We start from the raw sequence: 236,596 nt of genomic DNA, 5'->3' as shown, positions 1-236,596 counted from the left end.
CGCGTGGTGCCAGAGCAGGGAGGTGCAGCTGGGGGGAGGACAGAGTCCTCTTGTCACATGGGGGCAGGTGGAGGAGGATGCCTGGAAGCCTCCTGCGCCTGTTGCTGGTGAGGAGGAGGAGGGCTGTGAGGCGTGCGGACGTGGGAAGGCAGAGCTCCCGCCAGAGCAGCGCCGTTCCCCAGGCAGGGAGCAGGCCCAGTGCAGCCCCGCTCTGCCGCACGCTTCGCAAGGCCTGGCTCAGGCCTGACAGACTGTGCTCTGCTCAGCCTGGGCCTAGCACGTGTGGCTGTGTGTCAGCACCTTAGGATGGGAACCTCCATGTCTCAGCTGGGTGTCAGCAGGCAAGAGACGCGCTCTGGAGCAGGGCCAGGACCTTGGGGCAGGGGTATAGCTGGCACGGGACCTCTGGGGCTGTGGAAGCTGCGGTAGCTGGTGCTTGCTGGGACCAGCTAGGTGTAGAAAGGGGCAGGATGTCCTGGCACCCTTGATCAAAGGGTCTCTGAAAGATGGGGGGGGGCAGAGAGAGCGAGAGAGAGAGAGGGGTGTGTGTGCTCGTGTGTGTTACAAAAACATAATAAAAACTGTTACGGGGCTTTCCTCGTGTCTTTCTCTGTTCAATGGACATTGTCTGTCAAACATAACCACACCATTCATAGAAGCCTTAGATCAACAGTTTAGCTATGCAAATTATTTTAATTATTTTTTTAAGAAAACCAAACATTAAAATAGTGCTTTCTTCTTTAACATATCCTAGGAGTTGAAAACCGAGGGGTTCTGAGCAAACTGCTGGACAACTTGTCTTTGGATGCACCATGGAAATAAAAATCAAACCCCCCCACAAAAGTAACAAAGCAAATTAACTGATGGTGTTCATGCAAGTTTCTCCAAAGACTTGACAGTGCTGCATCTGTGAGTCATTGCCCTCCTGTGCTCTGTGTGTCCACCTCATGCACAACCCTGTGACACTGATTGTATGCCGAGCTTGCCCAGATGTCCGTTGCATCCCTGTGAGGCTGTCACTTTCCCGGTGGATTTGGGGGATGGACCTAGGCAAGGGTTTTCCTTGTCGAGAGTAGCGAGCCTTGAGACCTGCGGGTGCGCGTGGGAGGCCGGCGCGGGAGCAGCCCCTCACCGCAGCCCCTGCTCCGTGATGGTGGTGGTCAGGGTAGTGGGGTTCAGCCAAGGGACCCTCCGGAGTCCTCTCTGAACTGGGGTTTTCTGTGCTGGGACAAGGAGTGAGGATTCAGCTCTTGCCATGATGCCCATAACCATGCCATTTTCTCTGCTCCTTGCCTCTCCAGGAGAGCACCTGGGGCTTTCTGAGCAGCTCCTGGCACAGCCTTGTGCTGCTGGCCTTTAACCTCCTCGTGCTGGTGCCAGGGCTCTCCTGTCTCCTGCATGGCTGCTGGGGCCTGGAGACCCCTCCTTCCCCCCCCCCCTCCCCATGCTCTGGCTGTCCCGGATGTGACCCACTGCTGGGGGATTCCTCTGGCTGGCAGACAGCCCTGGCTCCAGGCAGCCACAGCACAGTGTCCCAGCGGAGCAAATGCTGGAGCAGAGCAGCCCCAGCTGCTCTCCCTAAGCCTGGTGGGACGGTGCGGCACCTCCCTGCCCCACAGACCATCCCTGAGCACCCCTTAATGAGGGGCTGGGTCCCCTGGGCACCGCAGAGCCTCACCTGAGGTGCAGAGATAGCGGCGATGGGTCCCATGGGGGCTGGCAGCAATGGGGGCTGCTCCAAGGCAATCAGAGGCCCCTGCTCACCCCCTGTGCTGTTAAAGAATTTCTTCCACCCCCCAGAAGCCATGAGGGTGTGCGCGGTGCCCAGCGGCTTTCCGAGTGGGAGGGCCTCTCGGAGCCCCAAAACTCCTCTCCCATGGGACTCCCCTCTCCCCACCCCTCTGCCCTCCCCAGGCTTTTCTCCTCTTCAGCACGTGGTTCTGCTGCACAGGGTCCCATCTCGCTTCTCCTCAGCCTGGACCGGGGGCTTTCCCTGCACGGGTTAAATTTGCCTTTTGCTGCTGAATTTCTGTCTCCAGCTGAGCGGGCGGAAGCAGCTGCCAGTTCACAGCGGGGCTGCGGGTGACACTGAGGACAGCAGCGCCGGACGCGGCGCTGAGGGGGTTTGGACACTAAGGTGGATCTCTGAGCACAGCCCAGAGCTGTGGCGGAGCCATGGGGGCGGTCAGTTGCCCTCCATGTAAGCACCAAGCCCTCAGCCCTTCCCTTGGGAGGGACACATCCACTCCTGGGGACAGTCAGGCGAAGGCTGGGGTACTGCTGTGGGGCACGATGCCACAGGGAGGGCTGTGTCCCCTGGGCTTGGTCGTCTTGGCCACCAGTACGGGCATTGGGGAGGGCTGTGGGGTGGGCGCGACACAGCCCAGCCTGGACTCAGAGGCTCTGCGGCATGCTTGCCACCCAGAGCACCTGGGAGGTTGGTGGGGTGAGGGCAGGTACTCACAGAAAGCAAATAATGATCCAGCAAGCAAAGGAGGGGGTTTCCCTGGGGCTTCCCCAGAATTGGTGGATGCTTTGGCTTAATGATGTCAGCAAATGGCGGAAGGCAAGAGAATTGCCGTTGGCGTGTGGATGGCTTCCGGGCCAAACGGGACGCGTACGGCAGGTCCCTTCCCACTGGTGTTCCTCACCACTCCGCGATGAATTTTGTTAATCCAGTCCTGGAAGGACCAGGGACAGGGGTGGGGGGGGTGGGTGGAGGGAGGGACAGTGGTTCAAAGGGGAACGTAGTCCAGCTAGATTCGGTGGGGGTGATGGCTCCTCACAGCTCCAGCAGAGCGAGCGCTCCCTACAAGGGGACAATGGGAGGGCAGGAGGGAGGGAGGGAGCGCAGCCTCAGCCACCCCCTGTGCCACTGCCCGAGGCTGCTCTGCGGCTCCGGCCTGGTGAGCTGGAGCCTGGCAGATCCATGGGAGCCTGAGGAAAACCCATCGCCGAGTCTCATGTGGGGTTTGCTGGGGTTTGGGGTTCTTTTTTTTTTTTAATTTCCTTTGGGTTTTCCCCTTTTATTTCCCCCCTTTTCTTTTTTATTACCGCCTTAGTTTGTGGCCTGTCTTTTTGTGGTTGGAAAGAGGAGTATCGCTGGCAGGGTGGGTCGGTCGGTTGGCCCCACGCATGATCATGTGCTTCCCTCTTCTCTCTGTTGAACGGGACGTGCTCGCCTGATCTCCCAGAACAGAGACTTTGAATAATTTGTTGTTTATATGATGTATTTATTTTTACTTGTGTTTCATGTCATTTTTTTAAAAAATAATAAATTGTAAGTTGGTATAACGGCCTGTTGGAGCTTCTTTCTTGCAGGGGGGGTACAATAACGGTCACAGCGGTGGAGTTTGGAGCTGATTGGAGTGGGCACGGCCATGTCTGCCAGCCCCAGGTTGTCAGAGCCCGGGCTCAGCAAGCAGCTGTGCCCTGCAGCCTCCAGCAGCATCTCTGGGCTCCACCAGCACCTCCACAGCCGCCCAGGTGAGCACCCGGCCAGGGCACCGTGCTGCACCGAGGATCCCGCTGCCTCCAGAGGGGAAGGGAGGCTGTGGCTGGGTGCCTGGGGTCTGCAGCAGGGCCCGATGCTGCTGGGTGGTAGGGACCCACTTGGAGAGCTGGCTGCTCCCCTTCTCTGCCCTCCGTGCTTATCATTGCTACTGATAACAGGCATCGTTCAGGGCCGGGGGAAAATAAGGAGAATAAATATTCTGCAGGGAGAAAACAGCTTTGAGTCTGGGAGAGCCGGTGTGGGCTGCACGCCCTGGCCCTGGCACGGCCCGTGGGGCACGTGAGGGGAAGCGAGGACTGGCAGGGTTTGAGGTAGTAACAGCGAGGCGGTTCTGCACGGGAAGCAGAGAGGTGTCTCGGAGCTGACGCCCGCGCACGCCAAGGGCCCTGGGGAGACCGGGACGGGAGCTGCGGGTGGCCCGGCTCCCTCTGCCCCCTCACAGGGGCTGGGGGTGCCTCCGCACCCGGCCAGTTTTGCTGTCGGGGGACGGGTGCTGCCACTTCTGGTGCCAGGCCTTCTGCCGCTGCCGCTCCTGGTGCCGCAGCGCGTTGCAGTAGACATCCAGGCTGATGCCCGGTGCCCCCAGGGCCCGCGGGAAGCCCTTGTAGCCTGGGTGCAGGTCAATCCGGGGCCGGGGGCTCTGGTGGGTCCCTCTTAGCTCGACCCCCTTGCTCTGTTTGTAAGGTGGCACCTCCATGGCCTCATGCCTGATGACACGGAGGCTGTATCGGGTGAGGGGCTGGGAAAAGGAGCGCTCCACTGCCTGGCACTCGTAGGTGCCCGCGTCCTCCCTCGCCAGCTGGCGGATCAGCAGCCCCTGCTCCAGCACTGAGAAGTGGCCGTTGTTCCTGACCTGGGGCAAAGGCAGAGCACCATGGGTCAGACCTGGGGACTGAGGCACCCTTGTGCCTCATCCCTGCCACCCTGTCCCCCCATACCTCACTCGGGTCCGTCTCCTCGCTGTGCCGCACCAGCCACCGTACAGTCGTCTGCGGGGAGCGCGCCAGGCACTCGAGAAAGGTGGAGTTCTTCTCCACCCCAAAAACTAACTTCTCTGGGGCAGCTGTCCCTGCGTGGGGAATGGGACAGGGGAAGGGTGAGTACCCTGCATGGAAGCTGTGCAGGGAGATGCACAGAGCATCCAGCTCACTGAAGGCGGCACATGGCAGTGCTGGTGCAGCTGGTGGGCACTAGTTTCCCAGCACCATGCTGCCCACCCTCCGGGCACTGCTGCCTCCTGGGCAGAGCCATCTCTCTGCTCCTCAAAGGGGCTGGGGGCTGGTGCTCACCCTCTGTGGTGTCCTGGCACTGGCTGAGCAGGTCAGACTTCAGCACGTCCTGGCAGCGGGCACGCCTGGGGAAAAGCAGACTGGGCTGTGGGGTGGCGTCTGCCCCAGGCTGTGGGACCCCTCACAGCAGAGCACCCAGGGAGAAGGGGAGGGCCGGGGGCGCAAGTAAGGGCTGGGGTACAGGCAGGCGGGACTTCCCTGCTCTGAATGCCACCCCTCTGCAGGGGACAGCCCGGCTGGCCCAGGCAGGCACTCACCTCTTGCTGGTGAGCAGGTGTGGGGCGCAGGTCTTGCTGTCCCAGGTGCAGTAGGGGTCCCTGGCCAGGCAGCAGTCAGTGCAGGTTTTGCCATAGAGCTCGCAGCGGTACAGGGAGAGCTGGAGCAGCCCCTGGGTGCTGCTCACAAACAGCTCCTGCTGCTCAGGCAAGCAGAACAGTGGCAGTCAGTGCCCCCGAGCTGGAGACTGGGGCTGACAGGGGAATGGAGCTCGCTGCCCTGTGCTGGGGTGGGAGCATTGGCAGACAGGGGGAGTGGGGCCAGAGCCTGCCCCCCACCCCCTCCCCCAGGCTGCCCTGGCAGGAGCCCATCCCCTAAACATGCAAGCCAAGGGACCCAGGCAGCAGGGCTGGGGCCAGCTGCCCTCTGTGCCCTGTCCCTTGGCTGCTTTAGGATGAAGGAGGTGGGAGGACTCACCCGCTTTGGTGATAACTTCATGTCTAGGATGGGAGAAGGCACCTGGAGGGGAAGGAGAGGGTGCTGCAGCCATGTCAGCCCTTCCCGGGTACCCCAGCCTGCTGCTGGGGCCGCGTCCCAAGGATGGAAGGGCACTGGGACCCTGACCAAGCTCCCTGGTCTCAGCTCCTCCCGCCCCACACACGCAGTCTGGGCTGCCCCAGCTCAGCGTGGGCATCCTTGCTCAGCATCTGTGCTTTCAAACCTGGGCTCCCAGTTCAGTTCAGGCTCCAGTGTGCGCCCTTGTACCCCTAGTGACTGGATGGGGAGCTGGGAGATGACTTGGCTCTGGTCCCCTGGCTGCCCTCCAAACTGACAGCATCTCCTGCTGCCCAGGGCAGTGAGGGGAGGGACCTCCGGGGTAGAGGCCAGTGACGAGCCACGGGGTGTGGGTAGGCTGTGTGGTGCGGCCACCGTGGTCCAGCCCTGGGCTTCTGTACCTTAGTGACGCTGATCTCCTCCAGGCTGACCACCTCGGTGCCCGGGCTCACCCCACCGGCCAGCCCCACCTTCAGGACTTTACCTTCATCTGTGGACACAGCAGGAGAAGGAGCCGTCAGGGCTGGGAGCCACCCGAGCCCACAGGGTCGGTGTGGTGCTGCCGTGTGCTGGCAGCATCCTCAGGGCTGGGGTGACGTCCCACCTGTGCTGAGGAAGAGGATGTCGTAGTGCCGGCTCTCCAGCTCCAGCCTGTGCACCAGCAGCCGCCGCAGCCGGTAAGGGACGTTGACCCTCACCAGGACGGGCTGGCGGCCCTGGGGGTACACGGGCTCCCACATCAGCTGGTGGGTGCGCATGAAGCTGATCACCTCATCGGGAAAGTCCTTGGTGGACTGCAGGAGGGGGTCGTACGTCTCGCTGGGGCACTGCGTGGAAACGTGGCAGGGGGCACGTGAGGGCCAGGCCAGGCCATCCCACTGCCCCCTCCCCTGCACCACAGCCCCTTACCGTGCCAGGACGGGGATAGGGGACACGGCCCTTGTACTCTACCCAGCGGTAGTCGAATCCCTCCTTGTGTGCGAAGGGGCCGCTGAAAGCGGCTCTCACAGCAGCCATGGAGTAGATGCAGACAGCGGAGCCGCTGAAGACACCGCTGCAGGGAGAGTGGGGGGAGAGGGGGCTGTCAGTGTCCCTGTCACCCTGCAGGGACCAGACACATGCACACCCACACTCCTGAGCCCATGCTGTCCTCTGTCAGCACAGGACCAGGGCAGAGGCAGTGACAGGAATCCCTTTGGCTGTGCCGATGCTGAAGCTGGCAGCCTGGCAGATGGGCTTGGTGAGCCAGCAGCAGGGAAATGGCCAGTGGCCCTTCCAGCTGCGTGCTGGTCAGCACTGGTGAGGAGCTGCAGGGCTGGGGACTAACCAGAGCCCCCACTCACCTGGAGACTGTGAAGAGGCCGAAGACGAGGGGGTTCTGGGGGTCCCGAGTGCGCAGGAGGAAAACATCCTCTGCAGAGAGAGGGGAGGAGGTGAGGCTGCAGCATGGGTCCGGGGAGGCAGGTGGACATCCTTGTCTGGCCATCCCCATGGCAAGGGGAAGGAGTGGTGGTGGCAGAACAGAACTGCCACCTGCTGCTGGGTGGGCTGCACACTCACCGAGCTGGTCGAAGTGGGTCTCTGTCCCCTGGGGCCCGGGGATGGAGCACACCAGCCGGGCCTTGAGGAACGTGCTCCAACGGTTGATGAGGCTGCGCTTCCCTCCTACATCATTCTGCCAGGCACCAAGAGGTGGGCTGAGAGCCTTGGTCCCCACAGTGGGACACCCCCAGCCCTGCCCCTTGTCCACTTTGGGACACCCAGCCATGCCACACTGGCCTTTGGTGACTGACCTTGCACACCCGGGCCACCCTGGCATGGATGTGCCGCCTCTCCCACTGCCCCGTTTCCATGGCCGTCTCGCGGAAGAAGATGTAGACCTTGTCATCATGTGGGTTGTAGGTGTCAGGGATGGCGTAGGCACCAACAAACGCAGGCTCTGCGGGGGGAAGGAGCAGCACCACATGGCCCTGTGCCCTGATGTCCTGCCCTGGGAGCAGTGCGAGGTGCTGAGGGCACACAGGGTGCCCCGTGGAGACCCCGCTACCCAGAAGACAGAGCCCCACTCCAGGTGCTCAGGCTGCTGAGTGCATGCTAGAGCACGGGTCTCACCAAGGTCTCACCAGTGCTTCCCCCTGGTGAGAAGGGGGACAGACCGCTGAGCTCTGTCCCCAGTGCTGGCCCCCGTCTGTCCCCAGAGGGCAGAAGAGCCCCCGCGCAGCCCCTGCTCCTACCATGCAACCAGTGGTCCTGGTTCTGCTCCGTCCGGATGTAGCTCTGCTCAGCCCCATGGACCCAGGTCCGGAAGAAGGCAGCGCTGCTGCCCATGAAGTCGCTGGAGGTGCCCGAATAGAGCTCCCCATCTGCAGGGTCAGAGAGGGGGTTTGGGGTGTCACTGCTGGAGGTGCCCTGGCAGAATGTCCTCAGGCCCCCAGAGGCTCAGGGAGGGTGGTGGTGGCACAGCGAGGTCAGGGTGAGCCGGGACAGGACAGGGCTCTGTGGGATGGCTCAAGCACTGTTCTAGGACCACAGCCACACGCAGCAGAGCAGGGCACAGGCACCGCAGCTGTGACCCCCCCCAGCACAGACTTCCCAGCAGTCCCACCTTCCAGCACCACCTCTGACCCCTCTTACCAATGAGGAGCCCTGTGAAGGGTTCATGGGGGCTGTATGGGCACCGTCCTCGCCCCGATTCCAAGGAATGGGTCACCAACCGCATGTGGGGAGCCCCGGGACCCTGCCAGAGCCAAAGAGGAGATGTCAGCCCAGGGGAGGCTGGAAACAAGCTGGGCACAGGGAGAAGAGCTGGAAGGAGGCTGGTGTGCTCAGCCTCAGGGTGCTGCCAGGTCCTGATCTCATCCCCACAGGTCATCCTGGCACTGCCAAGCCAGGGCTGCTTCTTGCTGCAGGCAGCAAGGCACCAGGGACTGTGCCAAGCTGGCTGGCCACTCTCCAGGCTCCGGAGCTCCCTCCCCACCCTGACAGGGGTCTATTGTCACCTTCTGTGATGGGGACATGGCTGGCCAGGGTGTCCCTTACCTTCCCCCTGGCTCCCAGCTGGATGAAGGCACAGACAGGCTGGTAGGAGCCAGTCCCGCAGGCGAACACATGGCTCCTGTTGAAGGGCTGGAGGAGGCGGATGAAGTTGGCACACTCTGTCTGCTCACAGGGAGAGAAACATCTCGTGTAGTGGCTGAGCCCAGCTCTGGGCACTTGTGCCCAGCCCCATGGTACGTCTGCTTGGGATGCAGAAGCCTCAGTTGGATCCTTCCCTGGCCAAGCTTAACTCCATCTGGCTCAACAGCCCTGTCTCAGGCCGACCCCACGCTCCCTCCGAGGTGATGTGGGTCTGTAGTAGCCATGGCAAGCCACAGGAGGCTGTGAGAGGGGGGCTGCCAGCCCTGCTTACCTCTGCGTCCTTCCCCGCCAGCTGGCAATGCTCAACCTGCTCCCGGGAGGCTGGCCAGAAAATCTGCAACACAGAGAGCCCAGGATGCACCCCCTGCAACCCCTGACCTGCCTGGCTCAGCTGGTTCCCCCAAGCACGGGTGGGAAGGGGCCCAGCCAAAAGCTGCTGCCAGGCTCAGGTGCATGGTTAGGCTACTGAGCTGCTCTGCCACGGGGCTGACACCCCCTCGGTCCCCAGGGCTCAGCAGAGCTCAACAGGCAGCCTGCCAAGTAGGCTGGGAGTGAGTCTGGCCTGGGGACAGAGCTTGGGTGGGCCACGGCACGCCCGGCCGGCGGGCAGGCTGTGCTGGATCCCGGCCCGTGGGAACGCCAGGCTGCAGTGCCTTAATGGGCTTTCCTTTTGTTGGGCCTGGGCTGCACACCCTGCCAGCAGGATGTCTTGGGATGACATTAATGGACTTGTTTCAGCCCTTGTAGCAGCCGCTGGGACGAGGAGCCATGGCAGGGCTCTGGGCACTGCCCTTCCACTTAGCCTGAGGGCCCCTCTCCTGGCTGAACTGCCCTGTCCCTCCTCATCAGCCTGTCCCAGCGGGGCTCAACAAGGCCAGGGATGGGCTGACCCCACTGACTGAGACACCCTGGTCTAAACTCATTGCCGGTGATGTTAGAGCAGCCCAGGTTGGAGCACATCCACCCCCACGCCCCGGCACTGGAACAAGGAGCGGTGTCCTGGGAGGAAGAGGACAGCCCAGCCAGGGTCATGCTCACACCCTCTCCCAGCACTGACCTTCTCAGGCTCCCTGCTGGGATGGTCCAGGTGGAGCAGGAAGATGTGGTTTTTTGCTCCCACCATCAGCCAGGCCCTGTCTTCATCCACCAAGAGGGCCTGGAAATCCATCCCATCCCCTGAGGCCAGCAACAGGCGAGAGCTGTTGGATTTCAGCAGGTCTGAGGAGCAGGAGGCAGGAGAAAGAGAGAGATCCATCCATGAGCAACACAAGGGGCAGCAGGAGGTCCTGTGCTCCCCCTCTTCAGGACAGCTTTGGCTAAGCCCCCACCCTGCCCCAAGGGAAAACAACTTTCCTGTCACCACCTCAGCAGGAAGATGCTGCTTCTGGAGCCCAACACTCATGGTGTAGCCTCCTCCCACCAGCCTTCCCCAGGGAGCCAAGGGCATGGGGCAGGACAGCGGTCCAGCCTGAGGAGCCCAGCGTGCCCAGCTCCCAGCCAGTCTCTCAGAGGAGCTCCTGGAACCTCTGTGCCCCAAAACAGTGCAGATAGAGCTGAGGACATGGCAGACTTGCTTCCTGTAATGCCCAGCATGTTTTCCCCAGGCTTCAAACCCAGAGAGTTTATATAAAAAGGTTTTGGCTCCTGGCTGGGGTGAAGCATCTCTCCAAGGAAAGGAACCACAGCCCAGCCTGGACACTTCTCCTCAGCCTGTCCCTGAGTCTTTCAGCCTGTGCAGCCACTGCTGGGCTTTACCCCAGGCACAGCAACAGGCAGGCGGATGGGTGTGCTGGGACAGACAGACAGATGGACAGCTGGTCCCTGGGCCATGAAGCCTGCAAGGGAAGTCCCCAGCTGTGTCCAGGGTGCCACTCTGACCCTACATTCGCTGCCCCACATTTTCCCCCTGCCTCGTGTCCTAACACACAGCCTAAGCCCAGCGTTGGAGTGGCTCAGGAAAAGGGCTCTAGAGCACCCCTTTGGGCCCGCTGGAGAGAAGAGCCACCTTGTTGAGGGGCGAGTGTGCCATGGCCCCCCCACTGAGGACATGGCAGGGCAGTGGGAAAGGCTCTGCTGTTCAGGCTGCAGCCCCTCCTATGCAGAAGCCCCGGGGGCAGCCAGCGTGGCCCCTCCACCACAGTTGTGGGTATGTGGGTGTGCAGGAGGGACAATGAGCTCTTGTCTCTTGGTTAGCCACTCCTGAAACAACACCCCTGGGGCCCACATCCGCCCGTGATGTGCGGCGCCAGGTTTAGGGGCTGAGCATCCCCCAGCACGGCACGAGCGGCTGCCGCACCGGACACAGGATCGCAGCAGCTGCCGCGCCGGCAAGCGCCTGAGCCCTGGGATCAAGGCAGGGGAGAGTGGCACTGGGGCGGGTTTAGGGCTTCCAGAAATCCTAACTCTTTGCTTTCCTCTTCAAAGGTGTCAGGATCCAGCCAGAGGGTGAGGGCTGGCTGCGCTGGGAAGGCTGCTCTTGGCCTTGGTGCTGTGCAGAGGAAGGTGCAGTGGGAAGAGGAGATGGAGATGGGCTGCTGCTGGATGGGGACTGCTGAGAAGTGGAATGTAGCTGGAAAAACGGAGTGATCTAAGACCCAGGCTAAAAAAATTACCCAAGATCATGTGGATTGATGCAGCGTGCCAGGAACTGAGGGAGGGAAGCTGTCACAGGGAGCCAGCGCTGGCCCGGTGGATGGGAGTGTGGGCAGACGTGCGGCCCCAGGCGCAGGTGGGGTGTACGTGGGGATGGGCACAGCTCCATTCAAAGGGGACCCGCTGACCCGGGAAGTTGCGTCTCTCTTCCTTCCACCGCGTTTCCAGGGCAGAGGGGAAGTGGGGCCAGTGCCTGTGAGCTGGAAATGCCACTGACGTCTGCTCATCCCCGGGGGGAAGGACCTGCTGGGCTGCAGGCAGCAGGCGGGGGTCCCTGCCCGGATCAGTGCCGCCACGGCCAGGCTCGCTCCCAGCTATTGTTTCCTTCTCCTCTTCCTCTTGGGTCAGAGCTCTGGCTACTGTGGGACACAAATCCCCTCTGCCAGGAGCTGCTCTCAGAGCATCAGGGAGCTCCTGGCCCTTCTCCCACTCCCACAGGAACTGCACACAGCCCAGCTCCATCCCTCAGGCACCTCGGGGTGCCGCAGCTCCAGAGCCAGGGCAGATCTCCCAGTTGGAGGGGTTACCAGCTGGAGTCCTGTCTCTGCCTGCTGGCCATCGTTACCAGAGTCTCCAGCAGGCCCACTGCCCACCCTCCTGTCCCTGCCTACATTGGGGGAACCTGTCAGATCCCAGGGGAAATGTCAGGCAGGGTGCTGGGGAGGTGGGTTGGGGTGTGGGAAGGTCGGAGTTCATCCAACATGTGGGTGTCAGTGAGAGGAGTGGGACAAGGCTGGTCACAGGGGATGTCACCCCCTGACCTGCCCCAGCCCTGTCCGGGCAGGGTGATGGGCCTGTGGTGCTATCCTGTGGGAGGACCCAGGATGGATTCCTTGCCCACACAAGCACCATGAGATCTCTGGCAGTGCCTGTGACTGCACGGTTCTGCTCCCTCCCCAAGGGGAGGCTGAGTGCCACAGATCCTGACCCTGTACGCAGGAAGCTGGTGTGTGCAAACCAGCCTCTTCTTGCCCCAGCCCAGCCGTATGCACGGGGCATTTGATCCCGACCCTCCAGGCAGGGAACCAGATGGTATCTGCAGCAGCTAACGTGATGGGTGAGCCCAGAGAAACATCCTCTTCTTTGTGCTCATTATCTCCCAAGGCCACAGTGTTTTTCCTTATTGTCTGGACCACTTGTAACTGCCTTATCCCATCCATCATCTCCCGCCCCTTAGCCTCAGTGCAGGGCGACCCTGGGCTTCCTGGGGTCACAGCCGCGCTGGGTCGGGGGCTGTCCTCTCCCCTTCCCCCAGCAGTCAGACTGAGCAGACCACGCAGCAGATCCCTGAAGCCTGGGGGGAGCGTGGTGCTAAGTCAGGCCCCAGCCCCCCGCTGCCATGGGCTGATAAGAGATGTGCCAGTGCAGCTCTCAGCACCGATAACCAGAGACCCACCAGCCTCCCGTGCTCCTGAGCACGGCGCTGGCTGCTGGGCTGCGCCGGGCTGGGCTGGCTGCAGATCAAAAGCTCACAGGAGACCCTATGGCCAAGTCCCAGCCATGCCTGCCCTGGATCGCCTCAGTAAGAGGAGCCAGGAGGCGTTCTGCAGGGTCACTGCCCAGTTGCGCGGCCCTACAGCCTCAGCAGACGGCGAGGCTCAGCTCGGGGTGACGTCGGGCCTGACCCAGCCTGACCCAGCCTACCCAGGCCCTGGCTCTCGCTCGGCCGCGGTTGCCGGCCCGCTGCTGCTGCAAGCCTCCTCTCCTGGCCTTCTCAGCAGGGTGGGAGCCACTGCTTGTTGTTCCTGGCCCCACGCCCCGTGCCCCATCCTTCCTTTGCTCTCCCAGCCTTCGGTGCTGTCATTTCCTCCTCACAAGCCTGCTTGCAGCTTCTCCCCTCACCTCCCCCATGCTGGGATCTGAGGGTAAGGCTGATCCTGCCGGCTCTGGGGCGGGCAGACACTCAAAGGCCTCCTTTTATTTATTTATTTTTGGGTTTTTTAGGGTTTTCTAAACCTAAACTTCTCAAGGCATTGTGTCCTTGAACCTGCCCCGTGCTGTCCGTGAGTCACATCCCTTGCCATTGTTTGCCTTGTCCTTGAGCCCTCCCCATGCTGGGAGCTTCCTCTTCTGCCTCTGCCCGAGGCTTGAGGGCTTGTGGCACGTCTGGCCCCAGCACGCTGCAGGGCTCTGAAGGCCCTGGCCCCTCTGCACCCCCAGCAGCCCTGCTCTGCCTGCTCTGGCTCCAAGGCATGGCAGACCCCTGCACTGTGTTCCCTATCTGGGCTGGCAGCAGGTACACCTCCCCACAGGGATAACCCACATCCCTCCGAGGTCCAAACCTCTCCAGCCACAAACTGCAGGCATCTTCTGCATGGCCAGTGGCCACTGCCCGGAGAGGGCTTCTCAGGGCAGTGAGCAGGCTCTGGGGATGGTCTCCTGATGCCCATGGGAAAGCCGCAGTGCCACCCCACGGTTGGGGAGAAGGGCTGGCTGTGCCCCACTGATGGCTGCGGCGGTCCTGCAAAGCAGGAGAAGCTGGAAGTAGGTCACATCCATGGCACAGGTTCCATGGTAGGGTCACTGGCCACTGGGCTGGCAGGGCTCTGCTCCCACTGCTCAGGTCATTCCCTGGCAGACACCCTTTCCCTAGGGACCATTCCCCTCCACACTTCCCTGCTACCTGTCAGTTTGCTCTTGTTGCATCTCCAGATGAGCAGGAAGAGGCCCCCCCTTTGCACCAGGCACAAGAAGAGCAAACTGCACCTCCTCTGAGGAGCTCCTAATCTAAACAGAGAAGACAGATGCGGGGGGGAAGGGCAGAGCGCGCAGGGAAATGATCCGCACAGGGTTTCCTTGGTAGGGCAGGATGGGTAAGGGCCAGGGAGCTGAGCTGGGGCAAGGCTGAGCTGGGAGGAGAGGAAGGGGCTGGGCTGGCAGCCTTGCCTGGGGCTGTGTCCACACTGCACCTCGAGTGCAAGCCCAGGGGATGTTCCCATGGGGCTGCCAGGGTCAGCTCCATACCAGGACGCTCCATAAGATGCCCAGAGTGAGTCGGAGATATCCCTGCCAGTGCTGGTGTTGTGCTGGACCAGGGCAGGGCATTCCCTGCTTGCCCACTTCCCCCATGCCAGCTGGACCGGGTCAGGGCATTCCCTGCTTGCCCCCTTCCCTCATGCCAGCTGGACCAGGTCAGGGCATTCCCTGCTCAGCCCCCTTCCCCTATGCCAGCTGGACAAGGGCAGGGCATTCCCTGCTTGCCCACTTCCCCCATGCCAGCTGGATCAGGGCAGGGCAGTCCCTGCTCAGCCCCCTTCCCCCATGCCAGCTGGACAAGGGCAGGGCATTCCCTGCTTGCCCACTTCCCCCATGCCAGCTGGATCAGGGCAGGGCAGTCCCCGCTCAGCCCCCTTCCCCCATGCCAGCTGGACCAGGGCAGGGCAGTCCCCGCTCAGCCCCCTTCCCCCATGCTAGCAGAACCAGTGCAGCATCCACAGGGGCTGCACTTGGGGCTGCAGCCACCAAACATCCCAAGGATGCAACATGTGGAGATGTCACAGCCACAACTGTGAGGTTATAGCCTGGCTCCCCCGAGCCCTGCCACCCCCTCCACTGCCTACCCACGGCACGCCTGCCCAGCCCTCCCAAACAAGGTGCAGACCCCAAGGAGCTCCGCCTGGGTGGCCCCCTTACCTTTGTAGGCGAGGCGCAGGCGCGGGGCGTGCTGCTTCCATGCCTTGCTGCTGCCTGGCTGCTGCAGGAGGAGGCACAGGAGGAAGGCAGCGAGGGGCAGGCAGCTGCTGGGGGCACCTTGCATCCTGGCACTCGGCAGTTTGCCCTCACAGCACCATGGTTCCACACCGAGACGCCGTCTTCGCCACCAGCTGCAAGCAGAGAAGGGGGGAGGTTGCGGTGCTGGAGGCCATGCGCAGGTCGGGACCCCCGGCCCACCGGCCCCTGGCTGGGGAGGGTGCTCAAGAGAGTGATGGCTCGGTCGGTCTGCAGGCAGCTCGTCCCCCCCAGAAGACGTCAGGCCAGCTGCCTGGCAGAGAGGAGCCACCCAGAGCAAGTGTCCAGCCCCCCCACCCCCCCGGCACTGCGCAATGAGCCGGGGCAGCCGGCTGCAGGGGGAGGTCACAGCCCCAGCAAGCTCGGTGGGGCGGGATGGGACGGCAAGGCGCGGGCTGGGGGACCCCACAGCGCCCGCTGCGAGCGCCTCGTCAGCGTTTATCTGGGCAGAGCACTTGCAGGCTGCCGGGGGCCAGGGCCCACCCCTCCCCGGGGAGCGCGGGCTCGGGGTGGGGGGAGACAAGGCTTGTATTGAGGAGCTCATGCAGCCCAGACCGGCTGGGCTGGGAGGGAAAGGGGGGGGCAGGGGGAAGGAGCCGGGCATCTCACTGCCTGGCTGGCCGTGCAGCCCCTGACAGCGCCAGTGGGTGAGGGGGATTCCCCAACATCTGCCTGGGACACCCCCAGCCCCGGGAGGTGGCAGAGCTGCTGGTGCTCACGGGGCCAGTTTGGGAACTGGGAAAGGCAGCTGTGGCTGGGACACTGGCTCACTTGCTGCCACCCAGGAGCTCTGGGATGCTTCACATGGCAGGGACCCCAGAGGTCTGGCTACTACAGCCTGCCCTGGGAGGTGTGCAGGGCTGTGCCAGCACACCCATGGCATGTGGGAGTACTTGGATTTGAGCATCCTGGCCATGACTGGTGAGAGGGAAGAGGTGAGGAGTGCTGTGAGGGCAGCACACCCTCTCAGAGCTGGGGCATCCTCTGCCAAACATTCGCTCAGCCCTAGGGAGGGATCCTAAATACTCAGATCCCTAATACTCGTCTTATCTCAGCTTGGTGTTAAATCCTGTCCCTCCAAAATGAGTGTTGTGGAGCACTGCCCACAGACACCACTTCTGTGATCCCTTCAGCTGCGGCTCTGTGTGTACTTGACACGTTGCCCTGTCCAGCAGCTCTGCCAAATTGCCTGCCCACTGCAGACCTCTCCAAGGCATCCCCAGCATCCCTTGGCCCCAGGATGCTGTAGCTCAGAAGGAGCCTTGTGCATTCACATCCCTCAGGAGCTTCACCGCCTTGTCCCACCCTCCCCCCACCCCTCCTGTGGGGAGCAGGGCTGGCCTGGCACCTCTCCACAATGAATTCAACAGATTTAGATGCTTTTTTCCCTGCTTATGAATGTCTTGGTCCCTAAACAGTGGCTCTGACTGACTCCCCCCCTCGCTGCACAATAATTTCTTCCAGTCCTGGGGCTGGGAGGTTTCAGACAAGCTTTCTGGCTCATTCGTGGCCAAGAGGCTGTTGGCACAGGGAGCAGGGGATTTCTGCTGCCCTGGCAGGGGGCTGTGATGGGAGCTGGTGCTGCCAAGCCTTCCCTACTGCCTCAGCCTCTGGCCTCCACAAGAGGAGCGCCCGGCTCTGCTTAGGGACGAGGTTTTGGGCTGGCAGAGCTGGGGTGTCTCTTCCTCCCAGCAGATGGGGAGCCAGCAGTGTCCCGTGGCCTGGCTGAGGTGCAGCCCCTTGGCACAGCTCCCCTCCCACCCGCTCCCTGCCCTCGCTGCTGCCTTGTTCTCAGTCCAGCCAGCACAACCTGCTGTGCTGCAGAGCCTTTGCCCATCCCAGGAGACCTGGCACCACCCTGGGACACAGGCACATCCTCAGGGTGGCAGCTGTGCCATTTTCCATCTGGTTTGGGGCTGCATTCCCAACGCACCTTTCCCCTTCCCAGGCAGACTCTGCCCGGCCAAGCACTGCCTGGGGACAACACCCTCAGACACACAGTGCAGCTGGGTTCACATTGCTCCACACTTGACACATTGATCATGGGTCCCAGGTAGGAACCCCCCCATCAGCCCACTGGGCCCTGCTCATGGCCAGTGCTGCCCCTGCTTCCCCAACAGACACCTTCCCAGCAGGCAGCTTTCCTGAGCTGCCCCCCTTCTCTGGGGATGCTCCAGCACTTTCAAGCTCGTGGCTGTCTGTAGCAGCGTCCCCCAGAGCCATCCTGCTGCTGACTCCCAGCTGTGCCCTGAGCCAGCACCACTGTCCCAGGGGTCATCACAGGGACGTGCCTGGGGTTTGACAGGGAATTCTTTCCTTCCCCAATGTGCCTTCGGTCACTGGAGGACTCAGGGAAACGCTGGCCTCTAATTGCAGCTTTCTATAAATGGAGCAGGGCCTGTGCTAGGCTTAGGTTTGGGCTAAGCCAACCCTGGGAGGAACCTTTGGTGACCTGGAGATGCCAGGGTGGGTCAGGATTCTGCGGATGGCGGTCAGGGCACCGCTCCTGCCTGCAGGACAGCCCACATGGCTGCGGGGCGAGCTTTTGGGATGCTTGGCATGCCTGCAGGAGGGGCCCTGGGGTAGGGGCGCACTCCAGGGCTGTACAGCCCTTCTGTCTCCTTGCCCAGGGGATGCCAAAGGCAAGTTGGACAGAGGCAGGAACCCCGAGCCCTGGCAAGAGCTGGGGGCAGGGTCACAAAAGGTCCCTCTCATCAGAGGATCACTTCCAGTAAGAGAGCTTTCCCCATATGTCATTTTTTTCAGCAAGTCTTCAGCGGGGTCCTCCCCATTGTGCCCAGGCAGAGGTGAGGGACTCTGCAGGTCCATCTCCCACAGCATGGCTAACATCCCAGCAGCAGCTCCCTGCCCAGCCGTGCCCACAGCCCCAGGCATGGGGACACCCCTCGCTGTGCCAGCTGGAGCAGGGACAGCAGGAGAAACATGCAGCAGGGCCACAGCCCCTGCCTCTCAACCTCTGCCCAAATCTGCCTGGAGGGAAGCTCTGCAGAGGCCGAGTTTACACTGAGAGGGGGAGCGAGGGTGTCTAGTGGATGGAAACAAGCTGCGGATGATGAATCCGGGGTTAAATTAAACACTCCCGACAGCTTTAAATAATCAACTGTCCTGAGCTGCAACTATTTCTATCTCAGTTTGGGGAGGGGAGCGCTGATGAGGGCAGGCTGCTGGGCGAGGGGATGTCTGGGGGTTAAGATTTCCTACCCCAGGCACCGTGGTGGGGCCTGTCTGGGAGGGCGCGGGCGATGGCAGCCCTGTTTCAGGGCTCTGGCAGTGCCTCAGCATAGTGGCATGGGTGGTGACTCTGGGGCACCAGGCTGTCATCAAGTGTCACTGTTTCATGGTGCAGCACTGAATTTTTCCTTTGGAGACAAGGGCCCCTGGAAGGTCTTGCTGGAGACTGAGCAGCGCAGGGAAAAGACAATCCCCTCCTGCTCGAGCCATGTGGGTGTGGGAGGGAATTGTTTATCCTCCCACCAACACCTATTCGCTCCACGATGCCACGGAGAGTGCAAACTGCCCCAAAGTTCAGAGGGGGAAGGGCCCTGGATTTACCAAACTAGGCATTGTCTCCCAGGAGGGAAGAGCATCCTCAGCTCCACCAGCAGCCCCTGTGTGCCTCTGGGCCCAGGGGAGCCCTGGCTCCCCCAGGCTCCCCACTGCTGATGAGCCCCGATTGCATCCCAGCCATTTCCCCACGCCATTTGCAGCCCAGTGTGGCCTTGAGTTACACAGTGGGGCTGGTTGGGCACAGGCAGGGGTGGAGTCCTGGCCCCAGCAGCTGGGGGACCTCAAGGGAGAGGAGAGGGAGGGGGGAGGAGAGGGGCTGAACCCCCATGTCAGCATTCCCCCTGGGCTCACAAGCCCCACACCCTTGAGACCACCCCATCTCCCTGCCACAGAGTGGGGTGCAGGCGGTTTCCCCTCAGGAAGGGGGGCGTTCTCCTCCATCAGCCTGGTTAGCCAGGCGAAAGGGTCTGGTAGTCTCAAAGAACCGGAGGGGCAGAGCCCAGCAAGGGGCAGGATGGCCATGCCCAGCCATCAGGGAGTCTCCTCCTCCCCTCCCACACCTTCCTGGGCTCAGCCCATGTGCATGTCCCTGCACACACCTCTGCACCTTGGCCGCCCTGTGAATGCGGGACCCGCGCGTGGGGCGCGTGTGCGGCGGGAGCTGTGGGGCTCACGCCTGCCTTGGCTGCACCCCTGCCCACGGCTCTCCCTCTTCCACGTGCTGCCTTCCTGCTCCTGCCCCGAAGCACAGACACCCAGACACACAGGCACCCGCCCTGCTCAGCCCAGGGCGCTGGCCGTCCCCCTCCACCCCGTGCAGGATGATGGATGCCCCAGCAGCTGCGCGGAGAGGCAGCTGTCGTCCTTCTCCAACAGGACAAAGCCCCTGGGATGGGCCATCAGCCCCCTCCCCGCTTCCCCCAGCGCTGCCTGGCTGTGGCAGGATCGATGTAAGGGAAGCCTGCGATGCTGAGCTGCAGGACAGACATACACCCTGCTCCTGCAGCATGACACCAGAGGTGGGGCTGCTAAAGCTGGTGCCAGGGCTTGGGTGGCATTGGGCCGCCGCCACATCTCAGCGAAAGCCTCAGGTGACACATGCCTGGCCATGGCTGGCCCATGTGGAGCCCCAAAGGCTGTTGGAGGGGTTCAGCAGAGGGTTTTGGCAGCAGTAGAATGCGGCTGAGCTTGCTCAGGCTTCGCCTGCACTTCTCTGCCATCGCACAGCAAGGCTGGCCAGAGGGCTCCCTTCCAGCCAGGGCTGCTCTCAGCAGCCTCCTCTCCCTGTGAGATTAAGGCCCACCATCATGATTAGCCCCACACCACTCGTCTTTCCAGGATCATGGCTGCCAAAGCGCTCTGAGGGCTGCGAGCAGGGATGAAGGAGTTCCAGCTGCTGCCAGCACCCTGCGCCCACCGGCACGTCAGCCCGGCCGGGCAGGAGGGACCCTCACTGATGGGACCTAGTGGGACCAGCACTGGGGCAGGGACAGCTCTGGGGTCCGGGTGGGAGCTCAGTGCCTGTGGCCACACTTCAGAGCACGAGCGATTTCTTTCCCTTTTTTACTTCTTAGGTGGGCTGACACACAAACATGAGACCTTTTGTGTCACACTGCGTGCACACCACTCGCATTGCTGCGTGAGCACAGACCTCAGGCTCTACCACAGCTGCTCTTCCTCCTCCCCCCCTTTACACAGACAAAGCCGTGTCCATCCCGGGCCGTGAACCCGTCTGTCAGAGCCCAGCTGCCTCTGCCCTTCTCTGCAGGAGTTCTCTGTCTGCCTGGGGCCTTGGGAGGCAGGAGCTGGGCCCAGCTCCTTGTCTTTCAGGGAGTAAACTTTGCTGTCCTGATGGGCAAATACACCATCTCCTCCAGCGGTGTCCCTCTCCCTGAAGTTTCGGGAGCTTGCAGCACACTCCGGTTGGGACCGTGTTCTTTGAAAGCAAATTGCCAAGCCCAGGGCTGGCCAGGATATTAATAACTGTTTATGAAAGGATAAGGAGCTGACTTCACATAACGTCCTGCTAATCCCTTTCTTGGGAGGACGCTGGCTCAGCCCCCTACCCTTCCCTTGCTACTGAGAGGTGAAGCCTGCCCTGGGCTTGACTCTCGGGTGTCAGGCCGGGAAGGCAGCCCAGCAGCTGGGCATCACCGCACGGTGATGGGCACGGAGGTGAGCTGGATTGGGCTGTGCTGCCAGCCACCAGTTCCTGCAGCCCTTTTTGGTCTTCCCAAATATGCTGCTCCGGACTCTGCAGCCAAGCCCCAGGGCGGGTTAGCAGCTGTGGGATGGTGCCCAGGCCGGGGGTCCTGTGGGGCAAACCAACCCCGAGATGCCAGCTGGCAGCACCGCAGAGGCAGATCTGGAAGAAGGAGCCTGGGCTCTTCCCCAGACAGAGTGGGGGTCAGGGAGGTGGGACCAGCACCAAGCAAGTGCACGTCACACTGGGCAGCAGCCACACACCTCATCTTGGAGTGTTCAGCTCTGGCCTGACTCCCCACAGTGAGCTCCTAACCCACCTCCTAATGCAAGAGCGAGCAGTTGGAAATGCTCTCATGCCTGGGAAGGGGCTTGCCATCCTCTGATGTCACCAAAGGAAAAGTACCCAAATAAGGTAGCAAGGAGGCTCGGTGCTGCCCACCCTGCTGCCAAACCCGCTCCCCAAAGCCTCTGGAGTCCCCAGGGGCAGCACCACGTTCCTCAGAGCCATTTATACCACGATGCTGCCCACAGCTGAGACCCCCCCATCACCTGTCTGCCACATGGCCTGACACTCCACACAGCCATCATGAGCCCTCACTCGGGAGCCCTGGGCTGGGCTGCAGGCTTACCCAGGCTGGATCTGGCACCCGTGCCAGCACCCACGTGCTAAAACCTGGCAGGGGCTCCAGGGTTTTCATACAGAGCTTGCCAGCTCATGGTCCCCAGCCCGAACCTCAGCCGTCACCTACTGTCACGGGCTGCTGGTGCTTTGGTGCCCGTGAAAAAGAGGTGGTGGGCTTGACCAGAGTCCTGGTGGGCACGTCTCAGCATCCTCCTGCCTCCAGACCTACGGGACAGGGCTGCTCAGCACCTCTCAGCACGCTACACCCCATTTCCCCCATCTACAAGCCCATCCCAGGCAGGAGCTGGCTGCTGAGCACCTGCTCTTTGGCTCATGACCCGGCTCACCCGTTTCCCCAGGCTCCCAGAGCCGCTGGCTGTCCCAGGAGGGGTCGCTCGCCTCCCCCCACACTTGAAAGCTCGGCAGTGTTTGCTTTTCATCCGGAGGAGCCCGGCTCCCCGCCCGCCCCGGCCTGCTGCACTAATTGGAACAAGATGGGCAGGCGTGGGGACTTTGCTGGAGGTTGTAATGAGGCCGGAGGGTGCCCGCAGGGTTATCTGCTGCTGCTGCTGCGCCCCTATCTGCTGCTGCGCGGAGCAGCTTGGCGGGGCTCCTCGGTAATTACAGCCCGGGCGCCGGGTGAGCTCCCTGGCTGGCAAACCTCGGAGCCCCGTGGAGAAACAGGCTCTGGCTGCCCTCTCAGTGGGCTGCCCTTCCCTGCGGCACGCTGCTTGGGGAGCTGGAGGACACATCCTTGCTTGGGGTGAGCTCCAGGGCAGCTGAGAGACCTTGCAGTCCCCACAGCTCGGAGGAAGGCTGCGGGCTCTGGGCAGGGGAACTCCTAGGAGCACTGACCAGCAGAGACGCTGCGGATGGACGCTGGGCCGTTCACCCCAGCCTGCTGGTTCTTCGCTCTTCCCCAGGAGACACCAGGTCAGCTCCAGGCTGAGCTGAAGCTGGAGGCACATCTGGCAGGGGTCTGGTCAGCTGCCGTAGCCTTTGTGCAGGCAGAACAGGGGCAATGCTGCCAGCAGCAGCGGCACATGCTGGGGCTGACAGCTCCCCTTGCTGCCATTCTTTCCCTGTCTGCTCAGGAGAGAGACCCCAGCCCAGCCAACTGTCACAAGCAGAGACACCCCTCGCAGCACCGCTCCCTGTGCTAGAGGCAGCCCAGAAGCAGCCGCCACCAGAACCACGTACCATGCCCAAGGCGCTGCTCCCAGGACACATCCTTCCTGCCCAACCCCTCGGCCATGTGAAGGTCTATCAGCCCTCCCAGTACTGCCACATGCCTGTCACCCGTCCAGCTCGGAGCTGAGGTGCAGACGGACCCAGTGAGATGTCCCATGGCCCACCCCCAGCAGGGCAGGGGCTGACCCCAAGGTCCCACCTCCCTCCAAACAGCTCATCATCCTCCAACACCCCAGAGCCTGGAGAACGCTCAACACCAGGCCTGGCTCTATCATCACCAGGCACAAGCCAGGACATGGCAGCGGGCGGTGGCAGCGCCGTCACCGTGGGAGCACGCACCGTGGGAAGACAGGCGCTGCTCTCCACAGACAAAGCACAGACTGAAACCGAAAGCCTTTTCCTTTTTCTTTTTCCAAGCTACAAAGTGCCCTGGTGAAATGAGGTGACATCAGCGCTCCCCTGGAAAGGGGGAAATAAACCTGGGCCCGTCGGTGGGAGCAGCAGAGTGGTTCCTGCGCACAATCGGTGGCAGCTGGCCAGCGTGCGAGGCAGGAACAATAACGCACGCGGCTTCTGCACGGCATTGTTTGAGGGGAGCCGTATCCTGGGCGGGCTGCCAAGTCAAACGGGGGTGACGTCCGCAAGGACTGCATGCTGTGCCGTGCCATGCCGTGCCATGCCGTGCCATGCCGTGCCATGCCATGCCATGCTGTGCCATGCCATGCTGTGCTGTGCCATGCCGTGCCGTGCCATGCCGTGCCGTGCCATGCCATGCCATGCCATGCCATGCCATGCCGTGCCATGCTGTGCCGTGCCATGCCATGCCATGTTGTGCCATCTCGCTGGCAGAGCTGGGGTGTGCAGGCCCAGAGCACGGGCACATGGCCTGCCTGCGGGCACAGTGGAGCTGGGGGTGGATCAGGGGTAGGCAGGGTCACCAAGCATGGAGATGGCAGAGTCCAAATGTCCCACAGGACCCAGATGGGGCTATAACAGAGACTTATCTCTGCTGGGAATATGGAGCGTCCCCTCCTGGGTACCAGCAGATCACTGCCATCCCTTGGCACCAGGTGATGTGGGATTTCTCTGGCTGTGATGCGGGATGATGTGGTCTGTTGGGAGGCAGAGCGATGCCATCCCATGCACTGTGAGCCTGGGTGCACTGTGAGCCCCACAGCTCATTTTGGCACCCTGTGCTTCAGTTTCCCCAGGGAAAGAGAGTCAGGGAAGGTACATCAGCTCCTGTGTGCTGGGCAGAAATGAGCAGTGGGTGGGGGGTGACGGGTGGCTCATGGGGATCAGACACTCCCAAAAATGGAGACCCAGCCCAGAACAGGTAACACTGTTCTCACCCTCTTCCTGGGAGCTGCCTACCCTCTGTGGGAGCCCCTTGCCACCCCAAGCAGGACGGAGGGGTCCCATTGAGCCACCCTCCTCCCCAGGGAGGGTTCCTCAGAGAGGGCAGGGGAGGCTGAGAATGTCTCGTGCCCAGCTGACTGACCCCTTCATCTGCTTTCAACAGCGGGTTTGTGACTGCACCAGCGAGTGCCTGTAAAGACCTAATTACCCCTAATTACCCTGCGCCCTCAAAGCCACCTCTTGGTGTAACACCAGCTGTGGTGGGGAGAGACCAAACTCGGAGGAAGAGTCTGGGAGCTGAGGCTTACAATAAATCTTCATCCTCACTGTAAACAGCCCCTGAGAGCGTGTCACAGGAGCAGCCACAAACCCCCGCTGGCTGAAGGGCTTGGTTTGGCAACGAGCATCATTATGAGCAAGTCCTGCCAAGGAGCCCGGGCTTGGCTCCCGCTCCCTCTCCATGATCTCTTGGCAGCCCCACGGCCTGGCATCACCTCTTACCTAGCAATTTGAGATGGCTCAGACCGTGGCACCCCCCTCCCCAGTCTCCCTGTTGGTATTTGGGAGCGCAACTCCCGCGCCTGGGGGTTTGCCATTTACTTATCACCCTAAGGAACCACAGTGAACGATCCTTGTCTCACATCCTCATGGAATTTGGTGAGATTAGATTAGGGATGAATTCCTCACGCATTTCTTAGAGAGGGAATATCTCTGCCCTGGCTCTCCAATTGACTTCCCCAGCCCCAGCCCATAAATCACAGGGTGGGGGTGTGTGTGTGTGTCCTTGTTCTTCGTTAACTCGGCAGGAGGAATCCATATGGTACAGCAACTCGACGTCTCAAGTCAGAGACCCATGTGGGCAGCCAGACCCCCCACACCTTGATGGCTGCATGAGCACTGACCATTGGAAAGCTGGGATGTGCTCCACTTGGCAAAGAGAAAGCTACTCACGGCTTGCAGGACCACTGCAGGTCTGGGATGGGCTCTCCTCCAGCCCTTCCTGCTCATCCCTCAGGTCATGTGCCCAAGGGAAGAGCAGGAAGGGCTGGAGGAGAGCTGGTCCCAGACCTCCAGCGGTCCCATGCACACACTGATTTCCAGCTAGGTGGAAATTCCACACCAGAGCTCTGTAGCCAGATTACCACAGCAATTCCTTCTAGGCAAGGAACAGCTTAACCAAACACAACCAGAGCAGCAGCCTGAGGTTGGGCATAGTGAAGCCCAGCAATGTGCTGGCTTCCAGTGACCAGCACATCCCTCGGCCAGGCACCCCGCTGCCGTGTGGGACCTGCTGCATGCTCCTCAGGAGGCCCAATTCACACTGGAGGTGGTCTTATTTCAGGGATAGGAAGAAATAACCCTCTTTGTCCTCATTTAAGCTCATCAAGTGCTTTGTTACTTGTTTCGAGATGTAAGCAAACCCCTAGACTTCTCCCTCCTACTCTCACCCCAAGCATCACCACCCCATTGCACAGAGACACCTGCCCATTGCACTGAGACACTCGAGGCACATGAGGCTCCCGGCTGCCGGTACCCAGGCTCTGCAACACTCCCAAACAGAAGGATCCTCAGTTAAAGAACATCTTTGGAAAGCACCCAGCATTTCTCAGGCTCTGCTCCCTTTCTGCCTCCTGCACTGTGTGTCTGGAGGTTTCTAAGGGCTGAGGCTTTGCAGAGGGGGGTTGAAGGTGTCCCAACAGATGTCACGAAGCCCAAGCAGGGCACAACTCTCCCCACAACCAGGGAGACTATTTTCCTCCTTGGACCAAGGCTGTCACAACTGCCTGGAGGCAAATTTTTATTTGGGAGTGTGTGTGTGTGGGAAAACCCCAACCAAGCTGTCTGTGAGCCGTGGCAAAAGCTCCCAGCACGGACAAGGCGCTTGGTGCCGATCGGCACAACGCGGGATTTCGGGCTGTCACACCCTGGCAGCGAAGCGGCGGCAGCGTCGAGGAGCCCCAGAAAACCCAGCTCTGAAGACAGAAGAGCTTTGCCATAGGAACAGACACCCCAGAACCCCAGTTAGGGCAGGATGGGCAGATACAGCCTTCAGGGCAGATACAGCCTCTGGGCAGGCAGGTACAATCAGAGCAGGTACAACCTGCGGGGCAGATAGATACAACCAGGGCAGATGCAACCTCCAGGGCAGATCTAATCTTAACAGACACAACGAGGGCAGAGAGAGACAAACAGGGCAGGTACAACCAGGGCAGGTACAGCCTCCCAGGCAGATGCAACCGTAACAGATACACCAACCAGGGCAGATACACCCACAGAAGATCACCAGCACAAACTTCCGACCGCGCGTTGTGGAGCAGCAGGACGAGCTCCCTTCCCGCCGCAGGAGCTGGGCAAAGCCGAGTTGCTCCCAAGTTACTCAGCGTGTAGCTGGACTGTACCGCGCAGCGAGCCGGACCGTACGAGCAGAGAGGCTTGGCCCGGCTCAGCCCGAGGGGGCAGAGACACAAGGCAGCCTTGCCCAAGCCGGGCTGCCGAACTCGGGGACAATCCCCCCCCCACCACCACCACCACCACACCCTCCCCCGCTACTCACCGGCCAAGGAGCCCGCGGGGTCTCGTCGGCGGCCAGGAGCCCACCCCGGCCAGGAGCCCACCCCGCTGCCAGCGCGTTGCCCCCGGCAGACCCACAGCACCTGGAGGCTGCGGGGAGGAGCCGGGGGGCGGAGGGGGTGGGTGGCAGCCGGGGCGGGGGGGTGGCAGAGGGGGCAGCCCTTCTTCATTCACAAACCAGCCCTGGCTGCCCGCGGGCGGCCGTTGCCATCTAGCGGTGCGGGCGGCCCGGCCCAGCGCCCGGCTCTCCCCGGGCACCGCATCCCTGCAGCGCCCGGCGCAGCGCGGGGGGCTGGGACACAGCCCCTCGGGGCATCGCGGGGTCTGGGGAGCAGCCCCTCGGGGCATCGCGCTTCTGGTTGGGCTTTTGGGTTGGGATTCTTTCTCTTGTGGACTGGGAAAGTGAAATGTGGGGAGGGATGGGGATGGGGATGGGGATGGGGATGGGGATGGGGATGGGGATGGGGATGGGGATGGGGATGAGGATGGGGAGCAGAGGCATGGCACCATCACGCTGCTGCCTGGCAGGGGGATTTCAAAAGGAAAGATCTGGTCTGCAAGCGACTCAAGACATGAAATATTAGGGTGAGGGAACTGTGTGGGGAACTGGGGCTGCACGCCAGGCTGGTGCCATGGGAGCAGACTCGTACAATCTGTCGTACAAGTACTATACAAAGATTTTCACTGCGCACAAGCTCTGGTCTGAAGGTCCATCAGTGGTCAGGGAGCGTGTGGCGCACTCCCGGAGCACGCCTGGTTTGGTTTCACCTGAGGGGAACCCTGCTGCTGCTGTCCCAAGCTCTCCAGCACCGCTCCAGGACATCACCCAAAGTGCAGCAAGGTGGGGAGAGGTTTCAGAACACTCCTGAGCCAAATTAACACGCTGGAGCGGACAGACCACAACGGGGCTTTGGAGAAAAGGGATGTTGCTGCCAAACCACCCGTGGAGCTGCTCGGCCCCTATCCTGAGCCCCAGCAATAGGAAGGGCCCAAGGAAGATCCCCACAGGGGCAGGGCCAGGGTCCTGGGGGCACTGAATGACCTCACCTGGACCCCTCCCTCACTGCCCTTTAGTCTGGGGTCTCCAAGTAAGCCCAGCCTCCCTTCCACCCCAAAAAGTTGTGCTGTAGGTGAGTCTGTGCTGTGTCCAGACTGCTCTCCCGGCTGGACTTCAGACTGGTTGGTGTAGGTCAGCCTTGTCTCCTGGCTGGACCTGGGACCCCTGGGGCCAGTGTTACAGACAGTTTTGTCACCAGCCTGTTGGCAGGACCTGTCCTACTACTCCAGCACTGCTCGGGTCCCATGGGACTGCACCCCAGTGGGACAGGGCATCACCTGCACTGGGGTCACCGGGCTCTTGCTGCTCCTGCTTGATGGGAATCCAAACCACCCCTACACAGGCACTCCAGCTCCTCAGACCAATCCTCTCCTTCCCTCCGGATGAAGCCTGGCATGGTGCAATGTGATGTCGTATGATGTGTGGGCAGACAGGCATCCTGCACCATGGGACCAGCTCACAGGGGTGTCTGCAGCAGTGGTGTTTGTAAGGTGCTGAGTGGAGGTGGCTCCAGGGCTGGGGGGTTTCAAGCTATTGCTTATTTCCCAGCTGCTCACAACACACCCGAGCAGCCGGTGGGGAAGCGCAGCAGGACGGGACCGACCCTCCCAGCCACGGATGGGCTGAGCAACAGGTGTGTGGGGCAGAACTGTGCCCCTGGAGCTGCCAAGCAGTGCTTGTGGCAGCACTGTGCCCTGCTCCTGAGGTCTCTGTGTGGATTTGAGCTCCGGCCATTGGCCTACGAGGGGAGCACCGGCGCCTCTCTCCTTTCACACACACACATCTCACCCACAACACACAAGCGAATGCAGCTCAGCCAAGGAATGTACATTCGTTACCAAGGTTTGTCTGTCCAAAGGAACCTGCTCTTACATTCATCTGGCTTCTTGTCTTCTAATTAATTATGTATCGCTGGTCCGTAACAGGTTCTCACTGAGATGGATGTACCCAGATCAGTAAAATCAGGTCATGGTTAGTAAAAATTAACCATTAAACATAAACCAGTGAAACCAGTCTGTGGTTGTGAAGCCTCCAGCCTCTCTCACTGGGGAGCGATGCTCGTTTTTGGCAGACCCAGATGCCCAGCGTGCAGGGTGCAGGACAGCCCCCTGGCTTGCAGGGGAGACCTGACAGCCAGCAGGGAGGGCTCCCGAGAAGAGGGGGCTGCTACAAACCCTTCGTGACTCCAAATTGCATGCACGTTCCCTCCCCTCACACCCTTGTACTCACCAGCACTGCGATGGGGCCGTGCCTACCTTCAGCAGCACCGAGAACAGGGGTGCCAGCAAGCTCCTGCCACCTCTCTGGCAGAGACAAGGAAACGGAGCTCGGACAGGTCTTCTGCTCCCCTCAGAAGTTCTCAGCTGTTGCTGGTGGCCCTTCACCTCCAAGCCTTGCCATCTCCAGTTTCCTCATGGCTCTGGTGTTCCCTCCTTTGGGACGCTGGAAAGCGATGGTGGGTGACAACCACTGCAGTTTGTCACCGCCCTCCCATCCATCCGGCACGTTGTCTGCTCCCGCCAGCCACCACCACTGTCCTTACCCATACAGGCCATGCTCAGCCTTGTCACCCGCAGTCCCCACCATGCTCACACACACACACACTCTGGCTGTGTCACCTGAACTGCCCTGGAGCTGCCCTGCACCCCTCAGGCTGTGCAAGCAGCGCTTGCTCAGGATGGCTTGTCCTCTGACCAGCCTGGTTCCTCGCAGGGCGCTGTGCAGCCCCTGCCACACCGGACCAGCACGGCCATGTCCCCACGAGGGCTCTGCACTGCTGGGGAGCCCAGATGACTCCCAGTGTGACTTAGACCAGCTTTAACCGTTAAGTCATCAATACCAATTAAACCTGGTTCTCCTTGTAAGGCCAGGATGAATCCATACAGGTTGCTCCCGCTCCTCAATTCCTCCCAGGCCTTGGGGCTGTCCCCAGTGCCCAGTGCATGTTCTGACCCACCAGTTCACAGCGCCAGTGGCATCTGTCCCAGAGCTGTCAGGGAACACGCTGCAGGGCAGTGACCAAACCTATCCCAGCCCCGCTGGCACAGCCACAAGCCCCAGGGTTGTCCCCAGCAGAGGGGAATCTTCCAAAGCATCGATGCGTCCCAAATGTCCCATTTCAGGCAAGAGACAAGCACTGATGGATTTTCAGTTTTATTTAAAAAAATTCTAGCAGCAAAACCTGTAACAATTGAAAAAAAACCCCAAACCCCCAAATGAAAACCAAACAAAAAGACCAACCTCCCCCCCAGAGAGAACAGGACACAGAGAGACAGAGATGGAGACAGAGAGGCATGGGGATTTCTCCACCCATCACTCAAGCTCCTTATAGCGGGCGAACATGACTCTGCGGACGGCGTCACGATAGGTCTCGTTGGACTGTCTCTTGCTGGGCTTCCCCTGGGCCCCCAGGCCAGGGCCCTTCTTCCGATTTTCCACCTGAAAAGCAGATGCAGCTTGTGTCAGTGACTGTTCCTCTTTGCCAGCTGTCCATGAAGAGGAAGCTTGCCCTGGGCTGTGTCATCGCTCCCCATGTGGACCCGGGAGAGGAGAGCAGCCAGTGCACCCCGTTCCCCCAAAACCTATTTAGGAGAAACCATTGTCCCTTTGAGGGCAACAAAAACATAGTGGCAAATGCCTGGCATGAGCCAACCCCAGGGATTGGCCCCAGAGTCCAACACTGGCATATGGCAGGGTGGGATTGGGCAGCCAAAACAGGCAGCGCCGGCACCGTGGCCGAAGCAGAGCAAAGGCAAGTGCCAGCAGGAGCGAGGTGCTCCTGGGGAGCCATCTGCAGTCAGCCTACATTTGCACAAGCTCAGCTGTTCTCTCCTCTAACAGAGCTCCTGGGGGCTCTGGTAGCTCGCTTGGAATTTCAACCAGTTTCTAAGGACTGGCTTTTGCAGCCAGTGCCTGAATTATTCACTAATGCCTGTCTACAGCCGGGCGGGGAAAGCAGGCCCAAGGCAGAGCGGTTCTCTTTGCTTTTAAGACCGACCTACCTGAGCATCAGGGAAGTGATCAGTTAGACTGAGATCAAAGTCCTGTGGGACTGAAGCGGGCACGTGGCGATGCCCAGTGTGACGTGGAAGTGGGGAGGGCTCTACAGGGCTTGCACAAGGGCTGTGCCTTGCACCCTGATCAAGGGTCAGGCCTCCCAGAGTGCTCCGTCAGAGCTGGCCCTTTGACAAGGCTCCAGGAAGCTCCATGGGGGCTGAGCAACAGCTGGGGAGGTTCCTGCTGTCTGCACCAAGAGAGAATCTTGCCTCGTACGTGTGGGCTCAAGCACACGTCACCATGAAGCCTCAAATATTTGCTTCAACAAATATACACTCGACTGCACACTGAGTGTGGCAAGGCGAGCTGTGTGTGAGCTGCCCAGGGGGGCCATGTGGGCATGGGGCAGGCCCAGCCCCACACCGCTCGCCAGGTAAACCCTCTCCAGCAAACTAAGGTCTCCCAAGAACCCAGCCTGTCCCCAGAAGCAGGACACATCCCAGCCCTGCCTATCCCTGACACCCTCCGCTGATGGGGGCTCTGCTCCTCATCTGATGTACATGGTGTTCCCTATCTGAGGTGCAGGGTGCAGAATGGCAGCGAGAGCCTCAGGAGCAGAGCAGACACACAGCGTGTCTTTGGCTACATTCGCACCTCCCTGGGGGCTGGGGGGTGTTCACCTCTTCCCCTGGCTGGTGTGGCTGCAGAGCATGGCACTGGTGACCAGCTCAGACCCAGCCTGGCTTTGGGCAGGTGTTACTGAGGCACTCACACCCCCTGCTCACTGTTACTCTGCTCTGAAGTCCCACAGATCCGTATCACCTCCATCCTTTCCCCACTGCCAACGCACTCGCAGCCCCTCCACACACATTGTTCCATAGAGTGGGGGCCGATGCTTGCAGCCCCACTCTTGTTCCAGCTGGGAATTCCCTCCAGCCATCTTGGGAGAGGTTACTGGCTGTAGGGCAGCGATGTTCTGAAAGGAAGACTCACCTCCATCGGCGATGCTGCACCTTGCTGGTTGTGGCCGAAGCCTTTCTTCCACCCCATGGACTGTGACATGCGGTTCCCTTTGCTGTTGCTGTCAATCCTCGAGTCATAGTCACTGTGAAAGAGACAGAACCAACTGATGGATGATCCCATGCCAGGGATTTTTAGCTCCAGTAATAGCACCTCATTGCCATTCCAGCCTCTCCTGAGGGATGCCTGAGCTCCTTGCAAGAAGCACACCGCCCACGGAAACCAATGCGGTGGACTCAGCATGGACTCAGACACCTCTGACCACGTAACTTCGTGTCCCACCTCAGGGAAAAACACACCAGGAAATGAGCTCAGGCTCCAAAATATTTCTGGTACAAGCAAGCCAGGAGTGTTCTGTGTTTGCATCGCATCACCTGAATTTTAGCAGCAGTAAGGAAGCGAAATCTAACTCCTGCTGCTCTGGTAGATGCATTTTTCCACCCAGTGCTGTGGTCACGCCGCTCAACAGATGCAGTGGGGATTGGGAAACCCTTTGTCCCACCTGGGCATTGCTCAGCCAAGACCACTAACCAAGCCCCAGAGCTCTGAAAACCCCTCAGCACAAAAACAGCTTCCTCCAGGCGCACTCTGCTTGCCAGCTGCCCAGGCCACTACACACAGGCTGCTTCAGCTTATTCACAGCTGTTCCAGGAAAACAGAGGAAGAGAAGATGCAGATTTTTCAACTGCAAGACATGGAGGAAAGGTCTCCTCCTGAGGTGCTGCACCAGACAGGAACAGGCACGTAACCAGTCCTGCCTCCAACACCTTCCTGGCAGCTCCTCAGCCCACTGGGACAGCAGGCAGGCTGTTCCAGCTCCGCACGGCACGCGCTTCTTCCTCCACCTACTCTGAGGGAGATGGATGCAGCTCCCGGCGTTCCTCTGAGTCAGCGGAACAGATGAAAGGCAGCTTTGCTCTTTCTTGCAGTGGCGAGGTGCCAGGTGGGTGAGAACAGGCTGTGTTCTGCTCCCCACGCCTGGCTCGGCACACTCGAAGCCCACCTCTCGCCCCTCTGCTTCCCCTGCCCATGCCCACCCTGCACTGCACAACCCCATCCCTCTCCTGCCCCCTCTGCCCTGTCCTGCAGCACGATGGGCTCTGGGGAACTCTGCCCACAAGACCCACAGCCTGGCTGTTACTCTTGTGGATCTGCCCTGCCAGCTGACCCCAGGAGCCCTGAGGACATCTACCCCAGAGCCACCCTTACCTCTCTGTGTCCCGATCGTATCTGAGTCGTTTTCTCTCTGGTGAATCCATCTGCTGGAACTTCTCTCTCCGGTCATTTCCTTTGTCTTTGTATCTCCCCTTCGGAACAGAAAGAACTAAGTAAGTACAGGGCTAGAAAGGATTTGGCATTCCACAGGACTCCACTCCACAGCCAGGTCTCATCTCACCCTCAGCTGGCTGGAAATCTGTCCTGGGAACCCACAATGTGCTTACTATGCTGTGGTGGCAGCTGCTGGGCTGACCTGTGGTTGCAGCCTTCCAGCTCTGGCACCAGGAGCAGCCCTGCCACCTTCTGAACAAGGGATAGTTACCACTGTCCCAGTCCTGGCCATACACTGCACCAATTTCAGATGGTCCCCACTTAGCCCAGAGGGTAACAAAGCCACACTCTGTGAGGAGGGAGCCCTGCTCTTAGAAGGCAAGGATCCAAATGCAGAGTGTGCCCATAGTTCAGGCTCAGACCCTCTGGGAGGCATTTGCTGCCCAGGTGTGTAAGTGGAGGAGGTGGGACCAACATCCCCCTCATGAAGGACACAAAGAGAAGTCTGCCCACCACCACAGACCCACCTCACGCTCTCTCTTCTCCAAATATGCCAGTTCCTGCTCTGATCGTTTGATCTTCATGTGTATCTCCAGGTTTTGCTGGAAGAAGGAAAAACAAAGCCAGCATCAGCAGAGGAATCAAGCTGTTGGGATCATTCTCTCCCCTCATAAGGAGCACATGTAAAGCAGCACACTCTTATGCCTGCACCATCAGGTGCAAGAGCTTCTCTTGCAGCCCCAGAAGGCCAGGAGCCCTTCTACTCCACAGCAAGGAAAGCAACCCATCCTCTTTTAACCTGCCTGCAGTTTGGCTCTCCTGGAAGCAAGAGCTCAAAGGCAGCGCAGAAGATGGGGAGGCATGTGCGAAGTTCTTCCTGCTATCACACCCGTGTGTGCCAGCACCCCACTCTCCCCAAGCCTGAGCTATCTCACTCTGGCTTCAAAAGTCACACCTTGACGTAACAGCCCTCCCAAGGCAGGAAGGAGCAGCTCACAGGATGCTCCAACAGCGCTGGGATGAGAAACTCTCCCTGCTGCTGTGTCAAACCCAGCACAGCTCTTCCCACCAGAACCACCACGTTGTTCCCCTGAGGATCACAAAGCTGTTGAGCCAAAGGCAGCTCACAGCACACACGCAGCCCCCCTCTTCCCCAGCCAGCCAGCAGCTCCCCCACACCTTGTGCAGGTTGGAAAGCTGCTGGTGTTTGATGAGCACTTCCTTGTTGGGGAACTGCCTCCTGCAGAGCAAGCAGGCCAGCTTGTTCCAGTCGGTCAGCTTGTCCTCGCTGGGCTTGGCCTTCCTCGGCTGCTCCTCGCGTTGTGCTGGCGGGTGGGGAGGTGGGAGCCACTGCGCCTGCGACTGCTCCTCCTCTTCCTCCTCCTCTTCATTATCACTGTCTCCTCCATATTCTCCAAGCAGTCCTATCAGAGGGTTAACCACCTTGGGCTGAGGGAAAAGGCAGAAAAGTGTGACAATCTGTTGCATTGCACCAGCTCTGCTTCCCCAACCATCTCCCCCTGACTTCTGTCTCTGCTCCAGCCCAAGACCCAGCCCAGCAGCAGCACAGGCAGGGGATGGGAAGAGGCTGGCTGGCCAGCAGTTAAACACCAGGAGAAGCCCTCCTGCTTCCTAGACAGGCTGTGCTTTGGTGCCAACACCTCTATGCACCAGCAGCTGACTGAAGCAGAGGCTGTTTGGCAGCGAGCTGCTGTCAGTCACCTCCTCGAGCTACGGCCATCGGTGGGGCTTGGCCTTGCTCAGTCTGGAGGCAGCTGGAAGAGTTTCTGCCTGAGGACTGCTCAAGTGGGCAGACCCTGCTTGAATGCAGGTATTAAATTTCCCCACTAACAAGCTCAGGGTTATAAAGCAAAGTGCCCTCACTGTTGTGTCTTCCACGCCACCTCCTCTGGCACAAGGAGTCAGCACCTCTGCCACCCGAGGTGACAGCCAGCCTGGGTGAGCCTCTCCAGCCCTCTGCCCGGGCTCTAACAAGGCAAAACCCCAAACAAGGCAATCCCAACCCAATGAGCCACTCACCGGGGCTGCACTCTCCTCCTTCTTCACAGAGGGAGGTAGTGGTTTTTTAAAGACATCTTCTGCAGAGAACTTCTCCTCTGCTGTCTCAGTCTGCAACAATGGAGATGAGGTGTTAGCACCACCCTAGCAGGGATTCGGTGCCTGCAACTGTTTGAACAGGAGGAAATGGGGCAGTTGGCAGAAACAAGGTGGTGAGTTTTGGGGAGACATTCTGTCAGTTTTGCATAGCTGGGTGCTGGTAGAGAAGGGGGGTGCAGAGGTGGCTCCTGCAAGAAGCAGCTAGAAGCTTTCTGCAGGCCTGAGAGAGTAAACATTGTCTGACACAAGGCCTGAGTCCTTGTTGACCAAGGCTGAGCCCATCAGCAATGGTCACAGTGCCTCTGGGAACCACATTTAGGAGAAAAAAACCCCACAGGCAGGGGCATTTTGCCCCCAGAGAAGGGAGTGAGAAGATGTAAGAAGCCACGCAGACACCAAGGTCAGGGAAGAAGGAGTGAGGGGGAAGAAGAATGAGGCCCTTTGGGTACCAGAGAGAGATTCCCCTGCAGCCCACAGAGAAGACCACGGTGAAGCAGGCTGTCCCCCTGCAACCCATGGATAATGACAGGGAGCAGAGACCATCTACAGCCTGTGGAGAGACCAACCCACGCTGCAGCAGGTTTGCTGGGGGACTTGTGACTCTGTAGGGACCAGGCTGGAGCAGTCTTAGCCCACAGGTCAGCACCCCATGGAAGGGAGCCCTGCTGAGGCCCGTGGTGAGGAGATGACTCCCTGATAGAGAGGACTCACGTTGCAGATGTTCATGGAGGACTGTCTCCTGTGGGTGGGACCCCACAGTGAAGCAGGGAAAGGGGTGTATGTGGAATGCCCCCCACCCAGCTAAGAAGGAAGACAACTTGGGAGGAACTGACCAAAACCCCCTATTCCCCATTCCCTGCCCCTCCCCGTGCCACGATGCAAGGGATGAAGGGAGCAAAATCATGACTACAGTCTGTTAAGAGTGGAGGGGTGGGGGGAAGCAGAGGTTGTTTAAGATCTGGAGGAGGAAAGCAGCTTGTGAGGAACTGACCAAACCCCCATTCCCCCAGACCCCGCCCCTCCCTGTGCCACAATGGAGGGGGAAGAAGGGGGTAAAATCACGAATGAAGTGAATTCTGCCAAGAATGGAAGGGTGGGGGGAGGTGTTTTAAGATCTGGCTGCACTTCTCATCACCCAACTCTGGTTTCACTGTGTCTGTAGTGTAGTTGGAATAAATCAGTTTTCTTTATTTTGTGTTGAGTCTGTTCTGCCCAGGACGCTGATTGCAGCCCCTCAACATAGATTTTCTCCCCTTTCTGGCTGAAAAGGGGAATGCTGGAGCGACTTAGGTGGGCATTTGGCCTCCAGCCAGGGCCAATCCACCTCACATTCCCATTCTAGGGAATTCCCAGCTGTCCTGGAGCTACGTCCCTGGTCTCAGGACAGCAGCACACCACGCTGTCTCAGCGTGCTCGCCCTCTGGACTGTGATGCTGGGCAGGGAGGGGAAAGGACAGCCCCACCAGTTTTCTCCACTGTGTTTGGGGCACACTATATGTCCAGGCTGAAGCAGCTTGGTGGTGTTCTTAGGATCTTCCTTACACTGAACACCAGAGAACACAGCCACCCAGCACTGCGCAATGAGCCTGCGATGCTCACTTGTATGCTCAGCAGTGCAAAGAGCAGGCTGGGGGGAAGCATCATGCCTACAGGCAGGGGACTGGTCTGAAGCCCCAGACGTGCTCCAGTGCAGCAGTTCATTAGCTGCACACACCTGACTGGGGAGACAAGTGCTACGCTGCATCTTACCAGGCCTGTGCTCTCGTCCTTTTTCACAGTGGGAGGCAACGGCTTCTTGAAGACATCTTCTGCAAAGAACCTCTCCTCTCCAGGCTCACTCTGAAAAACCCAAGGCCAGGCATTAGGCAGCAGCAGCACAGGGCTCCAATGGCACAGAGCAGCCAGGAAGCCACTTCTGAGCATCCACAGACACCAGGTGGCCGGAAAGAACAATGGGAGGTGTTCTACTGGAGGTGCTTACACCCTCCATTCAGACAAGACCACACTGTGTCTAGGTCAGTGCCCATGAGAGCTGACATCCCCCATATGCCATTGCTGACTGGTACCAACCTCAGGGACAACCACATCCCTCCGGTCCCCACTGCCCAGGGCTGGCCATGCTACCCAGCAGGAGGAAAACCAAGCTCAATCACTTCTACCAACTCTCCTGGCAGTCCTCAGGCCCCGTGAGTAGCACAGCGCTGCTGTGAAAGATCCTCCTCACTTTGGGCAGCTACTTACACCCAGCCAGCAGCTCCCCACGCTGGTGAGACAGCATTTGCTCACTGGGAGCAGCAGTAAGGGCACTGGCCCAGGACGGGGGCTGCACTCCGGGAGGGATCCTACAGCTGCAGGCTCCTATCTGCATTCCATCTCAGTTCACCTTTGCAGCCCAGCTGCACCATCTGCCTCATCTTCCTGTCTGTGATGTTTGGAGGGGCCAGAAACTGCGGTTCCAGAGAGCTGAGTCTCTGTTATTATCTGGCTTGGTATGTTTAAACATCTCTGTGATGTTTCTGCTGGCTGATTGCAAGTGCTGGGTGCCTTCAGCAGTGTGAGTGGAATGAATCTCAGTTACCTGCATGTTTTGGAATTCTCTACCATAAAGAAGGGAAGAGAAGCCCTGACTTAATGTCACAAGAGAAGAATTTTGGGAACTTCCTCACATCTGGCCGGACCACAACCATGCTCCTGGCCTGCTGCCGACCCCTTGTGTTTATTTCACCATTTTCTCTCACTGTCCCTCCCTCCTTGAATCCTCTATAAATTTCTCTCCATTTTCTAACCTCTCCTACCTCAGCCTCCTTTACCTAAGTACCTCATTTGCCCGTTAAAAAGAGGATAGATCAGGTACTTAGGGATATGGTTTAGCATAGGATGGGAACAGTCGGACTTGATGATCTTAAAGGTTATTTCCAACCCTGTGACTCCTGGCCTCTGATTGCTCTGATGCCTGGAAGGGATTTACCTTAGCAGGAATATTCTTCCCTTTCTCCTTTCTGTCCCTGTTGTCCCTGCTGTGTGGCTCCTTCCTTTCATTTGTCCGTTCTTGGCTTCCATGCCGCCGCCTTCTGCTCTCCGGAGGTGATGAGCAGACCTCTCGGTCTATCGTGACTTCTCTCTGAAAGAGCCATTCAGAACAGGCTGAGCCAAACCCCTGCAATCTCCTTACTGGGATTATCATCTTTATCAGGCTGGGGAGACCATGAGATGGGACTGCAGAGCCTCAGGCAGCTGAGGGCAAAGGTGTCAGAACTTTGCTGGGGCAGAAGGCAGACTACCACAGATGGGTCATCAGAGCTCTCCCAGAAAATCTCCACTATCAGGAAAATAAGATGATGGTCGCAGAGAACCTCTGCTGATGGGTCTTTTTTGGCATCTTTGTAACTATTGCTGGCTGGGGTTGAGGAGCAAAGAGATCACAGATGAGAACAGAGAGCTCTGCTGTCCATCTCTGAATACAGCCAGTCACACATCACGTCTCCGGTAAAATCTCACAAGGATGCTCTGCCCATGCATAATTCTACTGAACGAAGAGGCAAACCCTCCAATGGCAGGGCTTCAGAGGCCACAGAGGCAGCTACTGCACCTGGCTCAGCACACAGCCAACAGGTTCCTGGCCTCTCATTAAGTTGGTATTTTGGAACATGCATCCCTTTTATACAGGTCAGAGCACAGAGAGAAGAACGAAGCCACCCCTGTGCTGTCCTGCGCCTGCCTGCCTTCAGCATCTAGCTGCAGAACCTTTCCAGAGAAGGGTGGTTTGTAGGGATATACAACATGTAAAGCTTCCTTCCCACATGCTCACCTGGGTCCTGGGGTCATAATATGTCCCAGCTATGGGATCGTAGTAATTCCCAGTTTCAGGATCATAAATGTATGTAGAGACATCTGATGGAGCTGTACAGAGACACAAGAGTTAACATCAGAACCTTCAACTTGCCCTTTACTACAGAAACATGAGCAAATATTACACTGGTGAAAGGCTCAGGAGTGGGAAAGGAGCACTTTCCTCTCCTGGCAATACAGGTACGAGTATCCTCACATCACTCGACCTTCATCTTCTCTTCTTTAAGGAGTGAGAAGGGAGAGAGGTTTTCACAATTCTTCTGTTTTAAGACTCTGGCAAAAACTTCCACACCAAAACACAGTCACAGGGGCTGTGCTGAGATCACAGTACTGAAATCCAGTAATTTCCCTAAGAATGGGATGATGAGTACCAGGCTCTGTGTCCACCCACCCCTGTGAACAAGGAAGATCTGTGCTCTTACAAACAGTCTCCTGCTTCAAGTGACGAGTCTCCCCACATCCCTTCTGCCCCGTGGGTGTATGAAAGCTCCCGACAAGGAAGGGGAGAAGTCTGTTTCTATAGGAAAAGCCAAAGGCCTTAAGGGCAGGTCTGTAATGTGAGGAATGCTCCTCATCTCCAAAGTGTTATCACACAGAGCTCAGCGATGCTACATGTCAGTCAGCTAGACAATTGGGGTGTTCCTCCAGCTACTGGCACTGCTGCACAAGTATTTTCTTCCCTCTCATCTCGTGACTGCCAGGCAGATCTTATCCCACCGGCTTCCCACAACAAGGAAAAGCAGGCAGCAGCTTTCCCCAATCTGCATGTAGTTTTGCACAGTAAGAGTAGAGAGGAACACATCACCAGATAGGAAAATGTGACTAAACAAAGCTGGCAAAGGAACTCAGAAGTGGGTGTAGCAAACAAACCTACTCTTGGCCTTTAAAAATATTTTTGGGCCGATTTCTAGATGTCAGTGCCCTTTTAAGGAAGAAAAGTCTCCACAGTAGGAGTGAGGCTGAGCTCCACTTACACTGCGCTCTGGTGCGTCTCTGCGATTCGCCACCTCTCCTGTCTCTCATGCCCCTTCTGCCCTGGAGTAAATGAACAACACAAACAGATCAGAAACTCCTTGACAAGCATCACATCGCTTCTCCTCCCTCCCACAGGCCCGAAGCTCAGGACAACAGCTCATTTAGCTACCCAAACAGAGCACAGGCAGGCAGAGCTTGTTGCCTACAGAGCGACGGGCAGTGCTGCCAGGCACAAGACCTCTGTAGCATCCCTGAACCTGTCAACAAGGCGCTCGTGGCAATCCACCCATCCAGCATGGGAAGAGTCCTGCAGCCCAGTAACAAGTGCAAGAGAAGAGACATTCACTCCAGGAGCTGAGATCAGTCATCAGCTAAGTCACTGCAAAAGCATGGTGTGGTACGGAGCGATGCAGCCCAGAACCCCTTGGGCAGCACCCCACGTGCACCTCTGTGCACATTACAACTGCAGTGCTAGGGGCACAGCACCCCTGAGGAGCAAGCTTCATCCCATCTTCAAACGTGGTCCAACTTTCAGCAGCCCAAAGGGAAAAAGCCAAAGTCAGGCTGATCGCCCCTGGTGGTCCCTCCCTTGCTACCTGCAGGGAAGCTGCGCAGACCTACCGGGCCGTAGTAGGAATTGTCACCGTGCTCCCCGTAGTCATTCCTGTGGAGATAAAAGGCTGCAGGTCAGTGTCAATCTGGCTTCACACTGACCTCGGTGTACTCAGAATGAGAAGCAGGACCGATGAAGGCAGAAACACCACCATCACTGGCCACATGTCCATCCCAGGAGACAGAGAGACTCTGCAGATTGCTGCCTCCACAAGAATCTCCACAAGAATCAAGCCCACCCCCTCTGCTGTGGCTGCAAAGACCAATCTCTCCAACTGCTTTTTAAAACCCCAAACCCATTAATTCCCTCACAATGGGATTCAGTCCAATACGATGCTTAATCCTGTACCGCTCAATCACTGAAGCTTCTTCTAGCTCCGATGCCTTCACCTATCAACACATTTCTAGGTTGTAGGAACATCTTTGCTAATTCATGTGCCACACTGGTCTGACCCTGGTCTGACCATGCAGCACATCACATGAAGGACCTGTACCTTCTCCTCCCTGTAGCAAGATTCACTTCCACCGTACGTCCATCAATGCAGATAGGGGGATCCAGGTTCTGCAGTATCTTTAACAACCTCAGGGCCTCCTGTCAAAGCAAAGAATTTCACACCCATGAGAAGGAAACAAAAGCTCATTTCCCCAATCCAGCCTGCCTGAAAGGAAGGCTTCATCCTTACATGATGACCACAGTAGGATGGGAAACACACCACTTTTGTATAAATATTCGTGAAAGGTATCGAGGGTGCAACAAAAAGGGTACACACATTATTAGGTACTCTGCTTGTCCTCAGACCTTTTTCAGCAGACAGCTAGGGAATGTATTCTCTCAGGGCTGCCAGACAGCGTGGTACAGTGGCTGCAGTTGCCCTCGAGAGTTTTGATGAACACCCTCTGGACCAGCACAGCTACAGAGTCTGGGCACCACCCAGAACCCGACAACAGCACCCCTCCAACATGGGACCGGCTGCTAATGAAGATTGTTGCCCTCTGCAGACAGAGACCACTGAACTCAAGCTCTCTGCAAACAAAACAGCTGCACAGGAGGTGATGGCCTCCTACCTACAGCCAGAGAGCAACGGCTGTGGGGGTACTGCCTGTTTGTAGCCAGAGAAGCAGAAGAGAGGATGTGCTCCAGGACAGCAGCCTCATGAGTACAGCTATTTCTCCTACTTCTGTGGTTTCCCTACTTGTACAGACCACAGATGCCAACATGGGGAGCATGAGAAAGCGGGGAGCTACTTACAGCATGTGAATCCAGCTCAATGAAGCCATAGGTCTGCCCCATCCGGCCAGCCTTGTTCTTCATGATGCGCACGCTGGATGTGGAGAGACGCACGTACGGGGCCAGGAGCCCCACGATCACCTCTGGTGGGGTGAACCGAGTTATGCGCTTCAGCATAATTGCTGAGGGAAAGAAGCAGCAGTAAAAAACAATAATTCAGACTGAAGTTTACTGTGACAGCACAGGTAAAACCACACCCACCCAAAGCAACAGTGTGGCTTCTCGCAGGACAGAAGCCATCGCACTTTTCTCTCCATCTTTCAAGGTGCTCAGAGTACCACCTCCAATTGCTAACCGTTCCTTCCCAGAGCAGGCTCCTGCTCAGAGAAGCTCAGCCCAGGGCAACTTCTGGCCAACGAGGCTTTTGCTGCTGTGCTAAGTGCACTGCACCACCCTGAAGCCAGCTTGCCTTGAATGAATTTTCCTAAAGGAAGCCAGCACCTTTGGAACTGGGCATCCCACCATTACTCCGTGCCATGGATCTGCACAACACAGAAACAGCTCGCAGGGCTGCCCTTTCTGCAGACAGCCTCGTGAAGTGCAAGCAAGAGGAATCCAGAATCAGGCCCTGTGCCACTCACTTCTGCTTCCTCCACCATCCTGCGGTGTGGCCTCCTCTGCTTCTCTCTGAGAAGGCAGCTCCTGGTGCCGGTCCACGTCCCTTCTCTTCTCCTGTGAGGGCCGCCGCTCTCTCCCTTCATCTCTCTTCCTTGGCTCCTGTTCCTGAGGCTGACACTCCTGCTGCGGAGGAGCTGGAACCGAGGGCTGGAGAGGCTGCTTGGGAGATCCTGGTTGCCCTGCTAACTCCTGCTCAGGTTTTTCAAGCTTTGTTTCTGCTGTTAGAGAGGGGAACAGGACTGGTTCCACGTAGAGCAATTCAATACCTATTTTTATTCTGCTGTTCCTGGCCACCACAGCAGTGCTCCTTAGAAAAGGTTAACCTGTTCTACTCTTTTCACCTTGGATGTCTAAATGCTCTGCAGACACAAGGTGTGTAAAAGACAAGCTAAGTACTGCTCATCCTTCCATCACTGTGTTCCATGTTGGTCCCCTTTACCCGACCTCTCCTGGCAGAGACAAGAGCTGTTCTGGCCTCCATTTAGGATCAGCTCTTGCCTGGGCGAACTGGACTAGGGATGGGGTTGGATATGTTCCTCCCACATCCAGGACAACCTACTCAACAGTGACATCTTTACTGATGTAAAGAAACGCCTTTAGCTGAACACTGTGAGTTAGGATCCACCTCTGTCCCCTGTGCTAGAGGAAAACAGGGTGCAGACCCCTATGATCAGCGGATGAACTGCATCATAGTACAGCCACCAATTGTATCTGGTGTCAACCTACCACAGAATAGGCAGATGACATGTGGAAACACCCTCCCCTCCCACCTAGCTATGCAATACAGAGAAGGTAAATCCCAACAAGTTTCTGTGTTTGAAGTCCTCTGAAGTCCTCACTTCCAGAGATCCCTACCTGAGCTTCTAAAGCTGTTGGAAAGGGAAGCCAAGTCAGTGGGGCTGCAAAGCCAGACATCACCAGCCCCGTACCTGCTGCTGAAGCCTCATCCCACAGGGAGAAAGAAATGAGAGTGTGAGACTTGGCAGAGTGAAGCTTCGCTCTCCAACGTCCCCCAGAGCACCTGCCTGCTCTGGCTGTGTGTGGGCAGCGGGCAGCATGGCAGAACACGGGACCACTTTGCAGGGAAACGTTGGGAAAGCTGCACACTGAGTCGCTTGGCTGCGAGCACAGCTCGTGTTGGACAGGCCTGTACTAATTTGTCTGCAGAGCTTTGGCTGCTCGTGGTGAGCAGAACCTCACGTAGGATCTGCATCTGAAACCAGGCTGCACGTGCAGCTGTGAAAGCTGCCCGAGCAAATCCCACAGGCACGAGCACAGGCCCAGAGACAGGGAGAGCAATTCCCTTACCGAATTCTTGCTCAGCGGATGCATCCTCTCCCTCAGAACCTCCTCTGGACTCTGGGCCTGCTCTGCTCCCTGTAAGAGAGGCAGTTTGAAACCCCTGTTGGGACCATGGGTCACAAAGCACACAAAGACTCACGCAAAGCTCGCAAATGCCTAGAGAGTTGTTTCGTTTCACCCAGCAATGAAAGGACAGTCACAGGGAGGTTACCTTGACTCACACGTTCAGTAAGAAGCACGCACTGCAGTCTGCCTGCCCAGCATCTTAAAGGCTCTGTTTAATTTGCTCCTCAGCAGTTTTATTGCCATCCACAGTTGTGTGGGGCCAGCTACGTGCAATTTGCCTTCCTAATGCTGATGGAGGAGCCACAGCGCAAGGAAAGCACAACCACGGGGACAGTGCTCCAGGAAATGAAGAGTTCAGCATCAGCAGGTATTCTAAGGCTCTTCTGCCTGGGGTATGCAGGCAAGAAATGCAGAACTAAGTCTGCACAAAGGTACAGAGTCAAAGCTTGCAGAGTGCCTGGAAGCCCTGCTCATCCCAAGGAAACAGTTCTGCAAAGGAGCGTGTTTTGGTTCTCACACCCTCCCACCCAAGTAAAGCAAAGGTGTAGGTGGGGTGAGGAGAAGCTCCTGGAGGAGCAGAACTCACCTCTGTGCACTTCTTACAGTCAGCAAGATGAGTTGAGTGATGCAAGCCCTGGATTCACCTCTAACCTGAGCACCTCAACAGAGCATCACTAAGACTACACAGCTGCATCTCCTGAGGAAGGTGGGTTGAGGGGAAGGCACCTCACCTGTGGCCCACAGCACCAGCCCACAGTGCTAGAGGACACCCAACCTCCACCTCCACGGATGAAGGACGATGCCAAAGCAACAGGCGGGGAAGACCCTGGGCAGTAAGACACCTCTCCCTCCACCAAGCCTCACAACAATGAGAGCCTGGTAGCAACACATCTGCATGCAACACCTTTAGTGTGGACAGGGGAAAGGGCCTAAATGAAGCACAATTTAAAACCCTCCTGCACAGCACTCAGCTCGTTCACCAAGAGGGATGCCTCAGGGAAGCCAGCAGAGAAACTTACTTCTCAGGGCAGGTGAAACTTCAAGTGACCAAACACAGGGTGGTGGGGGGCACCAGATATACTCACCATCTCTTGGGAGCTTGCAATAGGAGCAGGAAGATCTGTAGCCCACAGTGCACACCTTACACTGCAATGGAAGATGGACAGCATGAGGAAGTCAGGTTCTGAAGGCCAGGGGTACACCCTGCTCCAGAAGGCCAGACTCCACAGGGCTTTCAGAAGGTAGGTGAGGCCATGGAAAAGTTACAGTGAGAGCCTGAGGGTGGGCAATGGCAGAGGGGGCCTCAGCTGGAACAGGGGAGAAGTGCACACGTGGCTCACAACTGGCACTGTCATGGAAAAAGGATTTTCACCCAACCTCTGAGCAGATCCAGTCACACCACAGAGACACTTCACTAGTCCCTGAGACAGGGCCCTTCCCCTCTCGAGTGATGCTGGACCTAAAAGCTCCATGCTCAGCACCATCCTGCTAGCCACTTGCTGTTTCAAAGGATCCAGAGTTACCTTTGTGTTCTCTAATCTCACCTCACTCCTAGAGCAGCAACAAAGTCCTTATCCAAGCTAAACTGTAGATACTGATCCCATCTGCTGCACAGGGAGGGTCAGCCTGCTAACCCAGAGCAGAGCAAGCTGTGTGGGCTCGGGTGGCTATCCCACCTGGAGCCGCCATAGACAGAGCCAAGTGCACAGCTCTGGGAACACAGCATGCCAAACCTCCTCCTCAGGCTCTCTGTGATGGACCCTGGACAAGGGTCCCTGTAGCCCAGGGGGGTCAAGGTGAGAGTCTAACCAGACCCAATCCCCTCTCACCCCATTGCAACTCTTGGGCTGTGGTCAGTGGGAACGCAGGCACCAGCCCTGCCCTCTGCTCCTATGCTCCCCCTTAGCCTGCTGCAGCCACAAGTGCCAGTTCTGGGAGAGCTGTGGGAAGGGCAGAGGAACAGAACTGAGTCTGGGGCAACTGTGCCTGGTTGTGGAGCCAGCTCCAGTCCACACTAGCTGGTGCCTGGGCTTGGACTCGTTTCCGTGTTTCCTCCTCTGCTGCACTCACCGCACTCATACCAGGTTCCTGTGTGAGACAGGGTGGTTTGTGCTGTAACCCTGATGAAAGCTCTGGTTACACATGTGAACAGGAGCGAATGTCCGTTCCGTTTGGTTGGCAGGATCACCATCTCCTTTCTTTTTTAAAGAGAAAAGGACCCCCAAGCTATTTCCCCCACGTTAAAGGGGAACCACCGGATAGGGACGAAGGGGATGGAGCTGCTCTGCACACACAGCACTTGCTACCTGTACCAAAGCAACATGCTCTCAGCACCAAAACCAAGGCAGGGAAAGGTGCGACATAGGAAGTTCCACACCAATATGTGGAAGAACTTCTTGCTGGTGAGGGTGAGGGAGCCCTGGGACAGGCTGCCCAGGGGTGTGCAGTCTCCTTCTCTGGAGATATTCCAGACCCGTCTGGACACCGATCTGTGTGACCTGTCCTAGGGACCCTGCTTTGGCAGGGGGTTGGACCTGATGATCTCTGGAGGTCCCTTCCAACCCCTGTGATTCTGTGAAAACCTCAGGAGTTCAGAGGAGGCGAGAGCTTCAGGACAGGTATTACTCTTAAGGATCTTCAGCCACTGAGCGAATACCCTGCTCCTCTCTGCTGCCACTGCCAGGAGAGCTGGCAGGGGAAGCACAACACAGCCCTCTGATGGCATACTTACACGTTTGCAGCGCCAAAACTCTGGGCACGGAGTGTACTCAAGGGTCACTTCTTTGCCACCGATGGAAAGAGTTCCCTGTTGAGACAAGGGGGGAAATGACGAGGGTGCCCAGCACACGCAGATTACTCAGAGGCAAAGAACGGGGTTAAAGTTCTGGTTCCTAAAGGTTTCGCAAGTGAAACAGGGTGAAAGGGGGAGAAAGTCTCCCGGTTCCGTTAGCTGGAGCTTTGCCATGAAGTGGGAGGGAAACTGCCTGTGCCCTGCTCTGCTCTAGCACGGGGCCACAAAGCTGCACGTGGCTCCAGAGGAACTAGGCAGAAGAGGCTTTGTCACCTCCCAGGAGGAGCAGAGACAGAGCAACCAGAGCAGGAGAGGGGACCTGCTTCAGCCCACTTTTGTCCAGGAGCTGGAAGGGGCAGCTGGCCAGGCTCCTTCACACCAGCCAGCCCCAGGCCAGCCTCAGGGCAGTACCTGGGGAGGAATACCAGGGAAACCAGCGCCGAGGCAGAGGATTTTCACACTTGGGTTAGCATTGCTGTCACTCATGGAACCTTGGCTTTCCTTCAGAGCAGTATGCCAGCTCATGGCAGGGCCACTGGCTGGGGCTCGCTGGGGCTGGCCTCCAGCCACTGCGACAAAGGCACACCGCTCTCGGCTCCATGCATCACGCTTCGCAGGGATGTCAGGAGCACAGCAAACCCACAGGCTCTGCTGAAATGCAGATGATTTAAGAGTGAAATGAACAGAGAGGCAAGGATTCCTGGTGGCTCTTATCTGCCACAGACAACAGCCTGTGCCCGGGCACGCAGGATGCAGGCTGAGCCACACACGCACGGAGCCACGAGACGTGTCACTGGAAGAGCCATGAGATGTGTCATATATTTCCCAACACCACAGCATGAGACTCAGTGACAAAAATGAGACTCAGACTCAGGGCTCCTGAGTGCCAGGAGAGCAGTCACTCTTCTGGCCCGTCGCTGGGGGGTGCAGAGAGATGTCACAGAGCTGTTACCAGCCCCAAGCTATTTTGGGGAGCTCTGGTGAGTCAGGAGCTTCCCAGGTACTCTGACCCAGTAGCCTACTCACACAAGAGCCCCCAGAGCAAACCAGGAACATGAGAAAACAAGCTCCCAGAATTATTCAGAAGTCATGATACACCCGGGCATAATTTGCTGTGCAGAATGTGAGGGAGATGCTTGGGAATACGTAAGGAGGGAAGAGTTCATGGGAAGGAATCACTCCGCAGCAGTACAACAACAACCTTTTAACCCTATGAGAAAAGGCAGCAGGGAAAGCTGGAGCACCACCTGCCCCTTTGCAGCCTGCCTTTACAGACCAAGGTTGTCCATTCCACCATGGAAGGTCTGAGTGTGTGTTTCCCTTCCTGCCACCCAGGTGTCCAAGCACTGTTTCCCAGCATGGATCTGCACTTGCCTTACAGAAAGTCGAGCCATTTCCAGACTCACTGAGCGCTGGCGTGTGCACCAGGAGGACAGTGCTGCAACCTCAGATGCAAGGAGTCTCCTTGGGGCCTGTTCACAGAGTGTAGTGACTACCTTACATGTCTAGGAGAAGGTCTGCACCTTCTTTAAGGCATGAGAGGAAACACAAGTGAGAATGATGAGGAAGGCACTGTTGCTCCCTCCAAGATGGACACGCTCCCTCTCCTGGGGAGGAGACCCATCACATCCCATCACACACTGAAGAGACAGGCAGTGCCAGGAGAGCAGGCTAGAAACTGCCTCAGCCCCACCATGCACAGGCAGGCAGAGAAGGCAGGGTGCACATCTTCACGAGCAGAGCTCCAGCCACTCTGTCAGCCCAGGGAAGTCCTGGGAAACAGCAGCTCCTTGGCAGGCAGCTGCAGCCCTGCCTATGAGCTCGGGAAACAAGGACGACTGGGTGTGAGGACACTTCCTCTGGCAGAGCCTTGCAGCCCACAGCTTCATCCTTCTACCAGCCACCGTGGATGATACTTGCCAGAAAGCCTTAAGATTATTTTTGGGTTTATGGAAAATGGTTTTTAAGTGCATGTGGTGCTGGTCTCTACTGCAAATTCAGTTCTCAGAGACTGCAGAAAGTGTCACTTGCATAATTACTCCCTAATTTCCTGAACACCCTGCTGATTGCCTGCTCACTTCTTCAACAAGCTCTCTCTTACTGATTTCTTCTTGATAAAGTAATTTCCAAGGTTGCAATCATCATTTAACACACCAAAATGAGCCCTTCATTTAGGACACACGTTGTCAGGATTCAGTGCCTTTAAATTCTTCATTCCCCCATTTGGTCCCTAGATTCCATCCCAAATATTTTCCCAACCTTTATTTCCTCTAGTCCCCTTACTCTCTTCAATCTCTCTCCTTTCCTCTGCAGAACATTTTGGGTAACACTCTCCTTTTCAGTTCACTGCTTTCAAGTGAGCAGATCTTTGTGAAATCACAAAAGATTTCCTGAGAATTTCACAGAACAGTGCTTGGGGAGGAAAAAAAACCCCAACAAAACCCCCAAAAGGTAAACCCAGGGCATGCCAGAAGTAACAGCCTCTTCCATAGTCCCACGTTTTATCCTGGATCTCTCTCACCAACTCACCTGCCCATCAGTTCTCCTTGCAGACTCTCAACATCCTGTACTTCTGAGCAGCTTGGCCTTTTCTTTCTAAATCTGTATGCTACAGAAATGTCTCTCTGGTCCTCCCAGTCGGGAACCTCCCCCTCAAAACTAGCAGTAAACACGCAGTTGACTCACCAGTGAAGGGTTTAGAAGGCAGCACAGCTCTGCAGTACCAGAACACCGAGCTCTCAGCCATGGAAATGCTGAGATGTCCAAGGGTACAAGCAGACTGTACTGGTTTTTTTCCCCTCTAAATTGCCAAATCCATCAAAACTTTATCCATCAGGACTTTACTGCTGGGAGCAATGCTTTATGCTACTGCTCAATACCTTCCACACACAGTTAGGCGTTGGGGTTTTTCCGCTCAGACGTCTGTTGGAGATGCAGAACCAGATTCTAGTCTAAGTGATACAATTCAGTACAAGCCATCTCAGCTAAAAATTGTGCATCATCCGGAATAACAGCTGACGGCCTCGCATGTAAATCCTACTGCCAGTACACCCATCAGCTGAGCAATCCCATCAGGAGGCTCTAGAGAGCAATGCCACCCAACTGTAAAGCCTGCTTGCAGAACACGCACACAGCAGAGTCTCGAAGCCCTTCACGCAGTGGGGACAAAACCCACAGGAGCAGGGAGATGGGAAGAGAAAGGGAAAATCCCTTAGCTGGTATCCTGGGGTGATGAAATCATCCCAAAAGCACTTTGGAGACCGCGTGTCAGCTGGGCACAAGGCTTTGGAAATGAAACTCTGGTTTTCCTTAGAGCAGCTCCCAAGCTCTTTGTCTCCAAAGGCAGTTAAACCAGAAGCGCTGCAAGAACATCGATGGGCAAGCAAGGAAAACCCAGACCATGCTCCTAGCACATGCCATGCCCACTGCTGCAGGATGGACAGACTGCTGTGGGATGGACAGACTGCTGTGGGTCGGACAGACTGCTGTGGGACGGACAGACTGCTGCGGGATGGACAGACTGCTGCGGGATGGACAGATTGCTGCGGGATGGACAGACTGCTGTGGGACGGACAGACTGCTGTGGGACGGACAGACTGCTGCGGGATGGACAGACTGCTGCGGGTTGGACAGACTGCTGCGGGATGGACAGACTGCTGCAGGATGGACAGACTGCTGCGGGTTGGACAGACTGCTGCCGGATGGACAGACTGCTGCTGGGTGGACAGACTGCTGCAGGATGGACAGACTGCTGCGGGTCAGACAGACTGCTGCTGGATGGACAGACTGCTGCGGGATGGACAGACTGCTGCGGGTCGGACAGACTGCTGCGGGATGGACAGACTGCTGTGGGACGGACAGACTGCTGTGGGACGGACAGACTGCTGCGGGATGGACAGACTGCTGCGGGATGGACAGACTGCTGCAGGCTGGACAGACTGCTGCCGGATGGACAGACTGCTGCCGGATGGACAGACTGCTGCCGGATGGACAGACTGCTGCTGGGTGGACAAACTGCTGCGGGATGGACAGACTGCTGCGGGTTGGACAGACTGCTGCAGGCTGGACAGACTGCTGCGGGATGGACAGACTGCTGCGGGTCGGACACAGCGAGTCACCCGCTTGGGGTGCTTATCTGCCAATCAGCATTTACAGTTGGCACAGTGGGTTATTTTTCATGCTTGTTGACAGCCTTCTAATGCTGATGACTGGGGGGTGAGGAGGGGGAGAACTTGCCAAAAAAGTATCTCTCTGCTCTCCAAGCCTGAGCTGACAGAAGAATACAAATCATCGATGTCAAAGTTTTTGCTAACTGTTTCCCTGAAAAAAAATATAAATTAGAGCATCCCAGAGTGACCTAGAAAATGTGCAACGTGGAGAGCTTTCAAAGCACGGCACGCTCCCTCCAACCAAACCAGGCTTCTGCTTTAGCTGAATTTGGCCAAGAACTAAAAGCTTCGGTAAAATCTCACTTCAGAGCCTCTCAACAAGGAGCTGACAGCTCTCCCAAGGACCCCACCCCATGGGTCATGCTTCAGCAGCTACACAGGGGCTGCCAAACCACATGGGGACGTGGATGGTTGGGGAGGAAGCTGGAGTGTGCTCCGGCTCTTCCAGGGCAATGGTGGTAACCACAGAGCAGCACCCAAGGGAGCACGGGAGATGCCTGCACCATGAGCCAACCATATTCAGATCTCCTCCGGCAGCTGGCTGTGCAGAAAGCCAAACAGCACTTCGGCTAACTAGGTGATGTCCAGAGGTCCCTTCCAACCCCTATCATTCATACCATGAACTAAAAGGTTCTGACTTAGTTATCGCTCAGCAAGAAGGATGCCAGAAGACTGACATGGTTCCACATGTGAAAAATGAGCTGAAAATATCATTTGCAAACAGAGGACTATATACAATGATTATGACAAGAGAATGCTTACAGGCAAGAGAGCAAAGCAGTCACAGTGAAATACCACAATGAACCTCATTTACCTGTTAATTCAGCCCTTTTATGCATATTTACTGTAATTAGTATGGCTATTCAAAAACCATTATACACCCATCATTTTAAAATTATTTAAACCAATTAATGACTGGCATTTATTGCTCCAGGGGCTCAGACAGTAAACCAGGAGGCAGCCTGGGAATGCAGAGGGAACCCATGGTCACAGCAGCCCTTCCCAGAGCATCCTCAAGATGCTTTCCAGTCCCGGACTCCAAACACACTGCATGGCACAGCACAGGGAGACAAGCAACCGACAGCAGAAGTCGGGTTATCTAATTGTAACGGCACATCAGACTGCTTTCAGGTTGTTCTCCTACTTGAGGATGGATCATAAACACAAATTTAACAACCACAACACAATGTGAACTACGTCATCGCATCCTGGCTGGTTGGCATGGCTCTCATCTCTGTACCAAGGCTGGAGGGAAGCTGGCAGGGAGAGCACAAGGCTCTCTCCCTTAAGGTATGCATCTCCAGATAAAGCAAGCAGACAGGGTCAAACACCAAAGGTCCCTCTAACCCATGATTTGGTAGGCAGCAGCTTCTGGGGAGCAGAGGGCTGACACCGAAACACCTGGGAGGAGAAGAGACCAGCTGGGTATATTTCAAAACAAGATCATCTCAGTCACGGAAACTGGCTTCTCATCCCAGTTTTTCCATATGTCAAAGTTTTTATCTCCGAGCTCCTTGGCAGCCTCCATACAAGGGACTCAACTCCACAGAGCAACAGGCAGTACATCTGCTCACCTTTTGACAAAAAGCAGATGAGAAGAAGCTGTGAACCCACAAACCACAATCCATCTGTAATTAAACATACAGAAAACAGAGCATGACACGGAGAGATGAAGAAGCGAGAGCGGTTCAGCCTGCTACAGGGACAGTAACTACAAGCAAATTCCCGGTGTAGCGGGGCTTCCCCAAGGCTCTCAGCCCCCCTTCTCCAGCTCCCTAACCATTTGCAGCTCAGGGACTTCTTTTTACTGGTCTGATCTATCAGTGTTCAGCACTCTGGTGCTGAGTAGCTGACAGCCATGGTGGAAGATTCAAGAGATACGGGGGAAACAGGCGGTCTGACAGCTGGTGGATCCAAACAACCCCACCGTGTGTTATTATTACAAGCTTCTAAGGAGACTGGGATGGATCTCGTGCAATAGTTGGTGGCTACCTGGAAAAGAGGATGTTTGGCTCCTGAGCATCAAGAGCACGTGGCATCACTCTGAACCGCTCAACAGTAAGGCATGGTTTCAGTGGTTGTCTGATGCCAAGCAGGATGGCATCCTCGGGGCTCGTGGTCTTCAGGGTCAGAGGAGGGCTGAGACTGGGCACCCAAAGATGGCACCATCCCTCCTGAGCTAACAGAACACGATTCCAGCACATCGCCGATGTGCATGTTAAGCAAACTTGGCACTAACACAGAACTGAGGCATTAGGAGGGGAACTTAGACAGCCCTAAAGATGTAGTAACTAAATATAGCCAATTATGGTGCTAGGCAAGGATCATTTTAGCCCAGATAGCGCTCGGTGCCTCTTTCTCAGACTCCTCTTGTATAAAGCCCATTTTACCTGCTCGTGCTGGGACCATCCACTGTGACACACAAGTTTCCATTTCTACTCGGCCTCCTTTTCTGCCTGGTTATCCAGGTTATTTGTCTTTGAGCAGAAGGTGCCAGTCTGCATCCTTTAAGTACCTTATTTCCAGACACCCAATCTAGCCTGCTGAGACACCTCCAGTTTTCTTCCTACGATTTCTAAATTCCCTGGATGCCAGCCATACTCTTTTTAAGCAAGTCCCAGCATCTTTCCACAACTCATCTCCCCCCACTGACATCCTTTTCGCAAATACACACAGAAATTGCCTTTCAGACTATGCCAGCTCTCCACATTTATTGCCTGAATTCTGAACTCCAATTCACTTCCAAGTCAGGACTTTCAAAGTACTCCTCTTTCAAACACAGCATTTGCTTCACTTGTCAGCACACTCAGTCCTGCTCTGAGAACACCACCAAAACAGTCGGTACGGGCAAGCTCCCAATTACGGCTCTGAGAAGGGTAACAGTGACATGTCGCAGCTTGAGAAAACACGCCGTGTGCCTGGGACTTCACATGGTCCAGAGCTGGCTTTGGGGGGTAGGTGATACGAGTGGCTTCTGAAATTCCCCCTTTAAGGAGATCTCACCACACATGAAAGTTTTCTTTGATCCAGAGAAACACAGCAGACCTTTTACCAGCTGCTGAAAGCCCTAACGTCTCCCTGTCCAGGTAATTCCAACCTCCAGCTTCCCTCAGCCCTCTGAGGAGGGCACCTTTGCCACTCAGCATTGCAGGATCCCTAGAAAAATGTGGAAGTGTTAAGATGAAAGTCTCTCCTATACGGTATGACGGGGTCAGAAGAGGATTTCTAGAGTTCACACAGTGGGGCTTGGGGGCATCAGAGGATAACAACTCAAAGGGGGACAAGTTCAAAAACTCCCCTTGCTCCCAACGCAGGATTTCCCTTCTCCCTCCAAAGTGGAGATATTTCTCAATACTTTGTTATACAGCCACCTTCTTCTTCGAAGGCCACCTCACCCCATAATGCTGTTAAACAATATAACGATTAAGCATGTTAGTGCCAGGCACTGATCCACCTTCCTGTGCGGTTCCCCCAGGGGTAATTCACAATTAGTGCTGGCTACAAGGAAGCCAGAGAACAATGAGGCCAGGATGGGTTCCTTACTCACACATCTAAAGCACAATATCAAAACACTCAAGACCAATCCCAATGCAAAATCATGCTGGAAAGCTCTGCCTTAAAGGGACAAAAGGCAGGAATGTATTCCCAGACAATCCAGCCTATTTGATTAAGCATTTAAAGGTGCACACACACTCCCCACCCATACAAAAGCGTGCCCTTTAGCTGGAGCATGTAGCCATGGGATTACACACCGATTCCAGCACAGGGGAAACAGAGCACAGGATGCTCTGCGCAGCAGCACACATTTGCTAAGAGGATGCTGACTTTAAACAGGGCAGAACAAAGTCCAAAGGCTCCCCAGATCCTAAACTCAATTCTGCACCCACTGAGTCCAGCACTTGGAGCCTTCACTGGCAGTGCTTTCACTGCAGCCAGGGCTCGGGCAAGCTCCCTGCAGGAAAGCCTCTTTGCTGAAAGGGAAAACAGAAAAGACACAAGCCCTGGGAAGAGGGAACAGCTCTGGATGGAAAGAGGGTTTTGTCCTTGGACACTTCATTTCTCAGCATCCCTGAATTCCCAGTTAACAACAAAAGGGTGCCTGGTACTGATGCCCATAGGGAAATGCACCAGCAGTACCACACTTACCCATGCTGACTCAATGATGATTCCCAGCACATCACTGCAACCTTAAGGTGGGCAGTCCAAAAGCTAAATCCAGATCACAGACAGAACATGAGGCAGCTGGCACATCTTCAGGCTGGTACCTGTACCCATTTCTGCGTGCAAGCAGGCACTGCCTATTAAGAGAGCTCTGCTTTGGAGGTGATTTGGGAAGCAGCTGCTTTAACCTCTTGGACCAGTATCTGCCCAAGGAACCTGGCACAGTGTGAGAACAGAGCTACATGTGCCCTTTGGAAGGAGATGTATTTCTCCTGCCAGCCTGGCCTGGGTCCAGTGTAACGCTGGTGGGTGTCATAGCTTCCCTGTCAGGCCCAGCAGGTCCCTTCTTCCAGGGGCACTAAAGTTTAAGAGGTTCTTCCAGGCAACAACATCCAGAGGCACATCCAGATCCCTCCTTCCTGGCAAATTCCCAGGACTGCTGAAGGAAGGAGCTTAGTGCCCTGTCAGGGCACAAGAGGCAGGAGCAACAACTCTCCCATTCAGATATCCAGGCTCTGAGGCCATGCTAACTGACCTCAGCTTTTCAGAAGAGGACTCTAGGCAGAGAGGAGAGCGTGCAGAGCAGCAGGTCCTATCACAACCCTGACACCAAGGAAGGAAAAGCACACCATTTCCTGCATTGTTGGAAGTGCTCTGTCCTTGTGGCATTCCCATCTCACCCACAGTGATGGGCCCAGAGCACATCAGGAGGAAGGAGAACAGACAAGCCAGGTTAGCACAATGGGCAGAGAAGCAGCAGCAGAGGGCAAACACTGAGCTCACATGGACCAGGCACAGAACACCACTTTGCTGGGGGGCTGGAATCAAACCCCCTCAGCTCTCTTTTCCAGTAATGTCACAAGTTGGGAAGAATCAATCAGGATTTCAAAAAATAAGGGACTATAAACAGTAACTACCTCAGTCACCGTATCATTAATGTACAGCTTCACACCGTGAAACAGCTTCTTAGAGACACTTCTCAACCTGATTTTATGTGTATGCAAATACATCTTGGGATTCTGAGGACCTAAAATTACTTTCTCTGTTAACTCTGCTCCTGAGATCTGTGATGTTTGCTTGGGTTTTTACTGCCATCCTGGCTCAAATCCTTGGTACACAATGCCCACCTGAATATTGCTAATTTCCTGCTTAGACATGGACTGTACATCACAAAACCTGAGATTTCCTCTCCTGGTGTCTATGAAAAGAGAATTACTTTCCCCTTCTCCTAAAGAAGACAATTTCAGAGATGTAAATACTTAAATCTCATGCTCATGGCTTTGACCCTCATTAAAAATGTAACTCATTACATGACACATTTGATTTCAGACCACTGTCCTTTTGGGGAATCTACTTCTGGAAGCTGTTTGTTCATCCTGTGGAATAAATGAGCTTCTAGGTGGCATGAAGTGGCAGAGATGCAGGAGGACACTCAGATTCAACATCTGGTAGCTGTCAACACATAAGTGCAATGCAACAAGGCAGCAAAACAAACCTTAAAGCAGAATGCTACTTCACAGCAGACACTTCACTGCAGCAAGTCAACTGCACATCATACATTTCTGCTGCTGCAGAAGCCAGGAAGAACCTTCCACCTCCCTCCTGTGTCTCCTTGTACAAAATGGCTTCAGGATTTTCTCCCTCACTGCCATCTCCTGGGAGCAATTGAAGGCAGAGACAAATCAGCTGGTCGCCCAGGGGTATTGAGGACCTCACTGTTGCTGTCCCATTCACACATGCTGGGTTAAACCGGTTGGCAGATGTGATGCAAGAAGAAAGTCTCCCCCACTCACTTGAGAAAGGATTGGGGAAGTTTGCACCCATCCTCAGCAGTGCAGAGGGCTGGTGTCTGCCAGAACTCCCAGCACTCTCCCACCAAACATCTTGCCTTGTCCTGCACAAGCAGCAGAATGACAGCGATGCTGCTTATTGCTGCTCCTGTACCATACAGTGGGATCTCTGTAGGTATTAAAGCTTTAATAAGACTCTTGAGAGCGTCCTGTGGCTCGCAGGGGAATGGGGCGGAAAATAGTTGCGTGTCCTTCTGCGTTAAATACCTGTTTCCTTGTTGGCTGTGATTGATGGATAATGACACTGCAGCCCACTCAGGCGTGCCAGCCCCCACTTCCCACTGCAATCATGCTTCATTTCTAGTCAAGAACATTAACAGCCCGGTCACAGTCAAAGGGAAACAGAAATTCACAAGGAGAAGTTGCTGACTGTTTGCTGGAGTTGTGATCTTGCACCGTCAAGCTAGAAACATCTGAATGTGACCTCTCCCTTGTGCAATTCACATAACCCCAGCAGAAAGTGGCAAAACTCAAGGTACTCTGTTTGAATGCACCCCAATTCAAGGTACCCCAATTTCTATGATTTACTTTAAAAAGGTCCAACACAAACTCAGCTGGGAAGAAAACAAGACCAAAATTCACAGCTGAAGGGAACTTTATCTTCCTGTTCCAGAAATCCAACATCAACAGTGCACACCAAGGAGTGGAAGAAGCAATCACTGTCAAGATAGCATAAACCCAGGAAGGAACAGTTCTGATGCCGAAGCTAACAAAGCCGACCCATCGAGTGAAAACTGCAACAACATTCTGGTGCGCTCCCACTTATCAAAACAGTCCAGATGGAGTCTCAGCACTAGAATCTGGCTCATATGCTTGTAACACATATCTGATGTTCCCCTCAACATTGCTGGGATCGGGCTGAGAGGACTGGCATCTCTTTCCCCATGACAGGTCTTGCACAAGCCATTACAGCAAAGCCGTGACCGAAAATGAAAGTTAGGGTGTGCTCGGTGAGACGCCTTTATTCCTGTACACCAAACCCATCCAGACATTTCTTCTCAATGCCTCTCTGTCTCCTTTGAGTAACAGGAGCGGGATCATCAGCACCATCCACTTCCAGGAGTACAGGGGGAATTTCTGACAGTGCATCTGCAGGTCTGTTACTCACCACTTACTTAAAGCATCAAAGCAAATTAGTGGCACAGGTCCCACTAACTTCAGTATAGGAGCTTGATCAAGAGATTTTACATCTTAATCCAGAATCATCTTCTGACCACATACACAATCTATCAGCAGTAATCACATGTTATCTGTCCAACAGCTCATTTGCCACACTGCTCTGAAGCACTTTGATGCTACAATGATAAACACCTTCCAAACGGTTACACAAGATTATACCTAGAGCTTCTACGGATCTTCATAAACCCCCCAATCATGAATGTAAACACAGCAAAACCCATACAATCTATGAGTAAGAGCCAACAGTAAAACACTACTCTTCATTGCAAGGTGAAACTGCACCTATAGGTAGCATCAGTGACTAAGATTTCCTTGTTGTCACACAACCGTTTGATTAACATGTCAGGAGGAGAGGACCTGACACATACACAGGGTAGCATCTGCATCCTGCATGTGCATCCAAGGACTACTTCAAATCCTTTCTAGCTCAAGGCAAAATCTCACCTACAAACGAATTCCAAGGATGAGCGTGCCAGATGCCGTGTCACTCAGCAGAACACTTCACATGCTGACAACGACTGAAACAAAGCTATTTCTGCGCTGTTCTGCCAGTGTACCAGGATATGGCTTTAGCTCTACAGAAGGGGCAGAAGGTGGATTTATCTGTGGTACACATGCTTCATATTCACAAGCAAAAACTTTCAACACACACACCCACACCCCCACACACCCCAGCCATCGGTCTCGGTGTATAACAGTGGTTCCTCACTTGAAGCCACCCATGCAGGGAGTATTGGCCCCCACGCACCTCTGGATGCAGCACAGTGACATGCAGTACCTGTCAGTACTGGTACTGTACATCATACAACCAGCCAGCCAGAGGGGACCAGACACTTATCTCAGTAACACTCATGGATCGTTATTTCAGCAAGCTTGAGGAAATCAGAGTTATTCCTTAACTTTTGCCAGCTCAAGCTCCTGGCACTGCAAACAGAACATCCATCCCAACAGAGTAAAACTTGATGAACAAGGCATTTGAGATCTGCAGGGAGTGAAGGCGTTTTTCAGAGGTACTTCATCACACAGATTTGTTAATGTCAGCCAGAAAAAAACCCAACAAGTCCATAAGCAGAACATAAATGTCCTGGGGCCCAAGGAAGAGCAGTTTCATTAGAGACAAGGGTAGGAAGGGATGCTTCACATAGAAGAACCTATTTATACAGGAGCCCAAGTGAACTTCAGCACACAGAGCAGATAATTCCATGATACACAGCAATATGTGAACCCTGAGATAACCCTGCTGGGCCCTACATCCCCAGCAGCAACCTGAGACACTGAGGAGTCCTGCTTCCACATCTGCTGCGTGCTCTGAGCCGCTCACCTGGAAGCTGTCCTCTGGGGACAGTCCCATTACTGAGCAGCCAACACACATGGTCCCCATCACACAAGTAAGCTGAGGCTGAAGGAAAAGAGGAGGACAGGACTTTGGGATGAGAGCTGGGAGGTGGGTGGGCACGGCAAGCTGGGATCACACAAGTGGAGCAAGAAGATGCAGCTTCACAACTCTGCTGGTTAAAAACACACATCCTTTAAAACACTTTAGTTAGCAGAGCTCACTTCCTGAGGCAAGGCAGGGCTGAGCTGCCAGGGAGGCTCTGGGTTTCTACCCAGGAAGGGCTAGAAAAACCATGTGGATGGGCAGCTACCACTGGCTGAAGGAAGAGCGTGTGAAGCCTTTGGCAACAGATCTCTTACAACCTCCCGTGCCAAGGGAAGAGAGACCAAGAGGATTCACACAGCTTGAGCAATGGAGATGACAGGAAATGTTGAAGGCCCAGAGAGGTATTTGCAGTACCAGAGGTTTCTTGGCAGTTGCATTTTACAACAAAAGGCACCCTTCTCTGCACAGGGAAGGTCTCTGCAGCATGCAGAGATTAGGTCAGTCCTTCCAAACAGAAAGGCAGTCAGTGCATTTATCCCAACATCGCTGCAGGATACACACGCAGACACCCACGCGCCCAGCGCTGTCGTGGGCAGGTCCCACTGGTTATTCTCGGGCGAGCCTCTGCCCAGCACTCAGAGCCTCTGCCCAGCACTCAGAGCTTCCCACTGCCACTTCCCTACAGACCACAGAGGCCTACAACTCCAATTTAATGATGGTACGATGCAGCGATTAGCAAGACACAAGTGGGAACAAACAAATTACTGACTCAACGCATTAAGCCTAGGTGATGTAAGACTGAGGGTGAGCCAGTGACTAGGCCACACACAGCATCAGACAGAAAACAAACCTCCAGATCAGCTCTGCTGCCCAGCAATCCACTCATCTCATTCCCTCATTCAGAGGGAACTTTCCATAGGCCACCTGGATGACAAAAATGACTCCGTAATGTGTGTGTTTCCCCAATCCTTGGCGTGTTTACAGACGAAACACTGTCCAGGCATACAAACCTTTCCCCTCTCTATAAACACTCTTCAAGTGGAAGACTCCAAAAATTGCTTCTAGAAATCCATGCAGTCACAAGCAGGGCAGGTTTAACAGGGAAACAATGACACATGGTAACGATACAACCCGAGCAAAATCCCCACACCTAATATACAACGAGAAAGGCAGAAGGTAACACCAGCTGATAATCCAAGGAGGACGTACCAAAAGCAAGGCCACCTCCAGCCTTCTTGGCCTGACATGCAAAGGGATTTCAGTGTGTCTGTGGACACACTCGGCTGTCACCACCACCCTCAACAACTGCAGGTTAAAGCTAAGGAGACGGAGTGACGTTGTCAAGTGAGTAAATGATGGATAAGCAGACAGGCCGTGAAAATACACTTGAGGCGGGTGTTATCTTCCATTACAGAGGGCGTTCTGCAGGTTCTAGAAAAAAATGCAAGACTCCACAACTCCACACATCCTACCAAAAGGAAAACAATCCTTTCTGATATCAGGCCACACAGTTTCTTTTATAAATTGCAGCATGCTCCTGCACCACAGGTTTCCATAGATACTCCAAGGCTACAGGTGACCAGTGCAGATGTACTCTCAGGATAACCACAAACTCCTTCTGCATCTAACTGGGAAGCTATGCCCGTTGTGACTGGTTACTGAGAATGTTTTCAGGGCAGAAAGTCCTAGGCTTTGCCTGTTTGTCAAAGCATCTTGTGGATTTTAACACCAACAGCTACAGTGAAAAGCCTGCGAGGTCTCCTCTGTACGAGAAGCTACATTCACACTAAATGCAGCGCTGCAGTGAATGGATAAAAGGGAATGGGCTCAGAGCAGGGGGAATGCCCAGCCAATGCTCCCAGTCACACAGCGTCGGGATGCACTCACGTAAATCCAGCACCCACAAAATCCAGCCAGAGTCCCTCTTACCCTCTCCTGTGAGAAACAAGCAGGGAACAGCGGTGTCACTGTGCTCAGCAAGCTGATCAAGGATCGCACAGCGCCGCGGGGGAAACGGCTCTCCGATATGTGCCAGCCTCAGTGCAGGCAGGTGCAGGAGCGAGCCCTGGAACGACTGCCTGGAGACCTCCACAGTAATGCCCCAAGCATGTCATTTTTAAAAGCTCATGCTACAGCTGCCCCAGTTTTACCCACTTAAGAAACGGGAGGAACGAATTACAAAGCTGTTAGTAACTAGCAACAAAAGCTCGGAAACACACTGCCGGTGTTGCTAAGTTTGAGGCCTGAGAGGATTTGGACACAACACTGTGTAGTCAGTCAAGACCAAGCATTTGCTCCCAAGCTTTAAACAACCCCTTCTGCTTCCTTATGCATAACAACCAGCTGTACCTTGGTGTAAACAGAAAAACATCCAGGCAGCAGAGACAGGCTCTCTCCATCCCTACTCCTTCCCCTGCCTTTATGATACACGACCGTACACCAAGGGTACTCTACTTCCCCAACAGGTTTTCCCGCACCCAATAACAAGGTTATTATGTGTGTTTCTTCTACAGATGAAGGAGGAGTGCTCAGAAATCCCAATGCATATGGAGAGCAAGAGCCATGAGATATATTCCCAAAGTTGTGTCTGAGCAGTTCCCCCAGACAGGAATGTTACTATACCAAGCCCAAGCCCGAATGCAAAGAACACAGCGAGACAAACGCCACACCACACTACAACCCTTCAAAAGTGAGAAGAAAGGAGGGAAAGATTATTTAGGAGAAACCAGGTGGCACAGCAGACAGAAAGCCCATTTTCCTTTCAAAACAGCTGCCTCTCCCCAGCGGAAAAGCAGCTTCTCACAGACAGAAAAGAGGTGTCCTCTCAGAAAAATCAAATGACAGCCAACTCATAACAAAAGGCCAACAGGACCATCACAACCAGGGGTTCCACAAAAACACTTGCCAGCCTGCCCGCTGTTCCGGGGCAAAGAGCCTCCTGGGTGGCCAGAGAGCTGTAGCCAGCACTTGGCTCAACCAAACCTGCCCCCCACACCTCTGCGCTAGCGGTAGCGGCAACCCCTCGCGTTTCACGTTCATTAGGTAAGACCTTTGAGCTGTAATAAAGTGCCAACGCAACCGTCAATGAGGGAAAGCAATTATTAAGGTGGGGGCATTTTCATCACGTTAGCTGCGGCAATTAGTACGAGTGGAAAGAAAATCCCCGAGGAAATTAGGGCAACACAGAAGGTGGATGTTTCCTCATCACGATGTACTGAATAGAAATGCCCCTCAACTCTCAGCAGTCACATACACATGCCAGACTTACTGAAGGGAGGCAGTTGGACCTGGTAAATCCGGTTACTTAGCAAATTTGGGAATGGTCTTCACCGAGTTGCTGGCCTGCACTGAGTAAAACCAGAGGATTTCACACTATAGGAATGATACAGTATAAGGAAGTAGCAAAGTGTTCTCTAGGCAGGGGCATTAAACGGCACCGAACCCCGCGGCCTCTGCGGAAGCTATTTATTCCCAGCCTACAGACGACTGGGAGAGAGGCAGGCTGAGTCGCGAGGGGCGCGGATGTCGCTGTGGGCTGACACTGCCTCGCTATTTCTGCTCTCACAAGTGAGGGAACTTGTCAGGGATAGCTGATAACCTTCCAAAAATAGCTGAACTATCAAAGAATCTTATGTCTCAGCTAACACAGCTTTTGGGTTCTGGAGCTTGTAAAAATGCAGATTAATTCTCAGCCTAAGGAGATGGTTTTATAACTCAACCCTGGAAGATATTAAACTGGGCTCTGCATTGTCTAAGGACAATCAAATCACCTAACTCCCTTTCTCAACATCTCCACTTGGCTTATACTGAGAACTTATTTTAATAGTTGGCTCCCTCCCTTGTAGCAGGTCAGATACAAATCTTACTATTTTTTTAAATTTAAATAATTAGAAGGCCTTTTTTTTATCATGCTCAATCAAGAGCAAATTAGAGAAGCTGACCCATACGGAGCAATCCAGAGGTTACAACTCTCCTGACCAAATTCCTAAAGCTTGGGTCAGCCCAGAAAGCACATTTCTTGCTTCACTAATTACAAACTATTGTTTACACACTAAAACATAGTGAAGCGCACGCAGACTTTGGAGATGATCCCTTCCAACCACTCTGTCTTCCGAGTTTCCTCTGTACACACGCACAGCAGGAAGGGAAAAGCAGAAGACTTCACACCCTATCTGTTTTTAATGTGTCCCAGGCAGAGTCTGTGGCTGGGACCATTACCTGGGACGATTAACAGGGTTCTGGCAGCACCTTGCCTCAATGCTGGGAGGGGAACACAGTGAAAAAGCATCCAGCTAGAATCTCCTCGTGGGTATGCAGAGATTTACTGGGCACCTCTACGCAAGCAGTTCAACTTGACTGGTGCTTCCAGGCTCTTTGCTGCAGCAATGGACCAAATATGATCCAGTCCTAACACCTGGCCAAGTAGATGGCAATGCTCCAAATGGGAGAAGGCATCCACAGCGAGAAAGAGGAATTCCCAAAATCCCAGGTATCTGGCAATCACTTGTGTGTGGGGAGACATTATTTCACAGAAAGAGAATTTAGAGAGAATAAAGGGGCGTTTGGCTAAAAGGAATGTCATACCTAATTACAGATACCCCAGTGACAACAAAATAAATTGGGAATTACAACAACACCTAATGGAAAACAAAAGTTCTCACTGACAGTAAAAGTAATAATTAATTCTGGAGCCTTCTCCTCCTGTGCTCCCCACCACCGCCCCAGTGGGAATGTGCCAGGCTCCTTCCCAGCAATGAATTATTTCTGTAAGTTTGATACCTCTGTAACTGAAAATAGAGGCAAATGCAAGCGCTTCGTGGGACCTCTGAAGCCCCAGCTGTGAGGACTCATTAACTGTAAGTACATTTTGCAGATGCACAGCTCAATCTGAGTCATGACTCTCCTCCCGTGACAGCAAGACTTGGGATTCAGGTAAAAAGGCTTGAGATAATTGATATGGATTCTTACTCGGGTGAATTAGGAGGAGGAAGGCAGCAGAGGGGAGACCGGAGGGACAGAGTGAAGGAAGGAGGATCAATTCTATAGTGTTTTTCCTCAGGTGATCCACCACCTGCAGCTCCAAGGCACAGGGAGGGTGGTGTGAGATGGGAACCTATGTTTTACCTAACACACCCTGGGGATCTAAGCCACTTTTGAAGGCTGGAAACGTACAGATTTACCAGGTGCAACCACACGTAGGGCAGTCCTCGTGTTTGCAGCTCCAGCCTGCCAAAGGACAGGGTAGATACAGGGGAGATGCACAATGAAGAATCTCTCCCACACAGGAGGCGGGTGGAAGAGCAGAGCGTGCAAGCCTCGGGTGACTCAGAGCTGCATACCAGAGGCCTCACCTGCAGTAACATGTGTATGTGCCACGCACAGCCAGGGGAAGCGTTTAATGCCAGCAGAGCCCTTTCTGACTGGGTTTCGGTGTCAGTACAGGAGCAGCAGGGCCGAAACCTGCGTTAGGTGTCAGCTACCAGCCTGACTCCAGCCAGTGTGCCGACACACGCCAGGGAGGACGGCAGACCGCCTGGTGTCCAGCAGCTCTTTCACACTGGCATTTCCTTCTAAAAGTTTCTGGAAACAGCATTTAAACCACAGTGTTGTGTATTATGCAAGAAGAGATCTTCCTTTGAATGGTTCAAAAACCAAAAACAAAAAAAAACAACCCAAAAAACCACCTCATTGCCTTTCCACCACCCCACCAAAAAAAAAACCCCAACTTTAAAAATCTTCTAGCAGCATTGACCGAAGTTTAAAGCAACCTGGTTGGCTTCCATGCATCCGATGGCCTCTTCCAAGAGTGAAAACTCCACGCAGACATAGCCATAGTCGTAACCTGGGGACAGCATTTAAATACAGACGGGAGTCATGTTAGTGCCTTGTCATAAAGAAAGCCACATTAAATATTCAACTTCCCTTTCCCTCCAGTGACAAACCCTCTAACCACCACCCCTCTGCTCCAGAATGAAAAGGAGAGAAATCAGGGACTAGCTGGATGATGATTAACCGTGCAGTTTATCAGGAATGTTAATTGTGCAGTGTTCCCACTTCCCCTTGCGCAGCCCAGTGACAGGCACACCCTTCCTTAGGGCAAGAAATCATTGGTTTTTTGGCCTTTCTTTTTTACAGCACAGTGATTTTCCATTGCTAGTTTCACATTTTGTGCTACCTCGGAGGTAGTGCTCTCCCAAGCAAGTCCTGATAAATCACATCCCAGTACCCTGCTGCAAATGGATTTTATGTGAATAGCCAGCATTTTAATTGGGCAATATTTCAGAAAGAACTAACACGATTCCTTTGCTATTTTCCCTTCACTACCTGCTTACTTCTCAAGTCTAGTCCCTCACATTAGGAAAGCGTGTGGTAGAACAGGAATGAGAACTCCAACTTTCTCATTCTGGTACAGATGTTACTGCACAGGTAACAAGAGTGTGGGAGATTAAGTTCAGATGCAAGAAACTAGAGAGCCTTTATTCTTCTCCTCCTTGGGAAACTCAGTCAGTGGCAGAAGGGACCTACTGATTCCACTGTGTACTCCAGCTACCTGCCCCCAAACGTCACGTCCCACAGTAAAGCGCAGGGTGAACGCTACAGAAGCTAAGACCATCCTAAGAGCCACCCTCGATGCTGAAAGCAGTTCCAAGAACTGAAGCACTGGGGAGAAACCTCAAGTCACAATGTCACCCTTCACAGGTAAAGGCCACCTCAAGCCAAAACAGTGTTCTCCAGATGCTCGTGGGCTGACATACTTCTACATGGACACACAGACAAAGGAGATGCCTGGTCCCTCCTCCTGCTGCCTTTCTCCTGGGTGGGAGAAAAGCTGGGCTGCATGTGGATTGCACCATTCCAGGCACCTAGATGCCCTGGTGAAGAGCTTGCCTCCACTCCTCAACACACACATCTTAACAGCAGTACCTTCAAACCAAACACATGTCTGGTTCCTACTGCTTCAGCCCCTCACCTGCCATGGGAAGGTAACTCCATGCACACTTCTTTCAGGCAAGGCATTCCAGTCTGCTGGAAAACAGCCCCCCTCTCCCCCAGAGCCCAGCCAAAGAACATGTGCTGCGCTCTCTGCTTTTCCCTTCGCTGTTCCTTTACCATTACATCAGACATGGGCCACACAGAACCATTCCATCATCAAACCCTATTGATTTTATTTTTATTTCATATATATTCTGGGAGCTTTTTGCACACTGTTCTAATGACATGAGCCCGACTTTAAACATTCACTGTTATGACAAGACTCCAACTCGAGCCGAGCTCCTCCTCTACCTCACACAGGAATTAATTCTCCTTCCCCATATTATTTCAGCCTGTACAATTACACGAGAGGGAAATGCATCAATCTGGGTGCTTTTCAGTTCCGTGAAAGACGCGGGCCAGCAGCACACCATCTGTGCTGGAGTGCAGCTAAAGCCACTTGATGTTCTTACATGAAGTGGGCACCTGGAACTAGAGGTGCAGCTTCAGCTGGCAGGATCGGCAGAACCGAACTCGCCCAGCTGTTCCCACAGCATCCATCTTCTGCAGTTCCAGCAACACCGAATCCCATTTGTGAAAGTGAAGCGGTCCTCCTCTCTGCAGAAGCGTGGCTCTCCGGGAGCAGTGCTGCCCCTTGCTGGGAGGCTGTTTTGCATTCTGGGCAGACACCTCTGCTACTTGCCAGCACAGCGTGCGGGCTCACATGGCGCATTTTGCAGTCTTATTCAAACCCAGAACTCTACAGAGCCACTTCTCTCCCTCCCATATAGAAAAGGGTTGTGTGAATGGTATTTGTCAGCCTGTAAGGCTCCCGATTCTGCTTCATGGAGAGGATTTTTGACAGCTGGGGTAATTGGAAAGCTGGGATCAGAGCGCTCCCTTACTTCCTTGTGCACATGAAGTTGGGGGTCTCCCCACAGCCAGAAAGCTACAATGCACAGGGTTTCGCTACGTGCCCTACCCCGGGAGGCAGTTCACACCCCAGTCCTCTGAACAAGAGGTTCAGGCACGGATTTGATCCAGCACGACACAACAGAGTACAGCGCTGTACGTTACACGCAGACACAAAGCTGAGACACCCTGGGGAACAGACGCTGGAGAGCAGCTCCAGGGACCACACGGTCCAGGGACCACACTTCTCCTCCTGCACTTTCTTACCTCTGCCCTCCCCCATCAAACTCAACCCCCACAAGAAGCTTCACTGCAGGAACATGCACAGTGAGAGCCAACATCAGCAACTGTGCCCCGTGTGCTCCTGGCTGGCAGCTTCAGGCCAGGCCTTCAGCTCTCGCAGTCAGGTCGCAGAGGGCCGCAGCCTTCTGCAGTGTGAGCTGTCCTGGCACAGGCAGCACCAGGCTGCCTCCACGTCCCTCAGTATGCAAGAACAACAGAGTAACACCAGCCCTGGACAGCACAGCCCCCCTGCTCGACACCCACCCCAGCTCCCCCACAGCATCCTTCCACCTCAGACCAGGATGGAAAGGCTGCTGCGAGGGAGGCCTGCAGGACAGCAGCCTGCTGCAGGAGAGCAGCCTGCTGCAGAGCACCTCCAAGTCATGATGCTTGCTGATTTTTCCCACGATCAGCAACAATCATGTTACCCAGAGCACAACTCTTGAAACAAAGCCGGTCACTTGAGGGGAGGGCAGCTGGGGAGGCTCCTGCTGCCAAGTGTTGTGCCTCCTCCCTGCTTCCCCTGTAAGGCTGGTTCAGCTCTCCATGCTGCACCTGCTGAGCAGGCATGTTTCTACTTCTGAAGCCCCCATGAAGTCAGCCTGTCAGAACGCAGCAGCGATTCAGCTCTGGTACCAGAGGCAGGGCAGGGGATTTTCACAGAGGGATGGGTCCAGGTACACAGCAGCAAGCACTGGTTCAACAGGCACCCCAAGGTGCACTGACATCCCCTGAAAACAAGAGCTCTCAGACACCCACTGACATTATTATTCAGGTCCCAAGAGTAAAACCAAAGCGATCAAACCAGCAAAGCAAAACCACTGCTGAAGACTACAGCACAGATTATTTTTTCCCCTCAAGGTGGCCTAAATGCACACACAAAATTTCACAGGAAGACAGAAACCCTGGTGTGTTAATTCCATCCTTCACTTCCTGGTCAGCACAGGCTCGGGATCCACAAAAGGGTAGATAGAGTAAGAAGTGCTTTGCATTTTTGCAGGAGTTTATGGGATCAGCACAGGCTCCCCATCACAACAGAAATAAATCAGTATTTCCCCCTGTCCCATGCACCCTCTGGGCATGCTGCAGCACCTGCACTGTCCTAAGGACCTTTCCAACCAGAACAGTCCTCCAACACTTGAACTCCAGGTTTTGGCCCTGGCACAGTCATAAAACATTTACATTCCCACCTTCCCCCATTACGCTTTAGGTGAGCTGTGTAAAAGGACTTTCCTACCCTACTTGACATCATCTCAGCTGCACAAGCCCACAGTCCCACAGGCTGTATGCAACAGGTGAAAGGAGAACACAGGGAGAGCACACACATAAAGTCCAGAGGACTTCTGCTCTCCCTTAAGTGCGTCTGTATATACACAATCCTTTGGGATGTTCCCAAAGCAGGCTCAGTTTTTTCAACACTGGAAATGGCCACGATTGCTTCATACTTAGGAGTAAGAACATATTTAGAGCTCCAGGAAGCTGTTCTGCAAACACTGAATAAGGAATATTTTGTCTCTGAAACAGATGTGTTTTAGCAAAGTGAAATCTGACAGCGGGTCCCTGTTAGCATGCCACGGCTTGGCTAAAAACCCTGAAAGCCTGACTCAAAAATCACTGTTCTTTGGCTTCAGATAAAAGATCAAAGACTTGGGATTTAAAATAAGACTTGTTTCCATACGCGCAGAGTTTCTGCTGAACAACTGACACGCAGTAATGTGTTACTTCATGATAGTTCCTTATGTCAAAGACCTAAATAAAGGAAACCCGTAGTGCTGTTGGGAGAGGGGCTGTAAGCAGCGTGAAGACATCACCGAAATTTCAAACATTAAAATCCCCTCCGGAATTTTAGGAGGCCAAATGAAAAGATCACGTAACGCCAACAGCGCTGCCTGTGCCAAACCAAGGATACTTTTGGAAAGAAGGCGTGATGGCAGCATGACAAAGGCATCCAACTCGAGGGGTGATCCGGCTCCTTGATTCCAGGAACAAGCATGAGGTATGTCACTCTACCGCCCGCCCTGCAAGCTTAAGGCATTAGGTAACCTGAAGGCCACGGTGAGCCATCACCTGCTGTCTGAAAACCTGACTGCTGGGGTGCAAAACAAAGACATCCTCTCCCCTCTCATCCCAAAAGCAAGAGGATGGTGTCCTGCTAAAGCAGCTCTGTTTGACAGGCTGCCATGCTGAATGGCAGAGCTGGGCTGCTGCCAACCCATGGGAGGTCCCTGCATCTGCCAGCTGGGGCCACACACCCGCAGGGCAGGGGATGATGACGGGGACTCTCCATAGGCAGAGACCTTCTCATCCATCCCAATGACGCTGTGCTTATTGTTTTTTCCTGTGGGATGGCACAGAACGGCCACAGAATAAAAGCATTTGCAGTTTTGGGCACTCATAGGGCTCAGAGACAGCACAGTAAACCAGGGGCAGGGCCAGCCTTTGAAGCAAGGGCGTTCTTGTTGCTTGCTCTCTCCAGAGACAGCATGCAGAGAGAGGAGCTGAGGAAACCCTCTACGGTTGCATCCATGTTAGAGAGGTTCTATTGCTTCAAAGGCCAACTATGACACAGTATGGGGTGACCGTGAAGGACTTCCACATCCCTCAAAACAAGTTGCAATCTCCCACGCTGACCTTTGCGCAGTTGGGGAGCAGAGAATGGGTTTTGCACGCTCTTCTCAGACAAGCTGCTGTTCCTTGGTTGACAGGAATCACGCTCGCAGGAGACTCTGGCAACAAGCCCATGACCCCACACCAGTTTTCTCATTTTCTCTAAGGGAAGATGCAGATGTCATTCATCCATGCTAAAGAGTGAATACCTCATCACACGAGCACGCTGGGAAGCACAGGGCTTTCTCTGTACCTCTGTTATCACAGCATACTATGATTAGCAGGCATCTTATACTCAATGCTTCCAAGGAGCAGCCAGAAGCTCCTGAACACACACAGCAGTGGCCATACCTGTGCTTAAGCAGCACGTCCTGCCATTGGGGTGAGGATGGGCAGGGGTGTAATGCCTTCCATGGTGAGCAGGGAAAAACAAGCTGTCCACACAGGCTGGAACTTGGAGGGCAGCCCCGCAGCACAGCCGGCAACGGTGGCAATCTATCTGCGCTAACACGAGCTCAGAAGCCCAACCCAAGAACTCTCTCAATACCAGCTGGTGGATTCGGAGCATCCATAAGTTTGTCAGATCTCTTTACTGCACAGATAAATTGGTCTTCAGAGCTACTAAAGCTGAAGAGCTGTACCACAAGAGTTTGCTGTTGAATGCTAAACAGGGCAATCTGCAACAAGCCCAGTCCCTGATTCCTTTCAGAGGCTGGGTGTTTACAAGCTGCACCTGGCTGCTGGAAAAAGACCTGTCACTTTGCACAGTCCCTCTGTAGAACAGCATACAGCCTCCCACACACATGCACTACAGAGCTGCCCATCCACTCAAGAGGACAAGACCCACAAAGGACGTGATGCCCTCAGAGACACACAGCTCCATGAACTACAGGAACACCGATGGTCAGAGCCCCAGACAGCTGTCAACCCTTCTCAACCCAGGGAGGATATCAGAACAGTAGGAGGAGGGAAAAACACCACTTAGCACATGCTGTTTGTAGCTTTATTAAAGACCAAGTGTTACATCATATTAGTACAGAAACCTGGAATCCAAGGAAGGCCAGGACACCACAAACTCTGAGACGACTGAATACTGCGCACGTGGGAAGGTGCTGCAGACAGGAGCTGGGTTTTGAAGTGCTGCTTGTGTGAACCTGGTCTCCAGGATATACAATCTGTCATTTAGCAATCAACCCAATAACGTCAGCACAATGTGAAAAGCCTTGAAGTTTTGTGCCAGAGATGCAAAAAAAAAAAAAAAAGGTGAGCACACTTGTAAAAACGGTGTGTCAGAAGGGCTGTGAGCACTGGATGAACGTGTGTTGCCTTTTCTGCTCAAGAAGCCTTATAGCCCTGAACCAACATTGATCACTGTCATAAGCACTGACTTAAAACAGATTCCTACTGCTTGTTTCCTAAGCCACATCAAGATGAAGAAAGATGGAGCAAGATCGCTTCCAAGAGAGCGCATGCCACTGCCCTGAAATCCAGCAAGACTAGCCAATACTGGGGAAAACCAGCAAGGACTGGTATTGATGACCATGGCTTAATTCCAACTAAGTGCTCTTTTAGCACTCGCCAGGCTCTTCTGGCTCCAAACAGGAACCAATTGCTTCAGGCAGAGCACCACTGAGAGCCCCTCCAGTCTGAAGACCACTGGCATGATCTGGCCATGCCTCAAGAGGAAACTTTACATGTGCTACAGCAGCTTTGGGAGCTCGTGGGTGACCAGTTCAGCTTCCAGGCAGTGCCCAAGGTCTGCCCGCCCCATGGCTGACACAGTGGAGTGGGCTACACATCTTCTCTGTGCAAAGCATTACACACAGCAATAGGAGACTGTTCTTCCTGTGGTGCCTCAGCACCAGCCTGGATGACGAGCCAAGCTGTCTTCTGTGTAATTAACACAACAGGCAAGACACACTTCTGCAGGAGAAGTGAGATTTACATCTTCGAGACACCTCACATCAACCCAGAGCACGCTCTTTGTACCAAACCAAAGACTTGAGTCCCTGTGGAACCTACTCCTAATCAAACGCCACAGGGTTGGTGCCAGGCCCTCTTCACGAGGCAGCCACCAGCAGGAAACAAACCCACCCTTCAGGGGGGTTTGCCCAAAGGCACTGCATTGGTCCTGAAAGGAAACAGAAGGTCTCCATTTAGCACAGTTCTGATGCACGGTTCCAGAAACAACCCCTCGCCGTGCAGAGCGGCAGCTCAGCTTCCCAGCCCGGTCTGAGGCTGGAAGCTGCACCACGATGGCACCAGTGGCACATGCAGGACCCGGGGACAAGCGCAGTGTTTCACCAGAGCTTCTGATCTCCAAGAGCATCCCAGCCCAAACCCTACACGTACAGCTACAGGGATGGAGCCTAAATATTCCTGAAACCCATGGTTCACTGTCCTGATTCACACGACGGACTGTGCTTGGAGGAACAAACACAACCCCAACAAGCACCTTCTAACGGTTCATCTAAGGGGCTTATTAGTATTTAACAGGGCAGCAGTGTGGCAGAGTGTGGTGGTTTAGCCCTGGCTGGAGGCCAGACGCCCACCAAAATCAGTCTATTACTCCCCTTCTTAGTTGGACAGGGGAGAAAATATATAGTAAGAGGCCCAGGAGTCAAAATAAGGACAGGGAGAGATCATTCTGTCAGCAATGACATGGGCAAAACAGACTCAACACAAAGTGAAGAAGGAAAACTATCTGATTTATTACCCTACACTACAAAGAACAGTGAAAAACGGAGTTGAGAGTGTGACCAGATCTTAAAACAAATGCAACCAGATCTTAAAACACTTTCCCCACCACCACTCCCTTCTTAGCAGACTTCAGTCAGAATTTTGCTCCCTTCTTCCCCCCGTGCCAGGAGGGGTGTGTGTGGCATTCATTCCACACCCTCCCCCTACTGCACTGTGGGGTCTCACTCACAGGAGACAGTCCTCCCCGAACTTCTCCAATGTGAATCCTTTCCCACAGGGCTTTATCTCTTTATCACAGTGTCTCTCAGACCCAGTCCTCCACAGGATTCCAAGCCTCCCCCCAGCGAACCTGTTCCGACGCAAATATTTCTCTCTCATCTCTGTGTCTCTGATTCTCCTCATGGCTGCAAGTGCTGGCAGGGGCTTATTCCAACGCAGGGTCACAGCATCTCCTCTATGTCTCCACCTGCTCCATCCAGCGTGGAGCCCCTCCACGGGCTGCAGGTGCATCTTTCTCTCCAGCACCAGGGCCACCTCCTCCCCTGCCCTTTCCCAGCCTTGGTGTCTGCACAGCTCGTTACATCTTCTCGCTCCCTTCTCTGGTGGCAAAATGCAGCTGCTTCCGGGTTGTTTTCTCCTATATGTGATTCTCAGAGGTGCTATGAATCCATCTCTGATTGGCTCAGCCCATGTCAGAGCAACTTTGGCCTTGAATTTCCTGATGTTTATATTTCTGGGGGCCAGCAGAGCATTCCAGCAGCCATTTTCTGCAGCCCCCAGTCTCCCTCTCAGCACCCAGCTACACAAAACTGTGACACGGAGCTTAGGGAGAACAAGCAAGACAATCCAGTTTCTTCCAGTGCTTGGCCAAGGCCATTTGTGTTTAACAAAGGGAGGGACAAGGGGGGCAGTTCCAAGCAGTGTAAGGGTCAGGTCTGCAGAAATGAAAGAAAAACTAAATGCTGGTGGCAAGAAGGTGGCTAGGCAAGCAACGAAGCACCTTTAGTGTCAAAAGTACTTGTTAAATAAAAACTTCTCAGAGCTGAGCAGGCAGCTGCCATTAAGTAGCTGTGAGGTTAGCCATGGGTGCAGGTTACATGACATTTCCTGTGGGTACCTCCACCACAGGAGGATGCTGGTCCTTTAGCATCCGCCACCTGCACCCCAGGAGACATCCCTCCAGCCCCCAGCATTACTGCTGCTCAGAGAGATCCTCCCTGCATCCCACCTCTACAGGTGCTTTGCTCCTGAGGGGTGCAGCACAGCATTCGTTCCTTGCCTAGGGTTGAAAAGTGAATATTCACAAGGGTCAGAAGAGGGTTAACAAACCCAAATCTCCCAATTTCTGAAGCACTGCACTGATTTATGGGGTACATAAAGGGGCTGGAGTAGACCTCCCTGCTTCTGATTGCAATCCAGCTCACGTTATCCCTCCAGGTCCTCTCACACCGCTCTCCATCTCAGTCAGTGAGCCCATTCTCTGCCAGACACTCCCAGCTCAGCAAAAGCTTCTCTTCATTGCCCAGATGGGCTTGTAGAGCAAGCTAGAAAAGCCTCGTGGGCTGCCAGCAATTTCTCAGGCTCGCTTTCCCTGAACAGCTCTTCCCAACTGGTGGTACTAACCCTAACGTGAATCCTGGCTGGAAAGCACACATTCCCATCACAGACTGTATCCAGGAGAGGAGTCTGAACAGAAGGCTCAGACACTTCATGTTTTCACTTATTACTTGGACATCATCGCAGCATCTTTTGAAGGCAAACGACTCATCATGCACAGCCCTCTCAGATAAAGATAGCTGTGGGTGCTCTGCTCTCCAGGGCCTGCGTGTGCGTTGAGCCAAGGGGTTCTGTGCCCATCAGGCACTCAAGAGGGTACCTCAGGCTTTGCTCACGTTTGACATACAGTCAGGAAAGCAGAAATAAAGCTTGATGAGAAGCAGAGAGGAGGTAAGTTTAAAATATGATCAAAACCAAAACCAGAACCGAGTGTATTCACCTTAAGAGTCCTCAAAGGTCAAGAAGTATCCGTTTCAAGTTCCTGGCAGTCAGCACCAACGCAAAGCAGACAGATGGTGCCACAAGTAGCCTGGTGCTGTTTCACCCTGGGCTAACAGCTCCACTGAGGGAGGCCCACACTGTGGAGCCACATAAAATCCTTGACCCCAGTGAGAAGAGCCAAGTACCTTCAGGTGGGATGAGGGGACCTCACAAGCCGTTACTGACAGCCCTTCTGACAAGTCATCACCGCTTGTTTCTGCCGAGGTTCATCCTCAGTGCTGCCCTGGCATGAGGCAGCAAGAGGCACGGGGAGAGGCTGCAGACCAAGTGAGTGGTCTCTGGAAGATTCCACTATCACCTCAGGGCTTATCCTTTGCAGTGATTAACTGAACAGACAGGACCAAACACACTTGAAAAGGCAAGCTGGAAGATAAGCCAACAATCTAATGTAGCTCAGGCTGCCAAGGCTTACACATTGCGTTGGAAGAAGCCGCCTTCCCACCACGAATGGATCTGATACTTTCAGTCTGAACATACAGGCAAAAAATAATCTAACTGATGGAAGTTACGAGTTACTGTCGTGTAGGGTAATACTATAAAGTCTGACTGACATTTTGTCAATGTCTATAAAACATCTGCCTTTTGGATTGAAATAGAATCTCTGTGCCACTTCTTAAGGTCTCTCACTACCTTGTTGAAAAATGTAGTCACCATTTCAGTCTGTGGGCTTCAGAGACAGAATAATCTAAAGAATAAACAGCTTGAATGTGTACCAAAATCACACCAAGTATAGTAAAAACAGCGTTCCACGCTCAGCACAGGCTTCAGTGAAAATACTCTTCCCTTAGCAAATACACAGGATGTAAAAAGCAAAGGCTTTATAAAGAAGTCAAGCTGCTTTTTCCAAGAGGGGGGAAAAAAAATATCAACCATAAATTTCCCCCCAAAACAGAAAGAGCCTTGCATGGAATCATCGTGTTGAAGCTGCTGAGATAAGCTTTATGATAAGCATTATCCTTTTGTGAAACTGATTCCATCCCCCCTTATTTTGAGTTAATTGTGTGCTATTTGTTACGGTCCTTATTGTTCTCCAACAGCTGCAGGCATTCTTCTCTCAAACGCACTCCACATGCATACTCATGATTAATGTTATCTTTAACATTTCTGGATAGCTCTCAAAACCACACACAACCCACTCAGACAGGCTTAGCAGGCGCTCCGAGCAGGCTGACGCCATCCCATTGACCCGATGCAGGGACGCTGCCAGCGCACCCAGGTCTACCCGAGACCCCTCAGAGATCCATCACATTTGCCCCTAATTCTAACGGATATTTCCATACACACCCTGTCCTACAAAGCCCCGTTTGGCCCGTGACTCTAGTTTCAAACAGGCTTAGATTTCAGAAGTTAACAGGAATTCAACCTCACACACTTCTCTGTCGGATGACCTAATGTGAAAAGCTAGATTGAATTTACTACAGCTTCCAGTTACCCCATTTCCAGAAGAAGTTTTCACAACTCAGGAAGCCTGGGCTGCCCCCGGCGCATCCATCTTGCGTAAGGAGGATCAGGAAGCTGTTTAAACGAGCAGCTGCTTTCGCAGCCTCAGGACACAAGGCAAACCAAAGGCTTTGGAGTCTGCACGTGACCTAGAATAATGCTAGACTGCGTAATTACCGGTGTCCACTGGACAGGGTTAAACAGCAGCTTTGAACAGCTCGGGAATGAAGAGCTAATTTTAACTTCATTATTTTCCTCCCCCACGACTGCCAGAAAAACTTGAAGAAAGAAAACACCCCACAAAAAGCCCCCATCAAACACCCCACAATTTTGCAGCTGAGACAGACCGAAACAAGAGCGATGCAGCAAACTCCAACCCTCAAATTACATCAACCACCAGCAGATACGACGGCTCCTGCATGTCACTTCAGACACTATGCCTCATCCCAACTAGCCTCTGAACTGGGAAACAGGGAGGAGATAATAGTCCTCTAATGAGGGCAGCAAGTCCTGATAATGTACGCAAGAGGAGACTTCCAAAGAGATTCCCAGTTGATTTGCTACTGAAGAGTGATGTGTTTCAGGGAGAAAACCCCAACCAGCCCAAACCACCCTAAGCAGTCACATGAGCATGGGTGAAAACAGAGTATGTTCCAAACCCTGGGGTGCAGTCAGCACCGTGCAGCTGACGGCAGCAACGCTGCACTACAGTTCAAAAGCGTTGCTTCCTTTCCACCCCTCTAAGCATCCCTTAAACCCTGCTTGTTGGGCCAGACCAGATTACGCAACACAGGGGTGTTCTTCAGTTCAAAGGTTCACCAGAAGGTTGTGCAATCTCCTTTGACAGCTTCCAGAAACAAAAATATACTTGAGAAATACCCAACTGCCCCAGTTTCTCTCCCCAGCTACTAAACACATAGGAAGCCTTTATATAATGTTTCGACACCGAGACTTGCAGCTGCTTCATGTGCAACTCATACCGGGAATAAGAAAAAGCACAGATGAAAGTAGAAAGCCTTTCCTTTCCTCAGTTTAGAAAACCAAACCCAAACCCCAGCCCTGCCCTTCTCCCTTCCTTTGGAAAACGACAGAAATTCACTCCAGAGCAGGAGCTGTTGGTCAGCATCAGAGCAGGAGAGGGAACGTCAGACGGTCCCCTGCAGTTTCCAGGTATTCCCTACCAGTGTAATCCAACCGGATGGCCAGGACTCACCCCGTGTTTCCTACCATCGCACATCTCTGTTCCAGCACAACTCTCACAAAGCAGCCTCGTAAAACATTTCCTTCTTCAGAATCCTACACGCACTGATGGGAAGTTCTTTGACTGACGAAGAGCATCCAGACCCAGTATTTGGATCTCTCTGTTTGCAAAACTTACTTTCTTTTTTTATTTTTTTTTTTAAAACCTGTCTTCATATCTAAGAAGGGGAACAGCTTCACGTTACTGAAGGAGAAATGTTAGGATGTATCAGGTTGAGAATACTATTTGTGCAGGACATGCTCCAGGGTAAGACCATGGCAGAAAGGAGATGTAGAGCAATCCAAAAGGATTTAATAACCATTAAAAAAAAAAAAGGGGTTGGGAATTAACATGCTGTCCCAAGTTAGTGTTGGCTTTACTCCTGATGGCTATTGGAACAGCCTCACTGTTTTTCCTACTGCTCTCCCATCTATCTAGAGGCACTGGGACACACATTTTACTCTGAAGCAGTAGTGTGAACAGCCATCAGTTCTGAGGACAAACTACAAAACTCAGTGGGTATTTTCATTGGAAAACACCTGCAGTTATGGCACCAACGACTTTAACCACACTGCCTGAGTATCAGCATGGAAAACACCCTTTGGTGAACTCTAAACCAGAAGCACTGGAAAAGCACTCTCACCTGAGCTGTAATCTTTCAGTCGCAAGTCCTTCACGGGTGTCCCGTCAGGCCCTCGGAAAGCGTTGAGAATCTACAGGAAAACCAAAATCCACTTCAGTCTCCAGAAGACAACCTCAGAAAGCAAAGCACTTGCCAACGTGCTGTTCTCTTTCCCCAAGAGCTTTGCTGGCCTAGGTTAACTCTGTCACAAACTGACACATCTTCCCCATTAAGTTCCTGCAGTACCTGAGAACCATCTCCTGAGTATTGGGAAATATTTGGGGGGGTTGTTTAAATAAATAAGCATCATTTACACACGAATTCAACCATGCAAAGGTTTGTCATGCTGGTTTCAGCCAACTACTGCCTGTAAGAAAAGGAAGGGGCACGGGAGGGACACGACTGTTCAAGTCTTGTCATCTTCCACTAGACAAAGTTTCTGCTGTGAGCTCTCCAGTACCAAGCCTCAGCAGCTCTGATCATCACGGCTAACCCTAGCAAAAGCTGTTGTGTGTAGGCGTTCTCATGTCTGCAACTGCCACCAAAAAAAATAGATTAAAATCCTAATTTAAAGTGGAAGAGTTTAGAAAGGAAACTTCTATCACCTTGTGGCCTAGATTTCACTTTTTTTTTTTTTACTAAAACCAGCATCAGCAGGAGGCATCTCTTCCACCTTCATACAGTGTCATTTAAGAAATTTCAAGTAGCTAAGAACAAACAAGGGCAGTTAGACGTTACACGTCTTCCGAGTCCAAACCAGAACGAACAAGTTAATCACAGTATCTGGTATCTATAAAGCAGTGCTGGAAGTCAGGAGTGATAAAGAGTCCGGAGGCTTTCAGGCACCAACACCCCAGACACGACTGCAGAAAAACTCCTCGCTTCCAGACTCCACAAACCCCAGAATAATCAGATAAAAATAACATCTCAATGACTTCTAAATCGAGATTTTTTTCCGCGGGGAAAATGACAGGCCACCTGAACGCCATTAGCCAGGCTTTACAACAGTACATTTAGAAACCCCTGATACAGAGTTTTGAAAATTTTGCTAGGAATTTTGGATGAAAAGATCCCACTTACATCATCCTTTGTGGCAGTTTCAGGCACTCCTCCTAGGCGAATGAGCTTGCTCGGCTTCACGTACTTGGGACAGGTCCGATAATCTTGGTCCTTGAGTTCACACAATCAAGATGTTTTTTTTAAGAAATGAGAGATGCCAGCTCACAAGGTACACACACAGTAACACAGAAACAAAAAAGGCAGAGTATGGTTCAAAGGCTGAGGCCCATAAGCAGGCTGGCCCAGATGTTTAACCACTGCACTGTTCAGATTCAGAGAATCTGGAGGACCAGCATCACCAGCTTCTGACACTCCTTGAGCTGCACAGTGCAGCAGGAAAATGAAACGGGCAAATCGCCTCTGCTTTCCAGCAGCAGGAGATTTAAATCCCATAGTAGTTATTAGCTCAGTGGTTACCATTGCCCTCAGACTTCAATTAACTCTGAAGGAAAACAAAGCATGTGTAGGAACAGCTGTACTGTCCTACGCAGGCCCACCTAAGGCACCAGCTTCTCTCTGGTAGCGCTCATAAGCGACATCCAGGAGAAAACATGAGAAGACACCCTTTATATACAGCTTCCCCCTAACGCCCTCCCTTTGTCTGGTCGCTTTCAACTTAGGGACTTTCTGAACCAAATCTGGTTCTACATACTCAGCACTTCTCTAGAGAAGAACTCTAGCTCTAGAGATAGGGAGGGCACCCATTGAAACAAGCCAGAGCATGAGGATGTGCTCTGTGAATTAGGACAGAGCTGAAGTGATGGGATATGAACGGAGGATTCCTCCCCAGCTCCTTCCATTCTTTGGCCAGCATGCGTTTAACAGAAACAGCAATTGACAAAACCACCTACCTGAAGGCTCTTATAGGGCCTAGAATCTTTGCTGGGCTTTCCTTCTGAAAAAGACTTGCCATGTTCATAGTCAAACATCTGGTGCCCCGGCAGCCGATGATCCACATCGCGGTACTCCATGTTCCGGTAGTCAGTGTCTTGCCTCCCAAGGAAATCCAGGTCACCTTCACCCTTTAACCCAAGATCAGAATCGGATCTTTGCTGCTCCCCCCCAGAAAGCTGCTGCTGTTGCTGCTTGTTAGCAAAGGCCTGAGGTTGCTCCTCTTGGTCCTGAAGAGGTCCACGGCTATTTTGGAAACTGTGTGAAGCGTCATCTTCAAGACCCAATCCGATGGGCTCCTCTTCTCTGGCTGGTGCCTCCGAGTGTTGAAATTCTCCTTTTTGGCTAGCAAAGGCAGCTCTATCTAGACCAAGTGCAGACTCCTCTCTCTTGCTGGTGCTTAAACCAGAGCCCTCTCTTTCTGCTAAAGGTACAGTAGATTGGTTGCGCCTAAAGTCTACAAGGCTTTGATCCACAGGAGGCATTTCCCTATCTGAAAAGTCCATAGGAGGAGCCACGTCTCTGCTCCTAAAATCCTGATCAGACCGGGACCTGTGCCTATTTCTGAAGTCTGATGATGGTGCATTTCTGTTTCTGAAGTCCAAATCAGAGGTGCCCACACCCCTGAAGTCCAAATCAGGTACATCCCTATTTCTGAAGTCTGAATAGGAATGGTCTCTGCCCCTGTAGTCTAACTCTGACATGTCTCTTGCCCTGAAGTCCGAATGAGATCCATCCCGACCTCTGAAGTCTAAATCAAAAGACCCCCTACCCCTGAAATCTGAAGGAGGCTCATCTCTGCCCCTGTAATCCATATTATGTGCTTCCCTGTCCCTATAGTTCATGCGGAACGTCTCCCTGTTCCTGTAGTCCACTGAAGGAACGTCCCCACCCCTGAAGTCCATAGGTGGCCCTTCTCTCTCCCGAAAATCTCCCGAGTACATATCCCTGCCCCTGTACTCAGAAGAGGGTGGCTCCCTACCTCTGAAATCCATCTGAGACTCATCTCTGCCCTGGAAGTCAGATGGTGGGAAATCTCTGCCCCTGAAATCATGGTGCCCCTCCCCACCTCTGAAGTCACTACGTGGTCCATCTCTAGCTCCAAAGCTGAAAGAAGGTTCCTCTCTGTTGGCAAACTGAGGATTGAGGAGGCCTGTGAGTGCCTGGATATCAAAAGGAAGTGATTCTCTGCCAGAGAAGTTGCCAGAGTGTCTTTCTTGAGCAAGACTATCAAGGGAAGGAGGATATTCCCTGTTCCACCCGGGAGCAAACCTTTCTTCTTGGCTCCCACTGTAGAAATAAAGACAGTATTATTCATAACGTGCTCAGAGTCTGAAATCTACACAGCAGCACATTCTTCTCTAAACTTTTATAGAGTTGTGTAACAGTCTAAGATCCGCAGAAGATATTGATGTGTGGCAGTTTAAGATGAGGCAGCATACGACAGATGTGAGAAAGTAAACTTGGGTGCTCCCATTTCAGCACAATTTCCAGAAGCACTCAACAGGGAATACCTGCAATATTAATGGGTTAATGATGGTAGCAATCCACATAGTCCTGCACTGTGCACAGCTCTGCAGCTGTCTGAGGTTCCTCCAGCTGGTGTGGTTGCTCATCAGCATCATCACCACACGCCTGCGAGGAACCACTCGAGCTTAAGCTCTCCGGGCAGTATTAGAACCAGCTAACTTAACACGTCATCCTGAGCCACATAAAAGCAGAGGTTACCAAACATGCTCTATTAACTTACTACAGAGATTCCTTTCTGTTTTCTTACGTTGGAGGCTAAGCTGGTAAATGCTGACAGCTACCAGGTCAGACTTTGAGGATGCCTCACAGGAATATGCCAACAATCAACGTTCAAGACGATCTCGTGCTCATGCCTCCAGACTGGCTGTCTTACACAGAGTTTACAACACCGTAGCTACAAGCTCTCCTGAGAGCTGCATAAAACCACTCAGGAAGAGGGCTCCTCTTGAGACAGTTTTACAAAAGCCAATGAGATTTTGTTGGTGGTGTTTGGTTGGTTTGGCCTTGGGCTGTTTGGGGTTTTTTTTGAGATGGTGCTACCTGAGGGTTTTTTTCATCTAAAAGCAAGGCCCAGTACATTTAAAAAAAAACCCCAAGAATAATAAAATATCAACACATTTTGAAATAACACCAAATGCCACCCAAATCAGCAGACATTTCCTCAGCAAGCTGTGTTCTTTTTGAAGGTTCACTACAGCATCACTCGCCAGCAGAATGCAAGGTGAGGTTTGCACAGCGAACCAATCGAGATACAGATGCCCTTACACCCCCCTGTTCCACCACTGCATACAACAGCAATTAAAACTTGGTTCAAGGGTAGAATTTCCCACCCAACAGAGTAAAGAACGATGCTAATTAAACCCACTTAAAAATCAGAACAGCACCACCAACACCGTTGTAAGACACGGTCATGCTCTTATCAATACCATTTAGACATGTTCAGGAAGAAACTGGGTTTTGCCACTCAAATGTCACCAGTTTTCTCAACACATTGCAGCTGGACAATCATTGGAAGTACTCTTATTGCAGAAACCTAGAGTATGCCATGAGTAAGTACCTTTATTATGCTGATATTCAATTAACTGAGGTGGACACATGAGTAAAGCACAGAAGACTTACACACAACAGAGGAAAACCCTGGCTCTTGGTGCCTCCCCTGGTTTTTAATACCCAGAGCCCTGTTACAAACACAGGGCCTAGCCCCAACCAGGGGAATAGAAACTAAGAAAAATATTGTGCTGCACAGTTCCAGTCATGTACAAATCTTTAAAACAATTCCAGTGACATCTGAAAACACTTTTTGAAGGGGCATGCCCAAGGACATGGGGATATATGGTCTACTCAGCTTCATGGAGAAGACTCAACTCTCAAGGTTTCCATAAAATCCAGTGTGCAATGAAAGCAACAGTACTTCTGAAGTTAAGGCAAGCACCATGGTTGAAGGGAATCAACATCACACTCTTAGGCACTTCTCTTCCAGGTCTTAACAGCACATGGCATAAAAAAATCCATACGGAATATCATCACCTTAGCTTAAAAGAGTTAAACTTCTAAATATCACTAGGAAAGGTGGTATGGAGAATCACAGAACACTCTGGGTTGGAAGGAACCTCAAAGATCATCTAGTTCCAACCCCCCTGCCATGGGCAGAGACACCCTCACTAGACCAGGCTGCTCATAGCCCCATCCAACCTGGTCTTGAACACCTCCAGGGATGGGGCTTCCACAGGCCCCTGCTCCAGGGCCTCACCACCCACAGAGTAAAGAATTTCTTTCTAAAGTCTAATCTAACCCTGTCCTCTTCCAGCTTGAAGCCATCATCCCTTGCCCTATCCCTGAACTCCCTGGTGAACAGTTCTTCTCCCACTTTCCTGTAGGACCCCTTTAATTGGTAGGCTGCAATTAGGTCACCCTTGAGCCTTCTCTTCTCCAGACTGAACCAGCCCAACTCTCAGCCTGTCTTCACAGCAGAAGGAACAGAAATAAGGAAGAGAAAGTCACACTGTCGCTTAACTGGCCCACTCTTTGGCAGCCATACCTAGCTCCACCAGGAGCTCAGAACTTTCATGAAAATAGTCTGTCTAGGGGAGGATGTGCAGAAATACTGACAAACAAAAAGCTCCTGTGGCTTATCACATTTAAGAACGCTGCTGAAACAGACCATACACTCAGATACTTACCGAAAAGACCCCATTCTGTTGCCTTGTCGATGGTCTCCCCACATTTTGATCGTGGCTGGTAGGTTTCCAGAAGTGGTTAACTCAGAGAACACCAAGACAGAACAACCTGTTAAACAAACACACCGTGACAATGAGCTGCAAGGGAAAGAACAGGCAGCGCGTAAGAAGAACGCTGCTGGCTGCAAGGGGCCTGTGGAACATCTGATCAGGGTCCAGGAATGAATCTAATTGTTGGGTTTCTCCATGTCCAAATTTGCAAACAACGAACAACTTCGGAAATCAAACTGTTGATATGGGTGGGCAAACAATCTGATGGCTGCTTTGATTAACATCAAGCTTCCCAACATACTGTGCTGTCTGACACTGCTCGGAGCGCAGCGAGAAACGTGCGAACGCCGCCATCCACAAACACCCAGGACCGTTGCCCAACAACAGGCTGCAATTAATGTTTAATCCAAACTATTTCTGCCAAAAAGCTCTTTGCTGTTCAAGGAAACGATCGCTACTATTGGCCTATTATGGTTACTCTGTCCTCCAAAGTAGGTGGATAACAGAGTCTGCTTTGCCAGTGGATGATTGCAGGCGCTGGTCTCCAGCGCTGCCCTCATCCAGCTTGAGCGCCGCAATGAACCACTCTCCTCGACTGAGATCCAAAATTCCACCCACTCCCTCCCACCTGTGGGGAAGGTGAAAACTTCCTGGTGATGGCCAAAGATGGGACTTGAAATGGGAAGTAGGACTTGATGATCTTTATGGATCCCTTCCAACTCTGGATATTCTATGATTCTAAGGACTCCCCTCTTCCCCAAAGAGCCAAGGTTGCAGCAGAGCTGAGCGAAATGAGATCGGCAGCAACTTGACAGTCTCAGCAGCGCTCCAGGAGAGCTGCTGTGTCACCAGACCACAGGTGAGAGACCTAGGGCTCACATGCTGCAACAAAGCAGCTCCAAAGCAGGACTAAACTGACTGCAGTGGCTGGGAGGACAGAAGACAGTCACCAGCAGGCCTGGCTGGAGCAGCTAATCTCAAGGAAAAGCACACAAGATCCTGTTTCGCTTCACTTCCAAAGGTCAGCGCTGCCATATGGGCAGCAGGTTGACAGAGCAGGTTGTGCAAGACTTTACACCAAGGAGCAATTCTGGGTGCTGCTCCCAGCAGCCATCTGCACCACAGAGCTCCAGGGAGCTGCCCTGCCAAGGAGGAGCACCCGCTCCTCCCAGGGTCCATCTCCAGCTTGAGAACCCTCACGTGGGAGCTGGGGACGGCAGGGCCTGACAGTACACAAGGGCGTGGAGGCTGATGAAGACAACTCAAGCCCAAGAGCAGGTGTCTCAACACAACAAGCATTCCCCTGCTCCCAAGGGAACTGACACCACATCCCCCACAGAAAGGGCAGGTGAATGGAGATGGTTATGGCAGTCACCATTATGAACAGCTGTCATCAGCCAGTCCATTGATCTACCATCTTTTGCAGCCTGCAGACATCTGCAGACCTCGTGTTTCTTGTTCTTCCCCTTTTTGGGCTTCCTCCTCCACCCCAGTTCTCATTAATCCAACATGCTTACTGATGCTTAAAAAGAAAATAAATCCTTTGCCAGCTAAACTCTTTGGACATAACACTGACATTATCAGACAGGGAGAAAAACCACCATCACACGGGGAGAAAAACCCACCATCAGACTGGTATCAGGCCTGGCATGCATCTGCTGAGCCACACAGCAGCACAAGGTCATGGTTCAGTAACAGGCAGCAGCACCGGCTCCGACTGTCCCTTGCTCAGCCTGACACGATTCGCTCTCTCTGCTCTGCCTCCGGCAGCATGCAGTGTGTGACCAGTGCCAGCTCCTGCTTTTCTGGGTCTGCACCACAGACAGCCCTCCCAAAAGCTGTATTTTACCCAGATTAATTCAGTGATACTGTTTCACTACACAACCTCCCAAAACTGCAGGACAAGGACCAAATCTTCTTGTGTCTCAGACCTCCTGAAGGTACACCCTGCTACAACTGCTCCGCAGCTGTGAGGAGACACCAGCGGGATTTACCCTTCAGGCACAGCCAGCTCAGCTCCCACCTCAGCTCAGGACACAGACATGGCCTGGGGCCACGGCCAGGCAGCATGAAGTACAGCACCAATCCACCCTGGGGTGCTAGGAATCCACCCTGGGGTGCCCATTAGCTTTGCCATAGTGAGTGATGAGTTTTGCCATAGTTCAGGCAGGACCTGAACTCTGCAGCTGAAGGAAATGCCAGCGAGGATGTTACTCACAGGGGCCGGCTTTAGAGTTCCCCTCAGACAACAATAACCTGTCCTGATCACACTGAATATTCAGGAGGGCTGATAAGTGTCCTGAAAGTAACCTCCTCCCCTCAGCTGGCTTTTTCCTGGTGGCAAAGCCTTGGCTCCAGTGAAGATGAGATCTCAAATCAGAGGAAGCTCTTTTGTGGTCTGAGTCCCTTCAACACCCGGTGGCTCCCCAGACCTCCCAGCAAACAGGAAAGGCTGATGGAGCTCCCGATGCTCCCTCAACCCAAGGACACCCTTAGGACCGTGCTCCTGCCCTCTCCAGTGCACCCCTAAACAGCCCAGCGTCCCAGGCATGCCCCCTGCTCCACTCTTCAGATGCACACACCAAGCCTGAGGGCAGGCTTTTGAGGACTCTCTTAATTCAATTCACATTGTACATTAATGGCACTGCCCATCAGAAGCACACAAGCCAGACTGAGAACCCAGCCTTCTTAAGGAGTAATTAAAGACTTCTGGCAAGGGGCAGCACAAGGAATGCCAGCACAGTCCCTGAGCATCTCCTCACTGACTGACACCCACCTTTGCACCTTGTTTTCCAAATCGGGGTGGGGAAGGAGAAATTGGCAACAGATCAGACAAGGTGAAGTTTCAGAGATGCTATACTCCAATATTCACAACTCCTCTCCAAACAGATTTTTCCAAGGCTGCCAGGCTTAGCATTTATAGACTCTGAGGAAATCAAAGGCAAAACTACACATGAGACTATGCTAAAAGAACAGAGGAAGTAATTTGCTGCCCAACAACTTTCTGTGCCCAGTAAAGTTTTTGTAAGGCTGAGGAAAGGAAAAAGCCTCTGTGAAACTTGGGTGCTACAAAAGAAAACGTTTCCCCCAGCTACAGAAACTGCAAGTAACCAGGAAAGCTTGTTATTTCCAATGGTAGAGTTTGAAGATCTCTAATCCAGAGGTGAAGGAATACAAGATTCACATCACTGAAGTTTGAAAGGGAAGGGAGAGAGAACCATCTCAGCTCTTCCAGGGGTCAGGCTAGAGGTTTTCCTTTAAGAAGAAAAAAAAGGCATATGTGCTTTACAGTTGTATGATGCTTTTAAAAACATGTATTAGAAAACAGGAGGTGAATGCCTAAATGCATCTTCCCCCATCACTCTCCTGACTTTGCCTGTCCCAAAGGACTTTGAGAGCACACACCCAACTCAGGAGTGTCAGAATGATTTCCACACCACCAGTGTCCTCTTGCTGGGATAGAAAAGCATTACCAAAATTAACCCTGCACACCACAAACAGCAAGCTCCTGTGCTGCCAATTGTTTTACAGACCCCCAAAGCACAAGAGGCCCAGTTATTACTTGCAGTAGCTCAGTGCCACCCCCACTTCACCAGCCTCTAGAGTTGGACCACACTCCAACTCCACCTCAGACTCTACACGCAGTCCCAACTCCCACTCAGTCCTTACTACCAGCTGACACAGCCTGGCCCACACACCTACCTCTGCACCCCCACAGGACCCCAGCTGCTTCTCACCCATCCCTCCTAAGGAAACAGACCCTCAGTGACACTCTTCCCAGAGAGGCAGGCAGCACAGGGTGAAAGAAGCCTCACAAGCCTTTGACTAGGGCCTCAGGATAACAGAGAGGTACCCAGAGACACCACAGCCAGGACACAGAGATACCCAGAGATGCCACAGCACCGACAAGGCCACAGCCGTGCGGGTTCCCTGGTAGTACTCCCATACCGAGCCCGGGCTGCCCGAGCCCCAGACCCCGGTCCCACCAGGGCACGGGGCTCTGAGGAGCCACGGCAGCCCCCACCTAGGGCTGTTCCCCGCACTCCTGCTGGGCCCCGCCGGGGGAACCCCGGTCCCCTCCCCCGAGCAGAGGCCCCCAGCCCCGCGCACTCCTCTAGCCGGACACCCCCCGTCCCGGGGGTCCCTCAGGACACCACCGCCCCGCTCCCCCCTGGCGATAGGGGAGACACCCCCCGTGTCCCCAGGGGGCCCCCGGAAACACAGCCCCCTGCCCGGGAGGCCCCGCCTCCCCCCCGCACCCTGACGGACACCCCGCTCCGCTCCCGTGCGCCAGCGGACCCGCCCCGGCGGCCCCAGGCCAGACCCCGCGCCCGAGCGCCTCTCACCCAAATCCTGCGAGCCCCGCCCCGCCCCGCCCCGCCCCGCCACACCGGGCGGCCTCACCGCCACTGACGAGGCCACGGCCGAGCCCGCGGACCGGGGCCGCCCCTTACCTCCGCCGCCACCGCTCCCGCCGCGCCAGGCCCAGCGCCACCACGGCGTGAAGCCGGAAGTTCCGCTCGGCTTCGCACCCCTCCGCCCCGCGCGGGGCACGCCGGGAAGCGAAGTCCCACCCGCCGCGCCGCACTACCTCTCCCGCCGTGCCCCGCGCTGGCGGAGCCGCGAGCGGACTACGCTTCCCGGCGTGCCCCGCGCGGGCGGCGGCGGTGCCCCGGGAGTTGTAGTCGCGAAGGGGCGGGGCGGCGGCGGCTGGGAGCGGCGGCTGCCTACAGCTCCCATGGTGCCGCGGGGCCGGCGCCCCGACCTTGGGGCGGCGAGGCCGGGCCCGGCCAGGCCGGCGGTGGGAGGCGGTTCCCGCCGGGGCGGGGTGCCGCGATGCCGGGGGTGCCGCCGAGGTCAGAGCCGGGGGTAGGGCGGGAGGCGCCCGCCCGCCGCCGGCGTCGTCGTCGTCGTCTCTCCCGCCCCGCCTAGGCCGTGCCGGGGGTTGCCAGGCGGCCCCCGCGGCAGCTGCGCCCGCCGCGCTGCCCGCCCGGGCCTCTGGCGCCGACGGGAGGAGCCGCGAAGGTCGGTTCCCCGCGCGTCGTCCTCCGGGGTCGCGGGGGGTCCCGGGCCCGGCGCTTCCCCGGGGGGGGGGGGTCGGTGCTCCGGTAGCGTTCACGCCCCCCCCCGGGCGGGGGAGGGGCCCGCAGCGCAGCGCGGGGTCCCGCGGGGAGCGTCGCCCCCGGGGCAGCGGGAAGGGCAGGCGAGGACGGGCCCTGATGCGCAGCCCGGCACCGGCTGGGGATGCCCGGGGGGCTCTTGGGGTGGGGGTCCCCAGCCGGTGCTGGGCCTGGGCGGCGGGAGGTGGCGCGGGGCGAAGCCGGGGCTCTACCAGCTTCCCCAGCAGCCGGTTTCGGAAGCTGCGGGGGGGGGGGTCCGGCACCGAAGCGGCCCAGGGGCCCGGGCCGGCCTTCCTGTGCTTCCTTTAGCACCCGCGTTCGGTTTTGAGCCGGGGCCCCGTGGAGCAGGGAGGGGAGCACGGCCGGAGGCACGGCCCGGGGCAGGGACTCCAGAGGGCACCTCGCTTGCGGTGGCCCCGGGAGGAGCGTCAGCAGCCCGGTTCCATCTCGGCTGCCTAACCCGGGTCGAGGAGAGCCATAAAACCCGCCCTGTGCAAACATGAGGCCTCCGGGATTGTCGGTGTGCGGGACTGAGCCCGTCCAGGTCAGGCTCCCTTCCCCCTTCGCTGCCGGGACGCAGCCCTGGGAGGCTGAGCAGCTCTCTCAGTGCTCAGGGGAATCGGGGCCAAGCCTGGATGAAAGGTGCCAGCGCTGGGGGGGGGGGGGGGGCTGGAAGGAGCTGGGGCCACGGGAGGGAGGAAATCCTGCTGGATTAGAGAGGCTTTCCTGACGTCTCACCGGGGCTTGGTGCTGCCTGCTGAGCCAGCAGGATTGGGCCCAGGATGCTGGCACAGCCCTGCTCAAGAGCAGAGATTTCGGAGCCGTTTGGCAGATGAGAGAATGGAGGGGTGACACTGTGGGTTGCACGCAGGTCCTGCCCTGAGGAATGGCTGCGGATGTCCACAAGAAGAAAGGCTGGGAAGTGCCCAACGGGTCCCTGGCACCAGGAGATGGGCAGCACACCGAGCGGTCCGAGAGCCCCACGCCAGGGCTGGCGCAGGGGACGGAGCCAGGTATGGGGCACAGCTCACCAGGGGTTAAGTCGGGGGCAGGGGGGTGAAGCAGCTCCTCCATAAGTAGTCTGGGCCCTCCACAGTCCCCCCCAGCAGGGTCTGGGGGAGATGGGCCTGCTGGAGACTCCCCACCAGCTTCACTCACACCCCTGGGTGCTCACAGGATGAGGAGAGGGGATTGGGGAGAGGAGGGTGGGTCTTTCCCTGCACCTCCCTGTCCCTTTTGCACCCTCTGTCAGCCCTCTGCGGGGACAGGTGAACGGACAGACAGGCAGACAGAGGCCCGTTATTCCCAGGGGCGGGCCAGGAGGGAGCCATGTTCGTGCACACCCGCTCCTACGAGGACTTGACAAGCCCCGAGGACGGGGCAGCCGCGGCTCGGAGCCCGGAGGAGAGGCGGGGGGAGCCAGCCGAGCCGACCAGCATGGAGCAGATCAGCAAGGACTTCAGCGAGCTGAGCACGCAGCTCACGGGCATGGCCCTCGACCTGGAGGAGGAGATGAGGCAGAGCAAGGAGGGGAAGCTGGAGCCGTCCCCGCAGACCACCCGCCGTGACTCCCTGCTGTCTGGCAAGGAGGAGGAGGACGTGACCATGGACGCCTGGCGCATGCACCGGAAGCACGTCTTCGTGCTGAGCGAGGCGGGCAAGCCCGTATACTCCCGCTACGGCTCTGAGGAGGCCCTCTCCAGCACCATGGGCGTCATGATGGCCCTGGTGTCCTTCCTGGAGGCTGAGAAAAATGCCATCCGGTCCATCCACGCAGGTACCGCCCTGGGAGGGAGTGGGGGGTGAGGCAGCAGGGTGTCACTGCCTGCCTGGCCATGCCCCTGCTGTGGGGACAGGTTTGCTGTCCCCAGAGGCAGATTTGTGGCGGGTGGGGGGAGAGGCTGTGGCCTGGCTCCCCCTCACAGCCCCAGGGAGCCAGGCTTACAGGTCTGACCCTGGCACTTCCCCCTACACAGATGGCTACAAGGTGGTCTTCGTGCGGAGGAGCCCACTGGTGCTGGTGGCAGTGGCGCGTACCCGGCAGTCAGAGCAGGAGATCGCCCACGAGCTGCTCTACATCTACTACCAGATCCTGAGCCTGCTCACTTGGACCCAGCTCAACCACATCTTCCAGCAGAAGCAGAACTACGACCTGCGCAGGCTCCTGGCCGGCTCCGAGCGCATCACCGACAACCTGCTGGACCTCATGGCCCACGACCCCAGCTTCCTGATGGGTGCCGTGCGCTGCCTGCCCCTGGCCGCCAGCGTCCGGGACGCTGTCAGTACCAGCCTGCAGCAGGCCAAGGCCAAGAGCCTGGTCTTCTCCATCCTCCTGTCAGGGAACCAGCTGGTGTCTCTTGTGAGGAAGAAGGATCAGTTCCTCCACCCTATTGACCTCCATCTGCTCTTCAACCTCATCAGTTCTTCTTCCTCCTTCCGGGAGGGGGAAGCGTGGACTCCCATTTGCCTCCCCAAGTTTAACTCCAGCGGCTTCTTCCATGCCCACATCTCCTACCTGGAGCAGGAGATGGACCTGTGCCTCCTGCTGGTCTCCACTGACCGTGAGGACTTCTTCACCGTCTCCGACTGTAAGCGGCGCTTCCAGGAGCGCCTGCGGCGGCGGGGGGTGCACCACGCTCTGCAGGAGGCCCTGCGCACCCCCTTCTACAGCGTGGCCCAGGTGGGCATCCCTGACCTCCGGCACTTCATCTACAAGTCCAAGAGCTCTGGGCTCTTCACCAGGTGAGGCCCCCAGGGCACCGTTGGGCCAAGGCCACGGCGTGGGGCATGGGGCAAGCCTTCTCCACAAATCCCCTTCTCCGTGGGGGCTAACGGGGTGCTGTGTTCCCGCAGCCCCAAGATTGAGGCACCCTACGTTCGGGAGGAGGAGAAGGAGAGGCTCTTGGGGCTCTACCAGTACCTCCACAGCCGGGCTCACAACTCTTCACGGCCCCTGAAGAACATCTACTTCATGGGTCCCCGTGAGAACCTCCTGGCTTGGGTAAGGGCTGTCCTCAGGGTTCGGCTGAGCCTGTCTTCCCTGGTCCTGCACGGCAGAGTAAGGGTGCAGTGGTCTGACAGCACCAGTGCTGTGAGCCCCCAGGGTGGTCCCCAGCCTGTGCATGGTCCTTTTAGGGGCCAGACCCCTGCCATGCCTCTCTCCCTGTGCCAGAGAGGGATGGGCAGGGATAGGAGTGGGGGCTGGCAGCTGCTAGTGGCTGTGCCATGTGCTGTTGTGAGTTCCCCAGCGCTGCAGAGAAAACCCCACGCTGGGGGCAAACCCTCGGGTTCAGTCCCCCCATTTCTGAGCAAACCGGGTGCCAGGGATTTGTGGTACCCCGCTGCCCCTTCCCTGCAGTCTGGAGGGTGTCTGGGGGGGGGGAGGGGGCAGACATGCCAGGCCAGCCCCAGGTGGGGCATGGATGTGTCCCCAGCACATACCCTGTTTCTTCGCCCAGGTAACCAGCGCCTTCGAGCTCTACATATGCTACAGTCCCCTGGGGACCAAGGCCGGCGCCATTAGTGCCGTCAACAAGCTGATGAAGTGGATCCGCAAGGAGGAAGACCGACTCTTCATCCTCACACCCCAGACATACTGACAGGCATCACCCAGGGCATGGTGCCAGCCAGGGACCCCTAGTTACTCTGGGGAGCCCGTCCCCTGGGAAAGCCCGGGCCATAGGTCCAGGAGAGAGGGCATGGTGGGACCCTAGAGCGCAGGGGAACCCACCCAGGGGACCGTCCAACCTGGGTGTTACAGATGGGTGTAGAGCCACCTGGGGAAGGGGTGAGCAGGACTTTCTCTCATCTGCAGACAGTGCCCCCCAGTTTTGGCAGGGGGGCTGCCTTTTGTCTGTGGCCCTCAGCTCCATCCCTTATTGTGGGGCTGCTGGTACCCTGGGTTGCTGGAGGGGAGCTGAGCTCCTGGGTCCTGCTGCCCATGCCTGGCACCCTCCTTTCTCTGCCATCCCGTGGCTGTGCCAAGGGTGGAGGGCTCCAGGTGGAGATTTGGCAGCACTCAGGGGACCCCTATGCTGCTGTGCCTGCACATACCACCCAGGTGGGTTGGCTAGGGCACACACTGCTCCTCTTCCTGCCCAGGGGGTGCTGGACCCCCTGCGTGCCGGGCAGCCCCCAGCAGTCCCAGAGCCCTGCCCCAGCAGGTTTGCCCCCTCGGTGTCTGTGTGAGCACGGACCCTTCCCGCTGAGGCTGTGAGAAGGATGTTCCTGGGGTGCTGGTAGGTGGGGTGGGGGGCCAGGCTGGGTCCTGCCCACCTCTCTCCAGAGACACAGCAGCCCCAGAGGGCCTCGGGGTGCCAGGGTGCCTGTGGGGTGCTTCTGGGCTTGTGGTGCTGGCTCCTGGGCAATGGACCCCAAAGGGGCAGCCCAGACCCCCTGGAGCCCTTGCTGGCATGGGGCCCTGGTGCCCCCACCTCCAAGGAGGGACTTTCCCTTGTTGTGGGGGTACCTGTCCCCTCAAACCCAGCCCCTTGAGCCAGCTACACCGAGCTCACCAGCCATCCCCAGGCACTGGAGCAGGGCTGAGCACCCAGCGTGCTGGGCACGGCACGACCCCAGGGCCGTGTTTTGGGGCTGTCTGGTGGGTGCTGGGACAGGTGTTGAGGGAGGGGCAGAGCCACCGCGGTGGCACCGAGACACCGAGGGAGCCGTGAAGGAGCCGGCAGGGCGAGCGCAGGGACTCTGCTCCCGTGTTTATGCTCCTGCCAGCGTGTAATTGCTTGTCTTTGCTCATAAACATTATCTGGACCCCGGGTGAAGTCTCATCGTGTTCGTGGGTGTCCTGTTAGGGGGGTGCACGTGGCCGAGCCGGGGCAAGTTTGGTCTGACTTTGGGTATGGTGCCGGGGGGGCGGTGGGAGGCGGTGGGGCTGTGCTGGCAGCCCGAGGTGCCAGCCGGAGGGAGGGTGGGAGTGCCGAAAACCCCGGGCTGAGCTGGCTGGGGCCAGCTCATGTCGAAACCGAGCGAGAGCCGTGCGGCCGGAGGAAGGAGCTGTTGGGTAAGGCGTGGGGCCAATGTAACCGCCGGGCCTTGCACAACGTGGGGCGGCAGCCTGGGGGGGCTGCGGCCGGCCAGGTGAGGAGGGCAGGGGAGCCTGTTTTTGGAGAGTTTGGCCCCTCCCGGGACCAAAGTCCCCACAGCAGCGTGAGGCAGCGCCCTGCTCCGATGGAAGGAAAGGCCGGATGTGTGGCTGGGACACGCTGCCCGAGGGCAATGGGGCGCTTGGAAGGTAAATCTCTGCGATACGCCGGCGTGAAAAGCATCTCCCTGCATCCCTGGGAGCCGCAGCCATCCCGGCAGTGCTGGCACCTCCTGCCACTGTGGGCAGCCCTCGACGGGGCATAAAGGGGAGCACGGAGCGGGTACATCTGAAACCAGACCCAGGGTTCTCCTGGCAGAGCTGCAGCTGCCCCAGCCCTGCTCTTGCCTCCCAGCAGAGCCCACCACCCAGACCCAGCTGTGAGGCCGCCCTGCCAGCCCGTGAGTGAGTCGCAGCCAGAGTGGGCAGCGCTGGGGAAGCGGCGATTTCGTGTGTCCCCGTGTCCACAGCTCCTGCCGCCGGTCTCAGCGGGGCTGGGGGGTGCCAACGGGCCCGGCCCCCGCACGCGCTCCAGGATGCCGGCAGACACCTCCCAGCCCTGGGGACCCTCCGATGGTCGCTTGGTCGGGGACTCCGGGTGCCGTGCCAGCCTTGAGGTCCGTGTCCTACCCGGCCGTCCCGGCTCCCACCCGCGTCCCTCCGGGGCACCGTGATGAGACAAGCTTGTCCCCTCGGGCTGCCCGGCATCCCCCCGCCGCGCCCCCCTCCTCCTTCCCCCTCGCCCGGACTCTCTGCCCTCCCCCCAAACAGCCCCGTTCCCCCGGGCTGCGTGTGCCGGTGCCGGCCCTCGGGGAACCCCGCGCAGCCGGGGGGCAGGGCCCGCCCCGGCCCGCCCCGGCCCGCCTCGCCTGCTCCGGCACGGCCCCGCTCCGCCCCGGCCCAGCACAGCCCCGCTCCGCTCCGCCCCGGCCCGGCACGGCCCGGCAGCGGCCGCCGCCCCGCAGCGCCAGGTGAGCGCCCGGCCCGTACGGCCCGGCTCGGGACCGGCCCGGACACACCGCGACGGGACGGGGCGGCACCGGGGAGCGGCGAGCGGGGGGGGAACGACGGACTCGACGGGAACCCCGGCTGGGGACCGCTCCCCGCCCCGGCGAGCTGCTGGCGGGGCGGGGGGGTGGCCGCGGGGGTACGTCGGGGTCCCTGTCCTGGGCGGGGGGGAGTGGGCTGGCAGGGAGCTTGTCCCGGTGCCGCGAGGATCCCCTGTCCCCAGTGCTGTCTCGGGGGACTGGCGGGGGTCCCATCCCCGGCCCGGCCCCAGGGGCCCTGGGGTTGCTTGTCCCCCGCGGGCTGGCACGGTCCCTTTCCCGGCGGGGGTTTCGGCGGGGTGGTGCGGGGCAGGGATGCTGCCGGGGGTCAGGCGAGGGGCAGCTGGCAGGATTTGTGCTCCCACTGCAGGCAGCTTGGCTTCACAGCGTTTGGGAGGAGGTTTGGTATGGCCGATCCTTCCCGGGCAGCACCCACCGTCACCCGGCCCCATGGGACCCCAGCTCCCGTACCCCATGCAGAGCTGTGGAAGCACCCCAGGGACCTCTCCTAACCTCAGAGGGTAAAGTTCCTTCTCCTCTCTTTTGGCAGATGCGATGGTGACCTGTCCTCCACGTGTCACGAGCCCGCTCGGCGCCGAGCGCTGCAGATAACCCCATGCCGGTGGCACGGCACAGCATGGGGCTGCCGTGCCACGTGTGCCTCTTGCTGGCACTCACCCTGGCCCCGCTGGGCACCGGCGCCTGGCAGTGCCCCCGCATCCCTTACAGCTCCACCAGGAACTTCTCTGTGCCCTACGTGCTGCCCAGCCTTGACGCCGGCAGCCCTGTGCAGAACGTCGCCGTCTTCACCGACGCCGACAGTCCGGTCGCCGTCTTCGTGGCGGTCCGCAACCGCATTCTGCTGGCCAGCCCCGAGCTGCGCCTCCTCTCCGTCCTTGTTACTGGCCCGGTGAGCAGCGCCAAGTGCGAGATCTGCCGCCTGTGCCTGGTTGACACCGATGGCCCCGACGACAGGGACAACATCCTGCTGGAGCTGGACCCGCTGGAACCGTGGCTGTACAGCTGCGGCACGGCGCAGCATGGGCTGTGCTACAAGCACCAGCTGGAGGTCCAGAATGGCAGCGTGGCCATCACAGCCACACACTGCCTGTACTCAGCCAAAGGGAACACACCTGAATTCTGCCCCGACTGTGTGGCCAGCCCCCTGGGAACTAGTGTCACCGTGGTGGCCACCTACTATGCCTCTACCTTCTACCTCGGCTCCACCATCAACAGCAGCGTGGCGGCGCAGTACAGCCCGCAGTCGGTGTCCATCCGCAGGATTAAGGGCAGCTTGGATGGCTTTTCGGACAACTTCCCTTCACTGACGGTGCTGCCACAATACCGAGACAACTACACCATCCACTACGTGCACTCCTTCCAAGATGGGGACCACGTGTACTTCCTGACAGTGCAGCCAGAGCGGCCGGGCTCATCAGTGTACCACACACGCCTGGCACGGCTCAGCACCCATGATAACAACCTCCTCCGCTACCGCGAACTCGTCCTCGATTGCCGCTTCGAGTCGAAGCGGCGGCGGCGGCGCGGCACTGAGGATGGTGAGCGGGACATCGCCTACAACGTGCTGCAGGCTGCCCACACCGCCCGCCCTGGCGCCCGCCTCGCCCGCGACCTTGGCATCAGCACGTCCGACATGGTGCTCTTCGGGGCCTTTGCTGAGAGCCAGCCGGAGAGCCGGGTGCCGCAGGAGTACTCGGCCATCTGCGCCTTCCCCCTCCACCTCCTCAACCAGGCCATGGAGGAGGGCATGGACAAGTGCTGCGGCATCGGGCCCCAGCCACTGCTGCGGGGCCTCAGCTTCTTCCAGCCGGTGGAGTACTGCCCGCACAACGTGAGTCCTCCGCTCCGCGTCCATCCCGGGGGGAGCTGGGGGTCAACTGGGACGCGGGGAGGCAGATCTGGGGTGCCAGGAAGTGCTGGTAAATGAGGGTGATCCGGGGAGCGGGTTGGGCGCCGGGTGAGGAGTGTCGCCCAGGTGTGAGTCAGCCCTGCCAGCCGCTTATCGCGGGGGCCGTGGCGTTTCCCTGGTGCTGGCCGTGCTGGGGAGGCTTGGTGCTGGCAGGGAGCCCAGGGCGCTCCCCTCCGCTGGTGCTCCTATGCTCGCCTGAGCTGCATGCCACAGACGCATGTCCCAGCACATGGGCACACCATGCTGTGCTGACAGTCCCTCTCCTGTGTGCCTGTCCTGGGGACCACCAACCCTGGCCCCCCTGTTACCGGTCCCGGCTCTGGGCTGGTGATGGACACCGGTGTGCAGAGGAATCCGGTGCTCCCTCTGGGTCAGGGTGTGCGGGGTGCCCGACTGCTCCTGCCCCACCCGCCCACCCCAGCCCGGGGCCACCGCCTTCCCTCTGCAAACAACCCACAGGCGGAAGCGCAATTATTCACCAGCGTTTCACGGCTGCTGCAGCCATGGGGCGGGAACACCGTGTCCCAGGGACAAGCTCTGGCACAGCCGGGATGCGGACGGGTACAGGCAGGGGCCCTGGCAGGGTCCCTCTGCAGTCAGAGTCCTGGCAAACACCCGTGACACAAGTTTTGGTGTTCTCAGCCAGGCGCGAGGCGCAGCCACATCCCCTCTTCTTCCCACGCACGGAGCAGACAGCTCACTGCTGCTGACTCACGTCACTGACAGGGCGAGCCAGGAGTGCACCTCCAGCCCCAAGGGTCGGTGGGGGGCCAGTGGGGACCCCCCCCTGGTGCCTGGCTTCCCTCATGAAGAGGGTTGAACCTCAGCCCCCCCGTTGAGCCCCGGGGATGGGGAGGGCTGGCTTTGGGGTGTTCGCCCCGCAGTGCCAGCACCGATAACCACATCCAGCTGGGGCAGGAGGGGAGGGCGGGATCTGACGCCGTGCGGGGGCTGCGGATGTGTTTTTCCCAAAAAAAATTCCACAGCCCAGAGGGGAGCGTGGTTAATGGCGTGCTCCCTGAAATGCCTCCCAGCTGGAGCTGGTGCCCACCTGTGAGGGTGCAGGGGGTCAGCATGCCAGCGCTGGCCTCACGGTACCCATTGGCTGCAGGTGAACCTCTCGGCACCGGTGACCAACACCAGCTGCTGGAACAAGCCCACTCTGGTCCCTGCCACCTCCCATAAGGTGGACCTGTTCAACGGGCACCTGGCCAGTGTCCTCCTCACCTCCATCTTCGTCACCACCATGGGGGATGTCACCGTGGCACACCTCGGCACAGAGCAGGGACGCATCTTCCAGGTGGGATGGGAGGTCTGGGTGGGGTGGGGGATCCTGGCAGGGTGGGGGATGCACTCAGTCCCCCACTCTGCCTCGCTGCAGATAGTGCTCCAGCGCTCTAGCTCCTACCTCCTCACCTTGGCCAACTTCTCCCTGGGGGAGCCGGGGCCGGTGCGGGGTGCCATGGGGCTGCAGAACCACTCACTCTTCTTCACCGCCGGCACCAAGGTGAGTGGGGGTTGCGGGGGTTGTGGGGTGGGTGCTGAGCCCCACGCGCCCACTTGCCTCCCCTCTCCCTCCTCAGGTGTGGCGCCTGAACGTCACCGGCCCCGGCTGCCGCCACTTCTCCACGTGCCAGCGCTGCCTGCGAGCCGAGCGCTTCATGGGCTGCGGCTGGTGCGGGGACGGGTGCACACGCCGCCACGAGTGCGCAGGCTCCTGGGTCCAGGACAGCTGCCCACCCGTCCTCACCGATGTAGGTCTGCGCCGCCCCCCCTGTGCCCCACATCTCTCGGTGGGCACACGTGGTGGGGCCTTCGCTCCATCTGGTGTCGTTCCCCCTTTCCCCCCGGGGGAAGGACCCGTGACTGTCACCGGGGCTTAGGGGTGACACGACTGCCTCTCCCACAGTTCCACCCCCGGAGTGCCCCGCTGCAGGGCCGGACACGGGTGACGCTCTGCGGCATGACCTTCTGGTCCCGCCCAGACTCCAACCCCCAGCGCAGCCTCTCAGGTGCCTACCAGGTGACAGTGGGGCGGCGAGGCTGCACCGTGCTGCCCGAGGAGAGCAGGAGCCACAGGTGTGTGGCAGTGCAGCGTGGGGATGGCAGCGGAGGGGGGTCCAGGGCTGCTGCCCCAGCACAGGGCTGACCCCCCATCACCGCCCCACAGACCCCTGCCCATCTCCCGCCTCAAGGACTTTGTGGATGTGCTGGTGTGTGAGCTGGAACCAGAAGGCCCAACAGCAGCGGAGGGCCCGGCTGACGTGGTGCTCACCGTGGAAGAACCCGATGGACATGGACCCTCCGGCTTCTGCATCCGTGGCTCAGCCACACTCGCCGGCTTTGTCTTTGTGGTACGGCCCTGTGCTGGCAGTCACCCCTCACAGGGGTTGGGAGGGTGTCTTTGGCTCACTCACCCACCCCGCCAACCCTGTCTCTGCCCAGAACCCCCGTGTCAGAGCTCTGCAGCCCCTATTTGGTCCCCGGGGTGGTGGCACCCACCTCTCCCTACAAGGCATCCACCTCTCAGCGGGGAGCAGCTGGCGGGTGACGGTCAACGGCTCCGAGTGCCCCCTGACTAAGCAGCCCAGGTACATCCCTGTCCTGCCCTGCCAGGCACAGCAGGGTCCCTAGCATGGGCACAGGGACCCCCTGCGCTCCTGCTGTCCCCCCTAGCCACGCTGCCCTGTCCCCAGGCAGGGCGATCATGTGGTTCAGTGCACGGCTCCTGCTGCCAGCGGCCTGTATGCAGCCACGGTTATCCTGTGGATCGATGGGAATGAGTTCCCAGCCCCAGAGCGCTTCCAGTACCGCCCCAACCCCATCGTCTCAGCCATCACCCCCAGCTGCAGCTATGAGTGAGTCTGTGAGCTTCTGCCCTGGGGGGGACAGCCCTGCCCGGTGCTGGGTGATGTGCCGGGCACCACATGCACCCTGGGGACCATCTACACCCTGGGGACCACGTGCACCCTGAGGCCCTGACCCTGCCCACCACAGGGGCTCCATGCTCACCATCACCGGCACCCACCTGGACTCGGTGTATTGCGCCAAGATCCGATTTGAAGCCAGCGGCATGAGGACCGAAGCCACGGTAAGTGCCATGGCAGGGAGCCATCAGTCCCCGGCCCTGCCATGCCCACCCCAATCCCATGGGCACTGTGCCACGCCGGTGCCCAGCATCCTACTGCCCACAGGAGTGTGAGCGCCCGCAGGTGCCGGGGCAGCTGCTGTGCCGCAGCCCGGCCTTCCCCTTCGAGAACAACTTGGAGACGGCGCTGGGGAACCTGAGCGTGCTCCTGGACGGCGCCGCCGGCCGCTGGTTCTTCCGCCTCCGCTACTACCCCCAGCCCAAGGTCTTCCCCTTGGAGCAGGAGGACAGCCGCCTCCGCCTCAAGCCCGGTGACAACGAGATCGAGGTGCACGTACGTGGGGCAGCAGGGTGAGCAGGGGCAGGGGGGGGGGCCCGCTCCTGGGACCACCAGACTCAGGGTGCTGTGTCCTGGCAGCAACTGGGCCTGGATGCTGTGTCTGGCTGCATGAACATCACCATGATGGTGGGGGGCCGGGACTGCCACCCCAACGTGCTTAAGAATGAGGTGACGTGCCGTGTGCCGCGCGAGGTGTCCCTCCCCCCGGACGGGGCCACCGTGGAGGTAAGACAGCACCCTGGCATGGGTTAACCCCCTGCAGTGTCCCCCAACCCCCTCCCTACTGAGCCCCTGCTGCCCCAGGTCTGCGTGAACGGCGCCTGCGAGGCGCTGGGCTGGGTGCTGCCCCCCACTGCCTCGCTGGACCTGGCCACCAGCCTGGCCCTGGGCATCAGCATCACCTTCCTGGTCTGCTGCATCCTGGCGGCCACACTGCTCCGCTGGCACTGGAGGAAGAGGCGAGGTGAGTGCCATGCTCGCTGGGCACCCCGATACCCCCCAGTCCCTCTCTGTGCTGCCCCCCACCAACCCCACTGCTGCCCACAGGGACGGAGACCCTGGAGCTGCTGGTGCAGCCCAACCGCAGCAACCCCCCCATCACCACCCAGCGCCCCGGAGTTGACTACAGGGAGGTGCTGGGTAAGCAGGCGTCACCGGTGGGTGGTGGGGTGCCGGGTGCCTGCCCAGCCCTTGCCCTGACTCTGCCTGTCCCGGCAGTGCTGCCTGCAGCAGGCAACCCCAGCCCGATGGGGCCCCGGTCACGGTTCGCCGGTGCCAGCACAGCAAGCGGTGGGTCCCCCGTGCCCTTGCTCAGGACCACGTCCAGCTGCTTGGAGGACCTGCGGCCAGAGCTGCTGGAGGAGGTGAAGGACATCCTCATCCCTGAGGAGCGGCTCGTCATCCACCGGCACCAGGTCATCGGCAAAGGTGACGCCGTGCCCCAATTTGGCTGCAGCGTCGCCCGCTCGCCACATCTGGTACTGGCTTCATGTCTCCTGTCCCCGCAGGGCACTTTGGCAGCGTCTACCATGGCACCTACACGGACCCGCTGCTGGGGGACCTCCACTGTGCCATCAAGTCCCTGCACCGTGAGTAGTGCTCACTCCCATGGCACACCCTTGCGGCACGGTCCCATGGCACATGGAGTGCCTCACAGCTTGGCTCTTGGCAGGCATCACGGACGTGGAGGAGGTGGAGGAGTTCCTGCGTGAGGGCATCCTCATGAAGAGCTTCCACCACCCCCAGGTGCTCTCGCTGCTGGGGGTCTGCCTGCCCCGCCACGGGCTGCCCCTCGTCGTCCTGCCCTACATGCGCCACGGGGACCTGCGCCACTTCATCCGCGCCCAGGAGCGGGTACGGGGGGGGCACCCGGGGAGGGCGAGTGGTGGGGTGCTGAGCTCACCCCACTTACCACTGCCTCCCTGCAGAGCCCCACGGTGAAGGAGCTCATTGGCTTCGGGCTCCAGGTGGCCCTGGGCATGGAGTACCTGGCCCAGAAGAAGTTTGTGCATCGGGACCTGGCTGCCAGGAACTGCATGTGAGTGTGGCTCTGCCTGCTGGACCCCCTATGGGGGGTGGGCCCAGGGGTGCTGCTTGGTGGTCCCCACACCCAAACTGGCATCCCGCAGGCTGGATGAGACGCTGACAGTGAAGGTGGCCGACTTTGGGCTGGCGCGGGATGTGTTCGACAAGGAGTACTACAGCATCCGGCAGCACCGCCACGCCAAGCTGCCCGTCAAGTGGATGGCGCTGGAGAGCCTCCAGACCCAAAAGTTCACCACCAAGTCAGACGTGGTAGGCACGACACCCATCCCCATCCCCCATCCCCACCCCACCCCCCCCCTCCATGGCAGCTCTCTGCTCGGCAGTGGTCCTTCGGGGTGCTCATGTGGGAGCTGCTGACACGGGGGGCATCGCCGTACCCCGGGGTGGACCCCTACGACATGGCAAGCTACCTGCTGCGGGGGAGACGCCTGCCACAGCCCCAACACTGCCCTGATACCCTGTGAGTGGGACTGGGGGTGGGCAGGGTGGTGAGGGAGGGGGGTCCCAGGGGTGACACCGGTGCTGACGGGGCTGTCTGGGCAGGTACGGGGTGATGCTGAGCTGCTGGGCACCGGTGCCCGAGGAGCGCCCGTCCTTCTCGGGGCTGGTGGGGGAGCTGCAGCGTGTCCTGGCCGAGCTGGAGGGAGAGTACTACGTCAACCTGGCCATCACCTACGTCAACCTGGATCACGGCCCACCCTACCCCCCTGCCTGCCCGGAACAGCTAACCGATGGTGAGGATGAGGATGACAAGGAGGAGGAAGAAGAGGAGGAGGAGGAGGAAGAAGAGAAGGAGAGCACAGCTGTGTGCTGATGGGGTGCTTGGTTCCGTAGGGGGTCCTGGACCCCCATACACTGTGCTCCCCCTAGGAGGGACATGGGGTGCTCTGGGGCACCCTCCCTGTGGGATGGGTGCTGTGGGCTGCTGCCCCACGGCTCACACCCCAGGCTCGGTCCCAGGCCACAGGCTCCCATGGGGCTCAGTCCTGCCCTGGGTGGGTAGCGGGCGGGCTCAGCCCTACACCGGTGAGGCTGTGTCGTGGGGGCTGGGGCACAGCCTGGCCCCCGAGGGGCCCCGGGGGGTCGCCAGCCCTCGGCTGCTCCATCACCCATTAAACCTGAGGATATTTTTCTATCTTTTCCCGGGCTGTCTTTGGGCAGGGGATGGAGTGGGCCTGCTCCCGGGTGGCAGCACCCCTGACCCCCTGCCTGGAGTGGGGGGTGAAGGGGTGGGGGGGCACTCCCCGCCCGGGCTCCGGCCCCCGGGGCACGCACGGTTCCCAGGCCAGCCACGGGAGGGCACCGGCACACCGGTGCTGCCGGGCACCGGGCACCCTGCCCTGGGGCTGCCGCCCCGTGTGTCCCGCGCCTGCCACGGCCCCTCTGCTCGGGGTGGGGGGGGACACCCACCCAGGGGTCCGATCCCAGCACCGAGCAGCAGGATTTTCCCTAACAATTCCTGCTCCCGGAGTCCCCACTGATGACCCTGAGCGATGGTGGGTGCCGAGCCACAGCCATGGCCTCTGCACCCTGGCTGGGGGCTGTGCTGGGGAGGGGGCACCCACGGCCCTTGCCTCTCTCCTCACCTCTAACCAGCATGGCCGGCATGGCTGTGGGGTGCGAGACACCCTGGGGAGCTCCAGGCACTTGGGTGTGGGGTGACAGTGCCCCTGGGATCCTGCTGCCCCAGGGGGTGGGTCACAGTGCCCCTGGGATCATGGCAGAATGGGTGCCCGGGCACGGGATCAGGGTGCCAGTGGGGTCACGATGCTCCTGGGATGATGGGTGCCCAGGATATGGTGGCACCCAGCCCGCAGTGCCCCCACCACTGCCCACCCCAGTAGCCTGCACAGCTCTTAGCTGGGGATGCTGGCCTGAGCTTGAGGTTGCTGCATGGTGATCCAGTGTTGTTACCAGCCTCACCTAATTATACCCTAATGTACGGGGGGTCAGCGCAGCTTGTGCCCTGGGGGTGCCCGGGGGTGGCACTGAGGCTGCCCAGGACAGTGGCTGAGCCCCCCACTAATGCTTGCTGCCACAGGACCCAGCTTTCTCCACTCCTTTTGCATTGTTGGTGGCAGATGCCACATCTGTGAGGAGCTGGTCTTGATGAGGCAGCCCCCTCTGCCCCCCAATTTTGAGGCAAATATCCCCTAGAACAAGACACCGGGGAAGAGGAGAAGCCTGGGGGTGGGCATCACTCACCTGGGTGCCCATCCAGAGCTCAGGGGGGTGCTGAGGGCTGGGTTTGGGGATGGGTTCATGAGCAGAGGGTGCTCAAGGCAAGCTCAGGACAGGCAGGGGATGTGGCTGGAGGCGGCTCCGCTCCCCGCGCCAGGGCCAGCACCGCGGGTCCTGCGGCCGGCGACGGCTTTAAATAAAACCTCCTCGGCTGCTCATTAAGCGGCAGCGGCGCCCAGAGCCTCGTCAGCTCCCATCAGCCAAGCTGTCCGTCTCCGCCGGCGCCTCGCACCTGCACGGCTCCTCCGCCATTCGTGGGAGGGTATTTTTAGCGCGGCTGGGTACCAGCATCCAGCACTCAGGGAGGGACACAGGGATGGTGCCTCAGTTTCCCTGTGATGGGGCCTCGGTGCCTGCAGGGTTTTGGGGTGTCTGTGGCCCCTGGTGTGGGTGCTGGTCCTGGCCACGCGAGGCCAAGCAGTGCCATTTCGGCTACGCTGCTGAGTTGCTGTGGCAACGAGAAGGGCCTGGCACTGTGCGGTTGTTACGGGCTGGATCTGGAACAGGAGGTGCTGGGGGGGTGCTGGGCACTGGTGCTGGGGGGGCTGGGTGCCAGGGTGTCAGCAGAGGTGCAGCTGGGGCAGCCGGCTGGGGGACCGCCAGCAGCCAGGATGCAGGGAGGGATGGATGGAAGGACGGACAGATGGATGCCCTGTGTGGGGCCCTCCTCAGCACAGGGCAGGGTGGGTGCCCAGGGCTGTGGTCGGGTGGCAGACGAGTGCCAGGCCCTGTCCCATGATGTGGGAGACAGCCCTGGGGACAGCTGGTGTGAGCGGGGCGGTCAGTGCCCTGCAGTGCTTGTTAGCTGGCAAGGCTCGTGTGGGTGCGGTGAAGAGGGCCCCTGCCTTAGGCTGCACCCCCCCGCCCCCCCCCCGCCGATGTGCTTGCAGAGATGACAGATTTCATGCTAATGCACATTTATCCTGCCCTAATTACACGGCAGGAGGTGAGGAGCATCCAGCCCTCAACGCCACGGCTGGGAAGTGCCATCCCTGCCCGTCCCTTCCCGTTCCTGCCTGTCCCTGCCCATCCCTACCCGCCTTGCCCATCCCTGCCTATCCCTTCCCATCCCTGCCCAGCCCTGCCCAGCCCTTCCCATCTCTGCCCATCTCTGCCTGTTGCTGCCTGTGGCTGCCAGGATCAATGCTGGTGCTGAGCACACTGCCACAGCACAGGGGCTGGGCAGGGGGACCTTGTGGATGGCATCTTGCATGGCACCCAGCGCCCCTGCCCCAGCTGCCTGGGCACCTAAAGGTGGGCACCCAAGGGTGGGCACCGGGTAAGTGGCACTCTAGGATGCTGCATGGCTGGTCATGGTCAGTGAAGCACCTGGTTGAGCTGTGGGCATGTGCCATATGCTGCCATGCCGTGTGATGCCACGTGCTGCCATGCCACGTCATGCCACGCCACGCAGTGCCCTGCTGTGCCACATCGTGCCGTGCCCACCCGCCCCGGCTGCGGCAAGAGCAGCCGCTGTCCCACCCCGGCAGCGCGCCTTGCACACACAGCACTTTAAATGTTTTATTTGGGGAAAGTGCTGTCGTTAGCAGGGATTAATTATTAAAATCGGAGCCATCTATAAAACATGAGTGGCCGCACGCGGAGCTGTGGGCGCGCAGGCAGAGCCGGGCACAGTCCTGCTGCCGGCAGCACCCAGGGACGTGCTGCGACGGCGCTCGCTGGTGCTGCCGCAGTGGCGCGGCGTGCTGGCGGCAATTTCGGGTTCCTTGTGGCGAAGAGGGTGCAAAGGCTGGGCTCAGGCAGCAGGTGATGCCCAGACAGGCAGCCCACCCCCCCTCTCACCTCCCCCTGCGTTCTGCATGGGCAAAACTGTCCTGAACTGGTGTCTGACTGGAGTCACCAGTGCCGGGTGGCCAGAGGAGCCGGCAGTGCCGAGCTGGTTCTAGTGGCTGCCGGCACGCCGGGGAGCGGGCGTGAGGAGCAGCTGCCACAGCACCAACGTGCCATTTTTAGAAACCAGCAACTTTCACTGTTGATGTCTGTGAGTGGGGGGGGGGAGGGCTGCCTGCACCCCAGCCCCCCAGCCCCTGCTGCTCGCACCAGGGGGGGGCTGCATCCCCCTGGTCCCCGACCTGGTCCTGGCATCTGTACCTGGGGTCACCCGCACTGCCTGGGGCACCCTGCACCCACCTGCTGGCCCTGGGGAGCTTTGGGGGCCCTGGGGAGCTTTTCCTTGCCCTGAAGCCTTCCCAGCTTGAGGTACATCTTTTTCTGCCCCAGACAGCACTCACCCTCAGCCAGGGAGGCCTCGCCCCGTTGCTCAGCACTCACTCAGGATCTGTGCCAGCTGCAGCCCGGTCCCTGTCCCAGTCCTGTCCCGGGGGGCTGGTTCTGTCCCAGTGAGAAGCCCCACTCAATTTGAAACTCCCAGCCCTGAGCAGCCTCCTGTCCCCACGGACACAGGTACCACCCCCACGAGACTCAGGGGACCCCCAGAGGCCTTCCAGTGGGAAGGGGAACCAAACCCTGATGCTGTGGGTGATGTCATCACTGTGATGCAGTTGGTTGCTATGGCGACTGAGCCCCCTGAGTTTCCCCCTGTGCCGGGAAGGGTCAGAGCTCCAGGGACCAGGCTCAGCCCCAGATGCGATGGGGGCCAAGGCTGTCGAGAGGTACAAGGCTTTGTGCGCCGTCGTCATCGACACTGGGACAGGCCACACCAGGAGCGGGCTGGCCGGGGATGAGCAGCCACGGTCGGTGGTGCCCAGCCAGGTGGGGGGCAGCCCCGTCCTCACCCACGGCGTGGTCACCGACTGGGACAGGCTGGAGGAGCTGTGGCATCGCATCTTCTACCAGGAGCTGGGTGTTTGCCCCGAGGAGGTGCCGGTGCTGGCCACGGATGCCCCGCTGTCCCCTGCTGCCAACCGCGAGAAGGTGGCCGAGCTGCTCTTCGAGGGTTTCGGTGTGCCGGCCATGCTGGTGCTGCCTCGCTCCCTGCTCGCCGCATACTCCTACGGCCGCACGGCCGGCGTGGTGGTGGGCTGCGGCGCCGGCACCTCCTACGTGGCGGGGGTGCAGGAGGGCTACGCGCTGCCCCACACCACCTTCCGCCTGGACGTGGCAGGGGACGCCCTCACCCTCTACCTGGGTCAGCTGCTGGCATCCCGTGGGATCTGCCTGGGCGCCGACCCCCTGCGCCACTTGAAGGAGACCTGCTGCCACGTCCTGCCAGGGACTGGGGGGGAAAGGGGTGCCCTGCCCCTCACCCCACCCAACGCCTCGGGGCTGCTCCTGGGGGATGAGCGGTTCTGCTGCCCTGAGCTGCTGCTGGCCCCCACCGCCCTGGGGCTGCCAGGGCCGGGACTGCTGCAACAGGCCACACGGAGCCTGCGCCGCTGCCGGGACCCCCCCGGCTGCCCCCCGCCCTGCCTGCTGCTGGCGGGAGGCACCACGCTGCTGAGCGGCTTTCCTCAGCGCCTGGCCACCGAGCTGGGGGTCCCCGCCGAGGCTGCCCCCCGCCGCCGCGCGGCCGCCTGGCTGGGCGGCTCGCTGGCCGCCTCCCTCGACGCCTTCCAGGGTGCATGGGTGTCACGGGATGCCTACAGCGAGGGCGGCCCCGCCGCTGTGCACCCCCACTGCTGCTGACACCAATAAAGGGCCCGGGGTGACGATCAGCAGCTGCGCCCCTTTTTTTCTTCCTCTCCCCCCCACCCCGCAGCCCCCCGAAAGGAGGGATGGGGTTTATTTGGCCCCGTTGCCAGGCCGACGCACGCAATTATCGCTGATTGCCTGGCGGTTGCCATGGCGATGGCAAGCACGCAGGGATGCGGTGCCACGTGGCGCTTGAGTCACGGACACGCTGCGCACCCCCCCGCTGCACCCCACTGCACCCCAGTGAGCATCCCCCAGCACTGGGCTGCCAGGCTGGGCTGGCCCTGCAGCCCTGCATCCTGCCTGCAGCAGGGGGTTCCAGCCCTGCATCCCCCACCCTGCATCCCCCCACCCCAGGCAGAGGGGTACAGTCGGCTGTCCCCAGCCCTGGTACCCCTACCTTGGGCTCACATGAGGCAGAGGTGCTGCGGGATATGCCACCCCAAACAGTCCATGTCACCCCACACCCAACTCAGGGCACCCTGAGGGGCACTGGGAAGGGTGGTGAGTGCATGGGGCAGAGGGTGCACAGCGTGGGGGTACACAAGGTGGGGGTACAGAGATCAGGGGGTGCACAAGGTAGGGGGTGCACAGGGTGGGGGGTGCACAGGATGGGGGTACACAGATCAGTGGTGCACAGGGCAGTGGGGGGCATGGAGAAGTAGGTGCACGGGGTGTTGGGTGCATGGGGGCGATGGGCGCACGGGGTGATGGATACACAGGATGATGGGCGCACGGGGTGGTGGGTGCACGGGGTGGTGGGTGTATGGGGTGATGCACATGTGGGGCAGTGGGTGCATGGAGCAGAGGGGCAGTGCACAGCAGGAACAAACACTGCTGGGCTCAGCAGAGCCAGTCACCCCAAAATGGGGCACAGGGTGGCCTGAGAGCCCAGGCAGAGCCAGGACAAGGGGTGGCTCGGGTGGACAGCAGTGGTACCCTGTGGACATGCTGCCACAGGAAAGAGGCTGGTGCTGGAGGGCAATGGGAGTGAGAGGGGCCGTGGGGCCCTGGACGACCATCCATGGCACGAGCTGCAGCCGGGCAGCCCTGATCCGCGCCGGGTGCCTGCCGGGTAATTGTGAGTTACGCTCCAGGTTCCCGCGAGGTGCAAAGATTAATAACCGTGCCGTGCTGCCGCCAGCCGGGATGATTAAACCCTTGATTAGAAGCTCAAACTACAGTGCCCTGCTAATTCCCCCGCTCTCACGCGCCGTTAATTACCCGGTGCGGGTGGTGGTGGGACTGGGGCTCATGGGGCTCGGTGCTGCGCAAGGGACAGGTGCAGGGGGTGCCCGGGCTGCCTCTGCCTCGGGGTGCTGGCAGGTCTCCCCGTGCGCAGAGGGGAGATGCTGGCTTTGGGGATGGGACCCTTGTGTCCCCTGTCTGGGGACCTGCCCAACCTGGGCTTGGGGTGGGTATGGGTCCCTGGAGAGGATAGCCACATCCCCACGGCAGCTCAGGGTGGGTGGTTTTGGGGAGGTGGGTTTTGGAGGGTGCAGGGGTGGGAGGGGAGGGGAGAGGGGGTGCAGCTCGGAAGCGGCACCATATGGGCCGCAAATGCCAGCGTGTGGCACACAGCCGTTCGGAGGCTCTGCACACGCGGCTGCAGTGCGTGAGGAGCGGGGTGCTCCGGGGGCTGGGGGAAGGGGCTGGGCGCCCCGCTGCACCCCCAGGGCTGTGCTGCCTACCCCAGGCTGGGCACCAAGCCCAGACTGTGGGCAGAGTTAAGGGCATTTGGGATGGCTGATTTCTCTCCCTGGGCCCAGGCCACGGGGAACAGGTGATTCCCACGTGTGGGGCAGTGAGAGGGGCCCTTGGCCTGAGAGCCGGGGAAGGTGCCTGGTTCCCACAGCATCAAGGTGTGAAGACAGGACCGAGCATCTGCCTGTGTCTTCATGGCAGGGGGACAGGTACCTGTGACACTGAGCCTGCACCCAGCACTGCAAATAACTCACTCTCCTCCCATCCTCTCCATCCCACCCATCCCATCTTGTTCAGCCCATCCCATCCCATCCCATCCCATCCCATCCCATCCCATCCCATCCTCCCCTTTCCTGTCACACCCAGGGCCGGTGGCCATGGCACAGCCCAGGGGACCCTGGCTCAGCCCTGTGCTCTGCATCTGGCATCAGGCCCGGTCACCTCGGTAAAAGCCGCTGTGGCACCAGGGCTGACAGGGCTCTCGGGCACCCCCGCGGTGACAGGGGGAACGGGCGCAGGGGACACCCGCAGGCAGCTCCACCGACCCAGGACGGGGACAAGCCGCGGGTCTCGCGGGTATCTACACAGCGCCGAGCCGCCGTCGCGTGGGCGATGGCTCAGTGTCGCGGGGGGGTCCCGGGATGTCCAGGGGAGTCTCCAGGTCTCAGCCCGTTTTCGGTGACTGCCCCATATATTGGGGGCGGTGGCGCGGGGCTCCCCCCATCCATGCCCGGTACCAGGGCGCGTCCCAGCCCCGGGATCTCTCCCGCGCCCGACGGGCGGGGCGCGAAGTTTGGCGGTGACGTCAGGGGCGGGGCGGGGCGCCCCGGGGGGGAGGGGCCCCGCCGTCCCGCCCCCCCAACTTGCCGCGCCGGGCGCGCGGGGCCGCGCCGCGACGGACCGACGGCTCGGCTCGGCACCGGCACCGGTACCCGGCAGCGGCGGGAGGGAGGGAGGGGCGCGCAGCCCCCCGAGCGGCGGCCCCGCGCCGCGGCCCCTTTGCGGTCGGAGAGGCGTGCAGGTGAGCGCGGCACCGCGCCGGGACAGCCCCGAGCCGAGCCGGTCCGAGCCGTGGGCGGGAATGGGAGGGGGAGGCCGGGCCCGGCGTGGGGGCGCCGCCGGGGTTTGGCACTTGCTGGCCCCGGAGCTGCCCCCCCCCTCCCCCGCTATTTCCCGACGCTCCCCCTTCCCGCCGTGACCCGGGACAGTCCGGCGGGGCCGTGCGGGTCCGCGCCCCGACGGCTGGCAGCCGCCGCACCGCCCCCGCCGGCACCCCGCGTCCCGCACAGCTCGGACCCCGACGGGCGCCGCAGGCACGGCGAGATGCCGGATCCCGGCTCCCTCCACCCCCACCCCCCTCCGCGCCTCCCCCCGGGCAGCTCCTGCTCCGGTGCCGCCCCCGCGTCCAGAGCGGAGCCCGGAGCGCCGGACCGGCCCCGCGGCGGGAGGTGGTGAGGGGTGGGTGTTTGTTGCCGGAGCCTCTCGCCCCGCGCCCCCGCCGCCGAGCATCGCCTCCCGGGCCCGCCGCCCCTCTCCCCCGCAGCCCGCTCCCTTCCCGCTGCCGCATCACTCCGAGCCGGCCACGGCCGAGCCCTTCCCTGCGGTTCGCGGCCCGGGCTGCACCTCTGCACCCCCCGGGGGCTTGGGGGGCGTTGGGCTCCGGCACGGTCCCGCGGGGCGATGCGGCTCCCCCGGCTCTGCCTCTGCCCCAGCTCGGGCCGCTCCTGCGGGCAGCGCGGGACTGGCGCAGCCCCTCCGCCTCCCCGCTGCCTGCGGGCTGCCTGCGTTAGCAGCCTCTCGGTCCATCTCGGCTCCGGCCGCGCGGTGCCTCTGCCCGGTGCATCCTTCCCCCGGGCTGGAGGGGGCGGGATGGCAGCGGGGACCCCCTCACGGACACGTCCAGGGTGGCCGCAAGTGGAAGCGGGGACGGAGACGGGGCGCCGGCCGGTGGCACCCCACGCCGTAGGGCAGAGCTGGGTTTCGGGGGGCTGGGGGGCCCCGCTGGTGACGGCTGCACGGCTGCGTCATCCCTCTGTGCCATCCGCACCCGGCCACCCACTTCCCCGCTATTGTCTTACACCCGCTGTTGCTTCTGCTCCCAAATTAGATGCTTGGGGGGGGGGGGGAGGGGGAGGTGGGGGGGCTGTGTGCGGGTTCCAGCGCAGCACCCAGCTTTGGTTGGCAGCACCCCGGTGAGGGAGCACTCGCCCCTTTGCCCACCCCTCGCCCGGCTGCCCCTGCCGCCACAGGCGAGCTCTCACCTGTGGGGTGCAGGTGCTGGCTCCAATGTGGGGCTGGGCGCCAGCCTCCTTTGCGGGGTACCCTGGGCGCGCTAAGCGCCCCCCCTCCCTCCCTGAGCCAGCCCGAGGCAGGGCAGGGTGCCTGTGCTCAGCCCCGGCAGGATGGGTCCCCGCAAAACCAACGGGAACTAATTTGACGAGCGCAGATTAGCTGAGCGCTCCCAGAGACAGCAATAAAATCCCGATACATCATCCCACCCGGGTCCCCTTCCTGGCTAATTCTGGCATCGCACCGCCGGTGCTGGCAGCCTTCCCACCCGCCTGCGGGCCGGCCCTGCCCCTGCCCAACCACAGCACCCAGCCCTCCGCTATGCCAGCAGCGGCCAGGACAGCCCTTGAACCCCTCAGTCGGGCAGGGGGGCACAGCAGAGCCAGCGCTGTGTGACATGGGGACGTGGAAGCACCAGGCAGGGCAGTGTTTGTCGGGGAGGCTTGTTGGGATGAGCTGACCGTGGGCTGGAAAGTCTCACCCGGTCTGTGGCGCAGGGAAGGGTGTCCCATGGGCGCTCGGCTTCTCTTTCAGGAGTGGGTACACCCTGAGCAGGACAGGGATGGGTGCTCTGGCGTGGCGTGGCCTTTTCTGGGAGGAGGGTGACGTGCCCTGGTGTCATGGGAACAGGGAGCACCTGTCCTGCAGGCATTGCTGGGGCAGACATGGAGGCAGGTCAGCCCCGAGGGATGGAGGCAGGAAGGAGCATCCCCCCCCATTCCCCAGCTTGCAGCACCTACGTCCCACCTAGATTGGGAGTCAGTCACCCCAGGGAGTGCTTAGTGCATGCCCTGGGTGCTGCGGGCTGGACCACCTTCCTCCCGGAGCCTGTGCAGCGCAGGGACAGGGCTGTGCACCCGCAGGTGGGTCGGGTGCTGCCGGGTGCTGCCCGTCCCTGCCCCCTCCAAAGGATGTGCCGCTTTCTGCATCTCCAGCTCCCATTGCCATAGCAACAGGCTCGGTGCTTGGGTACCCGCGATACCGGCTCCCGCATCCCGCGCTGCCATCCTGCCCGTGGCCCTCAGCGCCGGGCCCCGGGCGCTGCCGGCATGGCGCGGCGAGGCCAGCACATCGCAGCGTGGTGTTGCAGGAGCTCTGGCAGTGGGCGATGGGTGCCTCCAGCATTGTGCCAGCATCCCACTGCGGGGTCCCACTCAGGCCCACCCAAGAGGGCTGGGGGGTGGCCAGGAGCCCTTTCTCCTGCTCAGCTGTCGGAAAATAACGTCAGTTGAAACTTCCACCCTGTAATAGGGTAGAAAAGGGGAAAAAAATACTTGATGGGACCATTTTTTTTCTGGGAAGCTTCTGAACAGGGTCTAGTTCTGAGGGGTCCTGGCAGGAAAGCAAGGGGCACGACGTCATTCCTAAAGCGCTGGAGGAGCCCACATGTGCTGGGACCAGTGTCCTGCCCGCTGTTGGCACCGCAGTGCCCGCCTGCCTGCTGCTGCAGTGGGGCTGCCAGGGCTGGTAAGGGATGCAGAGCTGAGGCTGGTGTAACTCGCTGCACACATGATGGCATGCAGTGACACTCTGCTTGGGCAGGCCCTGGCTACAGAAATGTCACCGCAGGGCAAAACCAGGCTGAGAAATGGGTGAGGGTCCGTTTGCCTCCGCCTGCCTCCCCCGTGGGTGCTCCGGGCCCTGTGCTAGCCCTGGCTACTTAATAAATCATTAACAATCTGCAAACGGGGGCTGGGGGGTCTGGCTTCCTTGCGGCTGTGCTGGAGGCCTGAGGCCAGGTAGAGTGACCAGACACCTTCGGGATGGGCATGTGGTGGCTTGCAGCAGCCAAGGAGCACAAGCAGCTCCCATGCACTGTCAGGTTTGACGTTAATTAACGCTGCTCTAGGGGACAGTGGTGGTGCTGGGGCGCTTACTGCTTCTCCCTGCCCTGCCAGCACCGGGCCCTGCGATGCCGTTTGGCTGCGTGACGCTGGGAGACAAGAAAGATTATAACCAGCCGTCTGAGGTGACCGACAGATATGACCTGGGCCAGGTCATCAAAACGTGAGTTGGTCCCTCCCCGGCCCCGCGGGTACCCCAGGGACCCCAACTCCCGCATGCCCCAGGCTGGGGAGCAGCGCGATGCTGCCTGCAGCAGCTTTTGGCACACCGGTCCCCGTTGGGGATGGGCAGGGTGTGTTTTGGGGTGGCTCTCCCCTAATTCATCTCTCGCTGGCGGGTGCATGGGGGGGTATTCGCTGTGGGCTCCGAGGAGAGCTGCAAGGTTTCCCCGCTGCTGCCGGCTGCAGCCGGGCGGCTCCCCGGATCCCTCCCTCCTCCTCCCCAGATTTGCAGGGATTGCAGCAATTCCACATCATCCCGGCTCCCCCGAGCGCTCCGGGAAGCAGGAGGCTCTGCTCCAGCAAAGGAAAGGGCAGATGGCATTTGGGGGGAGGGGGGGCATGGAGAAGGGTGCTGCTTCCTTCCCCCCAACTTCTAGTGCGGTGCTGGGGAGCCCATTGGGAAGCGCTCGGTGAAGTGAAGCCCTCAGACCCACTGGGAGGGGTTTGACCCCAAAACACAGGCGAGCCATTTTCCCATCGGTCTCTAAAGCACTGGGACTGCTTGGCTGTGGGTCACACCCAGCAGGGTGGTGCTGGGTGGCAGCGGGGACCTTTTTGGGAGCTCTTACAGCTCAGCTCCATCCTCTGGGCAGCCTGTCCCATAGATCCCTGTTCCCCGGCGCAGTGGCCGTGAGGATTTTGGCGCGGCTCAGGGAGGGGGGGGTGTCAGCAAGCCCAAGGCTTTGCTGGAGCAGTGCCGAGTGCCCCCCGTGGCTCCTGCCCGGCCGATGGGCTTGAACACCATAAATAATAGAAGAGGAATATTGCAGCAGCCCTGGGCAAGCAGCGCTTCTCCCCTTTTCCTTCCCGACCACGGCGCTCACGGTGATGTCAGGGTGTGAGGCTGCTCTGCCTCGGCACGGGCGGCTTCGCAGCAGGTCCTACCCCAGCTGCCATGGGCAGGGGGCTTGTTAGGCAGCAAATTTCCCCCCTTCCATATCAGTTTGTTTATTCTGTGTGGATTCCTTCTCGCTGCCCTTCCCCCCCCCCCCCCCCCGCCCCTGCTCCGGAGAGGTTTGTAGCCACGGCTTCCTTCCACCCCCACAGCATCTCACCTCACTGCTGGGATAGCAGGGGGATGCTGGTGGGAACTGGGACCACCCAAGCGCACCCAAGGTCCCTAGAAGGGGGGAGAAGGAGGGGGGGGGGCACGGGGTGATGGTAGCAGGCACCCTTCCAGGGAGGAGTTCTGCGAAATATTTCGGGCCAAGGAGAAAACGACGGGGAAGCTGTACACCTGCAAGAAGTTTCTGAAGCGGGACGGGCGGAAAGTGCGGAAGGCAGCCAAAAATGAGATCATCATCCTCAAAATGTGAGTCCACGGGGCCGGGAGGGCTCTGTACTGCCAGGTGAAGCAGGGACCCCCACCTTGCCCCACCCTGTTTCTCCGCAGGGTGAAGCACCCCAACATCCTGCAGCTGGTGGATGTCTACATCACCCGCAAGGAGTATTTCATCTTCCTGGAGCTGTAAGTTTGGGGCGCACGGTGGGGGGCAGGGGGCTGGTTGGGGGTGCACCCACCGTGGCAGGTCTCGGCAGCCGTGTCTCGGCAGGGCCACTGGCCGGGAGGTCTTCGACTGGATCCTGGACCAGGGTTACTATTCGGAGAGGGACACCAGCAACGTCATCCGGCAGGTGCTGGAGGCTGTCGCCTACCTGCACTCGCTCAAGATCGTCCACAGGAACCTCAAGGTGGGTGGCGGGGGGTGCGGAGGGGGTGGGAGCACCCGTGGGTGCTGGTGTGCACCCCACCCTGGTGCTCATGGTTTCTGTGCTGGCAGCTGGAGAACCTGGTGTACTACAACCGCCTGAAGAACTCCAAGATCGTCATCAGCGACTTCCATCTGGCCAAGCTGGAGAATGGGCTCATCAAGGAGCCCTGCGGCACCCCTGAGTACCTGGGTGGGTGAAAGCCAGCTGGGTGGGTGTGCAGGGGTGGGTGGCACTGCTGGGGTCCCTGATGCTCCCTGCCACCCTGGGGACTGTTCGTCGGGACTCCCATGGGGTCCCTCCTGATGGTCGCATGTGCTCCTGGCTGGCCCCTCCTGCTCCCTGTAACCTGGGGCTGATCCTGGGTGCTTCCCATGGGTCCCTCCTGCTCCCCATCACCCCGGGGGCAAGGGGCTGGTGGGTTGGAGACCCTAGGGCAGGGCCGCTCTCCTGTGCCTCGCAGCTCCGGAGGTGGTGGGACGGCAGCGGTACGGGCGGCCGGTGGACTGCTGGGCCATCGGCGTCATCATGTACATCCTGTGAGTGTGGGGCAAGGGCTGGGGCGGCTGCGGGGGGCTCTGGGCTGTGAATCTATCTGATCCCCCCCTCCCTGTCCCTCAGCCTCTCGGGGAACCCCCCCTTCTATGAGGAGGCAGATGAAGAAGACTACGAGAACCACGACAAGAACCTCTTCCGCAAAATCCTGGCTGGGGACTACGAGTTCGATCCGCCATACTGGGACGACATCTCACAGGCTGGTGAGCCCCACCCCAGGGTGTGTGGGGGACACACACGGGGTCTCACATTGTTCCCCTCGACACTGTCTTCCCCCCTCTTTGCTTCCAGCCAAGGAGCTGGTGACGCGCCTGATGGAGGTGGAGCAGGACCAGCGGATCACGGCAGAGGAAGCCATCTCCCATGAATGGTGAGGGACGGCAGGGGCGGGCAGGGGTTGGGGGTCTGGTGGGAGCTGCTCACCCCTCTGTCCTTTCCCCCATCCCCCCAGGATCTCTGGCAATGCTGCCTCTGACAAGAACATCAAGGATGGGGTCTGTGCCCAGATCGAGAAGAACTTTGCTCGGGCCAAGTGGAAGGTGGGTGGGTGCGCGTCGTGCCTCAGTTTCCCCTCTCAGCTGAGCCCGTCACAGGGCTGTCAGCCTCGGGGGTGGCTTCTAGCTCCTGCAACCGCTCCAGCCCCCAGCTGGCATCTGCTGTGGGGGACCTGACACCCAGGTGAGGGACCTGGGGCACGGGAACCCCCAGGCCCCACAGCCCCCCCCCCCTCTCCCCCCGCAGAAAGCCGTGCGAGTGACCACGCTTATGAAACGCCTGAGGGCCCCCGAGCAGACGGAGACGGCCACGGCCCCGGCCCCGGCCCCGGCCTCGGCCACGGCCACGGCCACGGCCACGGCTCCGGCTCCAGCTCCGACCCCGGCGCCAGCCCCCGCCGCCGCCCCTGCCGCCGCCGCCACGGACACTGCGGCCCCCGCGGCCCCCAGCACGCCGCCCGCCGCCGCGCAGCCCGCGGCCCCCGGCACGCCGCCCGCCACCACGTGTAACGGGGACGGGGCTGCCACCGCCGCCGCCGCCACCGAGGCCCCCAGCGAGCAGACCGGCTGAGCGGCGGCGGCCCCGCGCCCCCTGTACAGAGCCCGGCATGGTTCCCCCCGCCCCCCCCCCCCGCCTGCGCCCCCTTTTCTACGTGCCCCGGCGGAGAGCCGGCCGCGGGGCAGAGCCCTGCATGGCGCCCGTCCTCCCCGGTCCCCCCCGGCCCCCTCGGTGGCTTTGCCGGTCGGTCTGTTGTCCGTCCGTCCGTTTCCCCCCCCCCACCCGCCCGCTCTCTCAGTCTGTCCCCCGCTGCCGTGTGTGTCCCCCCCCCCGAGGATGCCCAGAGATACGGGGCAGCCCCCCTTTCCACCCCCCGGCCCCGGGCCCCGCGGGGTCGGGAGGGGGGAGCGCCGCGCGGAGCCCCCCCGGGACACGCGTGTGCATGTGCGGGACCCGCGGGAGGGGACGGAGGGGACGGAGGGGGGGCACCAGCCACAGCCCCCGGTCCCCCCTCTCCGGCCCGGGGGTGCAGAGGGGGGTGTTGGGGGGGGGGGCGCGTTGCAGGGGGCGGGGGAGCATCCCCCCCACTTCCCCCGCCCGGGGCAGCCCCAGGGCTCCGCCGCGCGTCGTGTCCGGAGGATCCAAACGCCACCCCCAGCCGCCCCGCCCTTTGCCCCCCCCCCGGTCCCCGCTTCCCCCTCGCAGCTGCATGCCTGCAGGGCCGGCTCTGCCCGCGGCTGCCGCCGGCGCCCCCCGCGCTGTATCTCTGGCAAATAAAGACCCCGCTGAGGACAAACTGAGACAGCACCAGCGCCGCCTGCCCTGGCTCTCTGTGGGACCGGGGCTGGGATCCACCGCGGGCCGGGATCCGCTGCGGGGAAGCGAAGCGGCTGCCCAGGGCCCCGCCCGGTGCCGACCCCCTCCGCGCTCCGGGGTAACACGGGCGCGGCGGGCGGGCGAGGGGACCCGGGGGCGCGGTGCCGCCTCGGGTTCCGCCCCCGGAACGGGACCGCGGGGGGGGGGGCGGGAGGGGGAGGCTGCGCTCGCCCCGTGAGGTCACTTCCGGGAAGGGCCGGAAGCGGCGGCCGGGCGGCCGGATTCGAATCGCGCTGTGCCGCGTCCCCGCTCCGCTCCCGGCCCCGGGGCCGCCCCGCCCCGCCATGCCCATCCGGGCCCACTGCACCATCTGCTCCGACTTCTTCGACAACGAGCGGGACGTGGCGGCCGTGCCCTGCGGACACACCTTCCACCGCGCCTGGTGAGCGCCGGGGCCGGGCCGAGGGGCGGGCGGGGGGCGCCGGCCGGGCCCCGCAGCCGGTTACCGCCGCGGAGGGTCGTCCCCGCAGGGCTGCTGCCGGTGCCCCCGGGCGGGGCGAGCCGGCGGCCGCTTTCTTTCCCTGGGAGCTCGGCGGTGCGCCCGGCCCCTGCCCGGGGGGCCCGGCCGCTTTGGTAGCCGGGGTTGGAGGGGAGCTGCCGGAGCCGCCGCGGGAGCCTCGGCCGCTACCGCCGCCGTGGCCCGACCTCCCTTCCCTGGGAGCCAGCAGCCCGCTCCTCGGCCCGGTGCTCGGCTGGGAGCAGCCGTGGGAGGCCGCCCGAAGCAGTGTCCCGGCCATTGTTGCGCTGCTGCTGCTGGAGCCGCTTGGCGAGGTGGAAGGAGCGGGCCTGGTGCGGGAACAAGTGCCGTGTGCGGGCGGGAGCGGCACTCGCTCCTCTCCAGAGTGGCCTGGGAGGCCCGATGCTCGCCAGTTAACCAGCAGTGCAGCTCTGGCCTGGGAGACCCGATGCCTGCTGGTTACCCAGCAGTGCAGCTCTGGCAGCTGGCAGAGAAGGGAGAGCTTCCAAAGGTGACCCGCCAGCTCCGGACTCTTACCCTGCTCCAGAAATAAACTCTGCCGAGCGTGACGCGATGGCAGAACGCGTTAGGAGCTTGACAGGTTTGTATTCATCATCTCAGAGCAGAGGCCGGCCTGCTCTCCCTTGCTCCACAGGCACGTGTTCAGTGCCTGTGGCACCCTTTGGAGCTGACCGAACCGGGGATCTCTCAGCCCTCGTATCCTGATATAGCAGCTCTTGTGCCGCTCCGCGTGCGGATCCGTTCGCTCCCGCGAAGCTGCCGTTGTTCAAAGGCTCTCTCCCAGGGAGATCTGAGCTCTCTGAAAGCTCTGCCTTGGTAAAGATAAGCCTGCACGCTCAATTCAGCCGGGAATTGTCTCGGAGGCGAAGGCAGAGTGTGCCTGCTGGAACACGGCGTTCCCGTTAGCTGCACCTCTGGACTCGGTGCTTGCCTTTCTGTTTTCACGTCCCCCTGTCCCCCAAAGAGTTGGAGGGTGGCCCCTGGGAACAGCACTCCTGGGTTTTAAGGCCTCACCATATGTTTTCTTCTCCTTTCTCAGCCTCATCCAGTGGTTTGACACAGCACCGAGCCGGACGTGCCCGCAGTGCAGAATCCAGGTAAAGCCATTGCCCTCTCTGTATTTCTTTGGCACACTGCTCTGTGACACTGAGGAGCTGTGGGCTGGGGCCTCTGGTGATGCCTGGAAAAGGTTTGTGGTATGAAATGGAGAGAACTGTTTCTCCCCAAAGGCTTAGAGAGCGAAGTCCCCTCAGCCGCCCTTGTGGTTGGAGGGTGTGCTGCTGCCACCCGCATCGTAGCTTCTCTCAGGAGGGTCTCTGGGCTCTGTTTAGGCTGAGTAAGTATTGGCACAGTGTCAGAAGGGGCTGGAAGGGGTGTGCCAGACACTGGGGCTGTGTTTCGGGAGTGCCCTGCCGCTCGCCCTCAGGTGAGCAGCTTGTTCTGTTGCACAGCCTCCTTATAATCGAGGCCTTGCTTTGCAGCGCTCGGTCCTTCGTTGAGAAAAGCAAAGACTAGGGAGGGAGGGATGGAAGGAAGGAGAGACAGACATGATCTGCTTTGGAGATGAGAAGCTGAGGCTCGGGGATCCGGTGGCTTAAGCAGGACCTGAACTTCTTTGAAGTCCTTGTGTCACCAGCCTTGATGCTGCCTGTCGGATTTGGCGCATAGTGGTCGCAGGAGATGCTGCCTCGCGCGCAGCTGCAGGCTTTCAGCCAGCCGCAGCTCGGGCTCGTTCCCTGTTCGTGCTTCTTTCTTCCTCTCAAGGTCTTGGCCCTTGTTCCTTCCCTGACTTGTTGATTCCCTCTGTTCTTCACTGCCTCTTACATCTCTGGGTTACCATGGAGTTATCGCGAAATAACATCTTATGTAGCAGTAACTATGCAATTAGCTGGTGTCATGACTGTATATAATACTTAAAACACAAAGCTGTAACTGCATGGGGGAGGTGTGGAGAGCTATCAAATTCAATTACAGCACCTTCTGCCTGCAGAAAGCAGCACGTACTTCTGTCTTAGGATTTGGCATCGTGTTAGCTCAGCGTCAGCTGCCTGGGCCTGAGCTGCCAGAGAACAGACTGCGCTCGATTCGGAAATGCCTGAATCTTTCTGCCGCGGCTCGGGAGCTCGGCTGGAGTCGTGCACCCAAAATTGAGTGGGAGGGGTGGGGTCTGGCACTGGGCCCATAAGCCCAAGCAGAGCGTCGTCGGTAACGGCGTCAAGCACGTGATTTGACTCACCTTGTGGGGGGTGGTCCCTTCTCCCTGTCTGTCAGTCTCCTGTGTCTGTCGTGCTTCCACACCTGTGCCCACCAGCATCTCCTCTCCCATGTTTAGGTCGGCAGAAAGCACATCATCCATAAACTCTTCTTTGATGTGGCCCTGGAGGAGCAGGCAGTGCCAGATGCGGAGACCTTGCAGGTAATTTGCCTGGGGGGTGGTTCTGTTGTGTGGAGCTTCAGTGGTTTGGAAGCACAGCCTGGGCTGCTGGTCCTTCACCCATGGCTGCTTCCCAAGCTGGTGCTTGCTGTGCCCGTGTTTTGGACCTGAAGCACATCAGTGTCTCGTGCCTGTCCTGCTCTCCCTCACGGTCCTTGCCCAGCCTCAGCTCTGTTGTAGGGAAGGCTCTGTGTGGTGGCTTAGCGTTCCCCCGCCCAAATCTCATGTGGTGACTCGAGGCCTCTTCCACCACACTGCTCTTCCTTCTGGTGCCCACCTTACCTAGAAACCTCCCTTGAGGTGACATCAAATAAACATCCAACTACTGGTTCTCCCTCGGGGATGAAGCTACAGAGCTTTATCCCAAAGGCAGGAGAAAATCCCAAATGCAGTGACCTGCTGCCAGCATCCTTGGCCTGGACACACCTGAGCCCTTCGAGGCAGTGCCACCTCCTTCCTTCCTGCTTGGGTAGGTTTGTTTGCACAGACTATGGAAGCGGGAGCAAGGTGGTGATCAAGACTTGGCTCCCCCAAGGTAAATTAGGAAAGGGGCTGCCTGAAGGCCCACCAGCAGTGGAGGGGAGCCTGGCTGGAGCTAGGGTGCTGGGGGAGGTTCTCCAAGCACCACTCTTGGGTGTGGAGAGCTGGGGGTGGGATGAGATGAGATGAAGGCGGGGCGTCTGTTCTGTGCTCTCCCCCTGGGTTTGGTGAGGGTGAAGCTTGGCTCCTTATGGCTTGGAGTTATCTGCTCCAAAAAAAAGGGTAACCGCTTGACCTCAGTATAACGGGACGCTTGTACCCTCTTGTGTTTAGAGGCAGCATGTGCAGCAATTACCATAATTAGCAGTTGCCATGACAATGCTATATGTATATTGTATGTTTTTAAAATAAAGCCAGCCAGACTGTAATGTCGGTAGCGCCGTCGTCCTCGAAGGCTGCCAGTGAAGAAGCTGAAGGCCAAACTCTGTGTGCTGAGGAAATGAAAAAGCCTCTCTGGGCACTTGAAGCCGTGTGCCCCGGGAGCAAGGCAGTGGCTCAGAGCAGATAAACACTGCCTCTAGTACGCATTCGGATTTCTTCTCGCAAGTGTAAATAGATGAGTGAGTCAGAAACGGGTTGACTAGAGAAAATTGCCCTAGGAAAGCTCCCTGTTTCCCTCTCACCCCCACCTCGGGCTCTAAAGTGGGTCCCCCCCACCCCCCAGGCAGGCTGTGCTGAAGAACTGCTCCCTTGAGGACTGCTCCCCTGCAGCACTGCGGAGCTGCTCCCACGCAACAAGGTTGGTGGTGCCTCATGCCAGACTTGACAGAAGTGGCCATCCCAGCTTCTTTACTGGGAGCACTGAGGTCACCATCTACCCAGGAACAGCCAGCTATTCCCCGTGCAGAGGGGCGTGGTTATTTTGGATGGGTGCTTACTGGTCCCCTTGCGTAGATTCAGGTTGCTGCTGGGCTGATGCCAGTTTGTCACCAGTTCTGTGTTAGGTGCTGCCTTGTTTCTGGAGGATGTGGAGCCCCTTGAGAAGATGGGTGGGATTTAATGCCTGTTTAGACTGGAGTTCTGTCTGCAGAGAGAACTGGTGACTTCCTCAGCCGGGAGTGATTTCACCTGAAAAAGCCCCCGGATCCAGGGTTTGTTGCCAGCCACTGCCTGTCCCTCCAGGAGCCTGGGCACAGAGTGGACTCAGCTCCATAATCAGCTGGAGCTAGATCTGAGCAGCCTGCAGATGTCCTGCAATGAGCATCTGGCCTTCTGCCACGAAGAGGTTGGACTGGGGTGAAGGACCGTGTTTTGACGTGCTGGAAAGCTGTGTGCGTCGCTGTGGTCCAATCGTCGTCACAGGGAGACGAGCTTGGGATGCTCTTCTGAGGCACCCAATTATAAATGGTTGGAAGAGCTGCCTTGTAATCTGAAACCTCTTCCTGGTTTTGCAGAGTTATCCAAATTATCTTCTGGATAATAAATGTCTTTTTCTATTCCTCGCTCTCACTTCTGCTCCAAAATGTTTTATGGTCAAAGGAGTGCTGGGGCTGCTTTGCTTCCCACCACTGGGCATCAGTTCCAGCTGAAACACCAGAGGGAACTTGGTTCCCTGGTGTAGCTGCAGGCCAGAGGCTGAACCCTACGATGTGTCTGAGAGTTTCTGGGTGCTGAGATGGGGTTTATCCTGCGTTACTCTTAAAGATGGTCCTTGGTGACCAGAAGAGTCTCCACGTGGCTGCTCCTGGAGCAGGAACAGTGTGAGTTTTGGGGTGTAACGCTTTGGTGAGGCTTGTCTGGAGCCTGACTTGTCCAGTCACTTGTGATCTGGGGAGCTGAGAGCCCTTCTTCTGAAGGGGACTGGGAGACTGGGCTTGTCCAGCTTGGTGAGGAGGATGATGATTGCTGCCGGTAACCCTACTGGGGCGGTAGAAGCCTGGGAGGACAGCTGTCAGCATGTGGTCAGGATAAACTCCTTTGATCTTGGGGAAAACGTGGTCTGGTAGCTCAGGCTGGCCGAGCAGCAAAGAGCTTCTGTCAGAGGAGTGAAAACTGGGAGCAGCCTTAGGAGCAGCCGTGGAGGAAGAGGGATTTCGGATTAAGTTGATGAATGAGGTAATGTTACATAGCTGCCCGCAGTAGCCTGGGATTTCTTTGCTATCGTGCTAATTAGCACATCTTGTGAGCTTGCTAATCGTTCCTGAATAGGACTCTGAGGAAGCTGCTTCAGGATAGTTCCTGCAGCAGATTTAACTCCATGTCAGCCCTCCAGCTGTTGTGCTCCCCCACCCCAGGAGGGCAAATCCGAGCCAGCTCTGCCAGGCTTTGCATTTAGCCCCTTCTGCTTACCCAGCTTTACATCCCATATTCTCTTTCCTGCCTTTGCTGTCACCAGCAGAGCTTCTCTCTGGTCCCGTCAGCTCTGTGGTCACTGGTGCTGCTATTCTCAGCTCAGATTTGCATGTAGCATTCTGGGTTGCACAGATCTGTGTGCTCTGCTTCAGCACCGTGGGGGCATTTTATTGTGGTTTTCTTCCACTGCGGCTCCTGCCTGACTTGTGTGCTTCCCTCTGCAGCTCCAACACAGCTTCTTAAGCCATCTTCTGTTGACTCTTTCCTGTATGTATTTCTCTCTCTATTATTTATATATATATATAAATATATACACACACACATGTATTTTTATGTTGTTCTTCCTTGTAACCTCTCTATTCCTTTGGCTATTTGCCACTTCATCACCTGTAACTTGAACTACAGAGCATTTACTGCTGCTTTCTGATCCTTAATGAAGATATCAGAGCTCTTTGACCTTCCCCTGGACCCTTGGAGCACCTGGGAGGTGTTATGTGCCCTGGGTTTGGCACAGGTTGGATTATTGGTGATGTGGTTCTGGGCACCCAGCTGAGCTGTTAGCCTCATATCAGTGTCCCGAACTGCAGTGACTTCAGCATCTGTCACGGTGCTGCTGGTGCCTTTTGATACCGTGTTTGGTTACCTTATTGGATGTTTGGACCTGCCCTCCTGTCTCCCACCTGTGCCCCAGTAAAGTTCACTTCAGTTCAAAGCACCTCTCAATCGGTTAGTCTGGCAACATCCCTGTCTCATCGCCTTGTTTAGGTAAAACGGTATAAAAATGGTTCCTGTCTGATTTCCTGTGTTTCCCTGAGAGCCTTCCAAAATTATTCAGCTAAAACAAGATGACTGACAGTGTGAGAAACACAGGGTTGACAAGGCTAAGACGAAACTGGGATTGTCTCTTTTCCCCCCACCCTGAAGAACGCCAGTTGGAGGTGCTCTTTGTGTTCCCAGCGATGGTACTTGTAACTTGGTGCTCGCTGTTACCGTGTTCTCTTCTCAGCACCTGGCCAGTGCCAGTGTCCCACCAGGAAACCTTTCAGGTCCATCTAAGATCTGATGAAAGCTCCTCTGCGGGGCATTTCCTAATCACCACGTTTTCTGTGTTGTGTTTCAGAATGAACTAGACAAGGTGAAGGCTCAGCTCTCCATGAAAGGTGAGTTCTGGCTGCTGGCGGTGGATCGGCAGCCCGCGGGCAGCAGGTTCTGGGCTCTGCCTGCTCCAAGTGCTTTGCCTGGACCCGAGGTACCCCTCTGCAGAGCTGAGGGCACGCCGCAGGCTGCAAATGGCTCTGCTGGAGCAGCTTCTCAAGAGCTTTTTCCAAAGTCAGACCACCTAACGCTGTGCAAAGCTTTAGAGCTGGCGTCCACAGCCTGGTCTGGCTCCGCTGTACCTCTCTGGATTTAGAGACACAGATGCACTTCTTTCTCCCTCTGTTCCTAATCGAGAGCTGCGAGAGCGCAGCACAGCAGCACGGCTATATCTGGAGCAGGCTTGCTGAAAGCAAACCCCTGGTTTGCTCCCTGGGAAACTCACAGCTGCATATGGCAAAGGCTCTGCCAGATGAGGGGGTAAGAGCGGTGCCCCAGAGCAGCAGCGGGAAGGCTTTGGGTTTGTTTGGCTGTTGCAGTGCCACATGTGTCACGCGAAGAGCAGACGGATTTCGGTGTGTGCGTTTCCATTTTCCCATCTTTAATTTTAGAGGATGTTTGAGGGAGGCAGGAAAAGCAAAAGCCCTGGAGACTTGTCGATGGGTTTTAAGCATCGTCTGTAGGCAGCCTGTCATCAGAACATGAGTCATGAGCAGCGAAAGGAAAATGTCAGTCTGAGTGACAGAAATCCAAAGACACACTAGCAGAAGGGGGGAAAAAAAATCTTTAAAGAATACTGGGGGCTCACCCACGCCCCAGAGTCGTCTTTCCTCTGCCTTCCCTCCGTGCACGAGACAGACATGAATAGCCAGTAGATTGAGGATTCGGTCCTTAGCCTGAGAGCAGAATTGGATGGTCTGCACGTCTCTATTCTGAGGCCTGTTCTCTTGCCAGCTTGCTTGAGTTTAGTGACTTGGTAGAGAGCCAGATCTTCTGAGGAAGGTGGCTGGGATTCTTGCTAGGACGTTATCCAAGAACAACTGCTCGCAGGCCTGCTCATCTCGGCTTCTGGTGAGTAGAGGTTGGATTTGTCATTCCTTGTCCCGTTCTCTGGTTCATATTGGAACCGAGAAGCTCCTTCCCACCTCCTGCCTCCTTTGCTGTGGGCATTCTGCTCTCTGGTGGTTCTTGTGTATAAATCCTTCGCTGCAAGGATGTGCTCTGCACTGCGTGCCGTAGAGGAGCCGTGGAATTGCCAGTCTTGGGTCAGTTGGCAGATGGCTGTAGAGGTGTGGAGCTCCGAGCGGCCCCAGCAGGAGCGTGAATGGGCTGACAGCTCGTTCCTGCAGCACGGGGAGGTTCGACTCCTGCCATCTGCCTCTGACATCCCCGAAGGAGGGGGAAGCCCTAAGTCTTTTGGTGGATGTGGATCCAGGGGAGCATCTGTAGGCTGCGCTGCCTCTGGGTTAGTCAGATCAGTGGAGAAAGAAATACTTTCCTCTAAAAGAAATCTGTGTTTCCCATGCCACCCGCGTGCTTCTGCTGGGATGTGTTCCTCTCGTCCTCCCCAGTCCCACGTGGCTCTTTTACTGACTGATGGAGCAGGGAAGCAGCGCAGCAGGTCACGCTTCCGTGGGGTGTGGTGGCACAGTTTGAAACAGGATTGCTTGGAAGGAGAAGCCAGCTCTTTGGAAAGGCACTAATTGGCTCTCTGCTACCATCAGGTGGGAGCCACGGACGATTTTAGCAAAGACAGAAGATGCTGAGCTGAAGACTTTACCCTGCTCTCGCTGGGGTTAGCTGGCAGGGTTGCTGCTTTCCCTCATTGTGCAACTTCTTCCAGCTTTCTGGTGATGCTGGCTGCTCCCTGCATAGGTCTGTCAGCTGCTGAGGGTGGTTGTTGCTTTGTGAGCTTTTCCTCCCTCGTCCGGAGAAGCCACGTTGAAATCTGGTGGTGTTTTCCACCACCTTCTCTCTGGCAGTCAGGGACGCTTTGTCCCTGGATTGTGCTGTGCCTGGGGAGGAACAGCAGGGCTCAAAGTTGTTGTGACCCCCCTCCCCCCCCCCAAACCAGGTGCTTTTGGGATTCTACTTCAGCTGTCGTATGTCCTGTAAAGTCCCCGGCTCTGCTTTACCGCCTCTCGCCCTTTGACGCAGCTGCCGTGGTGAGGGTAGCCGCAGCGGTGTGACGACGCAGCCGCGCGCGCGTCGCCGCACGCACCCCCCAAAGGGCTTCCCGGTGCGTGGGGCTCTGCATCCAGCAGCTGGGCTCGGGGTGCTGCTCTCCAGTGCCATGCAGCTCCAGAACAGGTTTCCCTGTGCGCGCCCGGCTGTGAGCAAGAGCATGCAAGAGTTAAGATGCAGCAGCTTAATGCTAGCAGGGCTGGCACTGGGAAGCTATTAAAAGGAACTCGTTATCTTTAGTAAAGAAAATCTTGAAGCCTGCTGGCGCGGGGAGAAGCTGTTGCTGAGCACAGGCCTGGTGCAGGCAGCACTTTGGGAAACGGCTCTCTGCAGGAGCGACCAGCTCCTGGGAGCCTGAGGCTGCCCTTTGCTGCGGGGCAGCTGAAGTATGGGTTACCAGGCCATGACCTCTTCCTTTGCTCTGAACTTTCTTTTCCAGAGAAAGAAAAGCGAGAATGCCAAGCTGTTGTGGATGGGCTGAGGGACACACTGGATGTGCGCAACGCCACAATAGAGTCGCTCCAGAAGGTGCTGGGAGAGACCGAGATGCTGTGCTCCTCTCTCAAGGTACCCTTCCCATCCCCAGCAGGACTTCTGTGCTACCTGTTGCCCAATGGGTGTTAGTTTTGTTGGAGATCTTTGCGGGCCCTTGCCAATAAAGACATCGTGCTGGTGGGGTTTTGGATCTGTGCCTCGAAATGAATGTCTCTGATCTCAGAATGACAGGGGAGGACAATGGAGCTGAGTTTTCATTTTGGAATTATTAATCTGAATCATAGAATCATAGGGGTTAGAAGGGACCTCAAGAGATCTTCGGGTCCAAACCCATACCTTCCTCCTCCCCAGCCTCTTTCCCCACCCCTAGCAGCAGCCCTGAACATTCGAGCCGTATGTTTGTGGCAGAAAGTCTCTTTTAGTGGATTTCTGCCATGCTTAAGTGCTGGGGCTGCTGCTTGGGGCAGGAGTGGGCACCCCCCAGCTGAGCTGGTCCCTGTTCTGACGGCATGGGGAGCATGCTGCTAGATCTCCATCTTCAGGAAGACACCCATAGAAGGAATCACCCCGTGCAGGGGCCCCTTTCTCTTACAGTACCCCCACAAACAGCCATGGCCAGGCTCTGCTTCAGCTCTCCACCCTGCTGAGGTGCCCCACTGGGCTCAGGGAAGGGTGTGGGTGGAAGGCACCAGGATAGAGGTTGGCGGAAGGGGGTTGTCACCCACTGAAGCGAGTGGTGTCGCTGGTCTCAAGATCCCAAGTGCACTTCCACCCTGGCCATGATTCCAAGGCGGAAAGGCCAGGCCCCTGGTTCACATGCTGTGTGCTTGAGGCAGAGGTGACCAGTGTGGGGGAGAGATGCCAGCCTGGGCTATGGGATGCTGGCTGAGCCTCGCTAATGAAGCGGCAGTGCTGATTATAAAGGTAGCAGCGTGAACCAAGTATGGGAACCAGCCCCAGCGCCCCATTGCCGAAACACTGGCTCCCTGTGGTAGAATGTTCTTCTGAAATGGGTTTAGGCCAGGCGGGATTCAAGGGAAATTAGTTCCTTAGTTTGACTGGAGGAGAAATCAAACTGAAATACATGGAGGGGGAGTTGTGAGCTTCAGCTGAGTGGGATTTGATCCAGCTAACTCTCCTGTCTCTTCGGTTGCCAGGGCTTTCCTTTGGTGAGGTTAGTAATGTGTGAAGTCCAGGGATCAAATATTCCCGTTGTGTTTCGGAGCGCGGTGACTCAGTGTGTAGTCACGTTCCGTGCGTAAACGGCAAGTGGAAGGGGGTAAGAGCAGGAGCTGCTCTGTTTGGGATGCCTTGTAGTGAGCAGAGTGGCTCTGCCTTGGCGGTGGGCTCTTCTGGGCACCTTCTGCTATGTGAGGATAAGGTGCCCCTCACAAGAAGACATGGTTCAGGCAGGTGGGCTTGGGAGCTGCAGGCCAAAAGGGAGTAGTAGGGATCAAGTGTGCTTCCCAGGATCTCTGCCCCTTGGAGCATGGGTCTGACCCAGGAGCCAAAACTGCACCCAACAGGTCTTTCAGTGAGCCAGCACAACTTGGGGTTTGTTTCTTTCTGCCTGAGTGTGGGATTGTATCTGATCTGCCAGGGTGTAAAGGCTGCCTGGGTCTGCGCCGTGCCAGAGATGCTCCCGGCACCCTGGGTCTACCAGTGGTGGGATGATTCCACAGAAACAGTTGTGATGGTGGAAGCTGGTGCTTGCTGCTCAGCTCAACATCTCTGTGCTTGGCTTTCCCACCTGGCACCTCTGGAGGAGCCTCTGTGGTTATCTTGCTTCTTGCAAAACCCTCCATGTAAAGTCCTAAATGAAAGGGCAGGGCAGAAGGATTAGGGGCCCGGAGGTCTCATTTCTGTGGGGTACAGGGCTTCCCAGCTGGATGCCAGGCTCGCTCTTGGGCTGCATTGTTAAAGATGAAAGCATGGTGGTGAAAATACAGGCTGGATGAGCTGTGGTGCAGGTTGAGCCTGCAGTCTGCACACCGTCCATCTTCTCCTAGCACTGTCAGCTGTGGCCCAGCTCCTGCGCAGGAGTTGGCTGCTGTTTCGGGCTGAGGCTGGGGATGCTGCTCCAGCCTGGCAGGAGGCATTGCTGCGGGACCTGGAATGAGGAGAGCTCCAGTTAGGGAGAGCTGAAGATGTGCTTAAGCAAGAGTGTAACACGTGGGCCTGGGATGCTGTCACTCTGCAAAGTCCCAGCAGCTTTGCAGCTGCTTGGTTTCTGTGGCAGGAAGCGGATAAAATCCTTTAAGGTCTGCGTGGAAGGGAGCGGTACGAGGTGATGGCCAGTGGCCAGGCCTCTCCCTGGAGTCAGTGCTGGGCTGAAACCGGGCTCAGAGCCTTCTGGAGCCGCTGCACGAGGTCCCCAGGCAGACACAAACCTAGACAGGCAACGCGGATGCGTTGGAACGGGGCTGGCTCAGGCCAAGCTTTCCCCATCCTCTGCCACGCTGTGGATCTGGGTGAGAGCAGCGCCCGGTGTCTGGTTTGGCTGCGGTCCCCCAGAACAGACCCGCTCAGCATTCCTGTTTCTGCTTTAAGCAGCTAATGGTGAGGAGAATCAGGAGGCTAAAGCAAAGCTGTGCACAGAGGAGGAAGCAGCAGCGAGCTCTGCTTGCCATGGACTCCCTTGCTTCTGAAAAACAAACCTTTGCTGCGGACAGGGTACCTCACAGCCCCCACACACGCTCCTGGCAGAAAGGAGGCCACCATGCTGTTCCAGCGCCGGGCTTGTTGCGATTAGAGCTCAGGCCCTGCTGTGCTCACAAGGAGCTGAGCTAGGGGTGCGGTTGGGAGGGAGCTAAACTCTCCGTAATCCTGGGCTGCTGAGGTGGTGATAGCATTAAGAGCCGGTGTAGGCTCCCAGCTGCCCGCAGTGCGCATAAGCCGGGATGTTTCTCTAACAATCCCTGGAGCCTTCCTAACGGTCTGCGTGCGTTTTGCTTCTCTGCAGAAGCAGATGAAATTCCTGGAGCAGCAGCAGGAGGATAACAAAAGTTCAAAGGAGGAGGCTCGCCGGCTGCGGAACAAGCTGAAGACCATGGAGCGGTGAGATCCTGGGCTTGCCCCCTTCCTTGCAGGCTGGGCTGTGGGTCTCTCCTCCTCTGAGAGGGGGCAGGTCCCACTCTGCCACCGTGTGCTGGGCTGCCTTACCCCAGAAGGTGGGAAGCTGCTGCGTTAACAGGCGTTCTCCTGCCCCTGCAGTGTTTCTGGGGGGGCCGCTCTCGCTGGGCAGCAGCAAGGCATGGTGCTGTGTACACACCGGCCTCATCACTAGTGCTTTCAGTGTGGCCGTCTGCTGTTCCTGCTACCAGGGCACGCTGGGGCAGCATCCCGGCCCACAGGGCTGTAAGGCCTGGGAGCAGCCACGTTGACCTCATGTGCAGTATATGTGTGCTGCACCAGCTCTTGGGGGAAGCAGGGCTCCAATCTCTTTCACAGCTCTGCTGTGACTCGTGAGCTGAGGGTGCTTTTGTTTTCCTGCACAGGATTGAGCTGTTGCTTCAGAGCCAGCGCCCTGAAGTGGAGGAGATGATCAGAGAGATGGGAGTCGGGCAGGCAGCGGTGGAGCAGCTTGCCGTCTACTGTGTCTCACTGAAAAAGTAGGTGCTGGGGGCTCGGCACAGCTGGCATGTCCTGTCCTGGCTGTGCCCAGGAAGAACCCTCTGCCGAGAGCCACAGGCTCTGCGGGGCTCTTGCCTGTTTGGGCCTCCGCTGGGTTTTGACTGGCAGATCCTGGGGACCTGGATTGGAGCCTGTCACACTGAACTGTTCCCGTTGTCACTGCAGTGACATGCATGTCACCATGGGAACTGTCTGCAGAGATGTCAGTGCACCTATGAGGTGATGATGATTATTCTCTGTTCTCCTCTCGCGCCTGAGGAGAGGGGAAATGAGAGGATGAGGGGCTCCAGGCCGTACCCTCTGTGGCGTTGCGCCGTGCAGCTGTGGCCTCGAGCGCTCTTGGGCAAGGCAGCGCTGTGGTGCTGCCCTCCCCTACCTGGAAATGCATCTGGTCCTGCTGCGTGAAGCCACGGGCTCTGCGGGGCCGTTCTGGTGGCAGCTGAATAACCACAGCACTAGAGAGCTGTAATGAGGAGAGTGTCCCTGTGGCGTAATTGGGAATGAGCCTGTGCTGCCGATAGAGTGAAGTCTGAAAAGTCACTTAAAGCGAATCCCTCTGTTTGCTGCCAGCACGGAGGCTGCTCTGGTGTCTGTCTCTCTCTGTCTTTTCCACTGGCAACTGAAATGTCCCTGGATCTGGTCTCCATTTTATTGATGCAATCTGTTCAGGCCCAGTTCTCAAGGTGTGGTCGCCCAGGCAGCTGCTTTTCCTTCCTGCCCCATGGAGTAGCGGCATGTTTGACGTGCTGTGGGTGCTCTCAGCTCTGTTCCCTCCAGGGCTTTGTGTGTCTTGGGGTTTGTCTGGCAGCTTTGCAGCCGCAGAGTTTCAAATTAAGGGTCTTTGCTTGTTGCTGAGTTCTAGCTCATGAGTCTCCTGGTCTTTTTGCAGGGAGTATGAAAACTTGAAGGAGGCTCGGAAGATCTCTGGTGAGACGACAGAGAAGCTGAAGAAGGAGCTGTTTTCTGTCAATAACAAGGTAAAGGGAGGGTGGCACCAGGGTGGCACCTGATCTGTGCATCCCTGTCAATAACTGTGGCCTGAGCCCTCTGCAGTGATCCCCTCCTGCACTGAGCTCTTTGGGCATGGTGTGACAGTGTGGGCTGGGGGTGCTGGGGTTGGGGTGCAGCGCTGGCATCAAGAGCACAGCCTGGGGACGCCTGTGGGGCTGCACGTGTGGAGCTTGGCAGGGAGTCTGGCTGGAAGGCAGCACAGGCAGGTGCTCTGCTGCTGGCGCTGGAAGCAGCACTGCCTTCATCCTGCCACGCTGCCCAGCGTCAGCTAGCTCAGCTGCTGGCCCCTCTGACTGCAGAATCAGGCCCCTGGAAGGGATGGGGGAGCCCTGTGGGGCTGGTCCTGACCTAGCACAGAGTTTGGGGCTGCTCACTTGTCTCTGTTGCTGTTCTCCCCCTGCTCCAGGCCTGGCTGGGCTCTGCCAGCTCAGCTCAGGAGCTGCTTTTGAGTCCCCAGGAGAAGTGTGTGCACATAGCCTTGCTCTCCGAGGTGTTCCCTGGGGCATGCCTGCGCCCAGGCTCACAGAGGGAGAGACTGTGGGTGGGATTGGTCTGGTTTTGCTACCTGGCCATAGCTGTTGTGGTCTCCTCAAACAGAGAAGGCGGCTTTTGGGTGGCTGTGCTGCTCCCTGCAGGAGGTAACTGTGTGAGTGAGGCGCTGCTGAGGAATCTGCCTGCTCCTGGCTGAGCCGGTGCCAAGCCCCAGTCACCGGTGAGTCGGTGCCGTCAGGGCTCCGGGCTCTGCTGACGGTGAGCTGACTGTACTGACACTGTGTGAGCTGGCCCGGACTCCTGAACCCACCAAAGCCTCAGATGTGGTAGCAATCCACTCCTTGACCCCTGCTCCTGCCGTGCTGCCCCGCTGAATCAGGCTTGTCCGTGTGCCAGTTCCGCTGAGGCACAGACAGCCCCCAGCCTGCGGTTTGCGATTCCTGCTCTGGTGTACCCAGAGGCCTGCGGGGATGCTGCCCGCAGCCGCCAAGTGCCAGAGCAGGGAAAAGCTGCTTGGGAGATGCTGGAGGAAGGTTTGTGTTGGGCAAGCAGCCCTGGAGATCCCTCTGCAGGCAGCTTGAGGGAATGGGCAGGCGCTGGGCTCTGATGCAGGAGAGCAGTCAGTCAGACTGCCACAAGAGAACTGAGCCCTGGAAGGGAGAGAGGGAGAAGTAGCTGTGCTGCAGAGCGTGCTGCTCTCCTGGGGGGTCTGTGCTCTCCTAGGGGGCCCACGCTCTCTGGGGGTGCTGCTCTCCTGGGGGTCCATGTTCTCCTTTGTCTGTGGGTTGTAACCAGCAACTGCTCTTTTTTCTTTCTTTGGGGGGTATGTGTGTGTTCTGCAGCTGCAGAAAACTGTGTTGGAGTTGGAGAAGACAGAGGAGGAATTAAAAAGCACCCAGAAGGATCTGAAGAACGCGGATAAGGAGATCTTGGTGAGAATATCATTCCTTGGTCTGCAGTAACTGGCAGCTGGCCACGGCCTGCAGCTGCAAAGCCAGGAGTTATGCTGGCTCTTGCACGGTGGCTCACCAGCCCACCTTACCTCTTACCTGCCCCACTTTGAGCTCCACCTGATGCTGGTTTATGGAGAAGGGGCAAAGAATCTGCTACTAAACCTTTATCTTGCTCTCTGCTCTTCCTTTTCTCTCCAGAGTTTGAAGAAGAAGATTGACATCCTACAGGATACTCTGAAAGTCCCATCTGTAACCAGAGAGACACTCAGTCGCCTTGTCTTTGAAAGGTTGGTGAAGTGCATCCTCCTGCACAGGCGGTTCCAGGGTGAGCAGTAGTTTGGGATGTGGGCTGTTGCCTCTGAGATTCGGGGTGTCCTTTTGGTGACTTATACCCCGGTCCTGCTGCTGTCTCGTGACCCCATCACGTAGTGTGCAGGTCTGTCTGCCTCTTGTCTGCTGGGTGGGGGGCAGTGGCCTCCCAGCAGCTGACACTTTGCATGGCCTTGCAGCCCCACTCCCGTGGAACTGCGGCGCCCGAAGCTGCACTGCCCGCCCCACAGCAACGAGATCGATCTCGATGCCGCCTTTGATGTGGACACCCCTGAGCATCAGCCCTGCAGATCTCTCTCCAACCCTGCAAAAAAGCAGAAGCTGGATAAAAAGTCGTGAGTTTTCCATCCTCTTTCTTCTTCTGAAGGAGATCAAAGCCAGGCTGCTTTGGAAGTTGCTGTGTGAGATCAGATAGCTCTCCAGCTGCCTGATGGTGTGCTGCAAGTTTTGTCGTCATTTGCTTGGCCCTGTCTGTCCTTGTCAGCTTCACCTGAACAATAAATCTCTGCTGATTTGCTCCTTGGGCTTCTTGCAGGCCTCCCGTGGTAAATCTGGCAAAGAAGGTTCTGAAGGAAACAGTGGAGGTAAAAGGACTAATCTTGGTTTCTGTATCGCCCCTTTGATTCTGCTGTTAATAAGCTTGGGAAAAATGGCCCATTTCCTCCATGTAGGAGACGCTGTGACCATAGCCCAGCCCATCTGTAGAGCCACAGCTCACGCTTCAAAGCGCTTCTGCCTGGCAGTCTCCTAGAAACACTGTTATTGCTGCCCCAGGCCTTCTGGAATCGGGCAGGAGAGGGAAGATGGGGACACACATGCTTCTTGCTGACTGTCCCGCCTCAGATGTGCTTGGCAGACACAATGTGGGGCTGACCATGAGGGCTGTGGTGTCAGCGAAGGGGGCTGTTCCCCCAGCTGTGCTGGGTGCAGTGTTCTGCCTCCCCAGTGCTGCTCCACATGAGCCCCAGTGGGAGGTTTGAAGCTGCCGTTGTCTGGCCTGACGTGGTGCAGGAGTAACTATTACCTTAAATAGATGTTGCTGTCGTTAGCGCTCCCTGTGTGCAGACTAAATTCAGCAGATCATGCTGGTTAAAGGGCTTTTCTCATCGTTTTGTGGGACAGAACTGGGCAGATGACCTGGAGGATGATGCTCTTAAAGGACTCTTGCCAGCGTTCATCAGGAACTCTGTTCTCTCCAAGAAGCCATCCTCGGGCAGCTTGCTGGGTCCCCCCAAGAACATGGGCTCTGTAAGTATGCCTGTCCAGCTGGTGAGCTTGGTGAGGGCTGGCACCACGCACCCCGTCCTGAAGTGACCCTACAGAAGGAAGCGAATCGGGTTTTTACCTTGCCACATACAACGTGTGGGAAACAAACCTTGGAGCATGACCTGGCTGCCTCCCAGTCCTGCGCAGCTCCAGGCATGACAGATGCTCTTTCCCTTCCTGGCAGCAGATTAAGTGGCTCTCTGTGTCCTATTCCTCCACCTCCTTGGAGCTTTGGGTGTTTTACTTGTATTCTGTCCTGCTGACAGAATCCTAAGCCTTGCTTTTTGCTTGGAAGCCTCAGCTTGCTTCAGAAAGTGCCCAAGATACCCAGACTTGACTTTTCTTTTTCCAAAGGTAAGGGCTTAACACAAGTGTTGAGTTCTTCCAGGTGCTTCTAACCCCTCCCAGCACTTCCCCATAACCAGCATGAGGAGACATAGCCAAGGCTCCATGCTGCTGCTCCGGGCTCACTTCTTTCTCTCTCCTAGGTGAGGATGGGCTACGATGGCTTGGGAGGCAGAACTAAGTTCATACAGCCTGTATCCTTTCCTGCAGCTCACGTGGCAGTAATGATGCTCTGGGGACCTCCTCTCTCTTCCTCTTCTTGGGTCTCAACCATCTCGGGGGCTCCTGCCCTCCTGGCCAACAAAAACCTGGGCCGGGACCCGTGAGGAACCATCAGTTTTCTCTCTCTCTCTGACCCTGAGTCTGAGCTCAGCAAAGGCATCCAGGACCCAGTCTTGCATCTGGGAAGGAACAACTGTTTATTTCAGTACAGGCTGGGGGATGACCTACTGGAGAAGAGCTCTATGGAGAAGGACCTGGGTGTCCTGGTAGATGACAGGTTGGCCATGAGCCAGCAGTGTGCCCTGGGGGCTGAGAGAGACAATGGGATCCTGGGGGCATCAAGAGGAGTGTGGCCAGCAGGTCACAGGAGGGGATCCTCCCCCTCTGCTCTGCCCTGGTCAGACCCCACCTGGAGTGTTGTGTCCAGTTCTGGGCTCCCCGGGATAAAAAGGACAGGGATCTCCTGGAGAGAGTCCAGAGAAGGGCTACAAAGATGATTAAGGGCCTGGAGCATCTCCCCTATGAGGAGAGGCTGAATAAGCTGGGGCTGTCTTGATAAGAGAAGACTAAGGAGGGATCTAATTAATGTCTATAAGTATCTTAAGCATGGGATGCAGATGGAATTAGCCAGCCTCTTTTCAGTGGTCTGTGGGGACAGGACAAGGGGCAATGGCTGCAAGTTGGAGCACAGGAAGTTCCACAGCAACATGGGGAAGAACTTTTCCCCAGTGAGGGTGAGGGAGCCCTGGGACAGGCTGCCCAGGGGGTGTGGAGTCTCCATCTCTGGAGAGATTCCAGCCCCGTCTGGACGCCGCCCTGTGCGATATGAGCTGGGGAGCTGCTTTGGCAGGGGGTTGGACCCCATGGGCTCTCTGGGTCCCTTCCAACCCCTATGATTCTGTGACTCTATGATCCTGTGCCCTCGGGACCTCTGAGCAGCCTTTTCCTGGCTGGGTGCCTGCACCCAAAGGCTTTGTTCCCGTGGGACACTGCTGCTCTCCTGGCCTGTCCTGGTGGGGAGCTCCTCTGACTCCTGCTCCCCTGGGGAGGGTGGGGGAGAGGGTGCGGTGTGCCTCTGGTTCTACCTCCTGGGGCTGGTTTTGAGGGGGTTTTGCTCTCTGTACGAGACCAGGAGGCTGGAAGGTGTGACCTGCTGGAAAGCTTTAGGCTGCTGCTCCTGCGGTGGAGGTACCCGGTGCCAGGGAGATGCCCAAGCCAGACCTCTGGGGTCAGATGTGGCAATGGAGAAGTGGGGCAGCCCCCCTTGTCCTGCCCCTTGCACTTGGGAGGGAGGAGCAGCTCATCCCCTAAGCCAGGGTGCCACAGGAGTGCTGGTTTGTGTAACTCTGGTTTGGCCAGCACGGCCCGTGCCTGCCTCTAGTGCTGAGGAGCTTTTACACTCAGGGACATTTAGTTCTTGCCACTTCTGTGTCTCTGAAGATTTGGATGATGCCACACAAGGGTTTTGTTGCTTTCAGGGCTTTTCTCTTGGGGTTGCTCTGCTTTGGGATGCTGCAGCTCTGGCTGCCATTCCTTCCCCTGCGCCGTGTCCTGGCTCTGATGGATTTGGTTAAAAGCTGGGTTTGTGCCAGGGGTAGAGTCAAAATGGGTGGCTGCATTCCTGGGCTGGTGGGACAGGAGTGTGCCTGAGCTCTGTCCCTGTGAGTAGGGTGCAAAGCCCAGCCTGTCCTGGGGGGAGTTTTCCTTTGGGCACAGCTGTGTTCAGGTGGGTCTGCAGCTGCTGTGGGATCACTTGTGTCCTCAGCACCTCGGTGGGTACTTCCCTTGATGGCTTTACCTCCAGACAAACCTGGCAGAACTCCGCCCATTACCAGTGAGGAGCAAGAAGAAGAACGTCTCCAGGTCTGTGTCTGCAGCTCCCTCCTCATCTTCCTCCAGCAGCAGCCAAGCCAGGCTGGACAGTTTCCTGCAGTGAGACCCCGCCGTGTGCTGGGGAGCAGCTGCAGGGCACAGAGTGACATGCAGCTGCTGCTGTTTGCCAAGCACCAGCGCTGCGTTGTGGGTGAGACACCTCTGGGTAACGTTTGGACTGATTTACCCCCCACCCCTTTTTAGCCTTCCCTCCTATTTTCATGTAGAATAAACAAGGTTTTCCTGCCTGGCCTGCTCAGGATGAGGATGCTGCTGCTGCTGCTGCTGCTGCTGCTGGGCTCTGATGTCAGAGGGAACTGCACTTCTTGGGCGTAGCTACAAGCTGGGGCTGTGGGGAGGGAATTTGGGGCAACAGGCTGGAACAAGGGCAGGGGACAGGACCTGGCCCAGCTCTGTGCCTGGTAGAAATAGATTGGAGGTTTCCTGGAGGAAGAAGGGAGTGGGGCAGCATGGCTGCGGGTATGGCTGTGTATTCAGCACCAACTCGACCACCTTCCTTCCCTCTGCTGCAGGCCTGTGTGAAACTCACTCACAAATTCCTGGGGTTTTTTTAAAAATGAGGTTGTAGAAGTGTTTTGTTCTTTTAAAACCAGGCTGCTTGGTGGTGTGAGGGCTGGGAAGGGCTCCACGTGCTGGAGAACCAGTGGGGCTGAGCCTCTGTGGGCTTCCTCAGCTGGAGCCAGAGGACAGGAGCTCCCTCCCCTCTTGCCCCAGGGCTGCACGAGGAGCAGGCTTGGTGAGGTACCTCACTGTAGCATTCTACTGTGTAAAGCTGTGGTGTTTCCCACTTCCAGCAGCTTCAGGATGGGCACCTCAGTCCCCAGCTGGCTGAAAAGGTGTCTTTTGGGAATAAAATACATGATTGTGCACACTTGTAAATACACCTGGCTCCTGCGTGGTTTCTCAGGGTGAGGGGCAGAGCTCAGGGCCCTGAAGGATGCTCCTGCTCCTCCTGCAACCTCTGGTGCCAGCCCTGAGGGCTCAGGAAGGGCTGAAGCTGGGCTGGAAGCACTGCCCGTGCCCAGGGCAGGGAGCAAGGCCACTGCCTACAGTGCTTTGGGCTGGCTGCTGAACACCAGGGTGTGCAAAACAATCCCCACAACCCCAACCAAGTGTCAGGGTTGGTTTCGGTGTCTTGAGGCTGACACAGGGCTAGGGAGACACTTCTGCTTCCATGGTGGGGTGCTGGAGAGCTGCTGCTGTCAGTACCTGTGAAGGCAGAGCCAGCACCTCCTCTAGGCCCCGCTGGAGATGGGGGACAGGTCTGGCACCTGATCAAGCCCCAGGCAGCCCTGGGGGCTCTGAGGGCTGTGTTACCCAGCATCACCTCCCCAGCAGGGCCCTGACAGGACAGCCTCTTCCCATCCCATGTCTGCTGGGTCCCTTGCCTCCCCTTGCTTCAGTCTGATTTCTGTTTGAAAAGAAATTCATCCTGGCCCCAAAAATCCCCTGCACTGACCATGGAGAGCAAAGCACCCCCAGTTTGGGGTTGGGGCTGCCTCCTGGGTGGCTTTTCCTTCCTCTCTGGAGCAGGCATCACCTAACTTGGGGTTTGGCATCAGGGTCTTGAGTGCCCTAATGGGCACAGCCTGAGCTGGGGCTGCTGCTCTGCCTGCTCCAGCCTCTGGGGAGTTCAGGGGGAGATTTTGAGTCTGCCAGGGGTTTCTATTCCAGCCCCCTTGTCCATTCGGGCACCCTTCCTCCCACTCCAGCACTCCCCAACTTTCTGTGCCGCTTCTCCTGTGGGTGTTACTGGTTTATTATTTCCTGCTGGACCTGGAGCCTTTATACTCTTGCTCAGCAATGATTTTTGGCTCCCCAAAAGCTGCCTTCCCCCTTCTGTCCCATGTGTTACACCCCCAGCACTAGCCAGAAGGCTCTTAGGGGTGCTGGGGCTGGAGGGGCTGGGTCCCAGGCAGGGGCGTGTTGGTCCCACTTCTAATCTCTGTGGGCTCGGAGGTGGGAACGGGCAGCCCCCGTTCCAGGTTGATTTTAGGCTTTAGCTGGTGTTATGTTTTGGGAATGGCATCTGCTGGGGGCCTCCTGGGGGTCCTTCCCCTGCTCCCCCCACAGTGGGCACGATCCTGGCAGCAGGGTGTGGGCTGCAGCAGGACAGGGAGCGGGTGGCTGTGGGGTGGCAGGAGGGGACAGGCAGCAGGACGGTGCCCCCCCTGGGACAGGGAGGGGGTGCTGAGCCCCCCGGGATGGCCTCTGAGCAGCAGCCAGTTCCACGAGGAGGTGCTGTTAATTAACGTCTCCACTTGTTAACTACAGGCGAGATCTGAGAGAGGTGTCAGCGTGCCAGCCCAGTGCACAGTGGGAGTCCCCAGCTGGGCTGGGCCTCTACTGACGTCATCAGGGAGACTGTGACCTCATGCAGGTGAGGCACGGTGTCCTAACAGCTTCCCAGTGACCTCACCGGGGAAGCTGGGCACTCGCTGCCTGAGCCTGGATCTCAGGGAGAGCCAGCGGGCCCATTGGTGAGGCCCTGTGGCATTGTGGGGGAGCAGCAGCCATCGCGGGCTGGGCGCAGCGTGAGCTCGTTGGCTGAGAGCTCCATCGCCTCATTGGGGAGCCCCTGACCTCACCGGGAGCTGGCTGCACGCGTTGCCCGCTCCTGAGGGCACCTCAGGAGGCAGCAGAGAGCTCATTGGTGCCTGACGCGCAGGGCTGCCTGGCACCCTTCAGCAAGCAGGGCACTGATTGGCTGGCGGGGTGTGATGTCGTACAGCAGTGCCTGACCTCACAGGGCCACACATTGGCTGGCGGGGTGTGATGTCGTACAGCAGTGCCTGGCATCACTGGGGCACTCTTTGGCTGGCAGGGTGTGATGTCACATGGCAGTGCGTGACCTCACAGGGACACTCATTGGCTGGCAGGGTGTGATGTCATACAGCAGTGCGTGACCTCACCGGGGCACTCATTGGCTGGCAGGGTGTGATGTCCTGGGGCAGCCCGTGACTTCATAGGGGAGGGTGAGGCTCATTGGTTGGCAGCGTGTGACATCCTGCAGCAGCCTGTGACCTCACGGGCAGGTGGCTGCCCATTGGCCGCGGGTTGTAACCTCATGCGGGACCGAGCGCTCATTGGCCGCCGGGGTGTGACCTCACGGGGGCCGCGCAGCTCATTGGCTGTCAGGGCACGAGCTCGCGGGGCGCCGCCTGGCGGGCGCGGGCGCGGCCGAGCGCCGATTGGCCGGGCGGGCTCGGAGGGGCGGGGCCTCCCCGGGCGCGCCCGCCGCCGCCGCCTCGCGCCGCCATTGGCTGCCCCGGCGCGCGCCCGCGGGGCGGGGGGCACGTGCCGGAGGGAGGGGGGGGGGGCGAGGGCGGGGCGGCGGGCGGCGATTGGCCGGGCGGCGCGCGTGCCCGCCGCGCGAGCGGGCGCAGAGCGGGCGCATGCGCAAGGGGCGGCGGGGGCAGGCGGCGACGGCGGCGCGGGGCTGATGGCGGCGGCGGAGGCGGCGCTGCGCTGAGGGAGCGGTCCCGCCCGGCCCGCCATGGGCAACGAGGCCAGCCTGGAGGGCGGCGGCGACGACGGGCAGCTGCCGCCCGCCGCCGCCGGGGCCGCCGCCGCCGCCGGGGCCCCGCCGCCCGCCGCCGCCGCCAAGCCGCCTTCAGCACCGGGCGGCGGCGGACAGCTCCCGGGCGGCGCGCCCGGGCCCAGGTCAGCGGGGTGCGGGGGGCGGCAGCGGGGGTACGGGGCGGCGGGGGGGTGGCGGGAGCGGGAGGACGGGGGAGCCGGGAGAGGAGGGGCGCGGGGGGCCGCGGGGAACAGGAGCGGGGTGTGCGGGGGGCGGGCGCCCCGGCGTCGGGCGGCGGGTGCCGGGGCGCTGGGGCGCGGAGGAGGCGGGAGCCGTTTGGGCCGGCGGGCTGCGAGAGGGGCGTGCGGGGGCTGGGAGCCGGCGGGAGAGCGGCGTGGGCCGGGCGGGGTGCCGGCAGGGCGAGGAGGGGGATGGAGGCCGCCCAGACGGGTGGCGGCTGCTGGCCGGACAGAGCAGCCCCGGGGCGACTCGGGGGCACCTCTGGGTTCTGGGATAGGCGGGGGTGAGGCTTGGGGACGGGTGCGGGCGACGCCGAGCCCTCAGCACGGGGTGCGGCGTTCGGGGGGAGTGGGGGGAAGGTGGGTGCTGCCCGAGGGGGGAGGCCCAGCAGTGAGGGTGCCCTGAGGGGGAGCGAGCTCAGGAGGGAGGTGGGGGGGCTGCGATTTGGGATTCGGGAGCCCAGGCTGTGCGGAGGGGCAGTGGGAGCAGGAAGGGGGGGATGCTCCTGGGCACGGATGGGGCAGCGAACAGCACCCGGGGCTCGGAGAGGGTTTTGGGGTGCAGCCTGGAGGAAAGGGGAGGCACAGGGAAGAGAGAAGCTGGGGCAGCGGGAATTGGCAGGTGGCACATCAAACACTGGGGACCGGGATGGGGGGTCTGGCTGGGGTGTGAGGACGGTGCTTGGCCGCACATGGGTGGAAGTGTCGGGGGGGGGTCTGTGAGCGCCCCAAATGTGGCTGCCCCAACCAGAGGCAGCACTGGGTGGGGAAGGTCGTTATGTAACAGGAGGGACGTGCAGCCCTGCCAGGAGCCGTCGGTGCGAAACCTCACGGGGAACCCTGCCGAGCGGCTCGCCCTCTGCCAGGCAGCGCTGGCTGGGTGGGAGATGCTTCCAGGAGCAGGCATGGGCGTGGGACTGGAGAGAGTCCTTTACAAAAACCAAACACCCCCAAAAGCTGATCCTAAAATATCATCCTGCCTGGAGAAATGAGGCAGAAAGTTGCACGGAGGGATGCGGGGGACTCGGTGGCAGTTTGCCTACGGCGTGTGGCCGGGGCGGCAGGTGTGGGGCTCTGCCTCGCCCGTGTGGCGCTGAGCTCTGCTTGTGCTGCCGGCTGCGGTGGTGTTTGAAACGGGGGAGATGTGGGGGTGTGCGTGGCGTGGGGGTGCGTGGGATGGGGGTGCGTGGGGTGGGGGTGCCTTCCTCTTGCTCCCAGCCGGCCGGCTGCAATCGCTGCTCGCAGGCTGCGCCTTCACATCCAGGCAGGATTCAAGGATGCTCCAGGGCAGCCGTGCTGCCGGTGGCTCCTCTTTGTAAAATCCCTGTTAGCTTTGACATGGGGAGGGTGAAAAAAACGCCCCAGAGTGAAATTGTGCTGCTTCTCCTTTACATTCTGTCTGGTTCCCCTTGCTAAAGGCTCGCCAGACCCTCCACTTCTAACTGCCAGCAAGAACTTGTTCATCAGCTGCTCGTAGGGGTTCAGAATTAAATACTGGCAGGGATATTTGGGCCAGTGGAGGAAGCTCAGCCCAGGGAGCTGTGCAGATCCACCGTCTCCATCTGGTTTCGGCGCTGCCGTGTGACTCCCCCCGTTGCTGCCCAGGGTTTGCTCTTGGGTTTGCTGTTTGGGGGATGTTGGGGTCCCAGAGAGCACGAGACTGGTGCAGCAGAGGGGGAGCACAGTTGTGCTGGGCTGTGCCCGAGCCCTCGCACGCTGCGCTGATGCTCCTGCCTCTCCCGGGGCGCTGCCCTCCCTTGCAATTAATTAATGCAATTAAAGAGGTGGGCTGTGCAGGGCTCTGCGGGCTGGTGGTGAAGGCTGCTGCGGAGCAGTGGGATGGGGAAGGTGCTGATCTGTACCGGTGCGTGAAAACGGAGCGTGGGAGAGGTGCGGGGAGCCGAGGCAGCGTTGAGGGGGTTTAATTGAAGGTAGCAAAGTGGGAATGAAGGCCTCCAGAAATCAGTCAGCTTTGTGAGCTGTGGGGATGTGAGACAGACCGGGCGTTGTGAAGGGTTTAGCAAAGTGTGGCTCGTGCTGACCCAGCAGCGGGCGTGCGGCGCGAGACGTGCTGCCCGGAGAGTCCCGGGTGGCAAGGTGAGGGAAAGGGAATTTTTCCCAAGGTTTTGGCCATCATTTTGGTTTTTCTCTCTCTGAATCAAACGGTCTGAAGCCAGACACAAGCCAGGGAAGACCATGGCAATGTTACTTTCCTGTGTAGTCACCCACGGCTTGCGTTAGCCTGCACACCTCCCGTGCGGCGCGCTGGCTTTCAGGGGCTCGGGTCCGGATCCATCACACCCGCGTGCAGGAAGCCGTGTGCCCGCTGTGGAGGGGAGATGTCAGGAAACATCCTTGAGGAGCAGGGTCTTCTTGCCGGCTCACAACACCCACCGCTGCCGATAAACCTGCCTGTGCTTGGGTGCTCGGCTGTGAGCCGGGTCGGCTCTGGCAGCGGGTGCAGCGCGGGGAGAGGCAAGCGTGGCGTGGGATTGCATCAGGCGAGGTGCTTTTCAGCGCCGGTGAGAAGACCTCAGCCCTTGCATGAGGCATTGGTGAAATCCCACCGAGGGGTGGGGGGGCTTGTGCCCAGCTCTGGTTTTCGGGTGATGCTGAGTAGGAGGAGGGAGGGAAGCCATGGAGTGCTCCTCTGAAGAGAAACACACCCCCTCTCTGAGCACAGGGCTCGTTTGGGGGTGCAGTTAGATGGATTGATGAGGAGGGGTGGGAGGGCAGAGCAGGGGTGATCCCAGGTTCAGAAACATAGCTCGGGGTGCGGTGTTTGATGTGCCTGGTTTACCTGGTACCCTGAAGAGAGACTTTATTGCTGCTTCCAACTGTGTTTGTCTGTGCCTGATTAAGTCCATTCAGGTTTTTGGTCTGGCTGCTGCCCAGCCGTGGAGCTGAGGGGGTTTTTTTGACACCTGGATGCACCAGCTGAGGCTGAAGGACCGGAGAGAGGAAGAGGGCTGGTCTCCCAGGAAGCGCTGAGGACCAGCCGCAAACACCCGGGCTGTCAGTGGGAGCAGCAGTGCTTTAGCATCGCTGTTCCTCCAGAGCCTGTGGGGTGTGTGTAGCCAACAGCTGCTGGGCTTCCAGGTCAGGAGGAAGCTTTCTCCCAGAGCAGAGACCTTTGCTTTCTGGGATAAAAAAGCCACTTTACGGAATGTCCCAGAATGTCTCGAGTCTCTGGGTTGGGTCGCTGCAAGTCGAAGGTCTTGAAGTGAGTAAGGAAGTTTCTAGTACTGAGTGGCAGCAGCTCTGGTGTGTGCTGCAAGCGCTCCCCACAGAGCCTTCGCTTGGCTCGAACCGTTGAGGTGGGCGCTGATCCTGTTCACCCTGCTCCACATTCAGCATCAGCTTGTTTGGCAGGTGGTGGAGCTTGGAGGGAGGAACATCAGGTCATGGGAAAGAGCGTGGTAGAGGAGCAGGGCTGAAGGAAGCACCCCTGCAAATTAGAGAAAATAGCTCAAGTTACCAAGTTCACGTGCTCTGTCCTGCCTGACTGGGAGCTCCCATGTGTTTCCCAGGCATTATCTTGTTTTCGTGCCCTCAGCACCGTAGCAGTAACGAGTGTATGCATAGAAGTAATTGGAAAAAAACCCAATTAATCCAGTTTCTCTGTCTTTAAGTGAGCGCTTCTCCTGGGCTTGCAGGAATGGGCAGCCGATGCCCGTTTCCATCTGACCGTGCTGGCTGGAAAACCAGGCTACGGCCAGGGCTCGGGCTCGTCAGCAGAGCCAGTTTCCTGTTTGTTCCCAGGGGCTGTGGTCCCCAGGGAGGCTGAGCCCTCAGCTGGATCCCGCTGGGATGCTGCCCTCCTGGGCATCGCTGGGAAAAACTTTTCCTTGGGTATTAAACCAGGTTTTTCCTGGCTGTGAGCTGAGCTGCGGGCTGGCACTCCGGGAAAGCCTGCCACGTGCCTGTGCTTAGGATTTTATATCATAGAATCAATGGCCGGGGTGGGAAGGAACCTCAAAGTCCCCCCAGTGCCACCCCCTGCCATGGGCAGGAACACCCCCCACCAGCCCAGGGTGCCCAAAGCCCCATCCCGCCTGGTCTTGAACCCTGCCAGGGATCCAGATGCAGCTCCAGCTGCTCTGGGTGCTCTGTGCCAGGGCCTCCCCATGCTCCTGGGGAAGAGTTTCTTCCCAATATCTAACCTCAATCTCCCCTGCTTCAGTTTAAATCCATCACCCCTGTCCTATTGCTTTGTGCCCCCATGACCCATCCTCGATCCAGCTTGTCTGCCGTGCTGTAAGACACTGGGAGGGAGCGGAGGCTGTCTTGGAGTCGGGAGGGGAAGAACAGATGTAGGCAACACCTCAGCGTGAGCGAAGGAGAAGGTAAAAGGAGGAGTACAAAATGGCTCACTTGGCAGATCAAGTCAAAATATTTGCTGTGTTAAATATCCCACTGGGCTGTGGTTCCTCTTCCTCTCCCGTGATGGGCAGGGGGTGTCAGCCGCAACGCGCCTGCTCGTTAGTGAGCGGAGCTTTACGTACTTCTGAGAGCTCAGCCAGCAGCCACGAGCCCCCTGAATTTAGACAGCACCATCCTGGGTGCTTAAGTAACTCCAAAACCTCTTCCATGAACATTGCTCATCAATATTCAGAATGTTTGGCATCAAATATTGATGCCTTTATTTCCAAAACAAACACAGGGATTTGCAGCCTGTTTGGCGTGCCGGGGTTTCTCCCTGGGGTGTGGTGCTGAAGGCTTGCCTCTCTACCCCGCCTTTTGCTGGGGGGGGGGCTCCTGGATGCGCCTGTGCCACCCACTTCTGCTCAAGAAGGAGAACGTGGAAGCATCGGGAAGGGCTGATTTCCTTCATTCCACTGGCTTGTGCTGGTTGAAGCTCCTCCAGCTCCTCCTTCCACAGCTTGTGGCTGTGGTGGGGACACGTCCTACGCCCTGAAACCCCACGTGCTGGTGACCAGGCTCTTCTGTGGATGTCCAGTGGTGCTGCAGCTCCAAGTGACCACATCCCCTGGAACCGGTGGGTCCGTCCGCACTGGGGGTCCTGCCTCAGACCCCATCCCCTGGAACCAGTGGGTCCATCCGCGCTGGGGGTCCTGCCGCAGACCCCATCCCCTGGAACCGGTGGGTCCATCCGCGCTGGGGGTCCTGCCTCAGACCCCATCCCCTGGAACCAGTGGGTCCATCCGCGCTGGGGGTCCTGCCGCAGACCCCATCCCCTGGAACCGGTGGGTCCATCCGCGCTGGGGGTCCTGCCTCAGACCCCGTCCCCTGGAAGCGGTGGGTCCATCCACGCTGGGGGTCCTGCTGCAGACCCTGCCTCTCACCGGGCCCGGCGCAGCGGTACACCATCAGCCGAGGGGGCTTGTCTCAGCAATCCCGATGCAACACCACCAGACTCGTTTCCCGGTGTGTGACATGCCTGGGGAAGGGTGTGACAGGCAGGCAGGGTGCAGGCAGCACTCCCAAAGCCGGGTGGCTCGTAGGGTGACCCAGGCTCCATGGCAGTGGTGCTCCAGCTTTTCACTGGACGTGGCAATGAGATCATCACACTGTCTTTGCTGAGGAGCTGCCCGAGGTGGGTTTTGGGCTGGTGGTGAGTGACAGCCCAGTGCTGATGGTCATCCTGGTCCCACACACCATAAGCTGCCTACATTTTCTTGCGATCGAGATCGTTGCTGCTGAGCCATCACCCTGTTCTCAGGCGTCCCTCTGAGTGACAGATGTGTTAGTTTTTGCATCAATCCACAGGCGTGACAGCCCTTAGGATCAGGGCTCTCTTGTCTGTCTTAGTGCTGGGAGGTGCCGAGCTTCGGCGTGACCCCGCGGCACGGCTGTGCCGCCTGTCACTCAGCACTGGGCACGCTGTACTGCTCTGTGTGTCACTGACACCCGAAAGTTTTCATACATACAGCGAGCTGGCTCCTCACTGAGAGCACCAAGCATCTCCAGTGAGCTGTTGAGGAGCTGCAAGAGGGAGTGGTACCATCCCATCTGGTTAATGCTGGCCCGTGCCCTACAGCGAGGGTAGGAGGGGTGTTCCTGGGGGTGTCCTCGCCTGTGCTCTGCTCATATTTAATATCAAAGATGTCTTGACTATGCCAGTGGTAGTATCCCACTGACTCTTGACCTCTTTATAGTGTGTGTTTGATATCAAAGGTAGACCCCAGCCCACCAACAGATCAGGGAAGTGGTTTGATGGGGCAGGAGACAGCAGCTCCTTGGAGGCAGAGGAGCTTCAACCACCAAGTCAAGAAAAACCACACCTGAATGTGATTTTGGCTTCTCTCTTTAAATGTCATGGTTTGGCTTGAGATGAGAGGTGATGGTATGCCATCTGACCTGACTTCTGGCACTGGGTGGTAAGGATTGTCCCAGTGGATAACAAAGGCAAACCAAAACCTGGAGCTTGGAGGTCTGACCTAGCCAAATGGCAAGGAAATGTATGTGAGCAGTGAGTGTAAATAAGTCTGGGAGCCATTTACCAGAGGGTGTGGTGGGATATATGATCACGCCAGGTTTAAATAGAAGCTTCACCTCCTAAAATACACAGCCTCCCTCAACCCAAAGCGATAGGTGCTGTGATGAACGGCAGATTAGCTGTTCACACGGGCTCTGTGAAGCTGTGATTAAACAGTTTGGTGCGTTCTCTTTTGTCAGAAGTGATTTAGTTGTGTTTCTAGGTCACTGTAGAAGGAAAACCCGTGTGTGTTCAATGCGGTAAAGTCTATTAGGCAGCTTCTAAGAAGAGCTACAACAAAACCTCCCTCTCTCCTGCCCAGGCTGTCCCCAGGTTCTTTTCCTGTCTTTGCTCATGGGTTGCTTCAGCAGGCTGCCCTCGTCCCCCTCTCACTTCCTGACCTTAGGAAGAGTCTTCACCCCACAGCAACCAAGATGAACACCTCCTCTCAGAGGCTGTTAGTGCTCGCTGGTGGTCAGCTCGGTTGTCCGAGAGCCAAGTGCCTGTAACAGGGTGTGGAAGGTACTGGTGGGCAAAGGCAGGAGCATAGAGCCAGAGGAGACCTCTGGGCCATTACCATTAGACCACCACCATTAGATGCCCCTTCATATAGTCCCATTATCAAGGTGACGACTAAGGTCTTAATTGAGATGCTCTACCTTGTGAAGCCAAAACGCAGCTTTGATTTGCCTGTGGTAATCTGCATGTCTGAGACGTGCAGATGTGACTGAACTGCCAGATGTCTTCCTGAGGTATAACAACACCTTCAAGACCAAATGTGTTGCTCAAAGACTTGGACCTGGGCCATCCTGGCCAGCTGGCTTCACTGTAGGGAGCAGCGGTGACTTGGGACAGTCACTCAGTTCTGGTTCTGCAGCCGGATGATGGGGCATCTCACATGTCTGGGAGACAGTGGGGACAGTTGGTACATGGGTCAGGACTCAGAGCTCAGCCTTTGGAGATAATGAGGTCGTCCTACCCTTGCCCACCTCTCTGTGTTCACAGCCAGGCAGCACATGGTATAGGAGGTAAGGAGAGGACATCTTATGGACACCAGGTCTTCTCACTGCGTTGTGGTTACGCAGTGACTTCCTGAGCTGCAACAAGCTTTGCCCAGGCTCCTCTAACCCATGAGAACCTCTTTCCCTCCTCTCCAAAGACTGTTGAGGCCATCCCTGTGTTTCTCGGTGCTTCCTCATCCTGTGTGGGTGGGCATCAGTACTGTGCTGTGATTCCTGCCCGGGATGTCCTTCAGCTTCTGAACACTCCTGTGAGGTGCCAGCTGCCATCTCCTGCCTCTCCCACCTGCAGTCACCTGAACCTTTGCTGCCTGAGCACGCCTTGCTGCTCTCCATGAGAAGAGCATCTCCTGCCCTCTTCTCAGAGGGTTTCCCTCTTTTTCTACAGTTATAGTGCAACCTAGAGCAAGCAGATAACATGTGGCTCAAAGGGAGAGTGCATTTGTGCTGCTCCAGAAATGCTGCTGAAATTCTGAGTGTCTTCAAGCCGGTGTGACCAACCATCCTTCTCCTGGCTCTGGGACCTGCCAGGGGCCGCGCTTCCCCAGACGTGACAAAGCAGTTTCCCACGCTGAGCAGCTTTGGGATGAAGATCTGACAGGTCCTTTGAAGGCCAGAGAGAGCAACAACAAATAAATCACCTTGGACTGAAATGGTGCCTGGTGTGGACGTGACAAAATTCAGCGTTCCAGCCGACCTGTTTGGGGTTGGCATGCCCTCCTCCATCCCGCCCAGGGTGCCCCAGGCATGGACCTCTGAGGAGGTATTGCAGGGTAGCGAGACTTCTGGAGGCCAGATGTGAGTAACTGAGAGCAGCCTTTGAACCCTTTTCCACCCATTTTTTCCCTTCCCTGCCAGTGGAATGTTGCCTTTTTGCCTGTTGTGAGTCTTTCCCAGCAGTGGGAGCTCACAGGCCTCTCCTGATGCCAAGAGGGACGTGGGGCTGATGCTGAGCTTAGAGCCTGGCTTCAGTGGATGTTCCTTTGCAGGACCAGGGCTCTCCTTAGGATCATAGTGTTGCAAATGTGGGTATTTATGTTGGAACTTGGCTTTATTTATGGATTTTGAGCTGTGTTAGGAGATGCTTGGATTATGTGACCTCCCCTAACGTGCTTTCAGGGTGCTCTTTCTGAGGGTGCTCTGTCCTTGGAAGTTGTACACAGGCATGAATTCACTGTTAGATCTGGCATTTGCTTTTGTTATATGGCTTGAAAAGGGTCCAGCCCCTCTTGCCAGGCCCAACTGGTTCCAGTATGAGTGCCCCAGTATGTTGGTAGCTTGCATCCTTCCTTCATCAGTCTAGACCAGAGGAGTATGAAGAGATGTTGCCATATTTAATGTCTGTGAGAGGATGAAATGGTGTGTGGGAATCACTTCCAGAGACTGACATGTTGTAGCTGTTAACCACTTCTCTTTTTTTAACCAGAAAAAACAGATTGCAGCCTGGGAAAAACAGTAGGGGGGTGGTTGGGTGGTGGGGTTTTTTTTAAATTCCATGTCCTAAAGAAAACATTTCACTCACAGATATGACTGAGAAAATAGGAATAGTCAGAATTTATATAATAAGTTCTTATGGGACTTGGTAATTTGCCTTCCTCCTGAAGAACCCCAGTTGGCTGGTGATGGGAAGCTTAGGAAAGGCTTGGGGGGAACGTGGTGCTGAACTAGAGCTTTTTCCACGTTGACTCCAAACTGTATGTCTTCCTTTGATGAAACATGAAATTACTTTTAATTTATTTTGTTCCAATCCTAGTTACATAAACCATTATTTGATTGTACAGCTGGACTGAAAAACTGTAGGAGGTCTCACATTTAGGATTTTGCTGCCTCTTTCTCATTAAGCCTACAGACTGATTTCTTTAAATGCACCTATTAATCTTCTTAGGGAGACAAATTGTTGTTTGGTTGGGTTTTTTTCTGGTTTTTTTTCCCTTTTTTTTAAAATACTGAACTCCCAGTTAACTGCTGGAGTAAATGCTGATGGTTTGAAGCTGTTCTGGGTGTGTCTGTGCTGCAGTTGGGCACCGTGGTGCTAGCATGTGTCTGGGTTTGATCTAGCTAGTTTAAACACCCAAGGTGGTCACACCAGTTCTCATTGTGCTTGGCAATAACTTCTAAACCTGCAGGGATGGAATCATGCTTTCTTCCCCCCCCCCCCCCCATATTAATTTTGCTTTATCACATGACTGCAGAAGGTTCAGTTGTGGTATTGACTCAAAGCTTGGGGCTCGTTGTGGGGTTCCAAGTTTGGGAGCCATTAACATAGACCTTGTAGAACCAGCAATGGGAAACACCGAACCACATGTTGTCCTTGAGGTGTGGGGGTCTTTCCCACATCTCCTCTGCTTCTTCTGCCCACCAATGCTTAGCCACCATCCTTCAGTAGATCCAGGCCTGAGGTTGTAGATCCAGGCCTGAGGTTGGTGGCCCTGCCTGTGGCAGGGGGGTTGGAGCTCCATGATCCTTGGGGTCCCTTCCAACCCATGCCGTTCTATGATTCTATGATTCTATAATTCTTCAGGGTTTCTTTTCCACCACCCTTTGGGTTTCTTTCCCACCACCCTTTGGGTTTCTTTTCCACCATCCTTCAGGTTTCTTTTTACCCCTTCACAGCAAGATTCCTTGATGGACCAGGCAGGAGTGCTACCGATACGAAAACCACACGGTCATCGGGGTGAGGGGTGGGATCCTTTGGACTACTGCCCTTCTCCTCTCTCTTCTGCTGGGGATGGCTATTAGGAGGGTGGGGAAACCACTGTCAGGCTGCTTCCAAAACCAAATCCTTGGGCTGCATCTGCTCTGATATGAACTTGTGAGATGTCTGCAGCAGATAGTGCTGGAGCACATCGTGCCGGGGCTGGGCAGCGTCGGCAGGTTTCCGTAAATACTCCTGGCGCCGGTGTACGTGAGGAGGCGATGCTGGGTACTGCTTGCGTCCTGTAAATCTGTTCTGCTGCTCAGCATCTGCCCCGACTGTCCCTTTGTAGTCCCAAGGAGTGGAAATTTCCAAGCCTTCTCCTTTCCCCTTGTCTGCAGGTTGTTGTGGATGCTTTGCCTGGGAATGCTGTAGCTGGGGAGCGTGGTTTCCATGTACATCGAGTGGAGATCTTTGAGTCTGCTGGTCCTGCAAGTGCACCCCAGCATGTCCCTCTCCCTCTGGGTGGGACCCAACCACCTAGGGCTCATCAGCAGAGGGGACACTTGGTCCTTTACTGTCCTTTGAACCTTTCGTGCTGGTAGAGCCCCTTTACCTCTTGATTTGATTAGATTTGGGCTGGTTTTGCTGAAATTGTAGCAGGGCTGTGTGACTCCATTAGATGCCATCGATACCTGAACCTGGCAAAACCAGGGCAGCCACAAACATTGCCCTGGGAGAAAACTAGAGAAGCATCTCCTTCAGCATCCCTTTCCCACTTTGTCTGGCGTTCTCATCCCCATGTATCTCCTGGCTGCACTGGGGAGGGGAGCAGGATATGATTCCTCTTGGCTACACAACTCGGTTTCATCTGGCCCACGTCGTTGCCAACTGAGTTTTGATTTATTATTAACTAAAAATACAGCCCTGACCATTGAATCACCAGGGTACTGCACCTTTCTTCTCCTCTGAAATGTGCAGACAAAACCAACTAGCTGCTTTGGGTGGTAATAAAACTCCTTCTCCTTACCAACATCTCTAAAATCCAGCTCACTTACCAGGTGAACTTCTCAGCCTCAGCTCTTACCTGCCTCCATTCCTGCTGAGTTAAGCCTCTCGATGGGCCCACGAGAACAGATCCATCAGACATGCAGATGCATCAGCCTCTTTGGGGACAAATGTTCAGGGCTGAGGTGTGTGTGGCAGGGAAACACGAAGAATTGCAGGCACTAGAGAAGTGTTTTCCTTTGATCCTATCAAGAATTTGGCAGGGGAATTTCAGACTCTCCTGTTTCAGAAGTACATTTAAACTGAACAGCTTGGAATATCGCAGTTGCTGGTGGCTTGGCAGTGTTGGTAACATGTTATTCTTTGGGTTTGCTTTCTCCTTCCTGTTGTGAATAACAAGTTTCACACACAGAAATGCTTGTTAATCGTGAGCTCGGTTTGCTGGTGGCACATGAGCTTCCAAGTCAAAGCTCTGAAAAGCAGAAAGTGCAAATCAAAGTCACACAGACAGCTATGTTCACCCCGTCCGGCGCGAGGCGGCGGGCTGGCAGCCCTGGGGCAGTGTCTCCAGTGTAACTGTGGGCTTGTCTCTGATGACAGACATCATCAGACCACGTGTGCTGGTGTGGAGAACGTCAGGGAGGGAGAAATGTCTTCAGCTGAGAAGTGTTTTTGACAAATGCAACCCGATGTGAAGTTTTCATGTAATGGTGTTTGGTCATGGCGGGCATGAAGGTCTCCTGCTCTCAGGAAAGTGTGGGGTACCATGTACCCCTCTATGTGCACGGTACTTGGAGCTCCTTGGGGAGGACATGGGTTGATCCCTCTTCCCTCAGTCACTGCCCAAAAGACCTTCTCTTGGTTGCTTTTCCATCCTTTCCACCTGGCACAGGGTGCCCAGAGAGGCTGTGGAAGGCCCATCCCTGGCAGGGTTCAAGCCCAGGTTGGATGAGGCTTTGGGCAACACGGTCTAGTGAAGGTTGGAACTAGATGATTTTTGAGGTCCCTTCCAACCCAAACCAACCTGTGATTCTGTGATTCTTTAGATGGCAGCTCTCCTGGTAACCTGAGGCAGTGAAAGAAAAGGAAAAAAATTTAAAAATTAAAAAATTGAGGATCTGAATGGCCTGGGGAAGCGTTAGAGGGAGAATTATGGGATGGCCAAAATGCAGTTGAGGTGTGCAGATGGATAAAAGTCTTACCATTTTTCACAGATGCACAAAAATAGCTGTTAGGTCTTGTGTTTCATCTGCCCAGGTTTGAACAGATACATGTGCAAAGTCAGGGGTTTCAGTGCTGCAGTCACCGGGAGCCGTTTGTCTCTCTGCAGTATCACAGTCTGATTTCCTCTCCTGGAAATTGCTGTTTTCACTGGGTTTTTCTTTCCTTTTTCTAAAAATACGAGCTGGTTTCTTTCTGGTCTGTCATTACTGGCTCTTTTTTAACAGCCCTTCCCTTTCTGATGGATCTTCCTATATTTTTATGCCTGGAATGAGTGTTGCTCCTCGTTCCAGGCTGCGTTCGGTTGACTCAGGCTGTCACAGAGATGGATAATGATACAGTTGTTTTCTTCTTTGCATCAGCTTTTAATTTTTGGAGCATGGATGGAACTCATCCAAAACAATACCTAGGGGCCTTGCAGTCTTCCCAGCTTCTTGGTGGTCAGAGGGGGTTTCGTAGACACATGAGGATCTGTGGGTGATGTGGACTGGGTTGTGGATGTTGTTCTGGTGGACCCAGACCTTGGGACTTGCCCCTTTTTACCTGCCAGCAGCAAACTGCTCTCCCGTCGGAGAGCTTGACCGCTGTGGGCCATCAGCTGCAGAAATCCCTCCAACTGCTGGGCTGAATCAAGCCTAAAGCTCCAAAGGCAGCCTGGCAAAGCCAGACCTTCATACCACGTGCTGGAGGGGAATAAAAGCCAGAAGCAAGTCAAGGGGACGGGCTGCCTCTGCTCCTCTCCATGAATTGCTTTCCAGAGCGCGTTTTTCCCAAAATAACTGAATTGTCTGTTCTTCTCTAGATCCTTCTATATTTGTTGATGAGCATTAAATTGATGTTTTCTGAGAACTGTCCAAAACAGCTTGGAGAACTCCTTGCAGAGTGGCAGTCCCTCATTTAGAGCCCATCACCGTGCACAGCCCTGCCTGTCTTCTCTCCTGCGCATCTCTCTGCGTTCCTTGACCTTGGGTGTCACCTGCCACGGCGTTACAAGACATCCCTTCCAAGACAGCCTTGCCCAAGCTCTCTGCATTCGGCTTCAGCTTTGAATACTCTGAATAAATTTGTATGGCTCAGCAAACTCATCCCTTCATCACTCCCCCCCTTTCCAGGCTTTGCATGAACATCTCTCGTTGATCCCATGGCAGGGCCCTGCAACTCTGCTTGTGAAAACCCAACCATCTCCTTCTGTCCTCAGCATCCTAAATTGCAGCCAGTTATTAGCCCACAAGAAGGCTTCCCCTTATCTCCCCATCTTTTACTTCTTTCATTTGTTTTTCCTGCTTTCTTCCTAGATATTTATCCTAATACTTCTCCTGCTGGGTCGATTTTTGGGTCTGTGTATGACATGGTTCTAGTGTGGGACCTTGTGCATCTGTCCCTAGCAAACAGCAGAGTCCAGGTTGAAAAGATGTGAATCCAACCCAAAGGTTGGACTCATCTCTTCATTTACAGTTTGGTGTTCCCCAGATATTTCTGTTGTGTTTCAACCCTCTTCCAGTTTTCCCAGTTCTTTGGCAGATTCCCCATGTCTCAAGTTTTAGAACACGGCTTAGTGATGCAGTCAGGGTTTGTTGTTTGTTCCATAAGGGATTTTTTAAATGCCTCATCAGGTTTTTAAATTTAATTTGCCAGAATTTGGGGCTTTTTTTTGTTGTTTGTTCTTTCCTCACCTAGATACAGTTTTTACCAGTTGAAGGATTTAATGTTACCCCTGTAGCTGTATTTACTGCACTTGTTATGGCCATATCTTAAACCCTCTCTGATAGCATGCCTTCGCCCAAGGCCCTAAGAAACTAGCATATAAATATGAAACTTTCCCCTTATTCTTCCACCTGCTGCTTTTCATTTCTTTTTAACAAACTTTTTTATGGTTTCTGATTTTTTAAACCCTCCCAACCCATTTTAGATGTCAGTGTTGTCGCAGTTGTATGTGTGGCTTTTCCAGCCCTGCAATAGATGGAAGCCACATCTGTTATGGTCCTGAAAGTTTCTGGTGTCGGTTTTGGCATCCCAAAGCAGGACTAAGACAAGAGCAGGTAGCTTTCTTCATCATTGCTTTAGGGAATACTTGACAACCTAAGGGAAACAGACAAAAGAGTGTATTGCGGCCAGTTAAAACTAGAGGGGCTCTTGAGGAGGGGGGGCAGTTAATAATTGTAAATTTACAAGGTAATTTACAAGTATGGATGGCTCAAAGCTGGGAGGAAGTGTCCATGTGCCTGAGGCTCTTCAGAGGGATCTGGACAGGCTGGACCATTGGGCTGAGACCAGCGGGATGAGGTTCAACAAGGCCAAGTGCAGAGTGCTGCACATGGGACAGAACAACCCCCTGCAGCGCTACAGGCTGGGGGAGACTGGCTGGAGAGCTGTCAGGCAGAGAAGGACCTGGGGGTGTTGGGTTGCTGCAGGCTGAATACGAGCCAGCAGTGTGCCCAGGCAGCCAGGAAAGCCAATGGCATCCTGGCTTGTGTCAGACACAGTGTGGCCAGTAGGTCTGGGGAGGGGACTGTGCCCCTGTACTGGGCACTGGTGAGGCTGCACCTTGAGTGCTGGGTCCAGTTCTGGGCTCCTCACCTTCAGAAGGACATTGAGGTCCTGGAGCGAGTCCAGAGAAGGGCAACCAGGCTGGGGAAGGGGCTGGAGGGCAAATCCTCTGAGGAGCAGCTGAGGGAGCTGGGTGTGTTCAGCCTGGAGAAGAGGAGGCTGAGGGGAGACCTTATCACTTCCTAACAACTACCTGCCAGGAGGGTGCAGAGAGGTGGGAGATAGTCTCTTCAGCTCGTGGCTGGATTCTTCATCGCTTCTTGCGACCCCTTCCAAGTCCTGCAGTGAAGAGGAGAGGAGCTCTGCAGGCAGTAGTCCACTTTACTATCCAGCCTGCAGCATCCCCAGAGTGTAGCCACCCCCAGTGCTCACTTGAATTAGTGGGGAGCTTGGGGAGCTCAGGAGGGGAGACTTAAGGAGTCTGGCAGCTGCACTGAGCATCCTCCCTTCAGCAGTATTGAGGATACCAGCGTTGCCTGCTGCCTCCTCTCCTCCCAGCTCTCCTCAGGGGCTCCAAGGCTGGTCTTCACCTGCACCCACGGTCCAAAGCTGACCTACCCATTGCACCCATACACTGGAAGAGTTGCCATTCCTCCTTACTCCATATCTCCTAGGTTCTTCCCAAGTGCCCAGAGAGGCTGAGACACTGGATCAGAAATCCAGCTGCCCTTTCTAGTAGCTCTCTGCATTCACCCCAGGGACAGCACGTCATCAGGCAGAGTGGAGCCAGGGCTCCTGCGTGGCATCTGCGCCCTCCTGGCTCCCAGCAGCTACCTGCACCGCTCCTCTTACGCCGTGCAGCTAATTGCATCGCAGTCAAGAAGCGGCTTCTACTCTGTCTCTGGAAGATTTACATGTAGTTCTCTGCTATCACAGAGGAAACAGATCTTCCCTCTGCAGAGGCAGAATGGATATCGGACACCCTGCTTATTCCCCACAGATTTTAATGCTTTGAAGTTCAAGATCATAAATGTTCTCAGCAACAGTTATATCGCTTGAAGAGGAGACCTGTTCAAATCTTTCAACCTTCAGCGTGCCTGCTCCTGTAAAGCTGTCTCAGAAGAAATCTCTTTGATATAGATTGGACTGAGATCGTTACCTGCAGGCTGCTCTGTCATTCCAGTTGCTGGTGGCTCTGAGGGGCTTGGCCAAGATGCTGACAGCGGCGGCTGCATGTTTCAGGCATCAGCAGCTGCAAGAGCAGCTCCCCAGAGCAGCTTGTGGTGGTCTGCAGGTCACTCAGTGGCTTTCTGGCTTGGAAGGGCTTGTAGGAGACTGACAAAAGCCTCCCCTGACTCTGTGTCCAGGTCTTGGGCTACTCTGGACTCCGTGGGGACCAGTTTGCTTGCATTTGGATCTGTCGGGGATCAGTTGCCTTGCACTGCAGGTGTTCATTGTGGGCTGTCCACACAGGGGGACTGGGACACGTCAGGCCTTGGGCTTCTCTGGAGAGAAGTTTGGGGATGCCGAGCTGGTTGGTGGGAGCAGCCCTTGCTCCAGCTTCGAGCTGCCAAGTGCCCCAGGGGAAGGCGCTCACTGAAATTCCTGTCAGCCCAAATGGGGACAAGTTAGGTGCAGATTCAGCGCTCATCTGCCACGCAGCAAAATCAGAATGGAATGGGAACACACTGAGTGCACAGCTACAGCGTGGCTGCCAGCTGGAAACCTCCTCTTCTTACCTTTCCATGGGTTGTGTAGACCTCTGCATTTTAAACCAGGGGAACAGCCAGTGGCTGTGCTGGATGCGTTGTCTTTTGTGAAACCTGGGGCCAGAGGAGGAAGGTGGTGGAGCATCCGGTGCTGTTTGCCACGTGGCAGCACTGTGCCAGGATGCAGCTCCTCCGGGGAAGGGCGTTAGTTATGTGCAAGTGGCTTATGGCACTGTGTGCCTGGCAGTCCCCCTTGGACCCCAGCCCCAGTGGGGTTTCGTGGGGGGGCAGAGGACATGAGGACATCATGTTCCTCTGTGTTTGAGAACAGGCACGTGGGTGGAGGTTGGGGACTTGCCCGAATCGGGTGAAAGCCTTGAGCAGGAGCTCGAACACGCTGTTCAGCATCAGGAGATGCGCTAGGGATGCCTCAGGCACAGGAAAAATGCCCGACAGAAGCTGCATCTTATTTGACAGGGATAAAGCAACCCTGGAGCCCAGAGCTGGGGGAGAACGGGGTTTTTCCACAGCTCACAAGAGCAATTTGTTAGACACCGAGGCCCCCACAGGAGCGCTTGTGCTGGCATCGACTGAAATACTCCCTGACAGCTTCCAGTCACCATTTCAAATCGTCTGTTTTGCTTTCAGTTGTGCAGCATTTGCTGCTTTAAAGCATCCAGTACACACACTCCTGGTACAAACCTCTTCCCCCGTGCTCCTAAATGTAGTTAAGTCGGTGGCACTGGTGTTTGGGCAGGTGCTGGGTTTAAATTGGTAACTGTGTCCCTTTTTATCAATGCAGAGCCCGATGGGGAGCTGGATGTGGCACTTCTAGAGCTACGAAGCTGCCACTGATAAAACCCCCAAGCTCCGTGGGTGCTTCAGCATCACTGGCGTGAGAGTTTCAGTGCCTGTAGCTGGAACTGGAGGCTCTCCTCATCAGACAATTCTTGTTTCTGTTTATTTACTACAAGGTTGCACGCCCTATTTTCTAGCCTGCCTTGCTGATAGGCACTATAATACCAGCTAATATTCAGTATTATCCCACGCAGTTTCTACGCTGACCCATAAGCATTAGGAATTAGGTGTTCCTCAGTCACACCCAGTGCTGTTTTGACCTGGAGTGCAGCTCCCCTTTTGCTCAGCTACCTTCTTTTTTCCCCTTCTTTTTCTCCCCCCTAAATAGGTTATTTTCAATGATTCTTAAAATCAGTCATGTGGATGCTCACATCAGGTTTCAGTCAAACCAACTAGGTCAAATCACTGCTCGTAGCTGAGCAGCTCTAATTCTTGCTCGTTAAGCCAGCCTCCTCCTTGGGTGTGAGTGTCGACACATCTTCTGGCTTTTCATGCTCTATCTTGATTTCCTTGCTTCTCCCCCCACCCTGTCCCCCACCTTGGTTTTATTGTGAGTAAGCTGTCATTTGTTTTCCTTCTTTTCCTATGAGGAGAAAAGCCTTGCTTGTCCCTGCTTCCTTATTTTTGATAGGGATGTGAAGCTAGGAGCTCCTTTCCTGAGGTTTAATAAAAGCAAGTGTAGAGCCCTGCATGTGGGAAGGAATAACTGCTTGTATCAGTACAGGCTGGGGGTGACCTGCTGGAGAAGGAGCTCTGTGGGGAAGGACCTGGGGGTCCTGGTGGGGACAGGGTGGCCATGAGCCAGCAGTGTGTCCGGGAGGGACAAGAAGGCCAGTGGGATCCTGGGGGCCATTAAAAAGAGCATGGCCAGCAGGTCACAGGAGGTGATCCTCCCCCTCTGCTCTCCCCTGGTCAGGCCCCACCTGGAATGTTGTGTCCAGTTCTGGGCTCCCTGGGATAAAAAAGCCAGGGATCTTCTGGAGAGAGTCCAGAGGAGGCTACGGATATGATGAAGGGCCTGGAGCATCTCCCCTGTGAGGAAAGGCTGAGTGAGCTGGGACTGTTCAGCCTGGAGAAAAGAAGCCTGAGAGGGGATCTGATAAATGTTTATAAATATCTGAAGTGTGGGACAGGGGGAAATGGGCAGCCTCTTCTCAGTGTCTGTGGGGACAGGACAAGGGGCAATGGCTGCAAGTTGGAGCACAGGAAGTTCCTCACCAACATGTGGAAGAACTTTTCCCCAGTGAGGATGAGGGAGCCCTGGGACAGGCTGCCCAGGGGGTGTAGAGTCTCCATCTCTGGAGAGATTCCAGCCCAATCTGGATGCCGCCCTGTGTGACCTGTCCTAGGGACCCTGCTTTGGCAGGGGGTTGGACCCGATGATCTCTGGAGGTCCCTTCCAACCCCTATGATCCTGTGATTCCATGGACAAATCCATCTCTGTGGAAAGCCTGAGCAGGCCATGCTCTCTGGAAAGGGGTGCTGCCATTGTTTTTCCTCTGCTTTTAAAATCCTATAATGTAGTAATTAAATTGGTCACCCAGACAGCAGGAGACCCATTGCAGCTGGCACCAGGCGGAGAAGGGGATGTGATCCACGCTTCCCTCTTGCAGAAAAGGGCTGCAGCTCCTGGAGGATTTACCCAGACCCAGAAATGCTGAGGCCCCATGGATGTGAGTGCTGCTGGGGTTCAGTGACAGCTGAGCAGGCAGATGTGGCCGGTGTGTTCAAGGGTGGGAACATGAAATTAGGAGAAACCCAACAAAATAGGAGAAAAATCAACACACGTGCCCTCCCTTGAACATCTCCACACACTGTGCCTGACTTGAGTTACCAGCCATGCCTGTAGGTGTTGTGTAGCATCCTTATTCCTTTATTTCATAGCAAAGATGTTCCCAGTGTTGGCCTTTACCTTGTGATGCTTATTGCTCCCAAATTGTACAGAAAAAGGACCTGTTGACACCTCTGGGGATGCTGGCTCCAAGCTTGGGTCTGCTCTCTAAAATTTAGTGCCACGGATGAACCTACTTGAGTTAAATCAGAGCAATTCTCTCCCACAGGCCCTGACTTGACATAGCAATTCCCAAATAAGACAGTACAGGATCGTAATCCAATACTGTGTCACTGTATTGCTTTCAGTCATCTTTTCCCTGGCACAGCCATGGCATTGGAAGGCAGGTTTAAGACAAATCATTAATTTTTCTCTGGAATTTAACCAGCCACCTGAGAGGGGAACGTTTGGTTTGGCTGCAGACAGGCTTTTTGCTTTGAAAGACTTCCCAATTCTTGTTATTTTAACAACAAAAAAAAAACCAACAGCATTTTTACAGGAGGGAGAAAAACAGGCATAAAAATCTGAGGTGCTCGTGGCATCTCAGGCTCGATGCTGTGGGGAATGGCTGTGACCCTTGCTTTTCATTACGTTGGTCGTGCTTTTGATCATCTCAGTCAACTGTTCCCTCCTCGTCCTTCTCCATCTCCTCCCAGCCTGCACCAGCCCTAAATAGAAGGGCTGGTTTCATATCCCTGCTCGTTCCTGAGCAGATCAAGGGAAATTCTGCCCCTTTTTTGATCAGAAGGACCTGATGGAGAAGCAGACCTGGGGGCAGATTAACCCATCAGGGTGGTTTTTAGCTCTGGGCTACGTGGCAAGCAACCTGGCAGCTTTGCCTCCCCTCTTGAGCAGAGCTGAGGGTTAATTTTTGTGGGTGTTTTGCAGCACTTCACACTGGGAGATGGGCAGCTTCTTCTTTCTCTGTGCAGGGAAGGGAGCGGAGGTGGTAGGGATACGCTGCAGAGCTGGGAGTGAGAGCCAGGCTTGTGATGCTGCAGAGCCAGCACTGCCCCACGTACTTGTTGGGGTTGAAATTCTGTATTCCTCCCTGCAGAAAGCCGTGCTCTGCGCTGCTCTGGCTGGTTCCATGTTCAAAGGACAGGCACACTCTTTGCTGGGATAAAAACTGGCTGGATGGCCGGGCCTAGAGAGTGGTGGAGAATGGAATTAAATCCAACTGGTGGCCGGTCACCAGTGGTGTTCCCCACTGGTTTGTACTGGGGCCCAGCCTCTTTAATATCTCTATTGATGATTTGGATGAGGGAATTGAGTGCACCCTCAGTAAGTGTGCAGATGACACCAAGCTGGGTGTCCCCCTGTACTCAGCTCTGGTGAGGCCGCACCTCAAATACTGGGTTTGGTTTTGGGCCCCTCACTACAAGAAAAACATCAAGGCCCTGGAGTGTGTCCAGAGAAGGGCAGTGAAGCTGGTGAAGGGGCTGGAACACAAGTCTAAGGAGGAGCAGCTGAGGGAGCTGGGACTGTTCAGACTGGAGAAGAGGAGGCTCAGGGGAGACCTTATTGCTCTCTACAACTACCTGGAAGGAGGTTGTGGTGAGCTAGGGCTCAGCCTCTCCTCACAGATAATCAGCAATAGGATAAGAGGGAATGGCTGCAAGTTGCACCAGGGGAGGTTCAGGTTAGAAATGAGGAGAAAATTCTTCTCCAAAAGAGCGGTTGGGCATTGGAATGGGCTGCCCAGGGTAGTGGTGGAGTCACCATCCCTTGGGGTGCACAAGGAAAGGTTGGATGAGGTACTCTGGGACATGGTTTACTGAGTAATATAGGTGGGAGGGAGACAGTTGGACTAGATGATCTCGGAGGCCTTTTCCAACCTTAATGATTCTGTGATTCTGTGAAAGTCATTCAGCTCCAACAAACCTGGAGAAGGTCGGGCAAGAGGTGGAAGAGCAGAGGGCTGGAGGTGGGCATCACTTAGGGTTGGGCTGCACCAGGGCAGGAGTCTGGCGATGGCTGGGTTTGATGCCAGCTTTCTGCTGGAAAAGGGAGGGAGTTTTAGAAAGCAAGAAGAAAGCCAACAGTTTTCAATTTAGAAATTGCAAAAAATAAAGGAAGAAAATGGCACCTTCCCAGGTGCCGGACGTGCCGGTGGTTGCTGGCAGAGTAATAGAGCTGCCTGCCCAACCTTCTCTTGATAAAGCATTAATGGACAGAGTATGATAAATGGAAACCTCGATGGTGTGATGGGTAATGAGCTTAGTCAAACACATTTGAAGTTCTTCACTTGTGGAAATGTGCAGCTGCAGCCCAGGCAGCCAACCGCATCCTGGCTGCATCACCAGCAGCGTGGCCAGCAGGTAGAGAGGGGATTGTCCCCCTGCCCTGCCCTGCTCTGGGGACACCTCACCTGCAGTGCTGTGTCCAGCTCTGGAGCACTCAGCACCTGTTGGAGCGAGGCCAGAGGAGGCCACAAAAATGATCCAAGGGCTGGATCTCCTGTAAAGACAGGCTGAGGGAGTTGGGCTGGTTCAGCCTGAAGAGGAGAAGGCTCTGGGGAGACCTTACAGCAGCCCCTTCCAGTCCCTGAAAGGTGCCTATAAGAAAGCTGGGGAAGAATGTTCCTGAGGGCATGGAGCCATAGGACAAGGGGGGGTGGTTTTAAACTCGAAAAGGGGAGATTTTGGTTTGATATTAGGAAAAGATTCTTCAATGTGAGGGTGGTGGATCACTGGCACAGGTTGCCCAGAGGCAGTGGAGGTCCCACCCCTGGAGACATTCAAGGTCAGGCTTGATGGGGCTCTGAGTGACCTGATCTAGTGAAGATGTCCCTGCTCACTGCAGGGGTTGGACTAGATGACCTTTGAAGGTCCCTTCCAACCTTGCACATTGTATGATTCTATGATTCTACTTGGACAACTCAGTTGGTAACTGTGAGAGATGCTGAACTTAGACCCTGCGGAGATGTTTTACCATCACCCAGTATTTCTAACTGAGCAGTTGGGGTGGTACAGAATCAGTACAGCCCCCACTGAGTGCATGAAATCCTGCCTTATGGAGGCATCCCAGTCTACTTGCTAATGACCTGGTGGCACTGAGGGATAATTCCTTGGGGACCTGGTTAGCAGCCTGATGCTAGTTAATATTTTTATCAGCAAAAAAGAGGGCTGCATGGAAAAAAAGTGGATGAGCCATGGTTTGGACTTGTGTAACAGCAACAGAAGGGTTCATAGGTGAGTCTGAGGCATACAAACGGAGCATCCTAGCAGAAGATGCCCCTGACTCGATATGGACATTCTCACATTCATTCCTGGGGCATGTCTCCTGTATTTGGTTATGATATTTGACAGACCAGGTGATTGATTCCTTCTGGTCTTAAAATTCCATGGATAGGTTCCAGTGATGCAAGGGAGAAGCACTCTTTATTTAAAGTTCTTGGGCTAGGTAAGCCAGACTGCTAGAGCTGCTACTGCCAGCTGCAAAAACTGAGGGTAGCTGCTCATCACCGCTGAGCCCTTTGGCTGTGGGTACCTGCTCTAAGTTTTGCCATTTCTTGCTGAGGTGGGAAATGACACTGCAGACGAGTGATGCCTGTGGTGGACCCACTATAACCACCTGGTGTCAAACAGTTTGTCACGTCAGAAAAGGTTCCTGTTTTGAAGTGTGCAGGGGAATAGGTGTCCTCTCATTCTACAGCAGTTATTCGACCTGGTAGAATCACAGAATCACAGACTGGTCTGGGTTGGAAGGGACCCCAAGGATCATAGAGCTCCAACCCCCCTGCCACAGGCAGGGACACCAACCTCCAGGCCTGGAGCTACACAAGGTTACCCAAGGCCCCATCCAACCTGACCCTGAACACCCCCAGGGATGGGGCATCCACCACCTCTTTGGGCAGCCTGTTCCAGCCCCTCACCACTCTCTCTGTAATAAACATCCCCCTAATATCTCACCTAAACCTTTCCTCCTTTAGCTTCACTCCATCACTCCCTTGTCCTGCCATTCTCTACCCTTTTAACAAGCTGATTCCCCTCCTGTTCCTCTGCTCCCTTCAGGGACTGGAAGGCTGCAGTGAGGTCCCCCTGCAACCTTCTCCTCTCCAGGCTGAACCAGCCCAGCTCCCCCAGCCTCTCTCTGTAGGTGAGGTGCTCCAGCCCTTTGAGCATCTTTGTGGCCCTGATTAATCTCACGGAACACGTGTTGTTTCGGTGCCCCGGCAGGACAGTGGGTATTCCCATGCAGACCGGCTGGTTTGATAAGGGTCCAGTTTCTGGTTTGATAAGGATTCCATCTAAGGAAAGGAGACACATTCTGCATTTGCAAAGCTTTCTGATGCTGCTGGGGACTGAGCTGCCCCGGCCACATCGGGTGGGGACACCACACGTCGGGGAGGCGAATCCCAATCCTGATCCTAGGGGTGTCCACACAAGGACAGGGCGTGCAGACGGCGCTTACCCGGTGCCTCTGTGCACAGCCAGGCTGCTCTTCAGCCTGGAGCAGAGCAGGGGACTCCCTGCCTGCTCCGCTCCCTTACCCTCGTGCGGTTCCTCCTTCAGAGACTCGGGTTTCAATCCACAGCCCAAATAATATTCCCCAAGCGCTATTTTAATATTTATTTTCAGCCAACTTCCTATTCCTGTGGCAACGTGCACTTTGGATTTCATTAGTTTTATGCATTTAAGTTCCCTTTTTAAACCTTTATAAGGTCAGACCCCGCTTGGGTAAATCAACAATTTATTAAATGTGAGTTTCTGAGGAATATTTTTCCCTCAGCTGGCAGCAGGTCTCAGGGAGTGGGGCGTGGGGGGGTCCTGCCTTTTTAAGAGGTATCTGCAGGCACTATTGATAAGCAAATTGTTCTGTAATTCCAGAAACATCTTCTGTGGCAAATTCCTTCTCATATGCTGGTGGCCTGCCAGCAGCATCTCAAAGGGTGTCAGGCATCCCACTGTGCTGCTGCCTGACCAGCACCCAGTGCAACTCTGCCGTTCCTCCCTGGAGCCCTGGTCTCACAGGGAGGTTTCATACCCCAGCTGGGTTTTACCCAGCAAAGCCTCACACCCCAAAAAGGGTTCAGCTGGGTGGCAAGCTCCTCTGAGCTCTGGGAGGGGTTTTCCTTGGGAAGCAGGGCTTCTCACAGGTGTTTCTCTTCATAGAAGTAGGTTGGGAGAAGGTGTGGCTTAGTGTGAGTTGGCTGCCTCCTCAGGGAAAGGGCCCCACAATCTGCAAACCAGAGCTGCTGCCTCTTCCAGCACTGGTTTGTGCTGGAGAAGCTCTAAGGGGAGATCCTGGCTGGCAGGAGGCTGAGCTGCCCCAACCCCCTAACTTCACTTTCTGACTGAAGTTCAACTCGGGATCCACCAAATAATTCAATTACCTTGTTATGTAAGAGCAAGCTGAAGCTCTGCCTCGTTCCACAAGGTACAGTGTATCCTTCCACCGAGCTGAGCAATTTCCCTGATCTGTGGCGTGGTTTCACTGTGCCTCCTTGGCAGCACCAGGGCTTCGGGGGGGCTTTAGGTGCTTTCTGCCTTGACTGGAATCATTTGGATGTACTAAACCTGTGTGTCTTTGATGGTGTTTCAGCACGCTGAGGAGACCGGAGCAGCTGGATCAGGCAGCGGGCCAGCGGGCAGCATCCCCCTCCCTTGCACAGACTGCGCCCAGCTCCCAGAGCCCCCGGGAGATGAGGGGCCGGGGCCAGCCTGGAGCAGCGGCGGAGGGACCGCGGAGGATGCTGCAGGTGGATGCCAGGAGCCAGGGCACCGGGAAGTCTCCCTCGGCATCGCCGGATCGGGGCAGCACCCCTACCTCTCCCTACTCGGTCCCACAGATCGCCCCGCTCCCCAGCAGCACGCTCTGCCCCATATGCAAGACGACAGAGCTCACCTCCTCCCCCGGCCAGCCGAACTTCAACGCCTGCACCCAGTGTCACAGCAAAGTCTGCAACCAGTGTGGCTTCAACCCCAACCCGCACCTCACCCAGGTAACGCCTCTTCTTCCTCGGGTAGCCTTCCTCACCGGTTCGGGTGGGCAGTGGGATGGCCACCTCCAAGGTTTGCAAGGAGAAGCCCTTGTGTTCTCCAAGCACAGAAGCTGCACCTTTGCTGTTGGCAGCTGCAAAGCGCTGGCTGATGAGGGGATAATTGCTGTATGGTGATCTTTGGTGAGAGGGGGAGGGTAAAGCAGTTAAAGGGAAATGAGAGACCACCAGAGAGGTTTGGTCTCTGTGGCTGGGACCCCAGAACGCTTGGCTGAGGTGAGGTCTGTGCACACAGAAGTGTCCTGAAGTCCAAGGACTGAGCAGCGGGAGGGGAGCAGAGGGATTACTGGCAACCCCGAGGTGTCTTAGACCCAGACTCATCCCAGGTGATGATGTTTTGGGAGGGGAAGGGTTTCAGACAGCATCGTGCTGGTGGCAGGACAGAAGTGTGAAGAGTTGCTTGTGAGATGATGCCTGGCTGGGGAAGTGTTTTGTGGGATGTGTGAAAGGGATGTGCAGGGTTCCTGGGGGAGGATGCGACAGCAGCGGGCGGTGGATTGGGGGTGTGTGCTGGGGCTGGCTGGGGTCCCCCTGCCAACCCATGGGGTCAGAGACCCCCACATGAGGCATGAAGGGACACAGGCACCCCTTTCAGCAGTTAAGGGCCAAGCCATGCAGATGCCTCCTCTCAGCCTTAATAACAAATGCTGAGCCATGCTTTGGGCAGCTGCTGTGCTGCTGCAGGGTGTGAGGAAACCAAGCTGGGCACCCCTGGGTACCTGCACCTTATTGCCAGTTGCTGTTTCTGGTACACACCTGGTGGTGTTTATGCTGGATGTAACAAGATGGAATTAGCCAGGTACTGCTTTTGTGCCCCTGTAAAGAGGTGTGTACCCCTCTGAAGATCAGGATGTGGCCTCAGATGTTAATAAAGGGCTCAGAGGTGGAAATTCAGGCTCCAGCAAGGAAAAGTCACGGGTCCCTTTGCTGTTTCACCCTTAAATTGATTTACTAAACATGTATTTTGTTTTCCAAGCATTGCATTGAAAGTTGACCAACTACTCTGAATAGCAGCAGTCAGACAGCAAATAAACAAACAAAACTGCCACCATTTGCTCAGTTTCTGCTCAGCCCAGACCTGTCCTGGACCCGTCCCCTCTGCCTTGCCCTGGAGTTTGCACTCAGCAGCCCCTGCCCCAACTCTCTTGCAGACACCCACGTTAAAATGTGCCTGTACACACTCTGCTTAGCACCTCCAGGTCACCTCTAGACATCTCTAGGTCTCTACACCCTCTGAAAGGTGATTGACCACAGAGTGTTTTTAAACATTGAACCAAAATAAAATGGACCTGGGGTGAAAAACAAAAGATGTGGGGATTCTTTTATTTGTTTGTTTCATTGTTCTGAGCTTGATATGCATGGCAACAGTGAAGAACCTTACTACTTGTAAGTAGTTTGTTGAGGGAGCTGAGGGATGAAAACGTGTGCTCAGGATGGCTGTGTGTGGCTTGTGTTGGCAGCCCATGCGATGGGCTGGCTGGTGGTTACTGGGTTGTTGGGGTGTTACGTGCTTTCTGCAGCATTGCTGCTTGTGCTGCTGTTCCTGAATGGGGTAGGAAGGTGTCTGAAGCAGGCTGGGGGCATTAGGAAGGAGTTAACAGGGGTTGTGGTCCTTCTTGATGGAAGGAGCTGGGTTGGAAAGGATGTCTGGAGGTCAGCTGGTCTGAAACTGTGCTGGAAGCAAAGCCCCAGTGAGGGAGCTCCCAGATTTATCCATCTGGGACTCATCTCCCCAGGATGGACCTTCCACCTGTCCCACTGCCTGACTGTCCTCATGGGGCCGAGTGTCCATCCCTTCTGGTCCTGCAAACCCAGCCTGTGCTGCAGGGTGCCAGCACCGTACTGCTGATGAGGTGGCTTGTGGCGGTGCCGTTTCTGTATGGATGTATGGTTTCCCACAAATAGCTGACACTTCTACCTTGTGCTGCAGTAGACAGGGATTCATAACTTCTCTTTCTGCTTTCAAGGCAGGATTAAGTCATCAAAAAGATCACATTTTGTAAGGAAAACCAAGCCAAGAAAAACCAAAATTGTGTTTACTTGGTCTGTCCTCCCTTGGGTAATCCATGGGACTGCTGGAAACCACAGGTGTGGCAAGGTGATAGCCTCATGCCTCCTCTTCTGAAGCCTTTCTGAGAGCTGGGTGTTTGCACAAGCTCGATATACCTTTTTATACACACACACACACACAGCACACTTGTTTATTTAAATATAGAATAATTCTGTCTCTTCTATGTGTATATACACAAATAAACCACAGCAGACCTAGTCCATGAGCTGTGGTCCATCCCGCTCCATCCTGCTGCTGTCAAGGAGCAAGAGCAGGTTTTTCAGTGGCAGGTTAACCATACCCCCTGTGGAAACACTTCTGCTTTATATCTTGGTGGCATCTTCCACTCAGAAGCCATGTGCCTGCCTTGGAAAACCTGTTTCCTCTTTGCCTCATCTTTTATTTGCTTCCTTTTCATGTGCATCTGTGGTCATTTTATCCTAAAGGCCAGTAACAAGTTTCCATCGCGATGAAGCCTTTGGCATCGTGAGCTGATTGCTTTGAGGAAAGAAAAAAAAATACCTTATTTTGTGGGTTCATTGGGTGTTTTTAACTTGAATTTGCTGTGGTTTTATTGCCAGAAGACTGGGCAAACAGAAGTTGCTGTCTGCTGCCAGCATCGTTCAGTACTTTACGTGTAGGTAACTGCCACTTTTCCTCCGTTCACCTCCACATTCCGCAGTCATTGTGCTCGTTGTTGGGTCGTGTGCCAGTCTTCTCCTTCATTCCCTCGTTCCTGAGGCTCAGCACCAGTGCCACCAGTGGTTACTCTGAGCGAGGGGAGGTGGGAGGCTGGGAGCTCCGATGGCAGCGTTGAAGACCAGAAGTTAGGACATAGCAGTTTGCTTACGCTCTGGGTAGGAAGGGAGGCTTTGGGTGGAGACACCGTGTGTTAGGTGCGATGCTGCAGCCCTGACGGTCGTGTAGGGGTTTTAATTCCTCATTAAGTCTTTTCTCCTGGTTTTCCTCTGTGCTGTCTGAGGGTTGTGGGGGGTTTTTTTGGGGCAGCTCATTCTGCAGGACCAAAGGAACACTGTCATCTGCTCTGGGGGGAAGAGCTTGGTTTCAAGGCAGTACAATAGGTTTAGAAAATCCTCTTTTGATACATCTTTTGCTTTGTAACGCTGCTGCCGTGGCTTTCGCCTGGCTGCTCCTGCAGCATGTTCCTCTGATTGGATTTGCTCTGTTTGGGATCATAAGGAGTGACCTGCAGGCATCCTTTCTGTTTCTCTGGAGCTTTGCACTGCCACTGCACACTGTGAATTTGAGAAATTAATTTCTTTTCCAGTGTTCTTCTAACATTTTTGGGGAGGGGTTCTTTTAATTCATTTCTTCCCCATCCGAAGTGCTGAGCCAAAAAATGTAGAGCTTGGGTTTGATTTTAACCAAGAGCAACAGCACAGCATTAAGATAGGTGCTTTTGTTTGATCCAAAATGAAATCTGTGAGGTCTGGCTGCCCAGGACCTTCAGCTCAGAGCCACTTTGGGACTACAAAATGTCTGTGTCACCTTCCTTACACTTCCACTGTGGGGTTTGTTCCCCAGTTGGAAATTGAGTTGTACTCAGCATTGATGAGGCTGCACCTCGAGTGCTGGGTCCAGTTCTGGGCTCCTCACCTTCAGAAGGGCATTGAGGTCCTGGAGCGAGTGCAGAGAAGGGCAACCAGGCTGGGGAAGGGGCTGGAGGGCAAATCCTCTGAGGAGTGGCTGAGGGAGCTGGGGGTCTTCAGCCTGGAGAAGAGGAGGCTGAGGGGAGACCTTATCACCACCTACACTAACCTGACAGGAGGGTGCAGAGAGGTGGGCGATGGTCTCTTCAGCCAGGGGACGGGAGATGGGACAAGGGGCAATGGGCTCAAGCTGTGCCAGGGCAGGGTCAGAGCAGATGTGAGGGAAAATTCTTCCCTGAAAGAGTTGTCAGGGCCTGGCACAGGCTGCCCAGGGAGGGGCTGAGTCCCTGACTCTGGATGTGTTTAAAAAAGGGTAGATGAGGTGCTCAGGGATCTGGTTTAGCACAGGACAGGAACGGTTGGACTTGAGGATCTTAAAGATCTTTTCCAACCTCGTGATTCTGAGTTCATGGGATGCAGTTTCATAATTATTTATGTGCAGGCAAAGGGTAGGGTTTTCCCCTCAAAACCATGAAGAAAAAGGAGCATTTTATATGTATAAGTTCATCACCATCTTACTTTTTCTGAAGTCCCCACTCTTGTCCCCAAGCCACTCTGCCAGCATTCCCTGGACTTGTCCATATGGAGTGGTGATACCCATGAAACTCCAGTTCTGCTTTAGGGAGGCTGAAGAGATTCTTGGTGCTTTTTACATCATCAATACAGAGTAATATGAAATATTTAAAATCCCAGAGAACAAACCAGTTCCCTGCGTGCTCCATAAGATCGTCACCAACCCTTGAGCAGGGATTTTTGGCAAGTGAAACGTAAAAAGTCTCAGGGAGGATTAAAAACTTTTTGGTTGGTTTCCCAGCAGTGGTCAAGGGTGATTTGTTATTATTTTAATTAATTCCTTTTTTTGGGGGGGTGAGGAAAACCTCTCAGCAGCTCTTGGCTTGTCTGTAGTGGGGGAGGATATCCAGAAAAATAATTTCAAATGTTTAGGTAAATATTTGAATTGTGGTGATGGAGAGCACAGCATCAGCAGAGGAGGTCAGGATGAAACTAGGTATGTATGGATGCCCTTTAGAGGGCTGTGTCTGTTGATACCTCACAGCCTGTTGGTGTCCAATTTTTCAGTAAAAACATAGAATCATACAGTGTGTTGGGTTGGAAGGGACCTTTAGAGGTCATCTAGTCCAAGCCCCTGCAGTAGCAGGGACATTTTCACTAGATCAGGTCGCTCACAGCCCCATCAAGTCTGACCCTGAATGTCTCCAGGGATGGGACCTCCACTGCCTCTGGGCAACATGTGCCAGGGATCTACAGTGTTCTACCACCCTCAGAGTGAAGAACCTTTTCCTAATATCCAACCTAAATCTCCCTGTTTCACGTTGGTGGCTCCTGTCCCGCTGTTTTTGTGAATCTGCAGTATTTACTCTTCCAGAGGCTTTGACTTGATGAGTGACCACTGTTTCAGCAGCCCCCAGAGCAGAGGGCTGTGTTTAGTGCTGCCAGGGGGGTTATTAATGCTACATTGAACCCATGGCCGTTAGTAACAGCACCACATCCCCAATCTCCTCTTGCATCCCTCTCGCCTCCTGCCTGTTGTTCACTGAACACCCACACTACTGCAGGTCTCTGATTCCCGCTGTGTCTGTGTGGGTGACATCCTCAGGGGTGTCAGTGGTTCTGCCCGGGGGTGCAATGGATGCTGCAGCGATTCAGAGGGGGGCAGCTGGGTGCAGGTCCCCTGTGGTCCGGGTAGATCTGAAGTTATCAGAGCACGACTGTAGTCGATGTTTCTGTCATTTATGTGGCTTGAAGACACATTTTATGGTACCTTCTGATCTGAGGTGCTGCCCTGTCCTTCCTGGGTGTTACTGTGGGGGTTTCTGGGGCTCTGGCTGTGGCCTCTGACCGGTGAGCTTGGGGGGCACTGAGGGGTAAGGACTGGAGGGTTGGAGGAAAAAGGATGAACAAGTTACTTGCCAGTAGGTAATTAGACAGGATTTTTATGAGGCTTTTGAACTCCCTGGTCTCTCTCTGCCTTTTGAAACCACTAAATCAGTCCTCCTCCTTTCTGGTGCTTCATTGGGAAGCTGTGGGGTGATGCCAGCCTGGCACCTCCTAAATATCCAAGTATTTTCTGGGTGCATCAGCTCTGAGTTTGATTTAACTCTTTGTGATGGGGCTGATGGCAGCGGAGGAGCTGCGAGACGACGTTTACACCGTGTCCTCTCCGGCTGAACAGCAGAGCCAACAAGGTTTTCTCCTGCCCTTGGGACCTCGCTGGCGATTCATTTTCCTGCCTGCAGAGCAGCCTCCAGCCTCAGCTGCCGGCGCGCGCGCAGCACCGCGTCGCGAGGACGTGTTATCGTGCTCGTGCAGAAACATGAGGCTGCGTGTAGAGATTTTAATTCCCCGTTTCCTTTAAAGAATGGGTGCTGGGGCTGGAAAATACCAGGTCTCGAAGAGCAGATGCTGCAGGGGGATATTTAACAGTAAGCATTTTGCTGGGGTTTCACCCCTGCGTGTCTCGCTGGTGGTGGTTGGGGAGATAAGGCTGTCAGGCTGGCTCTGCAAGCAGCCATCCTCCCTTCTGTGTGTGTATATATTTATATATATATATATTATTTCTTTCCTCCTTTTTTTGATGGGATCAAAGCCCAGGGCACCCTCAGGCAGGCAGGACGTGTGTGCCACTGCAGAGTTAGGCAGCTCTTTGCGCCCGACGTGGGAAGGTTACACCCTATATCCAGCCAGCCCCCTGTGATGCTGAGTCAAGGTGCCCATTTCGGAACCATTTCTCTTTCAGCATCGCCCGTCCTCACGCTATCGCTGTAAGAATAAATCTGTCGCTCGTGTTACGCTGCAGATCTGGGGAGAAATTTTCCATTGGATCAGGATGCACAATAGGAGAGGAATGAGAGTTTGATTCTGGTTTGTTTGGGTGTTTGGAGCAGAGCTTCAGCCAGCGGTGACCGGTATGCGCAGCGTGTGATGCTCGTTGCAGGAGCTGGGGCTCGTCGTGGCTGAGACCTTCTCGTAAGGATGCAGTGATTTGGGCAGCACCTGCCCAGTCTGTCCCCTTGGAGCAGCTCCCCTCCCTGGTTCTGGGGGTTACATCCGCTGCACGGGCTGGTGCTTGCCTGGGATGTGCCCACCTGCGTTGTGCCCACCTGAAGAAGCTGCTCTCTTCATCGGCACCTCCTGAGCTAAGCACTAAAACCTAAACTAAACGTGCTCCTTGGGATCGCAGCGACTATTCCATGTGTTTTCATAACGACAAAACATTGACAGGAACTATGAATTTATCTCCCCGGACCAACTGGTTGCCACATGTGTGTTTCCCCTATTTTAGCCCTTCCTCACCATCACCCCTCACCTCTTAATCCCTTTATCCCTACACCGAGCATCCCAGCCCTCCTTTCACCCTGTATCTGCAGTGTTGCAGCGAAGGATGCTTCTGTTACCTCTTGGTTAGGCTTTTCTCCCCACCCCCTTTATTTAACTTCTGCTCCATCATCTTTAACAGGGTGATTAGCACAGAGCACAGCAACTATTGTGAAGCTGGAGGAGCAGCACGCTTGGGCTGGCTGAGGTTTAAACAACTCGTTTGCCTTTTCAGCCCCTGCTGCAGCCCGAGCAGGGGCTTCTCCCCACTGGCTACAGCGACTGGGCTGTTTGACACATCACAATTTAACTTAGAGCCAACAACAACCACCAAAAAAAAAGAAAAAGAAAGCTCATGAGTAATTCTGGCTGTTCCTCCCAGCGTGCTGCTTCTCGCCGCGCTCTGCATAGATGATTCAAATAATGCAAAATTCACTTGTGGAAAATGTCAAGGAATATCTTGGCTAAACGGTTCCTGGTGACTAATGGGGCTGTGGCTCACGGTGGCTCTGCTGATGGCTGGCTCCCATGAGCCATGGCAGCGGGGACCTGACTGTGGAGGGACACGTAAAGGTCCGTGGTGACATGTTAAATTGTTTGGAGGGGATGGGGGAGCGCGGCTTCCTGCGCACCGGAGCGATGCTGCAGTGGAGAGGGGTAGTAAAAGCAATGGCAAGTGAAGATGAACGCTCCTGAGCGATGGGAAGTGGCCTGCTTTCCTCTTGGCATCTTCTGTCGCTTCATAAATACCAAGCCCAGCAAGCCGCACGCGCTGAGCCGCCGCCCCGCGCCCTCCTTCCCTCAGTACATCCAGTTACCACAAGCTGTTTGCTTGGATGCGCCGTGGTCTCTGTTTTGCTTTCAACTCGCGTATCGCTCTGTCTTTAGAAAGACAAGTGAGCTGAGGAGCGGAAACGGCTGTCAGGCTCTCCGGAGCAGAGCGGGGTACGGAGGCAGGAGGCTCCCCGTGTTTCGGGAAAGCTTCGCCCTGTCTGTTGTTCGCTTTCTGTTCTCTCCCCTGGCTGCCCCTAGGCAGAGGAACGAGATCATTTACAGCCGGTGGTGATGGATGGGGCTGTGCTGCTGGCACGGATGCTGCTCCAGGTTTTCCTACTGGTTGAGCATGTGATATGTCCCATGTGGTTGAGTGTCCCTCTGGATCCCACTCACTGCACACAAAATCTCCCCGTGAGCAGCCGTTGCACAGGGCATTGTAGCCCTGGCTTGTGCTGTCTGGTTTGCGATGGACATGTGCTTGGTGGTGAGGCGCTGCACTGCCTTCACAGAGCCCCGGAGAGGAGGCTGCACGGCTCGTGGTGCCTGGGTGGGGACCAAGTTCATCCCTGCCACGTTAACCCCTGCTGATCATCTTCCTACAGGCAGCAGAGAACAGGGTGGTTACACGGAGGGTGTCAGATGCTCCCCACCCTGCATCCTCTGTGGTGTTGTCTTGGGGGGCTGTGTCTCTGCTGTGGCAGAGCCCCGGTGCAGAAGGAAGAGCCGTGATGTGGCTCTCCCTCCCTGTCTGGTAGCAATGTATGAGATTCGTCCAGTCCTTAAAGAGGATGGCATCTTGGTAGCATCTCTTTTCACCCGAATTTTAGCTGATCCCTGGTGCTGTTCATAGAGCCGTGTGGGTTCCCATCACCAGAAGCCAACCTGCTTCTTTCTAACCCAGTTTCTTCTTGGTCTGTTGGCCACGGTCATGTCTCGGTGCTGGGAGGGGATTTGTGTAGCACAGTGGACTGAAAAGCTTCAGAAATTTCTGAGAACAGTGCCGAGAGCAGCCCATGCCTGTGGAGGTGTTCCTCACCCCTGGAATTCAGGCTCATACAGGTTCCTCTCTGATTGAATTCAGGCTCATACAGCTTTGCTCCTGGCCCCAGCTCATCTTGGAGATGCAACATGCAGCCATGCTCCTGGGCTACCCTTGTCTGAGGGGAATGGTCTTCACAGGGCTGTGAAAAGGGGCTGTTCTAGTTCCGAAATGCCCTGTTATCTGGGCTGCAGGCCTTCCGATTGAGGGCAGCTGAAGGGTGGGATGTTTCGGTTCTGGATTTGGCTGTGTTGTAAATAGGCTGTGCTGTTCCCTTGGCTTACTGCTCCGGGTGAAATCAAAGCCAAGTTCTGGGAGTGGATCTGTAGGGAAAGCTGTGGTCTTAGAGGGGTGGGAGCAGACTATGCAGCAGGTCTGTGGGAGGAAAGGTTTGTCTGAAGGAGCTCAGGCATGGACCTGGCATGGCGTTAAACCAGCTAGGAGTCAGTTCTGAAGCTGGAAGGCCCAGTGTGTCCCTCCCTCCCCTTCCTCCCTTGCCCCCTGCCCCCTTTGATGCCCATCTCCTGCATCTTAATTGATCCCCAATTGCTTGTGTGGGATTGACACTTTGCATTCCCCCCCCTACCTGCTCTGAAACCCTCCTTGCTGTGTCCGAGCCCGGGGCTTAGACTGACCAGACCTTGGAGCTGGAGACCCCTGTGGGAGAGACCTGAGTGGTGGGTAAGGACAGACATTCCTGTCAGTCCTGCAGAGAAGGAGTTTTGGTGCCCACACACCTCCAGCCACCCTCTTCCCCTCCGAACGAGCGTGACACAGTATATTCCCTTCCACAGAGAGAGAAGCACAAACGCTGGGGCTCGTGCGTTCAGCCAAGCTGAGATGATTCTGAATCATCCCACATCCTTATCAGAGCGCTACAGCCGGCGCTGGCATCAGTCGCAGCACGGGCCAGGAGACTCAGTGGCAGCACGCTGCCCCGTTTAATTGCCACAAGCAAGCAGCTCTTTGAAGCCCTGTCCCCAAAGAGCAGGCCAGCTTGTCACTGCACGTCACTCAGCTTCGAGAAACACGGGCTCAGCACCAGTTCCCTGTTAAAAGCCCACTAAGGATGCAGATGTATCCGGGTGTGGGTACAATGCGGCAACCAGCCGGGCATGCCCGAGTGGGGCCACTGCTTGGCTTGGCTCCAGGAATGGGAATTCCCCTTGGGATTTTTGTTTTGAGGGTGTTTTTCCCCTCTCCCTCCATGGCAGAGTACCCCAATGCCTGAAGGCGTAGGTGAGGGGGGAAAGCTGGGAAGGCCACGTCCCTGCAGCTCCTCGGGCGTGTGGTTCCTCCAAACCCAGCTTCGTTGCGGCTCTGGGTGACACATTCATGTTCTGCTCAGCCCTCCCTATGATCTTAGAGGTACCTCATCCTCTGCCATCCCCAGGAGGCATCCTGTGCTTCTCCTGAAGGCACTGCTGCTCCTTCTCCCCGTAAGCAGAATGTGAGGCCAGGACATAAAATACCAGGTTGGGTGGAAAGGTCCAGCTGAAGGACAGTAGCGTGTGCTGAAGTTACACAGGGACCTGAGGAGGAGTTGGAGAACTGGCATTTCTGGATTCCATGAGTATACTTATTTTGGGGAGAGGCTTGGCCTGCCCCCGTTTTGCCTGTGATGGGCAGCGTGCACCCTACACACTGCAAAACCTTTCAGGCTTCAGGAAAATCCAAGGTGCTGGGTGGAGTGTGGGGTGCTAATGCCAGACCAACAGCGCTGGGGCAGAGGGGAGGTCTGGGGGTTTGGGGTATGTTTTGGAGTCCCTGCTCAGAACTGAGGGCTGGGCCAGCGATCACCCTGGCATTCATTTGGACAAACTCTACCGTATGTTCTGAGCTGCCATGTTAATTTTCCAGATGATACAACCGTGGCTTTCAAATTGGAGAGCACTCTGAGAAATATCACCAAGCAGGCATGCTGCTGCTGCCATCTGTCTTTGGGCTGCCTCTGGGATCCCGTGACTCGCTCTCAGCAGACGATCGTTATTGTTTTATCGAATTAGGAAGAAAAAACCCAAATGCAGCCACTTCAGGATAAATTGCTGCCCATAACTAATTCCAGGTGCTAAATTCAAACTGAGCTCTGGGGGACGTGGTGAAGTAACGCTTCGTGTGGAACCAGGGTGTGAGGTTTTTATGGGTCTGCCTGGCAGAGTCCCATGATCTGTTGGTTTTGGAGGACAGGTTGTTTGGAGGGCTCTGGACAGCTCCAGCACTGGGTTATGTGACCTCCGAGCCATGCCCCCTCTAACCAAGAGCCCACATTGGGTGCTGCATTACTTTCTGTAGAACATGAAGGCCTCCTTGCCCTTCCAGATGGCTTTGGCCAGCTCAAGCCCTTGCCCTGAGTCCTTCCTCTTCTCTGGCCAACTGCTTTTCCCGTGTTTCCCCAGCCGCAGGCAGTTGCCCCGTGCCAGCCAAGCTGCATCCCACCAGGAAGCAAAGGTCTCAGCACGGGGAGCCTCCCCTCCCTGGGTTAGCACATCGCTGTGTGCCGATGAGCGTCCCTGAAGGTGGTGTTGGCCATGCACCATGTCCCCTCCTGTGTTCCTACACCTGCTGCAGACCTGTTTCTCCCTTTCCTTTCTCTGCAGAGTGCCAGGAGCCAGCCCAGCCACGCAGGGGGGTGAACACCAACAGATAATGCTGCAGGCAGATGAAAGCTTACAGGAAGGTGGTGTTTATTTGGATGTGAAATGTTCCCCCCCCTCCCTCCCTCCAGTGCACGGATCCTGCTGCTTCTCTCTTGCTGGCCAATCCATCCCTTGCCAGCCCAATTGCAGGCAGTTTGGGCCTGATTGCTTGCGGCCGGCGCAGCTCCTGCTGTTCAGCTGGAGGTGTTGATGGGCAACACTCAGAAATCAGGAGCTGAAGACCAGAAAACGCAGGGAGCAGCGGTGGCTCCTGCTCTCTCAGCCACAATAACCAGGCTGTAGATCAGAGACAGTCCTGTAATTACACTCGAGTTGCCTGGGTTTGCAGCCAGGGCAGAGTAACAAGATTTATTGTTTCTCTCCAACAGTGGTTTCTAATTGGTGCTGGAGCAAATTGAGGGGGGTTGGAGTCAGCTTGAAGGGTGCAGTTTGCTCCTCTGCCGTTTCCTTACTGTCTGGATGGGTGCAGAGCCGTGCCACTCCTGTCACCCAGTCCAATGTGCTCCTTGGCTGCCGTGCTGGCGGAGGAGACTTGGAGTGGAGGTGTGGGGTGTGTGTGGCCCCTGCAGATGATGTGTTGGCTCCAGGGCCTGACGAGGAGCTGCTAATATAGAGGCTGCACTCCTCCTTAAAACCCATCCTGACGGAGGCACGGGGCTGGCGATCGCTGTCCCTCACAGCCACGCTGTGCCAATCAAAAACACGCTGTTTACATGTGAGAGAAGCCTTTTCCCTCCCTCTTTCCCTTTGCCCGACAGGTTAATTTGAGCTTTCATTAAACACTGGGCTGCTCCTGCAGACCGAGCTGTGGGTTGTGCTGGCACGGACGGGTACCCTCATCCAGGAGCTCTTCAAGGCTTCGTTCAAACGAGCAGCCTCATTTATTCCTGTGGTATTTATCGCTGGGGTCACCGGCGCCGTGGTGTCCAGCACATCTCCAGCTCTCTTTCCATCTTCTCTTTGCAGCTGCCAGCGCCAGAAGCATTGCTGTAGCTCAGGGGTAGGAGCGCTGTCTCAGCAAGGAGGATGCTCTCGGATGCTCTTTGTGCACCACGGGGTGTGACAGATGGCAGTGAGGGCAGCTGTGGCTAAAGGCAGTGCTGAAATAGTGGTTGATGGTGGTGTGCTCACATGAGAAGGGTTTGTGAGGGAATCCTTGCACAGCTGGTTTGGGGGCTCTTGCTTGGGTGTTTGTGTTGACCACAAGCTGCTGCAGTTGGGAGATCCTTTGGAGGAATGCAAAGAAGCCCCAGAAGGTGGAGGAAAGCTTTGCTCCTGCAGTGTTGGTTTCTTTCTGTTTGAAGTCCTCTCTGTAACAGTTTCTAGTTCTGCAAGGAAGGACTTGGCCTCTCCTCCCAGCAGAACAGAAGGGGCTATATTGTTATCCTGCCCAGGGTTTGACACTGGGCCAAGGGCTCCCAGGCAGGTTGCCCTACAATGAACCTTACCCCCAGCCCCCATCAGGAGGGCAGCGGGGAGCTCGGCAACCTGGGGTGATGCTAGAGGAGGCAGCCCTGTGCATCGCAGGGCTTGCTCTGAGGAAGGGCTTATGCACCTTCCTGGGGTGTATCTGCTTTAGATCTCCATGGCAATAGTGACTTTGGATTGGCAAGCAAAAAAATCCTGATTTGAATGGCCAATTTTAATCTTCCTTTGCAATTAACTTGCTTTTTTTTTTTTTGGTAAAGAGGGGATGATTGCTGTGGCAGACTGCCTTGCAATCAAGTATCCCCTTCTTAGAGGGTGTATAACAGCTACAAAACCCCAATTAACAGTGAGGTGGTTTTACAGGTATCTGTTCAAATTCTGTTTGGAGAATTTCCTGTTAGAGTTGGTAAGTTTTGCTTGCTAGATGGTGACTGACAAGCTGGCTCCAGGCACGTTCCAGCGGGGATGGGAATTCCAGTACAGCCTGTGCTGATTGTGTCAAATTGGTAGCTGGTGGCTGGACAGACTGTTTCTGGTGTGTATGGCTCTGCTTGCAAACCAGGGCCACCTAAGTGGTGCTCTCCACAAGAAGGTGAGATGGGAGGTGGGTCTGGGATCAGGTGGTCTGCAGGCTGCTTTAACAGGACCATGCAAGGCTGAGCTCCTTTCATAGCATGTGGTCCTCCAGAGCTGCCTGAGCAGCTCCTAAAAATGCACAGAGGCTGTACCTGGAAATGCAGAAAACCATCAGTTGGGTCTGAAGGCCGTGGAGGTGCCATGGAGCCCCAAGGAGGATCCAGACTAAGAGTTTTGCAGTGTGAAGTTGGTAGGCAGTCACCTCTAGGACATAGTTTGCACAGTGCAGTGTTGGTGCTGGGATGCACTCTGCTGAATGGATTCCTTCAGCAGGGAAGCTGGTCACAGGCAGTTTTACTGGATGGAATAGCTGCTGTTCAGTGTCTGTGGGCTGCAGGACGGCATGTAACAGACTTAGACTGCAGGGGAGATTGAGGTTAATGTTTTAGGAATGCTTTCTAGCAGTTAGGATGGTTAAGCCCAAGCCCCTGTATTCCCCCTTTCACTGCCCACCCACAACTGGGGGAAGTTTTAAAGATCAAATTAGACAAACATCTGTCGGTGGTGATGCAGGCTGGTTTGATCCTGCCTAGGGCAGGGGATGGAGCCAAAGCCTTTCAGAGACCCTAACAGCTCTCTTCTTGTTGCTGCAGGCGATCAGGGTGAAACCCCAAAGCCTTTATTTAATGTGGCTTCATTGGGATGAAGCAGCAGCAGTGTAAATAAAATTCAGGTGCAGGAGCATCCATTGAAAAGAGTGGGGAATGGGGCAGGGCTGTCCACGGTGGAGGAAACCCACCCAGTGCCTCTCATCTGCTGCTTGGAGAGTTGCAGTGATGCTCGAGGTTCATGGTAGGGCCCCAAGCTCAGTGGGAAAGCCTCCTGTGGTCATTTGGGGTCACTGGAGCCTGGAGGTGGCCCCTGTCCCTCTTGGCAGTTGATGTGTGGTTGGTACAACAGGTTCCCCAAACAGTGCTCAGTGCTGCAGTTTGTTACCCCGCTGCCTGGGGTGGCATCATCATGGGTTTAGGATCAATCTTCTGTCTGGAAGCCTTCCTGGTCTGTCTTGGGTTGCTCCTATCCAAGCGTGGTAGGTCCTGGCCAGACAGGATATTTCATCCCCCAGCAGACTTCCTTCCTCTGCCTCCTCCTTGGTGCCCTGAGTGCCGTCCCTCCTGATAGCCCTCATGGGCCTCCATCACCTGTGCACTGCATCCTGCTGGGCTTCCCTGCAGCTCTTTCATGATCACCTAATGAAATTCCTGGAGAAACCAGCACAGCCAGCTCCTCAGGAGGGCTGTGTGGGACCGTGAAGTGAAGGGGGGGTGTTCTGTGCCGGTCTCCTACGTGCACATCCTAATTTATGCCTATTTAATTTCTTCAATATTTGCATCCTCTGAGGGACATGATAACCCAAGTGAAGGTCTGGGCTGTCCCAGTGGTTTCAGAGGAGGTCAGACCTGCTCCTTTGGCCAGTGTTTGGTAGCCAGCTGTGATGTCTGAGGATCATGGCATCTGCTTGCTTTTCCTTCACCGCAGCCGTGGATTCGTGTCTCACAGACTGCGTGGCTAGCTGGAGTATAAATTATTCATGGCAGGGAACTTATCATGTTTATCTGGGATAATTGAGCAATTAAATCTGTGTAGGTATGGAAAAAGACTGTGCAATGGCTTGTCTGTCTTCAGGCCTTAAGTTCTACAAGAGCATTTATTACATATTTAATCCAGAATATTAAAAACCCCAAAAGACAGAAAATACCCTCTGCATTGATGCATTGATCTGCCCTGGTACGTTTGTTTGCAGAAGTTCCAGTGGCTTCACTCATAAACATGTATTGGACCAGGATAAGTGAGGCCTAACTTGCCTCCTTCAGCCTGGAGAGAACGTGAGACCATTACCCCTGGGCTGGGACTGTCTCTGAAAAGAGTTGGGGTCATTTCTGTTATCACCAGGATTATCTTTATTGTCTAAAACCTTCTGTCCCAGATGCTTTTCCTCCTGGGTCACAGGATCACTGTCCTCTGCACCCTGACTGTAGGTACACCCATGACACAGAGCTGGGAGGGGTGGCTGACACACAGGAATGCTGTGTGAGACCTGGACAGGCCGGAGAGATGGGCAGGAGGGAACCAGATGGGGTTTAATAAAAGCAAGTGTAGAGCCTTGCACCTGGGAAGGAACAACCACTTGTATCAGTACAAGCTGGGGGTGACCTGCTGGAGAGGAGCTCTGTGGAGAAGGACCTGGGTGTGCTGGTGGGTGACAGGGTGGCCGTGAGCCAGCAGTGTGCCCGGCGGGGACAAGAAGGCCAGTGGGATCCTGGGGGGCATTGAAAGGAGCATGGCCATCAGGTCACAGGAGGTGATCCTCCCTCTCTGCTCTGCCCTGGTCAGGCCCCACCTGGAGTGTTGTGTCCAGTTCTGGGCTCCCTGGGATAAAAAAGACAGGGATATCCTGGAGAGAGTTCAGAGAAGGGCTACAAAGATGCTGAAGGGCCTGGAGCATCTCCCCTGTGAGGAAAGGCTGAGTGAGCTGGGGCTGTTCAGCCTGGAGAAAAGAAGCCTGAGAGGGGATCTGATCAATGTTTATCAATATCTCAAGTGTGGGACGTAGGGGGAAAAAGCCAGCCTCTTCTCAGTGTCTGTGGGGACAGGATGGGGCAATGGCTGCAAGTTGGAGCATAGGAATCTCTGCACCAACATTGAGGGTGAGGGAGCCCTGGGACAGGCTGCCCAGAGGGATGTGGAGTCTTCTTCTCTGGAGATATTCCAGCCCCATCTGGATGCTGACCTGTGTGACCTGTCCTAGGGACCCTGCTTTGGCAGGGGGGTTGGACCTGATGATCTCTGGAGGTCCCTTCCAACCCCTAGAGCCCTGTGATTCTGTGAATCGCTGTCTGCTGCTGCGTCATACTCAGAGGTTGATGCAAAGTCTGGGGGGGGAAAGGGACCTTCAGGTATTCAGGGCTGTTTGATTTATTCACTGAGCTGCAGCTGTTATCTCCTTGTGCTGTAATTGTTGGGGATTCCTGAAGGAGCCAGAAGCTCCTGGACAAGGCTGCCCCAGCGACCGTTCATAACCAAATGAACATGGAGCCACGCAGTGAGTGGATGAATGTGGAGCCACGTGGTGAATGAAGGATTCTTTCATTCTGTGTTTCCAGTCAGAAACTGGTCTGTTTTAAATTAACTGGCCACAAGTCTATCAGTTGAGGGCAGCTGACGCTCGGTATGGTGCTATAGCTGTGCATTGCATCGCCGCTGGACAGGGGAGCCGCTCTGCATCGAGAAGCCCCTCGTCCTTGTGTGTTACCCTGCTTTGGGCAGGAGGTATCGGTGAATGGATAGTTTTGAGCTCCCCAACCCCCCCGAGCTGCTATTTTAGTGCCGCAGAAGATGCTCAGAGAGCAGGACTGGAGGCTCCTGTTACTCCGGACGTCCGTCCTTCAGCTGGCGGCCGGGTACAGGGGCGGCAGCGGGAAAAGGCAAAGCGAGCCATTAGGCTTTCCTTGGCCAAGGGCGCTCGCCTGGACATCCCGCATCACGGAGTGGGGCTGCGACACCCGTCACACCCGGGGCTGCACTGAGAGCACGTCAGCTCGCAGAGCTCAGGAGGTTAAAACCTGGGGCGAGCTCTTTGCGGTCCTCCCTGACGGAGCCCGGGGGACAGCATCCTCTGAGCACGTACAGACGTCCAAACCTTTCATGCGCTCCTGAGGACAGGGAACAAAGGCTGTCTAAACAAGAGCTAGCGAGGCAGCAAATTGCACGAGAAACCTTCCCTAATGAACTGGAAGGACTTGTCCCTTCGCCTGGGGCGGCGGCACTGCTTAGCTCGCCAGCGCCTTGCTTTGGCAGAGGGACCCGTGCTCCCAGGGAGGGGGGAGCGGAACGGCAGCGCTGGGTCTGGAGCCGGAAAGGTATCCTCCAGCCCATCCATTTCTCTCTGCCAGCAAGGGCGAGCGGTGAAGAAGGGGTTGCTCGTACTTCATGGGGAGCTAGCAGCTGGATCGACACCTTAGCCATGGGGGACGTGACTGGGGATGCACCATCCTGTGTGTGACAGCGGATTGAGGTTGGTTGTGAAGCTCTGCAGCCGTGCGGTTGTTTCCCTTGAAGGTTTGCTCTGTCTCTGGTGGTGGCTGCGCGGTGGGGGTAAAGACCGCCCGAACGGCAAGGTGTAGGGACTTGGGGTTGCTTTTAAACCCCAGGGTGTTGCAGAGTGTGGTGTGGGTTAACACCTCCTGACACCCTTTGGGGAGAGGAGAAGATGCGTGGTTAGTTTCAGGGGGATGCTGACTAGAGACAGTTAAAGGAAACAGGTTATGGAGTGACTAATGGGATGAGATGGCTCCGTCTTGTTCTGCAGCTCAATTCTCTGGACAAACGTGGCTTCCCATCTGTTGTTTGTAGTGAAGGAGAGGAGTTTGGGGGCTGGTTCTTCTCGCTCACCAGCAAGCGAGCAAGTTGATTGTTTTCTGGCAGGCACTAGCAGGATGATTGCTGACGGCTTCGGTGGCTTCCCCTTCTGGGCAGTGCTCAGGACTAGATTTTACTTGTGTTGTGATGTTTGAAGATAAAGATGAGCATAAGGTGGCCTTTTTCAGAAGAGCCTCGCTGGCCGATTCCTTTGTCAGTTAATTGCTGAAGGGCTCCTAATTGCACAGTCCCTCTGGAGCCCTGGCTTCTCTTAGAACTGTGCTTTAGGTTTGGGCCAGGAAGCTTCAGCCCACGCTGCCTGTGCGTTTGCATCCGCCTCCTCTCCACCTGGACGCACACATGAATTTGGGGATGTCTCGGCACACGGCATGGCGTGACAGCCCCCGCACCCCGAGCTGCTTGTGGTCCTCCAGAGGTTCCTCAGGAGGCTTCATCTCCTGGTGTTACCTGTTCCCCGATGCAGGTCAGACTGTGGCTGGTACGCAGCATCGCAGCCTCACCTGGGATGCTTAGCAGGCTTCTTGTTCCGCCTGCACACAGGCTGCGTGCTGGTGTGGACAGCAGTGGCTGCTTTCCTGCCCTCGGTGCATGAGCTTCGTGGCAGCCTGCCCCCCCTGCATCGCTGCAGGAGAAACCGGCAACAGTCCGGCTTCAAACACTACCCCAAAGCTTTGGGATATGGCATCTCTCTGCGTTTGCCACACGCTCCGCCAGCCAGTCTGGGATGCTGTGGGAAGCCTTCTCCACACGGTACCTTTGGCTTTTCTTACGCATCAGCAGCTCTTCCAGGATTTGCTGAGCTTTCCCAGCTCCCCTGCAGCCATTCCCACCTCCCGCCTTGCCAGCAGCGCCCCAGCTCCCTGCCGCAGCTCGCTGCTCCCTGCGTTCCCTAGCTGAGGGCTGCCTGCTAGCACTGCCCCTGCCTTGGGTCCAGACGCTGCTGTAGTCGTGGGGTACGTGGCTCTGGCAGATCTCAGCGTGACAGTGTACAACGCGAGACGTGCCGCTCCGATTCCCCTCTCCCAGAGAGCTCCTCTGGAGCAGGTCTGGGAGGCACGGCGGGGAAGGGACGTTCTGCTGACTGGCTGATTTCATGAGATGATGGTTCCTCATGTGCAGCAGAGCTGATGAACTGAAGGCATGTCAGGACAGCCTCAGGCTGGGCACTGGCAGCTCTCGCAGCTCTCAAGAGGCCAGGCCGTCACGGTGTTCCTCTGGGATCAGCCAGGAGCACCCATTAACGGAACCCTTCGTCATCCAGTCAGTAATCTTGGCATCAAGCCTCCCTATTAGCCTGATTAACACAGTACCTTCGTTACCCAATTCCAGCTTTGGTTATTTTTATACCTACCCAGTTCTGTCTGTACTGGTGGGTGAGAAAGGCGGGGGGAGCGGGGGGGTTGCATCTGCTGGTGGTCAGCTCGGGGGTCAGTGCCTGTTTGGGGCTCTCAGAGTTGAGCTCCTGCCATACTCTTGCTGTTTTGGGTTTTTTCAGGATTGCCAGTTTTGCAGAATATTAAATACATGTTTCAGACAGCTCTGAGAAAGCTCATGCTCTTTATCTCCTCTGGACTTGGCTTCTCAGTCTTCATCTAGTTGTGCATCCTGTTGGCTCAGCACATTTGCTCCATCCTGTTCAGAATGGTCCACCTTGGATGGGGTTGCCTGTGCTTGACTCCAGATGACTCAGGAGCTGTTCATCCCAGCCTAAAATAATCATTTAAAGCAGGTCAGGTGAACTGTGCTCCCGAAGTGCCCGATGGCCTCCTCTGTTAGCAGGTCATCTAGCTAGCAAGTTCAGATGGCTTTGGCTGCACTGAGGTGAAGAACCATTCAGTCTCCAAAGTCCTAAATATGGTCATCTAATGCTCTCCTTTTTTCCTTCTTTGCCTTTGTGTTGTAGGATAGTGTCCCAGGTCACCTCCAAATGGTCCAAAATAACCACCCCTCAGCAAAACCAGAATTATTCTTCATTATAATCCTAACTTTTGGCTCAAAGGGACCTCGGATGTTCAATTAAGCAGTTTTTCTGCTTACAGCTCATTTTAAAGCTCCTCCTGGCTACTGCAGAGGCTGAACTCTATACTTAGGATACTTCTGGAGCTGTATCGCCTTACCTCAGGAGAACAAAACAACCTGCGTGTTACTAGCACTCCCTTGCATCTCCTGGTAACACATCTAGGGGACAGACTGTTTCCACATAGTGTCCTAAAATAGGTGGTGTTGGAATAACTTTAGAAACCTTATAAGCTCAAGCTGTCTCCATCGTTTCAGATCATTTTTATCTGGCTGCTTTTCTTGATGCTTTTCTAGAGGGATCGGGAAGCTGCAGTGCATGGGGACACAGTGCTGTGTATTTTTCCACCTACATTGTTTTGTTTTATTTTATTTCATTCTAGGAAATGTGAATTTGAAAGTTTTATGGGATTGGGGAATGCTGGCAGCTGCAGGATGGTGTTGAGAGGAAGAGGTGGTGGTGACCCCGCAGGCCCCACAGGTTCCCAACCTGTCCCCGTGTTAGGGAACAGCAGGGTTTGGGAAGGGGGATAGAGGATTAGTCCAGGGTCTGCGGTGGGAAGGGTGTCACAGGATCATAGAATGGTTTCAGTTGGAAAAGACCTTAAAGGTCATTGAGTTCAACCATCTACCCAGCTCTGCTAGGTCCAACACAAGACTGTGTCCTCAAGTACAACATCTACTCTTCTTTTAAACCCCTCCAGGGATGGTGACTCAACCACCTCCCTGGGCAGCCTGTTCTGATATCTGACAACTCTTTCAGTAAAGAAATTTTTCCTGATATCCAACCTAAACTTCCCCTGATGCAGCTTCAGACCATTTCCCTGTGTCCTGTCACTAGGTACCAGGGAGAAGAGACCAACCTCCAGCCCCTACCTCACTACAGCCACCTTTTAGGTCGTTGTAGAGAGCGATGAGCTCTCCCCTCTGTCTCCTCTTCTCCAGACTAAACAATCTCAGCTCCCTCAGCTGCCCCTTACAAGATTTGTCTTCTAAACCCTTCACCAGCTTTGTAGCCCTTCTCTGGACAGGCTTCAGCATCTCAATGTCCTTCTTGTAGCAAGGGGCCCAAAACTGAACACAGTGCTCCAGGTGCAGCCTCACCAGTGCTGAGTACAGGGTAAGGATCGCTGCCCTACTCCTGCTGGCCACACTGTTCCTGACACAGGCCAGGATGCTGTTGGCCTTCTTGGCCACCCAGGCACACTGCTGGCTTATGTTCAGCCAGCTGTTGGCCAACACCCCTGTGTCTCTCTCCTCCAGACAGCTCTGGAGCCACTCCTCTCCAAGCCTCTAGCTTTGCACAGGGTTGTGGTGACCGAACTGCAGGACCCTGCACTTGGCCCTGTTGAACCTCATCCCATTGGCCTCTGCCCATTGATCCAGCCTGTCCAGATCCCTCTGTAGAGCCTGCCTACCCTCTGGCTGATCAACACTCCTGCCAATCATAGTATCAGTAGTGCCTGGGTGCGCTGGGTGCAGGTGTTGGGTGCAGACATACCCACAAAGACTGTCTGCAAAGGTCTTATGGACCATCTGTCCATAAAGCCCGGATAGTTCAAACTTGGGAAGCTCTGAAGATCAGTACGGGTGTGAAACATCCCTCCTGTGAGCTTTACCTCCCCCAGCCCAGCAGCATGTGTATAATTTGCTTTAATGGTTAGAAACATCTGCTGTTAAAAGTGACGCTTAATATATTTGGCTCCCATTTCCAGTCGTTAGTTCTTCTTATGCCTTTTTCTGCCTAATTAAGAACCTTTTAGTACCTGATATTGTTTCCCCTGAATGTGCTGCTACATCGTAATCAAGTCACTTCTTAATCTTCTCTTTGATAAACGAAAAAGATCAACCTCTCTAATTGTCTCTTTTCAGATATTTTCTGCATCCCTGGAATGACTCGCACAGCTCCGGTCTGTATCTCCCACAGTGTTTTACTAATCTCCTTAAAATGTCGGTGTGGAACCGGTGAGGGCTCTGGAAGGAGTCCCTCAGCACTGGAGGAGGAGGCTGAGCCACCTCCTCACTCCCACCTCCAGCTCTGGGCTTCCCACACGGAGCGAGCACAGAGTTTGCCAGGCAGCAGAGACTCATCGGTGATGATATTTATCATTTTACCAAAATCTGCCATTTGTGAGTGGGTTTGGCCATAGTGAGGTACCAGACCAGCCAGGCAGCTGGTCAGAATTCCATCCAGCGTATTTGCTCTTCATATTTTATGGAGCTGCTTTATTTTTGTGGTGTCAGCATGTCGTGCATCACTAGGTCAAAGCACCTTTTGCACATGGAGGTTGGGCACTGCTGATACGGAATCTGCAGAGAATAAAATCAGCATTGCTTGCATTGAGCTGTTTTCCCTAAAACTGGGTTGACTGGGGTACCCATGAGCCCTTTGGTTCTCTGCTGCGTGAGTCCAGTGCTGTCATTCTGTCTTGGACAGATGTCTGGCTGGCTGTGCCCATCAGCCCTCCACCTTGGATATTCAAGCGGAAGACTCTTCCAGTCTTCTGATAGCTCCTCTTAAGAGTGAACATGGGCACTCAGCAGTTTTCTTAGATGCAAAATTGTTCAGATCTGTCAAATTTAAATATCTTCTGGTGCTGGTAGATGTTGTTGAATGTTCTTCTCGATTGCTAATAAGTTGGAAATGCTTCATCCTCATAATGAGTGTTATCCTGCTTCTTCCCAAACATTCGGTGACAGTAATTACAGCACTTCTGCCACATCAGTCTCATTAACAGCTTTAGCATCTCCTGCCAGTGATGGACCTCTGTCCTCTCTAGGATGGCCTCTGGCCTTAATGCCCTCCATCAACCCCTCCTGCTGCTCCCCAAGGGACTCCATCCTGAAGCTCCTTTGGTTTGAGCACTTTGCAGCCTCTTGCTTGGTGTTGGAGTTCTGAGCTCTGATGTGTGATGGATTTTATGTTTCACACAGTGTCCTCCGTGTCGCACCGCGGCCGCCTCTGCTTCCAGCCGGCCTCGTTTGCTCTTCACTGAGGCATCAGTTTGGTTTCAGAGCTGTTACCTACACCCCCATTGTCTCTGGGTTTTTCAGTATTGCCCCAGCCAGGTGTCCTGGGGTGAAGGTGCTGAGCAGCTGGGCACAGGCTGCTCAAGGGAGCACAGCCTTACCTCCCCTTATTTTAGGGTATCATGGTGACTTCAGCGTTCCCAGGAGGTGACCCAGGACCAGAATTTTCAGTGATTCAGGGTTTTCCTCTTCTCACCCCTGGACACTTTTTTTAACCCAGACTGTTGGCAGATGAAGCAGCAATAGGATAAATGATTCCCTGGGTGTTGCCCCTATTTCCACGCTGTTTCCTGAGCATCTCCTGCATGCGTGATGAGTCTGCAGGCAAGAAGGGGAGCGTTTAGAGGACAGCAACGTGAGCCAACAAATAGCCCACTGTTTCATCTCTTCCTGTGTCTGATTTGCTCCATTCTCCACCAAATCAAAACTTCCAGGGTTTGGATTAGTCAAGATTTACACCCAAGGCTCTTCCGGCCTCCTTTGCTTTTTCTTGGGGGAAGGATCTTTGGCAGGATGACTTGGCCCTTCCTCTTTCCTCTCTTCCCTCCAGGATCCTTTAAGTCGCCTTTGATCTGTGTAATCCACGTTGTGTCATCGGTTGCATCAGTAAAAGCCGGCCAGGCAATTTGCTATAATCCCAACAAAATTTACATTTCAAATACTTGCTCTGGGAGCCAGCCAGCAGCCCCACTGCATCCCCTGCAGCTTTCTCCTGCTCCTCAGGACTCAGGGTCCTCAGCAGTTGCTCACCAAGTCACCCAGAGTGGTCTGATGGTTCCTATCCCATCTCAAACCCCTCTGGCTTCTTCTCCATTTCTGTTGCATAAGCAGTTGTGGAGAGTGAGACAGCTCCACTGATCGCATCGTTCCCCATCTCCTGATCCCAGGGAGATCCCGGTGGGTTTCTCCATCAACCACAGGCTGCCTGTATGGTCGTGGGACCTGAGGCTGTGCCGGGTGTCCAGGGAGCTGCTCTCCAGCACAAGCCTTGGCCAGGGGCAGAGCGAGGACCCTTGTGTGGTGTGGGGAGGGGGTTGAACCAGCCAAGCTGGAGCCGTGAGCTGCTCAGTATTCCATGCTTGTTAAAGCTGACAGGCAAAATGACCAATTGAATTCCCTCAGTATTTTCTTTGATTGGAAGTTTATGTGGGAGAGGGGCAAAGTGTTTCCTATTTTGGAATCATGTGCTGGGTTACGGGACGTGCAGGCTGTACAGCAGCAGGAGCGTGGATGCTCCCGTGCCGTGTGCTTTGTAGTCATGTCCCTTAAAACCTAGATTGCAAACAGCCCCAGCATGAGCCTGGGAATATCTCCTCTTCCCCCAAATTTCCAGGAGGTTTTGAGGCAGGGGATAGCTTGAATTTCTCAGCTACTGGGAATTTTGCTGGGAGAAAGAGCCCGAACAGAAAGGGTTGGTTCTCCCTTAGTCGGAGCTGATGGAAACAGCACCCAAAGCTGGCAGGATTTTGGGAGACTCTCCTGAAATAGAGTAGTGGGAAGAAATTCCAGGGGATGCGAAAGCAAAAATAACAGGAGGAATTCTGTGTGTCAGAAGAGAGACAGCGAGACCATAAGAAATTCTAAAAACTAAAGCAGTGTTTTCAGGAACTAAATATACTGCAGCTCGGAGAGACGGCGCCGTGCCGCAGAGCTGGGGGGAACTGATGCCGCTTTTCACTCGCCTCCGAGCGAGATGCTGGAGCAGAGGCTGGTGGGGAGAGCGGCGTGGGAGCTCGGCAGGCACGGCGAAGGCTGGGAAGAGCACAGAGCCCATGTGCAGCCAGCCAGGCTTGTGCGGTGCCGGGAGGAGCTTTGCTGGGGACTCCGAGGCGATGCAGAGCTCTCTGCAGCCTGGTGAGCCAGCCACGTGCTGGGCAGAGTGGAAGGGGTGCAGCGGGCAGCCAGAGCTTTGTTCATGCACAGCCATCCCCCCTCCCTTAATTTTCCTAATTGATCTGCATCTCCTCTTTTAAAATAAGGTTGTTATTTGAAGGCTGGGCTGCGTGAGAGGCCTTCTTGGGAGGGGAGCTGCAGGAAGGGTCTCAGGGCACATTGCCTGCCCTCACTGGGATTTGCTGTGCCATCTCAGCACAGGACCTGCTGAAACACCCAGCTGTGTCTCTGCACACCGCTCCTGTGAGCAGGAAAAGATGAAAACGGGCTTGTGGTTGGAGTGGGGGGGGAAAACCCTGTAGGTAGGTTATGGATCGACTGGTCAGCACCCTGAAGGTCTGAACAGCCATGTGGACCTGGAGACCTGGGGCTGGGCGAGGCCATGGGGCTGTTACTGTCTCTGCTGCTGGGATTAAGCCAAGCCTTGGGGATGATCCATAATGCTGGGATGAGGAAAGGAGAGGCAGGAAAATCCTCATCTCATGTGGTCTTTGCTGGGATCTCATGAGGCGCTTGCTGGGATCTCATGTGGTGCTTGCTGGCCCACGGGATTTGCAGTCCCAGGAGAATGCCAGGACCTGTCAGATGCTGCACATGCCCATGCCAGGCTTGGGGTCCCCTTATCCTGGATGTTGCTCCAGTTTTTGGGAATGCTCTGGTCCTTTTGGCCACCTTTGTTGCTTGTCTCAGAGAAATCTTCTGCAGGCAGACCCAGTTGTCCTGCTGACTGTGCTATATATTAATATTTGCACAGCCGCTGAGCATCCTGGGGTTTCCTCGTATGGGAAGGCTCACAGCTCTCATACAGCTTCTTTAATTAACTTAATTCAGACATTAGTGCGTTACAGGGAATGTCTCTCAGGGGGTGGTGGGGGGAAAGTCTTTCATTTATCACCACTTAGCCAGGGAGCATTGTATTTTTCATTTGCATCCAAAAGTTCATCGTTTGGAGAGGGGAAATTAACTGTTGGCTTCCCAGTGAGTGCTTTGCCTGCCCGGTAGCGCCGGAGCATCACGCTGGGGGAACCTGTTCCCTGCTGTCCCTTATGGGATGCTGGAATGAATTTTGGGGTGGGACATCACCACCGCCACACTAATTCCAGAAAATCCATCTCTGCTGGCCCCGGGGAAGCATTGGGCATGTCATGGCAGCTTTTCCCCCAGGATGCCAGCACTGGGGAGCATTGCAGCATGATGGCAGCGTCCCTTAGAGCTGTGCTGGAGTCCCTGCCAGCCCTCTGCTCCTGTCCTGAGGGACCATGGCTGTTTTCCGTGCTAGTTCCAGTCGCTGGGCAGGAGTGGGGTTAAAAATGGGCTGTAGGGAGATGGTGGGGCCAGGAGGCTTTAGAAAGGTCCCTCTTTCCTGGGAGAGGCACAAGGCTGTCTGCAGGCAGAGCCTTGTGCCTTCCAGGAGCTCTACAGCAGAAGCCTTGGAAGCAAACCAAAGCTAATTAAAGCTCCCTTTCACACCGGCATGTTGTGCCGTGGGTACCTGTGACAGATGGGGTCTGCTCACCGTGGCTGTGAGATACTTCTGTGGAGAACGCAGTACCAAAACGTTTTCGGGGGGGGGGGAGGGGAGGGTGTGTGTGTCTTTGCTTCTCTAGCTCCATAGGGTTCGTTTAGGGCAACCTCAGGGTGCACTGGGGTGGCTGGACCCTGCTCACTGCCCGTGTCCTGTCCTTGTCTCACAGGTGAAGGAATGGTTGTGCTTGAACTGCCAGATGCAGCGGGCGCTGGGGATGGACATGACCACCGCTCCTCGCTCCAAGAGCCAGCAGCAGCTGCACTCTCCTTCACCATCCCCCTCCCACTCCCCAGCCAAGCACCCGCCGCCCCCGGGTCCGGAGAAGTCCCCACCAGCCGCCCGTGCCCTGCCATCCGAGCCACCCAAACCTCACCCCGCAACGCCGCAGAGGGAACCGCATGGCCAAGGCCAGTCAAAACCTCCAGAGGCAGCCAGGTCCTCCCCGCAGCATCAGCAAGCCAAGCCTTCCTCCTCCGAGCAGAGAAAGACAGCGGGAGACGCAGGGCCAAAGCCTGCCGCCCCGGCCCCTGGGGCTGCAGCACAAGAGCAAGCCCAGGAGGGGCTCACGGGGAAGCTCTTCGGCTTCGGGGCGTCCCTCCTGACCCAGGCGAGCACGCTCATGTCTGTCCAGCCAGAGGCTCCCCCTCCAAGCCAGCTGTCTCCTGGCAAAGTGCCTCCAAAAATCGTCTTCAGCGATGCCAGCAAAGAAGCTGGTCCCAAAGCCCCGGGGGCGCAAGGCCGAGCTGGTGCCGCGCCAGCTGCCAAGCCGAGCAAGCCAGAGCAGGGCGTCAAGCCAAAGGAAGTGCCGAAAGCGAGGGTCTCGTGCCCCCTCTGCAAGGCGGAGATCAACGTGGGCTCCGGTGAACCCCCCAACTACAACACCTGCACAACCTGCCGGCAGCAGGTCTGCAACATGTGTGGCTTCAACCCCACGCCTCACCTGGTAGAGGTAAGGGGGCTGGGGGAGGTGGGTGGGGGGGTAAAGTCGCCTTCCGAGCCGAGGGTCAGTGATCTCTTCCCAAATGAAATGGAGAAGAGAGTGCGATTTCCTTCAGAGGCTTAAAAAGGTCTTTAAGGAGCCAAGTCCCTCCCCGGGGAAGCCCCAGGGTTGGAGGCTGTGGTCCTCTACCTCTTGGCAAAGTTGTGTGCACTGATTTCATGCTGGTTTCATGCGAGGGGCTGGGCAAGGGATGGCTGTCATTTGGGGCACCCCCAGCAACACCCACTGCTCCCCACAGAGTCAGTGGGCAGAGTGAGGACATAGAAACAGCTCATGCAGGTGCCAGTCACCAACAGTCATCCTCCTCCTGGGGCTACGGATGGACACCTTGGCCAGGCTCTGGAGGAGGCTGGTGAAGGATGTTCTGCAGCTCCTGCATCCTCAGATAGTGAGGGTGCAAGGAGAATGGCACAGGGGCCAGATGGGAAGGGCCCTGCGCCGCTGTGCCTGGGTGCAGTGGAGGGTGGATGTGATTTCCGCAGTGCCATTTGGACATGAGTTGGCTGGCTGTCACATAGCTTGCTGGGGTGGAGTGCAGGAGGTTGGGGGGTCTGAGGTTCCCCCATTCTCACCAGCTGTGGTCGAGGGGGTGCCTCAGTTGTTGTGAGGCACACCCAGATTACCTTCCCAAGCCCCAAAGAGGCACCTGGGCCAACTCTAGCCACCAGCACCTGGAGAGGAGAGTGGTGTAACTAGGGCTTAGCTGGAGTATCCTCCTACTGCCTCCTTCCCCTTGCTGGCTAGAGAGGGAGATCTTCCAGACTCTTGGAGAAGGCCTCTGTTAAAGGTCTAGACTCTCACCCCCTCCTCTACAGGCTGAGATCCTTATGAGAGGAGGCCCAGGGCTCTCTTCTAGGAGTGCTGCTCTCACAGTCAGCACGACACAAAACCGGTATCGTCAGCACATGGAGAAGCGAACGGGAACTTTAAATGACCAGAAGTAGGACTGCAAATCCTGGCTCCGTTCCATGGCAGATAATTACATTTTATGTCCCTAACTCCTCCCTGCAGTTTCAATTACACCCAGTAATTTCCTCCTCTTCCTGAAGCTGCTGCTGTTCATGGTCGCGTTCGCGGTGGGGGAGAGCCGCTCTCCCTGCACGGTGCGCGGTGTTGCGCGTGGAGGTGGCCACCTCCTTGTCTGTAATGGTGTTCCCAACCGAAACGCTCTGCTTGTCACTTCTACTGCCACTTCCTTCCTGCCCTGAGGGTGACAGTAGGAGGGGTGGTGTCTGAGGGGTTAGTCCCTTGGTGGGGCTGGAGCCCCGTCTTGGTGTGTCCTGGGGCAGTGATGGGTTTCCAGGCGTCGCAAGGCACACGGGCTGGTGAAATGGCATTAACGTGCTCCCCTTGACACCTGCCTGTTAATTAATTGATTAGAGAATTAATTTGGGGTTAGGTTGTACCTGATAACATGCAGGTACCACGGAAAGGTGACCTGTCCCCAATGCCTGTCTCCAGGGCCGCTAGCTGACACCTGGGATTGAATTTCAGATTTTGAAGGCTGGACTCAGCCTTGGCTCCCTGGGCTCCTGGGCGAACACCTTCGGACACCCTTGGCAAACTCACCCCTCTGGGTGAAACCTTCAGGTTTTTCACTGCCACTCACCACCACGACACCCATGTACCTTCACCCAGAACAAAGACCTGCAGCAGGGTCCCCCTGTGGGTTCTGTTTCCCTTTGCACAGGCGCATTATCCATCTGGGAATAGATGGGGCTGGTCGATTGATGGGCTTTAGTTTTCCCAGAGGTGAGGAATAAATGCAATGCTTGAGCTGTGAATGTTCTTAACAAAAACCTGTGAGAAGGGGAAGGCTGCAAGATCACACGGTGGGGCTGTAGATTTGCTTGATCTGCTGAGAAAATTGCTCTGTGGTTTGATCCACTTTCTGCCGGCGGCTCGTCGCGAGCCCCGGGACTCACACAAATACCAGAGCTCGCCCTTTGAAGTAGCGAGGCTGATCCCTTAATTGCTTTATGCAGTAGGACCTTGACTGCAAACTGCCCTTGGAAACTGTGCAAACGAACGAGGAGACACGAGCTGGGGTCTGCTACGTGCGGAGGAGGGTGAGATGGGTGGGCACCCTCCATACCTACTGCTGGAGCCGGGGCAAAGTCCTCACCCCCGGCATGAGTCGCAGAGAGGGAGAGGCCATGGGCTGTGGTGGCCCAGTTTTTGGAGGGAGGATGGAGTTTTGCAGGGAAGCTGTGCTAAAAGGATCCGTTTTCTGTGAGCAAAGCTGTATTGTCAGCGCGAGCGGTCGAGGCTTTGTCACGGCATTGAAGGCAGGCTGTGTGTGGTTGTAGCTGCAGAGCTACATCTGTAACCATCTTGGGAGGAGGAAGAACCCCCTAAACTGTGTGTGCATCCTCAAACAGGAACAGTATTTTCACTAAGCAGGTCACCTCTGCTGCCAGGGAGCACTAATGAACTTGCCCCCCCCCCCCCCCGCCGTGTCTGGGAACCAGTGGGCACGCTGGCAGCACAAGGACCTGGTGGCATCACACATAACGTTGTGGGTGAAGAGCATCCTAATGCCTGCTAACCCTGGTGCTTTGGTGTGTGCTGGCTTCCAGATTCCTTGAGGAATAGTCCCTGCAAGTGGCTGAGGTGGATCTAGGAGGGTGCCAGAGCAGGTCTTCAGGAAGGGGAAGGGGCGGTATGGAGGAGCTACGTGCTTAGAGACCCCCTGTGAGATGTACGAGGTGAGACCACGTTAGGCTGTTGGGTGCTACTGGAAGCAGACCTGCTGCTGTGCGTGTGGATGGGCAACCAGTGGGACGTGATGGGTCTTCACTTAGTGGGACACATGGCCAACACTGGGGTGGGGGGGGGCAGCTGGTCAAAGCAGGGGGGCAGGAGGCATTGCTGTGCGACGATCCCTGTTACGAAACAGGGAGAAGAAAATTGAGAGCAAAATGGAGGAAGTGGGAAAGGCTTTTGCCCGCCTGCAGCCTCCTACAACTTCAGAATCCCCTGGGAAGATGGGTTGGTTTTTGCCTGGAGTGTTTTCATCCCCATGCCACTCCTGATCTGAAGATGGAGTCTGCGGGTCCCTGTTGTCCCCTCCCACCCTCCGCAGCCGCCTGAGGAGGTACCAGAGGAGCTGCCTCCTCCCCAGCACGTCTTCGTTCAGCCGAGTGCACTCAAACCTAATGAAAGAGAAGGAAATACTGAAAGTGCTGTTTTCTGCAGAGTCACTGAGCTGCGTAGGTGCCGAGCCACTGAAGGAAAAGGGTGGTTTGAGCTTCCCTCATTGTCTATGCACTGCCGTGGGCCGAGTGCTCATCCAGTCTGGTCCAGCTGAAGCTCCAAGAGCATCCCACCCATGAGCAGCCATGTAGCGCCTCCGAGCCCTGAGCTCCCACCAGATCCACCTGTAAGGCTGCCTTTCCTTTGGGCCTGGGTCTTGGTGGGCATGGTCAGAAGATGATGGTGAGGAGCCTAAGACATGTGAAGAGGTGAGGTGCAAGCATCCATGGCCTGAGAGGTTGTGAATGACCCACAGAGAGCGGAAGCTCTGAAGTGTGTGCCTGACCTCCGCCTTTCTCACTTGCTCACCCTGATACACATTCCCCAGCTTTAAATAAGTTGTTTGTGTGAGATACTAGAAGCACAGGTGCCCGGAGCTTCCTCCCACCTCATCACACCTCCTCCAGGAGCTGGCTTCTGGGAACAGCACCATGAGCTGCGCCCACCAAGTCAGAGCTGGCGCTCTGGGGCTCTCCCATATTCCCTGCAGCCTAAGCCTGGTGACACATGGGCAGGGGAGAGGTTTCTGCCACAGGCAGAGCAGGAGCTGGGCCGTTTCGCTGGGGACGTGAGGAATCACGCCTGTGCATGGCACAGTCTGCTAAGGGAGCAAGTGAGCTGGCAAGAGCTGGCTTCAGCGTGATTGCCCTGCACGATGCTCTCCTGGTAACCCCATCTGACCCCAATTGACTCCGGGGCTTTTGGATTAAGCAGGGAATGAACTATGCATGTTGTGTTGCTAAACAAGCATGGCAAGATGCCCCTTTGCCTAATTAACCAGCCTGAAACAGGAGCTGCCACCAGTTTCGCTGTAGACCGCAGTGGCTCCCTGGGTGCCAGGCTGTGACCTCTGGCGGGGGTCTTGTCCTCAGGAGGGTCCCTTTACTGAATTGTGGTACCCACTGCCCCACATCCAGACCCTCAAATGGTGTTTGTGTTCTTGCTTTCCCCGTGCATTATAGAAAACGCCCTTTTTATAACGCCTGGGCTATCGCAGATGTGCTGTTTCTTCGGGTCCTGCCTCACCAACCAGACCTGTTAGAGGCTGTTGATAGGCACCTCACAGGCATTATCCTGCATGTGAAGTCACAAGTCAATGAGAAGCAGGAGCAGTGTTTGCCAGGGTCCTTCGTGGGACATGTTCCCCTTCTGCTGCTCCCCTCGTACCTGCAGCAGGGCACAAACGAGCCTGGATGGAAATCAGATGGAATTCTTGCAAAATGCTTGTGGATCACCACACTGAATTCTTTCTGCAAAGTCCCAGTCTGCTCTTTCCATCACTCTCCAACACCTCCCGCTGGGTAAAACTGGGAGAACAGGTCCCCAGGGTACCACACTGCCTGCTCAGGGGGTGGGAGATGCTGACGCTGAGGCTACTGCCCTACTTGCAGAAGCAACAGCGGCTCCTGCCTTTGGCTGCAGGGAGGAATGCCTGCAGACAAGGGAGTTTGGTTAGATGGAAGAGAAAAACCCAAACCCCAACCCCCTCTGTGAGATCAGGCTGTGTGCAGAGCCAGGCGTCGCTGCCAGCAGCTGAGGATGGGGGCTGAGCAGAGGTTATGCATTATTTCGGTGTCGGCACGTAGGAAAAGGAGGGGAGGAGCACTGGGCTCCTGCTTTGTCTCCCCTTGCTGCAGGTGGGAGCCAGCAGCCATGCTCCTGCATCCGACCCCCATGCACCATGCCTCCCTGCCCCCTTCCCGAGGGTCCGTGCTGTCGCTGGGAACATAATTAGCCAGTCGCTCCCAGCCAAAGAGGATTAGTGGGTTTAAGAGAGTGCCTGCAGCTTCACACTGTCCCAATCCAGCCCCAGTCTGGTGTCTGGGCTCCTGGACAGCCCCTTTTTCCAGGGGAAAATGTGGGATATAGGTGCCTTCAAAAGCAGAACCTTGTGTCCTGCACCACATGGGCAGCCCTTCCGGAGAGCCCCACACCCTTGCTCCATGCCTACAAAACCCTTCCCCAGGAGTGCAGCAGTTGGGGAGTTACTCAGAAATTTTTTCTGCTGAAATCAGGAGGGCACAAAGGCCCCAGGGGTCTGAATGGTCAGGTCAGGCCGTAAACCTCCACCAAACCCAGCGCGCCGCACGCGGCAGCGTGAGATGAAGTCGGCTTCGCCGGCGTGAGCCCTCAAATCCCTTTACAGATGGGTAATTAACAGCTCGCCGTGACTCAGGGGTTTTCCAGGCTGCTCGGCCCGCTGTAATTAAGTGGGTTCCTGCCACCAGCCTCCTCTGCGAGCCTGCGGAGCTGGAGCAGTGCTGGGGGCTCAGCCATGGTGGGTAACCCAGCAGACGAGTCCCAGCTCAAAGCAGGGTCAGAGGGGCGATGGCAGCACCCACGGGTGTCCCACCCGCACAGTCCCTGTTTCGGTGGCTGCCAGATGTTACCTCTGTGTCTGCTGCAGCCTCCTGTGTTCTGCCAGTCTTGTCTGTGGAGGTTCTGGGATGGCTCTGAACGCTGGGCCTCGCCTTGCTGAGCCTGCTCACAGCATCTGGCTGCTTTAGTTACCTTAAGAACCGCTGCTCCTTCCTTTAATTAGGAAAGAACTCTCGGAGCTCCCGATTCCTTTCCTCCTTTAGATGCAGTTATATTCTGGAGGGACAAACGTCAGCCCTGCGTGAACCCTGCTGATTTAACGCTCCGGAGGAGGCCGCTGCCTGGGCCTGCGGATTGTTCTCAATGGTTCATAAAACCTGAGCTCTATATGCAGGGGGTGGCAGTGCTGAGGGGTTTCTGCCTTCCACTCTCCTGAATGAAGATGTATTTGGAGTGACCGCTGCTTCCCCCGGCGCCAGGCTGGTTTGCCAGAGCATATTTGCTGTGCCCTGGGACTTGGAGCCACTGCCTGTGGCGTGCCTGTGCTCCTGGGCTAGCAAGGAGCCATGGTGTCCTCCTGAGCCACCCTGCTGGGAAGGCTGGTGCAGGAATGAAGCCTGAGCGCTGATGTGGAGTAGGCAGTGTGGAGACTTGAGCTTACAACAAGGAACCCTTTGGCTTTTCGGTGTGTTGGTACCTGAGCAGATGTGCTACCTGAGTGTCCACCATAAAGTCCTTCTCAGCAGCCTGTAAGAGCGCGGGCAGGTGCTGTGCCTGCTCTCAGACCTGCCCACGCTGTTGCCTGGGTCCCACTCAGCCGTGTGCCGGTATGGCATCCCACCCCTGACAGCCAGCCGTGGTGACGAGACCCATGGGCCAATGTTCTCTGAGAGGGTGCAGGGAGCAAACCTGCCAGGCCCAATGTCTTGCCCCCCTGCGGCTCCTGCGGAGGGCAGTGATGTGGGTGGGTGGGCACGAGGTGGTGCCCACGAGCCCAGGGGGGCTGCTCTGGCTCTGCTGAGCCAGGATGGCAACTGTGGCCTATGTAACTGGGGGTCTGCTGGTTCCGGCTGCGGTTCAAGCTGAGAAAGCAAAGGGCAGCTGGTGGTGTCCCCATAGGCAGCAGCGTGGATTGTGTTCTGCTCCAGCTGCTGCCAACACATCATCCATGTAGTGTTGATCTCCATGTTCCCCAGGAAGTACCAAGGAGCAGGGGAGCACATTTTGCCTGTGTAGCGTGGATAGGTCTCAGTGCCAGCTCCTGTCCCCTGCGAAGCTTCGGTGGCTTTACCCAGCAGACACTTGTTTTGGCAGGTACTGCAAACCCCCTTCTAAGGGGTGACCGTACTCTGTCCGCGACACTGTCGTTGCTCAGACTCATCCTTCAGAAACCCGCTCAAGCCGTCCTGGAGTAGACAGAGGGGACTGTGACCTTGGAGCAGGGACGTGGTGGCAGACACACGGGGCTATCGCTGCCAGAGGAGTTGATACTCTCACCAGTCAGGGTCTGTGAATGTTAAAATTCCCTGACCTGGGCAGGGCCTGGGTAACTTTCCATCTCCTGACTGAGGTTTCATGGTTTGGAGCCGCTCTGGGAAAAGGCTGAGAGAAGATCTGTAATAACTGCCCCAGCACACCTCGTTAGGGACTTCTTTTGACCTTGAGAAGCTTTGAAAAGAGCTACTCTTGTACACATGAAAGGTTGAAGGTGGTAAAAATAGAGTGGAGCAGCACAGGGAGGAAGCAGGGCAAGGTAAAGCTGCTGTGGCATTTTGTGGGTATCAGAAAGGGTTCAGAAATAAGTGCTGGAGAGAGAAAAAAGCCTGGTTCATTCACAGAATGCAGGTGGACACGGTTCTAGCACAGGATTTTCTGCCTTTGCTCTGCAAGTGACACCCATCAGCCATGCTGGTGGGGCAGCCCTGAAGCCCTGTGCCTCATGGAGCCCCATACCTCTCTGCTGGTTTGGGCAGTGTTACTGATGTCCACTGCAGGACCAACCCAAGAGAGTTACCTTTGTAACTCATCAGAGGAAGCCCCCTCTCAGGGAGGTGATGCAGACCTCAGTGGACGCCTCATTCAGGCACATGGCTGTCAGGGGGGTGCAAAGTGAGAGGTTCCTGAGGCATCTCCTGAAGGTGTGCAGGGAAGAGCAGGAGATGTGGGAGGAAAGCAGGAGAGGAGGAGTGTGTTGTTATGGAGGAGGGGTGGTGTCTCTCAGAGGGATGGGGATGACCTGGACCTTCATTCTTGCTCCTGCTCCATCGGGTAGTGAGCGATCAGTGGCTAAAGAAGCCCAGGAGCAGTCCCCAGTGCTGGGACTGGCAGCCACTACCAGTAAGTTATCAGCCTAAGAGAGACAATAGTGAGATCAGAGGGATCTGGGCTGGGGATGCTTGGTTACACCCAGACACACTGTGTGGGGTTACAGGCTGCTGCTGCTGTAGGAGCCGTGTCACTTGGATCATATCTGTGATGCTCAGCTTGGTGGGATGACTCGTTTGTGGGCTGGTGGAAGGCAGTAGCGCTGACCCCTGAATCCAGGCTGCTCAATGGGGGATGTGGGCTCCTGTGTCATGAGACCTCACCCTTGCCCACAGCAGGGGCTGCTGGTGGAGATGGAGAACATCTGCCCATGCTGGACACTACTCTTAGGGAGACAAAGAGTCTGTGAAGGGGGACAGCTTGGAGGGCATCTTTGGAGCAGCGTGGGGTGGAGGTGTGCGGTCCCTGGGCAGGGTCTGGCAGCCGGTGGTGAGGCTGGTGGGAACGTGTACATCAGAGTCTTGGTCTGAAGGTAGGCTGGGCAGAGAGAAACAGCTCTTTTCGTGGAGATGGTGAGAGATCTGGCCATCCAGCTCCCGTTCCCACCCCTGGGAGCAGGCACAGATTCTCCTGACGTGCTCACAGGCCGTTACACAACCTAGGGTCTGCTTTCTTTTTTATCCTTTTTTTAATGCCGTGCCGCACTAGTCCTTTATTTGGGAACATGTTGGGACACTTAATCGAGCGTTTAATTGGCTTTGTACCACTGGATTTCTGTGTGGGCTGAGGAGGAGGCAGCCTTAGGGCCCGGCTGCGGGGGAGATGCTCGGTTTACAGGCTGTGATGGGAGCATCTCGTGGACTGACTGGTGGTGTTGATCCACATTCCAAAGCACCATCGCTTCTCCTAGTGATCCCAGCGGCGTTTTGGAGCTGTGCCCCACAGCCTTTAGCACCTGTGAAGGTTCACAGGGCAAAATTGGAGTGAGGAGGGGGGCTGCCACCGGTGAAGCATGTGGACACGCTGGGTGAGAAGCCAGCGGTGATACTGATGGTGGGGCTCCCGGCTGGATGTGCCTGTGTTGGGCATGGGCATCGCTGGCTCAGGCCAGACTCTTGCAGTGACTCTGGGTGGTGCTGGAGCCGGAGGGCAGCACAGCCTCCCAGCACAGAGCCACGTTGGTGCCTTGCTGCTGAAGCCACGTGCACGTCAGGGACGGTTGTGCCCTTCTCCAAGGGCCAACAGGACCTGAAAGACAGTTCTGCAGGATCTGCAGCTCAGCCACTGCAGCGTTTCACCCTGGTCTGATAATGTTTCACGTACCACGTAGCTCACAGTCAGTCCCAGCCTTGTGCCAGGGTGCCCTGTTTTCCTGGCTACACGTGCGTCGGGCAAGCCGTGCGAGGTGAGGCCTGCAAGATCCCATCTCCACGTTGAGCACTGGAGAAAATGCTGCTGGGCAAGGGATGAGAATCTGTGCAAAGAACCAGCATTGCTGGTGTGGTGACAAGGGGTGCTGGGTGCTTGTTTCTGTCTCCGGTAACGGCTTTGCCAACGGGACACTGCCTGATCCCACCGGCACAGTGGTCCTGCCAGGAGGTGTGGGATGGAGAGCTGAGCCCTCACCATCACCCCTCTCCTTGAGTCGTCCTGCATCGCAGCCTGAACGCTGGTCTCTCATGAAACAGGACCTTTGAAAGGGGATTATTGTGGGATAATTAATGTAGTTTGGGGGGAACTGGGGTGCTGCACTGCCCGGGACCCAGCAGAGCTCTGGTGCGACGTGCCCTGCAAACTGGTCCTCTGTGGGCAGCAATGAGCGGCACGAGCTGGGGCACCTCAGGTAACCTTTTATTTCCAGAAAAAGTAAAACTTCATGGCATGTTAAAAGCTGAATAGACAGCGTGGGGTGCACTGAGTGGCTGGCTACTTCCTCCTCCTCCTTCTCACGTAGTTGCTGGGCTGATGAGCTGGGGAAGGTGGATTGCACCAGCCAGCAGCAGAAATAAATGTGAAGGCGAAGGAGGAAAGGAAAGCAGATTCCCTTTGAAGCACACGAGGCTCTGAGCCCACACAGGTCTCCAGGGGGAGATTTTGAGCAGCGTTTCCTCCTCATGTTATCCAGTGGGGACCTGTTAGTGCAGCAGCCACCTTCCGAATGATTCTTCAGACACAGGGGTCAGGAACTGAATGAAACACGCTTTTTTGGGTGACATTTGCCACTTACCTTGAGAGGGAGACATTTCATGGAGACAGGCTGATGGAAGGTGGGTGCCCCCAGAGCACCCCAGGGCGGGGGCTGGCACACCCCCAGATGCCAGAGGCTGCTTTGGTTTCGTTATCAATTTATACTTATTTCCTGTGCTCCCAAAGGAAATTCTTAGGATGGCTCATGGGGACCCACATGGGGCACACCGAGGAGTACCAAACCTTTTAGGCACTTTGACACCCCCCAGGGGATTCATTTGCCTCTTCATCTGCTTAAAAGCCTTTGCACTCCCGCTGCCATGGTATCCAGGCTCCTCAATCTTGTGGACACTGCCTTCATTCCCCTGCCTTTCATTCACAGAGCAGAAGAGGGACCGACACGTCCCTGTGTTTTCCACTCCCTGTTCATTTCCCAGCTTTCAGCGCCACACATCATCTCTGCCCCTGCCATTTAACCTGAAACAGCTCTGGTTTTCTCTGCATCGCTTCCCACCCCGTACAACGTGCAGGGCAGCAGCTGCCTCCCTCAGACCTGCTGAGAGCCATCCTGCAGCTCCCTGGGTGCCAGCGCAGGGCTTCTTACACAGCCCAATGCTGCTTTAGTTTCACTTTCCACATAAAGCTGTAAACCAGCTCCTTCCTGAGAACCTGAAGTCCAGAAGGGATTAGGAGGAGGCGTGGTTATTAACGTAAGCAATTGTAATTATAAGCCAAGGCATTAGCACAGATGCTTCTGCTTGATCCCGCAATGGCCGCGCTCTTCTCCGCCTTTATTCTCATCCCGTTTCCGGCCCCGTGAGTGCTCGAAAGGCTTGTCCAGCTCGCTGGCTGCTACATCCTGAAGCACTTGTAGCTTTGGAACCGGATGAGTCCCTGTCTCTCCTCGTGCCCCTGCTGTTGCCACCCAGCACTGTGAGATCTGACCCCCAAAACGTTGATGACAGCTCCACCGCGGAGTTTGGGTGTTGGGGGGTTTCACACTTGGCACACTGGCTGCTCTCCAGACCTACCATCAGTCCGCAGGAGCTGGGCTTGGTGCCGTGTTGGCACGGCTGCTCCCAGGACAAGGGGCACATCTCACCTGCCCCAGGGCTGAAATGTGTCTGTGCAGGGACAGGTGTCTGCTTTCCTGCACCCACCCCCTTTCCCTGCTCCAGCCTGAACCATAAATAGGTGGTGTCACCCCAGGGTGTGCTGGAGAAGGGCTTGATGGCGTAGGCAGTATTTAGAAGCCCCGGGGGCTGAAGCATGCCCCGAGTGTGTGATAAAAATGGGGAGTTTTTCAGAAACATCCCTTGAGAAGCTCACAGAACAGAGAGGGGCGCTGGGGACTGGGCTGGTGAGGGCTCCTGTGCCTCCGGAGCCTTCTGAAGGATATTGATCGCTCTGATACAAAATGTGTTTCTCACTCGGAATTGTTCCTGTTGTGCAAATGCCAGCACAATGTAAGTGCCTCTGGGACAGCGTCTGCCGTCCTGCGTGGCTCCTCCAGCCACAGCAGCTCCGGTTTTGCTGGCAGTGGAACGTGGTTTGGAACCTCGGTTGGTGGAGCAGCAGGTCCAAGGTTTTGTCTCACCTGCAGAGTTACTCGGTAGAATCATTTGCTAGGATAATTTTTCTGGAGTTTCCTGATTTTTGCCCCATTATCCTTTTTCCCCAAGTTCAGCTGGCTCTGGCTGTAGGTGGGAAACATCCCTGTCTCCCAGTATGGATGCAGAGGGAGTGCCGGCACCCTTCCCTATCCTGTCAGCTGCAGGCCAATCACCTCCAGCCTCAGGGAATGCCGACAGGGATGCTGCCTGCAAGTGTGGATGCTCTGCCATGCAGTTAATTTTGTTTTAAAATCCCCCAAATTTTAAGGGCAGGCCCAGCCAAGTGTAAGAAACTGGATGAGGAACGCAATGCAGAGTTGAGGTTTAAAGAAGGAGGGTAGCTGTGGCTCCACTGTACCCTCAGAGGCGGTGAGCAGGAGCTGCTGTGCCTGCCCTCCCGGCAAAGGGCATCCAAAATAAGCTCCTATTTTGTACTTTGCCAAGAGTTTGCTAAATGTGTCGCTCGAAACGACACCCAGAGAAGTGAGATCTCACAGGAAACGTGCAGAATGAGCCCGTATAGCTAAGCGGCCTGTTAAAGGGAACACCACCCCCTTCTCTCTGCGGCAGGGAGCCCTCCTTTCGGGTAGGCCGCAGGTTGGCTGTGGGCTGAGGGGCAGTTGGTTTATATCCCTGTTTTACACCCAACGCCACCCACTCTTCCCGGTGCAGCTGTCAGGAGCTGAAATTCCCTGGCAGGGCGATGCTGGGGAGCTGCCAGCTAAATGTCCTGTCCCCCAGTGTGCACACCAGGCCCTGGGGACACGGTGGCTTGCAAGGCCTCCCCGCCAGCGCGAGGGAGGATGGGGCTTGTGACCAGGAATTGCCTGACGCCTTCGCGTGGCAGAAAGACCTTTTTGGCGGGGGCAGAGGTACAGTCCAGTGCTTGACTCACAAGCCTTCTGAGGCTGTGCCTAGAGCTGATATTAAATGCTGTTTAGGAGCTCCTGGAAACGATTCCCCGACAAAGCAAATCGTTTCAGCTAATTAAGAACCTGATGTGAAAGCCCCAGGTAATACTTTACAACTTAAACAACTTTCTGGGGCGTTTGGAAAAGAAGCAGGTTTAAAGGCACAGCTGCTGGAGCTGTATTTTCTGTGGTGGAGGACGTGGCTGTGGTTGTTGCAGGGCTCCCCGGCCCCGTGGTGCTTCATCTCACTGGTTATGGAGGATGTGAACCAGGTGAAGGGGACAGCAGGGAGGCTGGGGGGGCTCTCATCAAGTCCCACGTGGATGGTATCTGCCTTGCAAAGCCTTTACCAGCATCTTCCTGAGCAACCTGATAGCTGGGCTGGTGGGGTGGGGTCTCTGGGGGGGACAAGAAGGCTGGAAGCACTGGGTAGGGGGATACGCTGGGACAGGACACAGGGCAGGTGGGGGTTAAACCCATCTTCTCAATGTAACCCTGGAGTCCCAGCTGAGGACTGCCGCCACTACATGGTCCTCATGTGCTGCTGTCGTGGTCCTCAGCTCTGCAGGGGCTCAGGGAGGGACCACCAGGGTGCTCAGCAGAGCATCCCCCATGTTTCAGGCAGGGACGTTCCAGGGCAGCAGTCCTGAGATGCTCAGGCTCAGCAGCATCGGGGAAGGGAATGGCCCTGGCTCCCCCCAGCCCTGTGGCAGGAGGCAGTGGAGTCAGGTCAGCTTCTCACTGGGGCTGAAAGCCTCAGCAAGGGCTCTGCCTGCCTTTGCTGAGGATCATTTCAATCCTGTTTGTGCCTGGCTGGGGCTGTGCTGAGCCAACCCAGCTGTCCCTGCCAAGCAGTATTTGGGAGCCAGGGCAGGTTTCTCCCCACCTCTGCTCTCCAAGGCTGTAGGTCCCCCACCAACGATGTCCTGAGCTGCCTCAAAGCTCGTCCTGCCTACGGCTGTCAAAATACACTGAACCCCTCAGCAGAGCACAGGGCTTTATTTCAAAAGCCTTCTCTTTTCTGCCTTGCCTCCTTATCTTCCCACTGCCATCTGCTCTGCTTGCTAAAATAAGGCACCGTGGCGCGGACGAGGTGTGCTGGGCTCAGGGAGCCCCACGCTGCCCTGCCCGGGCTGCCCCGGTGCCCGCTCGGTGTGACAGCTCAGCATGATGGCTTGGCATGCAGGGACCCTTCTGGGCATCTTCTTCCATGGCTGAGGGGAAGCTACCACCACTCAGGGTAGGGTTTGTCCCCTCTGGTTTTAGGTCTGTGTCTCCACACTGATGGAGAGAGCGGTGGCCACCAAGGGTGACTCCGTGTGAGGGTCTTGGCTCTGCATCCTGGGGAAGATGATGACTTGGCTGAGATTGGCTGCCCGAATTGGAGACATTTTAGTGAAACAAACCCTGTGTTAAGAGATCTTCAGCCAGTGGAGGACAGCCTGAGTCTTTCATAACTCTCCTGTCCTGTGATGTCCTTGCCCATGCTCTCTTTGTGGAGTAGTCCCCATAGGGGAGTGGGCACAGGACCACCTTCACCACCCTCACCCTTGGCATGATGGAAAATCTGGAAAGGAGATTTCCTGAGGGCCCCTTTGAACTCAACAAAGTGAGCAGAGCACCCAGGACAGGGTAGGATGGGAGTCGCTTGGTGCCCACAGCAGAATTGGGGTGGGAGAGCAGGGTCCTGCATCCGCTTCTGCCTTTCTCAGCACACAAAACCAAGGAGAAAAGCAAGGTTTGGACATGGGGAGAAGGTGTTTTGCACAGTGTGCCTGGAGACCTCATTGCCCTGAATTACTTGGAGCAAAGAGTACAACGAAACACTGGATTTGGGGAAAATGGAGACACCTTTGGGAGTGCTGAGAGGATTATTTTTAATTTAGACATCTGGGATCTTCAGATGGTGACTGACTGCTGTGCATTTTCCCTGTGCCATGGCTAGAAGCAGCTTTTTGGCCATTATTTGCACCGTGACTGGGAGGCAGCTTGCAAGCAGTCTCTGATCTCCAGCGTGAGGTTTTATTTCATTTTTCTGGAAGGATATTTATAATTGTTTGGAGCATGAAGAGCACCAGGCTGCAGGGTCTGTTGAAGCGGAGCAGCATTGATTTCAGTGGGCTTTGGGTTGGCTCAGAGAACCAAAAAACTCCCCCCAAACCTCCCTAGTTTGGCAAAGGCATGAAGTACCAGCTTGGGAATAACCCCTGTGAACATGGGTGTAAGGATAGGACCTGGTTGTGTCCGAGCCGGGGCCGGGGCTGGGCTCTGGAGCTGCCCTGGCTGGGATGCATGTGGCTGAGTACCAGCCCGGCACTTGCCGGCTTTCACCGGCTCGGGCGAGTGGGCCGCGGCAGCACATTTGCGCTGGCTGCTGGCACCGAACGCCTGTGCTGCTCTGTGCTGCTCCGTGCTGCTCCGTGCTGCTCCCTGCTTCTCCCTGCTTCTCCGTGCTTCTCCATGCTGTGCCGTGCTGCTCCATGCTGCTCCATGCTGCTCCATGCTGCTCCGTGCTGCTCCGAGCTGCTCCATGCTGCTCCATGGTGCACCGTGCTGCTCCATGGTGCGCCGTGCTGCTCCATGCTGCTCCAAGCTTCTCTGTGTTGTGCTGTGCTGCGCCGTGCTGCTCCATGCTTCTCCGTGCTGCTCCATGCTGCTCCATGCTGCTCCATGCTGTGCCGTGCTGCACTGTGTTGCTCCATGCTGCTCCGTGCTGCTCCGAGCTGCTCCATGCTGCGCCGTGCTGCTCTGAGCTGCTCCATGCTGCTCCATGGTGCACCGTGCTGCTCCATGGTGCGCCGTGCTGCTCCATGCTGCTCCAAGCTTCTCTGTGTTGCGCTGTGCTGCGCCGTGCTGCTCCATGCTTCTCCGTGCTGCTCAATGCTGCTCCATGCTTCTCCATGCTGTGCTGTGCTGCTCCATGCTGCTCCATGCTTCTCAATGCTGCTCCATGCTTCTCCATGCTGTGCTGTGCTTCTCCATGCTGTGCCGTGCTGCTCCATGCTGCGCCGTACTGCTCCATGCTTCTCCGTGCTGTGCCGTGCTGCACCGTGCTGCTCGCTGTCTGCAAGGGAGCTGTGAAATTCCCCACTTTACATAATTTCCTAATTTACTCCGAGCTGTGAAGTATGACCAACAGTCATATGTTTGCCGCAAGCAAATAGGACATGGGGAGAAGAAGAGCAAACTGGAGCTCAGCAGCAATATTTTTAACAAATCCAGGGTGGGTTTTTTCCAGGCTGGAAGTCAGGGCGAGCGTTGCCAGCCTTTGGAGGAGCAGGCTTTTGCAGCGGCCCCAAAACTGCTCTGAAAGTGGAGCTTCTTAAATGACTTACAGGGTTTCTGTGAGGTGGTTCCTTCTGTGGCCTTGGAGAGCCAGGAGGTGCTGCATGTGTCCGTCTGTCTTTGAGGAAAGGGTACTGGGGAAGGAGATGCCTTCACAGATGCATTTTAAACTGAGCAAAAATTGGGGGTGCTTTAAAAAAAATTAAAGAAAAACCTGACAGCAGCCACCTCATGTGGATTCCACCAGGTAATTCTGATTTGGCTTCTTAGCTTGATCCTCGCTGCGTTTGCTCTTGAGATGGGAAAATCTTGGCTCTTCCACCTGGGCCAAGTTGTGGTGGAGAGACCTGGCACCTCTGGTGGGAACGTCCACCCGGGTTGGGGTCACCATCAAATCCCCACGTGGCAGCTGGGGGTGGCTATGGGCTATTGTTATAATACGTTGAAGTTAAAATAGGAAGGGGGTGGGGGTGTTGAAGTTTTTAAATAAATCTCTGTGTGGCCTTGAGCCACACCAGGAGAGGTTCAGATTGGATATTAGGAAAAATTTCATCACTGAGAGAGTGGTGAAGTGTTGGAACAGGCTGCCTCGGGAGGGGGTGGAGTCACCCTCCCTGGGGATGTTTAAAAACCAGGTAGATGAGGTGCTTTCAGGAGATGGGTTAGTGGTTGCAGTGGTGTAGGGCTGATGGTTGGACTTGATGATTGATCTTGAAGGTCTTTTCCGACCTTGATGTTTCTATGATGGACCCGCCAAGACACGTACCCGCTTTGGAGGCAACTCCTGGGTGCTTTGAGCGTGGCCTTACAGCCCGGATTTTAGGCATTTTGGTGGAGTTGGGAATCACTCCAGGTGAGGACAGGGAGAGAGTTGCCCACCTGGCAAGGAAGGCTGGGAGCTGCTGGCCCAGCTTTGCTGTGGAAGAGGAGCATTGAAGGGTGCTGCTGTGTATAATTTGGGGAGTAAAAAGGCTCGCCTGAGACTCTGTAACAACACATTTTTCTAGAACATTTCCCAGCCCTTCCCTGTGATGGTTTATTGACCCGCACAGAAGCGTGAAAGATTGTGAGAGTTAATTTGCCAAGCTTATCACTTGCTGTACTCCATAAAGGTAGTTCCTTTAATTAAAATATCTGCACTGCTGCAGTCAGGACTCACCATCCTGAAGCCTGGAACAGGGCAGGTGGCTTTTTTTTTGAAGCAGGGATCGTTTAATGGGGTCAAACGGCATCGCCCACAGAAACCAAAGCCTCCAGCTCTCTAGGAATGCAGGTATTTCGGGCAAAGGTGCTGGCAGGGGATGTAAAAATAGACTGAGAGCAGGGTGGGGAAGGAGAGGAAGGCAAAGGGCTGAATCACAGGGTCACGGGTTACCTGGGATGCCTGCACAGCACTGGCTGCCCTCGACCCAAAGGTGAAGTCCTTGGCCTTTGGTGCCTCACTTTGACAAGTGCCAAGCAGCCCAGAAAGCCCAGAGATGACCTCCTGTGCTCTGGCAGGGCCTGGGAGAGCTGAGGACAACCCTTGGGAGGTGTCTCCTCTGGTGGTGCATCTACCCAGTGTGTGAGGGCCATGGGTGGGTTCGGTAGGTCTCGGCAGTGGAACCCCGAGTGCCCTCAGCCACCTCCATGTGGGGTTTTTGGGCTCTGCTGATGGAGGGCTGACTCCTGGGAAAATATTATAACTATTTTTAAGGTTTTTAAAGCCTTATGTGACTCTGCATAGGACGTTGGCGGATGATGTCCTCAGCTTCCAAGCCAGACAACTGATGGCTTCCCCAACAGGCCTTGAAAATGGTCCATCCTGTTTGTAAAAGAGGTTCAGACCCCATTTGCTGCTGCTAGACTGGTTTGGGGATGAGGGAACTGGGCACTGAACAGCTCGTAACGGGAAGGAAGCCGAAGTTCTTGAAGGCACAGATTGTCTTCTGGCTTGGAAGTGAGTAGCTGCTGCCTGATAGATACTCAGGGCTCTTTGCAATCAGACAGCTTGAATCTGCTTTTATCAGATGCAGAGAATCACTGGTTGGAATGCTGGCTGGATATTTTAGTCAACACTAGTGCCTATGAAAAACCAAGGGATTGATGAAATAGGACTTCTCTGATAAACTTAGCTTTTCTTGGCTTATCTTCCATTCTGCTGGGGAAAAAATAGAATATTAGGTTTGTTTGGTGTAGAGCCTGCCCAGGTTTCTCTCTGCAAGCATTATTTTGCTGTGGAGTTGAAGTCTTCAGCCCACAGGGTCCAGACGTGAAGAGGTGTGGCTTCTCCATCACATGTACTGATGCAGGAGTGGCGCAGCCACGAGGGAAATGGCCTCAAGTTGGAGCACAGGGAGTTCTGCACCAACATGTGGAAGAACTTCTTCATGGTGAGGGTGGCAGAGCCCTGGGACAGGCTGCCCAGGGGGTGTGGAGTCTCCATCTCTGGAGAGATTCCAGCCCTGTCTGGACACCGACCTGTTGTGCAACCTGTCCTAGGGACCCTGCTTTGGCAGGGGGGTTGGACCTGATGAGCTTTGGAGGTCCCTTCCAACCCCTACAGCTCTGTGATTTTGCGAACACCTCGGGTCCACGCTGCACCGAAGGGAGCTCGGATCGGTGGTGACTGGGGTCTGGTGGGCGTCCTGACAAGGGTCTGTACATCTCATGGGCGTTACTGTGGAATTATCATCATGTGGTTGGAGATCCTCCTGCTGCTGTGACCCTGGGCAGCGAAATACAGCCTGATAATAGGGGATTGTTAAAGATAAGGCCGTGGGCAGGCTGATAAATCTCGTTATGGAGTACTGCACCGCGGAGTAAATTACACCGCGCGGCCAGATCGATTCAAAGAAGAATGAACAATATATTACTACTTCATCAGTGGGGGAAGAACAGGCTCCTGGCTCTGCGCCGGCGGGTTTTAGTGCTGGACACAGAGCTGTGGGGTGATGTTCAGCTGAGAGACGTGGTGGCACAGCAGGTGCATCCCTGGCAGCGCCGGAGGAGGAACCCAGCGGGGTCCTCGGGGGGGGTGTGCTGGGAGTAACTGCTCTGTCTGTAGGTGAACAGGATGTGGAGAGGAAAAGAGCCTCGTCCATCTCTCCTGCGTGGTTAAACAGTGGGCGTTGCAGCCTGGTCTGTAACGGCCGTGAGCGATCCAGACGGCTTTATAAACGTCACGTTGGAGCAGAATGGGAAAATCTGAGCTTGTCTTCCTCGGGACAGCCATAGCTAATCTTTGAAAACCAGACCCAACCCTCTGCTGCTTTAATACCGTTGGCTGGATTTTATTGTGAACAGAAAATCTTCTTAATTCTTCAGCCATTTGGATCCAGTCTCTCGGAACTGAGCTGCTAGGTAATTCAGCTCTTTCTCGGAGATAAACCCGAGAGAAACAGTGAGGCTCGGCGGAACGGGGAACGCAGAGTGTTTCCAGCTCTCCTGGTCCAGCTATTTGCTTACCCTTTGTGATTGCAGTGCCATGCTCGTGTGTTTCCTCCCACAACAGCACCTTCGGGCACCCAGCCTGGACGTGTTGTTTCTCCCAGTCCCTGGAAAAGGTGCTCCGTCTGGAGCCTGTCCTGAGCCAGAGGCTGGTGTGTGTCCATGTGCTCACTGCAGAAGAGGACACCAAGGAAGCAGAAAGGAGAAGGGTGGTGCCAATGGCCAGGGAGAAAGGGGAGCCCATCCAGGCTGGGAATAACAGTGGAGATAAATGAGTACCATCAAACCTGCTGCCAGCACCCTGCAATGAAGGTGTTGTACCTGAACCGAAGTCATGAGGGCCGATGACCAAGTGCAGGAGGTGCTGGTTGAACTCATTGGGTTAGAGTGAGGATGATGCATTTCTGGTGGTTGCATCTGGCCCCAAAACTAGTCTTCTCTTCTTCAAACAATAATGCAGAGGACGTCCCGTGTCCCACCTAGGGGTGGGTGGCCTCCATGCCTCACCTCCTTGCTGTCTCGAGGCAAAGCCACATGCATTCAGCTCTATTGCCATGCTGGGAGCTGGCATCTCTGCTTCCCCTGCCCAAAGGCAGCTGGTTTATCCCTGGACATCAGTGTTACTGCAGAAGTGTGGCAGTGACACGATGCTCAGCAGGCCGCTCGCAGGGCGATGGATGCTCGCCCGCAGGCCTGGGAATCGGTCCCGTGGCTTTTAGAAAAGCCCAGAGCACCAAAGTGCTCTCCTCCTCAATATCCTCCTGATTTTTTAAAATGTTTTTATCTAATGAACTGGAAGGAAATATGTTGAGTGGGGAGGGATGGCTATATATATTCTGCAAAAGCACCGGTTTCCAGATTTTGGACAGCTGTGTACCCTTTTTTAGCAGCCCCTTCACACAGCCCACACAGCACCCAGGCTCTCACAACCGGGCTCGTTTGGAAATATGCTTCCTTGATTGCAAAATAGTTTAAATCCTTTAACTTAGAAACATCCTTGCCATTCAAAAAAGGAATTTATTTGGAGCTCAGAAAATACAGAAGGCGCTTCCTGCTGCAGCAGCTGCCCTTGCTTCAGAGGTGGTGGAAGATGGGCAGGGGGCAGGATGAGATGGGGGAGCCTGGCTATGGGCTCACGGCTATGGCCATGCAAGGATGGGGGTGCTGAGATGCTCCAGAGCTGGGATGGGCTGTAGGTGCTTCAGCTGGAAGCCAGAGGGAGGTCCTCTGGGGTCCCAGCCAGACAACTCAAACCAGTTATCCAGCTGAGTATTCCAGTCAGCCGAGCCAAGGTGAGCTTCTTTCCCAGCTCCAGGGAGTCAAATGATGTGGGTCTGGCAGTGAAATGCTACTGGGGAGGAGGAGTCTGAGCCTATGCTTGACTCTAGTGCCCCAATTCCTACTCACATGGAAGGGTTGCCAGCCTTTTCCTCAGGCCTCTGTCAAGCCGAATTTGGGAAGGACCCTTGCTGGGTGTCCTGGGACAGCCCAGGAGGCAGAGAAAAGCAGCACAGGTCTTGTCTGCGTGTCAGTGCGCTAAAAAGCCCATCAATTTTCTGCAGATCCCTGCAGATGGGGAGCAGCAATGCCCTGACCCTGGGGCACTGCTCCTGGGGTTTGCAGCTGGGTAAGAAGCTGCAGGAGGTCCAGGCTGGTGGAAACCATGTCTGCAGCTCTCCTGTGACTGTAGAGGCTTGCAGCATGGTGGCATTAGCTGGCCTGGCCATGGGCTGGTGCAATGGAGTAAGCTGGACTTGGCAAGAGCGCAGCTGTTCCTCGAAGGCGAGCAGGGGGGAGTGTTGCTGTTACTCATCAGCCCAAGACTTTCAGCTGGAATAATCCCCCAGAGGTGCGTCCTGCTGGCAGTGCCTTGGGGGCTGGTTCTCTGCCCCTGGGCTGTGCCGTGCCAGACTGAGCATCCCTGCTGCATCCCTGCTGAGGCCAGGAGCAGGGCAGGAAAAAAATCCCCAGTGCAAGGCTGGTGCAGGGGGAAGGGGAAGGGAGAGCCCAGGCAGGAGGATGTGCCTGCATGCTTCAGGAACAGGATGGCCATGGCCATTTCTGCCCAGTGCCCCATCTCCACTCCACCTTTCCCTCTCCATGGGTTGGGTTGTAGAGCCAACACTGCTGCTGCCCCTACCCAAACCAGGCAGGTTTGGCAGGACGAGGGAGTGTGATACTGCCTGTGTTCTTCCCCTCCCTCCCCAACGTCCTGTGCAGCTTTTCCCATCTTCTCTTCCTGGGTCTTTTTTCCAACCGGGAGAGGTCCCAGCACAGCAAAGGGACAGGGATGGAGGGGAGAAGATGGGAGGCAGAAAATGAGCCCAGCAGAGCTCATCCCAGTGAGCTCGTTACCCTGCGCTGCTTTTAATCACATTATTGTGGTGTGAAGGCTGCCGATACATCGCACACTTCTAAAATAGAGCTGGGGAGGGACTGTCAGCTCCATCAGCCTGAGAGAGGCCATGGGAACAGATAAGAATAGGCTGATGCTAGAAAACACATCACTGGGTTGCTTAGTCAAAGGCTATATTTAGCCAGGATGGAAATAACGGCGGTGGCTTTCAGCTCTGCGAGCCCCGGCTGCACCAATAGTTGCCCAGTTGATGGTAATGAAGGCAATTAGCATGGAGCAGTTGGCAGCCAAGGAAACTCTGCTGCAGGGAGGCCAGCACGGTCCCCTCACCGCCTTTCCCTGCAGATGCTCCTGGGAGCCCAGGGCTTTATGCTGAAGGAGCACTGGCTCTTTGCTGTGCTGCCTGAAACAGCCTCTGGCCGGGCAGCAGCACCCCGGGGAGCCCGCCGGCCTCCCCCCAGCTACCCCAGTGGGGCAGGCCTTGGCTGGAGAAGCAATGCCCGCTGTGCTGAGCGGTGTTCCAGTGCTGCACTCGATGCTGCTTTGGTATTCACAGGTGATTTCATGTGGAGATGTAGTCCATGTGTGTTGGCACGCAGCAGCCGCAGGAGCAGCACCCATGTGCGGGTGGGGTGCAGTTAGCAGGGCCGAGTCCAGGCAGCTCGGCACCCAGCTTGAGCAGGTTCTTGAGGGTGGGTTTTTAGGGGGGAAAGGCACCCTTGGAGCGATAGCTGGTGTGTGCACAGGCAGCCCTGCCTGTCTCCCCAGCGCTGCCCTGGCCTACCCCCTGTGTTCCCCTCAGTCTTGTTCCCCTCCTTGCACCGGGACCAGCTGAATCCTCTCAGGTCTCTTCCTGATGAGCTTCTGTGAGGAGCATCCCCTGCGTTTGCTCCATCTCACCTCCTGATCTCTGGCGCTTCTGCTGTCTCCCTGCATTTCCTCGCCCTCCTCTCAAATCCCATCAGCCTCTGAGGAGAGATAAGGGCCGGGCGGAGGTAAAACCAGGCCTGTGGTTGTTTCCTGATGGCACAGGAGGTTGACAGTGCGCTTTGTGAACACACCCCGGTCGGGACCGTGATGTGCATCCTCCTCTCCCGCAGGCAAGTGGCCTGGAGGAGCACGGACTGTGGATCCTTGAAGGTGGATGAGCACTGGGCTCGTCCAGGGAAGCTGCTGGTGGAGAGGGCATCTTTGCCCAGGGGAGGGGAGGGCACGGGAGCAGTTAGAGGATGGAGAACCTGCCAGCTGGACCCCAAGCACTGCCCCGGGGTGGCTCTGAAACACCACCAGCATCCAATGATCAAACAGAATTCAGTCCCTTTCCTTTAAAACCATGGTAAAATCCATCCCCGGGCTGGACAGAGCTGTGCTGGTGTTAGTAGCAGCGTGCCGAGCGCTTAGGAGCTGGGATGGTACAGTGAAATGCCCCATTTCTGCTGCAGGAGGGGGCATAGAAAGGGGCTGGATGTCAGCAGCCCCCCTGAAATGGGAGGTTCCCTGCGAGCGGGGCTGACAGGCGTGTTTGGGAAGTGATTTTAGGAGGTTCTTGTTGTTAATTTGGATCTTGATTCAGATACCAGAAGTGTTTTCCATATTTTCCGAGCACCCATCTGTCACAGTGATGAGCCCTGCACAGTACTTGTCAGCAAATAAATGAGAAATTCTTGTGAGATTCACGGAGTTTAATGCTGGGAGATGAGCTGTGGCTCACAAGATACGTACACCTTGCACTGCTTAGCTTATTTGGTACAGACTGTCGTCCTGGTATTTTTAATAGATACCAGTTTGGGTGTGGAAAGTAGAACAGAAATAGCTGGGGAGGGTCCTAGAGATGGTGCTACAGGGAGTGTTTTGGACTGTGATGAGCACCGTGGCCATGCATCTACCAGAGAGGTTGCAGCAGGGGGTCTCAGGGGTAATGGGGACGGTGGGACTGGCAGCCCAGGGAAGCTGGGAAGCCCCTGGGGAAGCCTCTGGCACCACCAGCCCCACTGAGGCTCTCAGACCTCTGTGTCGCTGAACAGGGGTTTCACGTGCAACTCTGACGCTGACGCTCGCTGGCTCCGTCGTTAAAGAGGAACCCAGAGCGGCGCCGGGGGATTCAGCGTTTAATTAACTTGCCAGGCGGTAACGCTGACCAGAATTAGGCGGGAAGGCTTCTGCTTCACTTAATTACAGTTTTGTGTCACCCATTAGTAAATTAAAACAATTGCAGGGTAAAACCCGGCGGAGGTTGGCGAGCGCGGCTGTGGCCACCTGCCAGCGGGTGCCAGAGCTTGGGGGGAGCCGGAGCATCCCCCCATGCATGCAGACTCCCCGAGGCGTGCTGTCCCCATGCCATGTCCCCCCTTCCCCATACCACCCTGGAGTATTGGGGCAGCAGCCCTGGGAGCTCCCCTGGGAGCAGGGCTGCCACTAAGCTTCCCCCAGCCCCGGGAGGGAGTGCGGGCGGCCATCGGCATGGCATTGGCAGAGCCTGTGGAATCGCAGCCGCTGGATGGATTTCCCAGCCCCGGAGAGTCGTTACCGCTCAGGTGTGATGCCCTGAACGAAGCCACTCGCTCTCGGTCACTGGCCAGGGCTGCCCAGTGACCTGGGCTCTCTCCTGCCCCTCGAGAGCTCCCTTCTTCCCGCTGGGAGCTACCTTTTCCAGAGCTCCTCTGCAAACCCCAGTGGATGGAGGGCGAGGAAGGCTGGGAGCCTGAGGGCTGGGGGCAGTGACCATCCCAAGGGTGTAAGCTGACAACCCAGCTGGTTGGGCAGCCCCCTGCCCCCAACCACCCTGTGCCTTCACCTCCCTGCCTGCCCGCTGGCTGGTTTCCAGGGCTCCTGCCCTGCCAGCACCTTGTCCCTTCAGATGGCATCTCAGGCGTGCTTTGGTTTCATCCCTCTCTTTAATCATTGATGTTTTCATTTGCCTGGAGCCCTCTCTGCATCCTGGACGCGTTGCCCTCTGTGCAGTTAACCCCCCCACACTGTGCCCACCACCATGGTGCCCCCTCAGGCATCAAGCAAGCCCCAGTCCCAGGGCTGTGATTTCCAGCATCTTTAAGCAGTGAGATTCAGACGGGCACCACCGTGCCTTACTCGCCTCCTGCCCCAGCAAGGGGCACCCTGACTTCCTGGGCATCCCAGGGTTTAGACACACAAAGCACTAAATGCAGCCTAATTATTATTTTTATCTTCGTGGGATCTGGGTGATCCTGGTGGGGATTTACGAGCTGTGAGCACATCAGCTGGTCGCCAAACCTTTGCGTTTTTCTCAGGGGCAGCTTAATCCTGTATCCCATTAGCTGGGAAATGCCGGTGGCCAAGTTCTTCATGCGGGGGACCTGCTCCAGTGCTGATCCCTCTGAGAGGGAGTGGAGATGCTGTGGGATAACCAGACACCAAGCTGATAACACCTCAGGTCTGTGGGAGGGGGCCGGGTGATCAGTCACCAGCAGCGTGGGGTGCTGAGATGCGGTGCTCAGCCCCTCAGTCTCCGTGCCAGGTGTTGGTGTGGCTGGAGGGGTCCTGGAAAGACAGGGACCAAGAGCTGGGGGAGATTCACCAGAGATGTTGCTGCAAGGTGCAGGCAGCTTTGCTTGCCTCCATCTCCCCGCAGCTGCCACAGGCAGGATTTCACGTCCCCCCTGCCCCCCCTCTCGTGCACATGTAGGAGCCGGGCAGCTCGCAGCTCCCGCTGCCGGAGGTATCCGCAGCAGCAAGCGCCGGGATGCGATGGGAAACGCTGCGCTGGCTGCTGCGGCACAGGCTGTGCTCGCAGCGTACGCACGGCTCTGCTCGGCGCTGGCTGCCCACGGGGCCGGGGGCTCTGCCACAGCCTGGGAAGATTCAATTGTCCCTTCTGCCATCCGTGCTGTGGTCACATCAGGATTTTCCAGGGGGGTTGAAGGTAAAGTGCAGGGTGCTGTACTGTCTGCAGGCTCTCCCCAACACCAGAGATCCCCCAGGAAAAGCCCCGAAGAGAAAGTGCAAAGTCAGTATATGCCAGTCTGGCATCTCTGGCATCTCCTAGGGCTTGGCCAGCACCTCTTGTGGCTGGCAAAGGCTAAGGGCTCACTGCGCCTACAGCCTCCCCTCGGTACCCCAGCCTTCCTCCCTGCCATGAAAGGTACAGGGCATCTCAGACTAGAGCTCCACAATTTTTTTGGCAGAGCTATTTTTACTGGAGATTGTTCCCTTATCTGCTTCCCGGTGCGGTCCCACGGAGCGAGCTGTCACATCTGCGAGAGCAGGATGGCAGGGCAAGCTGCTCAAACTGGGGCAGCTGCCAAGAGGAATGGCTGCAGAGCTGTGGCTGGGGGACCTGGGGGAGGATGCTCTGGCCGATCTGTGGAACCACTGTTTCCCCATGCTCCGGGTCAGTCCTGTGCTCACCCAGTCCTGGAGGACCCCCGAGCCTCAGCCTGATGAGGTGACTCCAGCCAAGCGTCCCTTCTGACGCTTGCATCACGCTGCGGTGCTGCCCCTTCCCTGTGTGGTCCCAGGGAGGTGCCTCTGGGGGAGCAGGGGTCTCCACGCCAGACTCCCAGGCAGAGCAGTGCAACCACCAACCTGAGAGGCTTTGTCTAGTGCAGTCTTGAACCCTCTTCAATGATGGACACCCCATGGGGACTGTCGCAGGCTGTACCACTGCCTCAGCACAGGATCTTTCCCTGACACCCATCCTCTGCTCTTCCAGAGCACATACACCTGTACCCAGGCAAACCTGGACACCAGAGCATGCTGGTGGGTGTCCTGCTACCACAGCTGTCCCTCCAAGGACAGAGTGTGTGTGACCCCTGCCTCTTTGTGGGTGCAAGAGCCACCTCCTCAGTCAAGACCTGACTGGTACTTGGTACCCTTAGCTGGTACATGGTGGCCAGCATTGGCCTTCCATGGTCATTGTTGGCTTGAGTTTTGCCCTGGAAGAGCAAAAGCAGCTGCGCCTGTCCCCTCGCCCAGAGCTTCCAGCACAGCCTGGCAGGGTGGGACATCATAAGCACAGGCAATGCCCTGTCCAGGCAGCAGCTTAAGGGCCTGGACTTGGCAGACTGGCTTGTTCAAGGTGGGCTGATCTTCTCCAGTTCCTGCAGGACCGAGCTGGAAGCTGGCTCGATGGCATGGCAGGGAGGGATGGACAGGAGCTGAGCTCTGCCCTGGCATCACCAGCCCATCCCCTCCACGTCACGCCTCTTGCTCGCTGCCAGCATCGGGGAAGGAGCTCTGGTGAGGAAAAATGGGATTCCTGAAGGACAAACGGACGGCCATACGTTTCCATGAGGCAGGGACCCAGTTTGTGTCACGCAGTCACATTTCCTTCTGCAGCCTGAAATAATTACACAGCGGAGCGGGGTGAGGAGATCTGATTCAGAGGCACAGGGACGAGAGCGGGTTCTGAAATAAAAGAAGACAAATGCAATCATTAAGATACAATAGGCTGCACTTGCCCCTTAATTAGACTTTCTCTTTGATTAAGCAGTAATTAAATATTACCATGCTGAAAGAGACTTTTCTTTGTGGCCCTCTGAAGCCCTACCGTGTTCTTAAGATGTTTGTGTGATGAGCAGGGTGGTGGAGGTGGGAGGGAGGATGTTGCATGCCTGCCCATCCCTGCAGAAGAAGCCCTCCTGCCCCACTGCTCCCTGAGGAGCGTGGGCTGAATGGCTGCATGAGGGAAGATGTGTCCGTGGGGAAGCCCACTGCTCCTGGCCACCACCAGCTCCAGAGCTTCTCCAGCATCTCCTTGAAAGGTGAGGGCTCCTGGGTGCTGGCTGCAGGTGCTGAGCCCCTTACAATGCTGCTGTCTCTTAGGTTTATAGAGTAGTAGAGCAGCATCCTTGATCATTTAGGTTGTAAAAGTCCTCATCATGGAGTCCTACTGTTAACCTAGCTCTGCCAAGCCCAACGCTAAACCATGTCCCTGCACACCATGTCTGTGCTTCTTTTCAATCCCTCTGGGGATGGTGACTCCACCACCCCCCTGGGCAGCCTGTTTCTGTGCTTGACAACCCTTTTGGTGGAGAAAGTTTTCCTAATGTCCCATCTAAACCTTCTCGGGTGCAACTTGAGGCCATTTCCTTGAGGCCACTTTGGTGAACCTCATCTTCTGTGTGGAGACCATGACCTCTGTGGCCCCAGGAGACATGGCTGCTTTGCAGCCCCAATCCTGGGTAGGTCCAGCTGAAGACTAAGACCACCTCTAACAGCGTGACAGCTCCTTTGGGGCCAGCTGCCCCCTGAGCTTGGCCACCCCGAGCTTCGGAAGCCAGCAGAAGAGGAGTCTGGAGAGAAGGACTTGGAGCCTATCAGGCTGTTAGCAGCAAAACCGAAAAGACTTATGGTGAGGAAACATCATGAAGGAAAGAAATCTCAGACCCCTATTCCTGGGCATTCCTTGGTGGGTAAAAATAGCCCTCAGATGGCCTGAGGAGGCGGGGGGGATGGGGAAAGTGCTTCTGATCTCTTAATGCAGAGCCCCTGCCGTAGCCCCGCGGGCTCTGCCACTCTCGGCCCCGCTCGCAAGCTGCTTTTTCCAGGCCATAAACCGCCGAGTCTTGCTGAGAATTTCACTAGATGAGATTGTCTTGTTCTTTCCCCGCACAGCGTGTGCTTCAGGTAAGATCTCTGGGAAAATTGTGCGTCCTTGTGTACCCAGGATTTTCTGATAACCTGGGAAAAAAACAAAACCCTCAAGCATTATGATTATGCTATTAAACCTTCATTGTATCGAGGAAAATAAATCAGAGCAGGAGAGGAACTGTGTGGAGCCCGAGAAGTGTTAAGCTATGGTAGTAACCTGCCTTCGTTGTTTAATTTCACTTGAAAATGAAGTACCAGCAAGGCTGGAGGTAAAGAGAGCTGGGGGGGGCGGGGGGGGAGTGAAATCCATGGGCCCTCTACCAGCTCAGCATTGAGGTCTGGACAAGGGTAGGGGTTGGATTCAGGTGGGTGGCTGTTCTCCTTCTAGTTGGTTTCTAGGGTACAGCTGCGATGCCACATCCCCCTCCACAGCCCACACTGGCATTTTGGCACTTGCCCAGCCTCTCCGAAGCTGGTTATTTGGTTTGGCTGGGCTGTGTCCTCTGCACCATCACCATGTATCCCATCAGCTGAACATCTCAGTGGGACACCCCCCCTCCCTCCCCCCCAGAGTGCTGCAACAAAGCTCCCAGAGTTTGAGCAGGACTTTTCCTTCCCTTGTTTTGCAGAAGAACGAATGGCTGTGCTTGAACTGCCAAACTCAGCGGCTGCTGGAAGGCAGCCTTGGCGACCCTGCCCCGATGCCACTGCCTGCCCCCAAGCAACCGCCCACCGGCTCCCCGCGGCACCAGCAGCAGAGAGCGCCCGCACCGGCACCCACCGAACCAGCGGCACCCCCCGAGCGGCAGTCCTCACCTGCAAAGAGCCTCCGGGCTGCCGAGCAGAGCCGGACCCCCAGCCCTGCCCCAGCAGAGAAGAAGCCCCCGGTGCCAGCAGAGGAAAAGCCGCTGCCCAAAGCTGCCCCGGAGCCGTCCAGAGCTCCCGAGAGCGTCGTGCCGAAAGGGAAGATCACAACCCCCAAACCAGAGGTGGAGAGCAAGGAGAGCCGGGCACCCCCCGAGGTGCCGCGGGCGAAGGAGCAGGAGGTGAGCTCTCAGGTTGTGTCCGGTTCGCGATCCCAAGGGATGCTGAATCCCACCCTGGGCTGGCCTGGTGCTGAGCTGTGTCTCTACCAGCGGCAACGCTCAGAAACAGGGTGGGTTGTTCCAAGTGCAGAGCAGAAACCCCGTCATTGAGGCCGTGTGTCTCAGGAAATGACCTTTTGGGAAATGGGGAGCTCAAACCGCTGCTGGCTCGGCATTTCCAAATGGCTTAGGGGCTCCAGAGGCTCCACAGCAGCGTGCTGGTATTTGCCTTCTTTTTATTAGGATTACACTAATTTGGACGCGGTGCAATAGCTCAGGTCACCTCTGGCCTTTGGAATTGTTTTAGAATAATGTCAGGGCAGGTGGATTTGTCGTTAAACAGACAACCTGTCTCACAGTACTGCGTGTCGCTGCAGCAGCGTTCTTCAGGCTCCTGGGCTTCCCTTTTAAATTCACTACAGTTTGAGGCCATGTTTGGCTGGGTTTCCTCCACAAGCAACTGTCCTAGCAGCCCTCCCGTGGGGAGGGGATGTGGTGGGAGGTCCCCACCAGCTGGGAGAGAATGGCTGCCCCCCACGCTGCCATGCGGCCCCCAGGGAAGAGGCTCCTCATACCCTCCCGCAATCAAATAAGGTTCATGGTGGCTTCATGCTGGCAGGACAGTGGGCCCTGCTGGTAGCACTGGGGCCAGGGATGACAGTACAGACACCCCCCATTCCCAGTGCTCCCTCTTCTCCTGGAGCAGGTCTGTGGAGAGCGGCCAGCAGCTCTGCCCTAGCACCCCAAGGTTCCCCGGGGTGCCCCGAGACTCCTGGCCAGGGCACTAAAAGTCTCCCACTGCCATTGGACAGTCTGCTCCCATTAGGGATGGGGTGGGTAGCACTGCAGGCTGGGGACTTTCAATAGCTTGGAGGCCTCCAGTGCCTGTACACATTGGTGGGGCCATCCTCTGCTTGTAGCATGTTCCCTCCCCTGCTTCATTAGTGTGCAGACAAATTGCTGATGAGCCACTGATGGGGGACATGGGGCAGACCCCAGTCTCCACACCAGGCTGGCTCCCAGCGCTGCCCCAGCCTTCTCCCTGATCCCCAGGGGAGGATTTGGGGGAAAGCAGGGGGAGCAGCTCCAGAGCCGCGCGGGTCTGACACTGTGCTCTGCCTTGCCCACAGGATGGGAGCAAGCCTTACCCCCCGGACCTGTCCCGCAGCCCCCAGAGCCTGAGCGACACCGGCTACTCCTCTGACGGCATCTCCAGCTCGCAGAGTGAGATCACCGGCCTGGTGCAGCAGGAGGAGGAGAAGCTGAGCGGCACCGGGCTGGCCGGGCAGAGCCCCCCCAGCCCCTCTGAGCTCACCAAGCTGGAGAGCAGCATGCGGCCCCTCCTAGAAGGCCGGGGTGCCCCTCCAGAGCCTGCCGAGCGCAGCAAGGGGGAGGCGCGGGAGGAGCAGCGGCAGCGGCAGCGACCACGGTACCTCTCCATCACGCCCGAAGCCTTTGACTCGGACGAGGAGCTGGAGGACATCCTGGAGGAGGATGAGGACTCGCTGGAGTGGGAGAACCAGCGGGAACGGCGGGAGAGCGCGGAGTCCTCGGACGAGTTCGGCAGCAAGCTGCGGCACGACTACGTGGAGGACAGCAGTGAGGGGGGCTTCTCCCCAGTGCCCCCCCGGCCCAAGGGCCGAGAGGCAGAGACAAGTGATGAGGAGTTCATGCGGAGGCAGATCCTGGAGATGAGCGCAGAGGAGGACAACCTCGAGGAGGAGGAAGAGGAGGAGGGCTACGGGCGCACTAAGTACGGCGTCCCCAAAGCTGGGCAGAAGGCCGAGGTGGAGAAGGGCAAAGAGCCGACATCGGCCAAGCGGCGCCTGCCGCATGGTGCCAGCAGCCTCTACAAGGAGGAGAGGAAGGAGCTGGAGACAGCGGAGGGCGATGACTTGAGCACGGCTCAGGGTGGGCTGCGGCGCTTCAAGACCATCGAGCTGAACAGCACAACTGGCTATGGACGGGAGATGGAGATGGGCCAGGAGCCAGATGCCAGCCTGGACCGGGAGCCCGAGCTGGAGATGGAGAGCCTGACCGGCTCCCCCGAGGAGCGCTCCCGGGGCGAGTACTCCTCCACCCTGCCGGCCACGACGCCCAGCTACACCTCGGGCACCTCACCCACCTCCATCTCCTCCCTGGAGGAGGACAGCGACAGCAGCCCCAGCCGCCGGCAGCGGCTGGAGGAGGTGAAGCAGCAGAGGAAGGCTCGCCACCGCTCCCACGGCCCCTTGCTGCCCACCATAGAGGACTCATCTGAGGAGGAGGAGCTGCGGGAGGAAGAAGAGCTGCTGCGAGAGCAGGAGAAGATGCGGGAGGTGGAGCAGCAGCGCATCCGGAGCACTGCACGCAAGACCAAGCGTGACAAGGAGGAGCTGAGGGCCCAGCGGAGGAGGGAGCGCTCCAAAACCCCTCCCAGCAACCTCTCCCCCATCGAGGACGCCTCCCCCACTGAGGAGCTACGGCAGGCAGCGGAGATGGAGGAGCTGCATCGCTCCTCCTGCTCTGAGTACTCACCCTCCATCGACTCGGAGGCCGAGAGCTTTGATGCCGTGACCTCCAAGCTCTATAAGTCGGGCAGCGAGTACAACCTGCCCACCTTCATGTCGCTGTACTCCCCAACAGAGAAAGCGGAGAGCGGCCCCAGTCAGCCAGCCAGCAAGCCCCTCAAGAGCGCCGAGGAAGCCTACGAGGAGATGATGAGGAAGGCAGAGATGATGCAGAAGCAGCAGGTCCAGCAGGCTCAGCCATCTGTTTCCTACGGCAGCACCTACCAGCAGGTCGGCTACCACAGCACCGAAAGCCAGAACGGCTTTGAGTACCAGTACACCGAGGAGTACCGGTATGACGGCGGCCCCGCGCGCCCCTCCCAGCCTGGCTATCCCAGCTCCCTGCCAAAGGCGGGCACAGTCTACGAGGAGATCCTGCAGACCTCCCAGAGCATCTCCAGGATGCACCAGTCCTCCTCCTTCGACCTGGCCATCGAGCAGGGAGAGAAGGCAAAGGGGCAGGAGGAGACATTCCAGGAGAAGCACTTCCTCAACGCTGAGAGCGCCTACGCCGACCTGATGAAGCAGAACGGCGGCCCGCTCACCCCCGGCACCAGCCCCACGCAGCTCTCTGCTCCCGTCTCCTTTGCCACCTCTGAGGGCAGCACGGGCAAGGCCATTCCCGATGTCCGGGTCACCCAGCATTTTGCAAAAGAGGGGCAAGACCTAGCCAAGCTCCAGGGCACCCCAGCAGCGCCCAGCCCAGCATCCAAGCCTGCCGCCACCCCTTACGTTTATGGCAAAGGCACCAGTACGGTGACTACGGCAGCGGCAAGTGGCCCCGGGATCACGCCACGGAGCTACAGCTCCTCAGCTCCGGAGGCCCCGTCAGGAGCCAGCAGAAGCTACGGTCCAGTGAAGAGCACTGTCAGCTACGGCTCGCAGACAGAGGACACCGGCAGAAGCAAGGCAGCGGTGGAGATCAGCGTGCAGACGGCCAGGGAAAAGCTCCCGGCAGCAAGCGACAGCAGGCCCCCCACGCCCAAGACGTACCCCTTCTTCAAGAGCTCCAGCCCGCCGCTCTCACCCACCTCCCCCACGCACAGTCCCACCCGTGCTACAAAGGCCACAGCGGAGTTTTCCACGCAGACTCAGAGCCCCCTCCTGCCCTACGAGGGTCCCGCTGCCACCGCTGCTGCCAGCCCCGCTGCCTCATCCCCCATGGTGGCGCAGGGGACGCAGACGCCACACCGGGCGGGCTCGCCGCGCCTGACCCGACAGCCTTCCTCGCAGGACAGCCCCTTCATGGTGATCACGCTGGCAGCCGACGCAGCCAGCCAAACCAAGCCAGTAAGCTCCGGCTCCTCAACATCTCCCACCTCATCACCCACCAGGCCAAGCCGGCAGCTGCCGGTGCACGGCTACAGCCAGATGCCAGAGCCGGAGCAGACACCCACTGCCTACATCAGGGCGCAGCCGGTGAAGGAGCACGCCCAGAAGACCCCTGCTGTGAGTTCAGCCACCGATGGCATCACGGGGCTGTATGGCTGGGGAGCGCTGCCTGCAGAAAACATCTCCCTCTGCCGCATCTCCTCCATCCCCGGCACGTCCCGCGTCGAGCCAGGCCCCAAGGCGCCGAGCACTAACGCTGTGGACTTACGAACTGCGCTGAAGTCCGCCCCCATCATCATAACAGACCAAGGCATGGATCTCACCTCCTTGGCCACCGAGGCCAGGAAGTACTGCCTGACCTTGGACCACATTCCGAGCCGGCAGTCCACAGCCATCCAGCCCTTGATCATTAACCTCAATGCCCAGGAGCAGCCTCATGCCATCATCGCGGCAGCCAGCACCGCCGGCCTGGCCATCGCCTCACCCGTGCTCCTCTCACAGCCCAAACAGCCTGTGGTCTACGGAGATCCTTTCCAGAGCCGGGTGGACTTTGGGCAGGGCACTGGGAGCCCGGTGTGTTTGGCGCAGGTGAAGCAGGTGGAGCAGGGGGTCCAGACAGCCACTGTCAGAGCCAGCGGGGCACCCAGCGGCAAGCCTGAGCCCCCCGCTCCCCCCCAGACCAAGTTTGGTAGGTACAGCATGCCCGGCCAGATGGTGAAGAAGGACATGCTCATCACGCAGACCGGAGGGGTACAGCCCTTCCCATCAGAGCCAGGCTCAGAGCTGTACCGTGCAGTGCCAGTAGAGCTGAAGAGCCAGAGCCCTCTGCTCACGCTGGGCGGCAAGAAGTCCCAGGTGATGATGGTGCAGATGGAGGAGGCAGCGGCTGGCCCAGTGACCAAGGTGCTGAAGGAGGAGCCACCCACCAATGTGCTGGACCTGACAGGTGTGAAGCCGGAGAGCCAGGTGGCCTGTTGTGATGTGGTCTACAAGTTCCCCTTTGGCGGCAGCTGCACCGGCGCTTTCAATCCCACCTCCAAGATGCCGGAGAAGAAAGCCGGGGAGGTGCCAGCACCCAGCCGGAAAGCCAGCGGGCCCCTCTATGGCAGCAGGGAGCCAGAGCTGCCGGAGACCTTTCCCTACCGGGAGCAGCCAGCCCCGGCACCCGCACTCTATGAGGAGCAGAAGTTTTACCCCGCCGGTGCCTTTGGCCGCCTCTACTCCTCCATGTCAGACACAAACCTCTCTGAAATCGGGATGAGCTACTACCCCACAAAGGGGGATCAGCCCTTCCCCTCCCCGGCGGGTGACGCCGCTGTGGACCTCAGCACCATGAAGCACTCCTACAGCGTGGGCTTTGCTGAGGGGGGTTACCTGAGCCACGGGCTGCAGTACGGCTCCTTCTCTGACCTCCGCCAGCCAGCAGAGCTGCTGGGCCACCCGCTCCCCATGCGGAGGTACAGCTCAGCCTCCAACATCTACTCTGACTATCGCTACTCGCCCCGGGGGGACCTGGCCAGCTTCCAGGAGTCCAGCCTGGCTCACTATAGTGCCACCACGGCGCGGGAGATCAGCCGCATGTGCGCCGCCCTCAACTCTATGGATCAGTATGGGGGCCGGCATGCCAATGGCCCTGACATGCTGCCCTACGGCCCCGGCACCGGGCCGGGTGGTGTGGGGAGCCTGGCAGCTCAGCAGCAGGGTCCTGCACCCCCCAAACCTGGCGGGATGTACAACCCCACCTTCCCTGAGGGGCGGCAGGGCTTCGGCAGCCTGGCGCAGTACAACGTCCCCGGCGTCCGCCTGGGTGCCGTCCGACAGATGTTCCCTTCCACCGCCACCGTGCGCGCTGCCGATGGCATGATCTACTCCACCATCAACACGCCCATCGCCTCCACGCTGCCCATCACCACCCAGCCAGCCTCAGTACTGCGGCCCATGCTGCGTGGGCTGTACAGACCCTATGGCCCGGGTGGGGTGGCCGCGGTCCCACTGGCCAGCCTGGCCAGGCTGCCGGTTGTCACCCCCCGTGTCCCGCTGCCGGCACAGAGCCTCTACCGCTACCCAGCACCCGGCCGGCCGGCCCCAGCGGCCTCACTGATGGAGACACCTGTCTACCTGGGCAAGCCTGTTAGCACAACGCCGGCCGCAGCGGCCACCGGCCCCGCTCCCAAAACCCCTGCTGTCCCTGCCAGCAGTTTGCAGAGAGCAGAGCCAGCCGGGACCGCCCCCCGTGCCGAGGGTCCGTCGGCACCGGCGTCCAGCAAGGAGGGTGGGCAGGTGGCCACAGTGCCCAAGCCACCAGTGGATGGGGCTCAGAGGGAAGAGCGGGAGCGGGAGGAGGAGCGGCAGCGCAAGCAGCAGGAGCACGTGCTGCAACTGGAGCGGGAGCGTGTTGAGCTGGAGAAGCTGCGACAGCTGCGGCTGCAGGAAGAGCTGGAGCGGGAGCGCGCGGAGCTGCAGCGGCACCGGGAGAAGGAGCAGCTGCTGGTGCAGCGGGAGCTGCAGGAGCTGCAGTGCATCAAGCAGCAGGTGCTGCAGCAGCAGCAGGAGGAGCGGCACGCGCAGCTGGCGCTGCAGCGGGAGCAGCTCGCCCAGCAGCGCCTCCAGCTTGAGCACATCCACCAGCTCCAGCACCAGCTGCAGCAGCAGCTGGAGGAGCAGAAGCGGCAGAAGACGGCCTTCCCCACACCTGCCGAGCCTGCTGCCCGCCTGCCCGAAGGCCCTGCTGAGGTGCCACCACGGGGCCCGCCGCACAACGGGCAGGCATGGCTCCCGCCAGGCCAGGCACCGCCGGAGGGGCCCGCTGGCTCCCGCTACCCTGCGCCGCAGCGACCGCTTAGCAGCTCCGCTTCGGACATGTCGCTGCAAGCCGAGGAGCCCTGGGATCCTGTCCGGGGCATCAAGAAGAGGAACTCGATGCCACGGCTGCGGGATGCCTACGAGAAGGAGGCGGTGCGGGAGGCCTTCGCGGCAAGGAAGACTGCAGACAGCAGCGTGCAGACGGATGAGGAGGATGGCGAGGAGCGGTACCTGCTGTCGCGGCGGCGGCGAGTGCGGCGCAGCGCTGACTGCAGTGTGCAGACTGACGAGGAGGACAGTGGGGAGTGGGAACAGCCTGTACGCCGCCGGCGCTCCCGGCCCTCGCGGCACACCGAAGCTGGCGCTGAAGGCAAGTCAGAGGGGACAGCCCGCGGCACGGCCAGCGTGGGCATCCAGACCATCAGCGACTGCTCGGTGCAGACAGAGCCCGACCAGCTCCTGCGTGTCTCCCCCTCCATCCACATCACCACCCATGATCCCCGCGTGGAGATCGTCAAGTACATCTCAGCCCCGGAGAAGACACAGCGGGGTGAGAGCCTGGCCTGCCAGACGGAGCCGGAGCCAGCTCCCCAGCCTGGCGTTGTGGTCCCTCAGCTGACGGTGCCCACCACCATCCCACCCTACTCCACCAATATCCAGATGGTGAGCACAGGCCCCCTGGACCCTCACGCTGTCCGGCAGCAGACTCTGGGCAAGTTTGAGAAGAAGAAGCCGGATCCCCTGGAAATTGGCTACCAATCCCACCTGCCTGCCGAGTCCCTGTCTCAGCTGGTGACCCGCCAGCCACCCCGCTCTCCCCAGGTCCTCTACTCCCCTGTCTCTCCCCTCTCTCCCCACCGCCTCCTGGAGTCCTCCTTCGCCACCAGCGAGCGGCTGAACAAGGCTCACGTCCCTCCACAGAAGCATTTCACCGCCGAATCGGCCCAGCGCCAGCAGACGCTGCCACGACCCATCAAGACCATGCAGCGCTCCCTCTCCGACCCCAAGCCCATCAGCCCCACCGCCGATGAGGCCGGCAAGGACAGGTTCTCCCTCTACCAGCACCCGCTGCTCCCTGGCACACAGGTACACGGGAACGACCCTTCCCTCGGGGAACAGCCCCAGGAGGCACCTTGGGATGTTTCAGTTTCATTAGCGCAGTGGTAATTAATATTTTAAAAGGCTGGCTTCCTGCAGCACCCAATGCTGGCAGCCAGACGGAAGCCCTGGAGCCCCATGGACTGCACAAGCCCCTCAGGGGTGTGAGCTGCAGCTGGGTAGCATGACAAGGGCTGTCCCCTGCCCCCTACCCCAGCCAGGTCCCCCTCCTCTCCCATGGAGCAGCCACCTCATGTGGCTCCGTTTCAGGCTGTGGCAGCAGCTCTCACTCCCACCTTTGCCCCTGCACACCGAGGTTGCTTTGGGCTGCCAAGAGCCCTTCAAAGAGCCCCCAGGACTTGCCTGGGGGCAGCGTCAGCCCCCAGCCACCCCCCTAAGCCCCACTGCCAGGCGCTCGAGGACGAAACGCCGTGTTTGCGGCAGGCGGCGAGGCACACATGGCCAGCTCGGCGCTTGGCCGGCTGCCACCCCGGTCATTGCTCACGGGAAGCTCCCTGCCTGTTACTTCCATCCTATTTATTGTGCTTTTACATAAACACCGCTTCCTTGGTGCGTGGGGGGACACGTGCCCAGCCGCCCACCTCCCTGCGGCCCCAGGGGGCAGGAGGAGTTCTGCAGTGCTCAGGTAGGGGGGGGGATACAGTGGGAAGGGAGACGCCCACCCGCACCCCTGACCTGCTATCCCTTGGCTTTGCAGGTGGGGGGGCTCCAGTCAAGCCCGTTGGCACGCAAGGTGAAGCGGACGCTGCCCAGCCCTCCGCCCGAGGAGCCCCATGTCCCCCTGGCCAGCCCAGCCACCCCCCAGCTCTACCTGAGCAGCCTGGCTGCCAAGGCCACCGCGCCGGTCACCAAGGCCAGCCTGCTGAAGGAGCTGGACCGCGACCTGAAGCTGGTGGAGCACGAGGCCACCAAGCTACGGAAGAAGCAGGCGGAGCTGGATGAGGAGGAGAAGGAGATCGATGCCAAGCTGAAGTACCTGGAGCTGGGCATCACTCAGCGCAAGGAATCGCTGCTGAAGGAGCGAGGGGGCGGGCGGGACCACCCCTACCTGCGCTGCGCCGGGGATCGCCGCGACTACCTGTCCGACAGTGAGCTGCACAGCCTGCGCCTCGCCGCCTACGACGGCACCGGCCTGCGCCCCGCACCTGCTGGGCAGTACCCTGACTTTGCCGCTGCCGCCACCGCCGCCTCCTATGGCGCTTACCCATTCCCCACTGCGCAGGGCCCTGCCGCCTTCCCGCCAGCGCGCCTGCAGCCTGGCCAGTACCCTGCGGCCAGCACCTCGCAGGATGGCTTGCCGGCAGCCCCACTGCCGGCCTTTGCCTCGCCCGGCTCCTTCCCAGCTCCTGGTGCTGCATACCCAGAGCTGGGTGCACCAGGCCAGCCGAGCTTCCGGCCCCAAAACCCCTACCAAGCCCCGAGCGCCTTTGCCGGGACGGCTGCTGTGCCAGCAACGCAGCCCGCCCTCTTCCAGAGCTTGGCAGAGGCGGCCGGCGGGCATCAGAAGCCACGGCAGACCTCACTGGCTGACCTGGAGCAGAAGATCCCCACCAACTACGAGGTGATCAGCACAGCCACCAGCTCCTCTGCCATCCCTGATGTCACCTTCAGCGCCACGACGGCAAGCACTGGCTATGAGCAGTACAAGGCGCCCGAGGCCCGGCCGGCCGAGAGAGCCGGCACAGCGCAGGGGCCCTCAGCCAGCTTCTCTTCTGAGTCCCTCTACACCAGCCTAGAGCAGAACATTCCCCGTAACTACGTGATGATTGAGGACATCAGCGAGCTCACCAAGGAGAGCCCAGCAGTGGAGGGGCAGAAGGTGGAGCCAGTGGGCACAGGAGCCGATGGCCGCCACGGCAGAGAGAAGAGCGAGCTGGGGGATACTGAGGGCTCCAGCCGGCCCTGCTGCTACACCAAAGCCGAGGAAGAATCCGAGGAGGATGTGTACGACCACCACGGTCCTGACCATCGAGGGAAGAATAGCTACCACCGGGGCATGGAGAGCAATGGCAGGGTGTCAGGGAGCTCCGCCACCTCGTCCTACTACTATGGGGACAGCGAGTACCGGCACTCCTCACGGGCTGACAAGCACGGCTCCAGTGCAGCACTGCCAAAGCATTCGTCCAAGAACCTGGCACCCGCCGTCGTCTCCTCGAAGCGCAGCAAGCACAGGAAGCAGGGCATGGAGCAGAAGATCTCCAAGTTCTCCCCCATCGAAGAAGCCAAAGATGTGGAGTCGGACCTGGCCTCCTACGCGTCGACGACCTCAGTCGGCAGCAGCAACGTGGCCTCCCGGGCCAAGAAGCTGCAGGAGGAGATCACCTACGGCCTGAAGAAGAATGTCTACGAGCAGCAGAAGTACTACGGCGTCTCCAGTCGGGACCTGGTGGACGAGGAGGAGCGGGTCTACTCCACTGGCAGCAGAACCCGCTCCTCTGGCTACGGGGTGGAGAAGGTCTCCAGCCGGGATGCGAGTGGCCGGAGCAAGTCCTACGAGCGTGAGGGCATGGAGCGCTCCCAGAAGGGCGGCTCCAAGCCCTCATCCCTCAGCATGAGCCAGAGCCGCGGACGGGCGCCTGTCCGTGCACAGCCCTCAGAGGAGGAGAGCCCCGTCAGCCCCATGGGGAAGGCGGTGGGGGGATCACGTGCTGCCGGGGGGCCTGGCTCCCAGTCAGCAGGAGACCCCTGCTCCCAGTTCTGCTCCAGCCACTCGTTGCCTGATGTGCAAGAGCACATCAAAGATGTGCCAAGGAGTCACTCGTACAAGCACGAGGAGGGCTACGGCATGGACGATGCCCATTGCGTTGTCTCGGACAGCGAAGGTAACGGCTCCCCGTGGTGACCACCCCAGAGCATGGCGCTTCCTCGGGGCATGCTCGTCCGCTCGTACGCAGAGACACTCTCACCGCCTCAGTTTGCTTGACACGTGCCTTCCTCCCCCCTGCCCGGGTGTTCGGTGTTCGCCGGCCCTGCGCGGTGCCTCACCGCGCTGTGCCGTGCCGTGTCCCATCCCCAACCGGCGCGGGCTGTCCCCGGCGCGCGTGCCCGCTGCTTGCCTCTCCCGCCTCATTGCATGGCTTCTGCCCAAGCAGCCTCGAGCGAGGGATTGACTGTGGTTTGTTTTTGGTTTCCGAAGCCTATCATTTGGGCCAGGAGGAGACAGACTGGTTTGATAAGCCCAGGGAGGTGCGGGCAGAGAGGGTCAGGCACTACGGTGGCCACTCTTCCTCACAGAAGAGACCCCCAGCTAAGCACACCTACCACGACTACGACGAGCCCCCCGACGAGGACCCATGGCAGCACGATGACTACCCCCAGCACCGTGAGCACCGGCACCACGGGGAGTACGGGCGCCACACCGGCACCTCCCGGCACGCGAGCGACGAGCCCCCGCGACGCTCAGCCAAGCAGCACCCACGAGAGCCTGGCCGCCATGAGCCCCGTGGCCACGGGCCGTCAGCTGCTCCCAAGAAGGCGCAGCAGCCTGAGCCCCGCGCGCCCACAACCTACGGCCCCGGCTCTGCTGAGTACGCCCCGCCGTCTCGCCCCACTGCTCACCACCATGGCGCTGAGACCCCCAAGGCGCAGAAGCCCACCCAGCCACATGGACCGGCCGCCCCAGCGCCGAAGCCAGAGCCCCTCGCGCACCCACAGCAGCCAGCAGCCAGGCAGCAGCAGGCCGGGCAGCCAGCGGCGCGGCAGCAGCCAGCAGCCAGGCAGGCTGCCCAGCCAGCAAGCTCAGCGCAGCCCGAGGCCAGGGGCAGGACGCAGGGACCACCATCATCCCGGCCACCGCAGCAGCAGCAGCAGCCAGGGCTGGCTCAGGCGGCAGGGAAGGCACCGGCCACGCTCCACGCGCAGCCGGGCAGCCACGCAGCACCAGCGGTAAGTATGGGCTCAGCCGGCTCGGCCTCCATCGCACCCCATGGCTCTGCCCAGGGCTGGCCCAGGTTGCCATGGCTGAGGGCTGGCAGGGGGAGGATTGGGGACAGGAGCTGAGGGGCAAGGTCTGTGTTACCTGTGTGCCCACCACAGCCGCCCCTGAGTGCCAGGGAAGGAGCCGTCCCCTTGAGGGGATCTCAGAGGGGACTTTCCTGTGCCCTGGATCCCACCCTGATGCTTTTGGGGCTACAGGGCCTTTTTCCCACGGTTTTTGGGGGTTTCAGTGTTGTTTCCCAGCATGGGATGCCCCCGGAGAATGCTCTGCCGGGGGGTAACAAGCCCTGAGAGCTGTTTTCCCCATTCCAGCCAAAAGCGGAGCAGACGGACACATCCAAACCCGCAGCGAAAGTGCCACAGCAGCCAGGGAGAGCGCCCACGGTCCAGCCCCTGGGGGCAGCAGGTCAGTGGGCCCGGTGCCATGGTGCCAGCCCTCGATTGCCCACTGCCTGCCAGCCTGGGGACTCCCTCAGTTGAGGCCCCAGGCCACTGCCCGTCCCCCCACTAACAGTGGCTGTGTTCATCCCCCAGCAGACAGCAAGGCCGGTCCGAGGGCAGCCGGGCCTCGCGGTCCTGCCGGCCCGGCAGCGGGGCAGCCGGGAGCGGAAGGAGAGAGCGTTTTCTCCAAAATCCTGCCGGGGGGGGCGGCGGAACAAGCAGGCAAACTGACCGAAGGTGAGGGCTGCTTGTGGGGACGGGATGGAAACACCCCACTGCACTTCGGGGGTGGCTGGGAGCAGCCGATGGGATGTGGTGCTCCTACAGCTCAGGGGAACGGCAGCCAGCGGTGTGGGGGCTGGGCAGGTGGGGGGGCCACCAGGGCGGCTGCACCATGCTGACACCTCTCCTGGCTTCCCCACAGCGGTGTCGGCTTTTGGCAAGAAGTTCACTTCGTTCTGGTGAGAGAACGGCACAAGGTGAGTGCAGCTGGCGCCGGGTGCTACGCCACAGGCTTGCTGTGCCCCCGGCTGCAGCTGATGCCCTCCTGCTCTGTCCTGCCCCAGGAGTTTGGGAAGTGAGAGGAGATCGAGTCGTTGCAGTGGAAAAACCTATGAAGAAGCCAGTGAATTCAGCGCGCGGCGCCAGACTCTGAGTATAACGGTGAGTGCCCAGAGCACGGCCATGCACCCGGCCCCTCTGCCATGCCATCCCCGGGGGTCCCACTGGCACCTGCCTGGCACCCGCTGAGCCCTGCCCTGCCGCGCTCCCAGCGCCGGGCTGAGAGGGAAATGGTGCAGCCCCATCCCCTTCGTGTGGGGCCACTTGTCCCCATCGCCGGCGCTGAGCCAAGGCGTGGGGGGTTGGCCTTGTTCCCCGGCCTCGGCAGCACAGCGTGGGCCGGCGCCATGTGGATGCTGGTGCAGACCCCAGGTTTGTGGGGAGGGTTTGGGCGGCCCAAGCTCTGCTCCGGGAGCCTGTCCAGCGCGGGGGTGGTAGCAGCTGCTCCACCGGCAGCGTCTCTTGGCTCACCACCGCCTGCTCGCA

The 236,596-nt window shown here is 56.9% G+C and overlaps 8 protein-coding genes across 9 annotated transcripts; 6 read left to right on the top strand and 2 right to left on the bottom strand.

Annotated features, from left to right (window-relative positions):
• Positions 1 to 3,824: 3,824 nt before the first annotated feature.
• Positions 3,825 to 15,122, bottom strand: LOC311196152 (semaphorin-3D-like). Its single transcript, XM_084269658.1, has 17 exons — positions 14,998 to 15,122; positions 9,770 to 9,930; positions 8,984 to 9,046; positions 8,614 to 8,733; positions 8,209 to 8,311; positions 7,809 to 7,937; positions 7,368 to 7,513; positions 7,135 to 7,249; positions 6,918 to 6,987; positions 6,484 to 6,628; positions 6,179 to 6,401; positions 5,976 to 6,064; positions 5,497 to 5,538; positions 5,061 to 5,218; positions 4,804 to 4,868; positions 4,453 to 4,583; positions 3,825 to 4,367 (listed from the first exon to the last, which is right to left on the bottom strand). The coding sequence occupies exons 1-17, from the start codon at positions 15,119 to 15,121 to the stop codon at positions 3,951 to 3,953; spliced, it is 2,301 nt and encodes a 766-aa protein (XP_084125784.1). The 5' UTR covers position 15,122; the 3' UTR covers positions 3,825 to 3,950.
• Positions 15,123 to 29,773: 14,651 nt separating this feature from the next.
• RBM6 (RNA binding motif protein 6) lies at positions 29,774 to 83,808 on the bottom strand (the record flags this gene model as incomplete). The annotated part of the gene is made up of 22 exons (XM_084269486.1): positions 29,774 to 30,065; positions 31,617 to 31,728; positions 32,853 to 32,950; positions 33,440 to 33,514; positions 34,092 to 34,361; positions 34,953 to 35,042; positions 36,780 to 36,869; positions 37,999 to 38,151; positions 38,839 to 38,930; positions 39,854 to 39,914; positions 40,476 to 40,518; positions 40,961 to 41,058; positions 41,716 to 41,876; positions 42,336 to 42,590; positions 43,681 to 43,749; positions 44,826 to 44,886; positions 46,472 to 46,546; positions 65,040 to 65,113; positions 78,126 to 78,195; positions 79,185 to 79,274; positions 80,015 to 81,344; positions 83,765 to 83,808. 22 exons carry the CDS (start codon positions 83,806 to 83,808, stop codon positions 29,940 to 29,942), a joined length of 3,537 nt encoding a protein of 1,178 aa, XP_084125612.1. The 3' UTR covers positions 29,774 to 29,939.
• Positions 83,809 to 88,681: 4,873 nt separating this feature from the next.
• MON1A (MON1 homolog A, secretory trafficking associated) lies at positions 88,682 to 93,704 on the top strand. Of its 2 annotated transcripts, none has more exons than XM_084269738.1 (6): positions 88,682 to 88,837; positions 89,804 to 89,945; positions 90,242 to 90,709; positions 90,909 to 91,674; positions 91,786 to 91,933; positions 92,391 to 93,704. In XM_084269738.1, exons 2-6 carry the CDS (start codon positions 89,819 to 89,821, stop codon positions 92,529 to 92,531), a joined length of 1,650 nt encoding a protein of 549 aa, XP_084125864.1. In that variant the 5' UTR covers positions 88,682 to 88,837; positions 89,804 to 89,818; the 3' UTR covers positions 92,532 to 93,704. The 2 variants fall into 2 exon arrangements, with proteins under 2 accessions (XP_084125864.1, XP_084125865.1); XM_084269739.1 differs by lacking the exon at positions 88,682 to 88,837 and adding an exon at positions 89,416 to 89,476.
• A 2,009-nt stretch (positions 93,705 to 95,713) lies between these two features.
• MST1R (macrophage stimulating 1 receptor) lies at positions 95,714 to 103,119 on the top strand (the record flags this gene model as incomplete). Its single annotated transcript, XM_084269737.1, has 20 exons — positions 95,714 to 96,928; positions 98,118 to 98,306; positions 98,388 to 98,513; positions 98,590 to 98,760; positions 98,916 to 99,085; positions 99,177 to 99,360; positions 99,452 to 99,597; positions 99,703 to 99,864; positions 100,004 to 100,097; positions 100,201 to 100,428; positions 100,513 to 100,659; positions 100,738 to 100,897; positions 100,981 to 101,073; positions 101,152 to 101,361; positions 101,442 to 101,522; positions 101,606 to 101,787; positions 101,862 to 101,971; positions 102,063 to 102,228; positions 102,303 to 102,439; positions 102,523 to 103,119. The coding sequence occupies 20 exons, from the start codon at positions 95,714 to 95,716 to the stop codon at positions 102,791 to 102,793; spliced, it is 4,242 nt and encodes a 1,413-aa protein (XP_084125863.1). The 3' UTR covers positions 102,794 to 103,119.
• A 3,711-nt stretch (positions 103,120 to 106,830) lies between these two features.
• LOC311196281 (uncharacterized protein) lies at positions 106,831 to 107,826 on the top strand (the record flags this gene model as incomplete). The annotated part of the gene is made up of 1 exon (XM_084269815.1): positions 106,831 to 107,826. The coding sequence occupies one exon, from the start codon at positions 106,831 to 106,833 to the stop codon at positions 107,824 to 107,826; it is 996 nt and encodes a 331-aa protein (XP_084125941.1).
• A 5,911-nt stretch (positions 107,827 to 113,737) lies between these two features.
• CAMKV (CaM kinase like vesicle associated) lies at positions 113,738 to 117,221 on the top strand (the record flags this gene model as incomplete). The annotated part of the gene is made up of 10 exons (XM_084269476.1): positions 113,738 to 113,832; positions 115,072 to 115,203; positions 115,285 to 115,359; positions 115,445 to 115,583; positions 115,673 to 115,793; positions 116,065 to 116,140; positions 116,223 to 116,359; positions 116,448 to 116,526; positions 116,608 to 116,695; positions 116,898 to 117,221. 10 exons carry the CDS (start codon positions 113,738 to 113,740, stop codon positions 117,219 to 117,221), a joined length of 1,266 nt encoding a protein of 421 aa, XP_084125602.1.
• Positions 117,222 to 118,309: 1,088 nt separating this feature from the next.
• On the top strand, positions 118,310 to 137,731 carry TRAIP (TRAF interacting protein; the record flags this gene model as incomplete). Its single annotated transcript, XM_084269856.1, has 15 exons — positions 118,310 to 118,407; positions 119,543 to 119,600; positions 120,836 to 120,919; positions 124,890 to 124,929; positions 127,488 to 127,615; positions 130,506 to 130,600; positions 131,041 to 131,154; positions 132,066 to 132,153; positions 133,522 to 133,611; positions 133,831 to 133,919; positions 134,142 to 134,297; positions 134,498 to 134,546; positions 135,085 to 135,210; positions 135,717 to 135,767; positions 137,600 to 137,731. The coding sequence occupies 15 exons, from the start codon at positions 118,310 to 118,312 to the stop codon at positions 137,729 to 137,731; spliced, it is 1,398 nt and encodes a 465-aa protein (XP_084125982.1).
• Positions 137,732 to 141,184: 3,453 nt separating this feature from the next.
• On the top strand, positions 141,185 to 236,014 carry BSN (bassoon presynaptic cytomatrix protein; the record flags this gene model as incomplete). The annotated part of the gene is made up of 10 exons (XM_084269783.1): positions 141,185 to 141,351; positions 166,202 to 166,601; positions 193,265 to 194,047; positions 222,915 to 223,331; positions 224,501 to 231,139; positions 231,870 to 233,994; positions 234,309 to 235,057; positions 235,421 to 235,514; positions 235,643 to 235,786; positions 235,974 to 236,014. The coding sequence occupies 10 exons, from the start codon at positions 141,185 to 141,187 to the stop codon at positions 236,012 to 236,014; spliced, it is 11,559 nt and encodes a 3,852-aa protein (XP_084125909.1).
• Between the last annotated feature and the right edge of the window lie 582 nt (positions 236,015 to 236,596).

Source organism: Gallinula chloropus, assembly GCF_964237585.1.
Source record: "Gallinula chloropus genome assembly, chromosome: 12".
NCBI lineage: Eukaryota > Metazoa > Chordata > Aves > Gruiformes > Rallidae > Gallinula > Gallinula chloropus.
This window is presented reverse-complemented; position numbering and strand designations above follow the sequence as displayed.

Coding starts and splice junctions, on each gene's coding strand:
- LOC311196152 (XM_084269658.1), bottom strand. CDS start 15,121: ATGCAAGGTGCCCCCAGCAGCTGCCTGCCCCTCGCTGCCTTCCTCCTG. Junction 4,584..4,803: donor GTGCCAGGACACCACAGAGG/GTGAGCACCAGC, acceptor TTCCCCACGCAG/GGACAGCTGCCCCAGAGAAG. Junction 4,368..4,452: donor AGGAGACGGACCCGAGTGAG/GTATGGGGGGAC, acceptor CCTTTGCCCCAG/GTCAGGAACAACGGCCACTT.
- MON1A (XM_084269738.1), top strand. CDS start 89,819: ATGGCTGCGGATGTCCACAAGAAGAAAGGCTGGGAAGTGCCCAACGGG. Junction 90,710..90,908: donor CATCCGGTCCATCCACGCAG/GTACCGCCCTGG, acceptor CCCCCTACACAG/ATGGCTACAAGGTGGTCTTC. Junction 91,934..92,390: donor GTGAGAACCTCCTGGCTTGG/GTAAGGGCTGTC, acceptor TTCTTCGCCCAG/GTAACCAGCGCCTTCGAGCT.